The 246,558-nt window shown below is 39.2% G+C and overlaps 1 protein-coding gene across 10 annotated transcripts; it reads left to right on the forward strand.

Moving 5' to 3' along the window:
- The first annotated feature begins 3,404 nt into the window (after positions 1–3,404).
- Positions 3,405–239,318, forward strand: MCTP1 (multiple C2 and transmembrane domain containing 1). Of its 10 annotated transcripts, none has more exons than XM_042012776.1 (21): positions 3,412–4,567; positions 66,031–66,145; positions 69,725–69,867; positions 72,574–72,653; positions 73,203–73,308; positions 80,964–81,002; positions 92,193–92,363; positions 93,925–94,055; positions 104,899–105,085; positions 110,024–110,117; positions 128,334–128,436; positions 130,470–130,572; positions 130,916–131,017; positions 131,370–131,444; positions 133,005–133,124; positions 177,958–178,077; positions 199,950–200,003; positions 229,723–229,832; positions 232,635–232,744; positions 236,157–236,254; positions 237,313–239,318. In XM_042012776.1, exons 1-21 carry the CDS (start codon positions 3,989–3,991, stop codon positions 237,382–237,384), a joined length of 2,712 nt encoding a protein of 903 aa, XP_041868710.1. In that variant the 5' UTR covers positions 3,412–3,988; the 3' UTR covers positions 237,385–239,318. The 10 variants fall into 10 exon arrangements, 8 of the variants coding, with proteins under 8 accessions (XP_041868714.1, XP_041868716.1, XP_041868717.1 ...); XM_042012781.1 differs by lacking the exon at positions 3,412–4,567 and adding an exon at positions 4,719–5,106; XM_042012779.1 differs by lacking the exons at positions 229,723–229,832; positions 232,635–232,744; positions 236,157–236,254; positions 237,313–239,318 and adding an exon at positions 205,218–208,375 and having other exon boundaries at positions 3,408–4,567.
- Positions 239,319–246,558: the final 7,240 nt, after the last annotated feature.

Genomic DNA, 246,558 nt, shown 5'->3' on the forward strand with positions numbered 1-246,558 from the left:
CCATAATAATTCAGGCTGAAGAAACACTGAGAAAGAACAAAGCAAAATAATGTCCAAATGGTGTTAAAAATGTTGTTCCAGGCTGAGAAGACCATAATCATGCTCAGCCTAAGGCCATCTTCAAACAAATAGTGTCTCCATAAATGTCTGGTATGTGTTTCAAAATATTACCGTCTTTGCTGTATTCTGAACGATGGGAGAAGGAAGAGTGTTTCAAATGGAGAAGTTAACTAAAAAATTAACTGTATTTCTAAATATAGGTACATAGATATAATTACCTAAATATCAGAAGCAACAAAGTGTTATAAACATGTATTATAGTATTGGCTTCTCGCAAAGTATTAAGGTAGATATTATATAATGTTAGAAATGCTTTTTGCTGTGTGGATGTAGTTTTCTCTCTTTTTAGCAAGAATGTTAGCAAGTGTGAGTAAGTAAGATAACCTCCAATCGAGCAGAGGATGAGGCCCAAGGAGCTGCTAATCAACACTTTGTCCGGGGAACAAAAGGGCCCAAAGGCTGCTCCGCTGGAGAACGGGTGGCCAGGAGGGTCCGAGAGCCCTTATCACCGCTCTGCCCGGGGGGCAAAGAGGCCCAAAGCTGCAATCAGCCCTGACTGTCTGAGGAATTAAGAGATCCACCCTACCATTGACTCTTACCTAGCGGGCCCAACCCCAAGAATCAAAAGAAATAAAACCACAAGGCTGAAGACTACACATGCTCTAAAAAGGCGGAACCAAGAAGTGGCCATGCAGAACAGCTCCTGGAAAAGTTTTAATATGAATAGAGAACAGACAGTAAAAATGGTATAAAAAGGACTCACCTCAAGCATCAAGTGTGCTCTTGGCAGAGCGCCAAGGCACCCGGCCGTTATCCCTTTGCTTTATTTTATGTGTCTCTTATTGTCTTTATATTAAACTCTTTAAATTCTGACAGGAGAGTGAACCTCGTTTCTCACAAAAGTAACTTCTTTCTTTTTCAAGATACAAGCAAAAACAAACCAAAAAAATTTATTTGATCTAAAGTACTGGAGAAATTTGGGCTTTGGTTCATAGGCTGCAAAAGTATTACAAAATATTTTTTTTAAAAAAAGCAGTGTTTAGCTTTGAGTGGTACATTTGTTTTATTAATTTAAACTATTTAGAGTAATGACATATATATATATGTATGAAATATAGTTCTGAGGAGACTGATAGGTGCCTTCCTCAGAAAATGTTCTTCCTTTTTGACGTGCATAGTTGATATGTTGGAAATAAAAAAGACATTCTTGATGTCTTGGGTTTCAGTTTGAAATACCAAACAATTCTTTTTGTTGTTGCTGTTATTCTGTTTTGTTTTAGCTTTCAAAATATTGAAGCAATATGGTATAAAGAAATATTTTCAGATATCCTTATTTTTAAGGCTAATGAAGGTTTACTTGTACTTTTAGAAGTATTGTTCTCATCTGCGTAGGTGTTAAATCCATGTTCTTGTTCTCATCTATTACAGGTGTTAAATTCATGTTCTTGTTAAATGTCGAGATTTCTGTTTGAATTTTTGAATTCAAATTGAAGTTTTGCTGTGATCTTTCTGCCAAGTTCTGTTTCAACTTCAACAAATGAATATAGCTCAGGTAATTCAATGTGCAGAATGACTCATTGTGTTGTAAAACTGTTTACAGTGACCTGATCTGAATTAGCTTTACGGTAATCCCTGTTGAATCTCTGCCTGTTGAAGCACAGCCATTTGCTGTCTCCTCATCCCAGACAGATTTTGCCCTCACGACAATTAGTGTTTCTGCAGCTAAACAGGCTAAGATACTCGAATCCGTTTCTTTGTAAGGAAATCTGCTTGGTGGTTGGATAAAGAAGGAGGCAGGTTAGACAGATTTAGTAATGACACAATTTTAACATAAGGGAATTTTTAGCTGGCTTTTGTGGAAAAAGAATCAGGAGGCTTGTCAGTATGTTATTTGGAAGCACTCAGTGCATGGGTAATAAAAACACAGCACAAGGCACACTGAGGCTTGTGTACACTCCTCCCAGTCTACAAGCTTCCATGTACTTGCAAGATTAGTTGCTGAAGGAAATATGTCTATACAAAAAACAAATTTCTGGTCTTTTTTTTTTTTAAATAGGAAAATGTGATCACTAGTTAAAATAACTGTCATTTAAAGATATGAGAGTAGTTCAGTATGCTTTGTACAATAAGTTCTTCTGAATACACTGTTGCAGTCTTCCTACATCCATTGGTTTTGTGAAGAGTACTCACTTTTAACAGAAAACTGTTTATCTGAAAAGCTGTTTATTTTATATTTTAAGTGTAAGGTGGAAATAAAAGAGTCAAACACAAGGCAGATACATATATGGAAATATTTTGTAGCCTTTTTCACTCTCCCTAGTGTAGTTGGAGAACAAAATTCTTTTTTCATCCTTTTGATTCCCGCTCTTTGAGTAAACTCATTATTTACAAGAAAACAAGTATTTAAAGGGTTTCCATTTTAGTAAATTCCTTCTTTGATTTAAAGATGTCGACTCAGACATTTGGACACATAAGCTTCCTCCAGACCTTGATCCATTTGAGCTTTGTTACCTGATGCTTTTGCTTTCAGGTAGTTAGAAGCTGATTGTTTGGATTCACTTAAAGAGACCAAAGACAGTTGACTTATGTGTAATTTGTTACCTTAATTTTTTTTATTTATTTTTTCTTTTCCTATGACTATCTTCGGCTTTTTTTTTCTGACCCTAAAATGTCACTTAGTTGGCAGGACTCCTCAAAAATAACCTACAGTGGTTCAGACATTATTTTGGCTATTTTCTCAAATATTGTAGATTGAATTCCCAAGGTCCTGATGGGAAGCACCCATTTTATCTCAGTACTTTAAATTTTCCTTATATTCGGTTCAGCAAAAGTTGTACTGTCAAATGCCTGGTTGCAAACTTTATTGGGAAAGTTGAATATAGGAGGCCAAATCCTTCATTGTCAGAAATGTCTTTTGAAATGAAACCTGAAAGCACGCTAGATAAAAGTATAGCTCTCTCTAGACATAAAGTTTTCTTTTGCTTGTTTGTTTCGTGGAACGTAAAAGATTTCTTCTGAAATCACGCTGCTGGTATGATTTTAATTAAAAAAGGAACGTCCAAAAATATAGCGATGGGGCTACTAGTACAGCATGCTATGATAAAAAACCTTTTATTCTTCTTAGATTTAAAAAATACGAGAATGGCTGACGAGCTGAGGGCTTTTTCCCCCGTAGCTGGCGGGTCCTGCCGGGCCGGGCTCTGCAGTCTGTACCCACCGCTGCGGAAGGACAGAGCCGGTGACGAGGTCGGTATATATAGCGCTCACTGTACGTGCATGAGCAAATCCTACTGAACCTTCCCTCCACAAAGTTACCGCGGGTAGGGTATGATCCCTGCCTGGCCAGGAGCCGCTTCACGTTCCCACCTTCACCCCGGGATCTGGGTGTTTCCCGACCCCAAGGAGACTGCAGCATCTCAGGGCACACGCTCCTCCACCCGCGGCCTCCGCGGCGTGCGCTCTCCCAGCACCCCGCACGGTGAGGCCGTCTCCAACGCAGGAAACAGGTGGGCTGGTGGGCAGGACAAGCCCCCTCCCGCCAGGTCCTCATGAGCATCGCCGCACGTATCTATATGCGAGCCGCCGCGCCCCCTGCGCCTCGCCGGTAACTTTTTTGCCAGGCTTCGCGCCGCCCGCCGCCACCGAGGGACCACCCAGAGTGGGGGGCTCAGGGTGGCAAACTTTCTGCCCAGATGGGCCAAGGCGGCAGCTTCGTCCTTCCTTTGTCTTCAACATCACGTCCGCAGCTCCATCCTCCCTCGGGCGCGCCACGCGCAGCGGGGGGCGGTGCGGCGGAGCCCTGCGCTCGTTCCGGCAGCGGGCGCCGCTCCGCTTCGGCCCGCCCCACTTCGGAGAGAGGGCGGCAGGCTCCGGCGGGCTCTACTGCTGCTGCTGCCGGCGCGGCTGTCCCCGTCGCAGGAGGAGAAGGATGGAGCCGGGCAAGGAGCCCCGGGTGACCACAGGGGAGAAGCCCAGCGAACCTGAGCCGGCGGTTTCCTTCCAGGCCCGGCTGTGGAAGAACCTGCAGCTGGGGGGCAAGGGCCGGAGCGGCGGCGGGCGGGCAGCAACCGAACGCCGCACTGCGGAGCCCCTCGCCCCGCCGCCGCCGACCGGCGGCAAGGGGGACCTCCCGCCCGGGGCAAAGTGGAGCGGCTTCAAGCGGCGGCGGCAAGTGCTAGACCGCGTCTTTTCGTCCTCCCAGCCCAACCTATGCTGCTCGGCCGCCGAGCCGCTGGAGCCGGCCGGCGAGTCCGGCTCCGCCCTGCGCCGCCTGCGGGAGCACCTGCTGCCCCAGGGCAAGGGGCCGCCGCCTGGCCGCCGCCCGGAGCCTGCCGCAGGCTGTCAGGGGCCGGAGGGTGGCAGGGAGGGGCGCCGGCCCGGGGCGCACCTGTCCCACCAGAAGAGCTCCTCGCTGCCCAGCACCGCCTGCCTGGAGCAACTGCTGCAGGGCTCGACCGCCGCCGGCAGGATCCGGGAGCAGCGGACGGAGGACGGCGACAGCGGCGCGGTGAGTGCCAGCTCGCGGCGCTCCTCTGCGTACAGGGTGGGGAGGTTGGGCGGGAGGGGTGGTGATCCCCGGGGAGGGGAGAGGAGGCGGGAAGGTAGCTGAGGTAAGCAGAGGCGGGAGGGAGGGCGACCGCTGGGGAAGGGAGCTGAGGAGAGGGGAGGCGAAGGATGGGCACGGCTGAGTCTCAGCCTTCCTTCCGCTCGCTCGCTCCTGAGGAGTGTCCTGCGCCTAAGAGGGGAACGGCTCGGGGCCCGCCCGCATCCCGCGTCGGAGCCCTGCACTCCCCCAGCACGCCGTGACGGGCGGTGTGGCGGCCCCGAGCCGTGGGAGCACCGCTGCTAGCGGTGCCCGTGCTCCGATGCAGGAGCGACCTCCCTGAGACCTTCATTGCATAAACCATGCAGAGGAAAGGTGTCTCGGAGGCGGGAGTTAGGCTGCCCTCGCTCTCAAGCCTTTCCCCAGAGGCCGCCTCGCACGTCTGTGAGGGCCGTCTCTGCTGGTGTCTGCTCTTAACACGTGCAGCAGCGGCTTTTCCTCAGGTAACCTTGGCTTTTTTCCTTATTTGGTTATCCAAATTTGAATTATTATGTATTTTAATTTCTGCAAGACACACAAACGACCACTGGTACACATTTAATAGACGGTACGTAATTAATTGGCAGTTATATACTGGGTACTGTCTCATGCAGCTGTCAGTTCAGTCTACAACACCATCATTCTGGTTGTTGGGAGAAGGCGGTAAACAAAGCTGTAACTCTTCCATCTGTCAGTTTTTAAATTACGTGGTGAAGCTACTGCTGATAGGGGCTGCTGAACCTTGGAATAAATTTACTGCGAGAAAAGTGCAAAACATGAGTATTTTTGAAGCTTGTATAATTGTAAGCAGTCATCCACCTTTTTCCACGAATTACTGACTAATGCTATATTATTATAAATTGTCTTATGTCATAACCAGGGAGAAATGAGTAGCTGAAGTAAAAGTCAGGCTCTGTGTGTTGTCAAAATAGGCTGTATAAATGCATTTGGCTGCTGTCAGAGCTACAATACCGATGCTTATGAAGAATTATAGTAGTTCTGCAGCGATTTGCAAATGTACCTTGAGGTTTGTGGTATTAATGTCCCTCTGCAGAATTCAAAGGAGTTTGTCTTTACAAACATGGGACGTAGACCTAACTTTATGCCATGGGGTTGCTTTGGTTATCATCACTGGCCTGACTGGAAACTACTGTGGTTATCCCTTGTATAACACTTGTAAAGGGTTTAGATCATTGCTTATTGAGGTGGGATTATTGTGACAGGTGTCTATAAAGTGGGCATTTACCTGCAGTAGAGAGTCCCTTCCTCCCCAAGCCCCTTGCTCACAAGAATGTATTGCACATTTTAAGTATTTAAGTATTATTGTTTGAGACTACAGGACATTATTTTGCTTTAAAGACTGCTGAATTTAACAATATGAAAATATGGGACTTTCTTCAGTGTTGTTCTGCTGTTGTGTTTAGTAAAGAATTGTAAACCTTTATTTACAAAACATGTCAAGTGTTTTTTAGTTGTGAGAGCATTACTCTTGTTTAGAACAAGGTACAGTCATAGCATTTGGAAAGACTACTGCTAGATCAAATCGAAATGGTACCCAGGGTTTCTAACACTTGTTTTTAATTGGCAGGATTATGACTGGGTCCTCCAAGTGGTTTCTAGTATTAATTTAGGCTGTGCTTGCATACCAAATATGCTGGTTTTGATATTAAATAAAGCTTGTTTGTGTGTTGGTGAAGTTTGCAGAGCTGATGATCGAGTTTGTTTCAGAGGGATGATCTGAAACAGAATGGCTTTTCTGCTATTTCATAATAAGCACATTCACTGCTTTTCTCAACTCTGAAGTGTAATCTCACTTGGGTTATTAAATCTAGTTTAATTCAACAGCTTCATTGAGTTATAGGATAGTTGGGGAAATAAGACTCCAACTCTAAAGCATTGTTGATTGTCTTCAAGTATGCCTGGTACTCTTCAGTGATCTGTTAACAGAGCAAGTACCTTCCACTGTGAGCAGCTGGAGTTTCCAGTTCAGTGTACCTCAGGAGCCAAGTCTTGCATGCTTATGGGCTGCACCCCAGGGCAGTAAAGTCCCTGGCTAACCTCAGTTACGGCATTTACACCCCTCTAAGGATTTGGGATTACATGTCTGGTAGCATGCACTTGGAATAACTTGCATTTTTCAAATCCAAGTTTTACTTACAGCATGTGCTGGTTTTAACAACTGCAGGGAACCAAACTCCAAAGCCACTCCCTTTCCCCCTGCGCCTTCTGAAAATGGAGGGACAATAAGAAGAGATTATGAGTTAAAATAATAATTTATTAAAATCACAATAACCACAGCAGTACTGTATCGAGAAAAGTATACAAAAAGAGGGTGTCCCACCCAGGAAAGGGCGTTTATCACTGGGAACAAAAGAAACAATGCTTCTCAAAACAGTGCCTGGTATGGTCTCCAGACAAAGGCAATATGGCCATGAGAGCTCCGGTGGCTTAATGGTCCCACCTCCCTGGCCCAGTCTGTAAAGAACGAATAAGGAGGGCAAGCAAACCTCCCAGAAGCTTGCACCATGCTGCCGCCTCAGACTGCTCCAATGGTTAGGTTCTGCACAGCCTTCTCTGGTCCTGCCACCACTCACTTGGTTCTGCTGGGGCTTGGGCTCTGAATGGCTCAGCTGAGCTTGGCTCTGTGCTGCCACTTTTCTCTCTCCTTTCTTCTAATTTTCCCTGGAGCAGTTGTCTCGGACTTGGCATTGCTGTCCTTCAGCACATCTTAAAGCTACAGCTTAAAGGAATGGGAAGGGGACTGACAGTGGTGAAGAGGGGCTGGGTCCACCTGGCTGATCCCAATACCTTCTCCCTAGAGAGAGCCAGACAAGATGGTGCACTTCCCTGCCTGCTCCTTGGCTTTTTCTGCTGGGACTGCACCCCCAGCGATAATGTGTCTGGTATGGAATAAACAGTGTTAAAACCTCCATCCCATTTTCTCTGTAACCTGGACAGAGCAGCACACACTTCCAGCAGCGTCTGGATTTTCATTGTCCTTCATTGCAGCCTTACATGTCCAAAGATAAAAATAATTGTATAACAGAATCATAAAAATGAGATTAGATTACCTAGAAGTAAATCAACATAAAATTGCAACTTTCTTTAAAATGTATTTTAAATTTGATTGAAATAGAGAGCAAACAGATGCTACTGCCTCTTTTGGATCAAGACAGTCGAATTTTTTAGAAAATCTGCACACAAAAAGATGTACTACATATTTTAAGGGAGATGGCGGAGAGAAATAAAATCCCACAATAAGTCAATTTTTTTGTGCTTTTAGGCTGAAATAGGTGAAAAGGAGTATATGTCAGTGGATGGAAAGACTTAAAATGTAAGATTTTATCTTGGAATGCAATTTTTTGGCATAATCAAGCAATTTAAATTTAATTTGAACTCATTAAAATGTGGTACAGCACTATTGCATTGGGTATGGACAGTCTAGCAGAGACCTAGTTTTTGCAGCTTCTGTTGCATTGAATAGGGTTAGTATCTTGGTTTGAGTAGAGCTGCACACTTAAAAGTGTATGTAGTCTTATGCAAACAATACCTATTAGATCTGAGCACTAAATACTAACCCAGTTCTTTGCTGAAGACTGAATACTTCTTGGAGCTGTCTGTGAATATATTTGGAAAGGGCATTATACATATTTATCGGCAGGAAACTTAGGTTTCTTTTAAACAGTAACTGAAGTGTGTGTTTTTAGGACAAAGAAATGAACACATGCAATTATACATCATCCTTCTTCCAGTTTCCAGAGACTATGTGACAAGTTTCCTTGGGCGAGCTTTTCATAACTTTCCATATGGCAGCCAATCATGGTCATGTAGCTGAGAGCCACATGTGTCCTGCATCCTTGAAGGACTGAGATGATGGTGATGGATGCCTCCTGGGGTGTCCCCTGAACAGGAGATGACAAGAACACTCCAGGAGGAATGCTTCACAATGCTTCCAGCGTCTTTATGTGGTGCCATGGCCCAAGGCAGTGAGGCGAGGGTTTTTCCACTTGACCCTTTTAATTTTCATTTCTGTGCCAGCTGGAGCTTGAATTTATCTGACAGTGCCTGTGCCAGCATGGCCTTTCTCTTGAGTGTGAGACATAGCTTTGCATGAAAAGTTTTACGTCACTTGTGTTTTGTCATAGCAATTTAGTAAAAACCAGGAGGGTGGAAATACCCCTGTTTCTTGAGATTTGCAGTGATAAAGACCCTGCAAGCGTTTCACTGTCTTAATCGGAGAACATGGGTCTGGGCATGTGTCATACTGAATCAACAGTGAACATGAAGAGGGCTTAGGAAGAGGGTTTCTTCCTAAGAGAGAACTCTTTGGGCACCTCTCTCCATTGTGTTTTCCTGCAAGATAATGATCTGATAACAACAAATTTTGTGACTTCTTAGAATGTGTCTGGGTTGATCCATTGCACTGAAAGAGTGGACAGGTTCTTAACTCTTTCCCCCAGTGTTTCCAATTTTGTGAGTGGCTATGTGAATAAATTGGAGATGTGGGAGAGCACTGGGCGATGGCTAGGGCTGCTGCTCAACCACTAGGCTCTTGGCCATAAGAAACCAAGCTTCATTAATTTTGTGACACATGGAACTATTTGTTTCATTAATAAGCAGGGACTGGAAAACAATGGTGTAGAATATGTAATACATACTGATGAGAGATGAGATGAAGTGAGAAACTGGAGATGCAATCAGATACAGGGTCTCTCCTACTCTTACAAATAGTGGGTAGTTATTGGTCAATAAAGCTGATGTAAGAGGGTGAACTGTGTGGCAGAAGAGGAGGATCTGCAGAAAAAAGGGGAGTTTAGTGAGCTGGGGTGTATGAGGAGAGGTTACACTTTCAGGACAAAGAGCATTGCCTTGTACTGAGATGCTGGGAAAGAGAAAGGAAATCGTAGTGAGTAGAACGGAGTACCAGTTGAGCTGTGAGGAAGCCTGAAGAGAGGGGATTTTGAATTTAATGTGCAGTGGGATGCAGAGACAATGAAAACCAGAGTGGCATACCATGCATGTTTCTCTGCCTATACCAGAATAAATCTATAACTGGTTTAGAGCCATTTGAGTCAGTGAAGTTACATAAGGGAAAAATTTGGCTTGTTTTTTATAGTTGGTGTACATCACAGGGAATGATCTAGCCAGTGAAGGAAAAAGAACAAGAAAAGACAAAAGGCTGAAATGTCAATGAAAAGCTATACAGATAATGTCACCCAAGAGGATCTTAATTGCTACTTTAGTTAATTTCACTGAGAAGGATGAAGGCGGTGAGAAATTTTGGAAACTGCTGACTGTCAAGGATTAATTACCTTTTCCTGACATAATGCCAGTACAAAACAGAAAGAGTTGGAGAGAACTAATTTGCACAGATATTTGGAGCATGATTTGAGAGCAGCATAATTCTGAAAATTAAAAGGGCAATATTTTAGAAATCAGGAGAATGCTTGTTTTTAGGGATGTGGTCACTGACACACAGGGAATGAGTAGATGAAAAAATGTTTAGGCTGGATCAGAAGACCATGGAGCTTAGTAAATTACACAGAAATAGGCACTAGGAGAAAAAGCTGTTGCTAAAGTTTGTTTCTTATAAGAAAGCTGTTGAAGCTGATTAAGGCTGTATGTTTCTCATAACAAGAGTTTAATTAGACATCTGATTTTGTCAAGGGATGTTCTGCATTGCCCTATTTTTTCATGGTATTAATCTCTAATACAAGGTTAATCTTTCAGCCATTTGAGATGTATTTATCTGTTTCTTGTGCTCTGTCTGTATCTGATCAGACTGTCCATCTACAGTATTTTAATACAGTGTACATATATTACTGGAATAGAAATCAAAATATGGCACAATAAAGTTGTATTTAATTATATCTTGAATGACCTCTGCTTAATTAACTAAAGAACTGCAGACTTTTCAAAGTGAGCTACATGATTTTTCAGAATTGGCCAGTTTGCATTTATCCTAGTGTGAAATGATTAGATATTTTAAAGTGAACTAATAGCAGCTGTTGACTTATTGTTTATCTATAACCTCATTTAAACCTTTTTTCTTCTTCTTCTTCTCACCCTTTGCATTTACTGTTCATATATAAAGTTGTTCATAGTAAAATAATTATATTGAGAATAACAGATGTTTGGAGGATAGGAATTGCAACAGTCCTTGCACTGAAAGATCAAAAAAATGCTTATTTGGTACAAGTGACTCTGCTGTGAAGTATTTCCGGTTCAGGGGTTCTATCTGGATTTCAAGTGACTGTCAAAACTCTTAATTCAGTGTACTTCATGTGTGTGTTTCATAACCTACTGACCTGTGCTGAACTTTTAAAATTTAAAAATACAAATACCTAATCTTGGTTATAGCATTACACCTTTTTTCCCCCCAAGAAATGCTGAAAAACGTTCCTTCCCTCTTTTTGAAATGTTGAATGCAGAGAATTAGTCACACTAGTAAGACTTACCATGAGTTGCTGTATTTTTGCAAAGAGAATTACTTTCTAGTGTTTTAAAAAAATATGACAAAAACAGTTTTAAAACTGCCACTATGTAATTTAGCACCCAGCTTTATAGGAAGTTCTAAGTTAACTGGTTTGTCTTGGGTTATGTGCTAATAAATGAATAGATCCAAGTATCCGTTTTTTATTGTTTTTACTTTTTGAATAAATTGCCTGTCTTGGCAAGATGACTGAGTACTCCAGTGATCTGAAGATTCAATTTGCCTTTTCCTCTCTAATCTTGCCATCTATCCTAGATCTTGGATATTACAAGTGTTACCTTCTAGGGAATTTTAAGAGGGTAGCTATAATGTAAGCCCTGAAGCTTTTAAGTTTAAAAAAGAAATATTTTCTCTTGTAAAAGAAGGCAGAATTACTCCAATTTTTATCTATGGTAGACTTAATTTATCAAAATGACAAATTATACCACCTTTAGTCCGATATGGAGGGTCTTTTAATGTGATGTTTGTTCTGTTCAGTCTGTGTTCCATTCAGTGTATTTCTGTAATGGTGAACTGATGACAAACCATAGCAAGTGCACCAAAAATGATCCGTCTGTATTTTTGTATGTTGAAGTCTTATGGGGTAGGTGATTGTGCTGGTTTGAAGGTAAACTAGCAGGAGCAATTAACCCCACACAAATACCTTGTGAGAGATTTCAAGTCGGAGTTACAATTTAATAGGAAGATCACAATAAAGGCAGAAAGTACAGAATCAGTGGCTTAAACTGGCAAAGTCAGAGTACAACCTGGCCCCTGTTGATCAGGGGTGGTGGTTGTAGTCCAATTAAGCAGTAGCTGCAGTGCTGTTGAAATGATGGTTTTGGTCTTGTCCAAAGAGTGGTCCTGTGGAAATCTGGGTCCCCCCTCTGGATGCCCATTGGTGGTGGTGGTTCTCGCAGTCCCAAAACTCCGGTTATGTACGGTCGCGTTCAGGCAGGAATGTTCACTACCTTCTCCAGGGTGGGGAATTTCACAGTGGAATGATATAATCCTCTGAGTCATGGGATATTTTGCGGAGTCCTTTATGTCCTAGGTTGGTACAGCTGCCCTTTGGGGCTGTTGAGCGATTATGGCCCATTGGCAGAGATGACAGCCTTAGGCTGCTGGGTGCAGTTATCACAGCTGAGTCAATATGTGAAGACAAAGAAACGCTGCCCTGCCACTCAGGGTTTAACACCCAGTTTGCAGCCTGGTGGGTGGGGTGTGCACTGAGCAGCTGCTGCAAAATGATCCACCATCAACAGTTCATCAGGAATAATGTAGATGGCTGTGGAATACATAGTTTGGCTACTCCCATATGGGCACTCTTTCTTGTGTAACCAGAACAGTGATTCATACCTTGCCAGCAAGCCAAAGGTTTCATACTTTAAAGGCTTAGGAACCATGATATACCACCACTGTCAAAACACCTAGTTTTGAAAGGTTCAGACTCAGTGTGAGAAATGAGATGTGAGATCTGGGGATTTTTGTCAGTAAAGGCGTCTCATGTTTCATATGAGTGACTTTTTTGGTGAGGAGGAAGACTATGTGTTATCAAATAATTAACAAGGATGGTGAGGAGTCTTGTTCCTTTGTGCTCTGCTTGGATGGTGCTGATTTGCTTTTCTTTGTATCTTTTGACCAAATAAAATCACATAATTACAGAGTGGATTGTGTTGGACGGATCTGAAGGATCATTTTAGTGGCTTGTAAGATGAGGGGTATAAGTACTGTTACATGGATAATTTGACACAGAGGGATTTTTTTTTTTCATAATTAGGATCATACATCCTGTAATATATTGAATTAGCAGGATTAGAATGTATCAAGTTGTTCTAGTTTTGGCCAAGGACAGAGTTAATTTTTTCGCAGTTCCCATGAGGGGTTGTAGCTTGGAGCCTTGCAGGCACCTCTGGGTTGTTGTGCTATACCATTCATATCATCTCAGTGGGCAGGAGTAAGGGATTTACACTTCTGCAAAGAAAGGAGACGTGGCTTTGGCTGGAAGAATAAGGCACCACGTGGAGGATTGCTGCCACTTTGTTCCTTTTTTCTGGGGAGCAAGCAGTGACTGCAGTGGTGGGGCGGCTCCAGCTGTGACTGTGGTGCAGTCACATCGGGTTGAACTCAGTGGGCATTTTCCATGTAAGTCACCCTCTCCTATAGTGTTGTTACTAGTACTGTTACTATTCTGTTTGTTTTGTTATCAGATTGCTGTTTTCCAGTAAATTGTTATCTCAATCTATCTCTGCCTTTTGTTCCTCTCTAACTGGATGCACAAGGCTTAACTTCCAGCTGGGTTTAAACTAATGTTTAAAAGAAGGATTGAGATAACAGTAAGTCTGTTCAGAGCCTGTTGGAAACAATTTTGACATAAGCATTTGTTGTGTTAGGTACTGAGCCCCCTGGTTACAATGTTGCTTGGTCCATGCATGTGGGTGTGGTAGGTAACTCATACATTTCTGTTTGTGTTCCTCAGGGTGCTCTTTTTCAGAATGGGGAGAGGGATCAGGATGGCTTTGTTGACGTACTGCGTGATATCATAATGCATGGCATGGTAACGTCAAGGGCAGCGAGGGTCATTAGGGATGTGTGTTCAGTGTTGCTCTTCTGCCTGGGCCTGGGGTGGTACCTCTGCGAATTCATTAGTAGTTGTACCCAGTTTGGGGGGAGGAACAGGGGAAGATAATGCAGTAGCCTATGGGCCAGTTAGGACAGGACGAGATGTAAAAACGTTCTACGGTGCAGCCAGGGAGAATGGCCCTTCCTGGACCTCTGGTAAAAATTACCCACAGAGACTCAGCAGTGACCCTTGGGTTTCTGGAGCTGGGGATAAAAAGGATCCGGCCTGCTAACCCCAACTAAAAATGAGATCCTTGCAGTTTACTGAAATGGTTTGAGCTGATTCAGAAGTGATTTGTACGAAAACATAGCTCCTCGTGGCATCCTGACTGGCAGTGCTGGGCTGGATGTTCAAAGGGAAATTCCCTTACACACATCGTGCCACTGATACTACATGGAGTAAGTGGGTTGCTCTGACCACCCAGTGAGCTCAAACAGGAAACCACCATTGCTCAGAGATCTTGGAAATTATTGTGAACTGCCCCAAAGGTGAAAATTTTGGTTTGTTATCAGGAGAGGAGAAGGAAAAGATGATATGTGCTGAGGATGCCCCACCATATAATCAACTGCCAGAAAATGAAAAGCAATATGCTGTATTGTAGGAGTACCTTGAAATTGGAAAGCTACGTTATGGAGTCCTACATGGCAAATCACAGAAGCTATGGAGGGACAAGGTAGATCAAGGCAGGTTGCAGAGCTGAAAGCCATCCAGCTGGCTTTAGATATTGCTGAATGAGAGAAATGGCCAGTACTCTACCTCTGCACTGACTTGTGGATGATAGTAAATGCACTGTGGGAGTGGCTGGACCAATGGAAAAAGACCAGCTGGCAGCACAGAGGTAAACGCATCTGGGCTGATGAATTATGGCGAGGCATCATTGGCCAGGAAGAGAAGTTGGCTGTAAAAGTACATCATGTAGGTGCACACACACCCAGGAGTCGGGCTACTGAAGAGAATCACAATGGATAGGTGGATTGGGCTACCAAGATTAAAGTGTCTCGGGTGCATCTGGACTGGCAGCATAAGGGTGAATTGTTTCTTGCATGGTGGGCCTTGGGTTATCAGGAAAGGGAGACAAAACAGAGATGGGCTTGTGATCAAGGGGTGGACTTAACAATGGACATTGTGTCCCAGGTTATCCATAACTGCGAAACATTTGCTGCAATCAAGCAGGCCAGGCAGGTAAAGCCCCTGTGGTATGGTGGGTGATGGTTGAAATATAAGGAGGCCTGGCAGATTAATTACATCACACTCCCACAAACCTGCCAAGGCAATTGTTAAATGCTTACAATGGTGTAACAAGCCACTGGATGGCTGAAGATGTACCCTGTGTCTCAGACCACTGCCTGGAACACCATCTTGGGCCTTGCAGAGCAAGTCCTGTACTGACAGAAAGGACCGAGCTGGACAATGAAACTAATTTTAAAAATGTCTTACGGAGACACCAGAGCCAGAGAGCACGGTATTGTGGATATCATATTCCCTGTCATGCAGCACCCTATGGGAAAGTTGAATGAGACAATGAGTTAAAAACCACACTGAAAGCAATGGGTGGTGAGACCTTCACACATTGGGATCTACATTTAGCGAAGGGCACCTGGTTAGTTAACACTAGAGGCTCTTCCACTTCAGCTGGCCCTGCCCAATCAAAACCTCCACTTACTGTAGAAGGGGATAAGTTCTCATGGTACATATAAGAAATGTAGGGAAAACAGTTTTGATTAGTTCTGCCTCCCATCCAGTGGATTGTTTTTGCTCAAAGATGTGGGTGCACTTGGTGGATAATGCAGAGGGTCATGGAAAGACGATGTGTACCTCAAGGAGATTTGATTCTTGGTTGAGAACAGTCTGTAATGTTGAATTGTATATGTAATATTGATTACTGAATGACCCTACCACTATGTGCCATAACTACTATGGACAGTATGTGGGTGGGAGATGCTGGAGTGGTTCTTGGAAGATGTTTTTTACAGTTGATATCTTGCTACCTGCTTCTGACCTTAATGAGTTTGGTTGTTTTTTATAGTACAAAGTGAACTCTCTATAATATTTTCATGTTATCATTTAGCAAGACAAAGCCAATAAGAATAAAGAACTTTGTTTTTTTAATGAATACTTACAATTTATTCTGGTAAATCCTACCAGAAGCTTCAACTCAGAAAATTCTTAAGTAGGAACAGGTTGAGTCACCATTTTTTGATGTGCTAATGCAACACAAAGAGTTATTTCTGTCTTTGAAAGTTTTAAGTAGACAAGATTTAGTAAGGAAAAGCAATAAACTATGGAGGAAATCCTGACAGTAAGCAAGACCAAGATTTCTGACAAAAGAAAGTGCAAAGAAGAGCAGGGAAGGTAAAAGTGGTATTGATAGAAACTTGGTAATGTTGAGACGGAGGCCTATGTGTGCAGCTTTAGGAGAGCTCCTGCTGGTTGTCCTGAAGGATTTGAAGGAGACAGTGGAAAAAAAAGAAAAATTCCAAAAGCAAAACCAATTGAAATAAGCTTACAGCTTCACTTTGACCTATACCATGCTTGAGCAAGCAGCAGAAATCTGCAGGATTTATTTTACCAGTGAATGAGACAGCCAATCTAGCGATGCAGGATTTTTTTGCAGTGTAGGATACATACATAAAGACAGGAGATTGATTTCTGTCTACCGTAATCTATTCAGAATCTAGGTTCCAGAAATAAATGAAGGAATTTATAGAAAAATGAGAGACTGCTTGTTTTTAATTGACGGGAAAACAGGAAGAGTCTGTGTTTTAATAGCAAATAGTATAATTTATCATTTAGTTCTGGAAAATTGATAAAATTGAAAATTCTGCAATACCTTTCAGTAGTATGCATTATTAAATCCTGGAAGAAATTTCTGGAAGAAATAGAAAAAAGGACTCCAGTACTTGAAGGTAAATGTCTAAAAATAAGTATGTGGTATTAGAAATGAATAGATTGGAACACATTTAGACTAAGAAATCTGATACGATAGACTCAAGAAAAAGGTATGTACCCTAAACTTCAGTCAGCTGTTTTAAAAAAAAAACTTTTTCAGAAATGTGCCTTCTCACAACTGCTATTACTAAAATCTGATATTGTCAAAGCATAAAATAAGTTAGAAGAAATGAGAGCTATTTTGCACATTTTTGTACAGATAAATACAAAGGATTTCAACATGGCAATGCTTTTATTATTTAAAAAAGAAGTTTAGAACTTTGTTATGCAAATAATGTTTTCATATGAGTAACTAATCACTACTTGGCATTGACTTTCCTTTGTTGAAAGTGTGAACTCAAAACGCTTTTCAAGTATTTTCTTTTTGTTTGCTTTTTAAGGTAAATGTATAGAAAAACTAAAGAAAGGAAAACCCGTAAGCTTTAAAGGAGATTTTTTTCTTAATTCTTACATTAATATTTTAAAAAGATATTTTATATCTTCAGAAGAACAAGCAGCAAAATCAAGGGATTCAAATGATCCCCTGGTAGTTAGACTTTCATGAGACATTTGGTACCCTGAAGACTGGGACATTTTTTGAGTAATATAAACAGATATTTGTCATATTGGAAGTTCCTCTTTAATTTTCAGACTGCTTTTATCTGCCTGAATTCCTGTTTCTATTTGCTCAGATCTTTCTGAGCTTATTTGAAGGTCACAGCTGATGTTGATCAGCCAGACCAAAGTAGGAAGTCAGATTGCTGTGCGGAATGTGAATGGCAGAACTTGTGTCTGCTTTGCTTTCAAGACAGGCATCATTCAGACAGTGTTGGGAGAATACTTGTAAAATTTAATTCCACTGGCTCATGCTAATCTTAGGTTTTTTTGCCTACAAGATAAGTGAAAGTATTTACCTTGGCTGTAGAACTGAATGAGAGAAGATGTGGTGTGTGAAGGAAGAAACTCTGTTATGAACATGTATATATGCATGTGTGCTTCCAGAAGTATTCTTGGGGCTTTAAGGAAATGTAGGAAGAAAAAGCCTTGAAAAAACAGTGTGGTTTTAATGGGTTAGTTGAAGTAATCGCATGATCTGCCTCAGATGAGAGCCTGTGTGAACTTTTCTGTCAGAATGCTCCTCCTCATCATAAGTAACTTAATAATTTAATAATTGTTTCTCTGTTTGGTGCATAGGGGGCTTTGTATTTATTTAAAAAATACTCTTCCCCTGCACTTTTCCTGTGCTGTGGTAAATCTATTTGGTTTGTGTAGGTTCCAGCAGCATTAAGGCTCTTCTGTTAATAGGTAATGGATTTCTGTGGGAGGGGTGCTAATTCACGTGCTGGGAAATCTGCTGGGAAACTCCCTGAAATCATTTCACCAAGTCTTGTCTTTCTGCTTCTATGGTAATACTATACTTTTCTGATCAATGTCATGGTGGTAAAGGCAATTTAATTATTAAACATCAACATCTTTATTGAGTATTGTACCTTCAACAATAAGGATATTGGCTTGGGTTAACCAGCATAAGTACTGCTGCAGGTTCTCTTGGCAGTTTATCCAGCTGGGGCTAAATTTAGCTCCACAGCTGAGCTACATAGGTAGCTTGAAGTAAATCTCAGCCAGCTGCAGCCACCAAGGTGCATGATACCAAAACCCGTACCATTTTGGAGGCATGATTCTGCTTTTGGAAAACTGTACAGCTTATGGTTTAAATGATAATAAATGCTGCACTTTGCAGTGTTGCATCATCCAAAATGAAGTGCAGTACAAATCTGCTTCATTAGGTGGAACAGAATTTCAAAAATAGCCATCTTTCCTTAAAGGAGCAAAGTCTTCCACTGTAGAAGTTTTAATTTATGGCTTTGACCTCAGCCTAATATTATGTACATATTTAAACAGGTACATAATTTTAATAATAATAAACAATAATTTTCCTCATGCAGTACGAGTGAGTACTTTTATACCATTTGAACTTGGAAACTAGATAACCTAATGACCTCTTTACTAACTAACCTAACCTAGTTCAGATTTATTCCATTGAGACATTTTTGGCTCTTCCACATGCAGATTTTTTTTTATTTAAATAATTAAACAAGTGTGCGTGTGCATTCTTATCACAGAATCATCTAGGTTGGAAAAGACCTTTGAGGTCATCAAGTCTAACCTACGACCCAGCACCACCTTGTCAACTAGACCACGGCACTGTGAGCCATGTCCAGTCTTTTCTTAAACACCTGCAGCGACTGAGACTCCACCACCTCCCTGGGCAGCCCATTCCAATGCCCCATCACTCTTTCTGTGAAGAACTTCCTAATGACAAACCTAAACCTTCCCTGGTGCAGCTTACTGACTGTGTCCTCTTGCCCTAAGACTGTATCCTCTTGTCCTATTGTTTACATGCAGAAGTATGCGTAAGGTGTTTGTCATTTGTGTACATCACTGCTACGACAAAAGAAACTTGAGGTTTCACTGCACTTCAGTAACATGGCATTAGGAAGTTTGTGTCTCTTCTCAGTGGCAGTTTCATGGTTTTATCAGTTATTTTCTGTGCTGCTGTCAAACTCTGAATCTGAATATCTTTTGTGCAATCACAAAGGGAAATGGTTTATCACAGAACTGAGGAGTAAGAATGTATGCCCCGTGCAATGGCAGGAGAGCAGTGTCACATACCACCAGGATTCTCTGCCTTACACAAAGGCGTTTGCTGATGCTATTGTGTAATTTAGGTGTCTGTGTTTCATGTGTGTACTGTGTTTATTATTATTAATAATAAGGGGATTTGCTTAAAGAATGAGGACATTCTGGCAAATCCTTATTCTGTTTGGGAGAAGTGTTCTGTTCACCAGTAACATTTTAATGTATCTCAGGTGTAGTGGAGGAGACGCCAGCAGCATATTGTCCTGAAATGTAAATTAATATATTAAAAATACACAGTTGGGTTGCATTTAGTGGTAAAATAGTGCCTCATCTTGCAAATGGAGAAACTGATTTACTTGTTTCTGGATGAGGGACAAGTGACATAACTTTAAAATTGCCTACATTCAGAGGCTTTGTGGACAGTGACACACCAAATGCTGTGGGTAATTGGACATGGAATTAGAAGGTTGCTTTTTCTGTATGCCCCTGAGCAGATGGCCCTTTGGATGAAGTCAGAGGACTCTTGCAATAGCCTTCTTAAATTAAACAAGGGGCAGGAAGAAGAGCGTGGCTGTCTGCCGCTAAGAAAGTGGATCTTGTGAGGAGAAACTATGTTAAATAGGCAGGTTTTAAACACAGTCTCCTTATATGTCTAGAAAAAAATGAAAAATCTTTCAGTGGTTCTAATATAGAAAGGAAACTCTGAGGTAGATGCCATGTATTTTACCAGTTAGCAAGTATCTCACTTCTGTAGGCAAAATCCAGTGGTTGTAGTGATGGCAAGTTTTTCAGCCATTGCTTTACTGTCTTGTAGCATGTTTGGGGGAGATGGAGATCTGTTGTGGCAGTGATACATGTGAATAAACTCTTATTGTTTCAGTTGTTTTTAATTGTATCATTATGTAATTGTTCTGAAAGAAACACCAATGTGTTATGTAAGTTATGCTTGCTCATACTAATTATCTCTTTCATTAAACTTACTAGAAGTCTATAAATAATTCTTTTAAGAGTGGTTATAAGTAGCTCTTTTATGTTGCCTGTCACTTCAGATTAATATCAGTAAAATTAAGTACTAGTTGCTTGTCAGAGGAGAAAAATTGTGGATTTCTAGAAAATATTTCCAACATGCTTTTCAGGTAACCCTATAGCATAACCCAGCAGACTGTTGCCTAGTGACTGAAGAGGAACACAATACTAACAGTAGTCACTAAACCAAGCTGTTAGTCTTTCCAAAGTGTATGCTGCTGGCACTGGAGTTGTATTGCTATTTCCATCCTTTCTAGCAAATGAATTCTTTTATTGTTTTGGTTTTTAATTATTTTTATTGTGATTGCAGTGGTTATTTATAAGTGAATGACAGTGCTTTTACTGGCAATGTGTACAGTTTCAGAAATGTCATCCTGTACCTTAATGAGCATCAGTAGTGAATAGTGTAAATATCTCTTTCAGTGCCAACAGTGATATTTCAGATAACTGAAATTGTTCCTGAAGCGCCCACTAAAATCCTAAATGACTGCGAGGCTGTGTGCACCTTCCAGCCAGTGCTAGCTAGCCAGATGCCGTACTTGGTTATACTTCTATGATAAGAAGCTGTTTGATCCCCTGTGAAAAGTGAAAGCAGTCATGGGGTCTCAAGTACTGCTGCTATAATTTCTGACTTTTTCTACGTGTTCCTTATTTATTTTTAAATATCAAAATGTTTATAACAATATCTGAAAGAGATACAAGAACAAAGAGATTCTTGAAGTATTAAGTCCGATTAGAGTACTAGAGAAATGAATGAAATGTTCATGAAAATTAAGAAAAAGATCTCATGAGACATTCAAAGGTACCTGAAAGATGAATATATAAAAATAACTTAATCTTGAAAATTTGACTGCAGATTTTTAAATTGATTTTATGCTTATTCATTGGGTTTTTTTACATGGATTCTAACAGAACAAGCAGATTGCTTTTTTCCATTGAATGTTTTGCTGGTAGGCACAATTAAGCAACTATTTGAATCACCAGGTGGCATTTTAGATTCGTACAGATCTGTGCTTCACCTTACATTTGTATAGGAAATTCATCATGACTAGAATTACTAGATAGTGAATGTGGGCTAATCTAAACACCTTCTGCTTCATTGCTGAAGATTCCCTCTGAAGGTTTTGGTCAGCTCTTTTAGTCTTTGTGTTCTTTTTCTGGTTGGACTATACTTGTGGTGGCCAGTGAACATACATTACAAGAGATAGAGAGTTTTCAGTAAGACAAGCCCCTAGTACCACAAGAACCACTTTAGAGTGACCAGAAAGGCTTCTCCCAGGACGCATTGTTCTGTTATGTGAATCTGTCTCAGTTTGGATTCCCCGGCTGGCTGTTAGCCTCTACCCCTTGTCACTCCCCCAGAGTTCCCCATTGGTCCCTGTTCCCCAGTCCTGCCTGAGGGAGGTATCTTTTCAGCTTTTTACCGGCTAGCGCTTGTAGTTTAATGCCTTACAAAGCCTCGAGCAACAGTAGCTCTAGCACTGGCAATTTAGCATTTTTAGTAGCTCTAAAATCGGTAACTGTATCAGCTGCAAAGCAAATACCTCTAGCGGAAGCAAAGAGGGAGAAATGTAGCTCTCGGCTTGCTCAATTTCCCGCAGTTAGAAGCTTTCAAAAAGAAACAGACGACAAGAGATGTTTGCAGAAAGAGTAACAGAGAGAGTAACAGAGCCAAAAGAGAACGGGGCCTCCCTCGATCTTCTCTTTTATTCGGAGAAGGGGAAACGGGAGGACTGGGGGTGGACCCGGAGTGACCGGCCAATGAGACACTGCTAAAGACACTGCCTTATTTAACTCTTTGCTACCGATTATACTACTGAACCCACCTGTGCATCCGTGGGTGCACGTGGGACCCCACGGAGCCGGGCAGGGACGGTATTAAATGACGCCTCAACATGGACAGCCTTGGACCATCCCCAACAGCGTCTCCAGTAGCTCCTGGATTTAAGTCGCATTTGAGCATCCATAGCCCTAAAGAAACCTCTTGAGTTCAATCAGGGGCTTGGCAGGGAAGACCAACAACCTTCTGGGGAAAGAGAAGACTGGTCTAAAGTTGGTGGACCACCCTCAAGACTTTTATTTGACCCTCTAAGGTAATATGGGTCACTTTTGTACCCTTTTCTGTTAATTGCCTTTTATCTCGAGGGTTGGGAAGAGAGGGAGATGGGGGCAGAGTTCTCTCATCTCCTGCGAGGAGTTTTTCTCCCAGTTCTAAGAGTCCGTGTTCGGGAAAAATTATCGTTATACCAGCGAAGGTTTGAAACATTTTGTTCAGTGGTTATTTAAGCAGTGGTTAATTGAGTATTTAAAATGCTTTGTGCGATGGTTGTTTATGTTGGGAAAAGGTTAATTGCTTTACAAGTTAGTAGAAGCTGTTGGGAGTATCGGAGAACAGTTGGGAAATGTTAACCCCAGTTTAAAAAACTCGTTGCCGTTTTCCTCTCCCTGCACCCCTGTTCCCTCTGCCCTGCTTCAAGGGAGACCAGGAGATAGATTCTGCCAGACGGCCCAGGGCTGCTACCGACTCCCTGCTCTCTTCTGATCTCCTGTGTTCCCTGTCTGGGGTGGTGCTGGCCAGGCCATCCCGGCTTCTCCCCCAACCCTCTTCCCTGTACCCACGTTCCCTTGAGGAAAACTTTTCACTTGAAGATTTTTCTACCTCAAGTTTTCTCCAAGACGGTGGCAGCAGTCAGACCCACAATCCCAGCTTCTATTTTTAATTCTCCCGCCTCCACTCCCCTCATCCAGGATGGCGGAGGCAACGTGGTGGGAATGGCGGGCTTTTCGCCCGCACGCAGTCCCCCACCCCCGCCTGCTCCCGCTTGGGTTGCCACGCACAGTCCCTCTTCCATTCCTGGCCCCTCCCACACATCGATATGTGTTGCTTTAGGCCCTTCCCCCTCTGCCGAGAATCCCTTCCCAGCCGCAGATCTTGCCTCTCCCTCCTGTGTCCCTCTCCCCTCCATCCCTGGTCCCGCTCGTGAAAACCAACCCACCTCACATTCCCACGTGGCTGAGACCGAGAGTGGGGGGGCAGCAGCCCAGGAGACTCCGGGACGCCCGGGGACAGCGACACATCCACGTGCGCTGCCCTGCCTTCCTTCCCCCTCTTCACAGCCATAGTGGGTTTGTGGGTGTGTGCGCTAGAGCGCGAAGCGATGCGAGAGCTGCTGCAAAAATGCAGCGCCTGCACCTGCTTCGTGAGGGGAGTCTGCGAAGCGTTTGTGCCTGCAGGCTCCGAGCCCTGTGCCGGAGCAGCTGCTCCTGCCAGGCTCAGCCTGCCCCTAAGCATCGGCTGCGCACCAGCCAAGCTGGCTTCGGGCCCCAGTAGCCCCAGCAGAAGCCACGATCGAAGCGGCAAAGACTTCCCTGGAAAGCCCACGGGGCCACCCCGGCACCTTGACTCCGGCGCGTTCCAGCTGTGGCTAAAAAAGTCCCGACCCAAAAAGGCAGCATTCAGGGACTCTCTGAGAGGCTTGAGACAGCCTGACGGTACTAAAGACAGAGGGGGTCTAGTGGCGTTCGAACACAGACTGAAGAAGCGATGGCAGCTGTGGTAGGCGCTAGAAAAGCCAGACCCCGCCGCTCTCAGTCTCCCCAGTGGCGCTGCAGCAGAGCGGCAGTGGGTGCCAGCCCCCACAGAGAGCTCTAAGGCAGTATCCGGCAAGCAGCATGCTCAGCCCAGACAAAGGGCTGGTGGCAGTCCCCTTTGGTCTTCTGTCTGACGCCAGACCTTCCTTCCCCTGCGGCAGCTTAGACAGGGCGCAAGCTCAGCCGATTTTCTCCCCTGTCGCTGCTGCCGCCGAGTCCGCCCACGACCCGCTGCTGGCCTGTGCCTGGCTGCCTTCCCCCGCCAAGGCGGGAGCACACAAGCCAGCCCTGTAGCTAGCCCGGGACTGAGCCCTGCACGGCTGCTTGCTGTGGCTCGCCCTGACTGCCCACGTGGTGCGGGAATTGAAGTGACAGTTTGTTGTCATTTTCAACGTAGTGGACTTGGCTTCCCCCGCTGTAGCAGGGGACTGGGGCCGGCTCCTGGGGAGACACTCTGCCCCGGCCCCCCCCTGCTCCCCCCGGCCGCTCCTTTAGTGTCATGGCACTGCTAAGCCGTGCCCTTCCCCCGCCCCCGCCGCTGCTTCGCGAGTGCCCTGACACTACCAAGCCACTGCTGCTGCCGCTCTGCTTCTCCAGCTGTGAGAACCTCACCCGCGTGGTGTCTTTCATGTCAGCCCCGGCCCTGGACACACCCTCTGACTCTGTGCTGCAGGAAAAGCAGAAAAAGAGGGGAGGTCTCAGAAGCCAAGCTTTAGGACCCCTACTGTTCCCAGTAAGCTGAGAGACATCGTGGGGGAGGCAGTGGACTTGATAAACTGGCTTGTGCAGCTGGAGCACGCAGAACAGCAGCCAAAGAAATAGTGACTTCTCAGATTCTGATGCTGAGTGTGAAGATGAAAGGACAGGGGTGAAGAAGCCAAAGGCCACAGATGATACCTGGAAACTGCCAGAGAAAAACAGCCCTGCACCAGCCCAGCAAACACCATTCCTGTGGACATGCCAACCAAGATGAACAGGGCACAATAAAAAGACCAGAAAAAGCCGCTGCTTGGAAACGGAGATGATGCAAAACAGCACCGATATCCATCACAGAAACAGACACGCCATCCCGTAACCAGAACTCCGACCAACAAGACTTCGACTTGATAAGTTGGACATCTGTGGTGTCTCCCCATATTCTACCCCATTATGTTGCTTTCCCATCAGTTAGTTTTCCCTATTATCACTCCCCGCTTGGCCTTTCCCGCAACCACACTCCCCAATACTCCTATTGAGATGTTTTCTGTTAACTTGCACCCCTCTCTTTGTTTACTACTTGTTACACCATTCCCCTTGAAGTTAGAGAAGGGGGGAAGGGAAAGGTCCCTCAATTTGAAATTGTAAATTGCAAAATTTTAACCTTGTTTAAAACCCCAACAGAAGCAACTGCCAGAGCCTGTGCCCGCATTCACGATCATGATGCCCAGCACCCATACCTATCACCCTGCTGTCCTCTGGATGCTCCTGGTACCACTGGCGAAGGATGCGTGGACTGTGCCACAGCCCAAAGAGAACTGTGCTGCTTCAACCTCACCTGCACCCGTGAGAGCATCCGTTCCAGCATCCAGAGAGAAAAATCCTCTAAAGATTTGAGGACTTGTTGGGACATTGGGTTGTGATAATTTTTGTTGTCTTGTGTATGTTTGGTTGTTTGGGACATTGGGTGTTGGGATCCCTGGGGGAGGCCTTGTTTAATACAGAAAGGAGGAATTGTGGTGGCTGGTGAACATACATTACAAGGGACAGAGAGTTTTCAGTAAGACAAGCCCCTAGTACCACAAGAACCACTTTATGTTAGGACGACCAAAAAGGCTTCTCCCAGGATGCACTGTTCTGTTATGTGAATCTATCCCAGTTTGGATTCCCCGGTTGGCTGTCAGCCTCTACACCCTTGTCACTCCCCCAGAGTTCCCCATTGGTCCCCGTTCTTAGTCCTGCCTTTTCCCCACCCCCAGATAAAACTGTGAGTTTCAGGGTCATGTTCGTATTTGCCTCTGCAACCTTCGACAGTGTAGCAACAATAAATGTTCCTGCCGGAACGCACGCAAATGCCCTTCTTGACTCTTTGCTACCGACTCTATTACTGTACCCACCCATGCGTCTGTGGGTGCACGTGGGACCCCACAGAGCCGGGCAGGGACGGTATTATATACTTACTTAGTTTTTTAAGTGCAATGTGTCAGTGATCTCACGTGAACGGTCCTGTACCTGGATACATACTTTCTGAGCAAGATTTGTATTGGTAGCATCTAGTCACAGCTTCATGTTGTTAGAAGAAAGGACTTTCAGTCTCACATTCTCTCTCATTTTCTTTTGTGCCTGGTTAATTTCTTTGGGCCATGGAGTACCATGCTACTCTACTCCCTAATAGCAGTTTTCCAACATGCCATCCTCCATTTACACTTCAATTATCAGGGCTTTTATCCTTGTCTTTTGAAGATTATATGGCTGGAGCCAAAGCGAAGTGGGGTTAATCCCAGAAACTTTTAGGTTTTGATGACTGCAGATTTTTGCAGGATATTCTGGAGGTGTGTGTTCATTTTCATTTGACCTGATCTTTTCCCATGGGAGACTAACATTAGTCAGTATTTCAAGCTTGATACAGTGTTTCTAGCTTCATTTCCCCCCCCTCCTTCTTCAGGTTATTTTTAAGGGAGGAGACACATATTATTATGTGGAGGAGACATATTATTATTACTATTTTAAAAATATTTGTGTTAGGTGAGTATATTAGAAAATCCAGATCTGTGCATGTGGTAACCACCCATTCTCATTTCCTGTAGAGCAGACACTACTTCCTGTTTGTGCAGTTGTAGGTGACTGAGCCAATTTTGCTCACCTTTGCCTATGTAGAGAGAGATGTAAATGGTCACAGTCATGGTGAGGCCTTGATAAGTCTTTGTTACGGTCACTGATGAATTATGAAAAAAAACCCTATGTCAGGGAAATTGTCTGTGAAGAATTGCAATAGATTTGTTTGAATGTGCTCAACATGTTATGTTGGAGTTCATAATTGGATACTGATGGCCTGTAACATTTTTTGCAGTGACTGTAAGAATATATTCTCATTAGAGAACAAAACTAATATAAAGTTTGTAAGATAATATGGTTTATTCCAATGGTATTTTTGTCCAGGAGCAAGTGACTGCAGAAACAGTTAAACACATCAATTGTTAAAGAAAACTTTATATGAAAAATAATGCTGACAAAAGCAAAATGTGGACTCAGAGTTCTCTTGATGTGTATTATTTGAATAAGAGTGAAAGAAACGTAGTGGCTTCATATAATAAATCTGGTATGTTTAAGTACAGCATATGGCTGCAAAAAGTCTGTAACTGATGCTCTTGTTGGCATGTGTAATAACATTGTTGAACCATATTAGAAAAGGAATAATCGGTGCTAGGGATATCTATTGAAAATGCCTCTGAATGGCAAAGTTTAGTCCTCTCCCTGCATGTCAGAGTGTCATCTCATGCAGTGCTCTCTGCTGTGCTTGAGTGTGCAGCTGGCAGCTGCCCTGAACCAGCCTGGTGAACCTGTGTGAGCAGGAGGCCCGCAGTGTCAGGAGAAAGGAGGCAGGAGGCAGGGCAGAGGAGGGGCACAGTAGAGCTCTGTTTCCTTGCTCTGGATGTTAGTGACCTTGTGTTGAGCGCACAAGTGGGAGATTTAGGGCATAAACCTGGACCTCTCCTTTTGTGCTAGTGGCTGCATTACTGAGAGCTGATCTAATACTGCACAATTATAGCTACAATGTTTTTTGCTGTTAATTATCATTCAAACTCATGACACGATAGTCATGCACAGAAACTATTAATTTTTTAGCATCACTGAACAGATATATTTCTACTGCTGTTCTTCAGGGCGTTCCATCCAATGCTTTCTAATACTTTATGATTTAGAGATAAATAGATTTGCTGTTAATAAAATGGGCATATGACACATTGCAAAAAGGCATAGATAGCAACTTGAAAAATTTTATAAGCTAAAGTCATTTAAACAAAGAGCTGTTTTTACATACAGTCAAAATCGGTTGTATACCAAGCAATTAGAAAGGCAAATCTCATCTCTGTAAGAGTAGAATAGTATTTCGGAAAGGAGAAATTATAAAAGGGATCTAGAAGTCATAGTTAACAAGCAATTCTGCAAGAGAACCTATTATAACATTGCAGCAAAATGATCTACAGTGACCTTCAAATCTATGAAACTGAATATCCTGACTGCGAGGAGAATTGATTTCATCAGTGAGTAAAGAGTGATTGAGACGGACATGAGAAAATTGCACACACTGTCTGCATTTTTAGGAAGATGTTGAAAAGGAAAGTCTTGGCTTGTCAGTTTGCAGGTGAAGAAAATGCTGGTCAGAGAAAACCTGAGATCAGTATGTTCATTTTACCTAAACAAAGGTGGAGAATAATTATAATCCAGGAGAACACATATGGTGTGCTCATTGGAGCACATAGGGTCTTTTAGTAGGTTTTTCCCTGCAAGATTGCTTGTGGTGAGAGCAGGGGGGAGGCAGTATCTCACTTGCTTCTGCAACATTATATAAATCATTAGGCACATCAATCAAGTGCCTTTGGTTCTTGTTGTGGAGAAAGGCGCACCTGACATATTTTTATTAGGTTGATCAGCTTTGAGAGCAACCTGTCAAAGCGCACAGCAGACTTGCTATCTCTCTGCACCTCAAGAGGATCTGTTTTGCCCAAGCAATGCGATGGACAGTGGCAGCCAATATATTTCAGTATGCTGGAGAGTAGCCGACATGTCTGATTTCTTAGTCCTGTGAAGTCTCAAGATCTGAAATTGCTGGATCAACGGAAACTTGCACAGATCAAATTTCATTAGGGCTTGGTGCATGACAGGGAGTATGATCTACCTGCTCAATACTGTGCTCTCTGGCCCAGGTGTCTATCAGGTTATTTTTGAAATGAGTCCTATAGTCCAGCTCAGTTCTTTCTGGGGTGCCATGTCACCACAGGACTTGCTTTGCAAGGCCCAAGATGGTGTTCAGGCAGTTATGTGAGGCACAGCGTACATCTTCAGCCATCCAGTGGTTCTTTACAAGTATGTCAGCACATAGCAATTACTTTGGTGCTGTTGCAGGAGTGTGATGTAATTAATTTTCCAGGCCTCCTCATATTTGTATTTCTACCATCATCCACCATACCACAGAGGCTTTGCCCATTTGGCCTGCTAATTAGAGCAAATGTTTCACGGTTACACATCACGTGGGAAATAGTGTCCATGTTTAAATCTACCCCTCAGTCATGAGCTCATCTGTATGTTGCAGCTCTTACCAGATGATCTGAGGCATCAAGGGCCCATCGAACCAGAAATAACTCATTCTTAATTTGCTAATATGGCAGGAACCATCACTAAAGAGAGTATATTGCTTTTCATTTTCTGGTAGCTGATTAAATGGTTGGCCCTCCTCAGCATGTGTCATCTTTTCCTTCTCCTTGTCTGATAGTCTGAAATTTTCACCTTTGGGCCAGTTCATGATGACTTCCAGGATTCCTGGGCAATTGGGGTTTCCTGTTTGAACTTGCTGTTTTATCAGTCCAATCTACTTACTTCGTGTAGCTTCCGTGGTATGATATGTGGCAGGGACTTTCCCTTTGAACATCCAGCCCAGCACTGGCAGTTGGGATGCCAGGAGGAGCTGTGCTTCAGTGCCAATCACTTCAGAGGCGGCTTGAGTGTAGCAGGTTTCAGATCCCTTTCTTCCCTGACTCCAGATAGTAATCCATGTACTGTCCTCTTCCCAGTCCCCTTAACAATGCCATTATCCTGAGACAGGAATCCCTGTTGCTTGGCTTTACTACCATTCAGTTTCATCTCATGGGCTGTGCCATCTGGCTATGCCAGCACTGGAGCAGCCAGGCCACCAGGGACTCACCTCCCTGAAATCTTCTTGCATATCTTGCAGCTGACTTGGAACTAGGAATGGGGTGATTATCTTTGGCCCTGCCTCCTGTTGTCAGGGCTCTACTTCATCCCTCACTAAGTGAACTGATTTTATCTTGGATTTCTTCTGTATAGGAGCAACTGCTACTGGCATGGGTTGTTCCTTGGATCACCTGCAGTTTGAGTGGCCTGTTGTTCTGCTTTCCTCCTTTTCCCCCTGAGGGTGCTGTTTAGTACCAAGCAGTGTCTAATAAATAGTAGCCAGGGTCCAGGCACACTGTAGAACTTCCTTCCTCTGTGGAGCTGCCACACCATTTTTCTTTCAAATATTCTGCCACTTTAACAGGGTCCTGTAGTTATTCAGGGGTGAACTTCCAAACCATTGGAGGAGAATAGCGCTTTAAAACCTGGCCCATTTTTTCTCCCACATTCCATGCCACTTATCCACCTTTTGCCCAGATCTCTGAATTATCTTCCTAGAAATCTCTTTCCTGACTCTAAACATGATGTAGACAGCTCTGAGGAGATCTGGTGGACTTTGGAACAAGAACATACTTTTTTAACATACAAAGGGACTTCAAAATTCTCAAAAGCTGCTGTAACAGGCCTGAAAGAGGAAATTGAAGTGAAAGGCTGGGGAAAATCTTCCTACCCTGTTTCCCTGTCATTGACTTGGAAAGATTATTAATGGACTCCCAAAGGTAGCACCTGAGATAAGGAAACGAGAGCAGCACTGAACAAACACCCCAAATGATCCTCATTGTCCTTGATGTTATCATGTCATAAACTGATATTCCACAGTATATCAACAAAGCCATCTGGATCTTGCTCCCATTCTGGAAAATATCAACACGAGGAGCACATACTGCACATACAGGAATATATACAGGTTGGCGTGCCGCAGCCACATGAACAGACCAAGCAACGATGTCACCAGAGGCTCCATACTTAATACGACAAATGCCTAGATCAAATTAATTTCCAATCTGCTCTGGGCAGATCTGCTGTTAACCCTTTGTGCCCCACATTATGCACCACATAAGGCTATAGTGATTTAGGAATGGCACTCCCTGATTTAGTGTTCCCACTGAAACTCTGCAAACCACATTCTGCTCACTCAGTCCTCCTCCCCCTTACTCACATTACATCTACTTCCAGACAGGATTTAGGAATGAATGAGAGTGAGAGAAATCTATGAGCCTTTTTAGAGCAAAGCCGTGCTGCTGTGTGAGCTGCAGGATGGAAATGACTCTCCAGCTGTTATTCCTGTGCACAGTAGGCTCCAATCCCATCACTGTCCATGGCCCTGGTGTGTCTCAATCTGGTGGCAGTTGCCTGAGCTGCAGAGTGATTCTGCATGCTTTTTGGTTTCCTGTGTCCTTAGCTTAAAATAATCTATATGTTTGAGCAGGGCTGATGCATGTGTTGGTGGAATCACAGCTGTTTGCATCCTGTACTGGAGACAGTTTGGGTAACACTGCTGGTCTCTATGCAGTATTTCATAGTTGAGAAGAAGGAAACATATTCTAGTTTAAATATCAGTTTTAATCAATTCACTGTTTGATAATGAACTTCCAGACCAGCTAACCTGTAGAGGCTGCATTTTAGTGAAAGTAATACTGCTTTTAATATAATGTGATGTGCACATAAGATTTTTCACCTTACTGTTTTCTCCAGAATATGTAGGAACCCAGAGTGCAGAGAATATTTCTCTGCCTGTTTTGAAGGGTTCTACCCCCTGGACAACACTGCTTTTGACCTTCGTCCTTAGAGAAAATTGCCTATCCTATGGGAAGAATTAGAATCTACAATGGTGTGAATTAGGTGACAGAATATTATGTAAGATTGTCACAGGGTGAAAAATTTAGAGGATTTGGGTTTGCTAATACAGTAAATAGATAAAAGCAAAAAACTTCAAAATGGAGGATTGACACTATACCGTGCCGTAAATCAAGTCCCTCTGGATGGGAGAGAATTTACTGAAAGTCCTTGCAAGGAGTTTGAGAGATAAACTGAGACTTTTCCTTTAGTTTCAATGCTTCCAAATAGTTGTTTATTAAGTCTTATCAGAGGAACAGAGCCACTAGCGTGACCCAGGTACAACATAGAAGGGAAAAAAGTAGAAGTGAGTCTAATTATCAAGATTTACGCAGCCTTTTAAGGATATTTTAACCAATAGTTACAAAAATGTACATTATTTTCACTTTCCTACCAATTATTCAGTAACATGACTAGGAACTGCAGAATTTTCTATCCAATCATTCCAAACTACTTTTACTGCAGAATATGGAGTAGTAGAAGAAGGAGAAGAAGGTTTAGAGAGCAACAATCCTCCATTTTGATTTTTTTTTACTCTTATCTATTTACTATAAAGAGAAGCCTAAAACCCCTAAATTTTTCACCCTGTGACAATCTTACATAGTAGTTTATCACCTAATTCACACCATTGTATTTTCTAGTTCTTGTCTGACTGTTGGTAATTTTTTCCAAGGTTTGAATCTAAAACAGTGTTGTTCAGGGGGGTAAGGACCCTTAAAAACAGGCAGAGAAATGTTCTCAGCACTCTGGGTTCCCACAGAGGATTGTTGTTCTCCAGACCTTCTTCTTCTTCTTCTTCTACTCCATATTCTGCAGTAGAAGTAGTTCGGGATGATTGGATAAAGAATTCCGCAGTTCCTGTCTACCTAACTAGATGATATCTTATACATTGGTGGAAAAGTAAAAATAATGTACATTTTTAGTGACCATTGGTTAATTTACCTTTAAAGGACTGTGTAAATCTTGATAATTGGGCATTCTGCTGCATTCTCTGCTCTGTGCTATGTCTGGGTCACATTAAGTGGCTCTATTTCTCTGATAAGACTTAATAAACAACTATCTGAAAACACAGAAGGCTGAAGGTCCATTCGTCTCTCGAACTCCTGGCAAAGACTCTAGAATTCTCCCCCAGCAGGGGAGGCATAATTACGTCACGGTCAGTGTCAAGAATATTAGCGCTGGTTTTGTTAAGAGGCTTTGCTGACCTTCTAGGAATTAAGATATCTTATAGTTTAGCTAGAGTCTACAAATATATAAAAAGTTTTTATTTACAAACCTTCATTTTTTTCATTAAGTGTAAGGCCCATTGTTCAAAAGGAAATCAAGATGGATTGAATGTTAGTGTTTCTGAATTTTTGTATATTAACTTAGGGGAAATATTTGGAGAATATTTGCAGGTGAATTAACTGGAAGTTCTTCTGAAGGCATACAAAATCTTATCTTGTAAGTGATTTTAATTCCGTGTGGACTGGCATTTAGCAGCAGCAGTTAAAAGAAATATTGTGCTTTTACTAAAAAAGTGCATAAAGGGAGTGCATCCAGTATAGCGCATCACTGGTATTCAGTTGTTCCCAAACTACAACTGTCCCTGGATTCTTGCTGGCAGAAGCAGTGATTGCAGGTTGGGTGCACTTAGCCGTAGATGTACTGTGTAAATGGGGAGCAGACTTCTTCTGGTGGGCTGATGAGGCAGTTTTGCCTGAGGTTGGTTAAAGAGCTCTTATAAGAAAGCTAATTGGTTGTGACTAAAAAACCAGAATCGTTTCCAAGGGTGAGTTCATGTTAAGGGAAGTCAAACACTGGGTTAACAGGTGCATTTTAGGTTCAGCCAAGAATCTCCTCTGTGTACTGAAAATTGCAGTACACTTTTCTGCACTGCTTGGTTCTTGCACTGTAATTGGCCTAAAGACTCAATAATTACTGAATGAAAGTCTTATTCTAGGTTTAGTTCATACTGAGAACTAATAAGGAGATGGGGTTTGCTAAGATAAATGAATGTTTGTTCAGAACATGGAAGTATAACAGTCTCTGTTTCTCAAGAGGGTGGAGTTTTTCGATGTCTTTGGTGATTTAAAATACCTTTTAACATGTAATTTAACTTTTTACTCTCTGAAATCTGGTAAATTCTGTACTACCAAGTTTTATTATTCATCAACTGAAATGAAATTTTTATTCAAAAGCTCAGCTGGCAGAAAAAAAGAAAAAAAAGAAAGAAGGCAAGTAACCAGACTGCTAAATAAATAAATAAAATCTATGTTACTTCAGGTTTGCTTCGGCCTACATAAAAGTTCTGTGGACATGCCTGTTTCTTTAAAATGAGTAGTTACTCTAAATGTTCCTGGTAGCAATTTGTGTATGTTATCAAGAGATTGTCATAGAACTGAGGAATTTCCTAAGCAGGAATGGGACCTACCTTAAACATAAACATATGAACAGAGGTGGAAAACTCACACTTTCCCACACTGGATGAAACTTGAGTCCAAAGTACAAAGACCCTCAGGGTCATTCAGGAAAGGAAATTACAGTTTGTGAGAAAAGCCTGGCAGAACTTTGTTTGCTTTGATTTTCTTTATTGCTGTTAATATTTTGAAGCATTTTCTATGCTTGAATCCTTTTTCCCCAAAGCAAAGTTTGCTTCCACAGCACATCAGCAGCTGCCTTGGGGTCTACAGCAGCTGAGGAAACTGGGCACTGAGTATCACATCACAGTCTCAGCAGCTTGTCTGTCTGTCTGGTTTGTGCTGCCTGAAAGTTGGAGCAGAGTCCTTTCCAGGCATGTTTATGTTCTACTCATTCAATTGTTTCTGTGAGAAATTACATCCTACAAACAATTCCTGCCCCCGTCTCCGCGCCCACCCCCCTCCCCCCCGACTCTGGCAATCCTTGGTACCGTGGCCCAGAGTTACAAGAAAATTTTAAATTTCTTTAGGTTGTTTTGTATCCATATCCGTTGTTGGTTAATTTCTTTGTCTCTGCTTTGTTTTGCTGGGTTTTTAAAAAAAGTTTGAATTTTAATTGCATAGCTGCATGATGAGTTGCCTGTATTTTTTCAGAATCTTCTGCCAGACTCGGCTCAAATTTGAGAGAGGAAAATGAAAGGAACATTAAATGTATTGGTTTTTACCAGGAAGATGTTAGGACAGCAAAGCTTTTTAATGTTCCTACCCACTTTTCCAAGAGGCTTAGGAAGAGACAATCTTTTGGAAGTGTTCCTCTAGAAAGTGATTATAGTCCTTGGTTAATCATCATTTTTATGTAAGAAAATAGAAGAAAAATACTAACTTTGTAGGGGAGTAGTTGGCTCATTTTGAGGTCATTATGTGCTAATAGTAAATCATGACTCACCTCTAGGGAAAGGAGGGGCTATCCTAAACCTCCCTTTAAAACAAAAATGTCAAGCCTCTTCTGTCCCTGTTCATGTTTAAGCAGACTCTGCAACATCAATGTTGTGAGGAAAGACTGAATATGACATTGAGATTTTTTTTCCCCATGATACCTATTTTGTGAGTGTTAATCCACTGGGTGAATCATCTTCCTCTCCAGCCCATACACAGAGACACCAGTGCACAGAAAAACATTCATCCCCAGATATTTACAGCCTTTTCATCCTGATCAGCCTTTGTCATGCAGTTAAAACTTTAAAAAAATTGCTTTGAGACTCAGACCTGTTTACTAAGGAAGAAAGAGTTTAACTAGCATATTTAGAAAATGGGAAATGAAGGCTTTGTACAACAGTAATGGTGTTGTTGAACAACAAGTTTTGAAGGCAGTCCCACTTTATCAGTTTCCATGCTATATAACCCTCTGGTTTTTTTCTCCCTATAGGAGTGGAGTGATTATCTTAAAAGTCATTAGGCTGCTTGAATAATTACAGTTTGCTTTTTGCAGTTTTTACATATGCTCAAAACCCCAAGATATGGAAGGTGTTCAATGTAGGTAGGTAATCTGAGCACCCTGCACAGATACTCTTCAAGAAATAGTAGTCTGCTATATACTATTTACTATTATTTGTTTCTTTCTTTATTAATTACTTTCTGGAAAAGTATTCTCTTCAGACATTCATCTGTTGGTTGACAGTCACCTTTCTATCTTGTAACCCTTTGCGAGTCTTGCTGTTGAGGAGAGGGACATTACTTTTTCTGGACACATAGCTTAACTGTGATTTATATCAGGGATATCCTCATTTTGTAGAAAGGAAAATAATAGAGTACTGTGCTTGTAAGATGACTTCTGACAGTACAGGTTTTATAGCATTTTCTAAGAGCTGTCAAATGTTATGTTTAGTAATGAGACTCTGCAGTATCACTGGTGTTTCTGTTGTTTCAGCATTGCTGTCTGAGTTATTTTGTGCGATAATTGGAATATGATAAGCTAAGCATCAAGTTTTATTTGTAAAGATGCAAATGTTAAAAATGAAACATTTATGGGCACCTACTAGAGGTATCAATTTTAATAAGTCAATCAGTTTTTTTATTTTCTGGCTACATTCTTCTATGCTTCTAATAAAATGCTAGATATATTTATCAGAAGTATTTTGATAGTTGGCAATTGCATGAAAATGACAGTATGGTAAAATACAGCATGTTATGCCACTGTGAAGCTGATTTTTATAACATTTGAAACGCTAGAGCATAGTAATAATTTCAGTCAAGCATTCAAAAATGAGTTATGCTGTCTTTAGGTACAAGGTCTTACGTTTATATTTTTTGCTTCTTGTGGTATCATGCTATACTTCCTAAAGACGCACTAAGTAGTTTCAAATGAGCTAGGGGTACTGTGATTGATATTTTTTAATAAAACCTTTCCTTTATCTGTTTTTAAAATGGCAGTAGGGAAGCAAATGAGAAAAGAAGGTCAGGAAAAGGGAGATGGACAAGGTTAAAGTAATTTAATGCTGACATGGAGAATGTGTTACTTTCTTACCTTATTGCTGAGTTCCTAGAAAGTGCTAGAATTGGAGTGCTTGGACTGTGATTTGCACTGGTGCCACAGGGTTCGTTGTTCCAGGAAAATTCTATCCATAAAACATGGATATCTTGATTCTTCACAGGACTTCTCTGACAGTAAAATAACACGGTGAAAAAAAAGTTATCAATTGCCTATGGAATAGGAGTCATCAGGAAGTAAATTTGAAAGAGTAAATTTGAACAAGCATTTTATTTTGGCCATTCCTTGCTTCGAGAGATTTATATAACGTTGAAGCCTTCATAGGTATCTGATAATTTTGACAGAAATATTTAGTAGTACATATTTACCTGGTACTCTTATTTTCTAACTCAATGTCTTCAGCTAAGTATTCCTGATTTTTTTTTTTTTTAAAGTTGGTATTTTACAATGAGTAAAGTAATTTTTTGTACTCTTCTCTGTGGGAAATTAAGTTTTATTGGATATTGAGGTAATTTTATGTCATTCTCTTATGAGTACACCCAGTGGCATGAATTAAAGTAGTTCTTAGTACCAATTTAAAGGCTTATTTCTTTGAAATAGGAGACCTCGCAAATTGAGGAAAGTGTATGCATTTCAGTTGTGCTGCGTTTTATGTGGTAAAGCACGAAGCTACTAGAAAATGCTTTGCCATAAGAGTGTTGCAAGTACATTAAGAGGTGCAGAAAACTCCTAAAGGCATCAGTAGAAATCTGTTTGGTTTAGATAATCATTTTCTGGTACCATTGTATAGATTGATGATAGTTGGCTACGGCATGATGCCAAAAGATTTGGGTTGTGCTGTGCTGTCCATCTCAACCCTTGATTTCTGGTTTCTATGGGAAAATATCTGAATTATTGTAACCAATGAAGTCTTTCCTGAATTATTCTCCTGTTCTGTAACATTAAACTTCCAGGTTCCTTAAAAAAACATATTGAGGTTTTTTCCGGTATTTCTGAGTTCTGCATTCCTCTGCATAATTTAGATTATGAATATTAAGTTATGGTTGAAATTGATAATTTAACCATTATGTGAATTATAGGTATCAGCGTCATAAGTGATAATCTCACAGCTTGCTTCTTGTAGCATAGATATATTTAGTTGTTACACCCATCTTCTAGTCAAACATGTTATATGCTTCTCTTCCCTGAGTAATGGGATTTTTTTTATTTTCCAAAGTGTTTCAGTTGTCTCCAAAACTGCTACAAAGGATGATTGTATTGCTGTTTCCCAAGCTGGTTTTGGTTTTGGGTTGGGGTTTTTTTTGGTGTGTGTTTTTGTTTGTTTGTTTGTTTGTTTGTTTGTTTTTTTCTTTTTTTTTTCCTTGTGTGTTAAAGTTCAGTGCTGCATCTTCTAGTGCTAGAAAGAGTGCTTTTTGAAGTAAAATTCTTTTTCTGGGGAGAGGTGGAGGGGTGTCTGTAACAGAAGGGTTAGAATGTATAGAGCTCACAACTGGCAGTGGCACAGTTGAGAGCCTCTGGAATCTTGGAGCAAACAATGAAGGTGTCACCATGGGAGCCAACTATAGACCTCCTGGCCAGGATGATGATGCTGATGATCCTTTGAGGAACTAAGGGACAGTTCCAAGTGAACTGCCCTTGTCCTTATGGGGGACTTCAATTTGCCAGAAATTAACTGAGAGTATCACACAGCTGGTACAACCCAGGCCAGAAGATTCCTGAAAAACTTGGATGACAACTTTATGGAACAGATCCTTAGGAAGCTGATTCAGAAAGTTGCCCTCTTTGATCTCCTGCTTGTCAACAGAGTGGATGTCATGAGTGAAATGGAGATTGGCAGCCGTCTTGGCCACAGGGACCACAAAGTGATCGAGTTTAAAATCTCTGTTGACAGGAGGAAAAGTGCCAGCAAAACCTCAGCTCTGGATGTGAGGAGAGCAGGCTTCAGGCTGCTCAGGGAATTAGTAAGATCTCCTGGGAAAATGTTTTTGCAGGTGCTGGAGTCCATCAGTGCCAGTAACTTTTTAAACATCACCACCAAAGGGCACAGAGCAGCAATTCCCAAATGCTGGAAGTCAAGCAGGAGGGGCAGAAGGCCAGACTGGTTGAATAGGAATCTTCTCTTGGAAAATAAGGCAAAGAAGGAAGGTGTTAGCCCAGTGGAAGCAAGGTCAGGGGACATGGGAAGAATACAGAGCTGCTGCTTGCCAGTCTAGGGAGGAAATCTGTGCAGCCAAGGCTCAAATGGAGCTGAAGCCAGCCAGAACTGTGGAGGACAATAAAAAGAGTTTTTTCAAATATATTGTCAATAGGCAGTGTTAAAATTGCATTGACCTGTTACAGGATGAGGATGGTCACCTCACAAACAGGGACATGGGCTAGGCAGAAGTGTTTAATGCAGTCTCTGTCTCCATCTTCAATACAAATCGTGGAAAAAGACGGTGTCTGCCCTGACCTGAAGGATCATGACTATGAGAATGATCAGTTCTTGGTTGGCCCTGAAATTGTGTGGGATCTGCTATTCCAACTGGATCCCTACAAATCTATGGGGCCTGATGGGATTAATCCAAGAGTCCTTAAAGAGTTAGCTGATAATACTGCAAACCTCTCTTGATGATTTTTGAGTGGTCTTGGAAATCCGGAGAGGTCCCAGCCGACTGGAAGCTGGTGAATGTTGTCCTGATTTCCAAGAGGGGCAAGAAAAAGGACCTCAGAAACTGCAGGCCTGTCAGTCTCACTTCAGTGCCTGATAAAGTTATGGAGAAGATTTTTCAGGGAGGTATTGAAAAACACCTGAAAGACAGTGCAGTCATCAGCCACAGACAGCATGGCTTCATGAGTGGGAAGTCCTGCTTATCAAACGTGATTTCCTTTTATGACAAGGGAACCCATCTTATGGGTCCCCTCGATCAAGGGAAGCCAGTTGATGTACTCTTTCTGGATTTCAGTAAAGCTTTCAAAGCTGTCTCTCCCAGTATCCTTCTGGACAAAATGTGCAGCACGCAGCTGGATAAACGCATCATGGCATGGGTGGGCAGCTGGCTCATGAGTGGGGCAGAAAGGGTGATAGTGAATGGGGTGACATCAGACTGGCAACCTGTCACCAGTGGGGTTCTGCAGGTTCCATTCTTGGCCCTGTACTCTTCAGCACCTTCATTAACAACCTGGATGCAGGACTGGAAGTGATACTAAGCAAGTTCACAAAAGATATAAAACTTGGAGGAGCTTCCTCTTCCTGCTAGTTGCAGATCTTCTATAATTTTCCAGATCATGCTAAGAGACAGAAAAATATTCATAAACATAATTATACAAAAGCTGTTTTTCTGCTGTGATTATATTAGGATTAGATATTGTGTAATTTAGGGAATATTATCTTTGTTTGCCAAGTTCTGGCAGAAATACTGTAGACCAGCACTGCAAAGCGGAAGTGCATACATTGCTTCATGAATTTAGCTAATCTGCCTCTGGAGACTAGGCTCCTGTCTCACCTCTTGTATGCCCTCAAAATGCAAAAAATTGCACAGCTGTTTGCATGTTTTTTTCCCAAGGAACTATTCTGGAGAAGCTGTCTAAAATATTACATTCAAAATATTTCTTAAATACCTTTGTTCACTAGGACTGGTTTATTAGAAAATATTCTAGAATAGATTTCCTGTCAGGGAACCCTTCTGCCGTTTTAAAAAATAAATCTTATTCATATTTAAATTCTTCACATTCCAGTTTATTTATTGTTGCTCCGGATTTTTCTCAAAATTTAATTTTACTACAGTTTACTAAAAATAATCATTGTGGCTTGTCCATCACTTTTTTGAGGAAGATCAGAATGCAAGTATGCTCCCAAGCTGGGTATTTTTTGGTGTGGGGGTTGAAGGCTGGTCCTGAAGCACCTATTCTGCTGCACATATCCTGGTGCTTCACCACTTCAGGTGCTGCACCACTGTGTCTGGCATTTTCCTCATTACTGCCAGTTTGGAAACAGGTAAGAGCAAACTGAATTAGTATTTTCTTACTGGAAGATATTCATGAAGTGCATGATTGAGCTGAGAGTCCTGATGCAGTACATTATACTGCTCCTCATATCATCTTCCACAGTGTTCTAAACCACTCAATCACTCTTTCAGAGAGTATATTTTACTGCATTGCGCAGAGCATCTGGCTCATAGGCGCTCTCTGAATCACAGTCTTACACGATTTCCTAGATATCTCTTCTTGACCTCTTGTGAGAAATAAATGAGAAAAGCATAGGCCCCCATTTTGATAAGGTGAATGTGTAAAGGTAAGACAGGACCTCCCAATGGGATCTTTCTAAACAGACAGATAGCTGTATGTGGTGGCCCAAAAATCAGTTCAAGCCAAAATAAAATTTTAAAACTTTGCTAAGATGTGCAGCAGATGAAGTCTGTCTCCTTTGTGTCATCTCCATTGCCGTCTGGGAGGGCTTAGAAGTTCCTAACTAGCTGAAGCTATAAATTATTCTGTTCTTTGTATGTATCTGGAAGTTTTCAGCTGAAAAAGAAGTTGAGTTCTGAGCTGCCAGTTAAATTTTTAAATGCATCCATATGACTTTGCTGTGTTGCTTCCATTTTCTGTGTTCTTCTTTGCCATAATAATAAAGACTTCGTTTTTCATCTTTTGGCCAGTTGGCAAAGTGTAATTCTTGCCCTTTGGTGAATCCTCCTGAAGCCTTTGTGAATCCTCCTGAAATGAGCCTTTTGTTTCCAGGGACTTTGTGCAGGTATGTGGAAATTTCTGTTAGATTCCAGGTATTTCAAAATTGTGACCATCACCATTTAAATGTTTTCTTTTAAATAGAAGATTTATAAATTCTTTAGATAGAAGAAACATTTTAATTTTCATTTTAGTGTTTAATGCTCAAGATACCAGTGTTGAAACAAAATAGATGAGTTTGGTGAGTTCTAAGCCAGATACTGAAAAAATCAAGTGTTCTTTTATTGCTGTCCTGTCAGCATGCCTTATCCTCACTGACTTGAACTTGCCTCTCTGTATGATTCAATTTTTATTCTAACTTGTCCTGTTATGCTGAGTACAGACTGTGCCAAATTGTCAGTTTTATAAGTGAATCCCTAATGAATATGAAACTGTGCCTACTCTGCCATGGGAATTTGATGGATTAGCAATATAATTTACAAGATAAGCTTATTTCTGTGGAAATGATACAGGATTCTATACAGAATAAATGACCTATGGAGACTTCATGTTTTCAGTACAAGTGTAACTCAGTTTGTACCTCTGTAATAGTCACCAGTAAATATAAGAGGTTTTTCAGACAGTCTTTCTTAAATAATGCTTTCTGCCTTTTACAGTCTAGTGAAATCAGATTTTTTTCATAATATAAACCAAAACCCGTAGTTTAAAAACCTTTTTTTAAATTCCGATAGCATGCTACTATAAACTTTTTATGTTTAAGTGATGACTGAAGTACTTGTTAAAGTTGTCTGGAAGGGTATGGGCAATGAAGTCAGAGAAGAAATAAATATTGGAGAAAATTACTTACTGTTCTTTTTCACTAGTAATTCAAATAAAGACTAAAGTCTAACGGTATTTTTTCAGTCTCTTTAGCTACCTATATCTTTGCAAAGTCAAAAAGCTCTGTGTTCTGCAGTGTTCTTTCAATCAAAAGTCACAAAATCGTACTAGAGTGAAACAATTAATTTATGAAACCTCTACTTGAAGTTTCTTTTTTCCATTAAATGGAGCAGTAATCTCAGCCCAGTTTAACTGAGCTGTAAAATTAGTCCATGTAAAAATACAGTAATAACATCGCTTTCTGAATTTACTGATGGTGTTATTTTAGTTCTTGAATGATGAAAATTCTAGTTGCTCGTTCATGCTCGTGACAGATTCAGTCTCCAACAATGGTTTTTAATCTCACTGATTGATTATGTTAAATTCATTTATTGTGTATACTCCAAATTTTAGGATCACTGTTACTTGTAGTACCATGATTAAATGCTAGAGAACATAAGCTGCTAGCGTCAACAGCAACCCATTAAGTTCAGTGATCTGATTTTTTTTTTTTTCTTTATTGGGCCTCCTGCAATACCTTGAATTGAGGGATATTGAATGTCATTCTCACATGAGAAATTTATATTTATAGTGGCAGCTAATTAAGATATGTGGAAAGCTGAGCTTTGATGCTTCAGTGAGTAATTACCTTCTCTTCATACTTACATTATTCTAAATTTGGCTTGTAAAATGTGTAATTTGTGGATTTACACAGAAGTTCAACCAGGATGAAGAGATGAATGGATTATTCTATAAGCAGCTGGAGGATGTTTCAAGATCCCCAGCCCTTGTTCTTGTAGATTTAACCTGCCAGATACCTGCTGGGAGCTCAGCACAGTGGGAAAGAGGCAGTCCAGGAGATTCTTGGAATGTGTGGAGGAGAGCTTCTTGTCACAGCTGGTGAGTGAGCGTGCCAGGGGTGGGGCTCTGCTAGGCCTGCTGTTTGCAAACAGAGAGGAGCTGGTGGGAGACGTGGTGGTCAGAGGCCGTCTGGGGCACAGTGACCATGAAATAATAGAGTTCTCGATATTTGGTGGAACAGTGAGGGTCATCAACAAAACTTCTGCTCTGGACTTCTGGAGGGCACACTTTGGTTTTTTCAAGACTGATTCAGAGAATACCTTGGGAAACAGCCCTTAAAAACAAAGGAGTCCAGGAAGGATGGATGTACTTCAAAAAAAAAATCTTGAAGGCACAGGAACAGACTGTCCCTATGTGCTGAAAGAGGAGGTGACAGGGAAGATGATTGGCCTGATGAGCTTTTGAAAGAACTAAGGGAAGAAAGGAGGATGTATCACCTTTGGAAAGAGGGGCAGGCAACGCAGGATGTTGCTAGGTCATGTAGGAAGAAAACTAGAGAGGCGAAAGCCCAATTAGAACCTAATTTTGCTACTTCTGTGAAAGATGATAGCAAATATTTTTATAAATACATAAATGGCAAAAGGAGGGGCGAGGACAACCTCCATTCTTTATTGGGCATGGGGGGAAATATAGGGCCAGTGACTCCACCACCTTCCTAGGCAGCCCAAACCAAGAGGGTACCTGAGATTGCCAAGAGCATGGACTACTACCTGCTATTACTTTTTCATGTGGGTACAAACGATGCCGCGAGCCAAAAAATAGGTAGGATCAAGGAAGACTATAAAGCCCTGATGAGGCAGGTGAAAAATATTGGTCCCTAAGTCATGTTCTTATCTATCCTACTGGTTAGAGAAATAGGGACAGCCAGAAGCAGATACAAAATGCAGATCATTGTCTGGTTTTGTGGCTGGTACTGTCTAGAAGGTTTTGGCTTTTATGACAGTGGATTCTGCTTTAATGATTGTGGCCTGTTAGGGAGCAATAGGATCTACCTGTCTAAAAAGGGCAAGGGAATCTTTGGCAACAGGTTGGCTAGTTTGGTGAGATAGGCTTTAAACTAAAGATCTTGGGGGCAGGATCTAAAGTGGTACTGCTTATGCCCTTGCTTCCTCCTGGGGAATAGGTCATAGAAACCAGGGCAGCGACAGATGCCTCTCAAGATGAGGATCATCGGGCTAAACATATCAAGGATGTTTATGGTTGTGGTGAATCCTCTGATATACCTTCTAGAGAAAGTGGCTGCATGGTTGTCCCCCCGGAAGTGCTTGTATACAAATGCACGCAGCATGGGCAATAAACAAAAACTAGAAATCTGTGTCACCAGAAGGCCATGATCTCATTTCAATTACTGAGATGTGGTTGGATAGCTCACATGACTTAAATGTTGTCATAGATAGCTAAGTACTTTTAGAAAGGACTGGTTAGACAGGTGAAGTGGTGGATTTGCTCTTTATGTGAGACACCAGCTAGAATACATTGAGCTCTACCCAAGGACAGATGAATCACCTGAGAGTTTATGGTAGGAATTAAGGGGCAGGCTAATACAGGTGACACTGTTGTGGATGTTTACTGTAGGCCACCTGATCAGGAGGAGGAATTCTGTGGGCTTTCTATGAGCAGCTGGCAAAAGCCTCATGTTCAGAGGCCCTGTTTCTCCTGGGGAGCTTCAGTCACCCTAATATTTGCTAGAGGGACAACGTGGCTTGGAACCCACAGTCCAGAAAGTTGCTGCAGATCACTGAAGTAACTTTTTGGTGCAAATTATGGAGGAGCCAAAGAGGAGACGTGTGTTGCTGGACCTTGTACTTAAAAACCAGGAGGAACTGGTTGATGATGTGAAGATTGGGAGCAGCCTTGGCTATAAGTGACCATGAGATAGTGTAACTCAGGATCCTGTGTGGAGGAAACAAAGCAGTAAACAGGACTAGGACTTTCCAGAGAGGCCAATTTTGGCCTCTTCAAAGACCTACTTAAAGGAATCCCATGGGTTAGAGCTCTAGGAGAGAAGGGGGCCCAAAAGAGCTAGTCAATATTTAAGCATCACATCCTCCAGGTTCAAGACCAGTGTATCCTCTTGATCAAACAATCAGGCAAAGGTGGCAGGATACCTGCATCAGCAGGATCAGCAGGAAGCTCCTTGTAAGTTGCAAATGCAAGAAAAAGATTTATGGGATACAGAAAAGAGAACAGACCATGTGGGAGGACTATAGGAACATCGTCAGAGTTTGCAGGGATGCAAGGAAGAAGGCCAGAACCCACTTAGAACAGAGTCTGCCTTGGCAGAAGGGTTGGACTACATGATCTCCAGAGGTCTCTTCCAACCCTAACAATTAGGTCATTCTGTGAAAACATCCTATAAACCACATTCACCTGGAAACTGACATTTTCACAGTATACAGATGATCTTAAAGATCTTTTCCACCATAAAAAATGATTTTGTGACTGTAACTGTGAAAGACAGGAACTTGAACGTTTTGCACGTGATTGCTCCAAAACACTTGAAGAAGATACTCACGTAATTTGTAACTGGAAAGTATTTCTCAGAGCTCATGTAGGCATCTGTGGCTTACAAGAACAGTACTATTTTAGAACACCTAAAAGGAAGTTCTGCAGGTTTGGAGGCATCCCCTGTCAGCATTATTCATGTCACTTCCAGTACCTGGCAGCAAAATCAAAATGCTGTGAAGTTCTATTTTTCTTCTGAGACAGAAATGTGGCAGGTTGAAAGCAGCATGTCAGCTACTTAGTGAGTTACCATTACTATCATTTTGTGATTTACAGCCTGCTTGTCCTTTTTATTTAGATAGAGGCCTCCAGCACCAAAGCAGTGACTGAGGTTTTTGGTGTGACAAGGGAAAATTCTTTCCTTTCCTCTCTTCAGAATTAAACTGGAGATGCACAAAGAGTTGAGAGGGAAACAGGTGGGACAGCTGACCCCAACTGACACAAAGGATATTTCTGACCGTATGACTTCATGCTCAGTATATAAAGCTGGAGGAAGAAGAAGGAAGTGGAGGACATTCAGAGTGATGGTGTTTGTCTTCCCAAGTCACTGTTAGGCATCATGGAGTCCTGCTTTCATGGACATGGGGAACATGAGCCAGTCCATGGGAAGTGGTGAATGGATTCCTTGTTTTGACTTGCTTGTGCAGTGTTATTGCTTTACCTGTTAAAAGGCAGAATTAATATTCTTGCAGGACTTCTACTATAGCCTCTTATTGGCATGGTCTTCTGTGGGCCTTATTGGACTTGACATGTAGTCAGTTTTTCATGAAGAAAACTTGTCAAATAGGAATTATGGGATGTATTAGGTCATATGGGTATATGTTTTGATGCTATTTCTTAAACTGGGAATATACTTAAGCTGTAAATAATATTGGGGCACTCACTCTAGGTGTCTTGCCCAATACCTCAAGGCCTAGCCTTTGCTGGAGCATCTCAGATCAGGACATTGACTCTGAACCTGGTCCTGAGATCAGTGGAGGAAGTACCGTGTGGATACAGTGAGTGGGTGAAGCAAAGCAGCAGTTGTGAAATCTATTGATCTTTCCTCATGATTTTTCATGGAGGCTTAAAATAACTTCATTAATGGCAATGTGGGTAGAAAGAGAATCATCGTAATGATTTAATAGTTGTCTCATGAGAGGATTTTCTCCTCTTAACAAGTCTGAAGAGTATTCCCAGCATTGGGGTTATATAAGTTGGGCATATAAGTTAGCATTTGCTATCCAGTATGAGAAACCCACATAATTTTTTCACAGAGATTTTAATTATCACATTTTATATAGGTGTATAGGAAAACTATGGAGAAGAATATTGGAATTTATGGAAAACCATTGCAAACAGAGATTTGTTTTTTTGTTTGTTTGTTTGTTTCCCGGAACTTCTTTAATGTGAGACACTGCTTGGTTATTTACTACCCTGTATATTTCTCTAAAATAATGGACTGATTTAAAAACAAGTTATGTTTAAGTTACCCTTTTTTCTGTATTTAAAATGGCTTGTGGACTTTTATATAGAAAGAAAAAAAGATTACTTAAAGCAATTATTAAAATCTGTACCATTCCTTTATAATTTCTTTCTTCTTTTTATCTGCTGATTGGATTCAAGAATAACTTGCAAAACAGTGCACTTTTTTCACTCTCATTCAATAAACTTTTCTAAAACTCAAGAGAATGTTTCTGTCAATAGGGGCAATGCAGAACAAGAATATGAAAGACTTAAGCAGTTGCAGATGAAAAATAATAAGACTGTTACTCATCTTCAATCTTAGTTGCAGCTAGCAAATTGTCTAGAAGACATTTGGCCACGATCTGAGATAATTAATGATGTTCTGATCTATGTACAGTGAAGATGAGAATCCAGAAGGTTACAGAGGCATAGGAGGTGATGTTATAGAGCTGAGAGTTTGCAGATATGCATGATTTAACATGAGTGACTACTGAGTTGTAACTGAATTAATACTGGCAGGGAAAAAAAAACAAGGCACAGAAACACATTCTCCCCATTGTGTTCAGTTCTACAATTTGGTGATAAAATTGGAACATGTTGGGGTTTACCTTCCTGATGATTCTTTTTCTGTTAGGCAAGATTTAATGGAAGAAATTAACCAATCTAATGCAATGATAGAGTTGTTGATTTGTTGGGCATCAAGGTAAATAACTGTATGGTACTACTTAACGAGTATAATATTAGGTAAGTATGTGTATATGCAGAATATACTGAAGAATTTCTATGCATAAATTAAATTTATACTTTGGTTTGTCTCAGATTTTTAATGCAACTGTCATAAATTTTTGGTGTACAATTTTATGGTTTCCTTTGCACATTCTTGTTCTAGTAAAGTGATCTCCAAAATCTTGATGTGAGCTTACATGCTTTTGACAGTCACCTTTTTCATTCTTAACTTTAATTGCACATGAAGAAAAGACCCCTGAATAGCAACTTAAAAAGTTCAACTGCCATTCTGCATCCTTTTTTTATACATCGACATATTTGAGTATTGTTTGACTGACAAAACATGCTGATGATTTAAGTTATGTGGCAAGATTCACTTTTATTTAGGTTTCAGTGATTCACTTTGCTTTTTATAGATACAATTTTAATTTAGGCAGGAGATTTTTGAGGCCTAGTAGAAGGCAGTCCTCTTCTGATGGATCTTATTTCTTTATTTTTCACTTCAGATGTTGGTTTTCAGAGAAGTCATTCTCCATTTCCTAATACACAGGGAAAAAAGACTAGACTTTTAAAGGAGGGAATAGAAATAAGCATTAAGAATGTGAAAGGAAAAAATGCTTACAATATTTTCCAAACTCTGTAACACCTTTTATCATTAATATGAAAAGTATCATAAAAGTTTAGATAGTTGTAATGTATAACATATCTTCTTGCCAGACATCTGAAACTCTTTTGGGATAGTACTCTAAAATATTAGTCATCTCAGTGATAGCTTTTTAAATGACTTTTATTTCCTAAGAGGAGATCAGTGCCATGTAATAAATTAAGATTTCACTGATGCATAATAGCAGTGAGGGATGTTCACTTCTAATTGCTGACATGACTGCTGTTTCTTAGCACTCTGCAGAATCAAATCCACATGGAGTATATCTAGGCTACGATCTTATAATTTCATACAAGATTTAGTCAACTAGACTCTTTTTCTCAACACATAGACTGAGGCATCTGCTTAGGTAACTTTCTGCAGAGCTGGGCATTTGTTTAAAGGAGATACAAAATATCTGCAGTGGACTAAGATTCCACATAACCTCAATATTCTAGGAAGCCAGTTGATCTTTATTCATGTGTTAGCTGCTTTCATCCGTACAAAAGAAAGTTGTCGAGTAATTAAGTGTGCTTTATCTACTGTGGGTACGTTCCATCTGTTAGGCCAACTGTCAAATACGTGTTAAGCTTCTGTTACTGTAAATCTAAAGGACAGGGATTGTCCAGGTTGTCTTTTTTCCTTCTTAGAAAGGCTGGAATTTTTAAAAAAATCCGAATGAAATGACTATACAGGAGGTATTGAACTAATTTTAAGGCCCAAAGCTAGCATGCTTTAGAATGTACATAATAACAGGAAGCAGGAAAAACATATCAGCTTTTCTGCAAAGGTGTTACACTACATGTAAGTGTGTGAATATACGTAAGTATGAATTTGTTTGAAATGAAAAAATCTTAACAAAGTATTACTGTTAAAATAAAAGTGCCAAAATAGTGGTAGTATAAGTAAGCCTTACAGAGAATTACTCCATGCTCATGTTTTTCCCTGCATGACACTCTTTCAATATTTATATTTGAAGATGAGTTTGAAATTCAGTTCTTGGCTGCTAGGTCTCATAGACTTCAGCTTGCTTTTTTCTAAGTGACTCTTCATGTTGTGAGCTACAAGATCAAACGAAAATGTTTCCCTTTAACAGCTTCTATTGATCATTAATTGTATTCCAGATGAAAGAGCAATAAACAAAAGCAGTTTGTTTAGCAGCATTTGGGAAACCAGTGGATGTCTTGCCTGTTAGCACTGCAGTGTAAGACTTGTGTTTCTCATAACAGACTCCTGTGAATATTCTGGATGTTGGCAGTACCTTTCCTGCCATCCCTCTCCTGTACTTTAAATGGCCTTAATACAGATGACGCAGATTGGTTCTGTGAGGCTTGTTCGCCTTCGAGAACTGTTTTGGTCAGGGTGATGCAAACCTGTTGCTTGACTGTCACTGGAAATAGATACATTTCTTAAACTGTTCTTCTGAAGCGTATTATATATACAGTCCTTCTCTGCTTAGTCACTTAGGATATAAAAGTCTTATCACTTTAATGAAAAGTACAGGAAGCAATGAACAAATTATTGCAATGTGTATTAAAATTTTTTAATGGATAGTGCAAAATTTTAGTTTGCTACTATGAAAAAGCACTAATTTCTGGATGTCCATAAAATGTTCAGAGTAAAAAAAAAAACAAAGCCAAAAACTAGTACAAACTTTTATAACCATTCTACATTTAAACCGTAATTTTGAAAGTTCTGTCAAGTATGCATAGGCATTTTGCAAATACAAACAAAAATAGAGGAAGTTTTTTGTCAAGCTGAGTGATAATGGATGCTATGAATTACTTTTTTTCCTTCTTTAGCCCAGTTTTATGCTATAAAATATAAGCCTTGTGAATGGCAGCCTGAAAGGCTTGGAATGGAACAGCAATTAGTGAAAGGATGTTGAAAGCGTATGTCCCGGTTTGAGTCAAATTAAAGGAAATGCTGTGGAAGGAACGTCTCCTCCAAGGAAGGCAGGTTACAGCCACCCCTCTCCCTACCAGGTTCGGAAAGAATCTTCCTTGGAGGATAGTGAAAAAACCTATTTATTTAACAAGCAAAAGTGCAAGCAGTCACGGGAAAAAAGAACAATGTCAAGTAATAAAAGCCCTCACTATGGAGAGAACCTGGTAAAATTCAGAGTCCTTTGTAGGCGTGGCTCTCTCCTCTGTGGAGCTGGGAATCAGCGTGGGCCCCTCCAAGCCGCAGTGTAAGGCCTCTCGGATGATGTTCTGGTGTTGCTGAACAGTCCAGAAGAGAAGAAGAAGAAGAAGCCAAAGTCCCAGGAAAACCTCTTTCCTCAACTAATGAACAAGAAGCTAGCTAAAAAGTAAGAGAATGACACTCTCTTCTCTGCTGCAGAAGCCAAGAGCTGAGCAGCAAGAGAACAAGTTATCAGTGTTTTTGAACACAGTGCCAAAGGAATTCCACTGCCGTCCCCCCCTCTCTCTCGGGTCTGCCTTAAAGGCACAGAAAAGCACAGGATTCATGTCTGGCATAGAGCAGGCGATAGGGGATACAGCATCATGAAGTCACCCAAGACAGCATAACAGAAGCAAATGTAGACCTGTGCCAAACTATCCACTTCATCTTGCCCTGATGATAGGTTGGAACAAGTTATTAAGGTTGCTTATTATTGTTGTTGTCATCTGTCCATCAAGACACTTTCTTCTCTTTCCTTCCCATCACCACAACTTTGGAATAAACTCAGTTTCCCTGTCCAAGAAAATACCAGTGTTATCTGGAATATAGACCATATATCTCCTCCTTGATTTTTTTTTTTAGTCTCACTAATGGCTGTATCAAGATGTCTAGGATTGTGTATTCTTTAGGAAGCATTTAGACAACTGTTGCCTCTGTTTTACAAGGTGCTGCTTATGTTGACTGCAAGGTACATATATTGGTTTTGGCTACCAGGACTGTTAGTGTGTGCTTTTCCTTGAGTATTTCAACAGCTATTGGTCACACTAAGGTGATTTTTGCATGACTGGCCAGTATAAGCTTTAGTTAAAACAAGGATTTAGTTTCACTTCAATTTATCTCATGTTTTTTCTTCAGATACTGGGTATAACTTTTCAAAGAAATTAGTTTTATGTGTATAGAAAGAGGATAGGGAAAATAATTTGCATTTTAAGTAATAGAAAAATTCTAGGGAATCAAATGTGCCTCTTTTATGCCTTAAGGAATAGAGAAATGGTAGTAGTATTACAGGTTTGGTCAAATTAACATTAGTGGAGCATTAGTAACTGACTGTTACTGTGAGTTAGTATAGCTCATATGAAATATTGGTAGCTGCAGTATATGTTTAGTGTAAGATTTATTTACCGAAAAATCAAATAGAAACATAATTTAAGAAACACATTCCAATTTTTACTGAATTATGTTTTTTTACAGTAAAATACATACACAGCATGCATTAGTGGATTTGGCTAAAGAAGTCACAATTCTTTAAAATGTTTCTGGCACCTGATGGTTTCTAGTTCTGTATTCTTTGAGGAAAACAACCTACTATTCTCTCACATTTCTCAACAGTGCCAGTTCAAGTGATTTCTGTGAGAATGCTAAATGCAATTAGGACATAACTAATTCAGCCACGTTCTTGAATTCACATTCTTGGTCCTGCTGCATTATTCTATGAAGGTACACTGCATGAAGACAGGCATGTTTAGGTACTGAAAAATACTGTAGGAGAGCTTTTAATAAGGACATGAAGTGATAGAACTGGGGTAATGGCTTTAAAGTGACAAAGGGTGGATTTAGATTAGATACTAGGAAGAAGTTCCGGACTGTGAGGGTGGGAAAGCACTGGAACAGGCTGCCCAGAGAAGCTGTGGTTGCTTCACCCCTTTGAGTAACCTGGTCTAGTGAGAGGTGTCTCTGTCTTTATATATAGAGCAATATCTCTCCATCTGTCTGTCTGTCTGTATCTTCTCTATAATATCATTCTCCCTCTTAACTTCTTGCGCCAATTTAAATCAAGTCAATCTCATTTTGTACAGATCAGGCTTAAGGTTGGGGGGAGAAGTAGTGCAAGTGAGAAAGCATGATGCTGTTACTCATTGGCAGAGTGTCATGCCTTTCAGAAGGTAGTCCTGACTTCCAGTCTCCTCTCCCAGAACAGAAAGTTAAAGTAAGCTGGAGGAGACAGCTTAAAACAGAGAGAAGGGGTCAGGCCATGGGCAACTGCTTTCCCTCCCCTGCACAGCTTGTACAGAAGGAGGTGATGCTGTTGGTCCTCTTGGCTGGTCCTTGGGGCAGGACTTGTAGGGTAGAGCTGTGAAACTGGTGTCTCTTGTATGGTCCCTGTGGTTGAGCCAAGGTGTCTCTCCTTGTGGACGATGGTGTTATGAAAGGCAGTTCCTCTCATTGCAGCCACATGCCACGCTTTTCATGTGATGCTGTGAAAGCCAAAGGCTCAGTGAGTTTGGACATTGTCAAGTGCATTGGGTAGGGGAATAGCTGGGTTTAGGTTGCAGAGGCAAGACATAGTCCTCAGGGAAAGTGAGAAGGTCTGTGCTTTTATCTTTACTTCAGAAGAACAGCAGTAGTAGCAATTGAGAGCAGGTGCCCTCCAGGATAGATGGCAGATCTGGAGGATTTGGAGGGCCCCTCATGAGGCTGCAATGCACTTTAGTGTGCAAGGTCTAAATTCAGCCTTAGTGCCAGAGGAAATTCCTGTGTTCTGTAAGTAACTTAAGTCTTTCTTTGTCTAGTAATAACTGCTAATTGTAGCAAGAATCCTGCTGTGTTTTGTCTATTTCTTAAGCAAAAATTCGCAAGTGTACATTTAAGCTTGCTGTGTGACCACAAAACTACCTGTGCTGGCCCTTTGATACATTCTAAGTCTTGTTTGCTAAATTAATTGACTAATTAGAGCATGAGAGCAGATGAAAGCTGAGGAGGAAAGTTTTCTTTCTAAATAAAACTTAAGTTCTCTTCAAGAAAAATGTGACTACATGCAGTTACAGGTTTAAAAGACTTTTAAAAAGTTATTACTAGTGTGATAAGCTTTGGACCCATTTAAGCAAAAAGCCGTCTTCTTCCTGAGACTTAGGTGTTTGTACAAATTGTATGCTTTCATACCTAAAAGAACAAGTTAAAATTTGCTCCTAAAATGCAGCATGTTAAAATTACCCTTTTGTGAGGTGCTTTACATCACTAGAGGAGATGAAGAGGATTTACAATCTCTCTTCTCTTCCTGGAAAGTCTGTGGTGTTCCAGTAAATGAAAACACACTGTACTTTGCAATCACTGTGCTTTGAAAAACACCGAGGCAACTAGTTGATATATATAGTTGATATTTGCTGTCTCCAACAGTCTTCCTTCAATATTTGTATTTATAAAGATGTCCTAAATCCAGCACAGATTTGTGAAGAAGCCTGGGGAAAGTTTCTTCAAAAATATATTTTTACATGAATAGAAAAAGGAGCTCTTCTTCAGGTTTTCAGACTGGGAAATGGTTATTGTAGCAAATTAAAGCTTTGCTTAATCTGTTCAATTATTGAAACCTCTTGGGTCCAGTCCTTCTCTAGAGCTCAGAATAAATTCTGCAATCTGACTATTTAAAAAAAATCATTATGGAAATGAATACCCTGCCACCCTCTTCCCCCCACAATTCCCCCTCTGCCAAAATATCCCCAACAAAAAAAACTCCAAACAACAAACACACAAAACCCCCCCATCCAAACAGAAAACAAACAAAGAAATAAATAAAAAACCACAACAGACAATCACAGAGAAATTCTTTGAAAATAAACAGTATGCAAGCTACTAAAATGAGAAAATGCACATTCCCTTCTTCAGGAATAAGACTTAGTATAGAAAATGGATTTTAACGGTGGATTAGTTTTATGTTTTTGCACTTATATGGTTCCCGCTGTCCCTAAAAATTGAAATGTGATAGATGAAAGATGAACAATTCTGATTCTGAAGCTTTGTAAAAACAATTAAGCAGTACACATAGATTTCAAAAGTCACTGTAGCAGTTAAAGACGTCCGAGTATGTTTACAGCAAATTCCTGAAGTACCTGCCTGATACCATAACACACATTTTGGCACCCTGTATAACACAGGTGAGACACTTAATAATTAGTATTAACCTATTTGTTAATATTAGCATGTCATTAATATCTTCCTCGCGAGAAACTTAACATCCTGCACCTCCGCAGGCAGAAGAGCTGAATGTCAGACTGAATGTCCTTAGAATTTACAAACACACACGGCATCTGAAGTGGGAACCTCTTTGTCTTTCTTCAAATAAGAGACAAATTACCACACCCAAGGGAAGAGCTTCTCCTGTCTCCTTCCTTACTGTTGAGCAATACAGTGCTATCTGTAATGGCCTGCCATGGTCAAAACTGCACTCAAAATCACACAAAGTATTGCACCTTAATACAAGGATTAAGATCTGGTTTCAGATTGATTTAGAGGAGCTATCTTTATGAATTTTTTATTACTTCTAACAATTTTTGTGTCCCTTTTTGTTTAGTGGCTGTGTCCCTGCTTTCATCCTCTTTATTGTGGTTATTGTGAAAGGTGAGTCATGAAGGTTAACTGAAGTGTTTTCATGGTGGTCATGTCTTTAATGAGTTGAAGAAGACAGCTTTAGAATAAGGGGCAGAGTATAACACTCTTTATAAAGTCAAGGGATGCAAAGGTGCATCTTAGGTGAATGAGACATTTCTGCTGTCTGAGGTGTTTGTTAAAGCAACTGTGTTTCCAGAACTGGTAAAAGTTTATAAAACAGTGTCTGTGGTGAGCGTGGTGTATTCTACAAGGTGATGTACACAATTCTGTAAAGCTACTCAAACTCCTCTACTTTGAGTTGCTTTGCTATTAATTCAGGCTATTTTGATTTAGCACAGACTTCTCTTTTTTCTGCATAGCATTTTTTGTAGCAGAAGTGTTACCTCTGGACCTTCTTCCTTCTCTCTTAATTTAGGATTCTGTTATATCCAAATATCTGTCATAACACTTTTAGTTGACTTCTGAAATATACCCTCAGCCATAATATTTGTTAAAAGTATTTTTAAATAGTGGAAAACAGGCCTGCACAAACACAGAAACTGCCTGTTGTGCCTGTGAAGGTAGTACACTATGCATTTTTGGTGGTTAAAATAGGAGGTGTGAGCCAGTCTCAGTTCTCAGGAGTTTGCTTACACCAAGTTCGTGTCTTCAGCAAGTACATTGCATCAGCACTGCAAATGTAAACCAAGATAGTTCTGTTCTTCATAGAGCTTTTTGTTGAAGTCCACTTGCTTTTAGTAAAGTGACAGCCGTTAAGAAAACTTCCCACTCTGACCATTCACAAGAATCTCTGGCAGTCACATTCCCAGTTCTGGAGACTTTAGCTGCTGGGACTGAAGCCCCTTCACAGTGGGCAGTGAGCTGACCAGACCCTGCTTGGCTACCATCCGTACACTTAACTCACATGAAGTCAGACCAGGTTTTCTTGTTGGTTTGACCCCAGGTTTCCCGTAGCAGATGTTCATATCTCTAGTTCTGTAAAGCCATTTATTGACAGTAACACAGAACCAGCTCGAGCTGTCACATCCAAGGAGTGTGAACAAAGGAATCCCTGGGCTTTTATACCCTCATGGTCCAAGTGCCTGTGAGTTTTCAGCTCCTGCTATGCGACTGAGTCCATTCACCTGTCCACCAGTGTTTGGGTCCTTTGTTATGCAGAAGGTTGGCAGTTCACGGCCTCTTGTCTCTCCGGACTCCCATCCGGAGCTCAGCCTGCGTCTCAATCTATACCTTGAAACTGCAGCTTGCAAACTGAGCTACCTACACCAGATGTATTCCTTAACAATATGCAACTGTGAGTGGATAGTGTCTCATTTACATACTTCAAAATCTTTAATTGTTTTTCAAATCAGGTAAAATGCAAGACCTTGCACAAAATTCTCTTCTATATCATCTTTAATGGGTCCTTAGTTAACAAAGACTTTGACTGTTAGAAAGAAGAAATCATTAGAAGTGCAAGTGTGTACATACATTTTACATAGGTTTGCATCCTCTGATTTCCTGCACCCACTTGAACCCCATCTTTGTGCAGATACATGAGATACAGAGTTCCAGGAGGGTTTCCAAGTATTTATTGATGCATTTCAAAATTGTGACTTTTAAAAGGGAGAATTGATGATGTCCAAGATTGTGTTTATAGAACTAGAATTTCTAGTAAGATAATTTCTCATTTGGGACAATATAATAAAATCAATAAATTCTGTGTTTGTGCTTGCATTAGGGTTTATTCTTTATCAGGAGTACCATTTCCATAAGCATTTCAACCGCTCTTTATTGTGTTATCTCTGGGTATTTTACTCAGCTGAGCTGAGAGATACGAGTTGCGGGTGACAGGAGCAGAGACAGAGATTTCAAATAAAGTATGTACTTCTTAATATGGAAAGAGTAAGTATTTAATCAGAGTTAATATTGTTGCAGGTTAACTTTGGTTTCCACTTGCCTTACTAAGGGGCAAACTGACTTTTTCAGGTCTTCAGGGCAAAATCCTGTGACTTGTGCTGCAAAGGAGAACCTACGGGTCTGGCTGTCAAATCCACCTGCAAAATTCAAATCCACCTAGCTCTTCAGTTACAGGAAGTAAGCTGTAATTTCCATACAATAGCTGAAGTAAATCTAAAGAGCTCTGGTAGCATGTCTGTCATGCTGCTATCAAAATAGACTTCTTCCGCCAAGAATTTTTATGACATGAGAAATATTAGAGTAGTGAGAAGAAATACACAGAAGAGATCTGTGCAAAGGAAATTACAAGAAAAATACTAAGTACGTTGCTAGTATTGCAAGCCACAGGGCAGGAAGAAAAAACCCCAAGTAAATGGGATGTGAATTCTGCCAGAAATGTTGGCAGATCTTTCAGCTGATAAGATTGCCTTATCCCTTTTGTTTAAAGATGTGAAAAGAGGTATTAATCAAGTTTGCATGATGACTGTGAGTCCCAAGCATATGTTCATAGGGAATGGAAAAAAATGCAAGTATTGTCCTGAATTAGCTCCTCCCATTTACACGTCTGTAGAGTCTTATAGATCATCAAAGAGCGATGTAAAAAACCGCAATTTTTAGGCCTGAGGGGCTTTTATATGTGTGTTAGCATGAGTTGCTAATCTGTGCTGAGTTCTGAGCTCCTGATTTTTGAACCAGGCTGTTCATGGCTGGCTGGGGATTTTTGCATGGTAGTACATTGGCTCTAGGCATACTGAGCCTGGTTTATACAGCAAGGTGGTAGTGCAGCCAGAATCACTGAAAGATCTATTTGGTTGTCTCACAAACATGAACAAAACTGATTTTGTAATGAAACTCTAGAATGGGTTTAAATATATGTAATCCAGGAGGATCTGGAGGAATATGTCCAGGAGTTGAGAATAAATGCTGTATCATCTTTCACTATGCATGAGCAATGAAACTACATTCCTAATTGTGGGTAAGTAAAAGTAATCTTAAAAAGATAATAAATAAGTAGAACTCCATTAACTCTTATCACTGCCTTAGACTGAAGTTTAGAATGTATCAAAATGCATTTTGTATTTGCATAATTCAGCAGTGCTTTAAAGGAACAAGTGCTCTTTTTTTGATGAAAGAGGTATTTCAATATGCTTTCCTTTTGAGTAAACTGGAACATGGTGACTCTTTTTAGAGTGCATCTGCTTGCAATGTGAATTTTGGTGTAGTATACATATTTTTGAGTTTGTGCAAAAAGTAATTTTGTCTTCAGGAGGAATGTGCCATTGTGTTACTCCCTTGTCTCTTTTGTAAACTGCATACACATTAAGTTATGTGAAGCTGTGAAAAGATTATGTCTGGTGGAAACGATAGGAACTACATTTCCATCTGAATGCAAGCAAAAATTTGCTGTGGAGACAGCTTTTTCTATGGGTTCTATTTATCTGCTCCCTTTCTACAAGCAGTGGAGGCATACAATTGCTGTTAGCTTCACTTTCTCATAGTGTGACAACTGTCAGATGTGATTCCAGGATGACTCTCTCTTTAGTATATCTATACTGATGATAAGCAAAATTGTAGAGAATTAAAAACAGGACATTGTGATTTCAGCTTTTCAGTTTCGAAATTGTTCCACCAGTACTAAATCACCATAAATGCTATTCTTTTGCTAAATTAAAAAAAAAAAAATTTACACGTAAGTTGATGTTTCAAGTTTACAAAACTTACTACTAATTTATGAAATACTACATGCCATTTTTTCTCAAAAGTTTAAAGCACTGTATCTGAAAATTAATAGTGGAGTCTCAAACACAGTACAGTCTAAGCCAAACAGCAAATAGGCCGGTATCAAAACCAGTCACCTTTATTGAACAACCAAGGTCAGTTTTTGCATTAAAACTATTTATAAGAGAATGAAGTATGCTGTCATTAGGCAAAGAAGAACCGGTGGCATTGATCAAGGTATAGGGAAACTTGCTTTAGTAGGTTAATGCACCTCAATTGTTCACAAGATGTGTCATAGTTTTGCTGCCGTTAGTTGTAGTTAACTGTTGTCACTAATGGTTGTTCTTGCCAGTCTATCTCTTGGCTATAAAATTAAGGAAGGAAGGCAGACTAGTCTGGTGGCATTCAGGCCGTGCAGCCTGAAAAATTGCTGTGCTGCACAGAGAACAGCCCTAGTGCTGCTAAATTTACCTGTGATGAGAAGAAGAGTTCACCAGACTGTATCTGGATTCTATGAAATTATGAAAAAAATGCTATCCCATTAAACAGAGTTCTTGAGTTGAAAGAAATACTGTACATATCTTTTTAATATTTAATTATGCTTGTAGCCTCCTAAGCAAGCATTGCAGTGTTAAAATTGCTTTCTTTTCATCAACTAAAAATTATTTTCCCCTTATCATGCTAATTCTAACAAGACTTATCTCATTAATTCCATATTAGTTTAGAATATTTAAATCAGGAAGTAGCGTTATGAAACTTTTGTAGGTAGTATTTTTCATTTGAATGGTGCAGCAAACTCTGAAAAGCTGGATGAAGATATCATATATCATGAAGATACAGTTTTCTGAAGAAAAATACCACCACTGGTGTGTAAGTGGAACAACTGAAACAAATTGTTCCAACCTTTCAGGTGAATATATAATGCTTTACTCCAATGAATACATTGAGGTGTATTTAATCACAGTTTGTTATTTCTTGGTGTAAGCAATGAATTTTTTCAGGTGATTGTTTCAAAAGTGAAGTAATCTACCTGAAATGTGAACATGGATTCTGCAGGAAGTGTTTTTATTTTGTGAACTTCAGCAGAAAACACACGTTTTAAACACACTTTCTCAGTGTCACAGGTCCATTATGTGCTGTATAATTTCTCATAGCAAGTGCTGTGAGATGTGGTTTACCTTCTGAATAACTGATCCCTTATCCATTGTAGTAGGGTTTCGAAACAACCAAATTTGCAAAACTTTTTTAGTGTGAAAATACATCATCATTTGTCTTTAGAAACTAAGGAGATGGGCACATTATGAAAATTTTAAAAAAAGGAAACCAGAAGACTCACTGTTGCGGGCAACATCACCATTGTGTGTGCTGTAGTGTGGAGTTCTTGTTAAAATGCATCTTTATCCAAGCATCCATCAGAGCACTCTGGATGGTGTTTCTCAGTCCATGCTCATTTCCTTTGCCCTTTTGCTAGCGTGGAAGAGAAGTAATGAGTGGCTTTCAGGCAAGTTCTCAGCATGAGGGCCCAGGAGACTGGTGGCTGGAACTGACTGGATGACAGAGAGTTAAGGAGGCATCAGTCAAAAGGGGGATACCTGTTTCTCCAAACAAACGCTTTTGCTTTTACTCTATGGGAAATACATGAGGTTCGTTGAAAATGCCTTTAATGAGAACAGCAATGTATGTGGTACTTAAAAATGAGTTAATTGTTTTCCAGAGCTGTAGTCAGGGAGATGTTACTATTCCTTTTGTGGACTCTCTCACATGAATAATTTGAGTGCTCTGCCTGTCATCTGCAAAGTAAGGGAGAATTACTATTCTGCTTCCAGTGGTCAAAAATGAGGGATTAAATGAGATGGATATGGGCAGTATCTGGTATGTGAAGCCTCAAAAGCTACGCAGATCCTTCCAAAACCATCACTTCTTCCTGAGGAGAGTGATTCTGATATATGTTCTTTTGTCTTTAGGAGTAATTTTTAGAAACTATTATTTTATTTTATTTTATTTTATTTTTTTAAGCTTTGAAGTGAATGCCAAAAGGATATTTAACTCCACCATTTTGAAATTATAAACACAGCTAAAATTACAAAATTGTGTAAGAGTGACCAAAACGGGTGTGCAGGTTGGCTACTATGTGCTATGAGATAATTAGTTCGACCATATCCTTCTTCTTTCCAGCAAGTTGCTGTTGAGGGAAGACTTGGTGTTTCATTGCAGTCATTAGTGATACTTATTAAATCAGTTATTTCAATGTTTAAAATATGAATTCCTGAAAAAAGTGGTTTGCCCACTTGGCTGCAATCTGTTGTATGTTTTCTGAATATCCATAAAGCTGAAATGACTGCAAAATGTCAAAGATATATAGAGATTTTAAGGAAATACATTTCACTTTCCATATTCAAGTTTCAAGCTAAATTGAAGCAAGATTTATGTTACTTTCATTCTGAGTAGCTACAGTTTGCAGCAGTAGTCAAATGATATTAGTGCAGAGCTGTTGCTCCCAGCTGGAGGTGAGCAGTATTGCTGAGCAGTTGCCAGCTCAGAAGGCTAACGCAGATTTGCAGCACAAAGCACTAGGGAAGTTCATATTAGAAGCAGTTTAGAGTTGTTTTACTGGTAGTGATACTATTGCAAATACTATATATTTGCTTTAAAATTAATTCAAAATAATTCAAATGCCATGTTCTGATGTATTTCCTAAAATGTAAAATATAACTTTGTAATATAATTTAAATAAAAAACTACTTCTGGTTATGTAAAATGTGTGTATATGTTTTTATATCATTAATTAAGATTAATAATATGAAAAAATAAGGTTGGAATATTTTAGTATTGTTTTCTGTTGTGGAAACATGGATGGCTTAAGTTTAAATGCAATGATTGGAGATGGTTTTTTTCAAGTGAATGATGTATATGGCATTTATGTTGACTTCAGGTATTTATCTCATTTTTAAATGGAGACAGCTAATTGTTCACAGACCATCTTTGGTCTGTGAACACCTCTCTCTGGTTCCCAATTGAGTTCTCTTTCATCTGCCATGTTTGACATCATTTGCTGTGTAATTCTGCACTCTTCAGGCAAGTGTGAGAATTTTTTTGTGTGATAGTGCAAGTTTTTCTAGAGATGGCAGGAATGCTAGCTGCCAGAAATTAGAACAGTGCTGCATCTGAGACGCAGTCTTTGGGAAAAACAGGAAAAAGAAAATGCAGGTATGATTTTAATGCCTCACAGTTCAATAATTTTTGGAATTTAGGGTCTACTTTTGGCGGGAAAAAAGTATGTGATTTTTGTGTTTTCAGTGTTATTTCCATCCCCCAGAGACTGCTTCTATTTCCCCTTTTACTTTGTGCATACATCATGTGTTTGTGAGTGCAAGTTCATGTGTACTTGTAAAAATGTTCTTGGACAAGCCATGTAAATTCTAGTAATCTTCTTAAAACCAAAATGGCACAGAAGTGCTTAGTCTTTTTCCTTGTCTTGGAAACTGAATAATTATGCAATAATCCTTCTGAAAGTCAGATCTAATTTGTTTCATGATGACCTCAATTTGTTACGCTTTTTTCATTTTTGAAAAAGATTATAGTCGGGATTTTTGAGAGTGCGGGTAACTTGCTTTCTGCAAATGCATGTAGAAAGCAGTTTCATGTTTGTAGAGTCATACACAGTGTGTCTGGCTGTGCCTTTGAACGTAATGGTTCCTTTACAGAGAAAGACTGAAATGTGCAGGGAACAGTTACAGCTTTTATGAGCACTGCAGCATAAATGCAAGGCATATATATAAGCTTATTTTGAAAAATTCAGGTTTATGTGCATCTTGGTATCTCGGACATACTCTGCTCTTAAGGGGTGGAGAGGATGGTAATTCTGAATGCCAGCTGCAGCACTGCCATATCAGGGCAACCAGAAGTGGAAGGCAAAACAATGCTTTGAAGAAAGGTAGCTAAGGTCAGCATATGCTTTATTTACTATGACATTTCAAAGCAACAGAAAATCAGAACAGAGGTTTGCAGGGACCTCTGGAGACAGACCAGTCAAACCTCTTGCTCTGAGCAAGATTTCTCAGGACAATGTCAGAGCAGGTTTCAGGTGTCTTCAGGGACACTCCCTGGGAAACCTATTCCAGTGTTTGGCCAGGATAAAGTGGTTCATTCTTGATACCGAAATCAGCCAGATAGAAACACGGTTTTTTCTAATACGGTTTTGAGTATAAGAAATCAGGCATTCGCTGGTGGTCACTCAGAGGATCCTTTCTCTAATCAAGTGCCCCAAGAGTCAGGTAAACAGAGTTTTTATCATACACACTGATTACATATTCATCAGCCATCCCTGATTACCTGATGTATATGTATTACTTTATTTTACATAGTCACACCCCTTATCAAAGTCCTTATATGGTCCTTTTCAGGTCTTCTCTGGTGGTCTTCAATGTCTGTTGTCCTTTTTAGATGGCTTTTCCTCAACTCCAGCTTTTGAGTTAGCACAATACTGTTGTTTTGCATAACTTCTGCTTTGTCAGCCTTGCAGAGCTGAGCTGGCATCCTGCTTGCATTTTGGACTTCTGTTTGCCAAAGTTACTCCTTTATCTCTTTCTCCAAGGCTGTGCTTTCTGTTCTACTGTCCTTATGACAGTAAAATGCTGTTCTGTTCTACTGTTCTTATCAAGTCTCCCCTTGTGGGAACTGGTCTATTAATATCTGTATTTCATTTTATAGTGTAAGACATTACAACAGCTGTAACACTGAATCACCATGCAAGCTAAAACACACAAAGTAATTATTATGGTGACAACTATAAATAGATGTTTTAACCAAGTCCAGCTGGGTAACCACGAAGTCAGTTTGATCCAGTTTCTTCAGATCCCCAGGAGGTGTCATCTTGAGCTGTGCATTGTCAAATTTGTGTTTGTTTCCAGATTTCCTGGACATCTGTAGACACTCCAGCACTTTGATCAATGTATGCGGAGCAACTGGTGTTAATGACAGTGCATTCTTCTCCTTCTGGTACCAAGAGAAGGTCTAGTGCCATTTGGTTTTGTAAAGCAACTTGTGACAAGCTCTTAACTTCCTTCTGCAATGCAGTAATGACGTCTATTGTATGATTTTCTGTATATTCTGTGGTAGCAGAAAAGTTCACTACTGTCTTTTCTAATTCACTTTCTTAGCCAGGGTAAAAACCATCACAAAACTATAACATTTAGTTGGTCACTCAGTTACAGCATCTAAGGTTCATTTTGTACACTCCAAATAGCTTCTTATCTATAGTCCCGAGGGCACCTGGTCTTTATCAGTTATTGTTATGTTAGGGACTAAGGCTCCTAAAATACAAACACCTTTCCAGCCGAGGGGCAACACTTTACAGGCTTTATGTCCACATATCCAATACCACCCTGTTCCATTTGGTACTGGGCAAGGATGATTTACTTTCCCAATTTTAAGTGTTTGAGTACATCATGTGTGATTTCCAACAAAAGTTCCAATTTCATTAGTATGATCTAATTCTCCCGTTCTTTTAGGGGGTTACATCTTTGCATGTATGATCATAAGAGGTGTTGGTCGGTACTTGCACACTGACTGGTTTGTCTACTTCTTGGTGAAAGGAACTGTTCACCCAGTAACTAGTATTAATTTCGTCTGGAACTGGAATTGCCATAAATGGTTAATGGTTTCATAAAAAAAACCTGTTACACAACCCCTTAGAAACAGGGTGAGGCAATATACTCCTAAGGATAAAAAGAAGGGTAAAAGTAAGAAAATGCAACAAAGAGTTACCAGCCATTACTTTTATTTGAAAAGGAAGACTTCTTTCAGTCGTTGAAAAACTTAGAGTCTAAATCCCTGTGCAGGCAATTCATTGTTTGTAGGTAACCCACTGTGGTTGTAAGAAACAACTGATAACCCCAGAAGGATTTGGCATGATTGCAGTAGTTGCTTTTCACAATAGAGAATGTATGGGAGTTTTTAATTTGTGATAAAGCAAGGGAGGAGAATGACATGGGAGGAGGATGGAGAGGACAATGTGGAGCAGAACTGGTAAGAAAGCTGCAGTTTCATTCTTGAAGAATAGATTTGTAATCTTAGTGGAGAAATTGAGAACTTGTTTTTATTTTCTTTTTGCTGTACTATCTTAGGCTCTGCAAGTGGTGATGCAGAAGTAAAATTTTATGTTAGATTTAAATGAATAAATGTCAGGAAGCTGTTTTGCTCCAAAATCAGGGTATGGAGGCAGATGGAAAGAGGAGCAACTTGATGGAAACTCTTCTGTTTGGTTTTTTTTGCTGCCAGACATTCTTTGTCTGTCTTTCATTGCTGTGGAACCAGTGAGCATGCCAGTGTGCATTTTGGCCAGCATTGTATGAGTGGCAGCAAAGGTTAATATGCTAGGGCATGAAGTTATGTCCCTGAAATAACAAGAATAAACCAGGTAGTGAAATGCCTTTATTTTGTGAGTTCCTTCATGCTTTACCTTTTGTATTACCTTAAAAAGAAGAAAGGGTTTAGTAGGAAGGAAGAAGACAAAACTTGTTTCTTGATGAAATGGTATAGCACTTGGTACACGTTCTGAGATATTTCTATCATGCAAGTTTTTTTTTCCTTGCAGAGGACCCATAATTACATAATAAAATATTAATAGAACTACTCAAAATATTTAGCTCCTAGCATGAACATATGTAAATACAGTGTTCAAAGCGTGTAACAGATGAAGTTCTAGTATGTATTGTGAATGTATAATTGATGTAATTTTTCTAGTCTTAAAATTAATGTGGTGTTCCAAGCATGCACTGTAATTGGATTCTACTTACGGACAGATGTGTTAAAAACTATTTTACAAAAGCTTATCTATACACGAAGAAATATAATTTCTCTACTTTGTCTTTTGGACAGAAATGTGTTTATTGCTCATGTACACCAGAGGTCTGGAGAGTTCCTTGTATTCTGACTTCCTTTATTGTATTTTTTTAAGGATACATTTTATACAAAAAACTAATCTAAGAGTATTTGTCCTGGCATACAGAACTACAGCTGCATTTAATATCTTCATGATTATTTCTCTGCCACAGCTTTCCCCAAAACTCAGTGGAAAAAAACCACATATCTTGCAAAGTACTGCAGTAGATGACATAATCTTAGTTCATTTATGTTTATTTAATACATAGATTATAACTATTGAATCAACACATGATTTGAGAATACTGGTAATGTCTAGTCCAAATAATACTGTAAGGTCTAGCTTTGTGTTTTTCTAACTTATTTTGCTTTAGTGGGCCAGGACTAGATGTGAACGTAATTAAAAGTGTAGGTTCATAGAATCGTCAAATAGTTTTGGTTTGAAGGGACCTTAAAGACCATCTATCTTCCAACACCTTTATATCAAAGAATTATTTTTTCAGTCACAGTTTGGTTTTTTGGTTGATTTGGGGTTTTTTGTTTGTTTTGGTTTTTTTAAAGGTGTCTTGGTAATTGTCATACTGATGAGACGGGGCAGATTCCTTGGTGTTGGGGGAGCTCAGCTCTGAGGTGGGGGAGTGGGACATGGCCTTTTCTTAGTTCGGTAGGATGATGTTATATACATATATGTTCCACAAACCTTTTAGTAATATTAGCTATTGCATTTTTATTTTTTTCCTCCCCAGAGAACAAGTTCATTTGGAGCTAGTAATGCAGATTTCCCCCCTGGGGACCCTGGAATGTACCAGTTGAATGTTACTCTAAGAAGAGGACAGAATCTAGCTGCACGGGACCGTGGAGGTAAGTGTGCTGGTAAACACTGCCTTAGTAATTGGTCAGTTGCATGTTCATTGGGTAAATTTATATGTAGGTAGTAAAATTAAAATGCCCTGGGGAACATAACTAGTGACTGGCCACCAGCTGGATTTGACACCATTCAGTCACACATTCTGGGCCTGGCCATCAGCCACTTCTTAACCCAGTGAAGCGTGCACCTGCCCAAGCCATGGGCTGCCAGCTTCTCCAGGAGAATGCTGTCGGAGGCTGTATCAAAGGCTTTTCTGAAGTCCAGGTACAAACGTCCACAGCCTTTCTATCATCCACCAGGCAGGTCACTTGGTCAGGTTGGTTAAGCAGGACCTGCCTTTCCTAAATTACTGTTGGCTGGGCCTGATCCTTTAATTATCCTGTATGTGCTGTATGATTGCACTCAAGAGAATCTATTTCATAACCTTCCCAGGCACCAAGGTCAGGCTGACAGGCCTGTAGTTCCTTGAATCCACTTTCCAGCCCTTCTTATGGACAGGCAGCATGTTGGCTAATTTCCTGTCATCTGGGACTTGATAGATAAATGGTGGAGAGCAGCTTGGCGAGCTCTTCCACCAGTTCTCTCAGTACTTTTGGGTAAATCCCATCTGGTCCCATAGACTTAAGACTGTCCAAATGGCTTCACAAGTCAATAATTCCTCTTGCATTAGGATGTTTATTCAGCTCCCCACCCCTGTCTACCAGCTCAAGGGCTGCTTTTGCTGAGAGTAACTGGTCCTACTGATCTTTCTGGTACAGACTGAGGCAAAGAAAGCATTAAGTACCTCAGCCCTTTTCGCATCCTTGGTGAAAGTGTTTCCCCCTGTTTTCAAAAAACGATGGAGGTTTTACTTGGCCCTCCTTCTGTTGTTAATATATTTATAAAAACACTTTTTCTTTCACAGCAGTGGTCAGATTGAGTTGTAGCTGAGCTTTTTTCTTTCTGATTTTCTCTTTACATGACCTAATGGCATCCTTGTACTCTTCCTTAGTTGCCTGCCCTTTCTTCCAAAAGTCATTACCTCCCTTTTTTTTCCCCCTCAGTTTCAGCAAAAGCTTCTTGTTGATCAAGCCAGTCTTCTTCCCTGATGGCTCATCTTTCAGCACATAGGGACATTTTATTCCTGCATCTATAACGTTTTCTTCTTAAACTGTGCGCAGCCTTCCTGGACCTCTTTATTTCCTAGCAGACTCTCTGAACCAATTCCAGAACAGGCCAAAGTCCAGCCTCTGGAAGTCCGAGGCAGAGGTTTTGTTGACCCCATTCCTTACTTCACTAAGACTTAAAAACTCTATCACTGTGCCCAGGATGGGCATTCCGACCACCACATCTCTCACCAATCCATTCTCTATTTCCAAACAGCAGGTCTAGTGGGATCTCAGCCCTGGTAGGCTCCCTTGCCAGCTGTGACAGGAAATTCCACACACTCCAAGAATCTGCTAGACTGCCTCCTCTCTGCTGCATTGAGTTTCCAGCAAGCATCCGGCCAGTTGAAGGCTGCCACAAGAGCAAGAACTGGCAACTGTGAAACATCAGCCAGCCACCTATGGAATGCTTCATCCACCTCTACATCCTGGTTGAGTGGTCTGTCTATAAGAGACTCCCACCAGGGTGTCAGTCTGTTGTCCTTCCCCCTGATTCTTACCCACAAACACTTATCATCACTATTCTTGAGCTCTATACAGCTGAAACACTCCTTAATGTACTGAGCCACTTTATCACCTCTCCTTCCTCACCTGGCCCTTCTGAAGAGCTTCTAAACATCCATTGCAGTACTGCAGTCACACAAGTCATTCTACTATGTTTCTGTAATGGCAACTGTATCACAGCTTTTCTGCTAAAGAATGGCCTCCAGTTCCTCCTGTTTGTTACCCCGACTATGGTCATCTGCTTTAGCTGTGTTATCAATTTCAACCCTGACACTGGCATGCTGCCCCCAGCCTCATCATTAGTGAGCCTGGTCTTACCCCTTCTCCCTTCAAACCTAGTTTAAGTACTCTCAATCAACCCTTCCAACTCACAAGCTAGAATCCTTTTCCCTGTTTTAGATGTCAGGGAAAGACTGATTTTTCCCTCTCTTGTCTTTCAACTCAATGCCACTCCCACCTTAAGCGCACAGAAGTTCCTGGTACAGTCAAGGGATGTTTCATTGCCAAACTATCTACATGAAGGTCAAGGCCTAACAGAATTCCTGAGGTTGTAGAGTGATCCCAAGGAGCAGGGAGGTGGTCACACCATGACATAGTGTCCATATTAAAAGTATTCTTCACATTACACAGAATTAATTTAAATACTTGATCTTTGACTTCAAAATCATCACCACTACTTGAATAGCCAAGGAACAAGTCAGTTGCGTTAGACAAAGTGTTTTTATGCCACTGAAATTCTGCCCCAGTAATTATAGGTGGGAATGACTGTGACCCCATCACACGAGAGACCAGTTTTCCACTGCTACAGTTTTTTGAAAGGGGAGACATAACTTCAGATAAAGAGTACTGACATCTTGTGGCTGGATGAAATAATGCAAAGAATGCTGGTCATAACCCTTCTAATTTATGTTTAGAAGAGCATGTTGCAATTTTAAGAAAATCTTTTTGTTTTGGATGTGTTTCCCAGTGGATACGAACACAAACTTCTAAAACACGCAGGTCTCTTGAAAAGTCTTAAAAGTTAAAGGAAAAAATAAAAGATGTCGTATAATTTTGCTGCTGTTAATGATGATGCAGTTGGTACTCAAGCTAGAGTTACTGTTTATTTTAAGATAGTCTTTCATCAATTAGTCCCAGATTCACTCCTGGATGCCTGCTAGTCTCTGTGCCCACCCAAGAGTCCTCCTCTCACAGGCTATTCAGTCCTTGTGACACTTCCACATACATGTCCCATGCATACTCCATTCATATGCCATATTTAACACTTTTCTTATACCCTTCAGGGTTGTTTTTCTGATCACACTTAATTGTTACTCAGTTATTTCAATGGGCTTTGTCCAGTGCTCTCTAGTGAGCAGGTGATTGTTGCAGGAGACATGTTGTGGATTTTGCGGACTGACTTTAGAGTTAAGTTTCTCATCATGAGTGTTGTAGGAAGTGAGTCTTTATGGAAGAGGAAAGCCTGGACACAATAAAGTCAATGAAGACTTATACTAGTGGTGTCAGTGGAGTATGTGCCTTTTCAAAAGCACAACATAATTAGATTAATGTTTTACAGGACTAATTTTTTCTTTATAATCTAATTTTTGTTGTTGCATTTAAGTAAAACACTAGTCCTAATAAGGACGTAGTTCTGTTAACTAAAACCAGTACTGCCAGTATTTCATGTGTGACTTTGAGAATGGATTGCAAACAACAGAAAGTAATGCAATCACCCATTTGATGGTAATGGAGTTAATTAACTGAGTAATGACATACTGGAAAGTAATAGATTGTGACAATAAAGAATTCTTTTCGTCTGATCCTGTTTTGAGTTTGACTATCTATAGAAATTACATTTAGTTCTGTTTAAGTGACTTAGTCTCCACTTCCTTACTGTATTACAAAGATGGAATTAACAGTATATATACATGTCTTTACCAGGAACGAGTGATCCATATGTCAAGTTCAAACTTGGAGGAAAAGAAGTATTTAGAAGTAAAACAGTACAGAAGAACCTCAATCCTGTGTGGGAAGAAAAAGCTTCCATTCTTATAGATAACCTAAGAGAACCATTGTATATAAAGGTAAGACACATACATATGTATGTCTGATAAATTACAACAGAAGAATTGTTGGAAGAATTCAGGTTTTGTGATATTTGTATACTGAAAAATGTATTGTGCAATAGTGCACTACTAAAGACTAATTAGAGTATTTTAGAGAAAATTATTTAAATTTTGTCTATAGAATGATGTCAACATTTTTAAAAGGGGCAAACACAGGTATTTTTATTTATTTCAGGTCATAATTACTTTATATTTTTTTAGTGTGATCTTAGCAGAAGAACAGAGAAGGTAAACTGTGTTTCATTATGATGGCATCCATTTTATTTGTGGAAATATCATTGCATAATGATTATAGGAAGCATAATCTGTCCTATTAAAAGCAATTCATTGCTGAGGTCAGTTTGAGTTGAGATGCATGCCTGATTCTCCTAAGTTTTCTAATTTTTCTGTTTATAGGGAACACAGTGAGTTTGCTTCTGTGTTTCATACCATTTTCTGCTCTTAAGATTTTTACATTGTAGGTCTCCTTAGTAAATCACAGCTGAGGGTGATTTTGTCCTATTAGAGGCAGCAATTATTCTGCAATAACAGATTGCTTGAATTTAGATCAAAAAGTGGCCAGTAATGTCCTGAGTAATAAGCAGCGTCACTAGTATTTCTTAGATGTTGATAATGAAATGGAAACTAGAAAAACTGTGATGATTGTTTTATACCCACAGAACAGAAAGGTGCTTTTCTGGCCCTGGTATTTTATGGTGATCTACATGCAAAAGTGATTCTTAGTTGTGTAAAACAAAAGGAGATAAAAATTATGTTCCAGAAAATGTATTTAGAAAAACTGTAGTCCTAGGATTCAAAATAAAACATGACTACATTGAAAATACTTGAGAAAGTATGACAACTTGGCTTACCTGTATAATTCTCCTAGCGGATCTGAAATTACATGATGTTTTAGATCTGTATCAGTCTTAAGCTAAAATTCATGACAGGATCTTTAACTGAGATATCAGATTGGCATTGATGCAACGCCACTTAAACATCCTTTAAGCATTAACCAGTACTATGTTTCACACTGCTCAGATAAAGTATGTCATTACTAGAAAAGCTTGAAAGTTAATTAGAATCCTCAAATGGCATTTTCCTGCCATAGTGACTCATAAGGAATGAACAGGTGAAAGAGAGAGGAAGATGCAAAGACTTGCAATGTAGCCACCTGTTTTAGTTTATTTATGCCAAGTACCAGCCCTCCGGGAGGGTGTGTGTTTTTTTTTCCCTAGGAAAAGTGTGTCAAGTAGTATAATGTCTATCATGGTTGTATTCTGAACATACTGTGTGAAGTATTTTAGGCTTTATAGCTCATTCAGATATTTTAAGACATGACTGAATTTTACTAAGTCAGCTAAAAATACTTACTTTGTATTTTCAACATGATAATTTGTAGAGGGAGAAAGGGAGAAAAACAATTTTGACTATGCAGCATGCACTGAGATATCATCATTTGTTTTCTTTTCCTGCTGGAATGACTAATAGCTACAGAAAATGCGAGGATGCTCACTCAGTAGGTCAATGCATGTGAGAGACTTGTGCTCACACACTTGTATCCAATCCATTGAGTTGTGCAGTTGTGCTGTAGCCTTTGGGCCACAGGATTTCTGTTACTACTGTGTTAACCCTGTCCATATTAAGGTTCTTGTAGAAGATTAACAGTTTTGCTTCCTAGAAGAGTTTCTGTAATACAATACTTGAAGTGCGTATATTAGAATTGAAGACCTTGAACCTAGTCCTGTCATATTTCAGTTAAATTCTGTCCTGTCTCCTTACAAGTTGTTCACAAGTCTCACTCTCACTTAGCTGAAGATATGTTCTAGTCCTCAGAAAACCTCATGTTTACCAAAAAAAATTCATTTTACCTTAAAAGTTGATTTTGATAATTGATCTCCCTTTTAAAAAATTTTTTGTGTTGCAACTTTTCTTTGTTGCTGTCCCCCTTTTTTGTTTATTTCTCTGCAATAGCTGCACCCAGATTATTTGGTATTCTTTCTTCAGATTTAGGAAGTCATAAGCCATCTCAAAAAAAACCATTCGATGTACTGGCCAGATTCCTGTCTGGATGTCAATAAATTTATCCAGGTATTTTCTCTTTTAGATAGCAAATTAGGAGGCAGGGTCCTCATAGTAGAGTATTAATTGTCATTGTTTCCTTACACATATCCATTAAGTTTTAGTCTTAGATTGTAATATTTCTAATCCTTCAAACTTGTGCAGCCTTCAAAATGTGCAATTATATTACTTCAAATGCAAGTGCTTATCATAACCATATCCTGCCCTTCTGCTTCCATTTTGCAGGATTCATAAAGGAATCACTGTGTAGGAAATCAGTGATTCTGCTTAACTTTATTTAGTCTTTTGATCTTCCTTCTTTCAATGCCTGTATTTATAAAATTTTTTTTTTTATTTTTATAAAATTGATGTCGTTCACATGTGTAGTCTAGTAGTAGTATACACCAGTGTCTCAATATGATGCAGTCTGACTTACAAACAAGCAGTTTCAAACTTGATTTTCTGGACAGAAAGTTTCAGGTTACTTTCAGGTAGTCCTGATTCAACAGGTGAGAGACATGAAGCTTCAACTCTGGAAAAGTAGTTTCAAGAATCATTCATAGTCAGAAAAGCTCTAAAGAAAGAAAGATTTCTAGCACTGAAAAATGCTCTTGTGCATCCTAGGTATTTGATTATGACTTTGGACTTCAAGATGACTTCATTGGTTCAGCCTTTTTGGATCTCACTTCATTGGAATTAAACAGGTATGGCACAAAAAAACCTATGGAATACTTATATATTTATCTGCTAATACCATGTTTGTGGAGTTGTAAGTAGAACATTATGCTAGAAAATAATTACATAAACCTACACAGCATGAAATGAACCAAAGAAAACCACTTTTGTTTAAGAAATTACTGTATTTATGAATGTTAATTTATTAGCTGATGATGCACATTTTTACAGTGTCTGTGGAGAGGTTAGTTTTATAACCACTTTAATCTTGTTTTCATATTAACTTCATTCACAGCATTGCCACCTAATGTTTGAATTTTTTTTTCTTTTTTTTAATCCATTAATGTTAGATTTTTGATTTAATTACTTCAGTACATGTAAGTACTTAATACAGAGTGAAAATATTTACTATTTTTTATGAGCATTCAGGCAGAAATACTTGAAAGTAGAAACAAATTTGTGACACTGTTTTTAAGTAGGTTCATATAAATTCAGGTGCCTTTAATTCTCATGGTTGAGAAATTTCATTATCTGAGAGCCTGAAGTCCAAGTAAATGCATAGCTTTTTTGTCTCCTAGGCAAACAGATGTTACCTTGAGTCTGAAGGATCCTCATTACCCTGACCATGATCTGGGAAGTATAATCTTATCAGTTCTGTTGGCTCCAGGAGACCAACAAGAAGCGGTAATTTTAAATATTTTAACGTATGTCATCAGTCCTGTAATTGGTCTGCGGTTGTATGACATAAAACACAAGAGTAAATCCCAAATTATGAGATTAATTTGACTTTACTGTTTCTTAAGATAACACTGAGTGATGTTTCTGGTATAGTACAACATATCTCATCTGAGTTGAATCCTCCCTTATATAGTTAGTAATAAGGGATCCAGATGGATCAGGTTAAGTCAGTTGCAGGTGAATAGTGCTGATTAATATGGAGGACATCAGTAAACCATTGGTTAAGAATTTTGGACCTAATCTGCTATCTCTAGATAAGAATATTTGAATCCTATTCCATGTGGAAAATAAAGCTGAAAAAGGTAGTGTTTCTGCTTTTTGGCTTCTAATGTTAAAGGATTATTTGGTGCTTTTCAATTTCTTGAATTTACATTTCAATTACAAAATTATATGATTTTCTAAGTTTATTGTAATTCCTTCATCAGTCTTCTGAGCTGCATAGTTGTAAGTGAAAATAGTTTCCAGGTTTCTAGAGTCTCTTAGTTGTGACAAGCTCTTTCTGTTATATTTTACTAGCTGTTGTGACTGTTGACTTGAGCAGTAGAGGTAGAACTATGGCAGAAATAGAGGAGATGATTCTCACTCTGAGAGGTTGTAAAATAATATGGATTCCTTTGGCCTCAGATAGGCTGTAGGGAAGCAATTGGACCTTGTGGATAAATTTTGCCTTAAACAAGCTGTTTTCAAAGGAAAGGAGAAACTGCCACTAAGCAATGGAACCTGTGGAAGCAGGGCAGTGTTTTGTTGGATTTTTTGTGCCGGTCTCTTTCTGACACCGTGAGCCACCACTGTGCAGCCACAAAACTCAGAAAGTTCACTCAGAAACTTTGCCTAGGCACTTGAACATGGAGACACACACACTCAACCCTCCCCCGCACTTTCAACACGGCCGGATTTCCAGAATCTTCCAGGAAGAAGACTGTTCTGCATGCCCAGAACTCATCCAGGAGGTCTTGGAGCATTTACCAGAAGAGCCAGGGTTATAACCCCCCCAAATTTTTGACATATGTGTGGGCCTCCACCTCTGATGGACCAGGACTCACAACCATGGGCCACGATCACGCACACATCGCAGAAGTCATGGGTGGTGATATCTTTCTCTCTCTTCTACTACCTCTTTTTCTTTCTTTTTCTCTTTTGAATTTTCCTATCTTAAGATGATCATACACTCCAAAACAGCTATATACCCCTTTTCCAATCTGTTACCCTTTTTTTTTTCCAGTTATGGTTTTAAAGCACTTGTTCTAAAAAAATTTTTGTTATATTACTTATTTAGCATAGTTTTGCTTTAATCCACCCCTAAGGATCCATTAGCAATGAACCTGGTTGCCCTGCCTCAGGGACACGTTGCAGCAGAGGCCAAGAAAAAGCATTACTCTGATGAAATCATCCATGGATATGATCAGCTGCATGATTTTTGTAAGAACATGTATGTTTCTGTATGCTGCAGTGTGAGACATCATCCTGTTGCATACTTGAGGAATACTGTCAGATTTACTAGTGTTCTTTTTACACTTTTCTCCCAGTTAAATAATTAAATAGCCTAGTAAGTCAGTTACTGGAACTAGGTGTTTGGTATGTAGAAATGCAAAGATGTAAAATTTTGAAAATAGTTTTATTGTCTGTTAATTTTCCTCATGGTGTTCTGTTAGCACTTAATAAAAATAATGGAATGTGGTTAACACCACAGATGTGCATCTAGCTTATATAAGCAGTGTATTTTTCTTCTTTTTTTAGCAATATGCTTGTCCATACAACTCAGAATTCTGTGCTGCAAATTTACACCACTAGAGTCTTCTTCACTTAAATTAAGAAATTAATTCAATTTTGAACTTTTTGTGCATTTGGGTAAGACCAGCATTTCTGAGTCAGCTGGTAATTGCCCTACTTTTTTGCAAGTTGCTTTGGCACTATCCTGCCACAATCCTAAATCATGTGGCACAGAAACACTGTACTTTTATGTGGTATACCGTTATGTGGGCAGCATATTTTTTTCCTTTCTTCATCATACAGAGAGGGTAGCTACTGTGCTGCCCCACATTGTCTGCTCTTATACAGAAGGCTCCAGAAAATTAGAGTAAGAAAGTGAAATGAAGACTTTACAGTGTAACATGTTTTTCATGTGGGTGTTGGTAAATTAGCAAGTGAATGCTGAAAGTAATGAGAGACCACAGACTTGCTGGTTAGCAACTTTTTTAATATCCAACTGACTGATTGTGATAGGATGAAGAATTTGGTTTGTGTTATTACACATTTCATTATTAGCTTTTTTTTTAGTTTAGCTCAAGTCACCAAATTTTCTACCCATTTAAACTGTTATATGGAACTTCATTCTGAAAATGCCCAAAATTCCAATTAAGAATCTGATTCCTAATCTGAAACTTAATATTTACTATTAGAAACCAGTCTTCCGAAGATATGATCAGCAGTTCTGGCAAAGTTGAAATAAAATCAGAGAGTTTGCGTCACAACGCAGGGACGATGACCTACAAAATTATTATTGAATTGCTGTATGTTTAATGTATTAGGGGTTTAATAGTTCAAGGCTCTATTGCCTTTTTTCAGTTACTACATGTAGTTATTTATTTATTAGATTTTATTTACTCTCTAAGGAGCAGATATATTACAAAATTTATCACTCCAGTTGAGCTGTCATCTTTGGTTGTTTTTGAAGGGTTTTGTAATAATAAGGATATTTTTTATTGAAGTGAAAATGATTGAAGTCAATAAATTTTCAAATGTTATCTTAGAGGATCAAGACTAATTCTTGTCCACTCTTGAAGATGTGCACCATAAAAAGCAGCAATAAAAGCAACTCCTACTTTCCCAGTCTGTGTAGCACCTGTTTGGATGATCAATGCTCCCCCTCTAATTGGATATCCCTATATAGATAATAATTCAAGTGCAGTTGAAATATATAGATGAAATCCTGAGCACTTTTAAGTATCCATTTATGGCTGATGCATAGAAGATACAGATACACTGTCTCTTCACATCATGTGCAGTTTTTTCCTGTTATTGCAAATTTACTTCAATCCTGTTAGTTTGATATCCCTATATAGTGTACATTTCAAAAATAAATTTTCCTCTGAATTGGTTTTATTTTGCTCAGGAGATAACTGTTACATTGCTTGCAATTAAGAGTTGCAAGCAATTATGTAATTAGGACAATATTTTACCACTTTACACCATTTATATATTGTTACACCTAAATGGTGCTAAATGGTTAAATTGTAAAGCTGACGATTATGGAAATTACTTGGAAGTACTTAAATTGCAGGTATTATAATTCTGTATGTTTAAAATGAGAGTGTTTATTAAGACTATAGGAGAATTAAAAAAATAGAACAACTTTAAAAGAGGTAGTATTAGCTTTCCCATGTAACCACATGGTGTATTGATCCTGTATTTTGGGCAGGTCTCTAGCCAGATTTCAAATTGAGCCCTGTTGAACAAGACCTGCTGTTTGTGATATGTTGTTTGGTAACTTTTTGATGTGGATTATACTTTTCAAAGAGATCCTTTCACTGCCTGAACTGCAGCAAGGCTGTTTTGGAGGTCATGCATTGATGTGCAGGTAAAGGAAAAGTCTTTTGATGATGTGTTGTTGGAGGACAGGTCTTGCAAAGTATTTTACTGGCGTTTCAAGATAATGTAGCTGTATGTTACAGGAAGATGCATCCTGTCACACTGCCTAAGAAATATTGATGCTGCTGGAGGATAAGATACTCCAAGTGCAAGTTTGAAGTTAAATGGGACAAACTCAGGGTCCTAGTTACATATTGCCACCTGTCTGTGAGAGAGGTATTATTGCAAATTATTTTAAAAATAAGCAGCCAGTGTCACAGACTAATAGATTGTTTCATTTTGGATGAGGACCTGAGGTGTGAAAAGAAATTAGAGAAATATTTGGTCCACACAGGAGCATTTTTTTCCTTATCTTTCTGAAAAAATTCTGATGAAATTCAGATTTTATGTGTACTGACTGATGAGATGATCTTGAGAGTTATAGGTGGAAAGCTCCATTTCCTCAGATCAAAACATTACATTTTGGGATTCAGATATCAATTAAGAATATTAATATAAATATATATTCATATAACTGTATGTAAAACTATATTACACTGACTAGGAAAGAGGAGTATTTATTTTTGAGTATTTTTGAGTGGACTGTGAAAAACTGCTTAAGTAGTTTGCAGCTGTGTTTTTTCAGTAGAAAAATATTGGACATAATTTCAAATATAAAGAGATTCAGTAAACCTATTTAATAAATAAGGACACATTATTTGATTTTTGTGGTACATTTTATTTGAAGAAATAACCCGCATCTTACTATTGGAAGAGTATGGGCAGATAAACAAATCAAAATTTCTAGAAAATCTTGTCTGCATCTTTGCCATTTGCTGCCTGGTGCTTGTCCTAAAGACATAAAAATGTGAACATTTAAAGTAAAAATCTTGTATTGTCTCATTAAAACTATGTACATGAATAAAAGCATAGCATATCTTTAGATATTAGAAGTCCTGTTCTTTTGATTTTTGACATGTGAAGGCAATCAATTTGTTGTGATTTATGAACAATCATAAATTGTGAATCAAAATTTATTAATGAATTATTTTTATATGACCACAAAAATTAGAAAGTTTTTAGTGTTTGAGAAAAGTTTAATTTATTTCCTGCCTAATGCAGTAAGTTGTGGTAGCACTAGTTCCAACAATTAATTTGTATTTGCTTTGTTCTGTTTAGCAGTACTTGTCCTTTACATTAATGCAGCATTTTAATTTTATTGCTTTGGGAGGATAGATAGCTTAGGTAACCGGTGTAAACTAAAAAGATGTAAAATAAATAAGTATGAGAGAAGTATGTGTATATAAAAATGTTAAAACCTGTGAGCTCTAAAGATTTGTTAATTTTAAATCTATTAATTAAAAATAATGTGGTTATGATGTACTTTCGGTGTTTTTCATTAATTTTTCCTTTTTGTGAGCAGTTTGAAGGAAGTCAAAAATACCAATTACTTGATTTTTTTCTTAGACCTGCTCCAACAAAGTTTGTCTTGTACTTTAATTCTGACAGTGTTTATTACCTTTTGGATACGTGTGGTGCTGTGTGTGCTAGTGTGATGTTTGTGATTTTTGTGCATGTGTCCAGGCTTCCTGCAGATTCTGTTTGGTGTTGTCATCATGGGCGCCACAATGCATGTGAGTTTTTCTGACTCTTTTTCCATCAGCATTCAGTACATAGATTCCACCACTGGTAAACCTGCAGTAAGCAAGTTCTTCGGAGCTGCATGTCACCCATGTCTTCACTACAGCAGCTCTTCCCTACCTGGGTCTTAACAGGCAGTTTTTGGCTACAGGAGATGACAAAGTTGGTAGCTTGATAAGAGGTGTTGCCTTGGGACCAGCAGAGACTGGGGACAGCTGTTCATCACTGCTAGCAACCTAACAAAGAAAATGGAAAAAAAGGAAACATATGAGTTCTACTTGGATATTGTTATTTAAAGTTCAAGGCATTGTTTTTTTCCTAAAATAATCTATCCCAAATGATGCTTAGGTTTTTTTGCTTCATATGGAAGTATTAACATTAATGTGCTGTCAGTTTGCTTGCTGTCTTAAATCATATCATGCATTATTAGTATTTATTTGTTTATTTATTTATTTATGTATTTATTTGCCAGAGGGCCAATAACATCATAGAGAAAAACCCAAGAGATCGACTCAGGGCATGGAATATTTTCAGATGGAAAAGTTCCATGTAGATGATCCATCCTGACCTGCTGTATACTATATGTTTATTTTATTGGCTTCTAAGGATGGTTGTTACGGCTTCAGCCTATCCTGCTGTAGCTGCTAATGATGCCAATGCACTCAGCAAGGGTGGTCATACCTTTCTGTAGCTACTACTCAAACTGAACTCTTCAGAGTGGAAAGAATTATAGAGTGGTTTTGTTTGGAAGGGACCTTAAAGATCATCTAGTTCTAGCCTCTTCCACTAGGGCTCCATCCAATCTGGCCTGGAACACTTGCAGGAATGGGGCAGTCACAACTTCCCTGGGTGACAAATTCTAATGCCTCACCACTCTCATGGTGAAGAATTTCCTCCTAGTATCAAACCTAAACCTATATATAGTTAATTGAGCTGACAGGCCATATTCTCTTCTTGCTCACAGCCTCGTCTGAAGCCCAGTGAAGATGAGTTTGTACTCTGATCTATAACTATGTAGGATTCAGAAATGACAAGGAAGGGAGGAGCTCTTCTGTGTTGGACAGGACCCAGGAACTCAAATTTTCTTCAGGGCCTGCTGTGGGCCTCAAGCTGTTTAATTCTTATGTGCCTCTCACAGAAAAATGAGTCAAATGGCATTCTCCAGCTTTATAAAACATGTAGTATCTCTGTATATTTTCCAAAGCTACAGTGCTACAATTATTATTAACTTACAGCAGAGCCCTTAGGATTTAATTGTCCATAGCAAGTTAAAGTTTCCTCAGCAGCTAGTTATTTTTCTTTTCACAAAAACTATGTCTATTTGAAAAATTTCTGGATATTTCAAAAATAAAACCTCTCCACATTTTCTCTCATTTTAATTTTTTCCCCAAAATATAATTTAATTTCTTAGCAAGGAAAATATTTTCATTTCAAAATTAATTTCTATTATCTGAAAAAGAATGTGTTTTTAAAATAGTTAATAAAAAAAAAATGTTTGTTTTTCATGACAAAAGTTGCAATAGAAATTAATGGCTTTTGATTTATTCCTGCTCAGTGTCAATAACAGACTGCTAAATCTTGCTAAGATGTATAAACTAATTTCTTTGCATTTCCACAGAATTATTTTAAGCAAGAGTCGTGCTCACAGATAAACCTTCCACAGCCTACTTGACCAGAATGTCTCTTTTATTTAATGATTAAAAATCTGTCTTGGATACTTTGCCTGCCAGCATGTTGGAGGATGGTGTCTAGCAGTACCAAGGTTTTACAGATTATTTAGGTAATGGGACAGGCAACTGAGGTTTGGTTTTATAAAAGAGTGAAGATACAACTTTCTTTTTCTATCTTGTGTATGTAATTATCAAACCAAAGAACTATTTTTACTGCTGTGAAATGAATGAGCAGTGATAACCTTAAGAATTTTGTAATAGATTCTGGTTGTCAGAGGAGTCTCATGCAGGTTTTCCCTTTTGTGGCTACACCTGTAAGTAAAACATTAGTATTCCAAAAGATTGGAGTCCTTTAATATTAAAAAAAGCCTACTTTTCAGTATCAGTCAGAATTACAATCACTATCAGTAATGGCCTATTCATTTATTTTCATTTTTTAATCTAATTCTTTCTGTCTTTTCTGTCTTTTCTTTCTTACAAGTTTACATAATGCATTGTCTCCAGAAATGAGACACTCATACCACCCAGAAAATTATGTCTGTGTGAGGACAGGGCTTCTACTTGTCTGGATTTATTTCAGTCTTGTGTATCTGTTGCTGGAGTGTACATGTTGCTGCTTCAATTGTAGTGGTGGTTAGATGTGAATTGCCCTGTTTGAGACTGTTGGCCTCCTTTTCTGTGTTGCAGAGGAAAGGTCATTAAAATATTCTATTTTATTTTCAGACAATGCTAATGAGGAAGAGTTGGAAAAGATCAAGTAAGGTAACTTTGTAACTTTTAGCATGTGGTCTTCTAGCTTTTGGCGTTGTTTTTGTGTTTGGTTTTTTTTTAGAACAACTATGATATGTTGCCAAGCATGCCATATAGGACTGAAAACTTCTGGCACAGGATTTATTGTCCTTCAAAATGTGTTTTAATGACAGTGGTTTTTGTTTCATCAAATAAACATTATGGTACAGTTCAGTTTTTAATATAATCATAAAACCTTTCAACTTTGTTACAGCACTTTAACCTATCTTGAAGTCATCTAGTAACTTCTTGTAAGTGGCCAACATGTCCTGATTCCTTTTCTAAAACCTTTAGTTTTTCAAGCGTAAACAATTTGCTTTGTTAATGTGAACAAAGAATTTGTGAGTATCTTTCATTTTCCTATTACTTACTTCTCTTACTGATTAGAATTTTTGTGTGCAAAGTTTTCACAGGGAAGCTTCTTGAAGACAAATTTCCCCTATCACTGCTTGGTGCACAGGTGACAGTCCTAGCAAGGCTTTGCAAAGAGCATAGTGGTCTCGACTTCATAGAGCTCTTTAGAGCTCTTCAAGTTTTTCCCCTCTTAGGAGTTATGGAAGTGATAAAAAAGGAGCATTGTATGCTCTTTTCCATGAGGGAAAGACTGAGAGTTTGACTGTAGTGGAATACAACCAATTTTTATGGCTTTTTTTCTCTCTGTATTGTTAAAAAGAGTGTCTTTACTGCCTAAAGGAAGTGAATTTAAAATTTCTCAGAGACTTGGCTAGTGAGGTAGATATAAGTTACCATGTGAAGATGTTAAAATGAGAAAAAAAAAAGCTATGTGGGGTGATTCACTTATTTTATGTACTCTTCCAGAATATTGATACACAACTTTAAATAGGAGGTTATTAATAAACGTTGTTTATGGCGCTCACTTGACAAATATTTGCACTTTTTTAGACCTATTTGTATTTTTAACCTTAAAAAATAGAAGAGAGCAGTGTTCATAATTCTTGGGTTATGGATGGGTTTTTCACACAGTATGCTTCTGGGATGCAGGACAGTACTCAATCTTTTTCCTTCGTGAAATTTAAGAAGCAACGATACTTGGTGAAGTGATGATATGTAGTAATTTGATTCCCATGTGGTTCATGTAACTTCCTGTAATATCTAAGATGCTCAAACTGAAGAGATAAGGAAGAGCTGTGAGAATGTTGGATGGTAGAACTGGTTTGCATCATGAACGTGATGTGTTAACTCTTGATGTGCTGACTGTATTGGGTAACAGTTTGTCCCTATTGCAAACTGACAAAACCGCAAGCTTCAATAATGCTGAGTGAAGGGCGCAGCATGAAGGTTCGGAAGTCGTTAAAGCTCACAGTGAGTTATTTATCCCTGTTCTGCTTTGTTACATTCACTTGATAATATTTCATTCAGTAGTTGGCATTTTTTCGAACTGAAATACCAGAATATTTTGCAAAAAGTGAATGTATAGTTTAAACATTGCATTTTTTCTATGGTTATCTTAGCTAAAGTAATAATTTAACCTAGAGGTATAATGCATGTACAATATCTTACATGCATTGCTGTGTTTATGATTTATATACAGAGGTATGTCAGTTAAAACACAGGAGATAATTTGCCTTGTGGGTCTGCTCCAGTATTCCAAATCTTTGATCTGCAGTCAGCAAAACAAATTAAAAAATCTTCTATTTACAAAGCATTTGTTCAAAAGACTTGCTGTTCTCTGCGGTGCAGGGTAATCAGTATTAAATAAGACTCTTATTTCATTTGCAGATTGAAAAAAAGTGTCTAAAAATAGGTGTGTAACCTTATTAGGTAATAGTGCCCTTTGTGTGGTCGTTCTTCTTCAAGAAGTCTTTGTTTTATGCTTCTGAGAGCTGAGGAAAAAGCAGAATATTAGGATTTTTTAAAGATACCATTATAAAATTTCCTAAACCTAATTTTGTATCTCTCTAGAGACTTTATGTACACCTCTAATAAATGAATTTGTTTTTACATGGCACTGTTCTTCACTTTTAAAAGTTTGCCTTTGAAGCCTACCTTTTTTGTAACATAGCTTGAAATTAACATGTGGCAGTGCAGACCACTATGGCATTGCTTGTGTTCATGAACTGTATGTCTAGCTCATGTTTTCCTATGTGACTATAACTATTTAAAGTTATTTATATAACTATTTAAAGTTATATAAATAACTAGTTATATAATAAATAGTTATATAAATAACTAAAGTTATTTATATAACTATTTAAAGCTATTTCAATGAGGGAAATACCATTTAGCCAAAGCATACTGAGAGAGAGCTCTGTCAGAAACATCCATTTCACAGAAAATTGTTTTCTTCTGAACAAGAGGCTACTATTAAATTGAGTTTGGACATGATCAGACCCCATGTTAAACTTCTTACATTAATGACCCATTAAGGAAACATCAGGAAAACTTTTAAAATGGTTTAATTGAAGGACAAACTAATTAAACAAGTGGTTTAGTGTTTTTAGCCAACATATTAAGGGAAAAATATATGTAAGATTTATCTGCTATGCTCTCTCAAGTAACATCATTCCAGTAAAATCTGTAGGAAAAGATAATGTCACTTTTTCTTCTCTTGTACCCTCTCTTCTCTCTTCTCTTCTGTTTCGTACCATCAATGGTAAGTTTAGAACTGATACCACTAGAAAGTACTAAAATATAATGATAGTCTTTGATTTATACTATTAATATGTGATGAACTGTTTCAGAGTGACATTGATCAGTTAGAACCAAATGCCCATTCTTACCAGAAATGAAGATAAATTAGTATGTTTTGCAACAGGTTGTGTATAAACTAAGATTAAAAATGCACTGTCATCCCAAAGTCATAGAATCATAGTGTGGTTTGGGTTGGAAGGGACCTTGAAGACCATCTAGTTCAACCCTGCTGCAGGGACACCTCCGATTAGACCAGATTGCTTAGAGCCCAAGCCAATATGGCCTTGAACATTTCCAGGGATGGGGCATCCACAGCTCTTCTGCACAACCCATTCCAGTGCCTTACCACCATCACAGTCAAGAATTTCTTCCTAATACCCAGCCTCAAGCTACCTTCTGTCAGTTTGAAGCCATCCCCCTTTGTCCTGTCACTCCATCCCCTTGTCAAAAGTCTCTACAGCTCTCTTTAGCCCCTGGAAAGGGCTCTATGGTCACTCCAGATGCTTCTCTTCTTCACACTGAACAACCTCAACTCTCACAGTCTGTCCTCAGAGGACAGGTACTGCAACCCTCTGAGCATCTCTGTGGCCTCCTCTGGACCTACTGCAATAGGTCTGTGTCCTTACATTGAGACTCTCAGAGCTGGATGCAGTACTTCAGCTGGGGTCACAGCAGAGTAGAATACAGTAGAGGAGGAGAATCACCTCCTTTGACCTGCTGGCCACACTTCTCTCGATGCAGCCCAGAAGGTGATCTGTGTCCTGGGCTGCAGCAAGATATGAGAAGGTCATGTTGAACTGCTTACCCACCAACACCCCCCAAGACCTTCTCCTCAGGGCTGCTTTCAATCTATTCTCTGCCCAGCCTGAATCTGTGCTTGCCTTAGCCGTGACCATTGTACCTTGCCTTGTTGAACTCTGTGAGATTTGCATGGGACTCCTCGGTCACAACTGAGAAGCTACTTCTGATTAGTTGCAATTGGGCAGTATTTACTGCCTAAAGCAAGTGAATTTAAGTGTTTTTACTTTGCATTTAGGTGACTGTATTTAATTCAGCTTTAGAAGCTTCTGCACATACTTTTAAACTGAAAAATAGGACTTACAAACAATTTAAACAGGAATGAATTGATAAATGAATGGCTTTCAGGTCCAAACTACTGACTGTTTTTAAAATTTCATTTAGAAGCTTTTCTAAAAGTGTGTGTGTTCTAGTTGCACAAACAAAGGTGCCAAAACCTATGGCTTTAATAACTGGTGATTTTATGTCCAACTCAAAATACTTAGTTTCTGTGGCTCCTGATTTGCATTTTCCTAATATCAAAAGCATTTTTTCTGTTTTAAAATTGAAACAAAATGCTTTTCCACTAGAATGAGATGCCTCTTGAGAAGACAAAATTGGTGTAGTGGTTTGGTCCAAAATATTCATTACTGTTTATCTTCTGTGAGATAAGAATTAGGAGAAATGCAAAGCAGACTTGAAAGACTATAAAGAAGTTTATTAACAGACCTAAAAGAAGAAAAAAGAAATCATACCACACTTTCAGAACTCTTCGCCTCTCCCCACCTTCCTCCCTTCTCCCACTGACAATGTAAAAAGACAACCCTTGAGATGTTCAGTCTGTTTATCACTTCCATAATAACCTTGTTCAGTCCATTTAGGAAGAGGAGTCTCTCTGCTCCCATGTGAGTCCCTTCCCCCGACTTGCAGCTTTTCCCACAACTGCTTTTGAGGGTCCACTCTTGAAGGTTTTTGGGGTACCATTTTAAGGTTGAGCCGTTCAGAAACAAAAGTTCTCTTCACCCATCTCTGGGAGCCTTTCATCTCTAAGAACAGAGGCCCTTCTCCTTCCCTGGGAGCAAGGGTCTTCCTCATCTTCATCTTTAGGACTATCTCTGGGAGCATCTCTAGGAACTGAGGTTTTCTCCTTTCCCATTTGGAGCAAAAGTCCTCATCTGGTCCATCTCTAGGAACTGAGGTTTTCTCCTTTCCCATTTGGAGTAAAAGTCCTCATCTGCTCCATCTCTCCCTGTTCAAACTTCTCATGAAATTACAGCTGCGTCAGCATCTGCCTATCTCAGCGCAGGTGCTTTTGCTTACCAGTTGAACACTCCACCCCCCATATCTTCATGAAATTACAACAGGATACTCTGATATAGCATAGCTTCACAACAGAATTCAGCTTTAAGCATCTCCTCTTTCTCTTCCCTCAGGTTTTCAGCTCTTCACAGCAATAAAAGGGTTAATCTCACCTAGGCCTTGCAGCTGGAATGTGGCTTATTGCAGTGGAGAGGGGGGAGAGCCGAGCGCACAGCAGGGCTGGGGGGGTTCTGCAGGTGGAACAGGGCCCATCGGCTCCAGGATGGAGCCAACAGGGCCTGGCCGGGCCCGCCAGTCCCCACACAGGGCCCGCAGCCACCTGTCCCAGCGCCGGAAACGAGAGAGAGCTCTGCCCGAGGTTTGTCTATTCTTAAGTGTGGATCACAGAGGCGGTCACAACTTCAAGTGGCTTAAAGAATTGTCCATATTCAAACTGGCCAGCTGATAGTTTCTGTCAGGTCATAGAGCAGCTGTAAGCACTCCTTTGCGGGAACGTCACTTCCGAGACTATGTTTTGCTAACCCATGACAATTGGAAATAGCAAATCAAGTTATAAATATTGCAAACACAAACATAAGTATAGAGTTGTATGATATTTCTTAATTGAAAGAATTTACAGCTGGTTCAATATTTCAATCTTTGAGCTAAAACTCTCTGGACTTTCAGAATACATGGTAGAATTATTGCATTTGAGTTTTTGTGAAGAATCTTTTAAGACTGAGAAAATACACTTGTTTTTATAAGCCATGAGGTTCTAGATGTCAGTTTAGCAGCTGTAAATAGTGTTTGAAGGAAAGCTACTAAATAATGGAATAGAAGTAAAAAACAGTCAGAATAGATATGCCTGCTTGGTAGACATCTAATTATAAAAATTATGCAAATATTTGGTGAGGCTTAAATTTACATTAGTTGTATGTGAGTGATAACAACTGATCCAGCTAAGAACAAAAACAGCAGAGTAGCATTTTGTCATGGGGGTTTCATGCCTACATCCCCAAAAGCATGGGGAGTTTCCATCAAGTATTGGTTGCCACTGTCTTTTTGTGTATCATGGCCATGTCAGCTTTAGGACTGTGGTGACATTGGTTATTCCAGACAATAACAGGATCATCACGAGACCAGTTGACTTTCAGATATTGCAGCCACAGTTTCCAAGGGGAATTACTGGGAAAAAGAATGGAGACATTAGGACTATACTGGAACAGCCTCTCTGAAAACTTCTTCTGCGCACTGTTGTCCTGTATAAATGTTTTTGCCCTGTTCCAGAAAATTGAAGGCATTCTGAGTGCCACAGTCTGCATCATACTACACCTGAGTTGCATCCGGCAAGTGCACTTAAGTAGAAGGCCAAATTTTTCAATTTCAAACCCACAAAAATATATGAAACACTGGAAAAGTATGACCTCTTATTACAAATATTGTAGTGTCATGACAGCATTGCTCTAAAGTGGCAGTATCGAGTTGTTAGCTCAAACTTCATAAACCAGATTTAACATGGCAGCTGAAACTCTCAGGGTGTAGGGCAGTGTGAATTTTTCAACCATAGAAACTTATATTAGCTTCACCTAGAATTAAAATAGCCTAAAATGTAAAATTTAGCTGATAAAAAGTTAAGGAAAGCGTTCTTTCTTATTGCAGTAATTATCGGTAGCAGTGCATTTAGAAAACTTTCTTAGTTACAATGAGCAAAAAATAAGAAGGAATCACCATGATCCCATTGAAGGCATTTTTGTAGCTCAGTGTCTGTATGTTGATGATTTCTACAAGCTGTCGTATTTTGTGTTGTTTCTAATACAGGAAAAGCATTGTAAATGCATATGACTGTCCCTTGATTTTTTCCATCATTTTTAACATGGAACTAGCAGCTGTATCTACTGACATTCTCAATCTTTATTTTACATTGTTTATCCAAGCTGTGTGAGCATCCTAGAAACTGGGGGAGAGGAATTCTGTTTACTTGAATTTACAGCAATAATTTGCAACACTGACTGTGATTCACCTTGCTGTGTTTTTACATCTGTGCTTTGTTAAGTGATGGAGAGAAGTATTGTTCTTTTCTATATTTTTTCACTAATTTCTTGATTGATATTTTATTTTAAGCTTCCAAACCAAAGTTATTTTTTTGGATAGAGGTGCCTCTGCAGGACATATAGCTTCATTATTGATCTGCTTTCTAAAAAGTTTAAGAAGTTTGTGGTAGGCTGTTCTATTTCTGTCTATTGTGTTCCAGGACTCAGAGGAGCAATGTGTCCTAGGGGGTGTGTATAAGGAGGAGATTTAATAAAAGCAGAGTCTGTTTGCACAAGCACATGCCTTTGCAGGGCATGAGGGCTGATCAATGAAGAAAAGAGGTCAGGCTGGGAGAGGACAATGTTTGGGGTTTCTCCAACTCTATATGGACTAAAGGACAGTTAGTTATCCAAAGATAAACAAAAATATGAGGGGATTTTCAGAAGTACCCACAAAGTGCGTCTCTTCTTTTTACAAAAGTAACAATAGCTCATCAACAATGTGGTATTGATTATCCTGGTATCAATGCCCAGATTCTGACTAAGCCTGGTTGGTTTCCCATCCTGTAATGTTGTCCCGAAATACCTGAATGCATGCAGAATATTAAGTCATGTTTATTAGATCATCTTCCAGCTCTGACATTTGGCTAGCTCTATTAATCACATCTAGCAGAGGGTACAGTTCTGTCAGAAGATTCTTTCCTGTTGATGCCCCTGGTCCACCCCCTACATCACATTTAGACAGAATAGGTGGAACAGAAATAAAAGCTGTGTTTACCCCATAAGAAAATGCTGGGTTTGCATGCTGTTTGTTAAGCATTAAAGCAGTGTGTGGATATGAAAATACGTGGGTTTTTCTTTCACAGGCAGTTTGAGCATCCTTTGCCGTGAAGTCAAATTTAAATTTTCTTTTGGAAAAAGAGAGAGAGAGAAAACTTCACTGCATGCAGGCTGCAACTTTCCCACCACCCGTCTCTTTGTTGGGTTTAGAACATGTCAGGTGGGAGTCACCATGGCTGCATCCTGCACAAAAATGTGAATAATGTAAATAATAGTCCCACATTAATGACGGTTGTGGACTGAGATCTTGATCTTGCTTCTTTCCAGATTGTGTCATTATATACGAAGTTTGTAACTTCCCACCTGTTTACAGAGAAATTAAAAGCTGTGTTGTTTCTTCTTTTTTTTTTTTTCTGTTTGTGGCACAAGAGTGAATCCAGGCTGCAATACTCACTACATGCTTTTTGAGGGAAACAGGTTTCCTCAGAATGAGTCTTGAGAAAGATACATGCTCATTTATTTGCTTTATTCTCATGGTTTTCCTTCTGAATTTGTAACTCACTGTGGGCTGGGTTTTAGAGGTTTCTTAGATACCTAAAAATGTACCTGGAAACGTGCCTGTCTCACATGCACTCATAAGGGAAGAACTTTAAAATGTTAAATCAGTCTTACTTTCTCATTTTTTTGTCTATTAGCTTTTTGTCAAATTTGAGTTGAAATCTGAACATTCTTTTTTGTCTTTTTTCCTACAATAACCATTATATGAAAAAAGAGGTTATGTCAGTAAATTATCTGTAATTTCTGAGAGCAAGTGTGGCTTTGACTAGAAGAAAAGTGTGTTGGATTCCCTTCAGTCTTGCTTAGAAACAAGAAAAGTGCCAGCTGGAAGTTATTCTTGCTGGAGAAGGCCACATAGCCTATACCTTTCATGTCCAGGAAATTGCAATAGCTTTAGCTCCAGCGAGCTGTACCCTGACTCTTCCAGTACCTCTCCCTTTTGCTTTCCATGTTTTTCTGTGTTACCAGTAAAGACAGGAAAGAGCACTACTGTGGCCCACATTCGCTACCTAGAGGAAGAAACAGCCACAACCGATCAATACCTCTTCTTAGCAGCCAGCTGCTTTTCTTCCAGCGTGGCGAGACAAAGTCTCTGGAGCTTCACTGTCAGTCAACAAGCCACTGGGCTCAGCATAAAGCTGTGATTGTCACTAACTGCGAGATGTGGCTCTGTCCTGGGAGGGCTTCCTCTGGCAGCATGTGAATGCTTGCTCTCAGGCCTCCTGCATGACTCTTGTAAACTCCCTTCTGTCATCCTACACCCAGCTCTTGGTCATCTAGATCTCACCTTGCCACCTTGTATGGAAATTACCCCCACTGATGAAACTCCTGACTGGTCATAAAAAATGACCTTGCTTTATAAGGGGGCAGATGCTCTACTGCAGCAAATTATTGTAAGAGCTGCTGAAAATATGAAATTTAGATCAAGTATACTCTCTAAATTTTTCACTGTCTCACTGGTAATGAAGTAGAGAGCTATGCAGTTGTGCTTAAGATTTACTTCAAAAGAGCTGTAAATGCAAACTCAAGCTTATTTTCCATGGTAGTATCCTGAAAGTCATATGGATTCCCATTCAGCTCTTAAAACACTCCCAAGAACTGTATATTCTTTGAAAAGAAGTCTCAACCACTGCTTATATCCCAGTATAAAATATCTTCCTAAGCATGTCCGGTCTTTTCTTCTTTCTGTATCTCTTGTCACCATGTGTTCAGGGCATAGTCAATGTTGGTTATTATCCAGTCTTTCTTTTGCTCTAAGCCTTCTAAGAAAGTGGAACAAGAAGAAGAAATCTACCACTTCTTTACAAGTCAAGTCCTTGGCAATGTTGACAGTATGCCCTCAACAAGAGGTGTATTTGTGCTGAAGAAAAGCTTGAAGTTTATATAATGCTCCCAGGTTGTAAATTAAATATCTTCTGTCTACTGATTTTCCCAATTCTGCTCTAATTTTTGTAGCGTGTCTGCTTTCTGATGTCCCACTGGTGCTGCATGTTGCAGGTTAAGTTAAAGATTATTCCACACACAATTCCTTGTTTGCCTTTGTAGAAACAATAAGTTTGTGAGAAGTTTCTCTGCAGTCAAGTCCTTCTCTTAAGGAAGACAAACCTTTAATAAATATAGTGAAATATTTTGGGAATCACCATACTACTTGGAATGACTAACCATTAGAAAACACAAATGCATGCCAATAAAATACCTGAAATACTGCAAAGAGTATGTTAATCAGATTTGCTCCAAGCCCAGTGGCCACAGTTCTCACGTCTTTTCTCTCTGGAGGCTGGGTGAGTGTGATTATAATCCAGTCTAATTTCTATCATTGCCTCTGGGTAATAAAGTAAAACTCTTGTCCTGGGCAGCTGCATAGCTGTACCCATCCAGCTGTATTTACCCTCTGAAAGACTCAAACCAAATCTGCACTGAAATCCTCTTACAGAGATACTGGAGGTCTGTGAGGGATGAAACCAGGCATGCAAGACCTGCATGTATAGAGGGCTGATGAGCCCACAAAGCCTTTGTTGCTCGAACTACGATGTATAATAAAGAAAATGCATTTATTTGATACTGTTACAGCAGAGTATGCATGCAGACATGTTTATTTTAATTCCTAGAGAAAATAATTTGCAAGTTTGAATATTGTTTAGCTATCTACTATTCTGATTATAGATAAGGTAGCCTTGAATGAATAAGTTTCAGAATAGAAGGGAGAGCCTTTACCAACATTGCTTCTCAGATGCACTGAAGATACATTTGCCTTCCTCAGGAGTGCAAAGGTGATTCCCCAGTTCTGGTACCTTGTACCCACTGTAGCTCAGAGCAAACTGGAAATGATCTTAAGTTACTCAAGTTTGTTCCCTCCTGCTCTCAAACCCCCAGTAGGGTTCATTGACAAAAGCTATAGCTGCCTGGTTGGTGTGTGTGAATATTATTTTAACCCCCAAAATCAATGTCTGAGGTTTCACAAGTTTCTGCACAGTTCTGAACAGAGGTTCTGTTGTTTTTAAACTCTTGAACATGTGCTAGTACTTAATTCATGTTTCTGAGAATACCACATCATTCAGAGGCAGAGATAGAGGAGTTTATTGAATTATTTTTCCTTGATCCATGTTTCTCATGGTGGGTTTATATTATGTTATTCTATGGGAAGTTTCATATTCTCACTGGGGTTTTATGTTTATAAACATAGAGTTTGTTCAAGTTCATTCAATCATATGATTGAATGATACTAACAGAAGAGACTTTCTAACATTTATTTTTATTCTATCAGCAGAGGGAGAAGTGAAGCAGAAAAAACATCCTTTTTTTTAATGAACATTTCCTTGAGCAGCATTTGTTCTATTTGCTTCTGCAAAAGCAGCATATGACATTACCAACATAATTGTCACTATTTTATTACTCTCCAAGTAATTTTTTGCAATATAGTTTACATACATACTGTCAAATAGCTTCAAATGGATTAAGGTGGTTGTTTTACATTCATAGTTACATGAAAGAGAACATGAGAACATTAAAAAGCAGGGGAAAGTTTTGGAATTGTATTAACTAATTCTATGTTTTTTTTTCCATAAAGTTTCAGACCCAGAGCTTACGTCTCTCAGACCTGCACAGAAAGTCTCAGTTATGGAGGGGGATAGTTAGTGTTACCTTAATAGAAGGTCGTGAACTTAAGGCGATGGATGCAAATGGGCTCAGTGATCCTTACGTGAAGTTTCGTTTGGGGCATCAGAAGTACAAGAGCAAGGTAATTTTAGCTGTGACCAAAAATTTTTTTTAAATGCTTCGTTCCTGTTTGGTATTTTTGTATGACTTTCAGTAGTGATGGAGATTTATTGTTGTAGTAATTACCTGTCAGAGCACCTACAGGTCTATTTAGATGTTTCTTTTTGTTTCATTATAAACAAAAGTAGTACTACATGGGAAAAAATGTAGCACTGAAAAAAAGTGGGTTTGAAGAGGGACACACCTACTATTCCATACTGACTATGTTTGATTTATTTACTGTTAGGGGTCATTCATGGCAGGAAAGAGATGCAGATTGATTCTGACAAGTTCTTCCTGGCTTGATGCTAGGTGCCTCTTGGACCATTTACATTGTCTTATCCTCAAACCACATCATGCTTATAATCTGACTTTCCTCTTTCTGTCCTTAACAACGAGTTTCATTAAAGTTTTCTTTGTGTTTGAGCTTCACAGGTAAGAGAGGATTGATCTAGGAGATAAATATTGTGAAGAGTTGCTTGGCTTTGTTGCTATTACTTTTTCTTTCTCCTGGTCCCTACTGTTTTGAAAATTGCTGTTTAGAGAAGGTGCTGGGACTGCCGATGGTGCACATGACCTTCCTGTCTTGATGGCCATGACAGTCACTGTGGTTTTTGCAGCCAGATGAAGGGTAAATTGAGGAAAAGGGCAGGAACACTTACTTGTCATATTTGCAGAGCTCTGAGCCTGCATTAGGGCCTCTTAATCTGAAGTTAGAAGAAAGCAAATTTCATGCTGTTGTGAATTAAAAATTTTCATAATCCTCTTCGAATTTTCCTTTTTTTTCAAGCCAGTAGAACTGGTGGTTGTGGGAAGTAGTATTAGCTAAATAGGGAAGATATTAGGGGTTTTCTGTTCTTGTTCAGGAGTGGTATGACTACTGTGAACACTGCTTTTGCATTATGGTAGAAAATTTTGAAAGCTTTCTGTTCTTCACAGTGTGGTCAGAAATATATGGACTGAAATCTATTGAAGCAAAAAGTAACTGGACTGAAAATGATTAAGAAAGCTAGTTTCATCAGAGTTTCAAAGGAAAGGAAGTAAAATACACTTTTGGAAGTGAACTTATTTTATTCCATATAAAGTAAACCATAGTATCATGTTTATCCCAATATTATTGCATCTGGGAAAAAAGGACATGATACAATCGTTTGTTCAAGTACTTACAGTCACCATCTATGTGTCATTGCAGGTGGTTTGTTTACCTTTGGGCTCAGAAACATAACTTTATAGCTAACTGTAACTTCACAGAGGACATAATTTTTCTACTGAGAAATGGCTCCATTCCCAGGGCAAATCCTTTGTTCAGGAGGCTTTTGAAGGTGAGAGGTTGCAGGATTTTGGAGATTGCTGTTGCATCAGAGAGGCATGAGAGAACTGGCTAGTAATCTTTCCTAATTATAATTTTTTAATTCTCACTGCTTGAGATACTGATACTGCAGACAGGAAAAGCTTCCTGAACAGATTCTAATGATCAAATTTACAATTTAAGAAAGTGTATGCTTGGACGATGTAATATGACTTTCTTTTTGTTTTCCTTTCAGATTGTTCCAAAAACTTTGAATCCTCAGTGGAGGGAGCAGTTTGACTTTCATCTCTATGAAGAACGAGGTGGAATTATTGATATTACCGTCTGGGACAAAGACGTTGGCAAAAGGGATGATTTCATTGGCAGGTTTGTGCAATTCTAGCCTTCTTGGTCCATGGGGAAGAGAGAGGTCCGTGAGAGAGGATGATTAAAATGAGCCTTGCCATTGAAACTGTTTCTTATGACCATATGTTTTTGGTTTCTCGTTTGGTTTTTTTTTTTTTTAAGTTCAGTGAGGATTTCTGCAATGTTCCAGCATAGTTTGCTGCGTTGATGTAATTCTTTACATTGATGATGTAATGTAATTTTAATTGACCAGTAGGTGGCAGCTTTTACCAATTGATAGACTGAGGTTTTTCAAAAATAAAAATCCTGTTTAGAGCAGTTACCAAGGTGCAGGAGGTTCTATACAGCAACATCCACCTTGGAGGCGAAACAACTGTTTTGACTTGATGTGTAAGACCAAATTAATGTACCAGTCTTTTTAGTGAATGAAAATAGAGTTGAAGGACTACTCACATATTTTGAGACAAAGAATCATTCACCTAATTCATATTCAGGAAAAGTGAATCTGTCTGGGAGTTCAAGAAATAGCTTATATTTGTATGGCTATGCTCCATTTTACAGAATAAGAGGTATCATTAATTGTTAGCTAATAGGGAAAAAAACTGTCTTGTGCTTATAGCTACTACAAAGTAGGTGCTATTTGGAAAGCTCAGATATTTGTTTACTTCATAGTTTCCTTGATATCCATGCAGTCATAATAATAGCATTAACAATTAATAATTATTAATCCTATATATTTTGATTGTTTTTATTGGATGTGCTTTCACTAGGACATTGATACTATTAACTAGCAAAATCAATTTTTTTCTATTAGGTAAAATCAGGAATGGAAATCCCACAGACCAAGCCATGTACTTTTGTTGTCAATGTGGCAATGTATCTACTGACATTTTCCTCTCTCTCGTTCCATTTTGGATAATGGCTTTCTTTATCAAATTAGATCTGTTTAATAATATTCTGTGTTTATTTCCTACTGTAAATTGTTCGAACTCAGATTATATACAGAGTCTGTAGCAAGCAAACAGCTTTAAAATTGACAAAAACACTTTTCAAAAGCATGCACATTAGGACTTTGTTTTATATGATGAAACCAAATGGATGGAGTGATTATTTGAAGTTTAAATTTTATTTCTTCCCTTGTTTTATTTCAGTTGGCATACATGATAACAATAAATATTCTTCTGAAGTTATGTACTAATTTAGTCCTGTGTCAACGTGTTTTATACCTTGGGAAGTTATTCTAGTTTTCTTCTTAATTTTAACCTTCTTTTGAAAAGCTGGTGAGATTCAAAGTTTTCATGAGTGATTTTTCAGAGCATCATCATCCAAGCACCACTTGCTGAAATCTTGCTGCTCTTGATTTTTGTGACCCCTCTGTCAGTGTACACATAATCCCTCTTCAGTCTGTCCTTGCAGACACTCTCTCATTTCACCTTCTGTTGGTACCTTATCTCTGGTAATGCAACCTGCAGAAAAATTCTTCTCCATGGAGATTTCCATGAAAAACTGTCATTTGTCGAGCTCATTCTGAATACGAAAATAGGTCTTAATATTCCCCCTCCCTGATACTCTTTTCCAGTCACTGCAGATAAAAATCACCCACCTGACAGCTCCACTTAATGCTGACCTCTCTTCCCCAGTTTCTCCTTTCAAGGCTGTCCCTAAAAGCTGGAAATGCTTTGGTGCACACACTACAGACTTGTTCTGTGTGTGTGTTATGGTAAGCGTATATTAATTTTTAAAAGCACGACTGAGTCGTGCTCCATGACTAAGGCTCTATGGCTTTCAAGATACACATAATAAGTTGGATATTATGATTCAGGTTCTAGGAGAAGTGATAATGAGGCTGTGGGAGGGAAACAAAAGACTTCCTGGTAGCATTCTACCATTGCTCAAGAATGGAGGGTAATCCATTTCATCTTGCTGTGATCTTTCTGCTTGCTTGAATAATGTGCAAGCAGCAGCCGTAATACTATATAAGAATATTTATATTAAATGCAAATGAAAACAACTGTTTGTTGAAGATGTCCTGCCTGGCCAAAATACAGCTAGGGAGAAGGCACACTAGATTGAAGAACTGGCCAAACTTAGAAAAGGTTTCCCAGGTAGAAGGTAGAAGGGAAAAGTTCCAGGATCTTCCTGGAAAATAGCACAGAAAACCTGTGGTTTTTTCTGTGCTGAGCTCAGTTACTTGCAAATTCTATTCCAAACCAGAATGCTGTAAACTCTCCTGGAATGATACCATGTCTCAGCTGCACTTTTGTGAAATAAAAGAAGTGGGAAATCAGAGATGTAGGCTTCTGTGGGCCTTGTGTATATCATTATACTTGTAAGGACTTGGGCTTGCAATCCATTTCTGAGGGGAGGAAAATGCAGGAAAGATGTTTGAGAAGGCTGAGGACATGGAAGTGAGATTCTGGTTTTGGAGTGGCGAAGATGGAAGTGGAAGGGGTAGCTTGTAAGCTCCCCGTGTAAGAGGGACAAAGATCTTCCTTATGGGAGGGAGGAAGGTGTTAGGAGGGTGAGTGACAGCATGGCATCCTAGTTCAGAAAAGCAAAAGGAGACGTCTGTCACAGAAGTAGCGTAAAGCTCTGTCTTCATCTTGATGCCCAGGCATGTTCAGTATGGCAGTGTCTGAAATGAAATGCTGACTGGTTGATTTCCATTCTTGGAGCATTTTGTGTTTATACATTTGAATTTCAATTGTGTGCATTCTCCATGAAAGTTTAAAGGTTGTAGTACCTTGTGAACTTCCATCTTAGAGTATTCTAAAAAAACCCAAACCCTAGAACCCATTCAGTGTTTATTTCAGTATTTCAAAAGCCTGGGAAAAGACCTCATACAAGAGCTTTAAGGAAAATATATTTCCAATCATGTGCTGATTTGTATGAGAAAACACTGTTCTTGACCAGAACTAAGATGCATTTTACAGGAGATAAATTCTGCCATCCTTCTGAATATAGTTTTTTTTAAAAAAACAATCAACATTCCAGGACCAAAAATATGAGGTCTTGAAGTTCTTTTTATGGAAAGCACCAGGAGCTAAAGCCACATGGGCCGCCTTCTTGCATTTAAGGACATATATAGACTTGCATAAGTGACATTAGTCATTGCTTCATGTGATAAGTAGAAATATATGTGTATGTATATATATTTTTCAGTGTGAGTATATTTAACATTCACATGTTTTTGCTGTGAGAAAATAATTTATGTTCTATATTGACTCAATATGCTCCTGTGATTAAAAACGTACTGCAGTAAGTTCATGTTGGTAATACTAAGATTTAAATGAAGGTGATTTTAATCGTCATGTAATTATTTAGCTTTCTTATCATTTATGTTTTTGAAGGCAATTCTGACTGTCACCTTTACGATAATCAGTTAATAAATCCTCATGACTGTTACACCTTTATGCATAGCACTAATCTGAACAAATGGGCTGCTGACAGCTGCAATAAATTGCCAAGAATGAGTGCTGTCAGAGAACAAGTTGTTTCTGTGAACATAGAGAATAAGTAAATCCCATGTCATGCAATTTTATTCAGCTGAAGTTATTTGCAATCCAGTGCAGAGGGATTTATAGCATTATTAATTGGTACGAAAAATGCACATTTATCTTTAAAATGACATTGAATTTTGCTTTTATTTTGTGCCAGGAAATTACTGCTGACTTCATCTATATCTATTTTCATAAGTATTTATAGATGCTATTGTCTTTTTTCCCATCTGATGCAAAATAAGAAAAAGGCCTTGTGTGTAGCGAATTCATTGAGGCTGTGTATTAATTTTATCTGTAGCAAAGTGAAATTTCCCATGATCTCTCTAAATACTGACACAAAAATTCACGTTGGTCTTGTGAACATCCATAAAATGGATTTTATGAAATACAAAAGTTAAAATATTGAAAATTAGGTATTTAGGTTTATAATACCTAGTCTGCTATGCCTTGTCTGTTTAGTTTTTTCGTGGTAATGCAATCATAGAGTGGCTTTTGGGTGTACATAAATACAAATGATATGCAACTATGATTCTATGATTAATCTGAAAGCATGGGAATATGCTATCAAAGTTCTAAATAATAGTTGGATTTTATTTTAAAAATACAAAATTATAAAGTATTTATGGTTTGGGGTTTTTTTTCCCCGCACTGACATTTATGTAATTTTGCTATGGGAGACTGAGCATTATCACAGAGAACTGAGTGATGCTATGAAGTTGTATATGAGTACTCCAACATGCATCTGAATTTGGGTGAAGGACACTAAATATGCTATGGCAAGTGTTTCTTCCCAGATCTTTTTCTAGAGATATTGTGGAGACTGTGATTTATCTTAAAATACTGGCAATTTTCTGTTGCCCGAGAAGAAGGTTTTGAACAGTATTTGTGAAGTTCATGTTAATGTTAAAATTGACAAGTCTTGAAGTTTCCTCAATTTTGCAAAACTCTGTAAACAAGATGGTTTCCTCTGGAAATCTAAATAGTACATTATTATTCTGGGCTTTCAAAAATGTTTTTTGCGTCGCAGTTTGAAAATTTCTGCATGTTGAAGTAACTTTGGGAAGATATATTATGTTAAAAATGTAAACATAATATTATAATTTGACTTGAACTGTGTGCACATGTGAATTACACAGCAATTCTGTGCAAACACAGAAGAGCACACAACCAATAGTCTGTCTTTATAATCCTGTGTTGATTATACACGATGACTAAAGTTAAATTAATTGCAGATGCATTTCTTGATGTAAAATAACATTAAAATCTAAAAGTGCTACTGCCAGGTCTGTGTTTGAAATATCCTGTGATGTGCTGAGCCATCTCCATTTCTGATTGTTGTCAAAAGGAGACAGGTGTAATACTACATCTCAAAATTTGGCCTTTAGGTATTCCATACCTTATTTATTCCTATCTCAGCACATCTTTACTCTACTAATGCAGAGGCACTTCTGTTCTGCTAGAAAGCCAAGAAAGCTTCAGTTTTTGCTCACAAATCTTCGGTAACTTTCTCTTACCAGATATTGTATTATTTGCAACACTTACTGACAGTTGTTATTGTCGTGTTCTGATGCGAAATTGGTAGTATTCCCCAACGTATGCTGAGATACAGAGTGCTGCGCACAAGCTGGGCTGTTTACAAATCCTTCTTCTGACCCTATGTCTTCTCACATATGGCAGTCTACTTCTTGAAGAGTGGCAAAATAAGAGGAAGGGAGAAGGAAACATGGAATGGCCAGCTTAGACATGAGGAGAGTGACAGTGTGTAGAAAATGGTGAAGAGTGCAAATAGGGTTTTGTGACAATTTATGAAAGGCACAGATTGGAGCTGTGTGAAAGCTCTTGCAAAATTTCTTGGGCCAACTAGTGAGGAGAGAACTGTATAGGGAGACATAGTGTTTATAGTAATAGACTAATTTAGCAGATGAAAGCGTTAATTTTGCTGCAGAGAGATTGCACTGGTGACAGCACTAACAGTCTGTAATATGTGGTTGTGCCATGGGGACAACCTAGGAAATACCACATGAGAAACCAATTTTAAGTAATTTCTGCTTGTGCAATATCAAAAGTAAATCTCTAGTTTTATAGTGAAGAACTATGCTTAGGAAAAAGGTAACCTGTGATTTCAAAATCCATCAGCAGCATATTGTGGCATGGACTGTATTTCTTTTAGCAAGCAATAAACAGTAATTTTGTATTCAGGCATTGCTTGGTGTCTGGTGAAATTGTATTTCATGGAGCTCTCATATTTCTGTTACTATGACTGATTTACCCCAAACTGCAGGGCTCTTTCCTGCCTTCCATGTGTTGCTATGTGGCAACTGACAGCACTGTTCTTCAGGTCCTGCTGAGGTCTGCTCTCCCATCTTCCCCAGCTAAGCACCACTCTTGTCCTTAGTCAATGTCCTACTTAGCTGAGGTACAGTCTCCAACCCCTTTGGGAGCTTCCCTGGTTTTCAGTCTTAACACCTCTATCAACCACCTATCACAAGCGTCATGTGGAGTCCATAATTTAATTTATTTCTCATTATCTTTACAGTTAAAAATGTCACGCTCCAGTTCTTCCAAGAAATTCACATTACTGCAGTCAACATTCAGTGTTTCTGAGATGTGTCATTTTCTGCTAGTGCTTTGCAAAATTTTCCCTCTGCTTTTGTTTCTTGATTTTACTGGAACATTTTACTCTGCTCATAAAGGATATGGAGTCTCACAAATTGTAGCAGTTCATGCCTTGCTGCTTCTGATGTGTGTCCAGCTCAGTTCTAATTGTGGAATCACAGTTTCCTCTCCTTGGCATCCTTTGGAGCAGCATAGACCTGGATCACAGTGGAGTTAAAAATCTGTGTTCCTGAACAAGTCATGATGGTAATTAAGTTGCCTGGTTTGTAGCCAAGTGGTGCTTTTCTGTCCCTATCACTTAGGATTCTGCCAGTTCCTCTTTTATGCTTTATTTTGTCATGTGAGAAAACGATCTCACTATCTGCTGTCTCTCACTTGCCTGGCCACCTGGCTTTTAAGAGGCCTTCTATGTCATGTCGCTACCTTTGTAATTCATTCATTAGCAAGAATATTTCACCAGGGTGCCAACACAGTCTTATATTCCAGGTTCTGTTAGAACTAAAGAGGGGAGGTGATTTTTACCTGTTAGACATGCTGATAATAAAATACTACATATAGTTCTGCCTTCCACACTTTAAAAAGGATGCAGGAGAATTTCACTGGATCAGAAAAGTTACAAAAAGTCATTTGAGGGCTGTAGGAGATATGTTCCTAGGAAATGTATAGGGAGCTGAAGGTGTTTAGCATATCAAAAGGAAGATCAAGAAGAGATATGATTATAGTGTATGAGTTCCTTCAGTAGAAGAAAACATGAAACACTAAAGGGTTTTTCAACTGGTAAGGAAAGGCATAAAAGAACCAAAGGCCAGATATATTCAAATTAAAAATAAATCTGAAATATATTTCTAAAATTTTGTGTGATTAACACACTGAACACAGTTTCAGACAAGTGGTAGATTCCCCTTGAACCTTCAAATCTTCCTCCATGGGAACTGTACCCTGTTTTTGAGCAATTTATCTGCGATAACTTTGGCACATGAGCTTGATGCACTTTTGTGGTTTTTCTCCCTTCTGATCTCTCAAGATGTGAAAATCCAGATACACATGGTGCCTGGTAGTGTTCATAAGTTGAACTGATAGGTGGGATACATGCCCCTATGCCTCTTTCCGAAGGGCCAGCCAGCCAGGGAAATTGTTCCAGTGCTTCTGCCCACCACTTGTAGTGCCGAAACCAGGATGCACTGAAGGGGCCATACAGCATGGAAGATACAGAAAAACTCAAACTGCCCTAAAAACTACTGTGTGATTTATAGTCATGCTTGGAAATGTCTGTGGAGTTAATGGCAATTTTTTGTCTGTAATTCTTCAGGCTGATCTCATTACAGGTGGAGAAAGTCTTTTCCTTTAGCAGCAGCATGTAAATAATAATTCCTTAAGAAACAGGATTGTCCAAAGTTACTATTGTCTCATGTTTTCAATGTGACAGCTGCTGGTCATATGCAGCTTTCGGCCTTCTCAAAATGGCTGTCATTTTTCATGGTCCTCAGTTTGAGAAAATGGGACAAAAATTTCTTGCTCATTCTGCACCACTTTCTGGTAACATAGAAGTTCACCTTCATCCTCAAAGATTCTTTGTCCTCCATGGAGAGACAGCTGTAGGAAATAAATTTATTTTTAGAGAACATTTTAACTGATATAAAAGTAAGCATTGCTAAAGCTTTAAAGCTTGGAATATTTGTATATAATTTCAGTAAAACATAAAGGGACATTCATCAACTTGAGCTTTCCAAAGATATTTACATTTGGAAAACAGGTATTTTCCAAACAGGTACTTATTTTTGGAAGGATTTTGTTAGCTTCAGTCCTTCTAAGGAAATGTAATATAAAAAGGAGTCCTGTGGTTTTCCTATTGGAGTCTGTCAAGGTTATTCTAGGATAGGGTTAGGGTTTAGGTATTAGCTTAATAAAACCAGACTTCCTTCACTTTTTTTGGTCCCATACAAAGATCTGGTGAGAACAGAGGATATCTAACAAAAAATTATTTCATTCTTTTTTTTCTTTTTTTTTTAGGATAATTTGGCATGAGATCAAACAAAGTTGGTTTTTTATCATGAAAAATATCAACTACTAATGAGAAAAGATTGCAATTTTTCTTACAGTGTCATTAGATTGGAACATCATACCATTTTACTGAAGCACATGTAGTAAATATGCTTCCCTTGTGCTGGATGCTCCTTGAGCCTCAGCACTTTCAGGTTAGGCACATGTAGGCTGCATCTCCTGCAAGGCCGGGGCAGAGGACCTGGCACAGGGTGAGAAATCTGCTTTCACCTGACTGTGTGTGCATAGAGACACTCTTAAACCCAGACCTATAAAGCACAAAGGTGACAGTCCTTAATGGAATAACCCTATATTTTTATCAAATTATCTGAGGGTCCTCGAGAGGATAATTTTCCTTTAAAATGGTTAAGGTTTTTACTGTAAAAAATTTTCCACTTCACTTCCTACCCTTTGCATGATTTTAGGAAATAACAAGCTGGTGATGGCCTGTTCATGAAGATTTATCGAGCAGGTGATAGATATATATTTCTCAGGTAATCTGTTCTAGATCTGGTGCTATTAGGAATATTTCATTGCTGTAGGAAAGGTGCACAGGTAAAATCAAATTGTCAGTTACTCCTTTTTGCCTAAATAAAAAACCAGCATGGACTACTTATGTTGCTAAAGTGTTATAACTTCAAGAATTGAAGAAACCCAATCTTGTAGCCCTGATGTAGACCTCGTAATTTTACACTCATTGCTTTTTCTGATGGATATATGTGTGGTAGCTTTTGTTGCCTGTTTTTGAGTGAGGGGTGGATTATTTCTGCATTACTAGAAAAATGGCTTTCTGATTCTTTTACTGACTTTAAGAGAGTTTGGACTGGTTCTTTAAATGATTATTGGTTGAAGACTCAGTATTGTTGCTGTCCTATTTTTGAGGGGTATCTGCTCTGAAAGAAACTATCAAAAAGTATTTAATACCAGTGGTATTTTAACCTCCTACAGCTTTGAATGCCTGATTAGAATATTTGTTATTTTAAGGAGAGCTTCGTATTCTTCACTGCATCCTAAATAAAAATTTGACCATTTATGTACATGTACAAAACTTGTATTGACTATCAGCTGCACTGATAGCAACAGCTTTATTTTTCCTTACTATTGCTAATTTAATTTCTCACTCCCTATCATCCAAAGAGTTCAAAATAGAAGAAAAGCATTAAGCTGAGAATGTTACATGACTTTGAATTTTTTTCATTGTAGGATAATTGAACCTTGTTACAATATGAGCTTTGCACTAGTTTAGGCAGCTGCACAACAGGCAGTAAATAAAAAAAAAAAAAAGACCGTTTTCTCGTAGTAAATGTGATCTGCCTGTGATAGCACAATGCTCATTTTATGAAGCTGCATTTATTCTCATAATTGGCTATTTCCTATCCTTAAATGGCTATTTTTTCATGTCTGCCACCTTTTTATCAGTTTATTGGCCCTACAGTGACCACATTAGCTTTGTCTTCAAAATCAATTGACATTTTATGAAAAGAGTTTGCTAGATATTTAGTTTAGTGAATTAGTGGCATGTAGTACATGTGCTTATCACATTGAATAATTGCTGTTCAAAGTAGAGTGTTCAGTGGCTAATCTATATATCAAATGTATTAATTTATTTTACTTCAGTATTATTAGTGGCTTTATTTAGAGCAAAAAGTTGGCAAAACTCATTTTGGGATGCTATAAGTATTCCAAATAGTGCTTTTTCACAAAAATTCTCATCCCAAGCTGGCATTGCATTTGACACAGACATTGAATTTCTGTACATGCTCAAATTGCAATCTAGGAATGTTGAACCTTGTGCATTATATAAATTGAAGTATTAAAACATCTAAACCATGCACAAACTAATCACCAACACTAAGATATTATTGTTTTATTTAACAGGTTATAGTCAGCTCTTTGGTAGCAGAGATCTTCTTCTTCCTTCTCTGCTTTGCCTTATATTTCTAAAGATGTTGCAAAGCTGTTTCTGCTGTCTGGCATGTATGGAATCATTCCTCATTAGTTCATGTACGGAACACCCAGAGTTACTCAGAAGGGGATCAAGCAGGGCAGACTGGCTTCAGCCACTCTGCACACACTCTGCACAGTTGTATGTAGTCCCTGCTCATTACAACCTGAGACATTTTATTATATAATAAAATGACTGTTGGGGATTGTGGCATCAGATTTTAGCCTGAGTGCCTGCATGAAGATTTGACCCACGCACAGTTTACTGCATGAGAGCTGAGCCTTTCAGGAGGGTGCATAAGTTGAGCTTTTCTATGCCCAGTCATCTTCATGCCATCGCAATTAAGTCCATGTAGAATTTTATTTTTTAAGAAAGGATTTTTACTGTTGTTAGGTGGAAAAGTGTTCACATGAAAACTTATGTTTTGTGTTTATACAAGAGGTGTAATTAGAAGTAAAATATGCATTTGAGCTGGATTTTTTAAACTTCTCTTTGCATTTGAGTAAGTATTAGCTAATCTTGTCTCTAGTATCATTAAATTCTTATTAATTTGATTTTTCACTTCAAAACTGTTTGTGTAGCTCTAAAAAGAAAGAAACAAGCAGCATCTGTTAAAGCTGAAGAGAAATTTAGAATTTTTTTTGGAAGCTGGGATGGAGTTTCTGCTTACTTGGGTTTTTTGTCCATTTGCATGCAAGCAAGCCAATGTGCTCTTGTTCGATGTGAGTAAAATCACATGCTGATGGAGAATGTGTGTTTCTAGGTGCCAGGTTGACCTGTCGACCCTGAGTAAAGAACAAACCCACAAGCTGGAGATGCCGCTAGAGGAGGGAGAGGGATACCTGGTATTGCTGGTCACTCTCACAGCCTCAGCTGCAGTCACTATCTCTGACCTCTCCATCAACTCCCTAGATGACCAGAAGGAGCGAGAGGAGATACTGAAGAGATATGTATGAAGTTCTCTTTCACCCTTTGTTAAAAAAATATTGGCCTTTATAAAAAATAATTATTATGAGGGGAAAATCTAAATGTATCTCTTCTATTCTAATCACACCTAGCCAATGACAATCATTTAAACTAGTTATTAATATACAAGTAGTTACAGCTGGTACAAATAACATAAGAAGGCTACAAATGCTCTTCATACAATAAGATATTTTTTACATGGTAATTCAACTGTTTGAAAAGATGTCACATAATGAAAGTAATTTTACTGCCTTGCAGATAAATTTTACCAAGCAGAAAGTAACTAAGGGATCATGCAGCAACTGTACATTTTCTAGTGATTGTTTATGCCAAATAGTTTGAGGTGCTAATGGTTTTCAGCTTTTTTTGGATCATCTGTTAAAGGGCAAGAGAATCTATTTTTTATCTTCATATTAGAGGCTGAAGCACATGAAAATAATTGTTTCAAACAATGTTTCCATTTTAAAATATTCTGAAGCAGATTATTTTAATATCCCAGCGTCCTCACATTACACAGAATCTTTGTAGTTTTATCAAAGCAACAGAGAGGGGAGCTCTTACTCCAGCGTTTGCTAATACCTAAATCACTAAGAGTGACTGTCTCACTGCACATGAAGAAAGAAAGAAAAAAATGCTATTTCCACTTGCAATTACAAAGCTTTTATTGTACAATGCTGCCAGGTGTTTAGAAGGGCTTCTCTAGACACTCAGTCATTAACCAAGCTCTGACTATCAAAGAGGATGCTTAATTTATTTTTAAGATTTTAGAATATTCCTATTCCATGACGGACATCCTTTCAATAACTGAATTTAATAAAGATGTACCTTATCAGGCTGTGCAGATAACATGAAGTCCTAGTACTAATGCTGTACAATATTCTTCAAACAGATTAGCAGGATGTGTGCTTCAGCAAATTTATTCTGTCTATCTCCACTGAATCAGCTGTCTGCTAATGCTTGTACAACTCATACACCAATAGTGTTATCATAAACACAGTTTAATAGAGGTGGCTTAGTGAGGCTAAATATAATATTCCAAAATGAACTGAAGGCTAAGGTATTGTCCACCATCTCTGAAAAATAATTACAATTAAGAGAGTTATTGCACATTTTGGAATCTACCAAGACAGTCTGCGGTTGTCAAAATAGATGTCTCTAAATGGAATAATTTTTTGATGGATATGTTTTTGAGGTGCCATAGTTCTTGCTACCAACAGCAGCAATAACATATTTCTGTGGCTTATTCTATGTGATGATATGGCAGACGAGTGATACTGACGGTTTTGATTATTTCAGTAGCAGTATAGAAACATGCTATGACTGTACTATTAATCATTTTTCCTAAATCCTCAATTTTTTTCCCCAGTGTAAAGCATAATTACGTGGCATAAGATTGATCTGGTTTATTCCTGTTTCTTGCATATACAAGGATATGTGTCTGTTCATATATTTACATTGCTGTCTGCATTTGAAAACATTTGAATTTTGGGAAGATATTCATATTGCAGAGGTATGACTTTCTCATGTGTTTCTGAAAATTGTGGCATTTACATACCTTTTTGATAAATTCTACGGTTTTTATTAAAATTACCAGCAGAAGAAAGAAATTACCAGGATTAACTTAATTCAAGTAGTTTATTTTCACTGATGTTGAATTTGACTTTGGTATTCATATCTCCACTTCAGAACTAATACAAAGACAACGTATGCAATTAGCAAGATGTAGAGTTCCCTGTTGAGTGGCAGTATTTTGGGGTTTCTGTTCTCTTAAAAAAATCTAGTTTCCATTTGAGAAATGTATTTTGCACCCTTTCTACAGCCAAAAACAGTTAATGAGCTGACCTTGCCATCAGATCAAATAGCCTTAGAAACTGACTCTATTACTGTCACTTAACCATTTGTAGCTGAACATCAGAGCCTTACAAATTAAACAGGCATTACTGTTTGAACCATTATTTTACCACAATTGTCTGAAAAGATTAATTCTTTTTGGGGTGAGGAGGGGGGCACATTAATGGGTACAGACCAAGAGAGATTGTATGACCTTTTCAGAACTGGTGTGCTGAACTCATGGTCCCCCTTGTCACAGTTTAAAAACCAGAGGAGCTAGTTTAGAGAAGTTGTTAGCATTCCATTTTTATTATGACATTTCACAGTCATCCGATTTAATGTCCCTTGACCAGATTGTCCACTGTGAGACGATGGGCTTGAAATGTTATTTAGAGCATTGATAAAAGGTGAGCAGTTCTAAGATGACAGCGAGTCATAAGGCTGGTGGTGTGACATTAATTTTCTCCATAACAGAGATGGAATAAGACGTCATGGTGACAAGCTGTCAATCAGTACTAGCCCCTCAGTGTATCTCAATGCCATAGGATGGGGTATTGCTTCTCCCATAATAGAGCCGAACTGAGATGCTCTTCCTGACAGCTGCTGCAGCCATACAGAAAATATATTATACAGCCTTTCATTAAAAAAATAAAGAAGACTCATCTCCAGAGCATTTCAATCTTTACCCATCTACTGAGGGCTGAAAAGATTCCCAGAAAATCACAGATTCCTCTGCTATGGAAATTCTAGGCTTCAGAAACTATGTGGGTTTTTGATACCTTGAACAATAATCATAAATAAGAAGGCAAAATATCACCTGATAAACTATTACTTAAAGTTATATATTTAAAGTAATGTGTTAAAGTAATTTGCTTCTCCCAGAGCCTCTGTCGTGGCATGGTATTCATTTTCATCAGTATCCCTAGTCAGTATGTGTAGTAAAAGAATCTAAGCCAGCTACTTTCTGGAAATAAAAGTTCGAAAATTCTGTGGGATTCTAACAAAGATGTCAAAGCGAAATACAGCACTGGCACCCTTTTGAAGAGTGACCTAACCAGGATGAAATTTGGAAAAAGGGGGACTGTATGGCATCAGAGGAAGTGGGTGCCTTTGCTTATCTTGCTTTGTATTCGGTTTTTGCTTTGTTTTATTTCTACAGCTTGGTGTTTTGGTCATTGGGAAACTTGAGTAGAATGTGGAAACATATTTGTAAATCCTGTCATTTTCATCATGCATATTACAGCAGAACTATCTCTGTTCTGGTACCAGTTCTGATAAGAAGCTTCCAAACCCTGATCATCATTGTAATAAATGAAGGATGCCAAGATGCTTTTGAATTATATCAGTGCTATCTGTAACACCATCTCTGCTACTCTCAGTTTGTAAGCACATAAACAAGGGGTTGAGTGTGTGCTGATTGAAGCTGACCATCAGTATTTTGAAGTCATATTTATGATGACTATTTTATTAAAATTGGTAAAAATTATTTACTGCTATCCCATTATAACAGGATGCATGTATATAACATATGGGCTACTACACTTAATTGGATTTTTAGTTCAGTGTAGCAAGGTCAAATCTTCACTGTAAATAGTAAGTGGTCAGCTGGGGTTTGTGAAATTAATATCTGTGATTTAGCTGTTAGAATTATCTTATTAATAGAAAGACAGGGATGCATATTGTATATGTAACATCTTAATAGATAGATTTTCTGTGCAAAAACATACTGTTGTTTTTGCAAGCTGACATTTAATATTTCATTTAAGCAGCATCTGTGGTTTTTAGATTCAGTGATGTAATTTATTCTCATTTCTCATAACAGTAAATTTTGCCGTTGTAATAAATTAGGAATTGTTGATTTGATGTTTTTCCTGATGTTTGCTTTTTGTAGAAGTCTGGACATTGTCATAGGCAGTGGAAAAAGTTTCACCACATTAAAATTTTAGAAAAGACTACAGGCATTAAATACATTAGTCCAGATTTTAAAATATTTTAAAATAAAGGTATAGGCTAGTATTGATGAACAGAATTTGCAAAATTAACCACAAATGAGACCACATATATGGGTTTGCAAATCTAATTTTAGTTTATTCTTTTGGAGTTCTAGGGGACTAGGTTATCTAAGAACTGAACAATAGAGCCAGGTTAGTTATTAATTGATTCCAGATTCAGAGTTGCATTCCATGTTCTATCGTTTAAAACTCAGCAAATTTTAAATAATATTAAAAGCTAGAGTTTTAGATTATAGCATGTCACATCTCATTAGTGCAATACTCCCAGTTTGTTCGTTTTAGTTACTTGAAAAAAGAGCAGCAATGGAACATGTTTTTTAATAAGCTTTCTAAATCTGTGTTGGATCAATAAATGCAAGTGTTAGTGTAGTGTAGTGTACTCTTTTTTCTTCCTCTTTTTAATACATGTAGACATTGAAGAAATTTATGCTGAAAAATATAATGATTTATGATAAGAGCTTTCTGCCATGGAATTGGCAACATATTTTAATTCTTTTTTTGTCCTTTCTGCATGTGATTATTATGAACATTACTAAGATTTTGTTATCCTCTTTTGATTGCTTTTGCTGATGTTATTCGCAAGCTTATATAGGCGTATATGGTTTATGCAAGCTTGCATATAATAGTCAACTACAAAAATCTAAATTGCCCCTAGGTCACTGCTCAAGACAATACTGGAGCCATCAAAGGGAAAATGTAATTATAGGTCTTGCAAAATAATTCAAGGAGAAGAGTTGTTTCATTTTTTGCATTAATTTTTTTAGTAACACTGCTGTAATTCCAAATTTTGAAGTACAGTTATTCCCATAGTACTGGGGGATTAATTCACTAATATTTGTCTTACATTTAATCACTCATATTCTAACTTTTCCTTTGTAATTTTCATTGATAAGTTAAAGCTGCAAAATACAGGAAGAAATGCAAACAACTGTACATTCTTCATTGAATAATGTTTAGAAGTCTGAGTATGTAGACAGAATTACAGTAACTTACATCTGGGCTAGGGAGGAGACTATTAATATTACTTTTGGTTAGTCTCTTTTGCAATCCAGAATTATTTTTCTTTTTATTATTTTTTAGAGTCCAATGATGATGTTCCATAACATCAGCGATGTGGGATTTCTTCAGGTGAAGGTCATCAGGGCAGAAGCATTGATGGCAGCTGATGTCACAGGCAAGGATTCATTTAGTTTCTGTGACACTTAATACCGTAGTGAGATTTGGTTTTTTTTAGAACTGGGAAAAAAATGCTTAAAACAGAAGTCTGTCTAAAGGTTATATTCTGTTTGTGCACTTTCACCTTTTGCTCATTAATGAAAAAATCTAAACACAAACAAACAAAAGTTTTGTAAGCAATGCAGCAAATAACTCTAATGCTAGCAGAGCCCTGTGTAGATTGTTTCTCATAAAGGTGAAATATACATTTTTCTCCATCAGACATCCTACAAAAATTATGTAGAAGAAATTTCTTTTTTTAGTGGATGAAACTATACAAATTTATCAACATTAAAGCTGAATTCCAAGGGACAAGGCAAATAAAGGGTTCCAGACTTTGCTACTTTAAAGCTGTTCCCAAAAGAGCCCCTTGATATATGTAAGATATTTAGCAAGGCTGTTGTTGGTTTCAGACATTTCAACTGAATGCAGTTTGCTGTAGCTTCTGCTTATCTTTTTACGATAAGGGAAATAAGACTTTTAAAAAAATTTTCTATTTTACATTTTAAGTTGAATGGTTCATTTGACATATTGCTTTGCAAAATAAAGAAAAAGTATTTCAGCCATACTGACTGTATTTCTGCAGAAATGTCCAAGTTATCTCCTTTAAGTACAATCACCTTCATACCGCCCAAGTTGAATGGAGCAAAATGAGCTGCATCTGTGTCAGAAAATAGCCTTCTCTGCTTAAAACAATAAAAAAAACATTTAGAAATGGGAAGAAAATAAAAGGAAGCTAGAATAAATGTTCTGTTACAGGAGAAGATATAGATATAGAGCAGCTTCTTCATTTTTTAATATTTTTTGATAATTAACATGACTACCAGTATTTTGGAAAAGGTAATAGTGCAAACATTTTATTGCTGAAACTGATCATCCAGTTTGTGGCACACAAAATAACAGATTCTATTTTTGGTGAGTTTGTAGAAATGCTTCTAAAGATCCCTTCATCTGGTTTGACCTTATAATCCAATGTTGTCTGAACAGAGAGAGAGATTAAGTTATTCAGGGGCAAATGGGATAATTCAGACCCTGACCTTGTTCAGTCTTCGACTTTTCAAATCAACATGTTATTTGTGCTGGCTGAACAATTTTTTTGGAAATATATTTGATTCAATTAAAGATGTACAGAGCTACCAAAAATTTTCAGACATTGTGTTAAGGATGACAGACAGGAAGATGGGGAAGAGTGCTCAGTATCTTCCCTGTCCTGCATATTCTGTTTGTTAGTAAGAAAAAGCATTTATACAGCAGACGTATTTTGTAAGATGGCTGCACATTCCAGATGTCACAGAAATCTTGTATATTCTGGACAAAAATAACTGCGTATTTTGAAAAGAGGATGAAGTGGTTTTATTATCTGCTGTAGTAGTTTAGCTATTTTTAGTAACTTGTAGTTATGTACAAGTCATTAATTTAAAATTAAACTTCATATAGTAATAGTGAGAAACAAAATAGGTATTTGGTGATTGTCCATAAACCATGTTTGCAAAAATTGTGTAAAACCTTGACCAACCTTTATTCAACTGAGTATTTAGTGTGGAGAGTGCTGTCGTCATTGGTGTTACTTGCACCACTAAGGGTTGCTTCTGTGAGTAAAAGGTAAGGAGTAGTTTGCTCATCTTCCTGTATTGTGTTTTCAGAGTTAATCTTTTGCCCCTGAGTCTGAAAAGTAGCTAGAACAACTCTATAGTACCTGTGTGTTTTGCTCTGTTCCCTGTCTGCTGAACATATCCCATTTCACTTCCAGGAATATTTTCATGTGAAGTAATAAATCAAAATTTATTAGTTTGAGCTGAGTAGATTTTTAAAATCCTTAGTATTCCATCATTAAACATAAGCACAGAGGGAAAAAGATTTCTGTAATTTTTAAGTAGTCATCAATCTTACTACCATTGCAAGGATTTTTTTTCCTTTCAAAATGTGAAATTTTTCCATTGTACCATACATTGAGCAGCATTGTAATACTGTATTAACTCTGTGTGAATAAAGAGCAATTGAGACTCCTGTTGAATGAATGACTAAAAAGCACAAATTACTTTTTAATGAAACCCTCAATTTTACTCCTTTCTTCCGAAAGCTCATAGCCTCACTCAGTGGAATGCTGCTGAAGTAGATCAGTTTAGTTAAGCCCCTAATAAATTGTTGATAGCCAAAGGCAGTTATTTTCCTCCAGTTTCAATAGTCTAATGTTGGACGGTGTGCTTCAAATCCTTAAGGTTAGTACAGATTTTTTTTTTTTAAAACAGAGTGATTAAGGGTGGTGGTTTGGGTCTCAGCTTACAACCCCCCTCACATGTTCATGCAATGAATAATGTGCGAGGATGAGCTGAAATTTCACTTAAGTTGTAGGCAGGGGAGCAAGTAGATATTACCAGTTTTGAAATGTGGTGCTGCTGGAACAAGCCATAACTGGATATTAAAAATACCCCAGAAAAGAACAGTCAGACAGACTTCTTGCTCAACCCACTTGCCAGGAGGTCGAGGAGAGGAAGAATGACTGAGGGGTTGAGAGACTCCCCACTGGTGCTTGAAAGCTCACCTTGGTTTTTGGTAGAGCTGAAAAATAGGGTATCTTTCAGGACCAGGGCCTTTGGAAAAATTATTGGGTCTCTGAGGTTGTTTCCCCTAGAAAAACAGTGTCATTCCATGGTTAATACAGAATTTTAGGGATTCTACCAATGCAACATTATGTTCTGTTGGAAATTGTGGTCACAGCAAATACACCTTTCTGGAAATTATGTATTTTTTAGCATAATTTTTGGAAACTGTAATCTAATGAATGGAAAGATATTGGGAATGAAGTTTACTTTTTCCTTCTCTATCTGAGAAGAAAGTTTCAACTGGATCTTCCATTGTGTTTTAGCTATTCAGTGCGTGGCTGTTTTCTCCCTAAATCCTGAGCTACAAGAAGCTATTTTCCTGTTTCCATACATCTTTGCTTGCTTGTGGTATCTCTATCAGTCTTTCTCAAGGATTTGGCTGCTTGTAGAGCCCTGGCAAGATAGGTGCTGTGGCTGCAGTAACATCCTTTGATATGAAAAGATTTTTTGATGGTTCAGTAAAACCTAAAGTATAATGGATTCATCATGACAGTTGGCTTCTGACGTTTATGCATATGGCTTTCACCTAACCCATATGAATTATGGGTAGTAAAGCAATAAGCCTTTCAGGGTGATACAGTTTAGTGTTAGGCAATAGTCAGATACATATATTCCCTCTGCAGCGTAGTCAGGTATGGGTGGGTTGTAGTGGAAGGCTGCTGGCTTTTCAAGGCTGTGCCTGTATCTCCTTTACTGGGGCAGAGGCATTGCTCCTTTTCCTTGTGTCATGAAATAAAATTCAAAATCTCTGCCTTATCATTGATAAAAAGTAAGCAGGGTGGGAAAAGATGTGCCACAGGTTTGATCGATCTCAGCAGAAGTGCTGGTTTTAAGGAATAATAGCAGCTCAGATTCATTAGCAGAGCAAAACTCAAGCTACATAAGATGGTCTGAGTAGAAAATAGCTTGTTTTGTAGTCTTTGGGCTTTAATTAAGATGTGTTCAATTCTAGCCCCCTGGCTCCCTTCTTCCCCTGCCCCCACCCTTCTTGCTGTGTCACAGACCAGCGATCAGACGCTTTCAGATGGTCCAGCCCATGACTTTGACCTTCTGCGAGGTCTTGTGTTCCCTGGGGAACCGTTCAGCTCATGAGGTCTGATTTCACACTTCCAGGATGCCTTGGCTCTCATAACAATGACAGGGAGACAAAGCCCTTTAGAGTGGGCCGCATGGGGACTTGTTTAAATTGGAAACTAGAGAGGAGTCAAGGAACAAGGTTACAGGCTACAGAATAGTGCTTTTAATAAAGAGCTCACAGCTCTGGTTCAGCTCAAAGAGGGCTACCTCTGTACAATTAATTGAGACATTTATCTGGAGCATCTTAGGCCTCCACTTTCTCACAGAATTATGTGATAAATATCAGCTAAGAGGCAAATGAAGTGTGCATGAAATGAATTTTTAACACTTTGATTACTGTGTCTTCAGTCTTCATTAGAAGTAAATTTATTTGCATTTCTGTCCTCATTATTAGTCATTTGTCTGTGTTTTTTCTGCGTAGTGTGATTTCAGAACCTTATATATCAGAGAGATTTTACTAAAGAGCTCGGTGATGTTTAGGTTTGTTTTCAAAAGCTTTTCAGGCTTTTTCTCCTCTAAAGAAGAGAAACTAAACATGGAAAATGAGTCAGATTTCCTTTTTTTTTTTTTTCTTTTTCAGTTTTATGTCTGGAAGTCAGCCTCTCTTCTAAGAAAATTCCATGTTAAGATTTTGATTACAGTGCTTGAAAGTAGGATGAAGAGACCAAGATAGCTAATTGTGCTGAATGTAAATGTCTTTTCTAAAATCTGTCCTGCTAAACTGTCCTAACATCACATGTGCAAAAATGGTCTCTGAAATGGTTCTTCAAATGCTAGGAAATGTCAGAGCGATGAACACAAACATTAAATTCACAAAGGTATGGAAGCCCATGCGTATAAAATTGAAGGAATAAATTCACAGGCCCTTTGGAAATACGGTTCCAAAAGTAATTTGCTCTGTCAATTAGTGCAAACAGATTTCAATATACACTTAAACTATCTCCACAAAATACAAAAATCTAGTAGATGGGCAGTATTCTATGGTAGATAAAATATTTCATCAAGTCCTATCATATAGGTCACCTGGAGACTTTGGTCCAATATCATGTACAGCAAAGCTACTGGATTTTAAGTACCAGTTCTAGCATAGTAATGGAAAAATCAGGATTTAAAAGATGTTTTTAAAGATATTTTATTAAAGTATATTTTTTGTTAAACATAGCATTTATAATTATACATACAGTGAAAAGATGGCTTGGGATTAATTCTTTTTTCTGGAAATATTCCGTGGAAATGAGTTTAACTTCATTGTGGCTTTACACTGACTTGCCTTGTAAGATACCTCAAGCATTCATGGTATCAGTCTGTTGCAACATGTTTGCATCAGCACAGATAGAGTGGAATTATAATTCCCATTTTAAAGATGGAAAACTAAGAAAGGTTAACTGCCTCAGCTAAGGCCAACAGAGCAAGTCCTTGTCAAAGGTGGCATTTCACTTGGGTTCTGTACTTAATCCATTAGATAAGGCAGCTTCTCATGCTATTGAGCCATTCCTCCTCCTGGCCAAAGGTCAGACTGACTGCTCTGCTGCAAGCAGCTGGCTGGCAGGGAGCTTGGAACAACATTAGTGACATTAGTGTCTGCATGAGTGGCACTGCCCCCCAGAGTCATGAACTGGCTGCCTTGTCTTCTGAAAAAATAACGGCCTTTTTAGCTGTGGGGACTTAGATCCGTAATGGATAGGCATGGCCAGAGGTAGGGGAGAATCATAATAGCCTATGAAATATTCAAACAATATTTTGGCTTTCATAGCCATGTTAATGTTGGCTGAACTTTGTGAAGTTATGGTTTGAGAACTTGACTTTTAAATGTAGAAATGGAATTGAAATTCCTTATCAAGTTTTTTAACTGTCCAAAGCATTTTTAGTTCAATTTGGTAATGTAATATCAATAATGCAACAATTATATAATACTTAGTTTAGAATAAGGCTAGTGATCTGATTAAAGTTGGTTCATGGTGTAGCTAATGCTGAAATTGACTTTTTATCAGTTTTTTTAACTTTATGAACTGTGAAATGGAAAAATTATGAAATTATTTGTTTCTCTGGAGTTTTATTGAAGCATTGCATGTTTTCCATAGCCATGGTAGAAGTACCTCTGCAAGACTTATGGGTATCTAACCCAATGCTATCTGCTGCCCCTTGTGAGCTAATACATAAGAAGTGCGATAAGTTTTAGAGGACATGTAGATCTCCTATGCGCTCTCTTGCTTGCACACACTCTGAAATTACATCAATGGTGATTCCTATGAACAGCCCATGGCAGCCTTAATTAAGAGAGTAAGCCTTTCTGTGGTGACTGATGGTCTTTATGATTTTTCATTTTCTTTTCTCCAGGATTCAGTGGAATTTCAGTGATTGACAGTAGAAAAGCATGATGTTTATTACTGTACACAAGTGTTTTCTTCCTTTCTAAAACAGAGAATTTTCCTACTGCATAAATATAGATGTTTCAATTTTTTTTTTTACTAAAGTCTTCTGTTTTACAATATTAACTGGTTAACATGTAGATGACATGCAGTTTTCTGGAGAAAAATGCCTGTATTTAATAGAATTTTATAATGAAAAAAATCACAGTTGAAATTCTACAAAACATTGCAAAAAAGATGGGCAAATTTAAGATTTGACAGCTTTTCATCAAAGAAGAGTCTGCTTTGTGTACAAGTGGAGCTAGGAAGTGAGTGCGAAAGTGCAATTATATTGAATTGTTTGAAAGAACTGCTATGTCTCAAAATTAATTTTTTCTGGAAAACAGTTTGCCAAGAATCAAAAATTGATGTTGGACAATTTGCACCTTGGGGACCATTGAAGGACAGGTCTATATAAATTGCCCAGAAATATAATTTATATCATATTGCAGTTTGATAGCTCTAACACTCAAATAAAGTTCATAATTAGACAAATAAAAGATCCTTGCATCTGAATTGGTCATGTGTCTTTACCATCTCTTGTGAAAAAGTAGTACTTTTGTAGTTGAATTTGAGATGACCCCCAATGGTTTGTTGTTCTACCTGCCCCCAACATTGGACAGTTCAGCTCACTTCCAGCCTGGAAGGTAGGCTGTGGTGGTGGGTGTGAGACCAGTCCACCAGCCCATGACCATCATTATATGAGGGTTCACAAGTCACCTGATAGGTTTGGTGCTTCTTTATGAATTTCAGCATAGAGTGCCAGATGAAAGTCCTGTGTTGTTTGAACTGATGGAAAGGGCCTTTCCCAGACTTTTCCACTAAAAAACACAGGCAATGTGGTGCTGTGGCTACCTGAGAAGAAAATCCAGAAGCTAAAATTGTGTGGAGATTAGGGCTTTGTTGTTTTGATTTTCTAACTATTTTGAGAAGCAGTTAAAGGTTGCTTTTATCAGTCACTATTTAGGTCTCTTTTCCATCATGAAAAAGTGCATTTTATATTTTCTTGCGAGAGAAAAATATTTAGGTGACCAGTCAAAACAGATAATGAATCTGAGCTTCCAACTAACTTTGATTTGTTTGTGAAGGACTTCCTGGGCTCTAAGGGACTTTGAGTTTTGAAGAAAACAACAAATAACACATCTCTTGTTCCTGGTTGCTATCTCTTTTTGGAAAGGCTCTTTTTTGGGCTGATTGCAGGTTATGGGTGTACAGTTCATCTAGGGACATGTGGTAGTTCTGAGAAATAAGATGACAAATAAAAGACTAAATTAAATTAATGTGTGCATGATGTGCAGTGTGAGGGACACAGTGCTGACTGAAGTAAAATACTTTTCTTAGATCTAAGTAAGGTAATCTCAATTTGTGCTCTGGTCTTGCAATGTCTAAAGACGTAGCATAGCACAAACAAGGGTATCTGTCAAACTAGATGCAACATGGGGCCTAAAATTCAAAAGCTTAAAAGATAAATATAAGACAGAATTCAAAGCTTCAAAAGATAAATAGTTCTTTAGGGTTTTTTTTCAGTGGTGGCATACATTACGGAGTAGAACTCCTAGAGTTCATTCTCAGATAGTCTAGTTCTGTAATGGGTAAAGGGGGAAAAGGGGTGAGGGAGATCTGTCAAAAGAGAAGTTGCTTTTCCTTCCAATTATGCATATTATGTATATTATGTAAATTAGCAGTTTATTTCTATAATTTCAGGAGCCCTTAGGACTGTACAAGTAGACACCAAAAAGCAAGAGACCTTACTGCAACAGAATGCATAAACGAGATTTTTGTATTGAGGTTTTCTGCAAGTTTGATTTCAGTAAGTTGAAAGGTGTGTTTTGTCTTATTGCTACCTACTTTTATCATGAATTCCTGCAATCAGTGGTAGGGTGTGATAGCAGTTACCCCACTGTGGTCATGGGATACTCAAAATTTTCAGTGTTGGTGTTGGTGCTGCTGGGAGCATGCTTTTAATGTGTGCCTTAGGCAGGTGGTGGTCATCTTACTCTTGTACAGCACTGACCACATGCTTAGGATTGTATTCAGAAGTTTGTTGTGGATGTCTGCCTGATCAATAGCTAAATGTCTGTAAAGTCACTGGAACAGTAGCTGGAGGCCTACAAAAAGCACAGAACAGGGATTGCTAGTTGGAAGATCCTCAGTAGATACAGAGGGTTTGGTGGAATTTCTTGACATATGACAGGTTATATACACTTATATACAACAGTTGTGGTTTAGTCTATAGTGAAAGGCATTGTCATGACAATATAATATAACTGATATAACTGAGCATAGGCAGCACTAGTCTAATCAGATACTTTTAGAAAGGATAGAGGGAGAGCACATACTCTTCTGAACATGTGTGGTTCTTTTATATAAAAATGAGGAAAACCGTTTCTGTATCTCTTGTTTGAAATAACTAATCACATTAACTGACAAAAGTTGTCTGAAGTTGCCTGTTGTGTTGTGCTTAAGATACTGGTTTTGAATAATATAGTGATGTTGGATCTTTTGGGTCCTCCTAGAGACCAAGGAGACCTAAGGAAATTTTTTACTTTTTTAGTGCTCTCTTAAGGCTTTCATTGGGAATGATCCCATAATTTGGAATACTCTTGCAATGCAGCAGGTTGCCAAGGCTGTCAGTGAGAGTTAAGATTGCAGTTACTCTTTCTAATAATGACAACTTGAAAGATGATAGATAGATAGATAGATAGATAGATATGAGTTTCAAGTCTTCGTGCATTGCTCTGTCTTTGTCTTTCTGAATAATGTTCATTTATTTGTGTTAGTGTTTTAATAATGTTTGCACATACCTTATGTTGAGCCTGTCAGCCATGAGTGGTGCCTTTCAGATGCCCATCTTGGTTATGAGTGTTTTAGCATATGGAAGAAGTGCCCGTAGGCAATGGCGAAGGTGCATATGGGAACTTCATAACCTCTTTATATGATAAAACCAATATTCCTTAGCAGAGATGTTCAAAGCTGGGAGACTTTGTCAGCCATGGTATTTGAATCTTCCATTGAACCATTTCATGATATTGCCTCTATTCAAATTTGTTCTTGTAGTATTTTCAAATGATAGGAGAAAGGAGGTATGAAATGTTGACTGTCAATGAGGGATTTTTTCATTTCTGAAAACCATTTGTCTTTGTTTTGATTGAGAAGCTCTGTAATTAATGTTGCATATTATTGATTGATACCCATATAAATCTATGAGAAGAGTCATTGAAAAAGTGCATGCCAAGAGGCACAGAAAATAAATAAATGTAGTAAATACCCTCTCTTTATTTCTAAGCAATGGCCTGTATATGCTGCAATGTAATTTCCTGTGTCTGTATATGTTTCATAAGCTCAACTCACATTGCACCACCATCTGCAAATACGATTGATAATACTTCAAAAATTGAAATGCAGTAGTCCACCTGCTGTGTCAGTGCTGCCTTGTAATTTTAACTATCTTCTGGTTGCTTCTTTTTCAAATACTGAAAGCTAAAGAACTCCAGTAATATAAATAGTTTAGGTTTCCTACTACCATTTAGCCTCATGAAGTAGGAAAACCTTGAGATGTGTGGCACATCCATTTCTGCTGACTAATGAATTGAATCATTTTTCAGTGGGAAACATTCAGCAATATATGATTTTCTAGACAAGATAAGCATTAATTAACTATGATTCACAATGTGTTTAAAACAATTATTCTTTATCATTAAAGTTAATAATATGCACATCAACCCTTGATGTAGTCAAAATCGATACTGCAGTTTGGGAGATGTGGTCCCTAGACAGCTTTATCTAAGTATTGATTTCAGTGTCATTTGTATAAGGTGTGAAACAAATTATGTGCTTCCCTAATATCATTAATGTAGCCCCACTAATGTAGCTACTGTAGCTACTCAATTTATGGTTTCTAATAATGCATGAAAAAATAATACACAATTATTGAAGACATTGTGAAATACAATTGTATAGTATGCTAGATTTAATTGTGGAAGGCCAATGCCAACATTCAATATATTTTGAAGAGTTTACTGCCCAAAAAAAAGTCTGGAGAGAAGAGCAAGCCATGAGGTACTATGCAACTCAATTGTTCATTTACATCAGACAAAGTTCCCCTGGGTCCAGGCAGATGCAATTTGTTGTTCGGCCTTCTACTTACATGAAAATAATGTGTACACTTGTACTCTGCCAAAGGCAAAGGTTACTCCCTTCAGTTACTGGAGAAAATAAAAATATAAAAGCAGGATAGCATGTCTATGTCTTGGAGAGCATTTATAGCTCTTGCCATTACTGTCATAATTTGAAATATTAGTTAAATAATTTAGTCCACAATGTGATTTCTTCCCTTTATTGCCTCTTTATTGAAAGAGATCTTCCCACCATAGCCCTCATGTTCTCGTTAGTGTTCTTTCCATCATAGCTGTTCCTTAGGTCTACCTCGCTACCCCTTCTTAACCTTCTAGGAAATTTCAGGATTGTCCTTAAACCCTGCAGATACCCATTCCATCACCCTTCCTTCCTACCACTTTGGAGAGCTCCCTTTTCAGACAGCCAAGCTGTTCTTAAGCATCAGATTCAGGTGTCTACTTTTCTTCTTATCCTTTTGTCCTAGTTTGGCCAAAGATGTGTGAGGGCAGAGCCTGGAGCCATGTGGGCCTGTCTAGACTGTTATTCTGTACCACTCAAATCATTGCTGGCAGGTGGAAGTCACGGAGTCTCACTTCCGAGATGAAGGGGTCATGACTTCTGGTGAAGGAGAACAGGGGCAATGCAGAGGTTTGGCAGCCATTTTCTCCCTTTCTGGGGGAGTGTGTGGTGACTGGAATGGTGGGTTGGTGCTGGCCCTGACTGTAGGATTTGTCTGCCATTGTGGTTTTTTTCATTGTCTTGGTCTTGGGGAGAAAAAGTGCAGGTGTGGAAAGTTTGTGTGTCATTGTTTTTCATTGTCTCAGGCTTGAAGGAAAAAAACGCAGTGGAGGGAGTGGTGGGGTGGCACCGTCTGCGACTCAGTGAGCATTTTGCATGTAATCACCCTCTACACTGTTACTGTTTGCTTTCTATCTCATTGGTGTTTCCAGTAAGTTGTTATCTCAATCCATGATTTCTGTCTTTTGTTTCTGTCACCTGAGGGAGGGGTTGGCGGGGGAGAAAAGCTGTTGCCTGTGGTTTAATTTCCAGGTGGGCTTAAACCATGACAGCCTTTAATTGGCATCCAATGTGGGGCCTGAAGGGTTGAGATTACAATAAATCTGTACAGAATTGGTTGGAAACAATTTTTACCTAGGTATTTTGTATGAAGTATGGAGCCTCATGCTTCCAATATTGCTTGTCTTTTCATTTGTGTGTGGTACCTAACCCTGTGTATACTTCTGCATGTGCACTATGTGCCCATTACAGTGCTCTTTTTGAGAGCTGGGAGAGGAATCAGGATTTCTTTGTTGATGTACTGTGTGATGGCAGCTTATGGCATGATAATATCAAGGGCAATGAGGGTCACTTGTGATGTGTTTTCAGTGTTTTCTCCTGCCCTGGTCGTGGGTGCTACCTTTGGGAATTCATTAATAATCATACTAGGCCTAGGCCTGTGGGGGGGAGCAAGGGAGGATGATTTTCCCCAGAATTTCACCCTCTTCCCTCAGGCTTGTTACAGCAGCTTTTGAGAATTTTGACTTCCCTTTGGATGTTAAGGAAAGCATGATCTTGTTGCTAATTCTGCCAGGTCTCCTCAATGTGGTCTACACCGTGTTTAGATTTACAAAAGAGATTTCTATGAAGGTCATTCAGAGATTTGCCTGGAGGATGCATAGTCATGAGTACCATGGAATGTGAGAAAAAATGGGCCAGTTTTGCAGGAAATTCTCTGCTCCAATAGTTTGGAAGTCACCCCTCAACAGCTACAGCATCTTGTTAAAGTGGCAAGGAAAATGCTGTGACAGCTCCAGAGAGGAGCAACTTTTTCCAGTGTCTTGAGCCCTAGCTACAATTTTTGAGAACCTGCTCTTCATTAGACAGCACGCTCAGGGGGAGGAGGAGGAAAACAGACCAACAGGCACCACAGCCACTCAAACTGCAGCTGAATCAGAGGAACAACCTGTGCTGGTAGCAGCTGCCCCTGTACAAAAGAAGAAATCCAAGACCATATCAGTTCACATAGGGATGCAGAGGAAGCAGGACCTTCATCCTGGAGCAAGAGGAAGAGGCAGGGCCAGAGATAATCACCAATCCATATCCCTGGCTGAGCTGTGATATATCTGAAGAGATTTCAGACACCAGTTGGGTGAGCCCCTACTGACCTGCCTGGTCTGATGTTGAGATATTGAAGCCCATGATATGAAACTAAACTGTAGTGAAGCCAAGCACCTGGGATCCCTTCCCCAGGATGTGGGTGTTGACAAAGGCATTTGGAAGAGGACAGAAACGCTCAGCCTTCGGAGGTGACTCCTTTCAACTGTGAGAGAAAGGTATTCTCTTAAGGATGATCTAGTAGTGCACCCAGGCAGTTGGGACACCATGGAGAAAGGTATCCAGTACCTGAGACAATTAGCTGTGCTGGAGGTAATCTATAGGGATTCAAATAACGAGCAGTCCCCTGTAGATCCAGATGAGGTCCAGTGTACACAATCCATGTGGCAGAAGTTTGTATGGAGCTCATCATCATCGTACACCAACTCATTGGCATTGATGTCCATGAAAGGAGAACAAACAGTGCTTTAGGTGATTCCCTGGCTCCAGCAATCAGAAGATCATATTTTTCTTCTTCCTTTTCCTTACTCTGTCCAAGACTGAAGACAGAATAAAAAAAATTTAGGAAACTAGAGAAAACATGTCCCACACCGCATCAGTATGGACCAGAGTCTCTGCTATTGGGACCAAGCAGCCCCCTGCTCCAGAGAGAGGGTACACACCAAAAGGTAACCTGTGGTTTTAGCTGCATGACCACAGAGAGGAAGTGGGATGAAAAACCCACCTCTGCTCTGGCAGCATGGATATGCGAGTTGAGAGGAAGAACAACCACTGCAGGAAGTTCTTCAAGGAGGAGATGCTACTCCAGTTTCGAGTGGGCAAGTCCTCAGACCAAAGAGCTGATGTTAGTTTCAATCCTCTTGAAGGGACCTCCAGACCATATTTATGAGAAGGGAACAGCAAGTACTATGACCAGAATTAGAGGGGCCCTTCCTCCAGCCAGATGGAGGAAAGGGACAATAGCATCTACTGGACTGTGTGGATCCAATGGCCTGGCATGTCAGTCCCACAGGAGTATCAAGACTTAGTTGACACCAGCACACAATGTACCCTGATGTCATCGAGATATGTAGGGCCAGAATCTATCTCCATTTCTGGGGTGATGAGGGTATCCCATCAGCTGGCTATATTGGAAACTAATGTAAGCTTGACCAAGAAAGTGGAAAAAACACCACATTAAAACTCGTCCAGTATTCTTGGCACAGGTTACCTCAGGAGGGGATATTTCAAGGACCCAAAAGGGCATCGCTGGGCTTTCTGGGTAGCTACTGTGGGGACAGAGGAAATTAGGCTGTTGAACACCTTACCTGGTCTCTCAGAGGACCCTTCTGCAGTGGGTCTGCTGCGGGTCGAAGAACAACAGGTACCAATCACTACAACAGTGCACCATTGATAATACCACTCCAGCTGGGACTCTGTGACCCCCATCCATGAATGATTCCTGAACTGGAGAGCCAAGGAGTGGTCAGGAAGACTTGTTCACCCTTTAAGAGTCCTATATGGCCAGTGTGCAAATCCAGTGGGGAGTGGAGACTGACAGTATACTACCATGGCCTGAATAAAGTCACACCACCACTGACCGCTTATTTGCCAGGTGTGCTGGATCTTCAGTATGAACTGGAGTCCAAGGCAGCAAAGTGGTGCCACCACTGACATTGCTAATGTGTTTTTTTCCATGCCTCTGGCAGCAGAGTGCAGGCCACAGTTTGCTGTCAAGTACACCTAAAACTGACTACCCCCGGGGTGGACACCCAGGCCCACTCCTTGTCTTGAACTGATCCAGACTGCACTGGAAAAGGGTGAGGCTCCAGAACACTTTCAAGACATTAAGGATGTCCTTGTGTGGGACAACACAGCTGAGAAAGTTCTTGAGAAATGGGAGAAGATAATCCAAATCCTCCTGAAAGCTGGTTTTGCCATAAAGCAAAGTGACATCAAGGGACCTGCCCAGGAAATTCAGTTTGTAGGAGTAAAATGGTGAGATGGAGTCATCAGGTTCCAATGTGGTTAATAAAGTACCAGCTATGTCCTCACCAACCACCAAGAAGGAAATACAGGCTTTCCTAGGCACTGTGGGTTTTTGGAGAATGCCAACAGTCAGATTGCAAACCCTCTTTATCATGTGTCACAAAAGAGGAATGATTTCTAGTGGGGTCCTGAACAACAACAAGCTTTTGAACAAATTAAACAGGAGATTGGTTGTGCAGTAGCCCTGGGGCCACAAGATAAGATGGGAAAGATGTGCTCTACACTGTAACTAGGGAGAATGCTCCTTTCTGGAGTCTGGCAAAAATAACCTATGGGGACTCATGGATGAAGCCTGGGATTATGGAGTCAGGGATACGAAGGATCTGAGGCCTACATCCCAACTGAAAAAGAGGTCTTGGCAGCATATGAAGGAGTTCAAGCTGCTTCAGAAGTGATTGGCACCAAAGAACAGCTCTTCCTGGCACCTCAACTGCCAGTGCTGGGTGGGACGTTCAAGGGGAAAGTTCCTTCAACACATCATACCACTGATGCTACATAGAGTAAGTGGATCGCTCCGATCACAGATGGAGCTCAAACAGGAAACCCAAATCACCAAGTGATCTTGGAAGTTACCATAAACTCTCCTGAAGGAAAAAATCTTGGATCATCATCATCATAAGAGAAAGAGATGGTGGCGTGCTGAGGAGATGAGATGATATAATCAGCTACCTGAAAATGAAAAGCAATACACTCCCTTCTCTGAGGGTTCCTGCTGTATTGTAGGGACAAATTGAAAATGGAAAGCTGCCATATGCAGTACTATGTAGCAAGTTGCAGCAGGTAGTGGGGGACAAAGTGGATCAAGATGCAGAGCTGGAAGCCATCCAACTGACTTTAGATGTCACTGAACAAGAGAAATGGCTAGTGCTCTACCTCTACACTGGCTGATGGATGGTAGCAAACACTCTGTGGAGGTGGTTAGACCAATAGAAAAAGACTAATTGCAGTGCAGAGGTAAACCCATCTGGACTGCCGAATTGGGGGAGGACGTCATTGCCTGTGTAGAGAAGTTGGCTGTAAAATTATGTCATGGATATGCATGTGTACTCAAGAGTCAGGCTACTAAACAGCATTGCAAGAACAGACAAGTGAATTAAGCTGCCAAGATTAAAGTACCTGGTGGATCTGGACTGGCAACATGCGAGTGAATTTTTTCTGGCTCGGTGGGCCCAAGATGCCTCATGCCATCAGGGAAGAGATGCAACATACAGATGGGCACATGGTCAAGTGGTGGACTTAATGATGGACACTATTTCCCAGGGGATCGATAACTGGGAAACATGCTCTGTGATCAAGCAGGCCAAGCAAGTAAAGCGCCTGTGGTATGGTGGATGATGGTCAGAATATAAATATGGGTAGGCCACATCGCACTCTGCAAATCTGCCAGAGTAAGCACTACGTGTTGACAATGGTGTAAAGAACCACTGGATGGCCAGAGATGCACCCTGTGGCTCATACCTCTGCCTTGAACACCATCTTGGGCCTTGAAATCAAGTCCTGTGGTGATATGTCACCCCAGAAAGAATTGAAAATTGAGTTGTACAACAGGACTCATTTCAAAAATAACCTCAGAGACCCCTGGGCCAGAGAGCACAGTATTGAGTGGGTATCATATTCCCTGTCATGCACCAGCCTCTGGGAAAACTGAACAGTACAGTGGACTGTTAAAAACCACACTGAAAGCAATGGGTGGTGGGACCTTCAAACATTGGGAGCTACTTTTAACAAAGGCCACCTGGTTAGTTAACACCCGAGGCTCTCCCAATCAAGCTGGCCCTGCCCAATCAAAACCTCCACATACTGTAGAAAGGAGTCAAGTCCCCATGGTACACATGAGAAATGTGTTGGGGAACATAGTTTGGATTAGTCCTGCCTCAAGCAAAGGTAAACTCACTCATGGGATTGTTTTTGCTCAAGCATTTGAGCGCTCTTGGTGGGAGATGCAGATGGATGGGGAAACACGATGTGTACCTCAGGGGGATTTGATTTTTGAGTGGGAATAGTCTGTAATGTCAGACTGTGTATGTAATGTTGGTTGCTGAATGACCCTGCCACTGTGTGCCATAACTACCATGGCCAGTGAGCATGGACTGCTCCAGATACACCAGTCATGAGCTCATGATGCACCTTGCAACCCACCTGACAGCACAGCAGCCCTCCTGCCCTGGAAGACATCTAGGACAGAACTCACAGGCATGGACTTAGTGAACACAACAGACATCGTGGAGGGACAACCATTGACAATGGAAATGATACCTATGCTTGTGTATATTTTTTAGTATATATATCTTTGTAAATACTTGAAAGGTGTAGGCTCTGGCTATGATGTAGATGGTATAGAATAAGGAGTGGGTATTGCCCTAGTTTGGCCAAAGATGTGCGAGGGCAGAGCCTGGAGCCATGTGGGCCTGTCTAGACTGTTATTCTGTACCACTCAAATCATCGCTGGCAGGTGGAAGCCATGGAGTCTCACTTCCAAGATGAAGAGGTCATGGCTTCTGGTGGAGGAAAACAGGGGCAGTGCAGAGGTTTGGCAGCACTTCTCATTTTCTCCCTTTCTCTTCTTCACGTTTTCTCCCTCTCCGGGGGAGCGTGTGGCAAGTGGAATGGTGGGTTGGTGCTGGCCCTGACTGTAGGATTTGTCTGCCATTGTGGTTTTTTTCATTGTCTTGGTCTTGGGGAGAAAAAGTGCAGGTGTGGAAAGTTACTCTTTGCTTTCTTATCTCATTGGTGTTTCCATTAAGTTGTTATCTCAACCCCTAATTTCTGTCTTTTGTTTCTCTCACCTGAGAGAGGGGTTGGGGAAGAGGGGAGCAGCTTCCAGGTGGGCTTAAACCATGACTCCTTTCCAAAAACAAACCTTGAAAAGGTTAATGTCAGTTTCATGGTTTACCCCTAAACTTGCAGTTGTTACTGGGTTTTTTGTGCTTTCCTTAGTATCTACACACTGCTCACCTGCAGTCTTTTGCTGTAAGCAGCCTATTTCATATGTAAGGACACACAAACACACAGACACACACTTGCTTTGTCCATTCCTTTTCTTTAAAGGAAAAGAAATAATCCTCCATATCCATTTCTGTTATCTTGCTTGATGCATTTTCAAAGCAGCAACTTCTTACTTTCTCCTCTGGTGGCTTTCATGCTGAGGGACCTCTTTTTAAATATATCCAAAACTACTTGATTATGCTTTAACATATAATAAAATATCAACCACGTCTGACTTTCTGTTGTGCTGTGACTACAGCCCATCATTCCTGCCCATATAATCTCATTGTTTGATTGTACTTGCCCACTTTGTCTTATGTTAGGCTCTTGTACGAGGCTGTCTTTAAGATTCTTTGATTTTGGGGAGAGGATTTGTTTACAGTGTGAAACATAATACAGCATAATAGTCTTTGGATAATTTTTGGAGGTGCTATGTTGTTACGAATAATACAGAATAATACATTTCCTTCTTACCAAAATACTCTCATTATGTTATCCTTAAAGTCAATGGACAACTGGTACCATTGAAGTAAAGTTCTCTTAGCTGTCTCACAAGGGTGCCTGGCAACCTTTAGGAACATGCTGGTTTTCATCAGGAGAGCTGGTATAGTGATTTTTTGTCTTTCTTTTTTTTTTTTTAAGACTAAGGAATTGTTCTTTTAGCAAAGAATGTAAATAGGTTATGGAGATGAGTAGCCTGTTATGAATATCTTGAATATAGTGCAGACCATTACAGTGAAGCTCAGAAAATGAGAAACAACCCCCCAAACTTGTTTTTATTTAAACTTTCCTCACCATTTGTTTTTGTAGCTCATAAAATTCATTCCAAATTTTCTTTTACAGGTAAAAGTGACCCGTTTTGTGTAGTTGAATTGAACAATGACAGACTGCTGACACATACTGTCTACAGGAACCTCAATCCAGAATGGAACAAAATCTTCACATTGTAGGTGTTTGTATTTAAATTGGGGAAACGGATGGGCTATGAGTTTTGGGCACTTTTTTGGAGGTGAGGGTGTTGGAGAGGGATAAAGAATACTTAGTGGTAGTTCTAAAGAAGAATAGTGATGACATACTGATATTTCTAAACTGAACATCTGAATGCATTTTGAGGATTAAAACCACCAAAAAAATTAAAGAAGTGGCATCATTTTAAACGTAAAGATGCCAGGTCTGTTTCTTGGAAACCAGGTATGAGTAATTCTATGCACACCAGACTCCTGTTAGGTTCAGCAAGACTTTCAAGGGCCAAATCCAGTGTGACGGATTTGCCCCTGAAGTTTAGAGTGGGGGAAAAAAGATACTGTGATTATGACCTTCATTAAAATGTGGTTGTTAACTGTAAAAATCATTAGATAACTACATAAAGTTAGAAATTCTATTTGCATTTATACTTCTCTGAATTATGATGAAATACTTCCACTTCTTGTTTCCATTTACCAGCTGCACTTCTCACAATACCATTGAGTATCATACTAGTACAATTCAGCTGTTGGGTAAAATGCAGTCTAGAACAGTTTATTGGGAAGTGATGCAATTGGTTCTTTTATCCTTGTGTTCTTTTGAAGACAGTAAAAGGCTTTGACAAAATAGAAAAAAAAGTCTTCCACAAACAAAATGTCCTTGTTGTTTGCCTTGCTCAATTGCCTTTTTTTTCTCCCTTCTCACTATCTGACTGTAATGTGACACCAACGAGTAGAAAAAACTTATCATTGCAGGTCTCACTGCTGCTGAAATCAGTAACAATCCTCTGCAAAATGAGTAGAAGCTTTAGTTTTGTGCACACTTACTTAATTTTATCGTGCATGAAAATGCTATATTTTGCCCTTAATCTCAAAACTTAGTGTGATTTTAATTTTTGTTTTCCCCTCTAGATTTGTCATTCACATATTTAGCATCCACAGGTTTTCTTGACCTGCAGTGAGCTTTCAGAAAGGAATTCAGAACAAAAGAAAAAAACTCACAGTAGTTGTACTTTACAACAGCTTATTATTGTAATTCTCATTTCTGTGTCTGCAAAACCATGCTAAATTGTTCATTAATATATTTATTATTTATTAATAGAGCCAGTAACTAATCATCCTCTACTTCTCGACAGTGTTCTCTGCTCAAGGAATTGCCTGGATTTGTAGAGGACAAAAGACTAATCAGAAATCAAATAGAAAACCTCTAAAGGCTTTCAAGGCCTTCGTTCTATGTACATTTGCATTTATCCTCAGATTTCATAACTAATTTTTGGGCTAGCAATCCCTCATCTGGAGGAGCATATTTTACTGAAGTTAAACTGCTTTGCGTGAATTTTTATTTCCTGGATCAGCCATTCAATCAAACATGAGTTTTCTCAAATAATTATTTTTAATCAAACAAGGAATATTAATTTTTCACCCAAAAAAGTGACATTTCTTGTGTGTGGCAATGGAGTATTTAATAGCTTGCAGTCTTTTTTCCTCAGTTGTACCTGAGAGATGCAATGTTCCATATTGTTTGTAATTTGTTCCATATTTGCTGTAATTTGTTGTGTATTTAAATGAGGATTTCCAAAATAAAGAGCTTGTTCTTAGTGCAAGGATATGCCCTTGTAGCTTGTAATTATTTCCACTTACAAACCTACAGGTTTCACAGTATTTGCAGTCAGAATTGCCACAAGGGTAGCAGCGTTTAAGAGTAGCTTTTAAAAGCTCTCAGTCCTTCTGCTAGTGGCTGTAAATTCCCCAGTGCTGCTCCTTCCAGGTCAGGCAGTGCAAACCCCAGGTAGGAGATTTAAAGCAACATCCTTCAGAAAACTTCAATTGGAAAAGCCTTGCAGAGAGAGAGAAAGAGTAATCATTGGTTATATGCAGAAATGTCTCATTTACTTAAGTTCAGTTCTCCTCCATGGCTTGGAAAAATAGGTATCTGTGCTAACCTTTTACAGTTTTGTCCTTGGTACCCACTGGTGTAAGTGACTTCTTTCTTCTGTGTGTACTTCTCTTTTTGTAGCAATATAAAGGACATCCACTCGGTGCTTGAAGTGACAGTTTACGACGAAGACCGCGATCGAAGTGCTGACTTTCTAGGCAAAGTTGCTATACCATTGCTGTCTGTAAGCTTCATTCACCTGACATACCGCTCTGAATTTTTCCTGCTGAAAGGGGGGAAAAGAGAAAAAATAAAAAAATTTGCAGCTCTGAGTCTGTCATTTCTCAACCAAGGTCTGTAATAAGAACACTAAAATTTTAACATACTCTATTCACGGCCATGTTGAATCCCATGATAGTTAATTTTTCCTGACAGACTCGGTCCTGGTAATGAACAGGTACTTGTCAGACTTGCCACAGTTGTTTTGGGTTCTCTGTCAGTTTCAGCAGCTGGGGGTCAGGGGTCACCGGGGGGGTGTATTCAGCGGAGACCGCGAGACAGACGGCTGTCATGTCCTTTTCCTGCAGATTCAAAATGGTGAACAGAAAGCCTACGTCTTGAAAAACAAGCAGCTGACAGGGCCAACAAAGGGGGTCATCTATCTTGAAATAGATGTGATTTTTAATGCTGTAAGTCTTAACTTTGGGGTTTTTTGTACTGCTAAAGAGTTCAGTTTCATGAAAGCTTTTGTTCCTGATTTGTAGAGAATTTCTGTCATTCCTCATTTTCTCTAAGCCTTGATGTATGCTACAGAATACTCTTCTGCCACTGCTTGGCACACCCACTCTTTTTGTTGCTGTTGCTGCTGCTGCTGCTATTGCTGCTAATGTACAGAGCAGCAACTCTTGTCTCTTTGTATGCTTATGTGTCCTGAGCTTGGCAGCCATGACTTTGAAACATAGTAAATTCTGCGAATTGAAGCCTGCGTTATTAGTAAGGAGCAAGTGAACTTGAAATACTGACACACGTTTTAATGCATAGGTGAAAGCCAGCATACGAACTTTAATGCCAAAAGAACAGAAGTACATTGAAGAGGAAGACAGACTGTCTAAACAGGTAAAGAGTAAGGAAACACTAATCCCTTCTAAAATCTGTAATATCAAGTGTGCACATTCAAATATCTGGTATCATACTGCTGAGAGTAAAGAATAACATTTTCATTACATGTTTACAAAAGAATATGATAGGTTGAGAAGTCAGAAACAAAATACATGGGTTTAATGTGTCTCCTCTATAAATTGCTGCCTAATTTCCATGAAATACATGAATAAGAACACAGTTGAAACCATCAGGTTTCACACATATCAGATTATTGCACAGGTGCATGTAAAATAAGTCTTGCATAAATTTTTGCTGTTAACTTTGACCCAAAAGTTCTCCATTTGTTGCAGGGTAAAGAGTCAGCATTCATTTAGCCAAATTTTAAACAAGTTACTTGAGTAAGGTTTGAATCAAAGGTGAAAGCAGACTAAAACTCTTTGGAATCCCAGGAGTAGGAAATGTCTCAACTCTTTTCTACTGGATATTTTTGCTACACATAATTTTCATGCTTTGGTAAAAAATAATTTAAACCCACATATTTTTCTTCACTTGAACTGCTTTGGACTCAGTTTTTCATGTTCCACAAATGATGAAACTTATATGGAGAGAATTGGTTGGACTATGAGAACAAGATTTTTGTTGTTTTCAGTGAAAAGTCAAAGGTCTCAGAACTGTTTTCTTTATTTCTGAAAGCTTGTAGATTTGAACATGGTTTAAATTACCTGCTGAATGAATTTTATATCAGTGTATGATATAATTCATTTAAAAAAACATTTCAAGAGGCAAAATCTTTATTTGCAATTTTGAGTAATGCAGTTACTAAAGCTGCATTTTGCACTACTATTCCAGCGAAGAAGCAGCAAAGCCTTTTACTCAATATTCATTATTCTTCCCACTTTCATAAAAGAAAATGGCATTGTGACTTCTGCAGATGGCAGGAAGAGTGATCATTTTCTATGCGATTCAGCACACAAATTCTTCACTGGTTTGTTCACTTTTTGTGGTGAAGTGTGTTGCCATTTTAGAGGATCTAAGTACATTTTCCTGAATCAAAACCTAGAACTCTTATTTCTTACATATATATAATTTGAAAGTATGCAGATTACTTTGGTAAATACTTAAAACAGTGTTTTCAAAATACATTACCGCAGACATTAAATGATGCAGATATCTTAATTATATTAGAGCAGTAATGTTGCATGGTTTCAGGTTAGTGTCCTGCAGCATCATTTTATTTTAAAAGGCCAACATTTGTTAAGAAAAGCTTAATAAAACTGAAATCTAATTAACAAAATAATTTGTGAAATTTTTCAAGTGGCATTTTAATGCTGAACAGTTTTTATACCATATAGAATTAAATTCAACAAATACCAGTTGACACAATTAAAAATTCTCTCTCTTCCAAGTCTCAGATTTTAAACTAACTTGCTCAATTTGTGAGCTAGAGAGCTTAATATTTTCTCAGCCTTCACCCAAATTGAGACAGTATTGTTAGCATGAGCGTCTCCTGAAACACTTGAATGTTTGAAATGAAAAAGAATGAAAAATATTTTCATTCTTTCTTCTTTTTAACAGCTACTGTTAAGGAACTTTATCCGGATGAAGCATTGTATCATGGCGCTTGTTACTGCTGTGTGCTATATTAGCAGTTGTTTTGACTGGGATTCTCCACCAAGAAGTCTAGCTGCTTTTTTGGTATGATATTCTTTATACTATTTTTAATCATCACAGTGTGTTTGTGTTCTAGACTGAGAGACAGTACTGTGTAGATGTGGAGGTTTCTATTTAATTTATTTAAAACTTTGCATTATGATGATACCATAAGTCATGTTTATTCAGTTTTTTAAAAAAGCAATTAAGTTTAAAATGTCACACAAACAAGATGGAGTGGTTTTTTAAAATTTATAACTCTATATATGTAGTATAAATGTAATTGCTTATATAGGTTACAAGCAGGTGATCCAAATCAAAATAGAGTCAGTGAACTATGGATAATATATTTTAAGCTTCTTGCAAATTACTTCTGTTAAATTTTGTTTGGTCCCCTTGTATATTTAATAATGAATCTTAAAGTATTTTTGTTTATTAATTATTCAAAGATGGTGTTCCTAGATAAAAAAATCCACCAAAATAAAAAAACCCAGCTTCAAAACCATTAATGCAAACAAATTAACACCTTTTAGTCAGCAAGCTCTGGTCATAGTTTTTAGTGAATGGTTTTTAGTTAATTTGTTTTTAGCTATTTAGACAAATCTGCTGTTTCTTCATGAACATTATCTTCATTAGTATTAACCTTTATTTTTCTGTTATATTTTGAAAATTCCAAGCATAACTGTACATTGCATTGCGTTACCCAGATAAATATCTCTTTATTTTGAAAATCATAAGAGCTACTAACAAGGCCAGATTCCCAATTTATTTTTTTGATTAGAATCCCACTAGGAGTAAAAATGTATCCATGGACATACTTTCTGGATTATCTAAATTTATTAAATTGGCTGAAATACTGAGATTAGGAGCCTCTCCACCATGATTATGAAAAGGGAAAGGTTTTGGTATAACTTTGAGTAATTACAGACATCTTCTGGTGACAGTACTTTTTACCTGGGTGCCTGAAGGTCAGGTGCCTCAATTTTGGAGAAATCAAACCAGGCATTGGAGCTGGCTGTGCAGTGAAATGGGGTAGTTGGGTGTGTCACCAAGTCTTGCTGTTTTGCAGAAAGTTTCTTGTTCCAGGGGGCTCCATTTGTACTGTGTCACTTGTTAAACCACCTTGTGCCTGTCAAGGATGGCAGCACGCTGTCGGTGCTTGGTTACCATGTTTGTTGGGAGTACAGGAGATACACGTGCTCTTCAAAGAATCAGGGGTTTGTACTTGTATTGATGTCTGTAGTAATGGCACTATGTGCAAAGATTAAATACTGTTTACTGTAGAAAGGCAATCTCTGATTTCGGTTAAAAGTTATCAACGCTTCATGGGAAAATGCAAGTTTCAACATAAAACTCAAATGTTTATATTGCTCTTACTGCTCCAGTTAGTAAGTATTCATCACTCTAAGCTGTATTTTAACATGGATATGGAACACTCAGCTGTTGCCAGCAGAAGAAAGGAAAATGGAGAGACATCCTATTCTTTGGGCAAATTAATTTTCTTTTTCCTGTGGCACATTGCTGTGGCCAAGGAAGAAGTTGTGTTGCTGTTAAACTGTAATTTTTTCTGGTCAAGAAAAAAATCAGTGTCATAATAAGTAGTAGTACATAAAGCATAGAATTTGAGTAGGGAGGTCAATAATCAGTATGTATTTTTCTTAGAGTGTATTGCAGTAGAAACATGTCCCTGATTATATTTTTATAGATATATTCATATTTTTCATACCTATCTATATATAAAAACATATACTTCAAAAATCTGATTTTCTTGGTTTTCTTACAGTATTTGTTTTGCTATGTAGGTGTTGCAGTAGATTTTTATGTTTACATCAGTGCTGTGATAGTACAGATGTATTCCTGTTCTGCATCCAAAATGCATCCTGTGCTTTTCGACCTGATGCTATTCTCTCTAAGGATCAAATATTCCTCTGTCAGGCAAAAGAAGTTTTTGCTGGCCAAGTCAAATATATGTGAATTTTTATCATGATTATAAGCTTTGGGTTTAGATGGTTTCTGGACTTTCGTAGGCTCTTGAAATCATGAGAGTAATCCACTTGCTTGTGTTATGATGAATTATACTTGCACTAAGGTTACATTTGAATTTAATAGAGTGTATAAAATAAATGTACCTATATGTTTCATTTTCATCTCTTCACTATAATACAAATTATATCTCCTCTTGCAGTTGTCTCCTAGAGGTTAGAAAATGTCACAGTGAAATGTCAGTGCCAGAAAGGAGATGAGAAACAGGCTGTTCTGGAGGTTTTCAGCTCTTTAGGCAGGCTAATAAACAACATACAAGAAGTAAAATTTTAAACTAACCATTTCTTCTATCCTGTTGGATTTGAAAATATACCATGATGGGTACATCCTGATACAGATTTACAGTCATTTCACGTAAGTTGCATATGTAGGGGTTGATATTTCATATCTCCCAATGCCCCATGTCCTTAGCATTACAATTATGGATACTTTTTTCTAGTACCTTACCATGTGGCTTTTCTTTCTGATGGGGATACGCAGGACCACCGGTGAAGAAACTGGACAAATAGCTCAGTTTTCAAAAATGTAATTACTGAGATAGATCTGGAAGAGAGAACTACTCTTGGAAACCTACAGAAAACCTTGATTAATATGATAACTATAGTAAGCTACAGTTACCTGCTTTATATGCCTTGTGCACTCTTCACTGCAGTTCTTTTTAAAGTCATTCTCCTTGGAGAGTCACTGTTAGTCACCAAGGCTAACAGTGTTTATTGAAAGGGCTTGCTGATTATTTATACTCTTGAGTTTAGCTGTCTCAAGCTTTTACATTATTTGGGACACTTTAGGTACAGAAATGCTGTATTAAAGTTTTAGGATGATTCTTTCTAAAATCTGTCCGAAGGCATCAGCTCAATGACCAGTGTTGCCTACGCTGTACATAGAGATACAGAAACTTGAAGTTAAGTTTTCAGTGTTCTAGATTATGCATTTCCTCAACTAAACAATATTTACCTGCTTCTGTTAAACTTCATAAGCTCATTACCTTCACTGGGGATTTTGTCTGAATGACTTAGGATTTTCACTCCATTTCTTTTTTCTATGATTTGGTAATTCACAGCAGAAGAAAAACTCCTTCCAATATATATATTTTTTATACTTTTGTGCTGATATAACTGTGATGTATTAATAGCTGTTATTTTTCTGATACTGAAAGATATTAATAAATAAGTCATGAACCGTAGATTGATCTGGCTAGCATATGACTTTGTCTTAGAGCAGTTAGAAAATTCTATATTCTCTCCTGCTTTTTTGTATTTATTTCCTGTTTAATAAAGGAAGTGCGTAGCAACAATATTAAGTCAGTATTTCAGTTCCAGAACAGCTTTATTATACCACATGTCTAGAGGCTGATCAAGAATGTGTTATGTACCTATGTTTATGCTTCTTGAGAACCTAAACACAGTGGGGAAAAAACAGAATGTGTAGAGAGCCTTTGCCATAAAATCACGTTTTTCTCTGTTTAAAACAGACCTTTGCAGTATTTAGCAGTTATTTTTTTTTTTTAATTTGGTAATTAATATGGTACATTTCAGGCAGAAGAACTGTAGTATAAAGTGTGCAAAAGTGGATGTTTTTTCTTCAGATTAATCCACTGTGGGCACTGAAATGTCAGATAAATTGGTCCTAATTTTGGTCAGCTTCTGACCAGACATTGTGGTCTTATAGATGTCAGTGGGTGCAACATGAGGGGAAAAAGGTGTGTATTCTTTTTTCCAATACTAGCATTTCTCACTGTAATGAGCAGAAAAATAATTGGACAATGGAGCTATCAGTAAAAGAACACACTTCAATGTGAGTCAATGAATTATTTTATGGGACTAACTTTAATCTTGAAGTATGATTGTAGATAATTTGTGCTACCATCTGTCCATTTGGAATTCTTTTAGCCATTTCAGTCATTATAGCGTAAGTACTGCTGTGTTTAACATTAACATTTGATACACATTTAATTTCTGTACTGCTCTGTGGTCCTTAGGGAGCTTTACTCTAGTGCTACATGAGAGAGACAAAGTATTGATCAGTTAACATTTCAGCTATGTATGTTGCAAAATTAATGAAAATGCCAGACAAAAATGTCAGAGTGCACAAAAAGGTAAAATTTAAATTTGGAAGTTTAATGAAAAGTTTAAGATGCGCATTGTCAAAAACATCCCCTTGCCTTTAAAGTACTTTTCATAACTGAGTAACTAAAGAGAACCACATATTTTACTTGGAGGATCACTAAACATGAAATATGAGCGAGTATATCATCTTCAAAGTGTTTGGTATCCCAAAATGGCCTTGGTAAAGTACTTAATTGCCTACTTGAACATTCAACTGTTACTCATAAAATAAACTTCCTTTCTCACTTGGAAGCTGAGTGTCCTCACCTGATGAACACACATGTTAGCCTCAAATTAAAGCTTCTTATGAACACGGTCTCCTATACCTGTTCTTCTTCTTCTTCTTATTCTCTCTTATGCATACATAGAGAAAGTACTTTTGTTCTTTCTCAGCCTCTCAAATATTGATAAAATGACGCTCCCTGCATCCAAGTCATTTGTCAGGTCTAACTCACCTTCACTTTGTCTTCTAGCATTACAGAATTCATGTGTGAAAATGACATAATAGTGTTCCTTGCTTTTGATTAAGTGTTAGTTCTCTTGCACATACGCCATTTAGTTGTGGAGGTGTCACATTAATTAATTGAAAAGGAAACAGGAAGGAAATGAGACAGTAAAGCAATTTTGTCAATTTGCTTAGCTTTTCCCTAATAAAAGGGGAAGCAATCACTACTGTGTATTTTGGAAGCAATGTTCACTCAAAGATGAAAGACAAAGATTATGTTTCCAGAGAGACTTCATGTGACACCATCAGGAGTTGGCACACATTTGTCCTAATTATTACATATTTTCCTTTTTTTCCCAGACTGTAATAGTAAGAGAATCAGAATTTTCAGATATATTAAAAACTTGTAGATGGTCCCATTGTGGATACCATTATTGAGGATACAACCTTCAAATTGTTTTTACTAAACCTGGGTAAAAAGTATCATCAAATTATCTTTGCCACCTCTTGTCTAGAATTTGAAATTTAAGTAAGTGCTGGTAAGGTAGTTGCAAAAGCTTTTTTTATCTCCCAAAAAAAGCCTTTCCAAAAATTGTTGTTGCTGTCAAAACTGCCTGTTCTCCAGAGATTTACAGAGGCAAAGTAACATCACAATGGCAAGGCCAGGAACAAGATTCATTTCTGATGCAGGTTACACATATGTGTAAGAGTCTTTCAGCTTTTTGTCATCTGTATCCTCATCAGCAGTTTAGAAGAAGAAGTGGACCAGACTGCTGTGGGGTTTGGTGGGTTTTTTTTTCAAAATTAAAGCAGACAAAAAGAAAAGTGTTCTAAGTTCTGTTTCCTTTTTCCTAATTTTCTATATATCAGCAGAACTAATGTTGGACCTCTGCAAAATTACAGTGAAATTTGAGATTTTTTGCAACACTTAGCTATACTTTGTGCCAGGTTTTAGAAGGTGGAATAGGAAAGAAAAAAACAGCAGAACCTGGTATATATAACCATAGAGATACATTAGCTATTAATACTGAAAGAACATACCAGCACCAGCTGTGATTTAAAAAACACTTCTTAACTATAACAAATGAGGAATGACACTGGTGTGGAAAAACTGGTGTCATCAGTCCACATCTTTTGTTTCACAAATTGTGTGTTTGCAAATCTGAGACAAAGAAAGACAGGGGAATATTTATATATGTAAAAGCCTCTTTTAGTATTTTATTTTGTTTATAAAAAGTCACTTTCATTTGACTTCCTTCACAGAGTGAATGCATACTTGCATTTAGCAGTGAGATTTATTGCCAAAGCACAGACCTGTGCTGTTTTCAGTAATGTAGAGCATCCTTTGTACTGCCCAGCTGCTGTCCCAGAAGAGTATGTGTCTGTCTTAGGTTCTCTGTCATTTCTGCCATCACCATCCAGGTGACTGGGGTGCCCACCCAAGGTTGTCTAAAATGGCACTAACTCTACCTTTAAGCACTTTAATAGCTCCCCTAGGTGTTTATTTTACCTGCATATATATTTTAGGTACCTAACTAGATGCTGTTCTGTGTTTCTTCATAATCTTAAGGTGCTAAATCTCAAAAACACCTATGCTGTGTGGGGAATTACTTTCCTTATTTTGTAATATCAAACAGGAATAGGCAGCAGCATAAAGCAACAGTATCCCAAGTCTTAGACTTTGCCTTTAATACCAGACCACTTTTCCCACGTATTTTCCTTAGAAAGCTGACAGTATTCTGAAAGTATTTATCAGATCTTTTCACATGCTATTACAGCTGCATACACCAAAAGTCTGATGCACAAAAATGTGTAGAAGTTGATAAAAACTGTTATTTACTCTACTGTATTTAGGATTACCTAAAACGTTCTAAAAACAAGGTTAGATTTCCTGCTAAGGCAGTGATGTGACTAGAATTCTGGGCAGCCAGTTTGTGTGAGTTGCAGTCTTGCTCTGCAGTATGTTTCTCATAACCCAAGGCAGCCCCCCACTGCCTGGTGTTACTGGAAGAGTTGCAGAGTGGACCATTGGGTCCCCAGAGAGGGCTTGCATTGTGTCACCAATTCTTACTTGCACTCTCCTCTTGAGTGCATAAACTGTCCTGAGTGAAAAACTGCACTTGAAGGAATTCAGACATCATTGATACTGAATTTGGGTGATTACTAAATAGTTTGGGTGTTCTAAAGTAGTTGTGTATTCTATCATACTCGGGTTCCCTGAGGTGCTATTTCACAGTCATTGCAGGTGATCTTGGCCATTTAACTTCCATGACTTAGATACTGCACATGTCTGAGTTATAAGATACCTTTTCATCATCTTTTAATGATGAGTCATATGAGAACCGGCACATTATAAAATCATGTTACAAAGAGTGTTTTACTTCCTTTTTATTTTAGTAGCAATAGGTATTACAAAGGTTTGTTTTGAAGTGAAAGAACTGTAGGACACACTGATTTCACTGGGCCATTCAGTAGTTAAAATAACATAATATAATGGTTTTGCCAAAAGTTGCAGTGTAGTAACAAAAGAAGTAGGTATGCTGTGTTTTGGTAAGAAAAGCCCAAGTAAGGTAAATCAGACAGAGAAGCAATGTTTCAAACTTTTGAAAATACAGTGTGCAAAAGGCTTAGAAAGGACAGCATATTCAGAAGTTAAATTAGCAGTTTCTTCCAACTGCTCCTTAAGGAATTGTCAGTGTACAACTATAAAGTTTGTTTAGCAAAGTAGTTTACTACCCTGTAAAGTAGTTGTTTGTTTAGTACGTATGGAGCTGGTAGGTGAGGATGTAAGTGTCTGGGTGGAAGAATTAAGAAAAAAACCATTTCCTTTCATGTACTGGATTTTACTGGAGTAAAAACACTTTAGACAATTTTATAACATTTCAAATATGCATAAGAAATATATTTGTCTTGCTTATATTGTTTAACTCACAATTTTATAATTCCAGTTTTATAAATTCACTTTTAGTAGCTGAATGGGAAATCCAGGCTGTTAAAATAAAAAAAACCTTAGAGCATATTTTGTGTCTGCTAGTGCCACATATGCTATATGACTAATAGTAATTGCTTTTATTGGTGATGTAAGTAAAGCCTCTGAAGAAAACAAAATCCTAAATAATCATTGCAAGAGTCACGTGAAGTTTTGTCCCTTTTTCCTAAAAAATGAGTGTCTGCTGCACATAGCTTTATCCTATGTTTTTGACAAAAGAGAGATACTGCATGCTTTCCATTTCAAAAATGTCTGGTTTGGACCAGGAAAGGGTTTGAAAGCTTCTTTCATTCTTGGAAATCTCTGGTGGGTGGTGATGATGTTTGTGGTGATGATGATAGCCTAAGCATGAGGTGGACTTCAGTGCAAGAAGCTTTGTTTCCAGTAGAACTCCACTGAGATTTATGTAGGAAAGTCCTGTGAAAGCACTTGCCTTTTACAATTGTTTTTTGTCAAAGTTAGGGAAATTTCTTTGTGACAGAGTGTGAAAAAGCCATAGCACTAGAAATTGTCCCTTGCTTGGGATAACAAGTCTGTGTACTGAGCAGACGGTCTTAATGTCAAGGGGACAAATCTCTGAAGTGTGATGTTACAGAAAAATGTTTAAGAAGTTTACAAATGGTGGATATTTTTACTTTTCTTCTAAATTATGTATGAGTTATAAAGCAGTTTATTAGCATAATTTTTGTTGTATAGTTTCAGTTAAGGGTAATGAAATTTCCATGGAGGTTGTTTTCCATCCCTGAAAAATTACAGTTAAATCAAATTTTTCCAAAAAAATGATGCTTTCCTGAAATGCTTTTTAAAGTGCTCTTCCTCCGTCCCTCCCAAGGCAGCACCTGTGGATCTCAGTGACAAGGATGAATCATGCAGATTACTATCCAGACAGAATGTTTTCTTAAATTTCTCAATTAAAATTGTGGTTGTGGTTTTGTAAAGAAAATTATCTTGTAGCTTTAGCCATGTTACTGGTAAAGCCTGCATGGCCTACCTTGCACAGTAACATCTTGACCTGGTCATGGCAATATAAAGAGGAGTAAAAACTGCCTCAGAGATCATTTTGGTTAAGTGTCAAAGCAAGAAACAATGTTGTCTAGATAGTTTTTTAATGCATGGAACACTCAAGAGTGTGGACAGAATGTTAAATTTTTACGAAGTGTCATGATTAAGTGACTTCTGCAGGAAAGGAGAATTTCAGTTGATCTTGAAGTAAAAAGCCTGTAAATGTCATAACCACTTGTTCAATAAAAGCAACATCTTTTGTTTTTTATTTTTAACTTATTTACTTTTCAAAAGAACAAATATAGGTCTTTATACCTGGAATCTGCTTAATACTTTGCAATTAACAAGGCTACATAATTTAAAAGTAGTTTATTTTGGGTTCAGTGGTAGATTATATTTATTGAAGGGTAAGTATTAACACTTACCAGTAGAAAAAACTAACATTGTGACCCCAATTGTTAATGAAAAAAAAAAAAAAAAAGGCTGCAGCTGATACTGAATAGACTTACAACTGTATGGCAGATCTGTGTGTTTGTACATCTCCATGAATAACATCTACTTTATTACTGTAGCTCTGAAGTTAAAAGAAACCAACTACTTTCCAGGGATATAAGTGTTCTATGGAAGACCCACTGATTTTCAAAAATAAAAAACTGACATAATTTAGTCTTATTTATTTGGGACTGACCACTACTCTCAGAGCTGTTATTAGCACTGTGAAGTTATCTGTTAAAACTGGTATTATGTAATTGGAACTTCTGGTATTTCCTTACATTTCTCCTCAGTTCTTAATTGCACGGTTTCTGTTTAGCTGGTCTCACTCTGTTTCTTTCTGGCACTCATTTACAAGGCAGAGAAAAAATCTTTCATCTCAGACCAGAAGGCACAGGTGCATGTATTTGAATCTTTATTTTCCAATGGCAAATTCTTTGTTTACCAGGAAAAATGTGTTTTTAAAATTAAAACCAGCTAATTCCCTTGACGATGAGTGATCAATACTGTAAGGGATACCAATAATGCTTATTTTAAGCATGTTTTCCCTAAAAAAAAAAAAAAAAGACTGAGTAATCTTTGTGTGGTATACAGTATTCTTTTTGCTCTTTTCTCTTGAAGAAGAAATAGTACCAGTAGATAAAGAAGACCTTTAACATGAGTTAAATTTAAAAGTAAATTTAAAAATTAAAAATTTTTAATATTTGCCACCATATTAATTATTACTTGCTTAAAGCATCACTGTTGGCAGAGGGATTCTGAGTTAATAAACACATCATAGCACTAGTATATAAAACACAATATACTTTTCCCAAGACAATGATTACCATCATAAGACCACATTAACAGCACTTAATGCTTATTCCTTAAATGCACTTGATTTTCATCTGTTGGAAATAGTATCATAATATTGTAGCAAGTAAATATGGAAATGTACTGGAACGATTTATTTTACAGTAGAGGTAACTAACACCTTGTTAGAGCTTTGTTTCTGTATTGTATTACTCTCTTCATAGCACTGCAGCTTCACATCAGCCTCAATAGGGGTTTTAATTCTGAATATTAAGCTTCTTTAATACAATTCCAGTGAAACATATTAAAAAAAAAATTATTTCTTCATCGCAGTCTATTAGGTGGAACATTTGGAAAATAACTTCAGTGTGCTGGTAGGTCTTTATAATGTAGTATTTTCACATTCAAGAATCGCTTTGGCTGTGATTTATGGCGTTTTAACCTTTTAAGACATTTCTGCTTTGCTCCAAGAGTGCTTCAGGTTTTTATTAGCTACTTTGATTTCATCAGTATGAGCAAGATACAACTCTATAAATTACTGATTCAGTGGAACATCAGAGTTGAGAGCTCCGTCAGCCCCATCCAATGGATGGTGGGCCAGTCTGGAGTTACCTACCACAGCCTGGGCTGCCCACCCAGGTCAGGCACCCTTCTGCCTCTCCACTGGAGCACCTGCACACCTGCAAAATGAGCCATGCCCCATTCAGCCCTGCAAGAACAGCTCTATTGTTGCTTTTTCTGAGGGAAAATTATTCCAGTTCTACTTCTGAATTAAAAGCAAGGCTGTTATTACTTAAAGGATGTTAGGCCTCACTGCTTTTTTAAGAAAACAAATTTGCTGTAACTTTATCTGTAATTTAGTACCACTTAGGTGCAAATAGAGGCTCCATTGTTTAGAATACAAGGCAGAAGTAAGGGTTTGTTAAAGCCATAAAACAGTTGGGTAACTATTGTATTTCCAAAAGCAGCCTTATCAAAGTCACAGGCTAGGTAAAAAAAAAAAGGAAGAAAAAAACCTCCAACCCAAACCCCACACAAAAAACAACAACCAAAAAAAAACCCTCAAGGAAATACATTCATTATACCATTAACTATCTATTGTGAGCTCACTCCAAACATAGTGTTAAAGAAGTAAGCTTTCTTTCTACATGGAGAATATAGAAAAATTGCAGGTTTCCCAGAAGTTAATGTACATTTGCCTTGACCAACAGCCTACCTGGAGGATAGTCATCATAAAGGCTACTCAGCTCTTTTTGTGCAAGGTTTTGGTTTGGTTTGGTTTTGCTTTCTCACAATAAATATGGCAGAGCTTTGCTGTCCTCAAATGCCACCTTTTTGGGGAATATGATGTCAAAATGCTTAAACACAGTTCCCCTTTTGTTGGTTGATTCTTGAATGTCAGGATTTCATAGGAAGAAATAATACTGCTTAAAACTGCAGTCCTGTATGCATAGCCCTTGCAACTGATGCTGTTGAGGCTGGTCCAAATCAGTGAAGTATTTTATTCTGTCAAAGTACATTTTTAAAACCATGTGCTTGTTCACTGCCATACATCCTGATTAGACAGCAAATGTGCAAACTCTCTCTCTTTTTTTTTTTTTTTTTAGTATGAAAAAAATCCAGTTTGGTTGTAGGAGTTTGATCTTGCTGATTAGCAAAATTAAAGTTAAGAACTTAATGTGGTTTCTAATCATCTGGCAGCTGTCATTAGTGAGTGACAATGCAGCTAATCCCCCCTTCCTCCCCACCCCGACACACAAGCCTACTCCTCCATTCCCCCAAAAGCAGTGGCAGCCACCTCCGGGCACACTCTTGGCTGAAGCTGGGAGCAGGGAGTATGTATCTGACCTGGGATCTGAACCTGGGAAACTCTGGTTAGTATGCTTCATTGTCTCCGGATCAGTGCGCTCACCCTTCTGCTCCTTTGCTTACAATGTCTAATATGCCTAATTTGAATTAAATTATTTTAATTAAATCATTCCACTGTTTCTCACAGTGCAAGACAGTTCTGAGAGCTGTAACTGGTAGTGTTATAAATCAGTGTTATAACTGGTAGTGTTATAAATCAGGTGTCCCTCCTTGATTGGGCCAAAGTTAGTGAGCCAGAGATGACTGTGGATTCTGGCACAGGCAGAGCAAAAAGTGTATGTGAAAAGAGTGTCGGCACATAAACTGGAACTGAGAAATACAGCAGTTACTTTTATAAACATCAGAAGCATTTCTGCTGGTATTTTTCTCTCAGCATTGTGCCACAAGTGATGGGTTCACTGTTTGCAGGGAAGGCAAAAGGCTGAGAAGGGGGTTTGGGGTTTCTGGATGAAAATAAAGTTCATCTTAGTTTATCTCTGATTTGAGCAGTCCTGTCATTTGCCAGTCAGAGTGTAATGAATGCTTGGCTGCATCACCAGACAGAGTTTTGTATAGGTAACTCCTCAACAGCTGATGACTCTGCACTGTGGTACTGAGGCTTGTATTTATTTTATTTTCTGCAGACATCCATTCTTTCTCACATTCTTTCTATTAAAATCCAAAAATTTGTCTCCCCCAAAATGCAGAGAAGAAAGTAAACTCAAAACCCTGAAAAATTTCTTATGCAGGAGGAGTGTTTTAAAACGGAGGTGCCTGTGCTCTAAAATGTGATTATTGATTAATTAAATTCTGTTGCCTACCTGGAAACGACAAATATGGCACTTCTTTGAGACCACTTTAAGATCTGGCTGGTAGAACCAGCACCCCCGATAGCTCTGCAGTATAGGACTATCTGCTTGCTCTATGATGTGTCTCATTCCTGCTGACTTTTGATTTTTAGAACTGATAGTAAAATATAAAATATATATTGGTTAAAAAATTAACAGATTATTTCTGGGTCACTTTCAGTGTTGACCTGTATGATAGGCTGCATTTTTTTAAGTTAATGCGGTTTAGAAATCATTTTAAGTTTCCCAACGTGAAAGAAAGAAGTGAGGTACTGGATTCGCAAACAACAGCTTTATTGGTTTATGACAAGCAATCCATCTTTTTGCATTAGTGTAGCATTCTACCCCAGATAATTTTTCATAATTGGTAATTTGTGAGTCATGTATGTTATCTATTCTTTTATGGGTCTCTAAATAGTGACTGATGTCAAAGGTCATCAAACATTCATAAAGGAAATTATTTTTATTTTACTTTTTCAGTTTTGATCAGTGTTCTGAAGAACTTTATGAACATTTCAGGGAAAAGTAAAAGCAAAATAGTAATAGCCATTTTTCTGGAAGGAACTTCATGCAAATACTGTTACAACAATTCAAAGAAGAAATTAATTTTAGGACATATATGAATTACTATAGCAGGGTAAAAATGTTTAGTTAAGTCAGTTATGATTTATCTAATAATGGTTGGGTTTTAAAAGCTGGAAGTGCTTGTATTGCATATACATGTAGCAAAATTAAGAGTGATATTTGCATGTGACTGAATCATTTTGAATTTTTCCCTATCAGAACTATTTTTGCAGTAATCCACAAGCCATTGTTTTACTTTCATCATGAAACTAGGAGTGTTTATAGACATCTGCTATCCCCACTGTTTGGAACTATTTAATATGGGCTACAGGCTAAGAAAATCAAACAAGGGGAAAAAATATCTTTGCATCTAAAATAATAGAAAGCACCAAAATGGTGTTACATGTTGATGCATTAGTTTGTCACAGGCAAGTTATTATAATAAAAGGATTGGGGCATATCATTTAAAATTTTATTATCATAATGAGAAATCTAGTAGGAACTTCACCCTTTACTACTATTTCTCCAGCTACCCATGAACATTACTACGAACTGCGCACAGACTTTCTGATTAAAAATTGGGAGAACAGAATAAAATATGAATAAATTCAATTAGTGGCAAAGGCAACTTGAACTAATTTATGGACAACTATAGGAGGCATTAAGTATTTTAAAATGAGTTAAATATTAATTTCACAGTAAAGTTGTTATGAATATCCTGCCACAGCTTGTGTGGTTCTCTCTTCAAGAGTCATTTAAATGTACTCTAAAGGGTTTAATTATAATGAAAAATTTTCTATTAAAAAATTATTCAGGATTATCTTCATAAATAAAATAGAATTGAGCTTATTTAATTGTGATGTAATTATATTATATTTAGAATAATGTATGTGTAGTATTACAGTAATGTAAACTCCTTTTTTTCCCCAATTTCTAAAAATAAGATTAGGAATAGCTGATAGGTTTTGGTCAGATCATTCCTGAAATTTCATCTTAAAATCATGAATAATTGGAAATTTTGCATAATAGTTTGAATCTGAAATCAGTAACAGTATCAATAGGATCTTGTCTTTAAGCGATATTTTAGTTGCTTAAGAATAAAGCAAAAGATATGCATCGTTGCTGAACACTCTTTATTTTGTTCTATGGCATACATCAGTACCATTGGCTCTTCTTTGAGGTTATTTTTTATTTATTTTTAAGCTTATGTTTTGGTTTATTTCTTTGGAATAGTGTTTTTAGACAAGCTAATGAATCCTAATTATTTCAGAAAAGTGGTTTAACCTAGATTATCTGTTCATCTTAGACAGTAAACTAAGGCACTTATTCAGCTCATCAGATAATTGCCTTTGAATGTCAGAATTATTTGAGTCAAATAAAAATTTATGTGGATATTTACTCCCTAAAAGGAATTCAGAATTTGGACAAATGGACAGAAAACAAAGTCTCATTTTAAAATTCATGCTTTCATGGCATGCCAGGGATTCTAAAATTTATGTAATTGTACTTGTGACAGGGTGCTGTCTTTTCGTCGCTATAGATATGAAAAATACAGCCTTTAAATACAGAACTGCTGAATTATATATCTGAAAGGAAAAATATTCTCAATTATCACTCTATTATATAATACAAATTGCATTTAGTAATATTTATCTTTTTGTTTTCTATTTTTATACTACTTTTGAAACTGTTCCCCCCCCCCAAAAAAAAAAAAAAAGTGGAAAAGAAAAAAGGATGTCAGAATTTTTTTGAAAGGCAGAATGTATTAGTTTTTAATTGCACTGCTTGCTTGAGTCTTAGCTGAAGGTAAATTCAAGAGAACACTGCTGCTACTGCTGTTACCATTTTGTTTTGGATGTATACTGCAGTGGTGTGTACAGGGTGGTGGGCACACCTTTGTGCCTAAAAGTTAACAAACAGAGCCTATGCTTTTAAATTCATATCTTTAAATTCATTCAAATCAGTGGGAATATCCTCAAGAGTAAACCTCCACATATGCATAGGTATTTGCCATATCTGACCTGACTGGGGAAGAGAGAAATGTGTAAAAGACGCAGGGAAGAAAAAGCATGCTTTTAGATTAAAGCACGTGCCCAAGCATTTTACATTATCTCAAAAGTATTGGCTATGCTGTTGTTTTTAGGCAAGTAATTCTCAGTACAGCTGCACTGTATTGAATGAAGCATTGTGTATACAAGAGGTATAGGATAGATATATATTTAATAGGGTACAAATACTTCCTGTCTGGCACTTACTGTATTTGTAAGACCAAACATTAATGTAATCTTCAAATGTGATCTTTTCATAGTTGTGGCCAAGTTTATTTGTCAATAAAAATATGCCTGATATATGTGTATCAGAAGAGCATACAGCTTATTTACTGTTTGTTGATTAAAAAACAAAGTTAGCCTTTTTTTAATGGCACTGCAACTGATTTAAATAAAGAAACCCAGAAAAATACAGACACCATTGTAAGATTTAGGTTTAAATTGGGTTAACTGAAAATCTTTGTTATTATGGGTTTTTTAAAGTTTGGTAAAACATATGTTCTTTAGCCTGAAATTAAGAGGTATTTGGTTTAGTGGTAATGCTAGTTCTGTTCTATTTCCTCATAAAAATTGGATCCTTTTTCCTAAGCTTCCCAGCATGTCATTCTCTGCTCAAGCCTGTAGGTAGCACCTTTGCATCACACAAAAATCATGGCCTTTCCTGAGAGACAGTTACTGTTTAGGTGGGGAAGTCTTTACTTGTGCAGACCTCTAAATGTAGCTAGTACTATTTGCATAATTTCTAGACTTTGATGACTATATATGATCTTAAAACGGCAGATCACTCTCATGAAGTACCTCAGAGATACAATGTTCTCTCATAATTATTTGTTTTAATGTACTGTCCATCAGGTATTAATAAATGAACATAATTCTGCATTTCTATTTCACATTTTCTTCTCTATTCTGCAAATGACATGACACTAGTGGTCTCTATTATATGCTGAGTAAGGTAAACTCTATGAATCTAACTAAACTCTGTTCATCTGTCTCCCTGTGGGCTTGATCCATCACTTACAACAGTCAGCAACTAAGCTTAGAGGTGCTGGCTACTGATTCGATGGTCAGGGAGTTTGATCAAAACCACTGCACTGCAGGATCAGGCTACCCCACGAGAATACTGACCTTGCTGTCAGTGCTGGGGAAGTGACTCGTCACCAATACTGCGATTACTTGCTTCTTCAGCTTCAATATGCAGTATCAAAAAAATGTAACATAGGCATTATTTTTAAATGTGAGGCTGTTCTGCAAAAAATCTTTGGAGCTTAACATTTTTTTTTTTCCCCCTCAAATATATGCTTCATAATATATCACTGCTTCCATTTCTAGAACCCAGTGATAGCATATCATCTCTTAAAATGACAGCTTGTTTTCCTTTGGAGTTGTTCTTATGTCATATAATGCAGAATGTCTCTAGGTTTATTATTTTTCTCCTAAGAGGTCATAACAAAGAAGGTCTGGTTATCTATCACCCTTACCCATGATCACAGTGTGCTAAATAAAACTACTGACATTTATTCGATTCTACTAAGATTGTGCTTAATTTTAGTGAAAGTCAGCAAATAGGGTTTAAAAAGAAAAAAATCATACAAAGCTCTTATTAAGGCAGTAGTTAATGATTTTATCTGTGTGCTGGACTAGGATATTTGAGAAGGGAACGCTGAATGTCTGAGAGAGCCTCCAATGAGCAAGATGGTTTTTAATTGTATTGTCTGAATGCTTGGTTGTGTATTAGAAGAAGCAAAGTGTGATGCAGGTGGGAGGGAACTAACCTTTGACACACTGTAGGAGCAGAAAAACATCAGGACTATCAGCATGGGAGTTTGTAGCTTTTCCATTTCTCACTAGAATAGAAGGCATTTTTGTTGTGGATGAGAGAAGCACAGATTGAATTCCCACATGCACTGAGCCACTCTTTGTCTAAGTTGGGTTTTGTTTTGTTTTGTAAAATGCAAACCTTTTCATCTTTCAAATTGTTACAGAAACCCAAGCAAGCATTAACAAAAAACCTGAGAGGGAAGAGGTTTTTTTTGTTGTTTTGCCTGGGCAAATGCTGAATGGTTAACAAGAAAAGCTGACTTGTTTCTGAAGGCCCTGCTTCAATCTGTCATGTCAGTGGCCAGGTTAGAAGGCACTTGTTGTCCACAGCAAATACTCACATTGTAACTCATAAGGCAAGGGAGTATTTTCCCAGGTTGGGGCACCCAAGGGAAACAGGACACCCAGGGTGAGGACCCCACAATGACTGACTATAGTCAAAGCAAAGCATATGCACAGGCAGGAGAAGATATTAGCATGAGGAAAGGAGGCTACTTTATCTAATACACATTAAAAAAAATCTTGGTTAGTAGCAGTTTTTTTTTTACTCTCCTGTTACATCCTCACAGCAGCACACGTCTCTACCTCAGGTATTTTATATGCAGATCACACACAGGTATAAATTTGTGTAGCAAGGAAAAACTAAAGGTGTACACAGGCATGGCTGATAAGTTTTTCCCCTGTATATTACTTCCTCTTTTTTTGTTCTCACTGTGTGGAAAAATAAGGCTACACTTATTTCCTACCTAAGCATATAAGAAACTGTTTAATTGCTTGTCTGAAGGATGAGCTGTAAGATACCTTTTTTAACTTTTTCATAGTTATATAACAGTAAATAGAAATCTGTTGGGTTCTGTGGCAGAAAGATTACAGAGAAATACACATATATTCCTCTACAGCAGATGCCCCTAAACTTTAAAGAGAATCTCAAGTGAGGATATAAACAATTGCCTTGTGATAAACTTACGTTAAAGCTGCTGTAGTGCAATTTTGGTCTTTTCTATTCTGTTTTCTCTTTCTGCATTTTTCAAGTGAACTGATGGATCTTTTAAGAATTATTCAGAAGATAAATACTATGTAGCTGTCATTGAGCATGTCGTATGGCAGTGCAAAACTTGAATTTCACAGCTATCAATATCTTAGGAATAGTATCTTAAGAAACATGGGCATTTTCAATGTTTGAAGTAATTTAAAGTTTACTCGGTAATCTATTTTAAGATGTTCTGTTCCATGATGACATTCTACCAATTAGATCAAACTCTTTTTCAGTAAAGGGCAGACTCAGTACATGTGTTTACCTGAAATATCCCTTCTCTTGGGGAAGAATATCTTCTATTATCAGGGAAGTCCACTGAGCAAAGAACATGCAATTTGTCACTGTCAAGATACAACATCAAATTTTCAAAGGAAAAAATGGGAATGCAATCACGAGCTCTCGTGAGGTATTGTAGTCCTTCTTTAATGTATTTTTCTTTTTGAGTTCTGACATGGGTAAACATTATTGAAGTACTATTTTAGGGGATTACGTATCGGTATTATGTTGTTGTATGATGTGAAAAACTCACAGCCAAATTCTGTTCTCATAAGGCTATTTTTGCATCAGGATTTTACCTGTGTTTGATTCTCTGCTCCCTTACACCCTTTCTTATCAAATGTTAGGTATTTTGTTGCTGAGACTAGTTTGCTGGGGCAGAGTGACAGTAGGTGAGAAAGAGTGACATGTTTTAGCAATGATGCTTTCATTCAGTTAGGTGGGTTCTAACAGGATCTTGAAGTCACTACTTCCTGGCTGTCATCAGGAAGGCTGTGGCTGGGTTTCCACCACCACATGCATTTCTGTCATATATGTTTATTGTTCCCTTAAAAAAGGGGTCCCAGAGCTGAATACATGAACTTCTGTAGCACCATGACCACTCTGCTTGATCCCTGAATGGCAGGAAGGAAGGGAGCCCTGACCCCCCAGCCAAGTCTTGGGTCAGCCCCAATACCTCTTGTGGCATTACACCGCAATTCCCAAAAGAACCCCATTGGGAGAGCCTACTCCCCAGCCAAAATTCCCAAACCCCAAAACGACTCCATTGGAATGCCAGAGGTTACCTTGGCGGGTTTGCAGCAGTGTGATGTAAGGAACCTGCCACACCTCTCCATACCTACACTTATTCCACCACTCACCATACCAAAGAGGCTTTACCGTCTTAGTCTGCTTAAAAGCAGTACAGGGGTGGCTGCTGCTAGCTGTGGCTGCCCTTCTGGTTTGTTTGGAGCCTGAACAGCTGTAACATCTGTTGGTTCTACTGCTGCGCTATCCACCTTTCCCTCTGACTATGGGTGGTGCTGTTGGGCAGTGTCCCTGGCCCCTGCAGCAGGTTTCTGAGCAGCATCCCTAGTCCCTGGGGCAGATTTTGGGGTAGCTACCCACAGCAACTTCACTCTCTCTAAATGCTAAATGGACCATATTGAATACACTTAGCAAAAATGTCAGTGAGAATACGGTATCTTTAGCATTTAGGGGAAATTTAAACCTTTCAAAAGCTGTTTTGGTAGGCCTGAAAAAGTGGGTGAATGCCCCCTGCATTCCTCCCCCCAAATAGGTACCATTATTAGTGAACCGTCAAGGACAGGATCTCAGGCTGTGGTAGTTATATACTCACATGGACACAGTCCAAAAGAGGTTTACAAGCATTGAATTACTCACCCAACTGGCCCATTCTACAAACTTGATAACAGTCACAATGGCCTTAGTTTTAGGGCCCATGTTTAGATAATGATCTGCAAATGGAAAAAACATGAACGTGATCATGTGCCAACTGAACTGGGGTAAGCTGGACCACATGGTGATGCCTCTTGAGGCTTCTATATCCAATATGCAAATGGGTTACCCAAGACCTGTTACCCTCTTTTCACCCTTTCCTCTTGAGCCGCACACTGGGTGCTAATTAATGTCTGGACTTGAAAGACAAGTGCTTACCAAGGAACCTTCCTGGAATGGAAAGAAGACCTTTTCCTCTGAATTATTGTAACTTCGGAAATTATGGGTCTTTCAAGCAAAAATGTAGAAAACAGGAATAACAGTTCTTTACTAGAATATATATGTGTGTATATATATAACACAACCGAACAAACAACATCAGAAGTTTCCAACCTGTTAACTACTATTTTCCCTCTTTGATGTAGTGACGACCATGGCCAGGGGCACCGGGGCTGATGAGCACCAGGGGTGCTCCGGTGCGAGCCCTGAGCCTCCCCAGGGTAATGGTGGCTCAGACCAGAGGGAGGAAGGGCAATTGCTCCTTTTGCAAACTCACAGGCAGTGCTCGATCTCAGCAGCACCACCAGCAGCAGGCAGAAGCTGGGGAAGGCAGGCAGATGTGATCGCAGTGCCAAGTTGCAGTGTAGCAATATCCCTGGCCAAGCACACACACTCCAATCTGCCCAATCCCCCAGTGGAAGGGAGCAAGGCGGGAAGTAAGGAAGGACCCACCCCCAGCGAAGTCTCAGGGAGAGATGAAAGAGGGACCCCCCCTGCGCCCTGCTGCCTTCACACACAAGGTTGCCCCTTGTGATTCTTAAACATTCAGTAACAATCTTCGAGCCTGGGTGACTTGGGATACCTTATCCTTATGAGTTGCCCCCAAGACACATGTGTATGTTGAAGGACACCCTTTTTATTTAAGGAAGGTTGGCAGTATTTAGGTTTGTTTCACATTCTTATTCAGTAAGTAGTCTTCTTCCCCTCTGCCTTTACCAAAAATGCACATGGTACCTTCACATTTGTTGAGGTCTCAAGCCTGAAGTCAATGCCAGGCTCCTTGTCTGTGCTGTTGGAAAGACAACAGACTCAGTGTCAGATCCTGAGCGCAATGTTGCTGAACCAAACAGATGTGCCTGGAGACTGGCTGTCACTGGTTCAGACTGTAGCTGTGCCTCTGTAGCCATTCGTTTTTGAGCAAGGCAAAATGCAGAAGTCACCAGCTGAGCACATTCTGAAAGTGCTACAGATACTACCTCAGTTTTCTTTGGTTACTTCTGTGATACTTCTGATACTTCTTCTCAGTATTCTTGATCTGCAGTCTTGCTTAAACCTTTTGTGGGTGTGTAAGCCATCTTCATCTTTTTTGTTTCCAATAATATCTATTTTATTACTCTTCAGTAGGACCTGTGAACTGTCCATGAAGTAACTAGACTCATGTTAGCAGGCCAGAAATGTCTGAAATCTCTGGAGTAATTTCAATTACTATTTAAGAGTAGAAAATTTGCTTCATAAGACATGTAGCTGTGAACATTTGGAGATACGCTTTCATGTCCTACTTTTGATATGATGAGTTATTTTCCTTGCGTGTGAGTGTCTGTGTGTGTTAAGTAAGTACAAGTGATGAAATGGCATCATGCTTTCTCTCATAACAAAAAAGCTGGAAAGAAAAAGAGGACTGGTTTGGGGAAAAAAAGAACAGGAAAGGAAAAAGAAAGACTTTGTTGCCTTATGCTAGATGGTTTCAGGCCAAGTTGTTTTCACACATAGATTATATAATTTTTTAAAATAAGAATCACATGCAGTAATCCCTATCTGCTTCCTACCAGAATTTAAAGTCACAATAACGTCTACCTCAGCAGCCAGTGTGGTTGGTAAAAGACACACTCTATTTACACAAGTTTACCGATTAGGTAAAAAAAAATCTTGATTGTAACTTCAAGCAGAGGCTATTAGTATAGACTTTGTCAAAAGCAGCTTCAAAATCAAGAAAGGAACTGTACCTTTTGGTTATTTTTCATAAAAGAAGCATTAACATCTTTATGCTGCCCTGTTATTCACTGGAAAGCTAAGCCATCAAGTGAATCTGAGCCTGTTTATATCACAACTACTTTAAATTTTATATTTTTTTTCCTTTCTTCTCCATCTGAACATTTAAAAAGATCTTTCCTTTCCAAATTTAAGCAATGCAAGAATTTAATCAATCCTAAGTGGCAACCATTTCTCACAGTGTGGTGTATGGCTGTGTGTTTAATTAGCTGAAATAGATTATTCCCTGATGTGTGGCATAGTGTTTGTGGTAACTTTCAGTGTGCATAGTTTTGTTTATTTTCACATACTGAGGCAAGTTCTCAGTATGTCTTCAAATTATCTCCTTGCGGGTGTTTTTTCCTGAGCTAATCCTGACAGACTCTCCCTGCCAGATATGCCCATCTTCAAGAGCAGGAGAACACTACACATGCACGAACCTCTGTGCTTGGGGCTGTATGCAAATTTAATGCCCAGCTCATGTCTGTTTCTCTTACATGGATGACAGACATTTTAACAATAATTTTTGCATTTCCCCACGGAAATCCCATTGTTTTACTGTATGTATATGAGCACATATGTGCATTTACTGTCTGTATGTGTTTGAATAAGATACTGGCAACACCTATACTTGTAAATAAATATGTGTTAGCCCTTTCTGTGTATTTGTATATAGTTGAAATGAGTGAGAAGTCTTGTACCAAGAATGCAGTTGTCAAACAGCTCTTTATCAGAGATGTAGCTAGATCCCAGAGAGACTTATCAGATACTAAAAAACATATAGGGTGGAAAATGTGATAAACAAGAAATTGACACTGAAAATAATTCTACAGCATCTGGGGTTTCACGCGAAAAGCAAGTGCATAGAAAATAAGCGTTTGGTTTCTGATGTTTGAAGCAAATACAGTCAGAGTAAATGATATTCCAGTAACTGCATATAGAGCTTTCTCCAGATATGTCACAATTTTCATGACTGAAATGAATTCTCTCTGCTTCCACAAGTTTTGGAAGAGCTGGGAGTAGCTGAAGAGCTGATAGCTTTTTTCTGCTTTTTAAGGGCAGTAACCCTAGTGTGGGTACTTGGACTTGCTATGTAAGCACTGAAATAAAAACTGCCTTGGCTGGCAGGAGTGCAGCAGAGTGTAATAGCATTCCCTCCCTTCTTCCACTGTGTGTGCTTTTGTGTGTGCAGACATGCCTCTTTCTGAAAGGAGTTACCCAAGGAGGAGATTGTTCCAAATGGGACAGGGGAGATGTACATTTTCCCCAGTCTGCAAAACCAACTTTCAGTTATACTGGTTTATATGTTTAAAGTTGGGTTGTACAAAAGTCACTCTTCAGAAGAACTTTGAAACAGAAATTCCAGAAATATGGATAGAGGTTTTAAAGATATTTTAATACAGGGAATTCATACAGACAGTAAATACTATTTTACTATTTTTTTTTTGACAGGAATTCTCTTTCTTTGGATATCATAGTCTACCAGTATGCTGAAGTTGTGTTTCAATAACTCTTTTCTTCTTCTCTACTAATAATCATTCACAGTGCACTGGGAGGCTTAAAAAGCCATCATTATAAGCCAACTATTTTTTACTTTAGTGCACTATGAGAAAACTCATTCTGCTCCCTTTTTTTCTGCTTGAGATGAGAATAACAATTTCATGTTAGTGGTGTGCAGAAGAAAAACAACAGAAAACACCCACCTACTTAAGTATTCAAAGACTGACATCACAGTTCAAGTTCTGTAACACTAAAAGTGATATATTCAAGTATAAAAGTACACCATAGAAGTAATTGAAACAATTGTCTTTCTATTAATAGAACCAAAATTGCTGTTTGTATGGAGAAATAAAACTAAACCTATGTGTAGATGCAAAAAAAAAAAAAAAAAAAGTGTATATATATATACACGTACATACATACATACATATAAAATAAAGAATTTATTTTTCTTTACTTTCTGACACTATCTGCTCTGGAATTGTATTGAGGAAAATTAAAGAGAGTATCCCATAATTGAGGTATATTCAATATAAGGTATTATACCTCAGCAAGTTAAATGTTATTTCACAAATAATGAACACTATGTAATAGTATTGAATAGTATTTGTTAAAGTGACAGGAATGAATGAAGTGTTATAATTATCTGGTGAGGTTTTGACACTGCCATTATTTTTGTAACTTCATGGGTTGATCAGTTTTAGAACATAAGGAGTACATACAGCTTTTCAAAACATCTGTTTCTTCAGCATGTTTTTATATTTACTGGTGTTACTTCTCTTTTTTGTTTCATGAGATGCCCTCCTTTGTTTCAGGTTGTATTTCTTCTGTTACTTACTTGTGAGGGACTGATTAATGTTAGAGTGAAAATGTCTCAACATTGGATTTTATTCTGAACTGTTGTTCAAAAATCTGTTGTTTAACATTAAATGGAAAAGTACTAGAAAATCTGCACATGCCTTGGCAGCGACAGCACGTGCACATGTGCACAGCAAGCACCCGTGACTGGTGCAGCAGGGAGGAGGGTGAAGAGGGGCTCTGTCTCTAGGCAGGTGACTCCCTTGAGGAGTGCAGAGGATCTCTATCTCTAGGAGGATTTCTCCAGGCAGCCTCCTGGGGTGGCAAAAGTCCCTGAAACCTTTGTCACTGGGAGGACTTTTCCAGGCTTCCCCCCCTGACGGCGGAGAGAACTCCTTCCTGCTGCTAGGGAGAGCTTCTCCAGACGATCCAATGATTTTCTTGGACAGTCAGACTGTGGCAGGTGCTGTGCAGTATGTAAGAAATGGAGTGCATCACCCTGGCCCTGGGCCTTTACATTTCTTGCCCACTCCTCACCATCCCTCCTTGCCCAGTCTTTGCTGTCACGATGCTGCCCTTGTCTTTGGCCCTTGCCTCTTGCCCCTGCTCGTCCATCTCTAGCTGGTGTCATCATCCCTGCTTACTGCCCTGCGGCCCCGCTGCCTGCCGCTGTTTGGCCTGCTACCATCCTGCCCCTGCCCACTGTGCTGCCCACCACTGCTGCCCTGCCACTTTTCCTGCTGCTGCTGCACCTCATCGCCCACTGTCCTGCCTAAACTGTGCGTCACTCCCTGAGCGTCTTGCTGCTCGTCAAATTGTTCCTTCATTTCCTTTTGCCTTTTCTATCTCCATTAATAAGGCCAGTTTCCTTCTGTAAATCAATAAACTACCCACAGGTGTAATATCGACCTCACTTATGTCCAATTTCACCCCTGGAATCTTAGGAATCCCCCCTGGTCCTTACTCTGAAATGGGACATTATCTTTTATAGTGCTCTATAACAACTTGCTACAGCACTAGTCCTCATACTGTAATTTGTAGTCATTTTACATAATGAGTACTTTCCAGATACAAATCCACATTAGACAGCATGTATTTAGAGGTTTGATGATAAAGATGTGTGGTAGTGTGGAAGAAAATGCGGCAACTTAAAATGGCCTAGTATTAGAAGCAGTGCTTTCAGATGCACTGAGGTGTAGCCATGTCTTGTGTGATCTGAAGGTGAGGTGAGACTCATGACACAGTGTCTCATGAAGTTTTCATGTGAGTTTCCAAATTTAATCACCAGTTAGTTAACTGTAGAAGCAGCATCAAAACAAAACTCCCATGACTTCTTAATGTGGCTTTATGCATTCCAAAATGATGCAGGAAAAAAAGAATACCCTAATAAAGCAAAAGGAGCCCTGTCTGTAGAATGGAGAGTTGGTTTACTTTCAATGAGTAAATGTTATGTATTATTATTACCTAGGCAAAACAAGTACAAAATAGTAGACAGATCTGATACTTTGTCTCATTTCTTAACTGTGCAGAGATGTAAATAATAATTGAGGCACTGAGGAATGAAACCTCATCCCATTGCTGAATAATATATGTGGCCCACAGGACCTATGTAAAAGGGGTGTAAATGGAATTAAAAAATGTGTGTAGGACAGATTACTGTGCCATGTTATCACACAGTTGTATCTGAGTGTGTACACAAATTATTTGTGCACTTAATGTATGATTATCTCTTTATTTGGAGTTTGTACATTCGTCTTTCAGTTTGGTATGTGTTATTCTTGGTGCTATGACATGTTTATTTCAGTTATGGTGATTTCCACATCACCAGTATTTAGAAAAAAAAGAACTGTGAACTAAGACACCAATATGTCTTTACTGGTAAAATTACCCTAAGGGTTTTCAATGACCCAAGAAGACATTTCGTGCTTTTAAGATGTGAAGAGAGACTGTAAGAAGGGATTCTTGACAGTTTTTTGCTTTTGGATGAACCATACAGCCTTTAATGAAGACAACAGCTTTTGTGGGTATCTCAGATCTCTGTAGAGACTTTTTCCAGTAACTAATTTCCTGTTCTGGTTATACAACAAAATTCCTTTTTTCTGCTTGATATTTATCATTGGTTATTTGAGAAGTGCTATCTACAGTTAAGATCTGTCTGTAATTTCATCAGTTGCTTTTGACTTCTGTCACTCATAGAATTCTGAGGTTGAAACTTCATTTAGTTGCATTCAATGTAGTCATGTGATTAATTTGTTTCTAACACAAAAATTGTGCCCTTATCCTAAAATATTTGAGACACTATATTCCTGTATGTTGAAATTTATCAGGACTTCCAAAAAAGGGCCAATCAAATGTTGGTGTTTTGCCTCTTGGTTTCTGCTTGTGCACATATGGAAACTTGCACCAGAGGAGGTTTACATTGGATATTAGAAAAATATCTTCAAGAAAAGGGTTCTCAAACACTGTAACAGGTTGCCCAGGGCAGCGATGGAGTCACCATCCCTGGAAGTATGTAAAAGACATGTAGATATGGCACCTAGGTACATGGTTTTGTGGTGGACTTGGCCACGCCGGGTTAATGGTTAGATATGATGATCTTAAAGGTGACTTAAATGATTCAGTGATGTTACATTGGCCTGCCTATGTGTTGTGAAAGACATGTGAAATGTATTTGGTGGTTTTAGCCTGGATGGATACAAGGTGCCCACCAAAGATGCTCCATCACTGCCCACCACAGCTGGACAGGGGAGAGAAAATACAACAAAAGGCTTAAGGGTCAACGTCATTCAGCAGTTACAGTCACAGGCAAAAGAGATTCAACTAGGGTCTAAAATTAGGTGAATTTATTGACAATCAAAATGGAGTAGGCTAATGAGAAGTAAAAGCAAATCTTAAAACACCTTCCCCCTGCCCCTTCTCTTCTCCATGGGCTCAAATGGGCTCCACTCCCAAATTCCTCCTCTAGTGCTGCCCTGGGATGGGAATGGGAACTGCGGTCATTTCATAACATGTTGTTTCTGCCACTGCTTTCTCCTTAGGCAGAAGACTCCTCACACTTTTTTCCTGCTCCAGCATGGGGCCCCTTCTACAGCAGACAGCCCTCCACAAATTTCTCTAATGTTAGTGTATGGGGTTCGCATGGCCAGATTTTGGTAGTGGGCAGGCTGCAGAGGTGGCTTCTGTGAAAAGCTGCTGGAAGCTATGGACCCACAGAGAGAGGAGTTTGTGCTGAAGGAGGTTTCGTGGTAGGACTTCTGACCCTGTGAAGGACTCATGCTGGAGCAGGCCGTGCCTGAAGGACTCTACTCTGTGGAAGAATGACTCACGTTGAAGCAGTTTGTAAAGAGCTGGTACCCATGGGAAGGACTCTCACTGGAGAAGTTTGTGGAGGACTGTCTCCTGTGGGAGGGACCCCATGGTGGAGCAGGGCGAGGACTCTTCTCCGGGAGCAGTGGCAGAAGCTGAGATGAACCAGCTGCAACCGCCATTCCTCATCTTCCTACACTGCTAGAGGGGAGGAGGTAGAGCTTGGGAAGGAGGGAGGAGTGGGAAAAAGTGTTTTTAAGATTTATTCTACTTCTCATTATCCTACTCTGATTTTGTTAGAAATAAATTACGTTAAAATCCCCAATCTGAGTCTATTTTGCCTGTGATGATACTTGGTGAGTAATCTCTCCCAGACCTTGTCTCAACCCGTGAACCCTTATTTTGTCTCCCCTGTCCAGCTGCAGAGGGAGTGATAGATCAGCTTCAGTGGGTGCCTGACATCCAGCCAGGGTCAACACACTACAGGGTGTTGGACTGCAGTTCTTCACAAACTGCTTCAGTGTGGATCCCTTCCAGGAGGTACAGTCCTTCAGGCACAGACTGCTCCAGCATGGGTCCCTTCCCTGGGTATTGAAGTGTGGGGTCTTCCATGATAGATATTTGCTCCACTGTGGACTTCCATGGTCTTCAAAGACAGCCTGCCTCACAGTTGGCTGCAGGGGAATTTCTGCTCCAATGTACTGGAGTACCTGCTCCCCATGCTTTTTCATGTACCTGGGTGTCTGCAGAGTTTATTTACATGTATTTGCATATATACATATTCTCACTCTTTTCTCTGACTGTAGTTGTACAGTTTTCTTCTTCTCATTCTTAAATACATTACCCCAGGGATGCTGCCCCATCACTAATGGGCTCAGCCTTGGCCAGCGGTGAGTCCTTCCTGGAGCCAGGCAGCATTGACTCTGCTAGACATGAGTGAAACTTCTGGCAGCATCTCACAGAATCATCATCACACTTGCAGCCCCCCACTACCAAAACCTTGCCACACAAAAGCAGTATAATGTGTTCATCTGGCTGCCATATTCTTCTGTAGATTTTTTTCCGAGCAGCCTTGATGCTCTGTCCTGAAGAACCAAGAGCTGCAAATGGTCCCAGGTGGGGGAGAGCCACGTGCAGGAGCTGCTAACTGGAAAATCCCATGTATTTTTATTCTCTCCAGGCTAAGAAAAGGAATAGGGATCCTGATTGGAAGCTAGAACTTTTTTGGGAAGGAAGGATAATGTTGAGGTTGAGTGAGAATTAGTGAGAAGGCTAAAAATGCAGATATCCTAGTGGGAGTCTTGCATACCAACCAACCAGGATGAAGAGGCAGATGAAGTATTTACTAAGCAGATGACTGACAATTCACAATCTCCATCCCTTTTCTTGTGGAAGACTTTGGCTTGCTGGATATTTGCTGGAAACTCAAGAAGGCAGAGAGGAGGCAGTCTAGGAGGCTCCTGGAGTATGTGGAAGACAACTTCTTGTCGCAGCTGGTAAGGGAGCCTACCAGATATGGTGCCTGCTAGACCTGCTGTCTATGAACAGAGAGGAGCTGGTGGGAGATGTGGTGGTCAGCATGCCCATCCTGGGCAAAGTAACCATGAAATGACAGCAATTTTGATTCCTGATGAAGTAAGGAGTGGGGTTAACCAAACCCGTGCCTTTGATTCCTGAAGGGCTGTGTTTGGCCTGTTCAGGGCACAGAGAGTCCTTAGGAAACAGTCCTTGATAATAAAGGGATCAAGAAGGATGGAATCTTAAAAGTACAGGAGCACTACCTATGTGTTGAAAGACAAGCCATCAGGGAAGAAGATTGGTCAGGCTTTCGCTGGAACTTGGGATAAAAGAGTTTATGACCTTTGAAAGAAGGGGCAGGAAACTCAGGAAGAGTACAAGGATATGGTTAGGATGTGTAGAGAGAAAATCAGAGGCAAAAGCTCAGCTAGAAATCAACCTGGCCACTGCTGTGAAAAATAATAAAAAGTGGTTTTATAAGACATGAACAACAAAGGGAGGTCCAAGGAAAATCTTCATCCTGTATTGAACGTGGAGGGGAACTTTGTCACCAAGGATGAGGAAAAGGCTGAGGTACTTAATGACTTCTCTGCATCAGTCTTTAACACAAGACCTGTTATCCTCAGGACAACCAGTCCCCTGGACTGATAGGCAGGGACAGGGAGCAGAACAGACCCCCTGCAATGCAGGAGGAAGAAGTGACATGCTGTGGTACTTAGACACTCACAAGTCTGTGGGGATGGATGGGATTCACCAAAGGGTGCTGAGAGGTCTGGCAGGAGAGCTTTCCAAGACACTCTCCATCATTTATCATGTGTCCTGGTTAACTGGGAAGGTCCCAGACAGCTGGAGGTTGGCCAATGTAATGCCCACCTACAAGAAGAGTTGAAAGGAGGGTTTGGGGAGCTAGAGGGCTGTCACCCTGATCTTGGTGTTTGCAAAGGTTACGGAACAGATATGCTGGGTGCTGTCACACATCACATATGGGACAACCAGGGAAGCAGGCCCAGCCAGCCTGGGTTTAGGAAGGGCAGATCATGCTTGATCAAGCTGATCTCCTTTTATGATGAGGTTACCTGCCTAGTGGATGATGAAAGGCTGTGGATGTTGTCTGCCTTGGACTTCAGTCACCCACGGTGTTCTGCTGGAGAAGCTGTGTTCTGGGTGACCCAAAAATGTGTACTCCATATTTCCTCTACGTTAATCCACATAGTCTGTTTTTACTGTCACTTCAATACTCAGCAACCTAGGAAACCGAACTTGTGTGTTTTACACCGGCTTCATGGAAGGGGAATGGGGCATCCCTTTAAAAACCAGAAGCAGATGCATGTGGAGCTCTCCTTCTGTTCTCTTCTGGCTAGGGGGTGGTGTAGGGCAGGTCTCTGAGTTGCAACCAAGAAGCTACATTTTGCAATCCAAAACTTCTCCACAGTGAATTTTGCAGCAACTTTTTGCTGCTGCCACTCGGGACAGCCATGTTGTGCCATGCCATTTGGCAGGGTAGTTTCCTTTTGATCTCCCAAGGCTTTGGAGAATTTCACAATGCCTTTCTCCCCAGGTGCCGTGCCACACCAGGAGAGGTCAAATCCACTCCATGAGGGCCAGCCACTGCCTGCAGCTGCTGCGCCATTCCAGGAAGCTCAATCATCTCTCCATAAGTTCCAGCCCCTGAGGGTGGTCAGCGCTGCAGCAGTTGGGAAGTTTCTTCCAGCATCCCAGCAGTGTTGATTTGTTTTGGTCAAAGAATAGTTAGGTTTTTGTTTTGTCCCTGTTCCCCATTGTTTATTATATGAGGTAGGAGGGAGCTCTGGAACCACGAAGGCTGGGTTGGTGTGTTGTTTTTCCTTTGTTCTCATGGTCCGGAGAAGGGGGCTTTCTCTGCCAAATTGTCTTTGTCTTTGGTTCATACAGGCTGCTATGGCAGTAGCCATCTTAGGAGGAGGGTCTCCTCTACCATCTTGTTTTCTTTGTTTCTGGGTGACCATGGGACTCAGCACATTTTATTTAGTAGTTATTGGTGTTATCTTGGTTGTTGGTTTTTTTTTTAGTAAACTGTTATTTTTTCACTTAGACCTCACATTCATCTTTCCTTATTGATGAAACGGGAGTGGTTAAAACTAAAGGGGAGATAACTCACTTTTGAGTCTCTCTTCTGTATAATTGTACTAAACTAAGACAAGCTGGCAGCCCATGGCCTGGGCAAGTGCACTTTTCTATGGGTTAAGAACTGGCTGGATGGCTGGCCCAGAGCGTGGTGGTGAATGGTGCTGCAGTTGCTGGTCAGTCACTACTGGGATTCCCCAAGGCTCCAGACTGGGTCCAGTCCTGCTTAATGTCTGTATTGATGGTATGGATGAGGGGGTTGAGTGTACCCTCAGTAAGTTTGCAGACAACACTAAATTGGGCAGGAATGTTGATCTGCTGGAGCGTAGGCAGGCTCTGCAGAGTGATCTGGACAGGCTGGGTCAATGGGCCGAGGCCGGTGGTGTGAGGTTCAATAAGACCAAGGCTGGTTCCTGCACTTGGATCACGCCAACCCCATGCAGGACTACAGGCTGGGTGCGGGAAGAGTGGCTGGAAAGTGGCCCAGGAGAAAAGGACCTGGGGTGCTGATTGACAGCTGCTGAACATGAGCCAGTGTGAGCCCAGGTGGCCAAGAAGGCCAATGCCATCCTGGTCGTAATCAGAAATAGTGTGGCCAGCAGGACCAGGGCAGGGATTCTCCCCCTGTACAGCGGTGATGCCACACCTCAAGTCCTGTGTTCAGTTCTAGGCCCTCTACTTCAAGAACGACATTGAGGTATGGGAATGTGTGTCCAGGAAGGGCAACAGAGCTGGTGAAGGGTCTAGAGAGTAGGGTCATATGAGAAGCAGCTGAGGGAGCTGGGGTTGTTTAGCCTGGAGAAAAGGAGGCTTGTGGGAGACCCTATCACTCTCTACAACTGCCTGAAAGGAGGGCGTAGTGAGATGGGGTTGGTCTCTTCTCCCAGTCAGCTAATGACAGGATGAGAGCAAATGGCCTCAAGCTGTGTCAGGGGAGGTTCAGTTTGGACATTAGGAAGAATTTCTTCACTGAAACGGTGGTCAGGCACTGGAACAGGCTGCCTAGTGAAGGGGTGGAGTCAACATCCCTGGATGCATTCAAAACAGGCTGGACCTGACAAGTGTTATGGTTTAGCTGACGTGGTGATGTTTGGTCAAAGGTTAGACTGTTATCTTAAAAGGAATAAGGGAAGGACATCCATCATAGCTGATCAGAGGTCTGGTGAGAGTGGGTAGAAGGGTCTATACCTGCTGCAGTACTCTGTCCTAGAGAACAGGTAGTTGAATTCCTGAGTCTTGCAAAAAGCTTTCTTGAGCATCAGCAAAACATTTATCCCCCTCTCCAGATGCTGTTGTGAAGACATTGGCCAAGCAGTGCCATTTTGAGAGTTACCTCGAGTGGTAGACATGAGCTGCAGCTCTGAAGAGTCCAGGTCTGCTCATAAATCATCAGTCTGCTTCAGTGTGAAAGGTCAGTTCCACAGGACTTTTCAGATTTATTAAAAACCCAGGTGGAATTACTCCTGCCTTCCTCTCCTTGGTGTCAGCCAAAGCTTAGGTGGAAGGGAGGTACTGGGGACCTGGGGAAAGAGGAGTGACATTGAAAAGACAGTCTGTTAAAACCTCAAGTCTGCTCTCTCTTTAATAAAAAATACAAGGTTAGTAATTATGCTATACATAGTTCATCCACTGTGACTACGAGAATCATTAAGATCAAGCCTTCATCTTGAATTTTAAATGTCATTTTTATTTGGGCTTGCTAGCAACACAGCAGTGAGTAGAGAGGTTTTTCACATGTGCATATATCAACTAAGTGTTAGTGATTAGGGGTTTGGGCAAGAAATTGTACTTCTTTGCCCTAAGTACAGTTGCCTGTTACATTTCAAAGACCTTTTATGATTCATGAATGCATTATAACTTGTATAAAATTGAAAAAAAATCTTTTATAAGTGTCAGACAACTTAATAGTGAGACTTTCTGTAATACAATATTTGGCTGTTTTGGTTTGACTGAAAGATTTTGAGACTTGAATAGGGTGTTAAAATATAGAAGCCATATGTGTATAATTCCAGGTCTTGCGTTCTGCTCATTTAAATTTATGAAATATCTGTTTCCAGAATTTGGTCCTTTAAAGGAGAACTCTCCTCTTCCTGGCATATGTAGCAAGTTTAAACACTCACACAAAATCTGTACTTGTTTTAACACTGGTGATCTCATTGCTATGTTATTTTGTACAATAAAAAAAAAAAGTTGAGAATGTAGCACTGGCTATTAATGATGATACACTGTTCTGTAGGTAGCAGTAAAATACTCTGCATTTCCCTATTCGCATTTTAAGGATGTGCATTGAAGTAAGCATCTATGAAATGCACTGTTCTTCCCCGGTTAGTAAATGTTATTGATGATGGTCCAGGCTAAATAAATGCTTTTTAGAGCTGTGGAACATTTCTGTGTTAACGTATGGCTAAACATATTGGAGTGGCAGTCATCTAAATAAATGAAATGTAATTTTGCTGAAACAATATACTACTGAAAGGTGAGGTAGATTCTATGAAACACCATATATTTGGAGTCTACAACACTATTTCCTGCAAATATGGAGAGAGGAATACAGCTTGGGTTCTAGAATTTGCTGACCAGAAAAAAAAACTATAAAAAAGCAGGAGAGTTGCCAGGACACAGATCTCTGTGCTAAATATGATTTAGTGTAGTTTGTGAAAATGTGGATATAATTAAATTTATTACAGAAAAACAACTGGTGTTTTCAATAGCATGAAAATATATTTTCCCTGCAGAAACACTACCTCAATGAGAGCAGCAAAAGACAGTTTTCCACCTAGGATCATAAGAAAGAAAATCCTTTTTGTTGTTGGGTTTGATTTGAAAAATTACATGGCATAGATTAAAAATTTTATTTCTCAATATATCTGACAAGAGTGAACCTTAAAATCAGATTAAAGAACATCAAAAATGATTGCAGGCTGTTTAATTACATGGTATACTCTTTCTGCATTTTGGGTAGGTGGTGCCCTATCCAGCTTACTGCTGCCCATAGACCTTGCTGTTGCTTGAAAGTATGTGATTCAAAAATGTGAAATTCTGAAGTTCACCTTTACTTCTCTTTCAGCCTTCACCTCTCTTGTCTTTTTCCAGTGCCTTATATGAATGGTTACTTAACTTTAACCAAAAAGTAAGGGCATTTTCTGTAGTTTTTAACAAAAAGAATTCTGTTTTGTTTGGTAAGTCTACCTCTGATATTCCTTTCCTGTTTTTTTCATGAAGCACTTCTGGTTTTCCCAAGATATCACTTTCGTGCTTGCCCTCATTAAACAGGTCAGTTACCTTGCTGTAGAGAGAAACTTTTCAGGAGACTGAAAGTGCTTCAGACATCGTGAGGTGTGACTGGTGTATTTGTTAACCAGGTATCTGACTCCATTTCTTGTACAACTCCCAACAGTTCAGGATGTTGCTCTTGCAGGAAAGGCTGTATGAATCTAATGTGATTTCTCAAATGCACCTGAGTGGACCTTTGCAGACCAGAGAAGTTTAGCAAAGGCACAGAGAAGTGAACTCAAGCAAAGACTGAGTGGTGATACACTAGTAACTATCCTAGTTATGTTCTAAATTACATTTATTTAATAATTCATAACCGATTCTAACAAATTGTGAAGTGATTGTTAATAGACACTCCTTTGTGCAGTAATTTATAATATAAAGAGACAAAAATATACAGGATATGTACATATTCATGAGCTGTATCCTAACTTCTGCATTCTATTTATCTCATTGAAATATTTGGAGTTTGCGCTATTTATGCTGATAACAGAAGTCATTGTTTTCTTTATAGTACAATTTGGTAACTTTTACATAGAAGTATGTGAATATACTTTAGCTTTCTCAGGATCTGCTCTAGTTTACTGTAAAAAACTGCCAGCTAAAAATGAACTTGGGGAGTTTTATTTTGCATTTTGTTTAAAGAAAGCATTGCAGAATATAATTATAGCTATCCTACTAGAGAACAAAAAATACTCACTTGTGTCACTGACAATCAGCCTGGGGACAGTCTTACAACTCCGGAATTCAGGTTGTTCAAACACCTGGAGCTCCCTCACTCTCTGATCTAAACTGGTATTTTCTGCTAAGTTCTCATTTCTGCAAGCTACAATCATACTCTGCACAGGGAAATTTAAAGACTTGGTAAATACTGAAGAAAAGCACATAGCCTGCATGCTAACACATAGATATCTCAGGCATCAAAATCACTTCAAACAGATCATTGAGGGTGGAAGGGTGGAAAACTACAGGATGTTCATAGGTAAAGAGTAAATAGACTAGAAGGACTTAGTAACATCAGTCCTGGATTAATATTAGAGTTGTGAATGGGAACAGGCACACACAGTTATAGATGCTACACATAGGTCTGCAAACTCTCAGAACTGAAGTTTTGGAGGGAATGTCTTGAGATCAATGAAGCAAAATTTTTGTTAAATTACAAGATAGACTGGGAGATCAAGTTACAAAGAATGACAAGCTAGTTGAAATTAATCATTTAAATGAATTTATTAATTAAAATTTATTTACAAAAAAGTACATTAATAGGTAGAAAAACATTTTCCTACACTGTTTGAGAACAAATTGCCAGTTATGTACTTAAGACCTGGTCAGTGACAGAGGCACAAATCCTAGGCTTTTTATTTATTTGCTGTTTTGCAGTTATACTCAACCAATACTCCAGACATCATAGAACAACATAATGAAGCAGGTCATAAATTATGAGTACGAAAATCAGCCTGGGGAGCTCACTGAGGTTGACTGATGGTCTTGAAAAGTTGAAATAATTTAATAATTAGACCTAGTTGGTTGATATCAAGTGACAGCTGATGGCAAGTGGCACCTTCTAAAACCATTCCTAACATGTAAAAAAGATTTAAAAGAAAACATTGGGGAAATATGAATGGCTTCATATATTAATGCTCTAAATGGGTGTTCTTATCCTTCTGACAAGCGGTGGCCCTGTCCCTTGGTGATTATTCCACCATGCTATTCCTTGGTGCCTCTGTCTCTTGGAAAAACTGAAACCCCAAAACATAACAGATTTTTTTTAAGAACAGATGAGAAAGCAGAAGCAGCAGAAAGATTGCTTGATTCAACCTTAATTTCAGCTCCAAGTGAAGGGACAGACTCAGCAAGGAATTTCTCTGCATGAGCAGTTGACATCTCCAGGACATCAGAGAGTCCAGTGTGTTGATGCAGCTATCTCCAAACAGAGGTGGAAAGAGAATTGTTGTGTTTAGTCCTAAATAAAAATTTAAAATAGAGTTTCTTAATCTAATAAGGGCATTACAGTTCCAGTGTGTGAAATGAGACTTCAGAAGTTATGGAAGTGCCTGTCCATAGAGCAGCCAAAGTTTCTGTTTGTTCCAGACATGGTTATCAAACCAAAAATCAGTATTTTTGCATTTTATCACTGGGAATCACAGTCTGTCTGTATGCCTTTAGCCACATGGTTTTAGTCTTAATTCATACAGTTTAAATTTTACTGCTGTACCTTTCACTCAGACAGTTGGTAAAGTGTCAGTTTTCCTACAACCAAAGGACTTTATCAAAGGTTTCACTTCCTAATATCCTAATGGTCTTTTCATTTTGGTGGTGGTTATTAATGATGAATAGTGAGGAAGGCTTATTTCAGTTTTCTGTCATACCGATGAATATGGGCACAGTTTAAACATTTGTGAGGTATATGTAGTTCATATTCAGTATTTTTAAAATAAGTTACTTACTTTTCATTGAAAAAAAAGTATTTTCTACTTGGCTTTGGAAAAAATAAGTCTGAAAGTCTTGTATTTTCCAGTATTTAGGTAGTGGTGACTATTTCTACCCTATTAAACTTTTTATAGTGTTTTCTTAAAATTTTAAATGATTTTCCTTCATTTGCAAAAATGGATAGAAGATAAGGGAGGGAGCAGATTAAGAAAAATTTAATCTGATGCAGTATGTGATGTACAGAGAGCAGTATTTGTCACAACTTCCATACCAGTGTCTGGTATGTGTGTTGTTTGGACTATGGAAGATGTACAGTGAAGCCATTCTAATTAAGATGAAGACAGTACCAAATGTTTTTTCTCTATACCCAGTTTAATAACTTTTGATGCACAATTTAATTTTACAATCTCCAGGCATTTGGGAGGAACAGGAGGCGGGTTCAAAGTCCATCAGTTCCTCGTCAGGCTGTGAGAAAGGAAGGGGGCAATGATAACATTTTATTCCTGGATTGTCTGAAGAAATTACACTTTTCAAATTGAACTGCAAGACATAGATGATAGAAAATTGATGCCCAGGTAAAGTGATAAAATGCCTACAAAATGAAGGATGATAGATGTGAATATGTAGATCCCTGCTTGTATGTGATCTTTTTTACCACAACACAATTACAAACAGTACAGAGCTCTTAGTCTCACCAATCCATTGTGTATAAAACCTGTAGTTATCTAGCATGATCCATGCTGTGATTTTACACTTCTCACAGAGTCAACACGTTAGATTTTTCTTCTGAAGTGATTCTCTCTCTCTCACTGGAGATACTCAGGATCCATCTGGACACAATTCGGTGCAATGTGCTCTGGGATGACCCTGTTTGAGCAAGGAGGTTGGACCAGATGACCCACTGTGGTCCCTTCCAGACGTAACCATTCTGTGATTCTGTGAAAATCAATCTGGGGACATTAAAGCACTTTTTTTACTTGGAAAATAATGTGTAGAGCAGTTTTCTAGGTAATGTCACTTTCACACAGACATGGGCCATTCAGTGAGCAGTTGGGTATTGTTCAGAAAATGTGGTATTAAGATGGAATGAAGGTTCCATGACCCTAGTAGCCCAGTTCACAGACATGTCTTTGATCTAATGTACCCTAGTTAGTAATTTTTAACTTGATGCCAGGTGTCATTGCTCATAGGAAAAGTACTATCAATTTCTCGTAGTTTGTCAGCATTTCAGCAGTCTGACAGAACAAATCCATCTTGAAATGGCCTGAGAATATTTTGCCCTTTAATTTTATCCTGGATACTAACTACACAGCTGTAATAATGCAGCTCAGAAACTCTTAAGTGAAGGGGAAAAGAATGACCCAAGAGATTCCACATTTTTAAATATTTTTGGGGGGTGTAATTTTTATTTCCACCTAACTTTTGTTATTGGTTACAATAGCAACTGGTTACAGCAGTACAAATTTTATATCTGTAATCCATGTGCTGTTTGAAGTGGCCCTGCAGTCATGCTCTGAGGTTTGCATTCTTGAAGGTTTACATTCGTGAAGTGGTTGACATTCTCAAAGTAGAGATCATGGTACTTCTGGAAAATTATTTTGAAACATTTGTTACAAGTTGTAAGGAAAAAAGCAAATAATTAAATAAAAATGTTCAGGATTTTAAATAGAACATTTTGTTGGTGCTGGCAATCTTGTAGAGATGCAACGTACGTCATGGTGTGATTGGATAGTGGTATCATTGTAAAGGTTGTTCTGGCTGTAGATGTGTTTCACAAACTGGGTGGTTTGATGCAGATCAAGTGAGTCACCTCTAGTTGACAGAATTGTTGCTTTAGTAACACGTGGGTACACTGCACATAGATAAAAAGAATGAGATGAAATAGAACCTTGGGTTTGTTGTACAGATTAACAACATGGAAAACACGTGACCAAAAATGTCCTACCTAGTTAAGTCCTTATGTTGCATTTTTTATTTCACATACTGAAGTTAAAGAATAAAATTATTCAGAATTATTCCGTTTCAGAACGTATCACATTTTACTGTATTTCACAATTCATCATTAATATGCAATGAGCTTAACATTAGCCTTTTCTTATTTTCTTCTCCTCGTCTAATGCCATCATTTAATTAAATTTTCTTTTGGTGTGTTCTTCTACATATGGGACCCAAGTGCTCTAACAAGTGCTAATACATGTCTTTCAACACATCAAAATACATCAAAAGCCCCATTGGGACTGGCATTAATAATACTTCATCCATTCTGTTAAGTTCTTTTTTTATTTGTCATGGATATATCTCTTTTTTCTCTTTCTACATGAAATAAATAGAAAGAATGCTAATAAAAATCTGAATTGCAGTGAACTCAGTTCTTCCAATTCCAGCAAAGAGAGAAAATTCAAACAATTTCATGTTTGTTTCTGAGATAAAGGAAAATTTCTTAGACAATCAGAAATACTAATTATTCTGCATTTCTCAGACTCCCAAGACCTCAGGCATTTAAAAAAGAGAACCAACACTAATCCAAGGTTGAATTGAAAATCTGTCAAAATAAAGCAAGTGGGAATTATATGGGTTTTTTTCTGGTTTGGTTTTGTTGGGATTTTTTTGCACATTCCATGCTTTTACTATTTTCAAGTTAGTGTTATGTGTACAGAAAAAGAGAGTAACAGATAATGTGTTTCAGACTCAAATCTTTCATACCGCACCTTCTCCCAGTACTCAGATAATTGGAATTCAAATTGCAAGACTGATAAGAAAAACTGCTGGAGTATGCTTTAGAGTATGTTTAAAAGGCGTACTTCTTCCAGACTTATCTGAACGAAGGAAGTGCATTTGGAGTGGATTCCTGTAAGTGTTTACATTATAGTTAGTGTATTTGAGATCTGATGCAGCTAAAAGAAATGCTTCCTTTCTAATTTTTTATAAAAGTATTGTACAAGATCATAGGCGCTGTGATTGCTAACTGACTCCTTTCATAATGGAAGAAGCTATTATCTCTCCAAAGTACAGTACGAAGTAGTTGCAAGTGTTTCGGAGTATAAAACACCATGCAGGAGCCTTAAAACCTGCAGTACTTGGTACACAGTCTGTATCAAGCAGATATATGTGTTCTCTCTCATTCTGTCTAGTCTTGTGAGAACACATCAAGAGACAAAGCCTCAGGTAATAAAATTGTCCCTTTGAGCTTAAATGGTAAGTGGAAGATCCTGTGATTGGAGCACAGTATTTGGAGCTGTAGACATTGTCTATTTGTGATTGTGCCAAAATGCTGCGCAGCCAACTTTTGTGTTTCCAGGGTAATCAAGAGATTGGTAATAAATATAAGGCAAGGATATAGACAATATGTAAATGAGGCTATAAAGATATTCCGTGAAAATGATCAGGGAAAGCCACAATTTAAGAAGGAGACTGCAGCATGAACGTTGTGCCCCACGTGAGACAACGGCAGCGGGGATGTCTGTGTATTGCCTTACTCCCAGCACATTACAGCTCTTGCTCTCAGTGCTACCAGAGCAAATATCTGGTCTGCTGAACTCAGGCATTTCTGTGGAATGAACCATTTTTAGTTTTGTCATAAAGCTTTCAAACAGCAGTTTTTGCAGCCCTCCTTCATAATGTCCGCTGGTCTCTCCTATACCTGAGGATGAGGTCAGTGGCCCCTGTGTGGGTTGATCCTTTTTTTTCAACATGCTCTTCTCTGCTAGCAGTCAAAACAGAAGCAAAAGGAAAAAAGGAGAAGAGTTGAGAAACACAGGGGTTAATACTGTGAAGTCTGTGGGTGCAAACAGGATTTTGTTAAAAATGAAAAGAGGCTGGGTGGAGGTAGATAAAAAGAAATCTGAAATAATTGTTCTGTAGAATATGGCCTTTCCACATAGGCAGAAATCCTTCTCTTCACTTCTGTCAGAAGATAGTCAAATAGAGAATGTCGTCTCTTAATTAGAAAGAAAAATACTCATCAAACACATCTCATCACTGGAAAGCTAATGATCCACAGCTGCTAGTCTGAAAGGGCAGGCTTTTTTTCTGAACAGTAGGAAGTGTTAATCATTTTGGATGAGATTTCTTTTTAAAATATACTGTAGTTTGCAAAAGAATAGGATATTCAATACCCTAACTTAAATTATTTTTTGAAGTGTTGTACACTAGGGATAGTGTCATGTGTCTCTCTGAATGATCATTTAATGCATGTGTGTCTGACTAAGAGTATAAACTGATGTGATGTTGTAAATGGCCAGTTCATGCCTGTGACTCTGAAAACTTTGATCTCATGTGAGAGAAGAAAAAAGCCCTTCCTTACATTCTTTTATATAGGAAATGGCAGTTGTATTAAACTGTAACCTTTGAGACTCCCACTCATCTCTTTAAAATAGTTAGCTTGTTTCGGTAGTGATAAGCATCCTTTTTTTACACAGAGAGTCATTATTTTCTTGGAAGGTATAATGCCAGATACAGTCCACTAGATGCTTTACAGACACAGGCAACTCCCAGAACTGTTCTTTTATACTTATTCTTTAGCTTTTCTGGTTTGGTTTTGGGATTTTTTGGTCTATATTTGCTTAATGGATGGATATGTTGGTTTACTTCCCCACCTTTCACGAAGATTTGTACATACCACTTCCCTTCTTCTCTTTCACCTCAACAATCAGGCCTTTTATGCATAAGAACTGGGTCCTAGAGTTTTCTTGCTGTTCTGCACCAGATTTTGGGTTTGCTCATGTTTACTTAAAAGTTTTATCTGATACTGGAAATCTGCTTGCTTTCTCTCATATGCATTTCATGAGTGCATTTCTTGTCTGGGAAGTGTAATGAGGCCATTTAGGTCACAGTGCCATCACGGTGTTGGTCTCACACTGCACACATCTTATTTGTGTTGCACTGTTTTTGTAGTGCCTGGCTGAGACAGTTGCCTGAAAGGAGGAACTGGTTAAAATTCAGCCAGACTAGATGGAAGTTAAAGTGGCAGGTCAGCAAAATCATCTTCAGGAGATGTCAGGTGTAATATCCACACTTTTGAATGGTATGTCCATACAAGCTGTAAAGAGGTAATATCTTAATATGTTTTACTGGCCCTCCGAGTCCAGTACTGTAAGGAATTAATGCCCTTGAAGGTCATTTGGCATTTAGAAACTTCAAGTGAGACCTGGTTGGATGAGAATTCATTGATATTCTGGAGTACAGAGTACATGATGACCATGTTCTTCAGACTCCAGTCAAGTCCATGTCTCCTGAGACTCTGAGTAGATCATTGGCTTTTTTTTTCTGGGGATTGTTTGAATAGTACTTGATTTTCTTAACCTCTTTCTAACCAAAGTTCAGCTGGGGCCCTAAGAAAGACTGTATTGTGTTGCCTTTTCTCAACAGGTCATCTCTAATACTTACTTTTCTGATACTTGGTGCTGTCTGCTGGCTTCCAGAGCACTCTTCAGTGTGCATGCATTGACTCAGGGCATTTCTGGGGTTAAAGCATGCACGGGTTTTTTGCTTTTCTTTTGAGACACAAAATTTGTTGTTAGTTGGTTACATCTAATTTACCACTCTCTTACAGACAGCAAGCTCACAGAACAGTTCTTGAGTGCTATGAGATGTTGTTTGCTTCTACTGTGGTTTTAAGCTGGAGATGAAATACCACACAGCCACTCACTCAACACCCCCCCCCCCCACTTCTTCCCCCACATCCTGGTGGAATAGGGAGGAGAATTGAAGTAAAACTTTTATGTTGACATAAGAACAGTTTAGTAATTGAAAATAAAGTGAAATGTAGTAATAATGGTAAATAAAAATAGTAATGGTAGTAAAAGGGAAAAAAACCCCTACCAGAACAAGTGATGTGCAATGCAATTTCTCACCACCTGCTGACCCTTGCCAGACCCCTCTTCCTGAACCCAGACCACCCGCCCTTCTGGGTAGGTCCCCCCAGTTTATATCCTGGGCATGACATTCTATGGAGTGGAAATACCCCTTTGGTTTGACTCATCTGTCCCAGCTGTGCTCCCTCCCAGGTTATTTTGGATATTTTCCACTGGCAGAGCGTGAGACAGGGAAAAAAGGATCCTTGACTTTGGATAAACAGAACTTAGCAAAAAAACCCAAAACATCGGTGTGTTACCAACACCATTCGCATTCTGAATCCAAAACAGCTACTAGGCAGAAATTAGCTCTACACTAGATGAGACCAGCACAGCATCTTATGCATTACCAGGTCTAACAGATTTCCTTTTAAACCAAACAACCTAAAAAAAGCATTTTTCTTTCAAATGAAAAACTGTTAAAAGTGCCAGTATCCTGGGTTTTGTCTCACACACACTGTTTTTTTCAGTGCTTTCAGTATTTATCATGGTTGTCTTGCAGTTTCATAGGACTTGCGTATACATAGTGGTAGAAAGCACAGGGATGAGGTAAGTTAGCTGATCTTGAGAGAGATTACCTAAGATGTAGATTTTTTTTCTTTCTATGTGAGAGCTAGTATTTGATACGAGAATTTTGTTTTCACTCCAAATGAAAATCTAGCAGAAGACTATTAAAATCTGCATTTTATTCTTACTCATCTTTTTACACATCTTGGTGATTAATTTGGGAAAATGAGCTCTGTTTTGGTTTACCTAGGCATTGGCATTTAGGTTTGTGAGTTCTGTAGCACACCACCTTCATTCCTTGTAGTAGGTATTAAAAGTAAAAATATTCAAAATCTTAACTATTTGGATGAAAAAGCTTATGAGGATTTCTGGATGTTTATCCAGCTGCAGTACATAGTGTGATTTGCTTTCACTTTTTTTGTTGTTGTTGTAATGTCTTTGTTGTTTGTTGTCTTTGTTGTTTTGTTTGTTGAAGAAAAGAAACCCAAGTTGTGGCTATAGCTGGCTTAAATAAAAGGGGAAAATAGGGAAAACTGGAGGTAAAAATGATTTTACTTTGTCCCCATCCAAGTCCAATTATTTTAAGTTCTTTCCTGTAAACCATTAATTCTGTAGCAGCATCAGCAGGGAACAATGTCTAGACTGTGGTGTATGGAGCTGGCAGTGGGGATGGGTTTCTCCAGAGGCGTGATCCCCAAGTGGATCCCATGCTGAAGAGTTATTTAGGCACACTAGGAGATGTAACCCAGCCAGGCTTCTGGCAGTCCCTGGTCACAGGGCACTTCAGCTGTTTTGAGCAAACACTGCAACAAATCAAAGTTTTCAAAATGGTGGACTTAGGTGGCTTCTCAGCATTCTTTTTAATCCCATTTTTGATGAGCCTGGGGTTAGTTCTATTTTACTATACTTTAATTAAAATAATCATATGATTTTAGTTTTTACTGTGATCTTTTGCTAGTTTTCCATGCAAAAGATTTCTGATTGCTACTTCTGCTTGTTTGTATGACATTACTACAAAATGACCATGTTCTTTTTTCTAAATAGCAAATGAATCTTTATTCAACTCTTGTGCCACCTTTCCACTGCTGCAGGGTTATTTCAAAGCTAAAACCAGATTCACTAACATGTTGAGGTCTTCTTTAAATTAATCACATCCCTGTGACCCTGTGACAAGAAAAATGGAGACAGACTTTTTACAAGGGTATGTAGTGATACAGCAAGGGATAATGGCTTTAAACTGAAAGAGGAGAAGTTTAAATTAGGTATTAGGAAGAAATTCCTTATTGTTGAGGGTGGTGATGCTGGAACAGGTTGCCCAGAGAAGTTGTGAATGCCCCATCCCTAGAAGTGTTCAGGGCCAGGTCGGATGAGGCTCTGAGCAGTCCGGTCTAGCGAAAGGTGTCCCTGCTTTTGTCGGGGGAGGGGGGGGGGGGGGGGGGTGTGCATCTAGGTGCCTTTAAGGTCCCTTCCAACCCAAGCCATTCTATGATTCATGAAAGCAGCTAACCTTTCTTAAGATGTAATCTTATTTTTATGCTATTTTGCATTGTCCACAAAAGCATTATTTTATGAGAGAACAATTAATATTCCTCTTAGATGATAGTACATCTTTCTTTTCCAAGAATTAAGGTAGGAAGGATTGGGAAGTGTAGCAGTTGTATCATGCAGGTAAGTGTGAGTCAGCAAAGTGGTTGAACAACGCTCCTGTCTAAGGAGATGTGGGTTTCTTTAGAATTGTTTTAATTTATTAGTCTTAACTTTGTACAAGAGTTTAATGTAATGCTGATTTCAATCACTTCTTTTCCTGCCCTGTCTTCCAGCTTTTTCTTTTTGTGGTCTGGAACTTTGAGCTCTACATGATACCACTGGCTTTGTTGTTGCTGCTGGCATGGAACTACTTCTTGATCGTATCAGGAAAAGATAACAGGCAACATGATACAGTAAGTCTTCTCTACTTCAAGGGCATACACGTCCTTTTCTTTCTTTAACTAGGTAAAATTTTTAAACTGTATTTAAATACGATATCTTTTTCAAAATGTCTCCCTTCATGATGTTCGATGGACAATTTTCCCACCTGCAATTTAATTTTATTCTGGCTGTCCAATAAGTGTGTCTGGTTTTCTTGAAATGTCATGCAAAAATATAATGGAACATGCACTATCTATAGGATCTGTTTTGTGTGGGAGGAGAGAGGCTTATTGTTCAGGAAAAGGCAAATTCTTTGAAAATGATTTTGTATGGCTAAGTCCTTATGTTGTATTTTTTTTTTCACATGTTGAAGTTAAAGATTAAAATTATTCCAGTTTTTTAACAGTTTCAGAATGTATCACATTTTACTGTATTTCACAATTCATCATTAATATGCATTGAGCTTAATATTAGCTTTTTCTTATTTTCTTCTCTTCATCTGATGCCATCATTTAATTAAATGCATGTAGTTGGGATATAATGTAGCAAAAATTTACTAATAACTGGCATTTATTAATAATATTAACATGGTTTGGATTTTCAGACGTACATATTAAAATTTGAAGTTGTATTCTATGCTGTGCAAATTTTCTAGCATCCAGGCAGATAAAGGATTTTGCATGAGGTACTGCTGAGCCTTAGGAATTCAGTATTTGTACTAGTTCTTGTATCCCAAAAGCAGCATGTTGTCTACTACTTCATGATCTGAATGGATAACTGAATGGGCGAGTGAAAAGCCAAAACAGATCAGATAACTGGTCTCTAAAGACGGTGGTTAATGGAGGTCAGTAACAAAGGGGCTACCACGGTGCAAGGTCCTGTTTAACATCTCTTCTGGTGATGTACAGGAGATGATAATGCACCCCTATCAAGTTTTTTGGGTTACATCAGGCGTTTGGGACTATTTGACACTCTGGATCTGCCGCTCAAAGGGATCTAAGTGGGTCGGATAAATGAGCTGATAGGAACCTCATGAAATTCAAAAAGGAAAAATCCTGCTCTTGGGGAGAAATAACCTGTTGAGATGATACAGAGTGGGAATTGATTGTCTGAAAGAAGCTGTTTGAATTGGTCTTAGAAGGCAGTGAGGTAAGCAGAAGCATGGACAGTGATTGGACAGAAGCATTGGACATGGATTGAGGGAAGTGGTTATCTCCACTCCTCAGCACTTGCCAGAATGAATCTGGAATAGTGTGCAGTTTGGGACACACCAGTTCAAGAAAGTCATTGAATGACTTTAGCAAGTTCAGTGAAGGGCTACCAAGATGATCAGGGGCTTAGGCCCTCATCAACCAGCCCTTGAGAAGAAGCTGAGGGAAGCGGGCTTGAAAGATCGTGGAGAATAGAAGGCTTTTAGCGACTGGAACACCCTGTAAGGAGGCTGTGGTGGAACAGGCAACAAGCTTCATTTGAAAGTTCAGACTGGAAAACCTTTTTTACCATGAGAATTCTTAAGCAGTGGAAGAGGTTGCCCAGGAAAGTGATGTTGCTATAGGAATTTTCCAGGACCTGACTGAGTAAAGCTCTGAGGAACCTGATCTGACCTCATGGCTGACCCTGCTTTAAGCAGGAATTTGGAAATCCCTTCCAACCTGAGTGATCCCCTAATGCCTAGCAACTGCAATTATTAGAACCCATGCAGCCCTGATCCCAACATTGTTGTTACCTGTCTATGTCACTAAGACTGTTATGCTTCCAAGGATTATCTAAAATTAAGGTGGGGGGATGGTAGAGATATTCCCTAACAAAAATATGGTTACATTTATGGAAAAAGCCTAAGATCAAGATTCAAAAGATGCAATGCTTAAAACACAGCCCATTGTCTCCTGATGGCTGAAATGCTTAAAACTTCTCAACCTGAAGATTTTGTAAGTACCTGAATGTAGGTTACTGATGAGTCGGTCGGGACGGAGACGGAGATCTCTATAGGCAGGTCTTGGGACACAGTCGGTTTATTGTAAAGGGCGTGGGTATTGGGGCACTGCTCAGAGCTGCTAGACTCAGCTCTGAGCAGGCCCAAGAGAGTAAGCAGGTGAGAGAGAGAGAGGGTGTAAGAGCAAGAGTGGAAGTAAGAGTAGAAGTGGAAGAGAGGAATAGAGAAGAGAGAATCAGAATCAGAATGTCTGAAGTCCTGGTTACAATACAATAAATCATCTTCTGTACTGAATATTCTAATTGTCACTAACCAATCTAATACAAGATACAAATCCTATAGCATTTACATACAGCCTATAAGAGTTCTTATATTACCATAGAGTGTTACATCTTAACTTCTAAAAACTACTCTTTGGACCCCTTCTGCTGAGCTAGTAGGGTCTGCTCTGACCCTCGGACCTGTTTGCAAGCAGAGGGTATTGTTTCATCAAGAGGGGATTACTTCAGTGGCCATACCATTGTTTTCTAGTTGTTCAGTAACTAAGACCTGGTATTTCAAAAGTGGCTTTCATTTCGATGTTGCCTGTAGTTTTCATATTCCCAAAATCTTTTGTCAGGCAATCATATTTCCAAGGTTTTCCTGTTCCATCTTCCCCAACACCTGAAATCCCTGGTGAAAGGAGAAATTTCACTTGTGAGCTGCAATACACTTAATTTCGCTCTGAAATACCACCTGTCTGGGAAGATTATTTGGTCATGTAATTTTTCTAACAAACTAAGGAAGCTAGTGATGGACTCTCAGTTGAGAATACCAAATGCTGCTCCTAAAACTCTCCTCTTGCTGAGAGTGCTTCAGACCAAGCTAATACAGCCTATGTCAAGCAACCATGTTGATCTCAAATGTTTGATATCTGTGCCATTAATGACTGTTTTTTCTTTATGTATATCAGAAGGAGGTTGGGCCCTTGTTTTAATGATTCGAGTTTGGTTATCATCATGTTGACTATCTACCTTCATTGAAGTAATCTGCAGATTTATTTTAAGCCTTTCTAATTAACTCATGAGTCTTCAGTAGTATCAGGAGTTCTTAGCATGGTATCATTAGAATAGAAGTAATTTAAATACTTATGTTTCCTATGCAGAGTGTAAATTTTATCTAAATCAATTACACAGTGTTTCCTAGTGGCTAGAGAATGCTTCAATATTCACATGATCCAGCTTCTGTTCCCAAGTCTTCAGAGATTCCTTGTGTGTCTCAGTGAGATCATTGACTACTTATCTTAGAATATCATCTAACTTTAGAAGTTACTTCAAAAACCTAAGGCTGATGATAAGACACAAAGATAAATGTATTTGTGAACTTTTCTTACCTGATTAACATTAGACAAGCATAGTTTAAAATTGTATATGCTTTGTACTTGTTTGATGTCTATGGAACATACTTAAATTTGGGGCCATGCAAAGCACCTCAGAAGAGTTGGTTTCTGTTGTAATACCTCTATCAGAAAACAACTATCAATAGTCTCATCAGTCCAGGTGCTAGGGACTACCCTTCTTCTGCAGGTCAGTGATTAGTGATCACTGAGTTTTTGTCTGGTTATGGCAGATAGACCAACCTTTTCCTATTGGGCATCTGGGTATTTTTGAAGTAGTTTGAAACTTATTTCGTCATGGAGTAGTTCAGCTGCCAAACAAAGTACCTCTGTTATAACATGAACCTGTGTTTCTTGTTTGAGTGCAAGTATGGTTATTTTGCCATTTATTACAACTCCTAATGAGTTATAAATGTGATTCCTTTCTTGAATTCAAGGTGCAATGTTGTTGGGGCAAAGGGGAGGCTCAAGTGTATTTCATAGCAGGAGATAAGTCTACTGAAATGTCCAACAGAGAGGTGAAGCAGCAGACTATGCCTCTATGGATTCAGCTGGACTCTTTGTAGGATTGATGTTCATTTTGGTTTTAGTCCAACACTGATGCAAATTTCCAAAAGAAATGTCAGATTCCCTATCTTTAGTACATTTTGATCAAAATTAGTTGTATTTCTGAAAGATAGGAACTCTTGCATTAAACATTTGTTCAAGTGACTATAGATAGATGTAGATTTAGTGGATGGTTCTGAACTGTACTAAAATAAATGAATTTCTGTCATTGAGTCATGTGGCAGGTATAAAAATCACATTATAAATATTTTTTGCCAGTATTAAGTGAGGAAAAAATAACCAAGATGGCATTCTTAAGGCCTTCATCTGAATTTTACAGTAACATTTTTGCCTGAAGTACACCCAGCTGCTTTCTCCAAGGATCTTTACACTTTCTTATAATCATACTCCTGAGTATTTGACCTCACAAAATCATTTATTTTTAGCACAACTGCTGTTGTCATATTAAACCATGATCACCTAAACACACAAGATTAGAACGGAGAGAATCTTACTAGGCTGAGATTTTTTTCTTCTCCTGCCTTTTTTCCATTATTTTTTTCACATCCTCTGTGGGAGAGGTATCAACCACTGCTGTGTTTCTGTCACCACTCCCTGCCACTCCTTGTCACCTGTGCTGGATCTGTGTGATGGGGAGCATGCTGCTCCCCACCACACATGTGCATGTGTGGGGAACACATTGCCTATGGAAGGTACTGCAAACTAACAGAAAGTGTGCTGGGGTTAAAACCTTATTGTCAGTATTTTTAAGAAGCTACTTAATACTTTGATGATTTCAAATATACAAAAAAAAAATCCCTCACCTTTGTAGCTTGGAGAAAACAGCAGTGCTCCTCTCTGGTGCCTGGGATCTTTTTTATATTTCTAAGCAAAAGTCACAGTCATTACTAACTGCATGGAGTTAATGGGAAAAAATTTTGTTGGTTTTGGTTCTGGTTTTTTTGTTACTTGTACATTTCTACTTCAGGCTGTGTTCTGCATGTTCTGACTACCTGCTTGAGCTGCCTAACTTAAAGAATGGTCAGATAATCTCCCAAAGTGACTTAAAATGTTCCCACTGTCCAGCTGCTCTTGTCCCTTTCACTGGGATGAAACAGTTGATTATATGGTTGGAGTGTGTCATAGGGAGAATTAAGAACGGTTTGCATAGCTATGAATCATTATTTTTACCCTGTGTACATAAGCCTGGCTACCACAATTAGGACAAACTGTGACAATCTCTACAGCTGTCATAGCTGTTGGTCTATAATGCTTAACTACTGTAACAGGCACATTGGATCTCCTCTGGTGACACTGCAAGTTCTTGTTCTTCCATGACCAAATAGGTAGCAGACAGGGAGCGCAGGTCATTTTTTCCTCCATCCTGCCTGTGGAGGAGTGGACAAATCTGAAAGAACAATAACCACTTGCTCTTTCTGACAGCAGGGACTTGGTTTTTATTTTTACAACTGGAGGATACTTTTTGAGGATTAAGGACTACTAGGAAAAGATACACCTCGCCACATGGGGCAAAATCTTCTTTCCCAGAAGGCTGTCCAATCTGTTGAGGAGAGCATTAAACAAAAAAAAAAATGGGGGAGGCAGGTGATGGTGACCCACAAAAGTGATTTCTCAAGTGAGGAATCACAGAATAGTTTGATTTGGAGGGGACCTTCAGAGGGACACCTTCCACCAGACCAGGTTGCTCAAAGCCCTGTCCAACCTGGCCTTGGAATTCTGCCAGGGATGGAGCACCCATAGCTTCTCTGGGCAACCTGTTCCAGTTCCTCAGTACCCTCACAATGAAGAATTTCTTCCCAATATCTAATCTAAACCTGCTTTCTGTCAGTTTGAAGCTACTGCCCCTTGTCCTGTCAAGAAATTTGTGGACTGAGTTGGCAAGAAAAAGGTGCAGGGTGAATGGACAGGAGAACCCTCAAAACCAATCCAACAGGACAGGTGTGCCCCCCAGGCCAGGTGTAGGCACACAAATAAGGAAATGCCTCTGGAAAAGTCTCTCATACCCTCTCTGAGAACCCAGCATGTCAGATATCTCTCCATTAAGTAGATTAGTGTGCACAATATGGGAACCAGTAGGAGTTCAGAGGTCCATGTGCAGCTACATTCATTCACGATCATAGAAATGCGGTGAAATTGCTGTTGTGTCCATATGCAGTGTATGTATACTTGCTTTTTAGTCAGGACAGGCTGGGAAGGTGGGGAGTGGGAGTTGCTCTTCATTCCAGCAAAGGGAGGATGATGAACGGATCAAGGCATCTGGCATACAAGGAGAAGCTGAGCAAGATGGTCCTGTTCTGTGTGGAGAACAATGATGTGTATAAATGGCTGAAGAGAGCAGAAGAGAGACAACCTCTTCTCAGGGGTGCTCCATGGCAGGACAGTACCAATGGCCACAAACCAAAATACATGAAAGTTCATCTGAGCACAAGAAAGCACTTAAATTGTGACTGTGGTCACAACCAGGGCCAGATTGCCATGAGAGGTTTTGAAGCGCTCATCCGTGAAGATATTCAAGATCTTTCAGGACATGGGCCTGGGCAATGTGCTCAGAGGTGACCTTGTGTGAGTAGGGAGGTTGGGCTTGGTGATGTCTGCTTGGAGCGGGGAGGACAGGATGTCCCTGCCAACCTCTGCCACTCTGATATTGTCTGAAGATACTAATCTTTCTCTCCTTTTGGTCTGCTATTTGTTAGGGATTTTTTTGCAAGCAATTTAACATTTAATGGAAGAATAATGTACATCCCTAAAGGTACCTGTGAATGTTCTTCTGCTGCTTATACTCCCATGGAGAAGAGGTTTGATCACTTAATATCTTGCACTGATAGTTAATACTTAGAGCTTTTATGGAAGTATTAAATAGCTGATTTCCTCTTGAAGTTATGAGATGCATGTGTCATTGCATAGAAAATGATGCTAAATAGCTGGGAGTTAATGTGCCATACACAATTTTTTATGAATTTGCATAATGAAGTATATATATTATTTATCTTTTAAGAATTATATAAAGTGACAACAAGGCATCTTCTACATTGTAGATTTTTTCCTACAGACTTTGATGATTTATATATGTGTGTTTCAATCAGATGTTAGAACTAGCCATGTTTTGGGTGAAATTTTGAGAATAGAAGAAAAATAATTTTGTTAAAGACAGACTTTTATTTTGAGATTTTAAGCAGTTTTCTCTGGAGACTTTTCTGTATGAGGACTCAAATCCTCATGTGTATTCTGGGAATTGCCAAGTGAAGAAAACCAGAAGAGAATGAGAAGAATGATGCTTATCAATATATCCATCTCAGTGAATTCTTTCTTCACTTAAGAAAAGGCGGCAAGCACAATGAGCTTGAGTTGATCATAGAAGCCCAGCTCACTTGCTCCTAGGAGATCTTTTCTGATTAGAATCCTGTCATTTTGTTCTAGGAGCCAGGCAACAGTGTCTGTCAGAGCACTGTCAGGTGGATTTGTTGTTGCTCCTGTTTGGGGCTGAGAGTGCCATTTTGCAGTACACTCAATGCATAAACTAACCCTACCAGGAGAGTGCCTGACTTTAACCAGCTGTTTTCCTAGAAACTGAAAACTGAGTTACCAAGTAAGTAAACAAAGCAAGAATTGGATTTTTTTTTCTGTTTCTTCACTTTATGGTCTTAGAGACCGAGTCCTGACAGTTCTTAGATTCAAAGGCTTTCATGTGGACACGAATACAGGACAAATACCAAGTGCTTCAGATCCCTTGCCAGTGTGATACTTTGGGGTTTTGAGCTTCAAGTCCAGAAGTTCTACTCTGCCAGGGAGTCTGCAGAGATTTCTAACTGCAGACTAAATTCTTGCTATGATGGAATAATGGAAAAAATAAATGTCAGTGTCCCTGTATTCTAGCTAGACAGTGTCTGGAATATGCCATTTGCACAAGATACAAAAAGGACATTGTCAGGTGAGGAAGTACATCTTGCCTTCTTTCTGACTGTACTTTCCTGAGAAGTTTTGCCTCTGGTATGATAGCAACAGCAGCAGCCACAAAACCCTCCAACATAAGGGGTGGTGGGAGCACACAGAGTTAGCCACAGAATAATATGTGTGTGAAACTAGCTAGGTTCATGGCTTTAAAAGTAAGGGAAGTACAGTTGTTTTTATAAAATTATTTTCAACATTATGCAGAACTGATTTTACCTTGTATTTTCTAGCCCCTAACCAATCATAAACTTTGTTTTCATTTGTTATCAATAAAAGAAGTTAGAAGGGCTTTTGCGAATGAGTCATAACCTGTCTCTGGGCAGGGTGGGTGCTGTAAAAGAACAAGGACTATTGCCAACATGTGCCTGAATATTAAGTAGTCCACTAAGAATCGCCGTCTCCATGCAGATGATTGTTTTTTCTATGTGATCCATACAGTCAGGAAATAAAAATACAATGTAGTGCTCCACAATGGGACAGGGCGAGGTTTTTTTTAATATATCAGAAAAGAAACATGAAAATGTCATCTTAATCATGTATATAAATTTTATTGATCAAGTCTAATTTTTATGAGTGCAAATAATCACTGAAGCTGGACAAATTTGCTCTAGATTGTAACAGAAACATAATTTTAATATTTAGTGGCCTGCTGCATTTAAATGGAGAATTATCTTTATGAAACATCCTCTTCATAATTTGCCATTAAATGAGAACTGAACAAATCAACATAAATCTTACATAAATGTTGATACTATAAATATTTTAAATGCATTGAGTACCAATTCAACAGTCCCACAGTACACTATGTAAAGAAATATATTGGGTGGCAAGCATTTCTCTTCTGCAGCATAACAGAATGTGGTGCTGCAAGTGACTGCCTGGGCTGCAGTTAAAAGAGGCTGTTCATGCTGTCGTAATCCCTCTGTCAGAGGTTTGCATGCAGTAGTAGAGCATGTACTAACCTCCTTGGTAAAACTTTACGTGCCTGTTCTTAACCCACTAGCAGCTGCAAAACCCAAATGCACTACAGAATTTTGAATGTTTTGGCTTGTTTTGATCACCTGAACAGAAAAGGCCAAAACCAAAACTGCACCCTAAATATCTCCAGCATTTTTTAAAAAATAAAATTGGATGCATTTTTTTTCTGTCAGAAACCAACTGGGTTTTTAAAATTAATTTTGCCGCATTTTATTTCCACAATCTTTCAATACTGCTGGCATCTAAAATAAATTTGAAGTTTACTGCACAGAGGAGGCATTTTTTGTATGAGACTGTTGTAATGATTTTTTTTTTTTGCATTTGCCTCCAGATTTAAATGGCAACAAGATTCACTTGACAGGGTGTAGTGGCTGTTATAAATAATCAATACCACATAACCTAATATCAATTTAGTTTCTAGAAAAAATTCCCATAGTAATGTGAGATTTTTATTCATTTTTGTTTGGTTATCTATCACTTTAGAACATTTTAATAAAGCCAAGACTTTAAGAACTTTGGGATTTTACTGTATTTACAGAAATGTATAAACACCAGGAAAAAAATACCTAACTGAAATTACAACAATATGTGTATTACATACATTTTCACCTAAAATATGTAACATAAATTTTTTGACCAAAAAGCCGGTCAGCTTCAAATCTGCGTCTAAGAGGCTGAGTCACACCCATAAGCTTAAAATAACTTGGATAAATGCTATTTCATAACAGAAGCATATCTAGTCCTACTAGAATATGGAAACAATATATTTGAAAAGAAATAATAATAACAATAAAAAATGTATAATCAGCCATTGTGTTCTTTATAAGATAATTAATCATGATTTGCCTAAGAACTCTGATTCACAATATTTTGTGAAGGCATTATTTTTAATAGTCCTGCATAGTAATCTTTCACTGATACTTAGCCAAGCAAAGAATGTAGTTATTTTTATTCTGCTGAACTAAAAAGGAAGCATTCTGAGAGATCTGACATTTCAAGTGTACAGTACATATTGAAGCCTTTAGATGGAGACATACTTCAAATAAACACCTAATATTCAGTTCACAGTGCACTGCGTAAATACAAGAAAAACCTAAAAAAAAAAAAAGATAACCAAATATTGAAAGAAAATGAGAGAAATGGTACGGTATTTGTACCATCGTAACGTTAAAAATTACTTGCTCTTAACTACATTGGCAGTTGAATATTGAGGGCATATATAGCTGACAACAGCAAAAAGGTTACATGTTCTTGTATAATCAACTGTATTTATTGCTGATACATGTTTCCAAGAAATGTATTATACTGTAAATAAAATTCTGCTGTTGACATTACAGAACTGTGTAATCAGCAGCTTGCATCAAAAGGCTCTGATAGCCGTATTAGTCTCATTTCCTATTAAGAATCAGAATAAATCACATTATGAGCACTTCCCAGAATAAGCTAACAAAATGCATTGTTAGAAGATGTAATTTGAGTGCCTATGTAAAAATCAGAAAGTATTTTAGCAGTAATATACTAATGCTTTTCTTTTTATTCTCCTGTCTTCTGTACTGCAAGATATTCAACATTACTGGGAAGTTTATCACACCAATTATTGTAGCTAATAATTCAGTTATTCTGATGATTACTACAGATGAATACCCCAAGATCAAAACATTAATAGTTAATAATTAATAGTATAAATCTGATTGGACCCAGATATACTGTACTTCTAAATCAGAATCTGTTAATTTGATTTTTATTTTCCTTACAAATGTGGCAAAGAAAAGTTGGACATTTTAATTAAGATGTATCTCCTGTAAAGTTTCTCCTTGGAAATTCCGTAAAAGAAGCAGACATCATGTTGTGAAAATGAGTGCCTAACTGCTGCTGTAGTGTGCTTGTGGACAATGGATATCTTTCCTTCAAATTAAGTACCAGGAAATGATCTGAGACATCCCAAATAGTTTTATGCATCCTTCTTAATCCGTACACGTTGCATAATTTTATATTACACTTACAGGCATACATTGAGTTGCATGGCTCACAAGCTTGCAGTGTATTTTATGTCAGGACAATATGAATATAAATCCAAACAGTCCTGAACAGTGTAATTCTGACTACATTATTTTCACATCGAAAATGAAGTAAATTTGGAACCAAATCTCATCCTCACTTTTGATTTCTTTTATGAATTTTAATACTTAGAAAATACAAATGTCTGTAGGTATTTTGAAATCATGACATGTGCGGCATAGAAAGTGTTTTGTTTTTATTGGAAACTGCCTAGATTTGAAGGACTACAAGTAAGATCTAAGGAGATGTGGAGAAGTTCTAATGAGGGGCATTGCTTCATATTAACGTATTAAGGTAACAGTTGTCAGAGCTATCTGCAGAGTTAATGCCCTTTATTTTTCGTTTCTTTTTCTTTATTTTACATGTCAGTGAAGACCAAATATTATAAACATGTAAAGACATCAGAGTATCTTCTGTGCAGGTGTTTCTTTTGGATCAGCTGAAAAACATAGAACAGAGAGAATTAATGATGGTTTGCACACTTTGAGAAACGACAGGCTGACGCTAAGAGAGAAGGACCTTTAATTAAAAGTGGTGCTAAGTTTCAGAGCCTCACTTTTCCACTGGTTCTTTAGATTGAGGAGGTATTTCTAAGTTCTCTACAGCTGTAGGGCTTTGATTTAACACACCTGTAAATAACTAGAATCCAACTCTGCTTTGCAGATGTTGAGGTTAGAAGTCAAAATGAATTATTTTCTCAGAAATTCTATCCTCTTTGTTAGTCAGTAGATCTTTAGAATAAATGCAATTTGTATTTAATGTCAGTTTCCTCAGAAGAGTGCATTCTAGCCCACAGATGCTGAGGTTTTCTTCAGTGTGAAAATGTGATGGCTGTACTTCCTTCTGGTGACCTGGTGTATAGTATCTGTGGAGACAGAGCAATGGTCCTCCAGTCTATTATGTCTAGTTTCTTTCAAGACCTTCTACCAATATGCATCACATAAGTCTGTGACAAGTGATATTACAGAAGGTCATGTCACTTTTAACTGTTTGCATCAGATTTTTCTTATTTCCCTAGTGTCCCTCCATTGTTTGATTAATACTACTTGATTTCAAACAAGGTATCAGAAGGCATCATTTAGAGTGAATATTCTAAGGACAGTGTAAGATTTTTGCCATAGAACTTTTATTAAAATAAATATAACATTTCATTTTATCTTTATTTGCTTTTTTTTGCCCACCTTCTCTCTCCTCTCCCTCCTTCTCCATTTCCCTCCCTCCCTTATACCTTCTCCAGGTATAATGCTTGACATAAGGATCCAAAAAACTACCATGTTCCTTCAAAACAGAGTGGAAGATGGGCACTTTATTTGAATAGAAATGAGGCAGAATCAAAGGATTAAAAAATCCATTGTGGGGGATTTTTCTATTGTATTCTTAATCCAATTGTAAACTGAAATCTGTGTTCAGATCTACCTTACCTCTCTTGAACAGCCTTGCTTTGTTCTGCAGTAGACTGTACTTCACACTTTTGTAAGGATTCAGTGTGCCAATAATTGATATATCATATGACTATGAAGAATCTACTTTCCTTGTTTTAATTTGTGGCAGAGTTCTGAAAACACTTGTTTTGGTGCTTTAATGAATTTTATTATGTCCATATTATCGGAATGTTTGTGTTTGTTGGGTTTTTTTCTTTTTCTTTTTTTTTTCTTTTTTTTTTTTTTTTTTTTTTTTATACTTCAAAGAATTATTTATGCATCTTGGGCACTGGCACACTTCATTACATTTTATTTTGCTACAAAAAAATTAATTCTGTTTTTCTTCCCAAACAATTCAGTACTCCGTATCTCAATGTAATTGATGGCATGGCTAAACTAGAAAAAGAACATAGACTGATAGTGGCTTTTGAATTAAAAAAAGTAGTGAAGGAGATGGAAATCTGGGCTTAGTCTGATATTAAGTAATTTCAAAGGACTTTTTATGCCCTTTGAAGAAGTTAACATTTTGCCTCTCTATGGATGTAATGTAGTTTGAGATCATTAGATGTGGAAGGAAAAAACACACCTGAGTCTGAAGTGTTATTATCTTGATAATTTATTGTCATGCAAGTGATTTTCATGAGGTGCCATCATTTACAACAGTTTTAGAGATTTCCAGTTCAACTGATTGTCTCCATGCTAACTTGAATGCTGATGTGAGATAGGCATCCTGCTATTCAACCTTCTCAAGGAAACAAAAATTCTGGATGTGCGTAAAAGAGATCTTTAAGTGTCTGGGTGTCCTGGGTTACAGTGTATTCTATTACCATCCTCATGAACTGTTGAAATCAGGTGGGGCAGTGTTTCCTTGCCTCCTCCCCCCAGACTATCTTGCTGTTAATGGCCCATCATTATCCTGCCACATGACTCAGAGATAACTCCCTCTGGACTATCTTCTGTTAATGAGCCTAATCAACACTTGGCCTCATGACTCATTACCCCATTGTGAGATGCTCCACCCAGAGGGAGGAACCAAGCATCCCATCGTGGATATAATCTGGGACTCTGAACACCAGAGACACCGGCTTCCCACTGGATTTCCAGAGGACAGGAGCTACACAGCCACCATTGGACTTCCTGAGGAAGAGCAGACTGTTTTACTACAGGATCACCGCTTCAGAGGACTGCAGCCACCATTCCACCAGACTGCTACCACCACCCTGCCTAACAGGGACTCAGGTTGTATTTTGACTCTGTCCATTTGAACCAGTGTTTTCTTTTACATTTTTTCCTTTTCTTTAATTTCCATTAAATTGTTATTCTGACTTGGTGCCTCCCACTGGTTTGTTTTCAAACTAGTACATAATTTGGCGCCCAAAGTGAGGCTGGCTCTGAGAAAAAGTCAGAATTACAATTTTGTATAAACAGAAACCTATTCACCGTGGTGCTCAGCTTGTCTCCATGGGTACTGTATCTTGCTCTCTATATTTTTCCTCACATGGGGAACTACCTGCCTGTTGTGTTACTCCTGTTAGAACCAGGGAATGGTATGAGAATTGCTTTATTGGTTTATTATGTCTATAGCATAATAACCTGCGAGGCGATGAATACCATTCGGAATATATACTCAATTTTGTTTGGCTGTCCTAGTCTGGGCTCCTATGTCTGGGACCTCTTCAACAATCACAGCCAGCCCCTGGTGGGAGGAGTAGAGAGTGGTTTCTTCCAGCCTTTCAGGCCAGGCACAGCAGTTTTTGAAAAAATTGAGTTCCCTCTGGATGTTAAGGATGGTATAATCTTCTTGTCAGTTCTATTCTCTTTCTTCTCTATGGCCTGCATTTTGTACACTTAGAAACAAAACACTACTTAGTGTGGTGCAATGTCTGCTTGAGGAGGAGGTAAAAAGGAGCAAAGCAGCAAATACCATGTCTACACAGACTGTCACACAGAAAGGAACCAAAAGCAAAGCAACCGCATCCACCTCTACGCAGACTGTCACAGAGGAGAAAGAAACCAAAAGCAAAGCAACCTCATCCATCTCTACGCAGACTGACACAGAGGAGAAAGAAACCAAACAGAAAGCAACAGTGTCCATCTCTACACAGAGTGTCACAGAGGAGAAAGGAACCAAATGTAAAACAACAGCGTCCATGTCTACGCAGACTGACTCAGAGGAGAAAGGAACCAAAAGCACTGTCAGCGTCCCCATGCAAACCATCACTGAACCAGAACAGCCTAAACCGATTGCAGTTGCCCCTGTGCAGAAGAAGAAATCAAAAAGCAAATCAGTCCGCATAGTGACTGACGAGGATGCAGCAGGACCTTCGCACCCAGCAAAAGAGGCAGAGCCAGAGATCATCACTCGGTCGCTATCCCTGGGTGAGCTGTGAGACCTGCGGAGGGAATTCACCCGCCAGACGAACGAGTCTATCCTGACCTGGCTGCTCCGCATCTGGGACGCTGCAGCCAATGACACCATTCTGGACGGAAGTGAGGCCAGGCAACTGGGACCTCTGTCCCGGGATGTGGTCATTGACCAGGGGATCGGGAGAACCCAAGAAACCCTCAGCCTCTGGCGGCGACTGCTTACAAGTGTAAGGGACAGGTACCTTTGTAAAGAAGACCTCCAGGTGCACCAAGGAAAATGGAGCACAATGGAACAAGGTATCCGGTGCCTGAGGGAATTGGCTGTGCTGGAGATCATTTTCTCAGAAGATGAGAGATTTCCTAAGAGCCCAGATGGTGTCCAGTGCACGTCACAGATGTGGTTGAGGTTCGCGCGCCTTGGACCAGAGATATACTCCCGTTACCTGGCAACGCTGCAATGGAGGGAAGGCGAGGACAGGGTGGGCGTCTTAGTGAACAAACTGAGGATTTACGAGGACACCGTCACAGCCCCGTTTCGCACCCATGTCTCATCCGTGGAAACAAGTCTTTTGGCTGAGCAAGTCCGGAGCTTGATTGAAGAAGGCCATCAGAAATTGAAAAAGGAACTTAAGGAAGAGATTTACCAGATCTCGCCAGAACCAACAAGAGTCTCTGCCATTAGGAGCCGGCGTCCCCCAACCAGGGAGAGAGGATACACCCCACGAGGTAACCTCTGGTTTTTCCTTCAGGAACATGGAGAAGACATGAGTAAGTGGGATGGAAAACCCACCTCCTCCTTAGCAGCTCGGGTACGGGAACTAAAAAGAGGGACAATTACCACAAGAACCACATCTAGAGTCAACACTGCTCCAGTCTCTTGCACACAGAACTCCAGACAGTAGCGGAATGATAATATGACCGATCCTCTTGAAGGGACCTCAGGAACGTATTCACCGGAAGGGAGCAACATGCAACATGACCAGGAATAGAGGGGCCCTGCCTCTAGCCAGGTAGAGGAAAAGGAGAATCGGGTCTTTTGGACTGTGTGGGTCCGATGGCCTGGCACATCTGACCCACAAAAATACACGGCTTTGGTTGACACAGGCGCTCAATGTACTCTGATGCCATCAAGGTATGTGGGAGCAGAACCCATTTCTATTTCTGGGGTGATAGGAGGATCCCAGCAGCTGACTGTACTGGAAGCTGAAGTGAGTTTAACTGGGAACGAGTGGCAGAAACACCCCATCGTGACTGGCCCGGAGGCCCCGTGCATTCTCGGCATAGACTATCTCAGAAATGGATATTTCAAGGACCCAAAAGGACATCGTTGGGCTTTTGGGATAGCTGCTGTGGAGACAGAAGATATCAGACATCTGAGTACATTGCCTGGCCTCTCAGATGACCCCTCTGCCGTGGGACTGCTAAGAGTTGCAGAACAACAGGTGCCAATCGCCACAGCAACAGTGCACCGTCGGCAATACCGCACCGACAGAGACTCTGTGGTTCCCATCCATGAGATGATTCGCAAACTGGAGAGCCAAGGGGTGGTCAGCAAGGCCCATTCACCTTTCAACAGCCCTATATGGCCAGTGCGTAAGTCCAGTGGAGAATGGAGGCTGACGGTGGACTACCGTGGCCTGAATGAGGTCACGCCACCATTGAGTGCCGCTGTGCCGGACATGTTGGAACTTCAGTACGAGCTGGAGTCTAAAGCAGCAAAGTGGTACGCCACTATTGACATTGCCAATGCCTTCTTCTCCATTCCTTTGGCAGCAGAATGCAGACCCCAGTTTGCTTTCACCTGGAAGGGTGTGCAATACACCTGGAACCAACTGCCCCAGGGGTGGAAGCACAGTCCCACCATTTGCCATGGACTGATCCAGACTGCATTGGAAAAGGGTGAGGCTCCAGAACATCTGCAATACATCGATGACATCATCGTGTGGGGAAACACAGCAAAGGAAGTGTTTGAGAAAGGAGAGAAAATCATCCAGATTCTCCTGGAAGCTGGCTTTGCCATCAAAAGGAGCAAAGTCAAGGGACCTGCCCGAGAGATCCAGTTCCTGGGAGTAAAGTGGCAAGATGGACAACGTCAGATTCCCACCGAGATCATCAATAAGATCACTGCAATGTCTCTGCCGACCAACAAGAAGGAAACACAAGCTTTCCTAGGCGCCATAGGTTTCTGGAGAATGCACATTCCCGAGTACAGCCAGATCGTGAGCCCTCTCTACCTGGTTACCCGCAACAAGAACGATTTCCACTGGGGCCCTGAACAGCAGCAAGCCTTTGCCCAGATCAAGCAGGAAATCGCTCATGCGGTAGCCCTTGGCCCAGTCAGGACAGGACCAGAGGTGAAGAATGTGCTCTACTCTGCAGCCGGGAACAATGGTCTGTCCTGGAGCCTCTGGCAGAAGGTGCCTGGCGAGACTCGTGGCCAACCACTGGGATTCTGGAGCCGAAGCTACAGAGGATCTGAAGCCAACTACACTCCCACAGAGAAGGAAATCTTGGCAGCCTATGAAGGAGTCCAAGCTGCCTCAGAGGTAATCAGCACTGAAACACAGTTGCTTCTGGCACCCCGACTACCGGTGCTGGGGTGGATGTTCAAGGGAAAGGTTCCTTCCACGCATCATGCCACCGACACCACATGGAGAAAATGGATTGCTCTCATCACACAGCGTACCCGTATTGGAAACCCGAATCGCCCTGGGGTTCTGGAAATTATAACAAACTGGCCTGAAGGTGAGACTTTTGGATTATCTTCTGAAGAAGAGGAAGTGCAAGTGACTTGTGCTGAGGAAGCCCCACCATATAATGAGCTACCGGAGACTGAAAGACGTTATGCCCTCTTCACTGATGGTTCCTGCCGAATTCTAGGCACTAACTGGAAGTGGAAAGCTGCAGTATGGAGCCCCACACGACGAGTTGCACAAGCTACCGAGGGACAAGGTGGATCGAGTCAGGTTGCAGAGCTTAAAGCCGTCCAGCTGGCTTTGGATATCGCTGAACGAGAGAAGTGGCCGAGACTATCTCTACACTGACTCATGGATGGTAGCTAATGCTCTGTGGGGATGGCTGGATCACTGGAGAAAGGCCAACTGGCAGCGCAGAGGGAAGCCCATCTGGGCCGCTGAGATTTGGCAGGACATTGCCGCCCGAGTAGAGAAGCTGACCGTGAAGGTTCGACACGTGGATGCGCATGCACCCAAGAGTTGGCTAATGAAGAGCATCGCAACAACAAGCAGGTGGACCGAGCTGCCAAGGTGAAAGTATCACAGGTGGATCTGGACTGGCAGCACAAGGGAGAATTATTCCTGGCTTGTTGGGCCCATGATGCCTCTGGTCATCAGGGGAGAGATGCAACATACCGATGGGCCCGTGACCGAGGGGTGGACCTTTCCATGGACAGCATCTCACAGGTCATCCACAGTTGTGAGACCCGTGCTGCAATCAAACAGGCCAAGCGGGTGAAGCCTCTGTGGTATGGTGGACGATGGTCAAAGTACAGCTATGGGGAAGCCTGGCAAGTTGACTACATCACCCTTCCCCAGACCCGCCAAGGCAAGCGCTACATGTTGACCATGGTTGAAGCAACCACTGGATGGCTGGAGACCTACCCTGTGCCTCATGCTACAGCCCGGAACACCATCCTGGGCCCGGAAAAGCAAGTCCTGTGGAGATATGGCACCACTGAGAGGATTGAGTCAGACAACGGGACTCATTTTAAGAACAGCCTCATCAACACCTGGGCCAGAGAACATGGTGTTGAATGGATATATCATATTCCTTATCATGCACCAGCTGCCAGAAAAGTTGAACGCTGCAATGGACTACTTAAAACTACCCTAAAGGCACTTGGTGGGGGGACCTTCAAAAATTGGGAAGTGAACTTAGCAAAGGCCACCTGGATGGTCAATACCCGAGGGTCCATCAATCGAGCTGGTCCTGCCGAGTCTGAACCCTTGCACACAGTGGATGGAGATAGAGTCCCTGTGGTACACCTGAGAGGTATTTTAGGAAAGACTGTTTGGATTAATCCCACCTCAGGCAAAGACAAACCCATCCGTGGGATTGTCTTTGCTCAAGGACCTGGTTGCACTTGGTGGGTAATGCAGAAAGATGGGGAAACCCGTTGTGTACCACAAGGAGACCTAATCTTAGGTGAGAACGGTGTGTAGGGTTTCATTATATATATATATGTATGTGTGTTTTAGAGTTTAAGAAGGTATTGATTTGGGATGATGTAGATGGTAATAGAATAAGGGGTGGATAATGTTCTGGGTTGCAGTGTATTCTATTACCATCCTCATGAACTGTTGAAATCAGGAGGGGCAGTGTTTCCTTGCCTCCTCCCCCCAGACTATCTTGCTGTTAATGGCCCATCATTATCCTGCCACATGACTCAGAGATAACTCCCTCTGGACTATCTTCTGTTAATGAGCCTAATCAACACTTGGCCTCATGACTCATTACCCCATTGTGAGATGCTCCACCCAGAGGGAGGAACCAAGCATCCCATCGTGGATATAATCTGGGACTCTGAACACCAGAGACACCGGCTTCCCACTGGATTTCCAGAGGACAGGAGCTACACAGCCACCATTGGACTTTCTGAGGAAGAGCAGACTGTTTTACTACAGGATCACCGCTTCAGAGGACTGCAGCCACCATTCCACCAGACTGCTACCACCACCCTGCCTAACAGGGACTCATGTTGTATTTTGACTCTGTCCATTTGAACCAGTGTTTTCTTTTACATTTTTTTCCTTTTCTTTAATTTCCATTAAATTGTTATTCTGACTTGGTGCCTCCCACTGGTTTGTTTTCAAACTAGTACACTGGGGAATATGAATGTTGATAAGTAAGACACCTACTGACTTAGTGAGCTCTGGGCATTAGGCAGGGTGTGAATCAACAGATCTGTTTTATATCTAGGGCTTTAGTCAATTAATGTGTAGTTAAGCAGGTGTTTTGCATGTGGAAAAACTGATCTAAGAGAGCTTCCATCTTCCTGCAGCCCTTAACGGTTTGTTTTCCTCCTCTTTTCTCAGTTTACCATTTTCTTGGTAGAGCTGGTGAAGCTGCTCAGTAAACTGAGTCACTGGAACCAACTGCATTAAACACCTTAGGATGTGTTCTTTTGAAGAACTCAGTTACTCCAGTGATATAGTTTACAGCTCAGCTCCCCAAAGACTTTGAACAGCCCAGAGAATATAGCAGTGAGCAACCAGGAGAGGAACAAGAAGTTGATTCAGGTGCATGGGAAACATAAAATGCCCTTGTTTCAGAGTGGTCAGTGGTCAGTGAAGGCTGGACCTCTCAAACACCCCTAAATGGGATGTAAGAGGTGTACTGAACTAAGCAGGAGCTACATTCATTTCAGCAACTTGCTCTCAGCATTTCCCTGTGATCAAAACTCTCTGCTGTCTCTGACCCCCTTTCTTTGAGGGATGGAGCAGAGCTGGCCTAAAGGCCAAGAGAAAATAGACTGGTGAGGGAGACTTCTTCATGGATAGTGGCTAGAGCACAGCTTGGATTCCTTCTTCTGCCTGAGGGGACTCAGAAGTACACCTGCCTGACTGGTGCCAGGTCAGAGGGTACAGAAGATTTGGTCAGTCAGGCTCCTCCTGCTAAAATTGTTATTCTGGGCAGGGAAGAATTCAAGAGTAATTCCTTAATTTTTCAGATCATGCTTCCTTCTCATGCTTTTGGACACGCTTGCTCTTTATGGTTTCTTTGTATTTCTAGTTTTATTTCATTCAAAGCTCCAGGACAGAGCAGCCAGTAGGCAGAACTGGAGGTTCCTTCCCCTCCAAAGAACTGTAGTTAGAGGGGTTCTGGGACAGGGTTCAAAGAAGAAGGAACAGCTGAAACTGCAAATGTTTTGAACTGTGCAGGTGACTTGCATGCATGCACAGCGCTCTACTAGATGGGCGTGTTGCATCAAACCGTGTGTTGTTTATGCTCTGCGTGGGCCCATGTAACAGGGCTAATTGTGACCTTCTTGATGGTAGAGCTAACTCAGAGAAAGGAAACTGATACACACACTTTTATTTTTCAGCTCTTCCCTTACCTGAATTTGGCTCTTGGATAAAATCCCTTAAATTCTTGCACCTGGATGTGGGAATACCCTTGCAGCATTGTCTAGGGGGGGAGTGGCTATGAAGGGGTAATTTTAGTGTGTTGTCTTAAATGACATAAATTGTTTCACATCAGTGAGTTCTGCCTCCACTTTTCCTCTTTATGCATATTTTATAATACATAGTGTAAAGTTTCTGCACCCATAATAGGCCACTGGGCTACTTGGATCTTTGATGACCTTCATTATGGATTTTCTTATATCCTAATAAGTACTTATATACATATACATAAAGATATAAAGAAGCACATTATTTTCTGGCTATAAGGAGGTACAACTTTCATTCTATCAACAGAGAATTTTCCCGTTAGGGTCATTGATCACAATGTCATGAGAGAGGGATTTTTAAGTCCGAATCTGCCATGGCCTATCCTTGGAAAATCACTTGATCTCTCCGTAAACTAAACTTCGTGGTTTATTTCATGCTGATGATATAACTATTAATATTTGGATAAATAATTTAATGTATGTTTATATTTCATGGTGCTGGACTGAAAAACTATATATGGAAAAACACATAGATGCAGATGTGGCAGGTACAGCTAGCAATTAATGTGCATAAAGTTAGATGCACAGATTGTATAAATTTATTATTAAGAAACAGAGTGCTAATGTTGATAGAGCATATGGTATATATCATTGTTGAACATGATAGGAAGATAAGCTACTCTGAATTTATTACCAGCTTTGTGTTCTTCAAGAATCTCTTGGTGAATACTATAAATTCTATTAAAAGTGTTGCCCTTTTATGTAGGTAACTGTAAATTTGAAGTGAGCATGTGGCAGCATAGGCAGCAGTGGAGCTGACAAAGGATTCCTTTAGTTAAAGTAGGCATATACTGAATTTTGAACTACCTTTTAAATACTTAAATTGTCAAGCAAGCATTTTGCAAAGGAAGGGTTTTCAGTACAATTCCCCAATGTAGGTCAATTAAAGCTATAACACTTTCCTAAATTTGAATCTCTAGATCAAGTGTTTTTTCCTAGTTGTACATTTTCCCTCTGTGCATTTATTTCAAATGTTAATAAAGTTTTCATCTACAAAAGGCTTAGAATTGACAGAACAAAACTCTTTCTTTTTAAATGATGACAACTACTACTGTTTCTGTCTGCAGGTAGTGGAGGACATGCTAGAGGACGAGGAAGAAGAGGATGATAGAGATGACAAGGTAATTATCCTTCCTAGCACTTTGGTATCTGGGGATGGGAGAATTTAGACATGACACTGTTTTTACCGACAGTTAAAAAAGGAGTTGATGTGTTTTAGTCCAGAAAATTGGACAGAGCTGTTTATCATCCTAATAATGCTATAGTGGGTTGAGGGAAAGGTTAGAGGTCTATAAATCCTGCTTTTTCTTTTTTTCTTTTTTTCTTTTTTTCTTTTTTTCTTTTTTCTTTTTTTCTTTTTTTCTTTTTTTCTTTTTTTCTTTTTTTCTTTTTTTCTTTTTTTCTTTTTTTCCTCTTCGTTTTCCTCTTCGTTTTCCTCTTCGTTTTCCTCTTCGTTTTCCTCTTCGTTTTCCTCTTCGTTTTCTTCTTTTCTTGGTCCAGAGCTAGATGAAATATTCTTTTCTGCCAGGAACAAGAATAACTCAGCCTGTCTGGAACTTGATAGCATTTGTGAAGATAACTGCAGCAACAACTGGTTTTGAAGGACAAAAATTCCTCCTGTCTTGAGTACTACAAATAGGGCTGCACTTCAGGGGAAAAATGGTGTGGAAATAGCAACTCTGTACTGGTCAATGATGGGATACTGACATCTAAAATTCTGAAAGAACTGCTGGATAGAAAAATGTCTTGAATGTTTGCACTCCATATGACATTTAAATAATCACAATTCTCGAAGACATTCACTTCGTTTGAAGTTTGCATTGTGCCCTGCAAGCTGGGAAACCATAGCAGATCATTCACCTGTTTGAGTGGATGCAATTCAGTTTAGATGCTGCTGGTTAGGTTGAGGATTGCAACCACAGCAAATAACAACCCATTTCCACATATTATTGAGCCAAGCCATGGGACTTCTTGGATTGGTTGTACCCCAGAGAGAGGGGAAAAAACAAAGAAAATAAATCAGTATGACCTTGCACCACTGAAGCAATGGCTAGCACTGGCAGGATGGCTTTCTGGTGAAATGAGTGCAGTGAAGACAGCCCAGTTCTTGTTGGTATTTTCCTATCAGGTGATATTTGTGGAAGAAAATAAAAAGAAAAAAATAGATAGTTTTACAACAACTCTGCATTAAAACTGAGACTATTTTGACCTTCACAGATGTCCCCCCACTTCTGTTGTAATAAAATAATTTTTTTTTTTTTCCTGAGAGAAGAAAAACAGTGCATCTCAATTTATGCTCTTGACTTTTTTTTCTGGCTGAGATGTACATTTATACACCGCTGTAAAAATTCATATGCTGGCAGCAGCATTTGAAATGTCAGAAAATTCACTGTGATTAGTTAATCCCCTCAATGATTATTTTTCTGTTAGCTAAAGAGATGATAAAAAAATAAAAGTATTTTCCTTGTTCTGTTGCCAGGTCAAACATTTTACAATTATTATGTGAAATTCTTCTATACATCACTTAAATTGTTAGCTGCATAATTTCAGAATCAGCTGACACTGTACTAACAAAATCTTCTTTTACAAAACACATATGTGATTTTTTTGGACACTGAATGATGTGAGCATCCATTTCTAGCAATAAAATACATGATTTATTTAAAAAGTCCATCATGTAGCTGTGGAGAGCTTGAATTTTATCTCAATATGCTAGCTTTGAATCATCATTTGTTTTCTGATGAACACTGATCTACCATCCATTTGAGGCCATTTCTCCTGTTTCTTTCTGCTTTATTATTAGATCTGGTGCAAATGTATCATATCAGTAGAGTGTGTATTCCTGGATATTTTAACCACTGTGATTAGTCCACAAATAGTACTTGACTGCTTGTAGTTTAAACCAGCCTGTGTAGTTACTGCTTAATGGGTTTTGGAAATTGCTAAACAAACTCCTTTAAAGGAGGAGATGAGGGCAGAGGTCAACCCCTCCCCAGCCACCCCTGCCCCCCCACCCCCCATTCTCTGGTGATTCTCTGAACAAACGCCAGGCAAAATGTACCTAATTAGAAATATCACTCTAGGTTTCGATGTTGTGATCTAATATTCAGCTTTCTCAAACTGACACCAGAGTTCAAACATTTTTCTAGATCTAGTTACCAAGGCTGAATAAAAGTGAGTACTGACATTACTATGTGCATTCAGTGAGCCCTTTTATTGAATATTTAAGAGCTATTTTTCTATACAGAAGGTGTTAAGGTTGATTTTTATAAATTCAAAGCTGTCTTCATTATTGCAAATGTTTTGAGCTCTCAAGATTAAATATGCTGTTTGAATTGGAAAAAAAATTACACTTTTAAAAACAAGCATGTATGGACTACTCTATTTACTCAGTATGTTTGCAATGGGTGGTATTTTGCACTAGGTTAAATTGTAAGTAATAAGCACATGGTTAGGACTGACTTGTTTTTTGTTAGAAGCTAGTAGGCTGCTTTTCCTTTCTGGTGCACTAGACATACTCTCTTAACTACTGCTGTTCCTCTTACATGTTTTGTCTAAATGAAAGGGTGCAGGTTTGTGGTTTTTTAGTGAGTGTTTTCTTAAAGCTATGTGCAAAATGAATTTTTGTGAGAAAACAAATGCACATTTTGTAACACCAGATGGTAGTGGCCTCTGGCTTGTATTATTTCTCTAGTTTTTTCATGTGGTATAATAGAAAACTCGGGAAAATGGGTCTTCCTATGCGAAGAAAGTTACGAGATTAATAAATGCGCCAACCCCTTACTTTCATTAAAACTGAAGCATATGTTGCAAATATGTAAAATATGCCCCAGCTGTTTGACCATGGCCAGTGTCTTTGCTCCCTGATTACCACAAGGAAGCTATTAATCCTGTAACCTTTGGACTTAACGATCAATAGGGTATTACATGGCATGGAAGTGGAGCACCTGTTTTCCATTTAGTAAAGGCTCCTTGCAGGTTTTACCTAAACCTATCCATATGTTTTCAGTTATCAGATGTTGGGTGATTATGAAAAGTGTCTTTCTTTAGAGCTGACTTGGATATTAGTGACTCGCTCATGGTGAAAGGATAACTCTGGCTACGTAATGACCTCAGTGTGGGCATGCACTGATGTAGGTTATGTGTCATGGAGGACATGGCTCAACATCCCTAAATTGCAAAATTACAGATGAAGTAAACTGAGGATGATGAATGCTGAAATACATGAAATTAGTTAATGTAATGCATTTTATCAATAATGGTGTGTAATACTGAGAGGAATCTGACAAGATCAATTTGCACCTACCGTGCCTCATTCTAACGTTCTGTAACTTCTTTCACTCTCTGCCGCAGTCAAGACAGGACTGTTAATTTAAGGCCATAGGATGTGGGTTTTTTTACTGGAGAGTCTTAACTTTCATCTTCATTTGCAATATGAATAGTAAGCCGCAAGTATGCTACCTGTATTGGTTCCAAAGTTGGTGCTTAGCAGTGGAACACTTTTTTCTGATTTTTCTTCATTTTCTTGTAATGTATTTAGGAATTGAACAAGACGTAGTTTGTTGGCTCAGGCATTTGTCCTTCATTTAATACTAGTTTTTCCAAGAAATAGCACTGGATTCTGCATTCCTTATGTTCTGTAACACTTGCTAAACCTATGCCAACCACAGATTTACAGTTTAATCTGACTTCTCTCTTTTTTTCTTTTGGCTCCTTTCCAAACACTGGCTAATACAATATCTTAGCAAATAAGGGTCAGTTAAATTACATGAAGTCAAGTTATCAAAAAGCTATCAAAAGGATTTTTACACAGTTATGTTATAATAATGTAGTAGTCAATATACATAATCTATGTATCTGAGATCTTTGTTTGTCTGTGTATCTAAGATTTAGTTTTTAACAAGTTCCCATATACTATAGCTTTATTCTTTTAACAAGCTGCAGGTAAGATTTCAGATAATCTCAAAGTTTCAGCTTAGCATTTTGCTGGAAGCCCTCAGCACACTGCAGAATCAGGCCAGTGAGAACTGCTACTATTGCAGGCATAAAGGGAGAAAGATGCACGTTATGAACAGTCTGGTTTTACCTTTATATAAACATTTTATTAAGAAAAAATATTCAAAACATTTGTACATTTGTCTACTCTCTCTTTAGCCTTTTATTCTTTGAAGAATTCTTTGCAGTTCTCAGTCAATGATATTGTACTTCAAGATAACTAGAAGCTCTTGTAATGAATTATAGTTGAGTCAAATATGTTTTAAAGTTTTTAATTATTTCTGCTGAGAGGTACTAACTTTGTTTTCAAGCCAAGACACATTTGTAACCTGTCTCAGAAGCATGCCCTGCATTTTTACTGAGAGTAGATTGTGAGGAGGAGGAAAGATAGCTCTGATGTAGCCTACATTTTTATATTCTCCAAAAGAAAAGATTGTGATCTATTACAGAGGCAGTTATTTTCTAGAAAATAAATGGTGGGGAAATGATACAGAGAAATAGAGAGTGAGTAGACTTAAAATTCCAGAATCAGTAAATCTATTGGTTCACCTATAGCTTGATTCCCCCATCAAATTCTACATGAACATAGCATCTAAATACTAATTGTAAATAAAAAATCAAGAGCAGCTTCCAGTGAAAACTGTAGCTATGTATGAAGTTGTTACTGTCTCAAAGCTTAGCTTGTAAGACTGTGTGTACTTACAAAAAATTTTCTACAACAGAGCAATCTACAGTACATGGCTACAGAAGTCAAACTTCCCAGTACAGTTTGGTTTCATCTCAGTTTAGTTATTCATGTAGATATGTTGATAAGATCTGTGTAGTTTTATAAAAATTGTACATAATATATGGGTTGATGGTGTAGACTGCTTCAGCCTGCATTCTTGGAATATCAGCTGATGCTGGTTTTGATCATTGGATCACCCCCAAGTCACAGCCACGAAGTTGCTTTTGCTTGGATATACCTTGGATCATGTGGAGCCTTTGCATAGCAACTTTCACAAAAAAGCAGTTTTCATCCTGCCCTGTACTGCGACATCATATAGGCTTCATCATTATTGTACACATCTTTGAAAACAGGTACTTGGACAGCCTTCTGAGAGGTTTAGTTTTAATGAGATCAGGTTTCTTTATCCTGGTGCTGTCTTGAAATACTATCACAATCAGTGAAGTAAAATAAGAATTAATGAGATCAGAATCTGAGATTTATTTGTGAAGTTCAGCATTTGAGGAGGGGTGCATGTGTGTGTGTGTGATAGTCCATGGGGGATCGTGGGTCTATATCTTGGTTTGATACAATTTAAAGGAGAACACTCTGAAATGAGTTGTGTCCTTTATAGGTTTAACCAGTCCTTTTTCACCAATAAGGACCGAATGCAAGTAGAGGTAAGTGAAAAAAATAGCAGTTTACTAACAAGAAGAACAGCAACAGGCAAAAAACCCAAACAAACAAACAAACCAACCCAACCAACTGAATAACTGCTAGAAACGAAATTGCTAAATCTCGAGAACAAAGAGAGGCCCAAAAATGCTGGGGACACCCGTCCCTTCCAAGGTGGTGCTCTGCAGTCGAGTGCGTGGTTCGAATGACAAAGGGAGCGGTGGTGTTAGCCTTCCTCCTGCCCGCTCCCTGCTCTGCTCACCTCCCCGACAGCTGGAGACCCTTCTCTGGATCAAGGGGCTGGAACTCGGGGAGGGACTTCACCTTCCTTGCGGCAGGAGACGGATGGACAGGCAAAGCCAGGCGGCGGGGCTGGGCCGGGGCCACTCGTGGTCTGCTCTGCTCGGCTGGGCAGCTCGGTGCGTGGGAGCGGCGGGGACTGCGACGGGGCTGCCCCGCTTGGCAGCAACGGGGCGGCGCCTCTGGAATTCCCCCCAAGGCAGCCTCTCCGAGGTGAGAAAAAAAGGAAAAGAGAACGCAAAAAGGGAAGCAAAACCTCTGCCAAAGCAAAGACCAGGCAGCCAGTGAAGCAAAGAGCACACGGCAAAAGGCAGGAGGCTGTCCGGGAGGGCCGGTGTAAGAATGCCCCTGATAGCACCCCCTACACACTAAGATTCTCGTTTGTACGGTCTTAAAGATACGGGAGCGAGTTTTGGGCACAGAAGGATGTGAAATATAATAACATTATGGACTACCCCAGGACAGTCTTATGAACTGTTGAATGAATTACATTTATCCATGTACATGGTGGTGTTCACCTGTGAACAATATAGTGTGGGCGATGTTCCTAATTTATGAAGTAATCCAAGTATAATTCAAAGAATTATTCAATCAAATAAAGAATATATCTAAATTATGTTAGCTATTTAAGAATGTGACATACTTTCCCCTCTACAGTTAATATTATTTCTTAATGTAACTAAGCAGATTTAGATTCTTTGAGGCCAAGCAAAGGGCTGTTTTCACGTAGTACTCAAAAAGTAATTTTAGGGTGTACTTGAAATTATCTATATAGTCTTCTCTGTGATTCAGGAGAGAAATAATGAATGTTAAAGGACACAACCAAAGCCCTTTACTGCTGGGTTCTCTTTGAAACCTTCCTACATGTGCAGGTTGGTTTATACCTTACTCCATGTGGTTTCAAAAGTGGTGAGAATGGACCACTACCATTCTTCATTCTCAAACAATTTCTTTGAAGCAGTTTCAGACAGAATCATGAGATCTGAGTTCTTTTTAAACTACTGCCGTGAACCACTTGCAACTCTAAGCAAGCCATGTAGTCACTGATTTGCCAGCCACTTGAATGTTTCTTCAGGTTTATTCATAACTACGTTTTTTAACCTTCCAAAGGACAGCCCCAAACACTTCTGGAGAGATGCCTTTTGAACATTTTCTACAGTGAAGTGTAGAGCCCATAATACAGAACAAATCTTCCTCTGAGTCCCATAGGAAGCAGAGATGGTAATGTCTAAGTCTGGTGTGTTGACCCTGGCTGAATGCCAGGCACCCACTAACACTGTTCTATCACTCCCCTCTGCAGCTGGACAGGGGAGACAAAATATAACCGAGGGTTCATAGGTTAAAATAAGGACAGGGAGAGATCACTCACCAATTACCATCACAGGAAAAAGAGACTCAGCTTGGGGATATTAATGTAATTTATTACTAACAAAATCAGAGCAGGATAAAGAGAAGTAGAATAAATCTTAAAACCACCTCCATTACTCCCTCCTTCCCAAGCTCTACCTCCTCCCCTTTAACAGGGCAGGGAGATGGGGAATGGGTGTTACAGTCAGGTCATCACAGGCTGTTCCTGCCACTTCTCTCAGGAAGAAGAATCCTTGCCCTGCTCCACCATGGGGTCCCTCCCACAGGAGACCGTCCTCCACAAACTTCTCTTCCCTGAGTCCATCCCATGGGTAGCAATTCTCCACAAACTGCTTCAACGTGGGTCACTCTTCCACAGAGTAGAGTCCTTCAGGCACAGCCTGCTCCAGTGTGGGCCCCCTGCAGGGTTACCAAGTCCTACCAGGAAACCTGCTCCATCAAGGGCTCCTCTCGACAGGTCTGCAGGTCCCTGCCAGGACCCTGCTCCTGCATAGGTTTCCCACAGCATCACAGCCTCCTCTCAGGCATCCACCCTCTCCAGTGTGGGTTTCGTCCATGGTCTGCAGGTCCTGGTGGACCTCCAAGGGCTACAGGGGCACAGCTGCTTCACCATGGTCTTCATCATGGGCTGCAGAAGAATGTCAGCTCCAGTGCCTGGAGCACTTCTCCCCCTCCTTCTCCACTGACCTTGGTGTCTGCAGAATTGTTCCTCTCACACATTTTCCATTCATTCTTCCCTGGCCACAATAACATCTGTGCAATAACTTTTTTTTATTTCCTTCTTAAATATGTTATCACAGAGGCATTACTGTCGCTGCTGATGGGCTCAGCCATGGCCAGCAGAGGGTCCATCCTGGCTGACATTGGTTCTGCCAGTGATAGGAGGACCTTCCAGCAGCTTCTCATAGAAGCCACCTCTGTAGCCTGCCTACTACCAAAACCTGGCCATGCAAACCCTTTAGACTAAGATACAACTTGGGAAGCCTTGTAGAGAAAAGTGATGGTTGACATGTGCTAGTATCAGAAAAGTGCTACGTGGACCCAGTTCCTGGTGGAGCATGTGGCTGACGCAGTGTATGTGAATGAGGATGAATGAGTGGCAGAGGTGATACTGTGAGAGAAGAGGATGCTCAGCAACATGGCTGTGTGCAAAATCGATGGTATATTGTAGTCTGGGTTTTCAGCTGAGGTTTGATGATGGGGCTCACCCTACAACACAGCTAAAAATCCACGGCTTAAGCTAGGTGTTTGACTTCACTGAAAGGCTTCTGAGGAAAATTGCAATCTCAACTAAAAAAATTTGCTAGGACAGTTGATAAGGCTTTGCTGTGCTTTATGGAGGAAAATACAGAAATATGGGAAAATAAACTGCAAGCTTTTGCAAATGTAGTGGTTTGGTCCAAGATACTCATTACTGTTTATCTTCTGTGAGATAAGAATTAGGAGAAACGCAAAGCAGGCACCAAACTTGAAAGAATATAAAGAAGTTTATTAACAGACCTAAAAGAGGGGGAAAAAAAATTATACCATACCTTTAGAACTCTCCTCCTCCTCCCACCTTCCTCCCTTCTCCCACTGACAATGTAAAAAAAGACAACCCTTGAGATGTTCAGTCTGTTTATCACTTCCATAATAACCTTGTTCAGTCTGTTTAGAAAGAGAAGTCTCTTCTTGCCCATGCTATGAAAACAGTATCACAACGAGACAGCCGCCCACTTCCAAATATTGTTCAGTCCATTTAGGAAGAGGAGTCTCTGCTCGCATGTGAGTCCCTTCCCCCGACTTGCAGCTTTTCCCGCAACTGCTTTCGAGGGTCCACTCTTGAAGGTTTTTGGGGTACCATTTTAAGGCTGAGCCATTCAGAAACAAGAACAGAGGCCCTTCTCTTTCCCTGGGAGCAAAGGGTCTTCCTCATCTTCATCTTTAGGACTATCTCTGGGAGCATCTCTATAGGAACTGAGGTTTTCTCCTTTCCCATTTGGAGCAAAAGTCCTCATCTGCTCCATCTCTCCCTGTCCAAACTTCTCATGAAATTACAGCTGCGTCAGCATCTGCCTATCTCAGCGCAGGTGCTTTTGCTTACGAGTTGAACACTCCACCCCCCATATCTTCATGAAATTACAACAGGATACTCTGACATATCATAGCTTCACAACAGAATTTCAGCTTTAAGCATCTCCTCTTTCTCCTCCCTCAGGTTTTCAGCTCTTCACAGCAATAAAAGGGTTAATCTCACCTAGGCCTTGCAGCTGGAATGTGGCTTATTGCAGTGGAGAGGGGGGAGAGCCGAGCCCACAGCAGGGCTGGGGGGGTTCTGCAGGTGGAACAGGGCTCATCAGCTCCAGGATGGTCATGGCCCAGCCTGGCCTGGCCCGAGCAGGGCCTGGGCTGGGCCTGCCGGCCCCCACATGGGGCCCGCAGCCACCTGTCCCAGCACCAGAAATGAGAGAGAGCTTGGGGGTGGAGTTTGTCTATTCTTAAGTGTGGATCACAGAGGTGATCACAACTTCAAGTGGCTTAAAGAATTGTCCATATTCAAACTGGCCAGCTGATAGGTTCTGTCAGGTCATAGAGGAAGCTGTAAGAAGAACATCACTTCCGAGACTCAGCTTGCTAACCTATGACAGCAAACAATATGCATGTACTTTGTCTGCAGTTTGAAATATATATGTGTCAGTGGAAAATTTTATATTGTTTACTTAATATTGATGTGTGGATCAGTGATGAAGTTGCAGGACAGATCATCTAGGCAAAGTATAATCCTGACAAAGTGAAAGAAGCATCTATGCCCAAAGTTTTTAGGAACAAACCTCATCCTAGAGCAGTATGGTACAGAATTAAAAAGTTGGTGTTGTGCGGCAGCATCCAGGACACATCACAGCATGGTACAGAGCAGAGACTCCTTCTACTCAGGTGTAATCTGCTGGCAGATTAAGAGGCAAATTTAGCATAAATAAAGCTTGTGGACAAATAGTGCCTACGAGTGCTTCGTTCTGTTTCTGTTTTGTTCTGTGATAGGAATTCTATGTGTTTCCTGATAACTACTAGAAAAGCTCCAAAGGTAAGAAGCTTGTCCAGTCTGCTCCTACCTGGACTCATGAGAGGTCAAGCACTGCGACTAAGTGGCAAGGAGGGAAATGGTTTTTTGTGTGGGTTTACAGACTTTTCTGTTGAGCTTCATGCAAGAGTACAGATGCCCACCCATGAACCCTATTGGAGCACTCTGAGTTGAGGAGTCTGCAGGAACTAGAGCTGGAATGGCCAGAAAGAGTGGCAGAAATAATACATAAAAATAAACGTAGACAACTTAGGGAGCAGGAATGGCCAGTCCTTGGACATCAGCAGGATGTGATGATGCTGCGACCTGCATCAGGAGAAGGCAAGGAGGCAGGTAGAGGCCCGAAAGCCCCAGGTGCAGGTGTGCTGGGGTAACAGGCGTGGATTGAGGATCCAAGTAGGAATATGCAGAGTTTTTAAATCTCCCATACATTATTTTCAGAGCAGTTGGCTTCACCATTCCAATAGTTCTTTGAATGTAGTCTTCAGTGTACAATTTAGATAGACTTGAAAATTAGGATTTATGGCATATGGAAAAGCAATAAATGGTTGTTTTAGCACTCTGACTTGGTATTAAACATGACTTAAGGACCAGTGAGGTATCTGTGTTATCTGCATGATCAGCAAATGCATATTTGACTGGTTTAGGAGCAGTTGAGGTAATATGATAGGTTAATGTACAGCTGTAGCAGTCTGATAGTGCAGTGTTTTTATTGATTGTCTCAGTAAATGCACCAGGGTATTAGGTTTGCTTGTCACAGTGCTTAGTGCCTGGGGTAGTTGAGCAAGTTACTTTTCCACTGAGTTGACCCCCAAGTCCTGGAGTCTTTCAATCAAACTCCTTAGATTTCATACACTGGCAATTCCTTTCCTTTTCTAATGGGCTGTATTAAAGAAAATGTGTCACCTTTTGCACCATGTAATACTAAATCAGATCAGAATTCATGCACAATTATGTCAGTGGAAATATAATATTGCAGACCTGCTTATCTCAAGATAGCACATGGAAAAATAAACTTGCACAGCTGACAGATTTACTTGATTCTGCAGATAAGTTATTTGTAAGTAATTGAGCTGAGAAATGTATAAGGATTATTTTAATACATATCAAAAAATGTATAAGAAAAATGACTAATAAATATTTAAGTATTGTTTCTTTCTTCTTTCTCCTATTTTCTTTCTCTTTCTTATATTTTCTTGGCCTGCTCAGGTGCTAAGGTAACAAAGTCCAGGATGGGAATAACAGATTTTATCCTAGCAAACTGTTTTTGTTCTGAAGGCTAACAGCTTTAGAAAAACAAAATGGATTTTTACATACTCCTTTATGTAATGTCATAGATACTCTAATGCCAGAGTAACAGAGAGCCCTGAGAGAAATGTACTCTAATGAAAAAGGGTTCTTTTCTGTTAGTCTTTCACAGTGTGAATAAGTCAGAACAGCATTGCTAATCCAAAGCTTTCTTGCAATTGGAAATAGTAATTTAAGGTCGACTGCTCAGCAGATGTGCTTTTTAGTATTTTACACAGAGGAATGGTATGATTCCTCCTACCCTCAACATATTAGCCAGTGCCTTGCTATGCCTTTAATGCATGGTATTAGCTATAATTCAAAATTAAGTATGGAAAAGCCATTTGTTGACCTTTAATTACTGTTTGATTAAAATTTTAAATACCACCAGCACAAATGGAAAAGAGGGAAATTCTTTGTAATGCCTTCTTCGCTGCTGCATAGGAGGCTAATTTGTATTTGGATTTTTTTTTTTTTTAATTTGTAGGGAATTTGAAATTTTTGCGTGTGTTCATGTACATCAAAGCATCTTCTTTTGTATTTTCTGTACTCATAGGACTGCTTTCCTTCCCACTATCAAAAAACAAATGCTGCCTGAATATTTTAGATCAATACACACCATATAGTGAAGATCAAGAACAGTTTACTCAGCTATTTTTCTGAAGTATAATACACACCCCTGCATTTTTATAGAAGAATGGTTTGCATAGTAATAGTTGTGGTTTCTGTATAGTCTATTAAAGATTAAGATTTTATAGTCTGTTTGGGGAATGCTTGAAGCTGCATTATCAGAAATTACTTTATATTATGTTACAGACCAAGAGTCAGCTTGTTACTAAATAGTTGTTTCAAGTGGTTCTTACATTGTATAATCCTTTTCAGTCATCTACCCCAGGATATATTGATTCAGAATAAAATTTAATTGGTATTTTAACACCATGATGTTTTTAGAAAGAAAAACTTCATGCTGAATTTTGAAGTCTTAATGCATAAATAAAGAAATGTCATTCCCTGAAAGTGCTAAAGATTTTTTTTCCCCCTCAGTGAAATGTTGTCTGTTTATTGAACACTGGAGTTTCTTCGGTTTTGAGGCTGGCTGCCTTTGAAAGGAAACCACAGCAGTTTGGTCTGGGGCTGTGTTTTCCTCTGATGCCAGTTAGACTTTTTGGAACTACCATAGTGCCAAAAAGGCCCAATCAAAAACTAGCAAATTTAAAAGCAGCGCTGCATACTGTTGAAGCTTCCCAAAAGCATTTGGTGAGAAGCACCTTAGTAACACAGCTGTTTGACATGGCATCTTTGACTCTGGTCACAAGACAGCACAACCCCTCCTTGGGAGCCTGCTGGGAGAGTAATACAGCTCAGCAAATTTTGTAATTCAAAATTAATGTTTTGATGAGGACCTAAAGTGTCACTGCAGATAGACACTATCTATTGAGTTTGTAAAAGTACCATTGGCTTTTAAAAGCAGGTCAGCATTACAGTGCAAGGAAAATTAGAACAATATACAAGGTTTGATGAAGTATGGAGAACAAAACCAGGTTTTTTTTTTTGGATTACCAAATCAGAGTAGCTATAAAGTATAGACAATAATTGTGTAGGGTTGGAGGAATTAATTTTTCATAATCTGAACATGAAAAAATCCAGAAAAAATAGTATTGCTTAAAAAACCCCCATTTAAATAGAAGAATCTGCAGTCAGTGGCTTCCTACACCATATTCATATTTCAATGTTTTTGAATAGGTAATTTGCAAGGATGATATCTGTAATGGCTTCCAGGGAGTCAAAAGGATTTATTTCATCAAGGATGAAACTTCAGTTTCAATAGAACACTGTTACAGTCATGCTCTTACAATATCCTTCATTGCTTTCCCCATCATAGGTAGAGGCGTGAGTCAAGGACGGGGAGCACTCCAACACTGCTATACTGCCTAGACCTGCCTGAAGTGTTGTTCTTTCCTTTTGGAGATGTTGATAACACGCAGGCACTGTACTTTTCTTCAGGTCACTCTCAATATCACTGTTCAGAGTTGTATCCTAACAAAGCATTTAAGGACACAAGGCTTGAGCACAGCCAGAGCTCTGACACAAGGTTATGAAGTATGATATACTAGACACAATACCTGCTCTTAGGACACTGAAAATTGTTTGTGCTTGGAAAGCTTTATTTTCTTCTTTTTCTCTCCTTTTTTACACATATAATTTGTCCTACTTTTATGCTCTAGGACAAAACTGGAACTCTGATTATATACACTAAATTATCTCCACCATAAACTACATATACTTTGCAGTATTTAGTTGTTTTACAGGTTTAGGTGCTTATTTAAATTTTATTAAATTTAGAGAGATTTGTTTAAATCTCTGTAGTGGTATCTGAGGTTTTTAAAACGTTGATTGAAAGTAGTAACTGTATGGAAGATTGAATGTGGTTGCGGATGAGATTAAGACACAGTGCTACAAAAAACAAACCTTCTGTTTTGGTCCATAGGATTAGCCACAGTGGGGAGGGGAAAGCTCAGTGCAACTCTGCCACTGGAATCAGCCCGGAGATTTATGCAATGTAAATAGGATATAAAAAGAGTTGGAAACACATGACCATGCAGTAGGGTGTAATAGTTAATAGCCTCTTGCCACTGAGCAGATCTCAACCCTTCTGACGCTGGAATCACCTTCTCTGGAGCAGATAATTGTTTTTCTGGCCCCTGTTTCAAGGTAGACTCATCCTCCAGGGATGCTGGGAGCCAGCAGTCTCTGCTCTGACAGGTGGCCCCTCCCCTTCCTAGGGCAAACAAAAAAAATCTTAATGATGGCTATTAATTATTAATATTAATAATATTACATATTAATGTCAATAGGGCTACTAATAAAGAGTTTCAGCCATCTCTCTGTGGTGGGGAGCAATCTCAAAGATAGACCTGGAAGCATGCCCAGTCAGGCTGTGCTGTCTCCAGGAGTCACAGGATTTTCCCTACATTCCCTTTGTATTATCATAACACACCAGGGGTATCTTCCAGGTACTGGAGGGAAATGCTTTGCGTACTACACACATCCATGCTCCTCTGGTTTTGAGTAATTTTGTTAGTGAATTCTCTTGCTTTCTCTCCCTGTAGCACTATATTAATATTTTCCACCACATTGGTATTTCAGCTGCACAGGAATCAAGAGCATTAAAGTCAAAACAAAGGTAGTGAGATTTTGGGGCCAAGGCAGTGCAGTAGGATGCCCTGCGGGAGCTGTGTACTCTGGAGTGCCAGCTTCTACAGAGACTGGAGTCCGAGTGAGAGTGAAGCCTAGTATCTCAGGAGGAGGAAGAAATTACTGCTCAGTACGGAGCTACTGACTGGTAGTTAGCAGATTTCTACTAAAAGTAAGCAAACCCAAACACCCCTGCACCACCACCGCCCCCCCCGCCCTCCCTGCTGCTGTATTTTGATACATAAAACTGCGGTTCTCATGTGATTTGCAGTTTGAGATAGGGTTGAAGATACTTGGGTATTCAAACTTCCTCTCCTCCCTGAGAACATCAGAGCTCTTCTTACGTGTTTGTTTTTGCACATGCTATTGTACTGTGTAGTAAAACTGCGTAGTAAAAATGATTCTATTTCAAAGTGTGGATTGGCAGAGTTCAACTGAAGGAAACATAAAATAGGTGTTATGACATCAGGATTGGTGCAAGTGATTAATGTTGCAACCATGGGCATGCCATGCCATTCTCTTAGTCCCAATTTTCATAACAAGAAAAAACACACAGTAAAATTATGCATTTAATCACCTAGGATGAGAATGGCTAGCCAAAGTAGTATTTGCAAGGTTTTTTCCTTCTAAAAGAAATCAGAGCTGTAGCTGGAAAACACTTATGTGACCCTGTTTGTTCAGAAAATTCATAGAAAGCTTGTTTTTACTATATGGTTGAGGTTTTTTCATATCTGTACAATTCTTTTTAGAAAGTAGCGGACTGTACTTCTCAGTACTTCTTTTCTAGGCTAAAATATCAGAAGTCCCATGATTCTGTCTACTGATTTCTTGTTCTATTACTACTCTGAAATATTTTAACAAAAATGCAAGTGCCTCAAATAGTAAATGGGAAAGGTTTCAGCTCATAGAATCATAGAAACCTAATAGTTTAGTTTAGAAGGCATCTTTAAGATCATCATGTGTATATTGTCTATACTTAATTTTCATAGTAAGTTTTGCTCTGTATTCTGACTCAAACTTTTGTTTGAGTTCCAAAAGACATTTTTAAAGTGTCGTATTTTTGTGTGAAATGATGAATTGTTGTCCTAACTACTGGGAAAATGATGGTGTATGTATTTAATTCTGCTGTTAGTTTTATTAAGTTCTTCATGTTAGTGCTGCTTTGGCAGCAAGGTCCACTACTGAGTTTTCCATTGTATAGAAAAAAAGAGTTGACTTTTATCAGCTTTATTTCTGCCTTTCAAGTATGGAAAATTTCTCTCTACAGTCCTATGAGAGTAATTAAGAGTCTCAATTTGCTCTCTCTAAACCATTCACTATTTTGAGTATCTTGATTATATTCATCCATCTTTTGTGTAAATTAAAATGTCCTAGTACTTTTTGTTGCTCATTGTCTTAATTTTCCTCAACTGTTTTCATTATTTCAAATATAATGTCTGCTTTTCTGAATCTGAATTTTTATTTTTATTTTTTAATTTGGATTCAGTACTTTAGCCAAAATTATTAGGCTTATCCAATGGCACTAAGTAAACTACTATTGTTATTAATTCAATTAAATTCATTATATTCCTCTGAAGTTTGACGTCACCTCTTTAACTATTTCTGTCACCTCCAAACTGGGCATCTCAACCTTCCTTCTTTTTGATCTAGATTAATAAATATATTAAACATCATCTCTAGTACAAAATTTCATTATAGTTTACAATTAATCCTTCAGTGTATATATATATGCTCTTTTATTTTTTCTCCTTGCATAGTCATTTTGATATCCTTTTTCTTTTAGCAACAGCCTAACATTTATTTTAAGCACAATGTAAATTATCGTTTGCCTTCTCATTGTTGATTTGACTGCTTAAAATTCTAAAAAGTTTCAAGAAATTTCTAATTACTAATTTGAAAATTTCAGTGTATGGTACTAGGAACTCAAAACAACCTACCCGAGGGCCTTTGATTTAAGTCATAATCATAATTTCTCTCACATATATTCATTATGGAAGACTTTGGTGCAGTTTCTGTAGGGTTCATCTGCTTCAAATCAAGCTTTGGTAAAAGAAGTTACAGAAAAAAAGCAACAATATGAGTAATAACAAATTGTCAGGACTGGATGGTGTTTGCCCAAAAACTCTGAAGGAATCTGGGGGGAAATAGCTGAACCACTAACAGTGGTGTGGGTTCTTGAAGCTTATGCAGGTCCAACATAAGAGTGGGCAAACTCAGGGAAGGAAAAGCCATTGAGAAATACTTGGAACAAACAACTGTGGGAACTCCTGCACCACCATTGTCTGAAAGCCTGGGAAATATTTTGAGAAGCTGGTATAGCTGTTTGACCGTAACGTGTTAATTTCGGCTCTTGACCGTTCTGTTTCTGTACATGCACGGGTCCACCCCATGCTGTGCACGAGCCGTCCTTCTGTGTGTTTAATAGCAAAGAGCTGTGGTGCAGTCGGGCTATTTCTAAGTGTAACACAAAGCTGCCCCTTTCCAAAACGCTGCTTTAATCCAGTGGACTTGCCTATTACAGCCTCTCAGATAACTGTTGTGCCACAAGATCTAAATACCTCAAGTGTCTGTACGTTTAATCCCAAACTGTCAGACTAGAATAGCACAGCTTTCTAGAAGAATGGCACCTGCTCTCTTCCATGTTTTCTTTGGGAAAAGCTTGAATGTAGCATCACCTCCTAGGCAGTTGTTTCTGTGATAAAAATTTCACATCCCTTCTCCCTGTTTACTTAGTATTGCTGTGCCCCAGATATGACAAAGTGCAGATCCAGGAGAAAAAATGAATTCTATGGAAAGCAGTCACAAAGGAGAAAAAAAGATATTTTGCAATGGCAGCTTTATTGCCTGCTGTTGTTGGACTGCAACTGGGTACTGAGTTTGCAACCAAGGCTGAAAAGCATTTCAACTTTATTTACTAGACAATAAATAATACAAACACTGCTGAAAGTTGAAGAAGAGAACTGTCATTGAATTCTTTCAGTGTAGCTGGTGGTTGTTGCTTTTCTGAGTATCACAAATACAAGCAATGAGTTTAAACTTTTGGAAGAAGCAAGCTTTTTAAGTATGGAGGGCTGAAAAGGCCTATGTGAATAAAATGGGTTATCCTAAACAGTCTGCACTTTGTTAGGGATGATGCACTATATAACACCCGCCATCACACGGCAGTAGTGGTGTTGGAGAAGCAGGAGATGGCACAGTGCTCCTGCATCTGTGGACAGCTGGTGCCAGCAAACCTTTGAAGCTGATGCCATCCTACATGGATCCCTGGCAGTCATGAAAATGATGCAAAAGGATCAGGAATTTAGGAAGGGAGAGAAGGTCTTCAATTCTCTTTACAATTTCCTGTTCTCTCCTGAAAATAATTCTGTGTTCAAAAGCATCCCCTTTGAGCAGGGATGCATCATGGGTTGAATGCCAACTCTTTTGCAGCTTTTCAGGCTAACTACTGTTGGGTGCCCCTTTTTGCTTATTCTAGAGTCTGTCTGATTCATTCATTTGCTTCATGTCCAATATCCTCTCTGAATTGTTAAACAGCAGCAATTTGTTAGTTTGCTGTCAGCTGCAGGTTTCCCAGCCCTCCTCATCTGGCATTTGTATATCTGTTGATCTTGGTACTTTAAAATTTTTAAATAGGCAGTATACAAGTTTGGAGATGATGGGGGGAAAAGGGGACATGCATGTCACATGGTGACTAGTTGAAGTACTTTGTTTATTTTTTTCTTTAGGAAAGCTGATAAATTCTGTTGAATGCTTGGTTTTTATCTTCAGTATATTAGGTATTTCTCAGCTGGGTTTTATTTCTTCTTTAGTTGCAAGATTTAGTATAAATAGTATAATCTGTGACCCAGTATGCTTCCTGTGTCATGAATGCTCAGTGGCCGAGTTAGTCATTCCTGAAGAACGACAAATGTTTTTATTTCCTGCCATATATTTTTTCAGCTGTTATTCCAACATTGCAGTAATCATCTGGATTTTGTATTCAATTTTAACAACATTTTGTTGTCCTTTTTCCTTCTACAGTGTCTCCATTCATTATTAGTTCAAGTAAGCAAGTCTTATTATTCAATTCTAAAATGAAATTCACTTAAAGTAACTGAAGATAAGCTGGTAGATTTTTCTGCATCTTTTCTTGTAAAGTAACAGATACATACATGCAGTGCACAGTCAAAGCCTTTCCCTAAGATACAAATACTTGTTTTTCTGTAAAGAAGAGTAGACATTTGAGTAAATAAATGCCTTTGAGCTACTCTTTTTCGTTCTGATGTTGTAGTCTGCCGTACATCACCAGAATGTAAGCACCTCTCTCAGTTTTCAGCCAGAGTGTGATTTACTGTGGTCCAACATAAATAGGTGCTTTTTTACTTCTGAGAAATTAGCATGCTGAAGTATATGTAGAATGAATATAGAACAGACTATTGCAGTAGGCAAACATTAAAGTAACATTGTTACAAATTACCCTTTATTGTGATTTTTGCATATTAATTATACCACCCCATCTTCACTAGATAGCTCAGATTTAGATATTTTCCAAAATCTCTGTAACTCCTAATAAATTAAAAGGGTTGGGATTTGGTTTGTGGTTTGTTTTTTTTCTTTTTTGTGGTTTTTTTTGGTGCGTCTGTTTGGGATTGGGGGGGGCCTTTTTGTGTTTTTGTGTGCTTTTTTGGGTTGGGTTGGATTGGATTTTTTGTTGGGCTTTTTTTGGGGGGGGTGGGTTTGGTTTTCTTATTTTGTTTGCTTTTGCAGCTTTTTTTTCTGATTTCAGTGAAGTAAACATAGACAGAAAATGGGCAGTAGAGCCTTTTCAGGCTTTTCTCAAGATTTTCTCAAAAAAAGACTAGAATTCTTGGTTCACTCATCATTCCTTGCCCACTGTACCACCAGAATATATGCAGGGTTATTTTCTAGATGCTGCTGTTTTCTTCCATTTTGTATTGCTTTGCCTCAAATGCCAAACTGTTTTTCTACACTATGTAATTTTCCAAAAGCAGAGTTTGAATGCTTATCCAGGAGGATTATGTGAAAAAGGACTGGGTTTGAATGGCTTGTTTTCTTTCTTTCTTCAATTTACTAATTTGGTAGATTTCCTGGATAACTGTACCTGTTGTTTGAAATGTGTATTTATATATTCACCATCTTTGGGACATCATGTAGTCTTTCCTGTTCTAGACATTGTAGTATTTCTTCTGAGCTAAAGCAACAGAACCAGTGATCATGATCATGGAATTGTTCTTTTTGATTTTGAATGTTCATGGTTCTCTTGACCGTCCTTTTCAATCCCAAAGTGCTTTCAAGATGACTTCCATTAAACATTCAACTCATGCAATGAATGCCAAGCAGATCTCACATACTACTGTTTTCATCTTCATTGCTATAGGTTCATGTTTAGAATTAAGTATTTCAGATAATCTACATTTGCTGGTTTAGCTGAGTGTAATGTTTTTCTTTTCCAGATCATATTCCTACTGATTGATCACTTGACGGCAATAAAGTGTTTAAGATTTTAGGGTTTTTTCTTCAACGGCTGTAGGCTGTCTGGGCTCTCTGGACCTCAGGGTATGGAAGCAACACTTAGCTAAGAATTTTATCTTTCTGTGCAGTTGCTCTTTACAAATAGTGTCCCCAAGAAAATGGTTTTGTTTGTCTTTTCCCATTGCAACTTGCCATAGTGATTGAGTTAAATCACTGAACTCTAAAACAGACATTAAAAAGTTTGGATTAGTTATTCCAAAGGAGCACTATTTGCGCAGCAAATACCAACAATAAAGACATTTCTGTAGTCCTCTGCTCAGTGGTCTGCTTGACCAGGCCCAGGCAATTTCACACCAAATCTATCTGTGCTAATTTGGGTAAGGACATTTTAGGGGAAGGAATTTCTTGTGATTCCTGTGAACTGAAAACATTGGCAGTCCAAGGTGTGATGACATGAATTTTGAAATACAAAATTATTTTTTTCTGTAGTTGACCTAAAGATGTTGTTAATAGTGGGGAGTCTGAGAGAGAAACGATAGAGCGTTTGTTCAGGTGCATGACTTATTAAGGGTTCTAAAATCACAATATCCTGTCAACACAGGACTGGAAAACTCCCAGAGACAGTAAATCTAAATCTAAATCTAAATGCAGAGTTTGATGCAGAGAGAAGTGTCTTAGCCCAGGTAGTAAGAAGGTAATCTTGAATACTCAGTCTTGTCCTTTGTGCAAAAGCATGTATATCATTGTAATATTTGCAAGGAGAAAATGAAAATTACACTCTACATACACTAAAATATCAAATTAACTTTTACTTCTGCTACATTCAAAAAAATGTATTTCAGAACTGTAACTGAAATTTTAAATTACTAACTCCAACAGTACTGCTGCAGATCAATTCCCTGCATATCGATTAGTGACAGCTGTAAAGATAAATTTTCAGGGTAGTTTTAACTTTCAAAACAGAGTACTGTATTATTTTGATGAGCCTCTTATAATGAGTGGACCACAAAAAAGTCTGTGTGTGATTTAGATAAGCATCTCAACAATTCAGATGCTTTTCTAACCTCAGTCTTTCACCATTCCCTTTCTGGTTTCTCTGTCTCTTTCATCCCTACCTGCATGCAGAAATCTTATACTAGCTAGTATGTCTTGTTTTCATTCCATTGTTCTTCCAAGGTCTTGCATATCAAGGTTCTTCTTATTTAAAATTACTCTTTCCAATAAAATTAGCAGGCTTCTTGCTTATGCTTTGAGGATTATTAGACCCTTGAGATTTAACTCTTCTGTCGTCATCCCTCACATTTGTGTAACAGAATTTGAAGAGCTGCATTAATGAGCACCTTATTAATTGCAGTTTTGCATTCAGCATAGGGTAAACACATTAGAACCACTTGAATTTACAAATTCAACTGGAAAATCATGGCCAAAGTTTGTTCTTTAGTAGAATACCAGGACTGTATTCTGACTAAATTAACTATTGGAAACAACTGATGCACAATATATGAAGGTTTCTGTGTTAGCCTCTGTTGGATTACATTGATGTGGCTGGATACAAAAGGGCTATTAATGAGATCACTGTCAAGCTCCAGCGTTGTTCCGACTCAGGTAAAGTAAGATATTCTCTCTTTCCTTCTTTAAGCATAGTCAAAGGGGTGAAGAAACAGACATCTGAAAGAAGAATTTCAGGTATTTGAAACCTTAGCCTTAAGCAGATTCATTGTGTGTATTCTAATCACCCCAATGCCTTAGTTCTATGAGTTTCCTTCCAGAATAAGGGAAGAAAGGTGCAGCAAAATTTGGCATTGTTGACTTTTTGCTCCTGAATCTGTCACCATGAACAAACAAGCTTTCACCCTTTTCAAGTAATATAATTGCTTAGAGTATGTATGAAATGAACACCTCAGGTTTAGCATACCTCAAAAAGGTATCATGCAAGGAAAATTTAAGTTTTTGTCTCTCCCCACTAGATGGTCCTTTGGTGAAATGGCCCGTTGCTCTATAAACGGGCTCTATTGCCTCCATGTTTGTGTCTTTTATCTGGAGTGCTGTCTTTACAGTATCCAGATGTGCACTGAAGGAGAGATCAGGAAGGACCATATTTAAAAAGCACCGGGCAACACTGTGGAATGTGATTGGGAGAATGAGAAAACAAAGAGCACTAGTAAAAAAACCTCAATTAAAACATAATTTACATACTTGCCATTCAGTATTATTTCTTTACTCTGTGGAAAGCTTGCAATATCTTCTTTTTCTTTAGAATTGTTACTGTAGTTCTTGACTCTTTCCCTCTCCAATTTTATCTTCTAGCACTGCAGCAGTCTATGAAAAAATTTAATTCATTACATAGGTGGTACTTCCAAAAAGTCACAGAAAGTTCAAAATTATTTTTATCAACTCTCAATGTAATGTTTGAGGAAGAACAGATTGTTGTAATATTCACACAGAATCACAAAATTCTTAGGGTTGGAAGGGACCTCTGGAGACATTTAGTCCAACCCCACAGCTAAGAGCAGGTTATTTGTGCTCACAGGTGTGGTGTCTTCATAAGCAGTGAGTCTATCCCAATCTGGAAATGCATCCTAAGATGAAAAAATGGGGAGAAGCAGGATTCAACTATACCCAGAGTGAGATTAAAACACAAAGGAGGTCAAATGTTGGTAATCAAAATGTTAATACACATTTACTCACTATCAAAGAAGAGAGCAAGAAAGAAAATTAAAAAGTAGGAAAAAGCAAATAATTACAGAAAGGAAGAAAGGTAATCACCAAGAATCTGTGTCATCCTGTGAAGATCCTTCTGCCTTTGTCCATGAGAAGAGCTTTGTCAGACTTCCTGTGCATTCCTTGTGTAGAGGCTAAGTGGTGCTTTATGGCATCAACTGGGCAGTTTCACTCCAGCTTGGGACCATGGACACGGTATTCACAGGATATTCCAGTGATACCTGATATATCCAGTTAGCTGGCCCTGCAGGTCACTCACCTTTAATGGCAGGGCACATTCATTCCCACTATCATGGACAGCCCATTATCAATGGATGATTGTGGCCCATTATCACACCGGGTCTTCAACTGCAGGTCTTATCAATGGCTGGGCAATGGTGAAACAAGTCTGTCTTTAACAGTTTTTTACTGAGTCTTCAGTATTTTCCTCCACATGTTTATATAGTTTCTGTTGTGCCTTCTATCTGCTGTTTTAAATATGGAATCTTACTAGACAATAACAGTTTATTACTTTTTTTTTTAATAATCATGACCACAAATACAATTTCTCTCTGTAAAACCCTACTCTTCATTATTATGTGGTTTTCTCCATATTTTAAAATCCTCAGCACAATTTCCATTTAGGCATGAGCAATTACTTTCAGATCTCATCACCATGCACATGTAAAGACACATGCTAGCATGTAGATTTTAAAGATGACATATTGAGCATTTGTAAACAGCTGATAGTGTCTGAAAATTGTGGTCACTGAAGATGTGGTGCCCAGTAATATGGGCGAAGCTGAAGCCCAGAGTTTAAAAGCTCATCTACATAACCCAGGGATTCAATGTTTGAGGTGAAATGGTGCCAGTGCTTTGGAAGCCTGCTGTTCCTTTTCAGGGTGGAAGGAGTACCAAACAGGTTTTCTAGTTTTCTGATGCTGAGGAGAGAACAGCAGGTACCTGTCTGCTGGACATGCTATCTGTCACTATTTAAAATAACTGAAAGTCTCAAGAGTTACAATCTGGCTTACTTAAAGGATGGAAACCTCTAAACCATTAAGGTCCCACTGAAAAGTTTTGATATCTTCAACAGTCTTCCCATACTTTTTCAATTTAAGAATTGGGAATAATAATGTGGTTGTGCTGTTCCATGAGTGATAGCCTTGCAAGGGGGAAGAACAGTTAAAATAACCTGACTCTCTCAGTTCATTATAGGATGTAATGAGGAGGCCAGTCTCAGGTCACATCGTGCACCTTTGCAGATCCTGTGCACCATTCAGCTTTACCTCAAGACCTGCTTCCATAGTCAGCTTTAAGACAACAATATCATCATGGTTGTCTGTCCTCTTTCCATTTACCTGAGAATTTGATAAAATAAAAACTTAACTGGGTATCCATCACTGGATCTGAGGTCTTTTGATAGAGATTCAGAAGACTTTAAGGAGACCAAATGCCTCCAGAGCTAGAATAGTGTTGGCTTACTGTCTTCTTCTTCATGGGCTTCATAGAAAGCCATGGTTAGGGTTTCGAAGGTAACTACTGAGGTGGGGTTTTGAGCAGTGACCAGACCATAAGTCAGTATTTCACACTCTGTGTCTGCATGCTTTTCTGGGAAGTACTAATGACTCCTGCTAGTAGAGGACTAATGCATTTACTACCAACTACTTCTGTGTCTATTTCATCAGTCCACGAAGGGAAGTCTGCCATGGTGTTAGAGTCCTGTGTATAGCTGAGTCTCCTGCTGAGGGATGATGTGTGTGCCTGTTTATGGACTCTACTTTGGACACCAATTATTTGTTGAAATAGTCTGAAGAGTTTTCTCACAGAAGTAGTATTCTTCTGTTTAAGCAATAGAGATTTTTTGGCTTGTTACTAAAAGTCAGGGGTTGATTAGAGGGGCTCGTTACTGATAGCAGCAGGGCTATACTTTTGCTTTTTTGGCCACAGGTGACAGAGCCTGGAAGAGTTGATGTTTGAGATGTTTTGGGATGCTTGTGTGTGGGGGAGAGGATCAGGCCTTGCCCTGGTGAGGCAGTGAACTGCCCCACACCCCCACCTATCCCAGCCTGGCAGAGCTGCCTACCATGGCACACCTGAGCCAGGGCTCCACTCTACCCCAGGCCAGCTCCTGAGTGGCCAGATGACCAGCCAAATGACCCACCTGGGAGGAGGGCCCACAAAGGCCAAGGGGTATTTAAGGACAAGCAGGATGTCAGCATATGTCTTTACCCTACCTGCTCTTGGAGTTTCTGTCTTGGAGTTTCTATCTGAGCACCGCTGGAACCCAGAAGCTGAGAGTTATATGTGTGCTTTTCTATATAGTTTCTGTCTTTCTCACTTCTTCTAATTCCCTCTTCTTGGAACGTTTTAAGTAACTTAACATCAAACAAGTTTAAAGTTTGCTAAGTTTGATGGGCCAAGTTAATGTGCAAGTGCTTTATTGGATGTTGTACTAAATCTTTCGCTAAAGTTCTCTGATTTTTCTAAAGTTTGCCAGTAAACTTTTGTCTTGTTTTGGCCTCTTGAGAATATGTTTGGTATTTCTCCTGTGTATCTAACCTAGAGTACCAGAACCACTGTAAAGTCCTTTTAGTGGGGCCTTACAACAGGTAATCCAGTATGACACAAGCAAGGAAGAGTTTATGTGTCTTCTGGTGGCCAAGTGAGAAGACCATAGCACTAATGGCATATCAGTGGTGACTTTGTGTCTGCTCTCTGTGCCTATCACAAGTTAGTCTGGCTTTGCCTTGGTTGCTATGGTGTGTGCAGAGGCACTCTATCATACCAGCTTGGGCAATGAGGGTTGTTTTTGGAAGATCCATCCTGGATTTCCCAGGAAGCATCTTGAAAAATTTCAACATTTGCATCTATTCTCAGAACTCTCCTTTTACACTGTTTTTATGATCTGTGCTTTTCTCTCCTGATTAGAAGTTACTAATAGGACAGTTATCCACCATAAAATGTTCTGAGTTTTATTCTCTGTATTTAAAACTCTTTTTTTTTCTTTTCAGGCTTAAACCCACTACCTTTACCAGAGTTTACTTTTGAGTCTGGCTTATTTATTTCTCCTGGTTTTCTGGTAACTTTAAATGTTTGGTTTTTAAATGCACTTTCACTTGGTGAGAGAGGTTTGGGGTTACAGATACAATCCTTTCCTAAATCATCCTATTTTGTCATGGTGTTGGAAGCACAGTCTATTGAATAAAAAGACTCACACAACATGGATTTTATTTAGGGATTCATGTAAATTAGCTTGACATAGTCTAGAGCCAGTCATTTACTTCTTCTGCTTTGGTTTCACCAAATGGAAAATACAGTTCTGGCTGAAAATCGGTATGTAAATATTAAGTACTACTATTCACCAAACAGTATATCCATCTTTATTCTACATTTTCCTGTGGAAGAGGAGGAGGACATTGTCTCAGTCTTTACTTTGGGTTCATTTCCTTTTTTAAATTCAGGTCATACTATCAACATCAATTTGACTCTGCTTTCACAGTTTGTAGTGGTTTGGTCCAAAATACTCATTACTATTTACCTTCCATGAGATAAGAATTAGGAGAAAGCAACTTGAAAGAATATCATGCTAACCCAAGACACCATTTGTGCTCAAAACCATCCCCTGGCAAATCTCTTGCTTTTCAGGTACATTAAGCCTATTGCAAACAAATAAATGACACAAATGAAATAGTAATAAAGCTTTGTATTAAGCTTTGTTAGCTTTGTATTATAGATTTTATCTAGTATTTAAATGACAATTACATCCAGAAAATTGGCAGTTGTAGTCATGCAAGTGATGAAATTGATTCCAGTCACCGTCCATCTTTAAGGCCCCAGAACTTACTTGCAGAGTCCCTTAAAGGGGCTTACGGATTGGTTTTTTTCTTTTAACCAGAGTCAGATGCAAAGGAGAAATACCGACACCTCAAGAGTCAAAACCGAAAACTTTACTGGCAAACTTCAGAAAAACAGGGAACTTTGGCAAAAGTTTAAAGCAATATTGAATCAACATAAAGCATTTCACAAGGCATTAACTTAGCAAGCTCCATGTCCATTCAACTTAACAAACTCCAACCCACCTGATTTTAAGTTACTTAGACTTCAAGACAAAGGAATTGGAAGAAAAAGAACAAAGAGAAAGACAAGAGATACAGAAAAAAACAAATATGACTACCACTGATGGTTCCAATGGTCAAGACGTGAGCTTGCCTCGTGCTTGGCTTGAGTATGCTTTGGCTTTCCTGGGCCCTTCCCCCAGGTGGGATGTCTGGTCTGGTAGCTACTCTGGGGCTGGGTTAGGGGCTCCAGGGGCAGGTATGGAACATTGCCTCCACCGTGCCACTGCGGGGCTGGGATCCAGGCTCTAGGGGGTGGGGTGGATGGAGCAATGCACCACCTCACCAGGGCAAGGCTTGTCTTGCCCCTTTTCCCACACATGCACCTGAAAGGTTTCAAGCCAGCAATCTCTTCCAGTGTCTCACACCATCTTTCTCTGGGAAGGAAAGGCCAGTAGTGTTTGAAAAATTAATTATTGTGAACCTTGGTTTATACTCTAGGTAGCTCGTGTATTGTATTTGATAACACGGCATCTTGCTGGAAGAAAGTAAGTGCAGTTTTCCCGTAGACCAGCTTATTTTTTACACAAATATTTGGAGCAGGAAATAAAAATCAGTTAATAGTTCTGGGACATGTGGGAATAGTTTAAGCAAAGATGAGCCATGATCCTTCTGACCGCTTCCTCTTTCCTGTGCTGTTTTGTCTAATCCTGCCTCAGAGTATGTCAACAAATTTCCTTTAAGCTAAGAAGGTGAAGTGGTTTGGAAATAGTGATCCTTTCTCTCTCTCCTTCTGTCTTTAGGGATTTTGTGGGAAATGATTTAAAACTGCTATATTTTTGAATTGTCCTGGTTCCGGCTAGGACAGGAGGAATTTTTGCAGTTGCCAGGAGGGGGCATGGCTGGGACCCGGAGGTAATTCTGTACCCCCTCACATCATTGTTGGGGGCAGGGGAAAGGGACTCTCTTCTGGGGAGGAGGGATTCCTTCTGGTTGAGTAAGTGTGTGGCACTGACTCCGAGCCATCAGGTGGTGTGGCTGCGGTCGGATGGGGCTCTGCAGTGAGCATTTTGCATGTGAATCACTCTCTCTCTTTTGTACGCTATTACTGTTCATTTCCTTATCTCATTGCTCCCAGTAAATTGTTTTTATCTCATCTGTGATCTTTTGTGCCCCCAATTCTCCAATTCTCCTCTCCAGCCCACCACTGGGGTGGGGAGAGAGAGGGAGTGAATGAGCAGCGGCAGGATTTGGAAAGTCTCAGGGGGAGCACTAAGTTGGAGAGTGCCATTCCTAAATCATGACATGAATAGAGGTACAAATTTATCTTGTAAGATATTTGTAAATTAAAACAGCCTCAGAACCTTTGAATGTAACCCCAGCTGAGTTCTGGATATGACACAAAGGGTACTGGTTTTGTTACAGTGACATAATTCTTTTCTCACACAAGTTAATTATAAATCAAAATAACTTTACATAGATGGCAGAATCTCTTAAACAAAACTGAAGAGGTAAAGGCCATACATATTTAGAAAGGAGAAAAATACCTGTGATTTCTGTATGGCTTATTGTTCACTTCTGCTGTACAAGAAGACATTATACTGGAAGTATGTGTTTTACGTGAAGGAATAGAGCAGGTGCCTATTTCCTGTTGACAAATGAAGCATGCTAGATATATGATACACGTCTTCAGAAGCTGTATACCTGAGGAGAATAATTGTGTCATTGCAAAGGCTTCAAAAATGCAGTAAATATTAAGGAAATAACTTACATAAATGTCTCTGTGTTGCTGTGCAGCCCTGCATGTAGTTGATATAACTGGTTCTGAGCCATTATGGTCATTCTCAGAAAACAAAAATATTTCTTTGTGATACAATAATTATTAATCTTTTGTGAGAATTTAAGGTCTTTCCCATTCTGAAAAACTGGTGATTTTCCTTTGTCTGAAGTGCTTGGTTTATAAATTACACTTAATCACTGAAGTATTTTTCCCATCTCTCTCTGTCTGCTTCTTTCATAGTTGTTTTTTAGATAATCTGTGTTCTCTAACTAAATACTTTTAAACATATTCACAGGTAATCTTGACAACACCGTTGCAGAACCAGTGTTGTTGAAATGATTACATGATAAATGATGTTTTCTTCCAATCTAATTTATTAAGACAGCAAAAATGTCAACAAAATGAGTGAATAAATATACTGTCTGCTAGTTATGCATCAGGGGAAGAAAAGGAAAATTAAATGCAACATGTATTTCTTAGATGCTGAACTTCAGAGTCAATGACAGAGATTGTTGTATCATGTGGTTTGTGATGACAAGAAGTTGAACTTTTTAAATGAAATATTTTCCTAAGAGTAAAAGATTTTCTTTCAATTTCATATTTTCAGAAAACAACAATCGTATTCAAACTAGATAGGGTAATATGGCATCAACTGCTTGGAAATGTTGAACATAACCTTTTGGCTTATCTGTAGTCTGTAAAAAATTAAGAGAAACTTTTTTTTTTTTTTCCATGGTGATACTTCATTTTAATCCCATCTAACACACCACTGTTAGTGGATTTGATGCTGCAAACCTGTCTGAGTTTAGAGATAGATATTTGGGGAAAAAAGAACAGCTCCCTATAGGAGCTGAGTTTTTCTGTTTTCTTGCTCAGTGCCTTCCAGAAATTTATTTTCCTCTGCCTACATCAGCTCAAAACCCAGCATTTCAACAAACAGTCTTTATTCTACCTTATGACTCTTACCACTTGAAAGAGCACATAACATACAAGGTTGGCACCTTCAGCAAGTTTAAAACCTAGAGACCTGGCTCATTCAAATATGTGTTTAGAAACTAATGCAGTGACAAACAAAACTGCGTGGAGTTCAGCTTCTATACCAAGCCATATATACTGCAATAAGCACTGTTTACAGGACAAGGAATAATTTTCTTATTGCTAGGTTTTACCAATTCCTGATGACTACACAATCCTTTTCCTACAGTCAAAAATTCTTTTACTCAGCTAATCCTTTTCTTTTATTTAGGACAGTGAAAAAAAAGGATTTATGAATAGACTTTATGCCATCCAGGAGGTGTGTGTCACTGTCCAGAATATCCTAGATGAAATAGCTTCCTTCGGTGAAAGGATCAAGAAGTAAGTGCTGACACAGGTGCTGGATTGCTCTCCAATATTCTTTAACATCTTTTCCATGCAGAGGTACAAAATGTTAAACCTTTACTTACTTATTCCAAGGGAGTCCAGTTTTGGATGATCCATCGTTCAAGCTCATCTATATTTACTTTGCTTTATGGAGGCCCTCAGTCAGTGGAAATCCTGTCATATTAATTCTGGAATTTAGAATTATATTAACTGGGACAAAAATCAGAACTAATGTTTTTAAGGAAAACAAAAAGAGAATATTGTTGTGACATAGTTATTTAAAAGTGATAATAAAAAATGCAGCTTTGATAAAGGAAATAAGCAGAAGTGAGTAGGGGTTTTGTATTCTAAGGATGTACGTATGTTCACTCACTGGAAGTTGTATTTGTAAGTCAGCAAAACCTTTTCTTTAGAGTATTCCTAATTTGTAACACCTAATACATGATATATAAAAATTGCCAGCAAATCTAAACATTAAGAAAAAGAGGTTCTGAGATTTACTGCAGGAAGTTTGGTGTATTTCTGGCATGGTCAGTGAACAGCAACACAAAGTTTATTACTTGAGGTCAGACAGGTTCCAGAAAGACACCTTCCAGCTGTCAGCTGCAAAGCATGGAGAGGATTGACTTGGTTTTCTGCACCTTGAAAGCCAAGAGCATCTCACCACTACCTAACTCACTTTTGGACGTGAATTTTGGGAAAACTATGCCTTGGGTGAAGTCAGTCTGCAGGAATCCTGAGGATCATCTCTGACACGGTCCTGCTCTGTCTCGATGAAGAGGAGATTGCCATTTTTGCATTTAAGAGTAAAGTCCCTAATACGAAAGCCTGGGAAAGTGTTCCCATAGGGACAATTCCAGGCAGGCTGTGTTCACAGCAGGAGAGGCAGGTGCAAGCATATTGTATCACACAAGTTCTCCAGTTAGAAAAATGAGCCAGTCTCTGAAAAAAGTCCTTTATCAGAAGGCTGTTCGTGGAAGTTGTCTTGATGATTAAGTAGTTCTAATTGTGCATTTTGGAGGTAGGGTTTGTTCTGTTATATAACCAGATGAGAGCTACAGAATTTTGTAGACTGAGTGAGACTATAAATCTTTGTAATTTGCTCCTAAAACTATAATGGGAAAACTGTACTAAATGCTGTGTTAACACAGCCCATAAGGAGGTTTGCTAAGTGAGGAGCCAGTGCTCCCACACATCATGGTGTGTCTGTGATCCATTGCACAAAGCCGAGTCACAGGAACATGAGCAGACCCTCAACCTTCTGTTCATCCCAAATGCATACAGAAAAGGGGAAAAGAGCAGGTGTCCCCTGAGGATAAAGGGAGGGATCCTACACTAAGTGACACTAACATAATGTTAGTGGAGACATGTCAAAATTGCCAGGGAAAAAAGAAGACAAATAAACACAGGGAGCCAGAGCTCATTATGAAAAATATGGCTTGCGATTCAGATAATTGCAATTATTCATCTAGAGAAGCCAAAATAACGTAATCGCATTGGTTGAGATTGTAGTTAGTAGTAATACTTTAAAGAGTATCATGAGACTATTTAGAGCCAAAGCCACATTTTCCTTCTGGATAAATGTCATGCAACACTTTTGACATGGTGGTGCCTTCATGGAACAAATCCACTGAGCCAAGCTCCCCTTAACCAACATTCCTATGGGACATATGTATAAAATTATCATCTGGTCTTTCTCTCTTCACTGAACACAGGGGTTGGAGAGCTACAGCACCCTGTTTCATCATCTATTAACTTTCCCTTTCTCACACCTCACCTTTGCAGAATGTGGTGACCAGCAGAGTTTTATCAGATAATAGAGTCTGGGACCCTTAGGGAGGATGTTTTTATCTGTGACTTTTTTTGGAAAGGTAATGTCCTGAAACTCTGATGGGATCCTAGAAATTCTCTTCCTTTATTCATAGATAAATAACCTTTCGTTTTTTAGGGGTTTTGGGTTTTTTGTTTGTTTGTTTTCGTTTTGGTTTGGTTTTTTATTGTTGGGTTTTGTTTTTTTGTTTTTGTTTGTTTGTTTTGGTTGTTTGGGTTTTTTTTACATCCAAAGGGGTTTTATTTCTTCCCTCAACCACTGCTGTTGCATTCTCCCTGTCTTCATGACTGACTGTTTTATCACCTCCTTTTTTTCCCCTAGCCCCCTCCTTAAGCAAATGGACAAGTTTCCAGCTTTGCATAGCCATGAACTTGCCTTTTCCCTCAAAACAGGAAGGCACCTGGTTGAGGAGTGTACCCATATCTCAGACAGAGGGGAAAGTCTCTGCTCAGCCTTTAACTGTTTATGCTGTCCTTACAGTGAAACAGGGAGGAGATAAAACAAGAAATCCTTAGCAATACTCTTCCAGCTATTGTATCCTACTCTGCCATGGTGTTGAGAAGGGAATATAGTTTGCCTGTGTGAGTACATTTGGGGAGAAAGGAGCTCTGTGGGTGTTGGCTGATGTTGGCTGAAACTGGGGTTAGCACTGAGATTTAGCTGATACTGAGATTCCCGAAAAGCAGAGCAGTGGTTCGCTTGGCAGATGTGCACTGCTGGGGCAGGAGAGGTGAAATTCAGCAGGTGAGTGGGCAAAGCCAGGACCTCCTTTCATTTCCACTGACAGTGGGTCTAAGCCCAGGCTCTCCCCGATGAATGACAAATGCATCCATGCATTCATTTGTAGACTCAGTTTGTTCTCCCTGGTGGAAACTGGCACTTTTCCCACTGTCCTGCTCATTATTTGCTCTTTTATTGGCTCTGGTGGCTGACCACAGTTTTGACTTTTGTTAATTTTTCTTTAGTACATTCAACTGGACTGTCCCATTCCTGAGCTGGCTGGCAATTGTTGCCCTCTCTGTGTTCACCATCATCCTGTATTTCATTCCACTGAGATACATTGTCCTTGTCTGGGGTAAGTAAAACTCTTTTAAACTGTCTGTACCACTTAAAAAAACCTGGTTTTTAATGGATGACTTACCCTGACAGTGCTTTTTTGGTATTTATGGTCATAAAGCTACCCCATGATGGAAATAGGCAGGTTCGTTAAAAATTGCGACAGTGTAAATATTTAGGTCCACCTACAAAATGCATTTTTCTTGGCTGGCATTCTAGACTTAATCATACTATAAACATGTAGCCATGAGGATTCTTCATATATCAAAGTGTAGCTTTGTCTAGATATTACTCTGATTTATTTTCACCACTTATACACAAATAGAGGTATTTCAATCTATATAGTGCATTTTGGACAATACGCCTTTTTTACTGTGGTACTTTATCTTGTGAAAGTATATGCAAACGTAGCAGCAAGAAACCTGTTTAAGGGGTCACCTTTAGATAGACAGAAAGGAATAGGTGGTATTTGGCTGGTTGATAATGAACAGAAACTCTGGCTGGAATTATGATTGATCCAAGCTTTCACTACTTGTCTTTATATCTATTCTTTATACTGATTTTAAAAAGCTGCTGTTACTACATCTGTTGTAAGTAATGCTCCAGGTTTTCATTTGTACATCTTTTCATACATCTTACAACACCGGCAGCTGTACCCTTACCCGGTAGCACAGACTTATGAAGAGCACAGTCTCAGTTACATCAGTGGCTAGATTTTCTTTCTGAAGAAAGAATAGCAATCACACTTTTGTGGGAAAATTTTGAATTCAGGAGACAGCATAAAATCATTGAACTTACTCCAAAGAATTTATTTTTTATTTATCAGTCAATATTAGTAATTTCCTTAGAATGTTTTCTCAAATGATCATAGCTGAAGCAATAAAGAGGATATGAACAAAATACAAAAGTGTTTCTACAGAAGTAACAAAAGCAAGCAGATGGGCTTCCTTTCTTTTCCTGTCTTTGACTTTTACTTATTCCCCCATACCACGCATCACTTAAGTGTAACCCAAACTCTTAGTTTGTTCCCAAAATTTCATTCCTTTTAGCACACACACAGGAAGTTTGAAGTATTTGTCTGTGTTCTTTTTCTGTCATTTTCCAGACATGTCTGACATCTTGCTTTCTTACATCCCCTTTGTTTGATACAATAACCTGAGATTATAATAGCCCTTCAAGATCCACATAACTGTAGAGCCAGAACTGTTCTTTGAAAAGCTCATGACTCATACCCCTGGAAGTGTCACACTCCCACAGAAATGTCTGTTTCAGGTAAGGCAGAGTCTCAACTCCCAAGGCTCCCAAACCATGGATGGATAGTGTAAGCATAAATTACTATAAATGCACCTTGCACTTTTTTCCTTTCTTCTCTCCCTGCCTTCAAGTTACATAGGCTATGTAGATACAACTTCAAGGCCCTTTGTTCACTACAGGTTTCAACTCCATGTTTTTCTCCTGCACTTCAGTTTAGGTGACTTCTTACTCAGCAAATGTACGTGGATCCCTTCTTTAGGGACCTTTTCCTCTTGCATGATGCCAGGAGACCAGATAGGTACTGTGCAGCTGCAGCTCCCACAATCCAGACCTCCTCAGGGTGAAATGAATTCTCACAGAGCCATGTCGTGCTGAGCATAGCTTTGAGCAGCTGTTCCTTCAAACCTTCAGTATTCCAAACACCTACCTGTTTTCTCCATCACTGCGTGTTTCTAGCCTCTCCTGGGTATATTTATTAATCCATTCTGCCTGTGGAAGCCACTGATCTCTCTTTTCTGATTTACTTCTGTAGGAATGTTTGAGCTGGTCTGTAGCAGCATCTGCCCATTTTGTTCTTGGGAAGGTAGAGGTTTTAAATGAAAATTTCTCCGTATTATGTCTCAGCTTTTGTATAGCTGTCTTTCTTCTGTGCATCCATAGGGACTGCCCCTTTCAGCCTGCCCTAGCAAGAAATTCTCCATTTTTTTCCTGGCTGTGTCTCTCCCAGTGGAGACTGGTCCTTGAAGATGTGGTGCGTTAGGTGGGGTGGATCCACCCTAATCCCACTTGATGAAGTGCGGAGTCCTGGTAACAGCTACAGCTGTCTGTGTGGAAAAAAATTCAAAGATAATTGTTTTAATCTGAAAATTTTCAAACTCTTGGAAAAGACCAATCCCCTCTCATCTCTGCAGTGCTTTTTCTTTCTCAAGGTTTCACATGCTGACTGGTATTTTTCTTTATCAGATGTGATAAAAGTGAGATCATACCACCTGAATTCACCCATAGGTGGTCCAGTGGCCATGTGCAGTGAACAGTGGTGTTGACCTTAAATTTCACAGTCACTTGCTGATGCAAAACGTCTTCTTAAACAAAGGTGTTTGAACCTCAGATATTCCTTCTGAACACTCACTATTCAATCACCATATAAAGGGAGGGCAGCATCCTCTATCTACACTGCAGAACTGAGGATTCATGCAGTGGGAGGCTGTGGGTGTTGCTAACACTGAATCTTGCATGCCCTGTCCAAAGGCTTTACATCCTTGCTGAGGCTTTCTGAAAAGTATTGGCACCAAAGGTTTTATATATCTGATCTTCCAAAATCTCTGTTTTGGAAGATAAACTATGTTATATCTGATAGAGCCTGGATAAACTACACAGAAAGGCATATTTTTAATAGTGTCCTGGGTGTCTCCTGCTCACATGCGAGTCAATGCAGTTTGCACTGTTCCTGCCATGTTTTAGACATGTGTTCCCAGAGCCCACAAACCAGGTTCTCAAAGTGTATAAACGTGACTGGGTATGTAATAGTAAGAAAATAAGTCTAATTTTAAAGGCTGGTTTCTGATTATTTTGTGGATAATTTTTCTTGGTGTTTCTGAACACTAATTGTCAGTAAGCATTATAAGACCATGATGTCTAAGGGAGACATATCCTCTCTTCTCTGCACTGCCATCAGCTCATCTCTAGCTGTCATTCCCAGACAAAGGTTTGTGCAAACTCGTCTAAAACCTTCATATGATGCAGACTTCACTGCTTCCCACGTTTCATTGTCCTTAGCATGAAAAATATTTTTCTTGAATCTTCTGAATCTTCTGTCCTGCAATTAAGCCCATTTCTACTTATCCTCTCTGTTACAGAAATTAAATACTTTTTATGCCTCTACCTTTCCCAACTCCCTTATAATAATCACAGTTTCTATTACTTTCAAAAAAATAATATATTAAAGGAATTTGAAAATGTCCCTAGAACTTTTGCATTTTGAAACAGGGAACCACAGCAGCAGAGTCCAACCTTTAGAGCCCAAGGTCACAATTCATACATTCATTCATGCATTCATTCGGTGCTACTGTCAGGCTTCAAAATGGATCCTGAAATCTGTTTTAAAACTTTGCCAAAAGTATGTGTTTTTTGATATCTTATATCTTATGATAGTAACATTTGAACTTTCACTTTTGCAGGCATCAATAAATTTACAAAGAAGATTCGAAATCCATATGCAATTGATAACAACGAACTACTTGACTTTCTATCCAGAGTCCCCTCAGATGTGCAAGTGGTGTGTATATATTTTTTCTGGGTTTTTTTTCCTAACAGATTTTTAAAGTGGTTATTTTGATTTAATATTGTATTCTTTGGCAGAAAGAAATTGTGAGCTGAAGCTGGGGATAGTCCGTGAACCATAAGGAGACTGCTTGGTCTTTTTCCAGTGAGAAAAAAGTTCCTACATTGGTTGTGCCCCTGAGGATCCATAGGAGCAATCAGTAGAAGGACAAGCATTTGTGAGATGGTAGCAGATGCTAGAGCTTGTATTGAACAGCCTCCAGCACCATGTAAATCTGTCTGGGATAGGGCACTGTGTAGGAAACACTGGAGCTGAGGTTCTCAGGACATGCAGAAAACGAACAGGAAGGTCAAATAATGGAAGAGGCAGGCAGCATGGCCCAGTGTCATGTGACAGCACTCTGAGAGCCTTTCCTTTCCTGGGGTGAAAGCTTTTGCTGTGGCCACAGTTCAACTGTGCTCATAAATGTCTTTAAAAAAAAAAAAGCTGGTTGTGAATTACATGCTTTTGTGATGCAGTACACAATCCCCAGAGAGCATGCAAGATTTAAGATAACATCAAGCACATAAATCACATCTGGTATCACAAACATTATAGACTTCCCATATTTCTAGTTTCAGTTCAGAGCTGGTATAAATAGGAGATATGGGTGCAAATACCCTCTGTGTATCTGATACCCTCTGTGGTAGGCATTTGGAAATAACCAAGTTTTTAAGAAACATTACAAAGAATGGTATCCAACATGGTCAAGATGATAATGTTTATTGTCTGTTAGAGCTCATGGAGAAAACGAAAAAAAGTAGTCTTTTCTAAGTTTACATCAGCATGCAGTGTTGTGTCCTGGCAGGATATTCCTGGTGTTGGTTTTCCTTCTTATTCTAGATCTGTCATTCTGTTGTTGGTGAATCACATCTGCAAATCCTGTCATTTTTAGAGGGAAAGTTTTCTTTTTTTTTTACTTTTTATCCCCTGGCAGAAAAAACCCTATATCTTTATTTTTTTCTAGGAAGTGCCACCTGACAACTTTCTTTCTGAACTTTGTATTTAAACAGATGCAATACCATGAACTGAAACAAGATCCTACTCACAGCCCGAGCAAGAGAAAGAAAAACAATCCTGCCTAGCCAACTTCATGTGTTGAGGAGACCAGCATCTGCCAGGGGAAGATAAAAGTGCAAGCCTAGGAAGTGTTTCCTTTCTCTAAGCTTTTTATTTATCTTGCTTTTCTATCTCGTGGGGAGATTTTGTAAATGGTATTAAAAGGTGTTTCTCATGGAAGATCTATTTCTCATTGTAAAGACATTTGTTTCAAGCAGGGGTTTTGCCATTTGAAAGCCTTGTTAGAAACAATGTAATGCATTAAACAAGTCAATCTAAAAAGGGGAATATATACTGCTACTTGGTGGTCAAAGATTAGTGAGATAGTCAAATCATGCCAACTAAACCTACAAAATGTGTAACTTTAAATCTGACTCAGAAATTTCTCAGATTTTATTTGTGAGCATTAATATTTTTATCCAGTAAGTCATCATTACAATTTTCTATGTTTTGTATATTGAAAGAGAAATACAATTTAGTGGAGCCTACTGCACTTAAGTTTTAGCAGATTTTTTTAAATTTCAGACCCTGATGTTAACTCCTGGTGCAACATTTTTCTATGTGGTAGGGCTGCTTATAAGATGATGAGAAACACCAAGTGCAAATCTCTTTCTGGAGCTCCCAAAAGCAGTTCCTGCTGTCTTTATCATTCCATTGTAAGACCTAAAAATCTCTGTTTTGAAATACTGCCAGGTTTGTAACTGATTGCCTATCATATTTTTCTACATGTACCAGTAGTCTTCATTTGTATTACATAGTTTAGCTGTAATGGGTCGAACTAACTCCATACTGCTTTGGGTGTCATGCTATGAACACTTTTTGTGCACATAACTATTTTAATATGGATATCTTGCAGAAAAGGTTTTCCATTCGAATCACAAGATCATATTAATATGCTTTATGGTATAACATGACCTGTTATCAATGTGAAATACAGTGTAGAGGAAAAAAATGCAGTTGTGGTGAAACTGATATACCCAGGGTTTTTTCCTTAGTTAATAATGTCAGTTCTTCCGATACAATCTTTCCCTACTGCATGGAAACTGCATTATCTTATAAATTACATGGAACATAGATGAGAAACATTTACATTTCAAATGTCTTAGTGGCCACTGCATAACGAGTACTTGGGGATATATTCTGGTAGCTGCATGCAGACTTCCACACTCAGCTCCCCACACAGTGAGCAGAGACTCATTCCTGAGGGACTACCTGTGCACAGCTCCTCGTTATAGTTCCCAGTGGCATTAAAGGGGATTTTTTTGTCCAGGGGAGAGCCACAGGACTGTATCCTCAAGGGGCGCTGAGGTCCTCTCTGGATTACCTCTCACTGGTTGCAATTGCAGATGAAGTTATATTGCACTACTCTAAAAATACTTTTTGAAAAGTCTATTTAGAAATACTTTGCAAGCACATGTGAATATGTATTTGTCCAAAGAAATATGTGTTAGCTGCATTGCTCATGAAGGATCATCCTGGATTTCTTTATTTTGCAGATAAGATGATAGCCAGTTCTTATGTGACAGTTATTTTGATTCTTCTGTTTGTATACTTAAAAGAATGCAAATCAAATGACTGCTCTGCAGAGATCTGTGGGCCTAAATAAGCTCTTGTCACATCATGACTTTAAAAGAGTTTAATTTTGCAGCTTGCATAAACTTTTGGCTGTATCCTGCCTGAAGAGCAACATACTATTGATGAAATCAGAATCACTGGTCAGCCTATTTTGTTTTAAAAGAGACAAGTTTGTGACTCAACAAGATGTGAATGTTTCTTGCCTGTTGTCAGTTTTGCACATTTCTTTAATACACTGCAAGCCTTGTACCTTCTTAACGTTGCCCACCAGGCTGTGTGTGATTTCTTGTCTTTTTTTTTGTACACAATTTCAAATGTCTACTTCGGTGGTAATAGCTGAGCTGGTTATGCACGTTTTCTGCATTAAACACACTTCTAAGCATCACTCTATTAGATATTATGAAGCCTCTGTCTTTGAAATTCTGCACTGTTGTTTTTCCATGAGTGCTCTGATGGGCGAGTGAAAACATCATATTTCTGTGTGCAGGATTTCAGTATTTTTAGTTCCATAACATGCAGGGGGAGGGGGCAAGGGGAGAAAAACATCTGTTTGTTGAAAAATGGTGAACTCCTTTTAAATGCCTCAGTCACTCAGAATTGATCTCACTGAAAATATAATGCACAGAGGCAAGGCTAAGAATGCGTATTGATTAAATATGATTCTCCTGCCACAACAAGACAATTTAAAATTGTCCCATTTTCACTACTTGTAGTTTGTCTACTCTGCTCAGTGGCCTCTGTAAAGAGCCAGTCCTACCTTATGCCATAAATATTCCAACATATCTTCCTTTTCCAGACTGATTCTGAAGTCCATTTCTAACCTGTTAGATTTGGCAGGCTTTATTCCGAAAACAACTGGTCTGTTCATAAGCAATCAAAAAAGAATATGGCATCTCACAATCATGAAATTGTTTCTATTCTCAGAAAATAAAATTTTGCAACTGTATGTGGGTTCACAGAAAATCATTAGTTTAATTGGGGTCCATATTTAGATTGGATGTCAGAGTACTCAAAATCCACCAAGGCTGATTAACCTGAGAGGCTCTTACTGCATTCCTGCTGATAACTCAGAGTACAGAGCTTGCCTACCCTGTTTTTACAGTTGTTCCTCTTTGTAGGAACACATAAGTATTTTTCATAATAGCAATGAGCTTTTAACTGGAAGAGCTGCTGTATTGTAAGTTAGTATTTTAAATCCAAGTGCAATAGCCCCCAAGATTTTTTTCTATTGAAATTAAACCAACAGTGGAATAATGAGAAAATAATTAAGCAGGCTGCATACAGTCTTATTAGCTAATTTGGTCCCTGAGAGCATAGGCTTTACCAACAAGAGCAAGAGCTGCCAGCAAATGCACTGCATGATGCTAAGGTATTTCATTCGAAGATAATCCAGGAGTGTGAAGGAGATAAAGGAAAACTTATTTCTTCCATCACTGCTAGATTACACATGCATGTATGCTACACAAAACCCAGTGAAAAGCTTTGCTCAGCAGCCAGGGATCCCAAACTGTGGTTTAACACAGATAGAGTGCTTTGTGGCAGAAACTCTTCAGTTGACACTGACCCACTTGCATCTGCACCACAACTCCCAGAGTCTGCTCCAAGCCTCTACCACTTTCTCACTGAATGGTAACAGGGAAAAGTATTGGATTTTTGTTGAGCTGGGTGCTCAACAAAAAATCTCTTTTCCAGTGGTGTTTTTGCCACGTTACAGGACTGACCTTGTTAATTCGCAGTGTGGTGCACTGACCAATTCTCTCACTTGCAAAAACTTAGATCTCAGAACCAGACTGCTGGGCACATGTCTATCCTTGAGTTACATTCATAAAAGGGGTTGTTTTTCTGCCTCTTGGGCAAATATGGTAACAAAAATGAAAAATATTTTCCTTCCCCATAGGATTGCTAGCCCTGGAACATGTAACAACCTCAACAAGCAAGTGTACTTGTTTCAGGAGGGGTCTGTTGCTCACAGGCATGAGATAATGGCTTGATCAGAAGAAATAGGCCCGGAGACTAAAGCAAGTCCTTTCCTATACTGTGTTTGTATTCTTCAGGCTCAGTGTTCCTGAACACATATGTTGAGAAAAAGAAAGAAGAAATGGGGAAGGGCCTGGATCACTTAAATAAAATATTTACTGAGAAATTGGATAACTACCAAATATATCTTCAATTCTTGCAGGATATTTTTTTAAGGACTGGGATTTGTGCAAAAGACAAGTCTTTCTGCACTATGTTTCTAGAAGTAAGTATCTTTCTTATTTAGAAGAAAGTTCAGTCACTGCAATTTGCTGAGGCAGAGTACAGTTTTGGGAAGACAGGATTGGAAAAGAGTTGGGGAAGAATTACAATGGATTATAATGCTGGAAGCAGCCTGTTCATGTTTTTTCTTCACCATACAGATACATACTTCCCCTGACATGCTTATGGAGACCACAGCTCAAAACCACAGTTACAGTCACACGTTTCCAACTGTCACCCCATTTCCCATGTCTTCTCAGCTCAGACATTGCTGATAGCATGCCATGGAGTTGCGCCTACACCTGTCAGTGTAAATGGTCCCTCTTCCCTATTTTCCACTTCAGCCTGCAGTCTCTAGGTGACCAAACTCTTCATTTCCTGCTCACCACTGATACTAGCAATTAAACCTTAAATGGAAATTGTTTATGTTGTTATCCTCTCCTGCTTCTTCTCCCTATTTGTTCTTTTGATGGGTTTCTTTTCCTCATCCACATCCTTTGACTAATTCACATTTTTATAGATGTAACTCCTTGAGATTATGGTCACAAAGCTTCAACTACTGATTTTGTGTCAGCACTTCAGGTTTCCCTCACATACCTCCTACCTCTGAAGCTCAATGTTTGGTTTCTCACTGCTGCATTAAGCAGCCGTACATACCTGTCTTTCATTGGCTTTGTGTCTCTTCAACCTGCAGTGACTCCCATCTAGACAAATCTCCTCATAGTACTACACATTCAGACTTTTTTGACTCCTCACTCCCTGGTGGTGACATATTTTGAAGAAGTTCTCCGTGATAGTGCAGAAAAGAAGAGTCAAGGAAATGAAAATCTAAAGGAAAAGAAATTTCTGAAAGTTGTATAACTTTCCTGCAATATGCATGCATCTTGCTGTTGGTTAGCGGCTTCTGAAATGTCTGAGCTTGCAGTTTTGCTCTGCTCCAGTTGAAGGATTTGGACCTCTGTGTGACTTGCATCAAATCATAGTAGGCATTTGATCTGGGGGAAAAACAATTAACATAAAAGCATGCCAAAGCAGAAAACCTGTAGTTTATGAAGTTTGTGTCTAAAATTAGCAATTGCAGCAAGCATGGTTTGCTTGGGGTTGAAGAGGATTGTTTTAATGTATTCTCCATCATGGAAATTGGGTTTTCACTATGCAATTTACTGTTCTTTGTAAAATCCTCTGACTCATAGTTAAGTACAGCACTATGATTGTTGCAGTTTGGGTTCCTTCTCTACAGGATAATGTGTAGGCTGCACTTTGAGCAGACATTTTCATAACAAAGAGTGGCATTTGAAAAAGAAATTAATTTTTTAATTAGCTGACACTTTCCAGCACTTGGTGTCAAAGTTGTCAAATGCCAGGAAGTTTAAAGCCAGGGTTTATGTTTACCTTTTTTAAGTTGTGATAAAGCAAAGTTCTGATAAAGCAAAGGGAGAGTGAAAAGAGAGTCACAGGTGCACACTGCCTGCATGATGCAGGGATTTTGCACCTGCCAGTCAGTAGTAGGAAATTGGCCTCATGTATTATTGAGGATACAGAGAGCTGAGCACTTGAAGTGTGCTGTCCCAGAGCTGCCAACACTGTGCATGGCTGACAATAATTGAGACTATCATGGCTGTAACAGAGGAGGCACGAGATGCAGTTTCTGTGAAGAGCTTTACAGAGCATCTGCCCAGCTGCCTTGTCTCAAACAAGTGCATTAGTTAATCATTTTTGTGAGTGCTAATTTAAATGATCAGTGTATAATAGGAAAATGCATAATGGTGCAAGGGAAGGAGGGAGTTTCTTGGGCCTTCTCCATTTCAGCCTGAATGTTAAACCCTCTTTTTAGTCTGAATACACAGTTGAGGACATGTGACATACATCACTGCAGCTAACTGAGAAGTCCTAAGCTTTTTGAAGTCAGTTCCTATTCTGAAACTTCAGTTCCTTCACACAGAGTGTGTTTCCAGGGCTGATACTGGAAAGTAGACATTCCCTTTACATCACACATCCATGCAACAAGGCAAGGCCATGTATCTCAAATTCTCCCATCTCAATGATAAGAAATGTGTAAATTTTGATGTTATTTGCAAATAATGTGTTTTAAAACTAATTTCTTAGTCCAAACATTCAGTGACGAAATGCAGTTGACAGCTTTTCTCCTAATTTCAGCCCTATTCAGCCTGTTATTAAAGGCAGACGTTCAGCCATGAAAGAACTACAGGCATCAAATATGTGTAGACGCCATATAATAGACTCTGCTATTATATGAAGAAATACTTTTTCAGTCTTAACCCATAACCAGGCTACTTAAGCCAGAGGACACAGATCAGGTGGACAAGCATTTTTGTAAGGCCTGTGACACTAAAATGGAGGAATTTTGATGGATGAGCTGTTTGATGGTTAAGGAATTGGCTGGATGGCTGCACCCAAAGTGTTGCAGCCAACAAACAGCTCAATGTCAAAACAGAGAACAGTAGTAAGTGGTGTGGTTGAGGAGTCTGTCCAGGCACCAATTCTATTCAATATCATCATCAATGACACAGTGGGATTGAGTGTACTCTTGGCATACTTGCAGATGACACCAAGCTGAGTGGTGCAGTTGATTTGCTGGAGGGTGGGGATGTGTATCGGGTTTTCAAAAATCGAGTTTCTTTTGACTGATGGAACAAGGATAAGGCTTTAAAAAAAATTGCATGGTTTATGTTCAGGGTAGAACGGAAAGCATCCTACCACCCAGACCCACAGCTAAAACACTGTGAGGGGTCAGGAGGATGAGCAGGTGACATCAAAGCTTCCCACTCAACAAAGTGGCAGGTACAGACATGCAGAGCTGTGATGGTGACAACCACAGCTCCGATGACCTGATGCGTCGTACCCTGCTGCAGCTCCTTAGTTTAAGTGTGGTGGCATGGCACTTGCCCTAGACAGGTGTCTTGGGGTGACTTTATGATGTGTATCCCATATCGCTGCCCTATGCCTGGAAATTGGTTCTTGTGCCTTTGTATGCCTTTAAACTGAGCTTTAGAGGGGGAAGGAAAAAACTGAGCAAAACTTCATCAAAGCAGTTTGCAGCTTGTTCAAGGTCATACAGAGATAGCAACTTCTTTTTCCCAGCCAGTTTTCAGCCAGTTTTTTTTTCTTTTGGTTTCTTTTTCTTCTTCTCTGGAGAGAGACTGAGAGTTGAACTTTTTCCCTTCCCTGGAATTTTGGATTTTTCCCTTTTTCCATGGATTGCTTCAATATCAGAACACATCAGGAGGACTTTCCACCGAGCACAGAGGGCCTGGCCCTGGGCCAAGCCCCAGCTCCGAGGAGACCAAAGGGAGGACTCTAATGCTTTCCCAGGTTTTTTCTCCACAGCGAGAGATTTTATTATTTAGCATTATCATCCTTTTCCCATGTGTTTGTTAAATGAATAGTTTTTATCTCTTTCACTTTCCTTTGAGGAAAATTTTTTTTCCCTGAACCTGGTGGGGGGGCAGGGGTGGTTGTGCCTTCTCTCAGAGGATGTATCTCTAAATTTGACCAAACCAGAACAGGAAACCAGAGTTTTACTTTCTGTTTAGTATGAGTGGACTCAAACCCATGATGCATATTTCCTAAGACGATGCTGTGGTAGACACAAGACTGTTCAGATGAGGGAAGAGGGATAGTGGATCTAATTAATTAGAGTATTGATCCTCTTGCAGCTGGAGCTCAGTGGAGAAGAGGATCCAGGACTGACTTTTCAAGAGACAGCAGAGGCAGAGAGTGGCTGCGGCATTGAAGGCTTCCAGTGGGTAACAGAAAAATTTGGAAATATAACTAGCAAAAATTTACACAATTTTCGTGAAGATATTGCAGAAAAAAAGGTGTACATATGCTCCCCTGCAGGAGAAAAGAAAACAGATGTCTTCTCTCCCTTTGAAGATGCTCTGGCCTACAGAGGTTTCTGGGGAAGGGTACACTTTTGAGAGGTAAGCATAGTCCTTGTTCTGCTTTGTAGGGACCTCTCTCCCCCAGCGTCACTAGACAGAAGCCTAGAGGGGACCTGAAAGTTTTTCTTTGGAATGGACGCTTGCTATCAACTCATATTATTTGTCTTTTATTTATCGGCCTTTTCTTCACAATGATGCACAAAATTTGTGCTTAAATTTATAAAAGGAAAATATTTGAAACAACAGCCTGCTTGCTTCTTTTCTTGGTAGTCTATCATGCAAAGCAAGTTTTTTTGCTCTTTCCACTTGGGCGGCCCACAATGTAGCCTTCCAGCAGATGCACAGAGTGTTGTTCATTGTTGTCTTGCAGTCATTGTAGGCAAACAAGGTAAAACCATATCAACCCTTCATGTCTTAAACCTGGTACTGCTGTGGTACAACATGCAGTTGAAAGGATTTTTTTTATTTGTGGAGTAACCAAACCAAACCAAAAAATATTCTCATTCTGGGTACGACAGGGTTAATTTTTGCAGTAGCTGGGAGTGGGCATGGCCAACACCCAGAAGTTTTTCTATACCACCTCCTGTCATTGCACCTTCTGAGGAAAGGACCCTCTTCTGGGGAGAAGTGATTTCTTCCAGTTGAGAGATTGTGGCAGAGGGAGTTGTCCAGCACTGTGTCTTGTTGGAATGGTTTTCGTTCAGCGCTGAATAACTACAGGATTCTTTAAAGTGGCAGAATATTTGAAAGAAAAATGGTGTGGCAGTTCCAGAAAGGAGGGAAGTTCTACAAGGTGCCTGGACCCTGGCAACTATTTATTAGACACTGCTTGGTACTAGACAGCACCCTCAGGGGGAAGAGGAGGAAAGCAGAACAATAGGCACTGGGGCCACTCAAACTGCAGGTGAACCAGAGGAACTACCCATGCTGGTAGCAGTTGCTCCTATACAGAAGAAGAAATCCAAAGCCAAATCAGTTGGCTTAGTAAGGGATGAATAGGAAGCAGAACCCTCACAACAGGAGGAAGAGGCAGGACCAGAGATAGTCCCTGATCCCTATCCCTGGCTGAGCTGTGAGATGTACAAAGAGATTACGCCACCAGTTGGTGGCGCTGGTTGAGCCCCTGCTGATTTGGCTGGTCTGATCTTGGGATATCACAGCCCACGATATAAAACTAGGTGGCAGTGAAGCCAAGCAGCTGGGATACCTGTCCCAGGATGTGGGCATTGACAAGGGGTTTGGGAAGAGGACAGAAACTCTCTGGAGGTGACTCCTGTCAAGTGTGAGGGAAAGGTATTCTCTCAAGGATGATCTAGTAGTGCACCCAGGGAGGTGGGACACCATGGAGAAAGGTATCCAGTACCTGAGAGAATTAGCTGTGCTGGAGGTAATCTATAGGGATTCAAATAACGAGCAGTCCCCTGTAGATCCAGATGAGGTCCAGTGTACACAATCCATGTGGCAGAAGTTTGTATGGAGCTC

This window comes from Corvus kubaryi, unplaced genomic scaffold (genome assembly GCF_017639235.1).
Source record: "Corvus kubaryi isolate FWS band 111438036 unplaced genomic scaffold, C.kubaryi_AGA036_p1.0 split1-37296, whole genome shotgun sequence".
Taxonomy (NCBI): Eukaryota; Metazoa; Chordata; class Aves; order Passeriformes; family Corvidae; genus Corvus; species Corvus kubaryi.

Bases quoted from the DNA above. Each gene is read 5' to 3' on its own strand.
- MCTP1 (XM_042012776.1), top strand. From the start codon at position 3,989: ATGGAGCCGGGCAAGGAGCCCCGGGTGACCACAGGGGAGAAGCCCAGC. The intron at 72,654-73,202 runs GTATGGCACAAA...TTTGTCTCCTAG, and splicing joins ACTTCATTGGAATTAAACAG to GCAAACAGATGTTACCTTGA. The intron at 105,086-110,023 runs GTATGAAGTTCT...ATTATTTTTTAG, and splicing joins AGGAGATACTGAAGAGATAT to AGTCCAATGATGATGTTCCA.